Raw genomic sequence first — 226,630 nt, 5'->3', positions numbered from 1 at the left:
TGATTTTGCCTGCTCCTGTGGCCCCTGTTGTCTCTTAAATATTATTTTTCCCTCTAGCAGCCCAGACTAAAATTCCCCGCAGTCAGTGCGGCTCTGTGTAATGGCTGCCAGCCAACTGCTCTTACTATCTGTGTGCATGCTGTGTTGTTGTAAACAAAGTGAGCAGCACACACTGTACATGTCTTTTCTTTCAAACTATCCTTCCCCCAGCAATAAATCATGCTATGCTCTGAATGGCAGCAGTCAGTGATAAGATCTACAGCAGGAAAAGAGCAGTGTGATGTGCTGAGGAGAATGGGCCTCTCTGCCGGCAAGATCCTCACACAGGGAGAGAATGAGGGAGGGGGAGGTGTGGCTGTGAAGACAGAAATCACATGGTGTTTGTCTTCCAGGAGGGTGGGGCTAGTCTCATTGAGGGGTTTACACAAAGACAAGCAGGATCTGAGAATGACATCTTTCTCTCACTCCCTGCATGTAAGTGACGGCTGAAAGAGGGAAACTGCTCTATATATCTAATGAATGATATTTAGACAAATAAATAGGTCGGGGAGAGGGAAAGAAAGGGCTATGGGTTTAGTTACCCGGAGTTCCCCTTTAAGTCTACCTGCCACTGCAAAATAGTTTTTGAAACCTGTGTTTTTGTTAGTTGTTGTTTTTATTTTATTTTTTATTTTATTTTATTTTTTTTAGATTTAATCTTGTTTTTTTCTGCAATATAAACAAAAAGGAGAAAAAAGATTGAACCGTAATCTCTGTGGCTGAACCTTTCAGAGTGGTGACATGGGGATTTTTAGTGCTCTCACTAATGTTTTTGAGGCTCTGAGGGTCCCCTTCATAGTGCATGGCTGTTTATCATTCTCTCCATTTCAAAACACAGGACCAGAGCTAGGCAGTTTGCCAGTAGTACACATACATGGACTTCCTTTCCATAACTTCTCTGGCCAATCAAAGCATAGCACATACTCCTCCCTGCTTTACCATTGACTGAACAGGTTGCAGTGTTCTGGAGGAAGATTTACACAGTACAGTACTATGGATGGCATATAGGTAGAGTAGGAATTACTGATGTACTGGGTTTGCTACTGTTGTTGCTGCTGCTGCTGCTAACAAACTAAAAGGAGTAGGACATTATACTGCAGCACTGTGGACATACAGCAGTAGTTACACTGGTATTTATACAAGAAACAGCTGCCCTGAACATTATGGTTGGTAAAGGATGAGAGGGAAGCCTTGGTTTACTTTTGAGGACCAGAATGGAGCAACTTCAGCAGGCAGACTAATTTAGCTTGCAGGTAGTGTTGAGCGGCATAGGCCATATTCGAATTCGCGAATATTCGCGAATATATGGACGAATATTCGTTATATATTCGCATATTCGTAATATTCTCGTTTTATTTTCGCATATGCGATAAGTCGCGCATGCGAAAATTAACATACGCTGAAATTCGCATATACAAAAATTAGCATAAGCATAAATTCGCGTATGCGAAGATTACCATATGCAAATTTTCGCATATGTGAAAATTCGCACATCAGTCTCACACAGTAGTATTAGAGCCTTCTTTACACCACACAAGCTGGAAGCAGAGAGGGGTGATCACTGTGATGTGTACTGTGAAAAAAAAAACAAAACAAAAAAACGAATATTCGGAATTACGAATATATAGCGCTATATTCGCAAATATTCGCGAATTCGCGAATATGCGATATTCGCGAATAAAATTCGCATTGCGAATATTCGCGAGCAACACTACTTGCAGGTACACAGCCCAGGCATTCTCAGGCTCTCTTTGTCCCTCTCTTGCACACAGCACAGGATTAACCTTACTACAACCTGTAATTTGTCCTGATCTAACAGTTACTAGAGACAGAATTCCTCCGACAGCAGGCAGTGGGCACCAGATTGCAGAGAAATGGCCAGTATTACTTTAGGATACCATAAGCAGTTGTCATGCTCAGGGTTACATGCAGAAAATGTCCACTCAGCCAATTATTAGCGCTGTCTGGATGGCAAAGGTGAGGAATTGGGCAAGTAACATTTTTATTTTATTTTTATAATTTTTTTTTCATTTTTATGCAATCTTGAACCTGAACTAAAATAATTTGTCCACACACAACCTCTTTTTCAAAGTGGACATGCCCTTGAAAAGTACTTAGCACAAAAAATAATTAAAAGTGCTCAGACTACCATAAAAAAATAAGATACTCACCCTGCCCGATTTCCTGTTGCTGGCATCCAAAAGGTGCCTGCTTCTGCTGATCAGTACTTCCCTGTCTCATTTGCACTCTCGGGATTGCCTTCTCAGCCAATATCTATCTGTGGTGGGTTACCACTGTGCCCAGCGATTGGCATCACTTGCATGTAGAGTTGGGGCCAGGAGGTGGGAAGCACTGATCAATGGGGACCCAGGCATCATTGAGATAGAGGATCAGGTATTGAGTTTGGAAAATCGCAGCAAAAATAACCAAAATGCTGTGAAAATGCAAAAAAAATTCTGTAGTTGAACTCAGACTTCAAATATACAGTGACCTCCCGACTTATGATGGCCCCGACATACAATAATTTCAACATGCGATGGCCTCAGAGGCCATCGCATGTTGAAGGCAGCATCAACATACGATGCTTTTGTATGTCGGTGCCATCGCATAAACGGCTATCCGGCAGCGCAGACTGCTTCAGCTGCCACCAGATAGCCGTTTCCGGTGCCCCGTGTGGTCCGCTGACGATCACTTACCTGTCCTCGGGGCTCCGGCGCGTCCTCTTCAGGATCCCATGCATCGTCGGCGCTCTCCATTGTCGTCATCACGTCGCTGCGCACGCTGTCCCGTCATCCAATAGGAGCGCCGTGCGTAGCGACGTGATGGCGGCGATGGAGAGCGCGGATGCCGGGGAAGCAGAGGCCTTGCCGGAGCGTCGGGGACACCCCGGGGACACGGCGACAGCGATGGACGGCGACATCCAGGGCAGCGGTGACGAGTGGTGACAGTCCGGAGCGGCGGGGACACGTGAGTACAACTTCCTCTAACAGTGGTCTTCAACCTGCGGACCTCCAGATGTTGCAAAACTACAACACCCAGCATGCCCGGACAGCCAACGGCTGTCCGGGCATGCTGGGTGTTGTAGTTTTGCAACATCTGGAGGTCCGCAGGTTGTAGACCACTGTCCTCTACTTTACATTGCATGCATCCCTCAACATACGATGGTTTCAACAAACGATGGTCCATTTGGAACGGATTACCATCGCATGTTGAGGGACCACTGTTTAACATATAATTTAATTATATTATAATATATTCATATAACACCTCACTTATCATCAAAAACCAAATCACTTTCATCTCATGCCAATATTTCTCTAAAAAAAAAAAAAAAAAGACATCAAAATGACATGTAATGTGAATTGACCCTAACCTACTTAATCAGTCCAATGAGTTCCCCTGGGTAAACTCCAGCCATTAGATGACCAGCTGGAGTGATCAAACACCTGGCCCATAGCCAGAGGATAGTTTAAAAAAAAAAAAATATATAGGCTACATTATGAAATCCCATCATTGTGCATATGGAAACCAAAATGGAGCCTATCCCATGCATGCCACATCTTCAAAATGAGATAAGCACAAGGCATGGGTAAGAACCTATACATTATTCTGTAATAATAGAATAAGTTGCACTATATAAGCAATAAATAAAAAATTAAAATAAAATCCCAGAATGCTTCTTTCCACTTTTTTTCTACACCTAACTTTTTTTTTTTAAATGTTTAAAGCAATATTAAAGATTTTCCATAGAAATTTCTTGGGTAACTCATATGTTTCTGCTTCCCAAGATTCCATTCCATTTCCATCCATGAACATTAGGTGACCATAAGAGGGCGCTGCAGGCATTCGTTAGAGTTGTCCTCTCATTCCTGGCACAGTACATGTCTAATATTTGTCCATTCACCTCCACAGCCTCCAGATATATAACTGTAGGGAGTGTTTGTCTCCATAGAGTAAACTTGACTTTAATTAACAAAGAAAACATTTAACAAAACCTTCACGTCTTCTCTCCTTGTGATTGTTAATCATCTCCGTCATCTGATGGGTATTTATAGATGACATGTGACCAATGTATCGGTGTCGTCTAGACACTAGAGAACTTCTCTTATGACTTGTTGTTTCATAGATTTATATATATATATATATATATATATATATATATATATATATATATATATATATATATATATATATATTGGAAAGAATATATTTAAAGGGGAACTGTAAAAAAGAAAAAATGTTTGGAAATCAACTGTAAATTACTTCTATTTCAAAATCTCAATCCTTCCAGTACTTAGCTGCTGTATACTACAGAGGAAGTTGTGCGGTTCTTTTTTGTCTGGCCACAGGGCTCTCTGCTGACACCTCTGTCCATGTCAGGAACTGTCCAGATTAGAAGCATATCCCCATAGAAAACCTCTCCTGCTCTGGACAGTTCCTGACATGGACAGAGGTGTCAGCAGAGAGCACTGTGGTCAGACTGGAAAGAACTTCACAAATTTCTCTTTAGTATACAGCAGCTGATAAGTATTGGAAGTGTTAAGATTTTGAAATAGAAGTCATTTACAAATCTGTTTAACTTCCTGGCATCAGTTGGTTTGAAAAAAAAAAATTTCCTACCGGAGTACCCCTTTAAGTGAGGGAAGAGTAATATTCCCTCTACCGTATCCAGAAAGCCTTAAAGGGGTATTCCGGCCAAACACATCTTATCCCCTATCCAAAGGAAAGGGGATAAGATGTCTGATCGCGGGGGGGCCCGTCGCTGGGACCCCCCCCCGCGATCATTATGGAGCACCTGCATTCTATGCAGGGCTCTTCTCTAGTCTGACGTCATGCCACGCCCTCTCAAGATGCCAGGCCATGCCCCTCCATTCATGTCTATGGGAGGGGGCGTGACGACAGTCACGCCCCCTCCCATAGACATGAATGGAGGGGGCGTGGCATGACGTCATGAGGGATAAGATGTATTTGGCCGGAATACCCCTTTAAAGCGTGGTCTCAAACTGGGCCCCCCCAGACGTCCCTTCGGTGTAATGCTCTCTTTGGTTATTAAAGCCGGGTCTTCTAGCTCCTGTCATGTCTTCTTGAAGTCCTGTGTTTGTCTACCTGTTAATGGGAAAACTAGTCATGCCCTAATATTGTTCCTGAACAGGGAAGGATGTCCCTCAGACAACTTCCCATGTTGATTAAAGGGGTACTCCACTGAAAAATATATGGTGCCAGAAAGTTAAACAGATTTGTAAATTACTTCTATTAAAAATCCTAATCCTGTGCTCTCTGCTGACACCTCTGTCCATTTTAGGAACTGTTCTGAGCAGGAGAGGTTTGCTATGGGGATTTTCTCCTGCTCTGGACAGTTCCTAAAATGGACAGAGGGGTCAGCAGAGAGCACTGTGGTCAGACAGAAAGGAAATTCAAAAAGAAAAGAACTTCCTGCGGAGCATACAGCAGCTGATAGGTACTGGATGGATTAAGAATTTTATATAGTAATTTACAAATCTGTTTAACTTTCTGGTACCAGTTGATTTAAAAAAAAAAAAAAAAAAGTTTTCCAGCGGAGTACCTCTTTAATGGATTCACTTCATGACTTAAGGGTACGTTCACACGCGCGAATTTTTTAGCGGGTTTTCCGCTGCGTATTTGAAAGTGGGCGGGCTCTTCACAGCTGTCCGCAGCAGATTTTCCGCGGCGGAACTTACGCTGCCGAAAATCCGCCGCAGTCCCTACTGACTTCAATGGGGCTTGTGGCGGATTTTCCGCAGTGTACATTCCGCCGCGGAAAATCAGCTGCGGACAGCCGAGAAGAGCCCGCCCACTTTCAAATACGCAGCGGAAAACCCGCTAAAAAATCTGCGCCTGTGAACGTACCCTTAGACTATTGAGTCAACATCCAGACACCTGCTGATCTGCTGAACCATAAGGTCAGGGGTCAAGTTCTGGCAAAAAGTGCAGGAACTCACCTACAATTTCTACTCAAGGGCCGATCCTGCAGAACTACTGCTAAAGGGAACGGTGTTCCTGTTGTGAAAAAAGTGCAGGAACACAGTTCCCACACATTTCTGCAGGACTTGAGCCCTGCGTAAGGTTATGGGATAAGTGGTTCCATATTTTGACTGCTCATCCTGGTCTGGCCAGGTTTATGCTGCAAGAAAGAACCAAATGCCTTTCGATACCTGTTTTCCCAAGCTGTCCATGGTCAAAGGGCTGGAAGGAAGTACGAAGTAGGAATTTGATTATATTGCAGCATCATTGGCTAATAATTGACTTGTAATAATGATAGATTGTGGGGTTTATGGTGCTTTGAACTTCGGCATGTTGTTTTTATTACCCAGGGTTCAATGATCAGGGCTGGTGTCAGGAATTCTAGGCACGTGGGGGCTCACGTTCAACATCATCATTGCCATCAGAATCCGAGTAGTCTGCCATGTCAGCAAAAAACGGAACAATATGAAAAAACACAGAAACAAACCTTTATTTATTGGGTGGGGGACATGTATTCCCCTAGAGACACATCGAAATATAGTTAACTCATTTGTGACATACCAACCACCTGGTATGTCACTTTTAGTATGTACAAGCCTTCCAGCCAATGCTTTACCTTCCGGGGATTCAGTATAGAATACATACTAAGTGACGTTAAAGGGATACTCCAGCGAACAATCAACAGATTTGTAAATTACTTCTATTTAAAAATCTTAACCCTTCCAGTACTTATCAGCTGCTGGATGCTCCACAGGAAGTTCTTTTCTATTTAAATTTATTTTCTGTTTGACCACAGTGCTCTCTGCTGACACCTCTGTCTGTCTCAGGAACTGTCAAGAGCAGGTGCAAATCTCCATAGAAAACCTATCCTGCTGTGGACAGTTCCTGAAACGGACAGAGGTGTCAGCAGAGAGCACTGTGGACAGACAGAAAAGAAATTTTAAAATAAAATAAAAAACTTCCTGTGGAGCATACAGCAGCTGATAAGTACTGGAAGGGTTAAGATTTTTTAAATAGAAGTAAATTACAAATCTGTTTAACTTTCTGGCACCAGTTTATTTAAAAAAAAAAGTTTTTCCCTGGAGTACCTCTTTAACAAGGCTTCTCTTCTTCTTTACAATCTTGTTTTGTAAGGGTGCATGCACACTACGTTTCTTAAGATACGGGACCGTATACGGCTGGGGAGAGGGGGGCGGAGAGTCGGGGGCGGGGCAACCGCACACTGCCGTATGCGGGCCCGTATCTAATGTATCTCAATGAGCGACCGGAGTGAAACGCTGCCTCCGTTTTGCCCCGTATACGGTTTCCCCGACCGGACCTAAAAACGCTGTTGACTACGTTCGTAGGTCCAGTTTGGAAACCATATACGGGCCAAGACGGAGGCAGCGTTTCACTCCGGTCGCTCATTGAAATACATTAGATACGGGACCGCATATGGCAGCATGCGGTTGCCCCGCCCCCGACTCTCCGCCCCCCTTTCCCCAGCCGTATACGGTCCCGTATCTTAAGAAACGTAGTGTGCGTGCACCCTAAGAAGGTTCATCTGGAAAAAGCGTATAACAGGTTCTTATGCTAACTGAAAAGCCATCATTCAACTGTTATATGCGAGGGAACCCTGCAGCTTCTGTTTAATTCCCCTGCAGCACCTCCGCAGGGAAAATGAAGTATTACACATTTCTCACTACAATTAGTGGGCTGTCTATGTCATGCATGGATGTGAGTAGGAAATGCTCTTTGTACACACTAACGATGGTCCACACATTCTTAACTCAGTCAGAATGTCTTATTTTCTAAATCAGTCTTTAAGAACCATAAGGAAGAAACTAAATATTTTTTCCAAAGGTTCTATTGCCTAGTGATGAGCAGCAGGGCCCATATTCGAATTTGCGATATTTTGCGAATATATGAACGAGTATTCATCCTATTTTTGTAATATTCGCATTTTTGCTATGTTCGTTCTTTTTTTTTTTTTGATTTGTATAGTGCGCATGCGCAATTAAATCTTTCACCTAAAAGAAGGGAGGGATCAGTGTCCTCTGACTGGAAGTGTCGATATTCGCGAATATTCACATTAATTTGCATATATTCGCAAAAAATAAAAATAAAAAATCAGTAATGAAAAATCAATCCAGCCAATTGTCAGTGAAAATTATTATCAGCTGGTTCAGTCCCAACTGATGGCTATAAAAAGGTCTCATTGTCAAGACACGTCTCATGATGGGTAAAAGCAAAGAGCTGTCTCAACATCCTTATAACCCAATTGTTGTGAATGTGCTGAATGTTCCAGTGAGCACTGTTGGGGCCATAATATGGAAGTGGAAAGACAATGGTTTCACCATAAATTTGCCTCGACCAGGGGCTCCTCACAGGATTTCTGACAGAGGAGAGAAGAATAATCAGAAGAGTTGTCCAAGAGCCAAGGACACTTGTGGAGCTTCAAAAGGATTTCGAATTAGCAGGTACAGTTATCTCAAAGAAACAGGAGTCTGTGACAAATATTTCTGTGCCTGTTGTATGTTAAGCTGCTTCACATCATGCTGTAACAGTCCTTTTATATGTAACAGTTGCTGGGATATGGCCGATACCTATTAAGAAGGCATGCCAACATATATCGTGATATATTGATGAGGCCTCCATCAGTACAGTTCTGGTGTTACTACTTTTAGGGCCCTCGGCCAAATTAAATGCAAAAAGGGCCCCTTGTTGCTGGCCCTGCTTCCAAGACCAGGTGGTTCGACAGTATGGGGCCCTGAAATTTCTTATGGCGGTCCTGTATACTGACAGCAGATCCATTGAGTTTAATGGCCCAAATGTAGTCAACCCTTAACTACAATGGATCCATTTCCTGCACCTGTTCATTCATTTTTTTTGGACATACATTTATTAACAAAAAATTATTTTGGCATGTTGCCTAGACGTGTCAAAAGATTTTAATCACACTCCAGACCCACTGCTATGGCTAGTTCTTTGCCAGAAGAGTGTGCGTCATCGCACTTCACTCCCTGGCCGTCACCAGATCCGACCTTTTTTCTGCATAGACTTAACAGGCAAAAGGTCAGGTTAGATTGACAGCCAGGGAGAGAGCCACGCACTGCCACAAACTTGCCTGGTTTATAACTAGCAATTGCAACTAGTTTGTCCTGGTGGAATCAAAACTTTAGAACGTGTAGTATGCTGCAGGTAGGGCACACAGGACCCCATACTGTTCTGTTTTATATGATGGCTGACCACCCAGCTAGCCAAGGATCGTTTTAAAGGGGTTCTCCACTGCCCTGTCTTCCGGAGCTCCGCTCGCAACGTCCGGAAGTTTATTACTCCAGACGCTGTGCGGGCTTCCGTGTTCGAGGCCACCACCTGGTGACGTCACGCCACCCCTTCAACGAAAGTCTATGGGAAGGGGGCGTGACGTCATGATGGGGCGGCCTCGAACACGGAAGCCAGCACACAGCGTCCGGAGTAATTAAGACAGGGCAGTGGAGAACCCCTTTAACACAATTTTCAGATCCAAAAATGATTTGCTAATTAATATTAATCTTTCTAGAGATCAGAGCCTCATTTCTCCGATTCACAGCTCCAAATCCCCTGTATAAAAAGACAACTGCAGTCACCACTAGAGACATATGGGAACTTATTGTATACTGTGTTATTATTGATGTCAATGAACAAGCAGTATGCAGTAAGCTCCTAAGCTCCCTCTAGTGGTGACTACAGGTAGCCAGTATTTTTACTTTATGAATAGGCAGGGGATCCGGAGCTGTGTATTCCGAAAATGAAGCTGCAACTGCTCTAAAGATGTATTAGGAGATTAATGGACATAGAAAGAACTAAGCGGTATTCAAGAATGGACATTAATAAATGATGTTATCTTTCAATACAAAGGCAGTAGTGAGAAAGTTTTAGGCATTTGCCTTTGTGGTATTAAGGATACTGGATTTCTTTGTCGATTGTCTGGTATTGTTTATTATTTTAGGCTTTGATCCTCCGGAATAAGCCACAATTGATGAGATAGCACTTACACAACACCACATCAATATGACCTGACTGGTGAAGGTGGCGCCTTGTGCAGAAATCGCCCTTTTTGGCGCACAATTACTTCCTTCTGTAGAGCAGAGAATTTTTCCTGATCCTGTTTCTCCACTACAACCAATCTTCTATGATAGGCTGTTAATATTAACCATGGTTGTCAAGGTTATTTTCCTTCATGCAGTTCAGCGTAGGGACAAGGGAGAAAGCGAGGAAACGAAAAAAGAAACTTATTTAAATGTTTCTACTTTTACATGACGCAAATGTCTTTATCGGACTGATACTGGGAAGTGAGAAGTAAAGGTGACTGGTGGATTAAATGATCCGGCAGCTATCAATGCTGGCGGCCGAAAACCAAATCAACAACCTTTTGTAAATATTCGATCAGAATTTGCCAAGAGATATGAACCTCAGACCACACCTAGATGTTTAAAGGGGAACTCCAGCTAAAAATAGTCTTCTGATACTGTGGGCCTTGTGTACTATTGGAGTTCTGTGGGAAGTATAGGCTGCAGCTAGAGATGAGCGAACTTACAGTAAATTCGATTCGTCACGAACTTCTCGGCTCGGCAGTTGATGACTTATCCTGCGTAAATTAGTTCAGCCTTCAGGTGCTCCGGTGGTCTGGAAAAGGTGGATACATTCCTAGGAAAGAGTCTCCTAGGACTGTATCCACCTTTTCCAGCCCATCGGAGCACCTGAAAGCTGAACTAATTTATGCAGGAAAAGTCATCATTGGTTAGTTATCATTAAAGGGGTACTCCGGTGAAAACCTTTTTTCTTTTAAATCAACTGGTGGCAGAAAGTTAAACATATTTGTAAATGACTTCTATTAAAAATTCTTAATCCTTCCTGTACTTATTAGCTGCTGAATACCACAGAGGAAATTATTTTCTTTTTGGAATGCTCTCTGATGACATCACGCGCACAGTTCTCTCTGCTGACGTTATTATAATAATAATAACACTTTATTTATTGTTGTCCTTAGTGGGATTTGAACCCAAGTCCCCAGCACTGCAAGGCAGCAGTGCTAACCACTAAGCCACCATGCTGCCCTTAGCATGCATCAGCTATGCATCAGCTATGCATCAGCTATGCATGGTTGCTAAAATGGACAGAGATGTCAGCAGAGAGCACTGTGCTCGTGATGTCATCAGTGTTCCAAGAAGAATGGAATTTCCTCTGTAGCATTCAGCAGCTAATAAGTACTGGAAGGATTAAGATTTTTTAATAGAAGTTATTTACAAATATGTTTAACTTTCTGCCACCAGTTGATTTAACAGAAAAAAGGGTTTTCACCGGAGTACCCCTTTAACAACTTTGTCTTAGACAAGACTAGTGACAATGTGGTATATACATAGGAGGTATGCCTTTCATTAGTAATATCTAGGCTCACTACTTTGGTCTCCTCAAGGATGACAGAGAAGAGGAGCAGGACATGTTTTCCTGGCAACACAGACCTTGGCCTCCATTGTGCTTTCAGATTCAGTAGTTATTAGACCAGTATTTCCCAACCAGTGTGCCTCCAGCTGTTGCAAAACTACAACTCTTTGGCTGTCCGGGCATGCTGGGAGTCGTACTTTTGCAACAACTGAAGGCACACTGGTTGAAGAACACTGGTCTAATAATTACTGAGTCTTTGTAACCTTGTTTCCATATAACAGAACAACAAGGAACCACAAGGAAATAAGGTCTAGGTATCTCCACCGATCTGTTGTATTCTATTATCCGCACAAGGTCAAAAATAAGGAAGTCAAATTTGTTAGTTTCAAACAGACAAATGTTCAGAAAGGTCCGAAGGGGCAGAGTACACACTGTAAATAGTCATAGCTAAGACAAATGTATTCGAGTGTGAGTGCAGTAGTAATGACTCCGAACAGATAATTCACTGATAATGTCATCATTGCTGGGGAGACCGAGGCCTATTGTGTCTTCATGAGTGATTCATAGACATCTATGGGTGATAAGAAGTTTTTATGGCATTTTAAAACCTTAAACAGCCGAGCTGTAGATAATGTTTACGCCTTTGCCTTCCATCAGACATAGCTATTTTATTTTATAGGCTACATAGCTATTTGAGGTCTTGTTTTATACTGAATAAGATTATTATTTTTTTTTTTTTGTCTAACTATACAGTAGTATAATTATCACTTGTAACCATATGGTAGCATTTCAATTAGGTTAAGTTTCTTTAGCATAGGGAAATACATAAAATAGGTACTACGCATAGATTTTTTAAATTCTTTTTTTCTTTTTATGGTGTTTTGTACGGGTGAAAAAGTATTGAACAAGTCACCATTTTCTCACTAAATTCTGCTTCTTTGACACAACAGTACCTGATAATTCCAGGTCTTTTGTAAGCTCTTCACAAGTGTCCTTGGCTCTTGGACAAATGTCAGACATCATCTGGTGAGGAGCACTTGGTTGGGGAAAAATTTATGGTGAAATTATTGTCACTTCTCACTGTGTTTTAGCATTTTTCTGCTTTTGGCCCTGTTCAGACTTAGTTTTTATGTATTATCTGTTTTCTGCGCTATTCTCCCTGGCTAGGGAATGGTATTAACCAATGAGAACTTGGGTGGGGCTATTTAAACCCGAACTCTGCTACACTCTGCTGGTTATTGGATCTACTCTGACTATGTTTACTTTGTTCATCTGAGTTTTAACCATGGTTATTATAGTCCTGTTTATGATTGATTTTAGTCTGATTGGTTTTAAGTATACTGTATTTGGCGGTTTTTAGGAATATTTATGTTTGTTCTGCTTGATAACCTCGTTATCTTAGTCTGTGTTCACACTGTGAGTATCCTGACCTGTGTCCCTCCACAATATGGAGTTTGGTTTTGAATATATATCCTGTCTTGTATCTTGAAAATATCCTGTCTAGTATCCTGACCTGTGTTCCTTCACGTTGTGGATTTAGGTTTTCTTGCGTCCGTTTTTATAGAGTTCATGATTGCTGATCTTTAGAGTTTCTAATACATGCACTGATCATAGAGTACATGATCACTGATCTAATGTTTCCTCCGTGCTTTACCATTGGTCTATTGGTGACCTCTGTGCTTACTCACTGATCTGTGTCCTCTGAACTTCATTTGTTTATGTTAGCTTTTTTAGTCCAGTGTGAACAGTGTTCTATGTTCCTGATCAGTTTAGTGTTTATCATTCAGTTCTTCTGTTCATCCCCTGCATTTCCTGGTTTCTGCTGTTTACTCATTCTATACCTTGTCTAGTTAATTTATTCATATTTTGCCATTTATCTGGATTCTGGCTTCTGAACTGTTTGTTAGTACACTATATTCTGCCCTGTTTGTATGTTTATATTCTGTCTTGTATATTTGCTTGTTTGGTAGTTTGTCTCGCTTTGTCTCTGACCTGTGACCGAGTATGTATATTATTTGTTTTTACGCCCTCTGCACTTTAGCTCAGAAAGGGACTGGCCCCGTGGTTGTCGATCCGCTGTTTTGGGTGGATGGCCAAGTAGGTAGGGAGGGAGAGTGTTATTAGGGACAGCTTAGGGCTCACTCTCCCTGTCCACCCCCGGTCATGACAAGTGCTCACTGGAACATTCAGAAGCTTAGAAATGCACCTGTAACCAAACCTCATTGTACAAAAAGTAGGTTGTGAAGTTCTTGAGACAGCTCTTTGCTTTTTCCCATCATGAGATGTGCCTTGTGTGACATCTTGGCCATAAGACCTTTTTGTAGCCATCAGTTGGGACTGAACCAGATGATACTAATTTGCACTGACAAGGGGCTGCATTGATTTTTAATTACTGATAGATCATGTGTTGTCTTGGCTTTCCATGCCTTTTTGCAGCTCCCTTTTCTTCATGTGTTCAATACTTTTTCTCTTTGTCATTTCACATTATTACACATAACTTAATTTCTATGTTTATTTGTTTTGGTTTCTTTGTATGCATGGATTACTTGCTTTGTTACCAACATTTGGTGACAATTTCATGTCAATAGCACCTTTGCAAATATATTTGGTAAGAAAAACGGTTACACGTTCAATACTTATTTCAACCGCTGTACACTTCATGTGTTTATGACTCTTTTCTTTTATCATTTATTTAGTTATTATTCTTTTTAAATCTTAAGCCCTCTTAGGGAATGTTTGCTTTCTTCTACAGTTTTGACATATATTGTTATATGCCACATTTGAGGATACAGTTTTTGCCATTATTTTAAATGCACATGCGAACAGGCAATATAAGTTACTGTAGCTTACTCTTGGTGCTTAGAGGTCTAAAAGGCTATGATCTGAGTTTTCTTTCACCCTAGCCATTAATGCTGGAGGTCAGTTGTCATAGCCTTCCTCTAGTGCAGTGTTTCCCAACCAGTGTGTCTCCAGCTGTTGCAAAACTACAACTCCCAGCATGCCTTGACAGCTGTTTGCAACAGCTGGAGGCATACTTGTTGGAAAACACTGCTGTAGTAGGAGATCAAACAGGCACTCAAGGTCAAATACATGTAAGTTGGGATAGGAAAAAGGACCATTTCGGACAGGGAAAATATTAATATAAGAATGTAGCAGTACCTGATACTAGAGCTCAGTCTACTCACTTGGCTGGGACTAAGCTGTACTACAAGGCTCAGCCACCTCTACTGATGAGTCCCTACAGAATATATAGCATTTAATGACCTGCCATGGCCTCTTCATACTTATAAATCTTCTTCAAACATTAATAAATTATTATAAGGATAGACCAAAAATATTGATGTCCCATTGAAGAATACATAACTAAACTACACAGTCTGTCCAAACATTATGTGGTGCCACGGGGTTGTTAGGAGAAATACCTTATCACTTTGTGATGCCAGGGCACTGTTATCCTATACACAGTCCGAGGTTGGAGACAGCTTCTCCTGGGCCAGACACGGGGAGTAAAGGAACACACCAACGTCGGGTTACGGACAACTGTCTTTACTATGCAGGGTGCAGATGGTATTACACAGACAATATGGTGCTGGGTGAGAGGATGCAGCGTTACCACTTGGGTACCCTGTTGCCTTGCTGGGACTTGTGGTGCTTTCACCAAATGAATTAATACTGACTTGAAAGACGGGTAGAGGAATCCTGGTGGGTAGGATTCTGTCATGGTCTTGTAGTCTTCTCTGCTAGGACATGAACTTCCACCATACGGATGATCCTTGCAGAATGACCAGATTGAATAAATTTGATCTGGGCCTTCCCTTGAGGCTTCCAAACACAACACACTTTAACCACATTGTGGCTCAGCTTAGTCCGGAGATAAACTCTCAACAGTGACTAGCACTGGACTGTGGCAACTACCCCCCTCATTACACTATACGGGGAAGAATTTTGGGGTTCCCATTGGCAGGCAGGGTCACATGGGGTTTACACAGCTCCTCTCTTAAGGGTACAGTAACACATAAATACCATACATTAGGGTAACAACAACAAGATTTATTAGAAAAACATATTACGTCTCAATAAAGCGCATAGCATAATTATTATAAAGATTAGTCTCTTGGTGGGCCCAACAGTTGTGCTGCAAGGCTGCCCAAAGCAGTCCCAAGCCACAGGACAAACATTGGTGCTGGGACACCACAATTAGAAGGGTTACTTCCAATTCAACCTTTGACACTGCTGTAGTGATGGCTGGTGATGTCTGTATAATGTACGGTGTGGATCTAAATATATTTGAAAAACATTTTTTTTTGAGTTTTACAGAAACCCTCCCATAAAAGACCCTAAAAAGTGAGATGTTTATGTTCATTAATATTCAAACATATTGTTTTTTTGGCATTTTGGTGCCAATTATAGTAGGCACATCTGTAGAACAGCATATGGCCGATTTGGGTCTTTTCCAAATAATCTTGGAGGAACCCCATTCTCCAGTCATATGAGATATGGGAAAGTGAACCTATGACTACCGTATAACAATGATATCAGTTTCTTATCGGCTTCGCTTCTTGTATTAGGTTGACTAAGGACGAAATATGTTCTGCCAGTTCATATGAACAAATATGTGGTTGGGTACAACAACCACGCAGCGACCTGTTCCAGCAAAGTGATCAAAGTCATCTGAGAAAGCTAAAATGGCCGTGGATGATCATGGTTAAGTCAGTGGTGCTCATAGAAGTCCTTCTAGTGGTGTTGGGTCCACACTCAACATCTTAAAGGCGTTCTGTAGTGAAAGATAACTTATCCCCTATCTCCTGAACAGGGCCCTGGAAGTCTGGATGAAGCGGCTGTTCTGACCCTCGCAGGAAGCCGCGGCCGACACGCCCCCTTCATGTATCTCTACGCTCCGTGCTGGGGTCGGCACGCTCCCCCCTTCCAGCAGTCTGCAGGGGCCCCGTTTAGGAGATCACAGGGGGTCCCAGCAGTTGGACCAGCCGCAATCTATAAAATGATCTCCTATCCTTTGGATAGGGGATAAGTTATATTTCACTACAGAACTCCTTTAAAGGGGTATTACAAAACCTTGATATAATGCTGAGGCTGTAGAGAAAAAATAAAAAAAAGTTATACCTCCAAACCTCAGTTCCCCACAGGTCCCTCTGCAGCTCTTGTTCATATCCTTTAGGTCCCCCGATGCTCATATTTTCTGCCTACTACTGATACAAGAGGTTGAAGCCAATGGGACACCCATCCGGTCAGTGACTGGTTGAACATGAAGGTTCTGCTCCAACTCTTGTCTCTGAAACAGACAGGAGAGATGAGCATCAAGGGGTGGGAGCCAAACGTGAGTTACAGCAGGACCTGCAGGGGGACTGGTGGGAGGTAAGTATAGCTTTTTTTTCTTTTCTCTACAGAATCAGGATTATATGAAGTTTCTGTGGACAATGGACTAATGAACTACTGCTTTACTTGACATTATGGGCTTGGTACCATTCCATGTAAGAGTAAGAGGTGCCACTGCCCTCTTAAATTTTCCTTGTCTAGTTTATTTTGCTACAAGCATAGCCTCCACTTTACAGCTAAAAGAAAAGGATTGTACAGCTACACTGAGCTAAGGAGGATGTAAATGTGTAATACTACATTTCACCTGCAGTGGCCACTGCAATGAAAATTGGTGGCCAAATTTTTCTACCATTGATAATATCTGATCGCTGGTGATTTGAGAGCCTATATAGCTGATCAATGGGTAGCTTGAAGATTTTGACCATTTGGGGCATAGTTTTAGCAAGCCTAATTCCTTTATTTAGCCTGGACGAGTACAGAGAGGGATGTCCTCATAGTAACAATAAAAATTATACCCTTTCCTTCACCCTAGGACTTTGGGCCAATACTTGTCTAATGCATACCTGTCATATCAAAGAAAAAATAATGCTTGTATATGTGACTCACGAGGTCATGCAGATGCTTTACATGTCTTTTTTATGTGTCTAGCTTCTGTATTTGGCTCACAAATCCCACTGTTCTGCTGCTCACTCATTCTGACATCCACTGCTCAGGAAAGGGTGTGTCCAAGGCAAGCAATAAGCCCGCCCTCACTCACCATGCATTCACTTCCTCCCTGAATCTTTTGTGCAGTGCTGGGTCTCTTTAACCAATCACTGCAGGCTGCTCTGTAACCCCTCCTGTCTGATTTCATGCTGCAGTCTGATAGGACAGGAGTGAGCATAGAGGAGCGCTAGTCCCACCCTCACTTACTGGATCTTGTCCCAGCCTGTGCTTCAGCTGGGACAAAGATGATGCTGTAGCTGGACAGTATTATGTTCTGGATGGTATGGGGACCCCTAGTGTATATATATTAATATATGTATATATATATATATATATATATATATATATATATATATATATGCTATCATTTCTATAAAAAGGAGATGCATGTTCAATGAAGTACATTAGAAAGGTTAATGATTTGCCAAGATGCACAACGTATAAAAGATTTTTGATTCTGATAGTGCCCTTCCATTTCCTCTTTAATTTGCTCATGTTGTTTGACTGTAAAATATGTTCTTTGTGACCTTTGGTTTTATAGTTATTATTCGGATATTTGCCTTTTTTTTATTGAACTATTTATCACAGATAAATCAAATTGGACCCGAAACAAGAAAGTTTATGGAGGTATTTACTCAGGTTTTATGTATTTACTTGTGCAGTCTACCAATCTTTAAGAGATGATGTCAGCATGAAAAAATAAAATAAAATAGTTTTCTGCTGATCCAAAAGTATCAATTTTAATATATATTTGTGCCTTTTATGTAAATAAGCCAGGTACTTATTGTTAGTATTATTTTTGTGTAGATGTGACTTTTTTTTTTTTTTTTTTTTTGCTTTTTATTCCATATATTGTGGGATAAGAAGTGACAAATAACAATGCAATTCTGCCATGGCTTTTTATTTATTTATATATTATGTATATATATATGCAGTTTACCATGAATAATATGATAATTTAACTATTTATACATTTCTGCACCTGGTGTGTCCAAAAAAGTTACTTTTGTTTTTTTTTTTTCATTTCATTTTTTATTTTAATTTTTTTACTTTTTTTTCTAGTAAGGCTAGGTTCACATCAGCATTGTGCTCCATCTCATTTGGCTTTTTTTTTTTCTTTTGTTTTGTGTCGAACAAACTCTGATCAGGTCAGAGCACAATGGACACCTCTGGGTACCAGGGGGTCCCATTGACTTAACATGGGGTTCATCAGGTTTTTGGCAGGTGTCTGTTGTATCATGGAAGTTAAGCGGGGAAGAAAATATACTGCTTTCAGTATTTTTTCTCCACCCAAGTACCATAGTTTTAACTGAACCTAGCCTAAAGGACTTTTACAAGCAACCACTCGATTGCTTGTACAGTACACTGCAATACTATTGTATTGCATTGTACTATCATTTCTGTAACCTCCTAGTACATGCCTATGGAGATCTAGGAGATTTACCAAGGAATCTGTTCAACACCCCATAATTGCAGTTTCTGCAAACAAAGCACTTATGACGGAGCATAAATATTTCATGATTTGTCCTAAAAAAAAATCTAAATATTAAAAAAAAAATAAAAAAATAAAAATCACTTTTTTTTTGTATAGTGAATATCATTCCTCCGGTTAATAAGTGTTTATACATTTTACTTTTTTTTTTTTTTTTTTTACTTTAAAAGGGTATTTCATCCATAGACATCTTTATCCCCTATCCAAAGGATGTCTGATCATGGGGGGCCCGCCGCTGGGTCCCCCCTGATCTCCGATCTCTGGGCTGCTGCTCCAGTCTCTGCCACCCCCCCCATTCATGTCTATGGGAGGGGGCGTGACGAGTGTCACGCCCCCTCCCATAGACATGAATGGAGGGGGCGTGGCGTGAGGTCACAAAGAGGCATGACATCACGTCACGTCTCCAGTCCCGCAAACACAGAGGTTTCCAAGACTGGAGCAGCAGCCCGGCTGCTATAGATAAACATAAAATTGGTCTTATACCAATCGTATTCTGTGGGAAATCCCATTTGATAAAAACAATAAACAGTCGTCTACAAGTCGTAAACTTTGAAACAGATTTATCTGAACAACGTCTGTTCTCATGTTATCGTAAATTAGACATTGGTAAAACTTGTTCCTCCGGCTACCATCACATACAGCAGATTTTTGTATAACCACCATTGCAATTTTTGAGCCATAGACAGAAGTGGGTCGAGCAGGAAGGAGAAGTAGGAGTCTCTTTGCTGGCAAGAGAGTAAATGCCCTAAATGGTCGCCTATCAGCTGATCGCATCTTTTATGTCGACATTCAAATCATTGTTTTTCTGCAGAACTATTAACTATAACTGGAGCTGTTATGTATATAAAGTCGATAAAATCTGCGAGAGCTTGTACGTGTAACAGGGACGTGTAATCTGGCCATACCCACTATTTCCAGCTGAACCTGCCGTTTTTTTTTTGACAGACCATCTACAGTCTATTGTGTCCTCCAAACTCTCTACTCATATGAAATGCCTGGAGAGATGGATTGGTTAGGCTTATCCCCTCTTTCTATTCCAAATACACCCGGTTCTAGAGTTATGGGGTGTTGTAGTTCATCTGATATGTTCCCGAATCTGTCAAATGCGTCTGTATCTTATTATGCTGTGCTGTGGTGCTAGGAGGTATGGGTGGGCTTATATGGGCTGGGTGGGCTTATATGGGCGCGTTTCGAGAGCGGTCTGCTCTCTTTATCAAGGACTTCATAAAGAGAGCGGACCACTCTCAAAACGCGTTGTCTGATAAAGAATATACCCTAATCCACGGCATCCCTTGGTATCTGACATTGCGGTGTGTGCCCGAAAATCACCTGTTTTTTTCTCTCTCGCGTTCGGCAACCGCCAGCGGAGACTCAACAGCCTCAATGAACTAGAACACCCCAAAACTTTGGAACGTGGGGGGAAGGGGCAGATCAACAAACTATAAAAGGTATTTGATCAGCCCCCCCCCCCCCGCCAAGCTATCTATACATACCAGAAAAAAAAAATATTTTTGAAAAAGACCACAGGTCTTATTTAAAGGGGTACTCTGGTGGAATTTTTTTTTTTTTTTTTTACATCAACTGGTGCCAGAAAGTTAAACAGATTTGTAAATTACTTCTATTAAAAAATCTTTACCCTTCCAGTACTTTTTAGCAGCTGTATGCTACATAGGAAATTCTATTCTTTTTGAATTTCTTTTTTATCTTGTCCACACTGCTCTCTGCTGACACCTCTGTCCATGTCAGAAACTGTCCAGAACAGGATAAATTTGCAATGAGGATTTTCTCCTGCTCTGGACAGTTCCTGATACGGGCATCAGGTGTCAGCAGAGAGCACTGTGGACAAGACAAAAAAGAAATTCAAAAAGAAAAGAATTTCCTCTGTAGTATTCAGCCGCTAAAAGTACTGGAAGGGTAAAGATTTTTTAATAGAAGTAATTTACAAATCTGTTTAACTTTCTGGCACCAGTTGATTTGAAAAAAAAAAATATATATATATGTTTTCCGACGGAGTACCCCTTTAACTTGTTCAGGACCTTGGACGTTAGAGAACGTCCTGGTGTATTTCCGGTCTCTGCCGTTCGCCGGGCAGAGATCGGAACGGCATGTCTGCTGTAATCGTTCAGCAGGCATGCCGTGCAAACGCCTAGGGGGGTCCTGGGACCCCCGCATGTCGGCGATTGCAGAAAATCGCATGTCAATTTAGACATGTGATTTTCTCCAATTCCGGGCTGATCGGGTCTCTGGTGACCCGATCACCAGGAAAATAGGGATGCTCGGACCTGTCAGTGACAGGCCCCAGCATCCTGCAGGGTAGGAGTGAGATTGCAATGCTGCGATCTCCTCCCATCCCCTGCCATTGGTCAGAACTGATTCTGACCAATGGCAGAACAGGACGGTGGGTTGCCATGGAAACCCCCCTTCTGCCCACCCCTGGATGTCAGGCAGAACGAGGGGAGAACATGGAGGCCGGTACCTGGAGGAGAAGACTCGTGGGGCCCGGCGATCATTGCAGATATTCACCGGAGATCCCGGCTCAGGTAGGGAATCGACGGTGGTGGGGGGGGGGGGTTGAGAAATGAAACTGAAAATAAAGTGATTTTTACTGTGGCAACCACTAGGAAGGCCGAACTGCAACTCCCAGCATGCCCAGACAGCCAAAGTCTGTCTGGGCATGCTGGGAGTTGTAGTTTTGCAACATCTGGAGGGTCACAGTTTGGGGACCACTGTTACAGTGGTGCCCAAACTGTAGCCCTCCAGATGTTGCCAAACTACAACTCTCAGCATGCCTAGACTGCCCAGGCATGCTGGGAGTTGTAGTTCTGTAACATCTGTCCCTTCAGATTTTGCAATTTTCATGAAATTTTTGAAAATTGCTGCTCTACTTTGAAGCCCTCTAATTTTTTCAAAAAGTAAAAATATGTCCATTTTATGATGCCAACATAAAGTGGACATATTGTATTTGTGAAGAAAAATAAAATTTATTTGGAATATCCATATTCCTTACAAGCAGAGAGCTTCAAAGTTAGAAAAATGCTACATTTTCAAAATTTTCTTGAAATTTTGGAATTTTTCACCAAAAGAGGAAAAATTTACCACCAAATAAAGTAGAATATGTCACGAAAAAACAATCTCAGAATCACAATATTCGGTAAAAGAATCTCAGAGTTATTAATGCTTAAAGTGACGGTGGTCAGAAGTGCAAAAAATGCTCTGGTCCTAAGGTGTAAAATGGCCTGGTCCTTAAGGGGTTAATACCGGCCATTGCAATGCAAATGCCAGCATGGTGGCCAAAATAACGGCCAGTTGGCAACCCTACCCACAGCTAAAAGCTACAGGTTGGAAAACAATGATGTAGGCGAACACTGAAACGTATTAGCCTATTTATCAGCATCTAGTCTGTGTCTTTTATCTGTAAGATCCTAGATGGGTGACAAAGGACTATTTAAGCAGAAAAACATGATCTTAAAGACTTGGCACGTTCACAATGTTTACCTTGTCGTGAAGTTTCGGTTGAGAAACCTGGTTTGTTCATAGATGTCATCAGCCAAAAAATTGTAACACAAGGTATTTGTTTTCTAGGTGTCAACGTGGGTTCCGGTCTAATTTGATTCTGTCATAAAGGCAAGACACACAGGTCTATGTCTTATGATGGTGGGAACACCTCGTAATGAAGTCAATCATGAGATCAGACCATTTGATAAGATATGAGACACGGCTGAGAAAAGCTCAGATCCTACTCAATCTATGAGAAGGAAGAAAATGGACACCTTCTGACCAACATATTCTTGCCTATGTTTTATACAGTGCATTCCGAAAGACTCTTTCACTTTTTTACATTTTGTTGTCTTGTGGCTCCTTGTGACTACTGGACAAAGCCAGTTGGCAAAATGTGTCGGAGGTGTGGTGGATAACTAGGGCAAGGGGCTGCGGTGTACTCTGCTTGGTACAACGCTTTGGAGGAGGCAGAGTGATGTGGATCACTAGGGAGGGGGCACATGGAACAGAAGGAGCAATATGTCGTCCCCATAACATAAGTGTTGCCGGTCAAGAAGCTACGGGCCAGGGAAATTCTTGAGGTTAGTCGGACATGTTTGGAGTTTGGAGACTCCTGCTCTATAGCAATACAAATTTCCACTTCTCGGCCTTTTGGCTAAGATCAAGTGTAGTATCTGTTCTTATCAGTCTAATGCTGGTGGCAGGCGACGCCAGTGTGTAGCTGGTGGGGATGGGTGCTGCATGGTAGGGAGCAGGTGTACCGGGGCGTTCCGGGGCTGGTTCTGAGGAATCAGCTCGACGGCTGACTCGATGTGACCTGTTTCCTCCGGGTCTCGCCATGAGGCTGAGAGGGTCTAGAGCCGAGGTACCGTATATACTCAAGTATAAGCCAAGTTTTTCAGCACGATTTTTCGGGCTGAAAATGCCCCCCCTCGGCTTATACTCGAGTGAACTCTCCTCCTGTTAATACCTTCATCAGTGGTCTTAAACCTGCGGACCTCCAGAGGTTTCAAAACTGCAACTCCCAGCATGCCCGGACAGCCGATGGCTGTCCGGGCGTGCGGGGAGTTGTAGTTTTGCAACTTCTGGAGGTCAGCAGGTTGAAGACCACTGATGAAGGGATTTACAGGCGGTGATGATGAAGGGGGGGATGATGATGGGGGTCTGGATGATGACAAAGGCTGCAGTGGTCTTCAACCTGCGGACCTCCAGAGGTTTCAAAACTACAACTCCCAGCATGCCTGGACAGCCGATGGATGTCCGGGCATGCTGGGAGTTGTAGTTTTGCAACATCTGGAGGTCCGCAGGTTGAAGACCACTGATGAAATGATTGCCGCGGGCTGCCGGGGCCCCGTACAGGAGATTGCGGGGGGCTCTAGTGGTGGTACCCCCTGTGATCTGAAACTTGTCCCCTATCCTTAGGATAGGGGATAAGTCTTTCAGCACTGGATATCTCCTTTAACACTGCCACCCTGCTGCTCACTGCCTATACTGTGCCTACTTCTTCCCCCTGTGTCCCCAATACTGTGTGTGCAATGCTGCTAAATTCTCCCAAATATTGGACTCCTGATAATAGTGCCTGGGGATTAAAAAAGTGCTGTAACTACAACATGATAGACCCCTAGTAAATTTTGCTTTAAGCCCAAGACCAAACCTTAAAGGGGTACTCCAACTCTAGACATCTTATCTCCTATCCAAAGGGTAGGGTATAAGATGCCTGATCACCGCTGCTGGGGGCCTCCACAATCTCGGCTGTGACACCCCAGACATCCGGTACACGGAGCAAACTTCGCTCCATGCTGGATGACTGGCGATGCAGGCGGAGGCTCGTGACTTCGCGGCCATGCCCCCTCAATGCAAGTCTATGGGAAGGGGCATGACTGCCGTCACGCCCCCGCACATAGACTTGCATTGAGGGTGTGTGGCCGTGATGTCACGAGAGGGGTGCAGCCATGACGTCACAAGCCTCCAGCGCTCCGGCACTGCACTCAACGCCCTAAACGAATGCAGCAGGGAGATAGGGGATACGATGTCTAGGGGTGGAGTACCCCCTTTAAAATAGAATCAAACCCATGAAAAAAATCAAGACCCCAGATCAGACCCCAAATTTGTTCGGATCTAAAGCTAGACTCCTAAATACAGACAAAAGACTCCACAATTCATAGGCGCACTGGGAGATCCGTGTACTCTACATTTGCCAGTCTGACCATTTAATATATTACATCTAAGTTCCCACAGTCCATTGACCCTAACGGAATAAAATTACACGGGCACTGCTCCTGCTCACTGATGGACAATGGAAAGAACATCCATGACACTCACCGGTGACGCTAATCTTCTCTATTAGTTTGCAGTCATGTCTCAGTAATCCATGCTTCAAACTAATGCGGAAGATTAGAGCCATCGGTGAGGGCCCTGGATGTTCTTTCCATTCTATGGAAAAGAGAACCCACAGGTTCAGTCAAAAGTTCTTACACTTCCTCTTTACATTTTGAGGAAATTATGTTTGTCAGTCTACGGTTGTATCTACCTTTATCTGTGGGAAATGGTTTTAATTCTTTTATGCTCCTCCAAAATAGATGTATTTCTGTAATCTGAGGAGGCCTGGCTGCTGGTAATGGAACCACATAGGGTGAGATCATATAAATGGAAATCATTTATAGGGAATCCTTAAACACCAAAGATTTCTAATTCTTTATCAAACTGGGGCCATTTTGGTAAGACAGTGACCCCCCCCCCCGACCTACGATGGCCCCGACATACGATCATTTCAACATACGATGCTTTTGTATGTCGGGGCCATCGCATAAACGGCTATCCGGCAGCGCAGACTGCTTCAGCTGCCACCGGATAGACGTTTACGGTGCCCCGTGTGGTCCGCTGACGATCACTTACCTGTCCTCGGGGCTCCGGCGCGTCCTCTTCGGGATACCCTGCATTGTCGGCGCTCTCCATCGTCGTCATCACGTCGCTGCGCACGCCGTCCCGTCATCCAATAGGAGCGGCGTGCGTAGCGACGTGATGGCGGGGACGGAGAGCGAGGATCCCGGGGAAGCAGAGGCCTTGCCGGAGAGGCAAGGACACCCCGGGGACGCGGCGACAGCGATGGACGGCGACATCCAGGGCAGCGATGACGAGCGGTGACGGTCCGGAGCGGCGGGGACAGGTGAGTATAACCTCCAATGCCAGTGGTCTTCAACCTGCGGACCTCCAGATGTTGCAAAACTACAACTCCCAGCATGCCCGGACAGCCGTTGGCTGTCCGGGCATGCTGGGTGTTGTAGTTTTGCAACATCTGGAGGTCCACAGGTTGTTGACCACTGTCCTATAGTTTACATTGCTCGGATCCCTCAACATACGATGGTTTCAACAAACGATGGTCCATTTGGAACGGATTACCACCGTATGTTGAGGGACCACTGTATATACAATTAGGCACCGTCTTATCTCCTTTAGTGGTGGTGGTGGTGGGGGGGGTCAACTTATACTGTTACATTAGGGATACGTAGGGTCAGTCTTTAAAGTGGTTCTCCGGTGGAAAACTTTTTTTTTAAGTGGACTGGTGCGAGAAAGTTAAACAGATTTGTAAGTTATTCAAGTAGATTTCTAAACAGATTGGTAAGTTACTTCTATTTAAAAAGCTTAACCCTTCCAGTACTTATCAGATGCTGTATGCTCCACAGGAAGTTCTTTTATTTTTGAATTTCTTTTCTGTCTGACCACAGTGCTCTCTGCAGACACCTCTGTCTGTCTCAGGAACTGTCCTGAGCAGGAGCAAATCTCCATAGCAATCCTATCCTGCTCCGGACAAATCCTGACATGGACAGAGGTGGCAGCAGAGAGCAATATGGTCAGACAGAAAAGAAATTCAAAAAGTAAAGAACTTCCTGTGGAGTATACAGCAGCTGATAAGTACTGGAAGGATTCAGATTTTTAAATAGAAGTAATTTACAAATCTGTTTAACTTTCTGGTACCAGGTGATAAAAAAAATTAAAGGTTTCTGCCAGAGTTCCCCTTTAAGTCAGGTTGTCCCTATCCATGTGGTTGTTTCAAATAGGCAGAAAAGATTCTAGGGACATATTAAAGGGGTTATCCAGGAAAAAAACTTTTTTTTTTATATATCAACTGGCTCCAGAAAGTTAAACAGATTTGTAAATGACCACATAAAAAAATCTTAATCCTTTCAGTACTTATGAGCTTCTGAAGTTGAGTTGTTCTTTTCTGTCTAAGTGCTCTCTGATGACACGTGTCTCGGGAACCGCCCAGTTTAGAAGAGGTTTGCTATGGGGATTGTCTTCTAAACTGGGCGGTTCCCGAGACACGTGTCATCAGAGAGCACTTAGACAGAAAAGAACAACTCAACTTCAGAAGCTCTTAAGTACTGAAAGGATTAAGATGTTTTAATAGAAGGAATTTACAAATCTGTTTAACTTTCTGGAGCCAGTTTATATATAAAAAAATTTTTTTTTCCTGGATAACCCCTTTAAGGCTGTTATACTGTAGTTGCTTTTAGTTCATATCAATTGTTGTAGTGTACAGTAGTTGTCTATAAAGTTATATTTGCTTTTGTATTTTGTTGTTTTGGACCTTTGTCTATTCATCCTTTGAAAGTTTAGTTTCAGTCATATTAAATGTTTCATTATACTAAGATGATGTTTTGTGTAATTTAAAGTCTTATAATAATCTTGAGCTACAGGTATACGAAGGTGTAAATTCCCGGTTTGTCCTAGCGGTGGCTGTAGAGCCCTCATACATTTTCCTTTGGTCACTGTATATAGGAAGACGTGTTATAGGTGTTGTGGGTGTATTGTACTGCACAGTAATATTAAAGGGAATACCGTATTTTTCGTCATATAAGACGCACCTAATTTTATAGGATAAAAATCTAGAAAATAAACATTCTGATCCAAATACAATGTAAAGTATAAGACAGTGATCTTCAACCTGCAGACCTTCAGATGTTGCAAAACTACAACTCCCAGCATGCCCGGACAGCCGTCGGCTGTCCGGGCATGCTGGGAGTTGTAGTTTTGCAACATCTAGAGGCCCGCAGGTTGAAGACCACTGATATAGGAGGTAGTACTCGCGTGTCCCCACCGCTCCAGACCCGTCACCGCCCGTCACCACTGCCCTGGATGTCGCCCTTCATCGCTGTCGCCGCGTCTCCGAGGTGTCCCCGTCGCTCCGGAATGTCTCTGCTGCCCGGTATCCTCGCTCTCCGTTGCTACGCACGCCGCTCCTATTGGATGACGGGACGGCGTGCGCGATGACGTGTTGACGACGAAGGAGAGTGCTGGCCATGCAGGGGATCCCGGCACGGAGCAGACACCGAGGAGGCAGGTAAGGTCCCTCCCGGTGTCCTGTAAGCTGTTCGGGACGCCGCGATTTCACCGTTGCGGTCCCGAACAGCCCGACTGAGCAGCCGGGTTAGTGTCACTTTCCCTTCAGACACGGCGGTCAGCTTTGATCGCCGCGTCTGAAGAGTTAATACAGGGCATCACCGCGATCGGTGATGTCCTGTATTAGCCGCGGGTCCCGGCCGTTGATGGCCGCAGGGACCGCCGCGATAGGGGTGTATTCGCCGTATAAGACGCACCAACTTTTCCCCCCCAGTTTTGGGCATGAAAAAGTGCGTCTTATACGGCGAAAAATACGGTATATCACCTAGATTTTTTTTGCCCTATTAGAGACTGAAACATGTTATTTTTTTTTTCTAATCTGTTTCTATTTGCTGATTGCATTATTTTTCATTCAATTTTCTGTGCATTTCTGTGCGTTTCCATTATGTCGGAGCCGTTTTTAACAGCATTTAGTGATATGCTTTACTGCAGGATTATGGACCATAGACAACAATAAACAGGACCTGTTCCGTTCTGATGAATTGGAGATACTACTAGGCATTCTCAGTGACCTTTTCAGAGGTCATTCTATAGAGAGGGGGAGGATGCTGATCTCTGCTGTGAATGGTGGTGGATCTAATGTTATCTCTCAACTGGTGTCACCTTTCACTCTATTCCTTGTCTGTGCTAAGAAGTAAGGCATTACTGGGAAATGATCTGTACAGGACTGGAAGTCTCAGCTTAGTTAGGCCAAGTGTCAGATGGGAAACTGGAAGATTTCAGGATAAGTTCTCCGAACAAAAAGAGGCAACACATACAAAGAAAAAGAATGAACCTGTGTAGAGTGCAGATTGCATATTACACCAAACAAGGACATTACCGTCCAATATAGTAAAATATCAAAGCGTATCACTTGAATGAAAAAAATTAAGGTTAAAACCAAAATGTATATACAAGAAGGCACCAAAAACTCCCACTGGCAACACACACCACAGGGAAGGTAAAGTAATCATTACTTCACATTATCTATCTATCTATCTATATATATATATATATATATATATATATATATATATATATAAAATTATTTTTTATTTATTTATTTTTTGGGCATATTGCAAGCACAATATATCAATGCTGACGAAAAATAGGATAGCCATAAAGTCATCAGAGCCCCGATATTTGCAATGTACATAAACCTTGTGTGCAGACCCCAACGCACGTTTCACCCCCATTGAGTTTCATCAGGGGATATGCTTTTTTTAATTAATTAATTTATTTATTTATTTATTTATTTATTTTTTATTTATGTATATTTTTGGTATTTAGTCTCAATTTTTCAGTAAAGGGATATTTCACTCTATATCCTTGTTTTGAATAATTTATGGGTTAATGTTAAATATAGATATTAAAATGGAAAAAAAAAAATACACCAAATCACCCCAAAAAAAAAATAATAAAAAAAAATATGGAAAACATAAAAAAAAAAAAAAAACGCTTTTAACAATAGGTCATTTTATGATGACACATTTCCTTTTATGGGATGAAGAATGAGGAGCTGGAAGGTCTAGCTCAGTGGTCTCCCACCTGCAGACCTCCAGATGTTGCAAAAACTACAACTCCCAGCATGCCCGGACAGCCGTTGGCTGTCCGGGCATGCTGGGAGTTGTAGTTTTGCAACATCTGGAGGTCCGCAGGTTGGAAACCACTGGTCTAGCGCTTACATCATACAGAACGCTCTTAGTTACAGTTCGGCCTCCTCACATGTAAACCTCGTTGTCAGTAATATTAGAAGCCTTCAAGGCAGAAGAACCTGTAATTACTGGATACGGTTTCTATTTTTTTTTTCTTCAAGACAAGGAAGCAAGTCTGAGAAAAAAGTAAAGCATTATATTATTGTAAATAATACCGCAATATCACAACCTCGAGTCAGGCTGGTTATTATTATTTTTATAAAGTTGTTATTTTATAAAGTTTTTTTTTCTTTTTTTTTTTTTTTTGCGTGGGCATGCAAGGAGTTGTAGTTTTGCAACAGCTGGGGGCACCCTGGTTAGGAAACACTGGTCTCTAATGTGCTAATCAGACCATATTTGAGGACTCAATGCAGAAATCCAGGACATTTCAAAGGTTTTACTTACTTTTTTTGCTCAAGTATAACATATGGTAAGTGGGGACAGTCTTACAAATGATAGTAACAAGTAGTGATGAGCGGCAGGGGCCATGTCCGAATACGCAGGATCCTGACATGTACGCCTGCCATGCATCCTTTTGGGATTAAATAACCCCCCTCCCCCTTCTTAATTTCCATTAAAGGGGTACTCCGCTGCTCAGCGTTTGGAACAAACTGTTCCAAACGCTGGGGCTGGAGCCGGCGCCAGGAGCTTGTGATGTCATAGCCCCGCCCCCTCATGATGTCACGCCCCGCACCCTCAATGCAAGCCTATGGGAGGGGTCATTGAGGGGGTGGGGCGGGACATCATGAGGGGGCGTGGCTATGATGTTACAAGCTCCCCGTCTCCGGCTTTAGCGTTCCAAACTGTTTGTTCCAAATGCTGAGCAGTGGAGTACCCCTTTAAGAAAATATGTAAACATGATAAATATAAACATATTTGGTATCATCACGTATAATTGTTCAAACTATTACAATTTCACTTAAAATGTTCCTGCCAGGCGAATAGCGTAAATGTAAAGAAAATACCAAACCTCAAAATTAAAACCTAAAGATCACCACGAAAAAAAAATTAGCCCTCCTACGGCCCAGTATATGGAAAAAGAAACGTTATAGGGGCCAAAAAGGGCAATTTATTTATTTAAAAATAGGGTCCCAGGATCTTTTATAAGGGTTGTTTGGGAAATCCCAAATAGGGTCCCAGGATATTTTATGAGGGTTGTATGATCGCAGGTGTCTGGGACCCCCGCAATCTCGGTGAACTCCCCCGCAGTCTGTACCGGGCGCTGCTCCAGAAAGCTGGCTCCAGAAAGTTAAACAGATTTGTAAATGACTTCTATTAAAATATCTTAATCCTTCCAATAATTATCAGCTGATGAAGTTGAGTTGTTCTTTTCTGTCTGGCAACAGTGCTCTCTGCTGACATCTCTGCTTGTCTTGAACTGCACAGAGTAGAAGAGGTTTACTCTGGACAGTTCCCGAGACAAGTGTCATCAGAGAGCACTTAGACGGAAAAGAACAACTCAACTTCAGCAGCTCATAAGTACTGAAAGGATTAAGATTTTTTTAACAGAAGTAATTTATAAATCTGTTTAACTTTCTGGAGCCAGTTGATATATAAGGGGGTTTCCCCTGGATAACCCCCTTAATTCTTAATACAACATAGTGGAATATGTTGGAGTTATATAATACAAAATCAATGAATATATATATATATATATATATATATATATATATATATATATATGTATATATATATATATATATATATATATTTATATATACAGAATATATATATATATATATATATATATTCATTTTTTCACATTATGGTCTTGCTGTAGATTTACATATATTGAAGACGCGCTCAGGAGAGGTTTTTTTCCCTTTCCTCATGTTGACTTGTGATGTATTTGTCATGATTAAAAAGCAAACAGTACCTATTTCTGTCACCTGGTCGGCTACATCATTGTCCTGGTTAGGCAAAGTCAATATCGTAAAAACATGGTCTCCGTGGTGATGCGGTAAATATTTATTGCGTTAGAATACTGGAACAACAAGAACGGGGACGCTCACGTAGAACAATAGAAAAAAAGTACTTCATTTTGGGTATCACTGGGAGTATCCTCTTTCTACAACCCATTTTATATGGAAGATTCTATTGTAAAGTGGATTATATGGTGTGCGGCCGCTGTACAATGTTGGGGGAAGGAACAGCAAATGGTCAGGTACCCTGCATAGTAACATAGTTCACAAGGTTAACAAAATAAGGAGGGGGCGGGGGAGATTTATCAAAACCTGTGAAGAAGAAAAGTTGCCGAGTTGCCCATGGCAACCAATCAGATCGCTTCTTTCATTTTTGAAAAGGCCTCTGTAAAATGAAAGAAGCCATCTGATTGGTTGCTATGGGCAACTGGGCAACTTTTCCTCTGAACAGGATTTGATAAATCTCCCCGTCTTTCAAGTTCAACCTATATCTCAATTGTGTCTCTACTGTGCTGATCCAGAAGAAGGAAAAAAAAAAACTTAGAATAGGTTCACTCTACGGAATCTCCGGTCAGAAAATTTCCGCCCGGAGATTCCGAGTGCGGCCAGTGCCGACTGAATCAGTCGGTGCTAGGACCGCGCGGACACTGCAGTCTCCAATAGACTGCAATGTGTTCCACGAGTATTTCCGCCTGAAGAATGAGCAACGCCATTCTTCAGACAGAAATTTTAAAGCGGATTTTCCGTTCACAAATTCCGCTTCACTAATTCCGAAGTGTGAATTTGTGAACAGAAAACCCATTCACTACACTATAAATTTTAGCAAGCGGAATTCCTGCCTGCAATTTCAAAGCGGAATTGCAGGCGGAAAATCCGTAGTGTGAGCCTAGCCTTAGGGTCTATTCACACGCCAGAATTTCTGCCGGTGGAATCCGCCAGCGGAATTCAGCCTGAAGTGAAATCCCGATACACTTCTATGGGATTCCGCACACCCGTTGATGGAGTTCCGCTAGTGGAATTGCGCAAGCGTAAATTTCAAAATGTCAACGGGAGTGCGGAAACCCATAGAAGTGTATTGGGCTTTCACTTCAGGTGGAAATTCTGCCATGTGAATAGACCCTTCTATGGGATTCCGCACTCCCATTCACACTTCAGAATTCCACTCACGGAATTCCGCTAGCGAATTCCGTAAGTGGGAATTCAGAAGTGTGAATGGGTGTGCGGAATCCCATATAAGTCTATGGGCTTTAATTTGAGGCAGAATTCTGCCGGGTGGATAGACCCTTAATCTACATTCACATGACGGAATGTCCATGTGGTGGCCCAGTACAGGAGTTGCACCCCTGTACCCTAGCTGCCCTGTCAGGCAGACTCCCTCCAGTGACCCCTGCACCTGTGTCATGTGTATTTACTTCTATGCCTGTTATATAGTGCATTGTTCATAAAATGTGTCATACCTTTAAGACCTGTTGTCATGTTGTCAGGGTGACCTATGGTACCTGTCCAGTGTCTGCCCCATATTAGCCCTGGGTGAAGCCTCGTCAGTCTCTTGGCGTCTTTGCTGACATTCAGTGCAGTCCAGTCCTGTCAGAATGTGTCTGGAGTCCCAAAGAGGCCTAAAGTCTACCACACAGCCATGGATTCTCAAGTCCATTGCCCCACAGGTCAAGTCAAAGCCTGATAAGCTAAAGAAATGGGTGAAGTCAGTCATAGTCTGTCATAGTCAAGTCAGTCCAAGTCAATCTGTCTCAAGTCAGCGTGGCTCTGAAACAAATTGTCCCAGTCCGCCATAAGTCCCAGCAAGCCCTGTGGTCTCAAAAGTCACTGGTCACCTCTGTGGGCCTGGCTGAACTGAATAGACTTTTAAACCTGTCTCAGTAAAGCTGCCGTTGTTCCATAATTTGGCATCAGAGTCATTATTGCCCCCGTGCCTAGCCCAGGATCCAGCAGTATACCTTCGGGTGGTGTAGAGGATAAACCACACCCTGGCGTCACGAACACAAGGGGTTAATGCCATCTGCCCCTAGGGTAATTCCATCTGCCCTCATCACACCCTCACCACATCCGCACGGAGAATCTTTGTGCAGACATTCCGCAAACTGCGGGCACTAGGACTAAACAGGAATGTGCCATCTCATAGACGGCTATGCATTCCGTGCAGAATCCGCACAAAGAATGAACAGAAACACACAGAAATACAGATTGGTGCACAGCACAGCAGAATCCTGTTAAATTCAACGGGACTCTGCTGCAGTGGAATTTCAAAGCGGACATTCTAAGTGTGAACCTAGCCTTAGGCCCCGTTCACACATCCAGAATTTCCACATTGGCATTCCACCGGAGATTCCGTAGCAGCAGAGTCCAACTGTATTCAATGGGATTCTGCTGCGCTTTGCACACAGCGGAATTTTCGTACCAGATGTTTCCGGCACGGAAATTCCATTCTCCGAGTCCGCAGAAAGAAAGAACCTGTTCATTCTTTTTGCGGACCCCCGCACGGAATGCATAGCAGTCTATGAGATGGCACATTCCCGTGCTGTCTTAGCGCTATACGGACATATCGGAAGTGTGAACACGGCCTTATGAGGATGATGCCAATTGCGTATATAATGACACCAGCTGACCTACACCAGTGATAAAGAGGTGGCTTATAACATAACTTTTAATTGTTATCCTCAATAAAAGATACATATAGTACAAATAGTGCCGTTTTGTGCATGTACCCAGTAATCTTTAAACTAGAATGTTACTGCTAAAAGAAGAAATCGATATTCCTTCATCAATTATATCCAAGTGGGGAGTGCTATATTGTTATACAAGCACATCCGTTCACATAAAAAAGGTTGTGTCAAAGCACATTAAACCTGATGTGACTAACCATCTGGTGGTCGCTCAGCATACAATTACTCCCTCAGTCATCCTATGGTGGTGACTGAAATACCCAACGCGTTTCTATCGCCTATTGCAGCGATGTCATCAGGGGAGATAACACAGGAGTCAATCAAGAAAGACCGTCAGGGTATGTATCACCTGAACGGACTCACACAAGGGGCCACAACATGCCAATGCGCATATCATGCGATGGCCTCTTGTTTGCAGTACTTAGATATATAAAAGTATCAACAAAAAACTTTACAAAACCATATGGATATATCTCCTGAAGTCCAGTGCCAATGGGGGCCTATCCTGTAAAAGAAAAGTGAAAGGAACACGTATATAGACAAGTGGCCATATATAGCTGATCTTTGTTTAAATCAATCAGCATAAAGTTGTTCACTCACTCAACACCTCCAATTGGCTGTAAAAAAGAGAGACATAGCCCTATTCAATATTCAGTTGTCAATTCCACCTGTAAGGAGAGAATACTCCATATGGAGTGTACTCACTGTTCCGTGACTTCAATAGAATATACCGGTGGCGCGCACTCTCGCAGTGGCAAAGAGGCCGGCTGATATCCAGCCCAGCGCGCTGCCGGGGAAGCCGGCGTCTGACATTATATCCTGCGCGACCATTACGTCACGTCCAGTGCACCCACTCTGCGTCCCTGGGCGACGCATCCTACGGCGATGCTAGGTTACCAGCACACGCCGGACGTGTTAACTGTTTGTGGTCCATGCAGGAAGTTCATGCATTTTATTAAAGGTCAGTAAGTTAATTATCCTGGTATTTCTAATATGGAACAAGATAGTAGCCTCGGTTGTCACTGAGGAGGCTCAATGTATACTCGGGCATTTGGAAGCAAGGTAGTTGGTACCACATATTATGTAAGAGCCAAATGAAATTTGCATTAAGTTAGTGATTTATTGATTTAGACAGGGCCAAAAAACAGGAGTCATCTGTATTTTCCAATAGGGGAGGGGCAACGTGCATGAGTGCGGCAAACTTTACAGTAAACCAACTGGGTGGAGTAAAAAAACAATGTACCCTGATGTATGAGTACGGGTGAGGGGGGGGGGGAAAGGCTGGGCCCTAGGTGTGATGACCACCCTACTTGGCCCTAATGTCATAGCTCTATGCCTAGGCGGCTTCACCCCTAATGGATGGCCCGGCTCTGGAACCTCCTATAAACCCTAAAAATCCTAAGTACCTATTGGAGGTCTATCACTAAGACCCACAAGGGTCTCCCCTATCTACCTAGATCCTCCAATAAGAACTCCACCCAGTGCATCTTACAAAAAACATGAAAAATTAAGCTGTTCATTTAAGCGTGGGGGTATAGGTTTTTAACTTATGGATCCATTTGCACTCTTTTTGGAGTAGCAAACGGTCCAAATCCCCTCCTCTTGGAGAGCTGCGTATATGTTCAATACCCCTAAACCTGACACTATACATGTCATTGGCATGATGTTCCCGCATATGTTTGGCCAAGGGCGTATCCCTGTTGTTACGGATGTCAAAAATATGTTCAAGAACACGTCTATGCAGCTCTCGTAGCGTCTTGCCCACATAATAGCTCGGGCATGGACACTGGGCCAAATAAATCACGGCTCTCGAGCTACAATTAATGAATTGCCTGATCTTCAGGTTACCACCATACACATCACTCGTAACCTCCTTTGTCTTCAGCATATATGCACAAGCCTTACAATGGCCACATTTATAGCAGCCCAAAGGTTGTGCATATCCGTCTAGCCACGTATTGGCCCCTCTCCTCATTGGAACAAGGTGGCTCCTCACCACTGTGTCTCCTATACTTTGCCCTTTACGGTAAGTAATCATAGGCCTCTCACCTACAACCTCTCCCAAATCCTTGTCTAACTTTAAAACATTCCAATGTTTCGTCAAGGGTTCCCGAACCACAAATGCTGCATTGTCAAAGGTACCTATTATCCATAACTGATTTTCCGTAACTTCCTTAATACTTGGTCTCAAGAGTGTCTCCCGTGGGGTCATTAATGCATGTTTATAGGCCCTTCAAAGCACATAATCAGGATAACCTCTATTTCTAAATCTTCTGCGTAATTCAACCGCTTCCTTTTGGAAGACCCACAGACTTGAACAATTCCTCCTCAGTCGGAGGTATTGGCCTTTTGGAATGCCCCTTTTGAGGCTTACTGGGTGGCAGCTGTTCCATCCCAGCAGGTTATTAGTTACTGTCTGTTTACGAAAGATTGTAGTCTGCAGGTCCCCCTTGACATCTTTGTAGATTTTGATGTCTAAGAAGGCCAATTCCCGATCATGTGTCTCAAAGGTAAAATGTTGCCCCAACCTGTTGTTATTAAGAGACCCTACTAGATGTTGGAACTCTTTCCTAGTGCCTTGCCATATGATGAAAATGTCATCAATAAATCTCGACCAAAGGAGTGCCTGCTCGCTAAACTTCTCCCTCTCATCGACGAACACGTGGCTGGCCTCCCACCAGCCCAGGAGTATGTTAGTATAAGTGGGAGCACATGGGCTCCCCAACGCCATACCCCTGAGCTGGTGGTACCAATTGATGATTGTTACGCCGAGCGCTCCGGGTCCCCGCTCCTCCCCGGAGCGCTCGCTTCTCTCTCGCTACCGCAGCGCTCCGGGCAGCTCCACTGACCCGGTGCGCTGCGATACCGTCTCCAGCCGGGATGCGATTCGCGATGCGGGTAGCGCCCGCTCGCGATGCGCATCCCGGCTCCCGTACCTGACTCGCTCTCCGTCTGTCCTGTCCCGGCGCGCGCGGCCCCGCTCCCTAGGGCGCGCGCGCGCCGGGTCTCTGCGATTTAAAGGGCCACTGCGCCGCTGATTGGCGCAGTGGTTCCAATTAGTGTGTTCACCTGTGCACTCCCTATTTATACCTCACTTCCCCTTCACTCCCTCGCCGGATCTTGTTGCCATTGTGCCAGTGAAAGCGTTTCCTTGTGTGTTCCTAGCCTGTGTTCCAGACCTCCTGCCGTTGCCCCCGACTACGATCCTTGCTGCCTGCCCCGACCTTCTGCTACGTCCGACCTTGCTTCTGTCTACTCCCTTGTACCGCGCCTATCTTCAGCAGTCAGAGAGGTTGAGCCGTTGCTAGTGGATACGACCTGGTCACTACCGCCGCAGCAAGACCATCCCGCTTTGCGGCGGGCTCTGGTGAAAACCAGTAGTGACTTAGAACCGATCCACTAGCACGGTCCACGCCAATCCCTCTCTGGCACAGAGGATCCACTACCTGCCAGCCGGCATCGTGACAATGATGCCAATTGCCCCATACCAGGGGGAAAAATTCCTTCCTTACTCCAAATATGGCATCGAAATAAATCTGATCTATGCAAATATAAGCAAAGTGGACACGTCTGGAATGTTCTACGTCTGTTCCTGGGCAGATCGGGACAGGCTTGAAAATGTCCTGGCAATGTGATGTGAGGAATGTAAATAAATGCTGAAGAATCTTATGTGCTCTTTTAAACACTTTTTGTAGTTCTAGCCCCATAAGCCATGTAAACTGATCATCAGATCCTAGTTATATTAGGGAATTGCACTTCATGCCATCCCATAAAAGAATAAAATACAGGTGCGTGTGCAGGACTTGGTTCTGTTGTGTGAGCTGCAGATGTATACTGGAACATGGTGGATCTATAAAAGACAAGTTCGCAGCTTTATGAGCCGTACATTCAGCCTCAGGTGTAGGAGGACATTTTCTGGGAAGCCCTGATGTCACAGATCCGGGACAGGCTGTTTTTGTTCGCTAGGTCCCTGGCACGGAGCTTCATGTTGTAGATTTATCTTGGAGCAGGTGCATTCAAACACATTTCTTTATTAACCCCGGGCGTAGTTCTCTTCATAGCAGCAAATATTGTCAGACGCTCGAGAAGATCAGCTTTGGGTTATGTCTGTTTTTTGTTTTGCAAAATACTTTTTTGCCTTGTTAGCACTGTGCAGTTCATGGTGGGGCTTTCATGTAGAGTTTTGGTTATGTTGGACCTCAGTTATATTAAAATTAAATGCAAAACGCTTATGTCTTGTGAACAAACTCCCAATGCCTGAGCATGTCACACCACAAATGACCTTGCTAGGATCAGCTGGAAATGCTATGACATTGATCAATGGAATTTGCTTGGACCAATGCAGGGCAATGGATTCAGTTCATAGGCGTTGACTGTCGAACGTGCACTGCACACAGGCTGTGGTAATGAAAGCATGCCTAGTGTTCTAATGCACTGCACACAGGCTGTGGTAATGAAAGCATGCCTAGTGTTCTAATGCACTGCACACAGGCTGTGGTAATGAAAGCATGCCTAGTGTTCTAATGCACTGCACACAGACTGTGGTAATGAAAGCATGCCTAGTGTTCTAATGCACTGCACACAGGCTGTGGAAAAGAAAGCATGCCTAGTGTTCTAATGCACTGTACACAGGCTGTGGTAATGAAAGCATGCCTAGTGTTCTAATGCACTGCACACAGGCTGTGGTAATGAAAGCATGCCTAGTGTTCTAATGCACTGCACACAGGCTGTGGTAATGAAAGCATGCCTAGTGTTCTAATGCACTGCACACAGGCTGTGGTAATGAAAGCATGCCTAGTGTTCTAATGCACTGCACACAGGCTGTGGTAAATGAAAGCATGCCTAGTGTTCTAATGCACTGCACACAGGCTGTGGTAATGAAAGCATGCCTAGTGTTCTAATGCACTGTACACAGGCTGTGATAATGAAAGCATGCCTAGTGTTCTAATGCACTGCACACAGGCTGTGGTAAATGAAAGCATGCCTAGTGTTCTAATGCACTGCACACAGGCTGTGGTAATGAAAGCATGCCTAGTGTTCTAATGCACTGCACACAGGCTGTGGTAAATGAAAGCATGCCTAGTGTTCTAATGCACTGTACACAGGCTGTGGTAATGAAAGCATGCCTAGTGTTCTAATGCACTGCACACAGGCTGTGGTAATGAAAGCATGCCTAGTGTTCTAATGCACTGCACACAGGCTGTGGTAATGAAAGCATGCCTAGTGTTCTAATGCACTGCACACAGGCTGTGGTAATAAAAGCATGCCTAGTGTTCTAATGCACTGCACACAGGCTGTGGTAAATGAAAGCATGCCTAGTGTTCTAATGCACTGCACACAGGCTGTGGTGAATGAAAGCATGCCTAGTGTTCTGATGCACTGCACACAGGCTGTGGTAATGAAAGCATGCCTAGTGTTCTAATGCACTGCACACAGACTGTGGTAAATGAAAGCATGCCTAGTGTTCTAATGCACTGCACACAGGCTGTATTAATGAAAGCATGCCTAGTGTTCTAATCCACTGCACACAGGCTGTGGTAAATGAAAGCATGCCTTGTGTTCTAATGCACTGCACACAGGCTGTGGTAAATGAAAGCATGCCTAGTGTTCTAATGCACTGCACACAGGCTGTGGTAATGAAAGCATGCCTAGTGTTCTGATGCACTGCACACAGGCTGTGGTAATGAAAGCATGCCTTGTGTTCTAATGCACTGCACACAGGCTGTGGTAAATGAAAGCATGCCTAGTGTTCTAATGCACTGCACACAGGCTGTATTAATGAAAGCATGCCTAGTGTTCTAATCCACTGCACACAGGCTGTGGTAAATGAAAGCATGCCTTGTGTTCTAATGCACTGCACACAGGCTGTGGTAAATGAAAGCATGCCTAGTGTTCTAATGCACTGCACACAGGCTGTATCATCAACTGATGAGCCGAGAAGTTCGTGACAAATTGAATTTACTGTAAGTTCGCTCATCTCTAATTGAGATCATAGCAGGATTAGGATAGAGAAGACCATGCTGAGAAGCAAGTAGATCAAAATATATATGGTGGACATTTATCATTGTCTTTAGACAGTTTTTTGTGTCTAGAAATGGCGCAAATAAGCAGGGTTTATTGCGCCTTTTGGTTTACACATTTCTGCTGATTTTGAGTTGCAATCCACTGATTTTGGCAGTACACCTGATATAGAAGGGTTTTATGAACCGCACCTTTTTGTGAAAAGGCACAAAAAATGCGCAAAGCCACTGAAAAGTCTGTAAAATTACACCAGCCCAGACTTAGTTTAGCTTTTTGGTGTATGTGAAGAGAGAAATTTCAGATAATGTGACCTGCACAAAATGTATCATATGCTCTGTGACCATTTAATATATCTGGTGCTCCTACACATTACAGCACAAAAAAAAAGTGTAAAAAATGCTTCACTAACACCTACAATGATAAATGCTTCACTAACACCTACAATGATAAATGCTTCACTTACACCTACAATGATAAATGTCGTCCATTGTGTACATGAACTGACAATTTGGTCTGGACGACTGGATGGTCTTCTCAGGTGAGATTTTACTGTAAATGTGTTTATAGTGATCTGGCAGAATGTGGGTGGATTTGACTGGAAGTTTTTATAACAATGTGATAAATGGGAATTTCAGTTGTGAAACTTTAAAAAATGAATCATAGTAAAGGTATCACTTATATTATAAGGTTTTTATTGTGCTCAGCCTCAATTGGTATTTGTTCTGTCCTGATAATCTCACTCTATATTATTTAAAGAATGTAATCTCCCTTGGTAGAAAGATTTGGTCCGGAGTTTAAAGGGGTACTCCGGTGAAAACCTTTTTTCTTTTAAATCAACTGGTGGCAGAAAGTTAAACATATTTGTAAATTACTTCTATTAAAAAATCTTAATCCTTCCAGTACTTATTAGCTGCTGAATGCTACAGAGGAAATTCCTTTCTTTTTGGAACACTGATGACATCACGAGCACAGTGCTCTCTGCTGACATCTCTGTCCATTTTAGCAACCATGCATAGCAGATGTATGCTAAGGGCAGCATGGTGGCTCAGTGGTTATTATTATTATTATAATAACGTCAGCAGAGAGCACTGTGGTCATGATGTCATCAGAGAGCATTCCAAAAAGAAAAGAATATCCTCTGTAGTATTCAGCAGCTAATAAGTACAGGAAGGATTAATATTTTTTAATAGAAGTAATTTGCAAATATGTTTAACTTTCTGCCACCAGTTGAGTTAAAAGAAAAAAGGTTTTCACCGGAGTACCCCTTTAACAAGCTGGTTATTCATAGTTGCCAAAAAGTTCCTCAACATGCCAACATACTAGAGGGACTTTTTGGTGAAAACTTACCTCTCACTTGGCTGAGCCATAATGCCACAGTCCTAGTCTCAGCCACGGTACTCTTCTTGATGCTGGGTGCCTCAGCCAGTGATTGGCTTAGCATTACTCTGATGTATTGACCCCTAGTACCAGGAAATGGAGGGTGGTGGAGACTGGGAGTAGCAATATCAAGGCCGATGGGAGACAAGTAAGTAAAAAATTTTTTGTGTTTTTTTGGGCAGCCTGGACATGTTTCTAAAAAAAAACAAAAAAAAAAAAACATTTTTGCCTGACAACCCCTTTAGGGATAGAACAATTACAAAAAGAACCTCAGCCTTTAAACGATTGGGTGAACTTACTAAGAACTACCTGGTAATAACAGGGTAGCCACACATTTTCTATGGGCAAATAAAGGGGCAACATAATAAACATGGTAGGACCAAGACATCCAGAGTGGGACCTGCTTTTCAAATGGTTCTCCTGTCTGGCCAACAGATAGATGGTCCCAATTCATATAAGTATACTGCATATAGAAGAGGATTGCCCTATTGGAAAGAAAGAAACATATATCATATCGATGGACCTTGTGGTTGCCCCAAGACGTGTGTTGAGTAGCTGTTAGCTTACGTCCTATAATACCTTTCCCTGATGGGAACACACACATGGCCATCCATCCACAGACACATTGTGGGACCTAGTTTAAAGGGATACTTCGCCCCAAGACATCTTATCTCCTATCAAAAGGATAAGGATACGGGATAAGATGTCTGATCGCAGGGGTCCTGCCGCTGTGGATCCCTCGTGATCTTGGCTGCGGCACCCCAGACATTCGAACTTCGCTCCGTGCTGGATGACTGATGATGCATGGCGGTGGCCCGTGACTTCTCGTCCACGCCCCCTCCCATAGACTTGCATCGGGGGGGTATGGCCATGATTTCACGAGCGGGGCGTGGTTGTGACATCACGAGCTTCTGGTGTTGCACCAGACCCTCTAAACGAACGCCGGTGCAGCAGGGTGATCGCGGGGTCCCACTGCTGGGGACCCCCACGATCTCCCTGCTGCACCCGGCGTTCATTTGGATAGGGGATAAGATGTCTAGAGCCGGAGTACTCCTTTAAGGGTTCCATCTCTTTTTTTTTTTGTCTTGCAAAGTAAGTACATAATAAACATCAGGATCTGAATATTGCATAGCATAAACCAGTACCAGAAGAAGAACTCTACATCTGAAATCCTTGTACTATTCTGTCTCTCCGAGGCTTCTAAGGCTAGGTTTCCACTTGGTTTTTTGTCCTGCGTTTTTTGCGTGTGAAAAAAAAAAAAAAAAAAACACCAGAAAAAACAGCCAGTGCAATTTCCTGCATCTGCATTTTTTCTGTCATTTTTGCATATGAGTGGAAATTGCATTTTTGCCCCCTTTGGCGTTTCTTTCAAAATTTGTTGGGTACCAAAAAAAAAAAAAAAAAGGATGCAGTAGGGATGGAAAAAATGTATTTAATGAAAAAAACATTTTTAACAAAATTTTTATTCATTTTTAAACAGGGACCAATTTATGTGGGCGGGTAGGGAACTAAAAATGTAGCCAACAATAATAAAAATGTAGAAAGGGGCCATTTAAATACAAAAATAATATATTTTTTTTATAATTATTATAATTAGTTTTTATTAGTAATGTATTTTAATAATGTTTTTGTGTGTGTTTCACTTTTTTTTCTCTTTTTTTTTAATTTTTAGGTAGTACTACCTACAGACTGTTCCATGTTGGGAGTAGTAGTACCTGCAGTTAAGGAAAGATCACAGCGGATGTCACTCCTGATACCCGTTGCGATGCTCCTGTATAATGTATAGATGCGGGCAGGCGGCCACTCTTCTATGGTCTCCTGCACTGACGTATATATACACCTATTCATATTTCCCAGAGAGAGTTGTGATTGGCTGGAACCATCTGGCCAATCACAGCTCTCTGCAGGAAATATGAATAGGTGTATATATATGGCAGTGCAGTGGACCATAGAAGAGTGCCGGCCGCATCTATAAATTATGCAGGAGGATCACAACGGAACCCGGGGCGATCTGTCAATTAGTACAGGTACTACTACTCCCATCACAGAACAATGTGTTTCATGTGTTTTAGTACTACCTAAAAAAAAAAAAAAAAGTTGATAAAGGTAAAAACAAACACACTTTATTCAACACATTGTTGAAATACATTATTAAAATTTTAATAAATTAAAAATTAATAAAAATTTTGTTATAAAAAAGATAAATACAATTTTTCCATCACTACTGTATCTTTTTTTATAATTTTTTTTTTTATGGTACCCTACGAATTTTTATTAAAAAAATGTATCTCCATCATTTTTTTGACCAAAAGTCCAAAAAAGAATAAAAACCGCCTTCAAAAACACCAAAGTTAAAACCCACATGGCATTTTTCTTGGCTTTTTTTTACTCCCGTAGACTATGGGAGAAAAATGCCACGATTTCAGAGAAAAAAAACGCCATAGGCTCAACATGCTGTGACTTTGAAAAACCGCCAAGGAGCTGAAAAAGAGTGAAAAAACGCAGAAAGGATTTTAAAAAAACGCCAAACTGAAAAATGCCAAAGTGGAACAAGAATTTTGTGTTTTTTCATTGATTTACAGCTAACATCTTGCCGCAGCATGGGGGCTGTTTTGGCATTTTTTGGGGGCAAGACACCAAAGAAAAAAAAAAAAAAAAGTGGAAACTTAGCCTAAGATGCATTACTGCTACTCAGTGCTGGAACATGGTGCAAAAATACTGTCCGTGTTGCTTCACAATTTACAGAAGTGGATTTATGAAGAAAGAGGATGGTCACATTTCCTGAAACCTTTTCTGTGTATTCAGATGACACAATCGTTATGCTGCACATGTAGCCAGGGTGTGATGCTGCTCTAAAAGTCACAGAGACTAACAACACCATAATTACAGGCCAGTAAAAACTACAGACGTGTAATAAAATTTGCTTCATTTTACATATTGCATAATATGAGGCAACCGCTGTGTAGGATCTTCTTGAGAAATAACCGGTGAAAATTGGCAAAATACCAGTTAAACTATCATAGGTAATAGTTATTTTGCATTATCCTGGACGCACCTTGGTTTTACAGTGGATGTGGCCATCGCATAAGTTTGTTTGACCATCGAGCTCAGTTTCCCACCGGCTTGGTAATAAATGCTTGAGGGATTATTAATGGTTACCAGTAGGGACTAGTCCAGATGCTGCATAGATAAATGTGTTTTGCAGCTTTTTCCAGGCTCTAGTAGTAGAAAATATGAAAAAGACTAATTTGGTATCAGTTGTGGCCTTATTTGGGTTCAGTTTTTTGCACCAAAAATGTATCCCATGAAAATGATATATGTGGACCCAACCTTCTTTATCAATCCCCACCCCATTTATCTCTGTTGACCTATGGCCACTCCAATAAAAAGGAGATGTTATTATCATTAAAAAGCATAGGGTGCCCTGATCACACAACGTTTTACAGTTTCTTGATACACCCTCCCGTTCTTGTGATATGAGGGTATATAATGTGTCTGACTATTCAAAGAATCATCGGATGAGCGTGAACTTAATTTTAATTCTCAGTGATGGACGGATTTAGACAGGAGGCGTGTATTAGGTAAACACACCCACAATGTATAATATACACAATGATAGCCCATCCTATTTCTTAAATTCACGCCCATCTGACAATTAACTGAATAGTCAGACAAACTATAATCCCACATATCTCTGAAATATCACGAATCTGTAAGAAGGTGTGTGATCGGACACCAATGACCATTTAATGATAGTAATATATAATTTTTTAGAGTGACCACAGGTCCTCTTTAAGCTAGTCCCCTGGGCAGGGAGCTCCTTTCACCTAGTCCCGTTCTTCGGCTGGCAGCGATGCCCCCTCCACTTTTGATTGACGTGCCACCTCATCACTCTGATCACTGAACAGACGGAGCAGAGCGATGACGCGGCCTGTCAATCAAGCCAAGGGGGCGTTTCTGCCGGACGAAGAACGGGACTACGTGAGTGGAGCTCCCCACCCATGGGACTATTTACGGGTGCGGCGGTGACTAGTTTATAAGTTCATATAGGGTAAAATCTGATGATCGGTTCCCTTTAAACTGAAGTCAGGGGGCTTGAAGCCTCCCCAGTTTGTAATCAGTCCCTGGAGCGTGTCACGCCATCACGCCCCCTCCCGTAGGCTTGCAATGAGGGGCGGAGCGTGACGTCACACGGGGCGGAGGCGTAACGTCACACGCCGTCGGCCCTGTGGCCACCGGTAATTAGACCCAGCGCGAACACGCTCCGGGGACTGATTACAAACGGGGTGCCACGTGCAGGATCACGGGAGTCCTCAGCGGCGGGACTCCCGCTATCAGGCATCTTATCCCCTATCCTTTGGATAGGGGATAAGATGTCTAAGCACCGGAGTACCCCTTTAAATTAAAATAGTAGTGCAGAAGGTTTATACATAGTCGTATATAAAAAAAAACACAGAAGATATATTCTGATCATGGCATGAGTTGCACCAGATTCTTGCCCATCACCAGACTCAGCTTTGCTATAAACACATGTAGAATGTTTATTTTAGCTTTTATGATATTGTCCCATACCTACTCGCTGCACTATAATTCACTCATACTCCTAAATATGAACACATCATCCAAATTTGTGTTGACATCGCCACTCCTATGTTTTTCTTATAATCCTCTTGTCTACGATATTCTTGTTCACCAGGCTCTCATGGATTTCCCCTTGATATCATTCTAGATTCTTAACCTATTAAGTAGCACTAAGTGTGGTTTGAGGTACTTCTTAACAAATTGTAGTGTATTATCTTTCCTTCCTCCAGATAGGGAGCTAAACAAGACAGGACATGAGTGTGGCTTAGCTGTACTAAAAGGACATCTGAATCATCAGACAACGAGACTCTTTGTATTCTGGATTAATCTACAATTATAGACTCCTATAATGTCAAAGCACAATTAAAGGGGTTCTCTGCCCCTGGACATCTTATCCCCTAGGATAAGGATAGGGGATAAGATGTGTGATCACGGGGGTCCCGCTACTGGGGACCCCCACGATCTCTGCTGCAGCACCCCAGACATCCGGTGCAGAGAGCGAACTTTGCTCCATGCCGGATGACTGGCGAAGCAGGGCGGAGGCTCGTGACATCACGGCCACACCCCTCTCGTGACATCATAGCCACACACCCTCAATGCAAGTCTATGCGAGGGGGCGTGACGGCCTCCAGCGCTGCACCCGATGCTCTAAACGAATGCTGGGTGCAACAGGGAGATAGTGGGGGTCCCCAGCTGTGGGACCCCCGCGATCTGACATCTTATCCCCTATCCTTTGTATAGGGGATAAGATGTTTAGGGGCGGAATACCCCTTTAACAGTGCAATCCATAAAGCTGTGTCCGCCATATTTTTTGTGATGGTCAACAGGCCGAGTCCGATACTCTAGCTTTATGATGTTGCATACATATCAAATCGGCACACAGTCTCTTCTTGCCGAAAATGTAAAGATAAGCAAGACCAGTCATCTTAGGTTCTTCTGGTGTTGGGGCTTGACAACTGGAACTTGAGGCCATCAAAATGAAGGAGGTTTAATGGGGTCTGCAATTTCTTTATGACAAAAAAAACAGTGAACTCAAAAACAGTGGACACATTGGAGAAGCAAGACCAGTCATTTTAGGTTCTTTCTTGAAACTGTACTGATGGAGAACATTGGCAAGCATCACCACTGTATAAACCCCCAGGCACTACAGTCATTTCACGTTATCTGTCCAATACTTAAAGGGGTACGCCACCCCTAGACATCTTATTCCCCATACAAAGGATAGGGAACAAGATGTCTGATTTCAGGGGTCCCGCCACTGGGGACCCCCGCAAACTCGGCTGCGGCACCCTATTCATCCGGTGCACAGAGTAAACTTCGCTCTGTTCCAGGTGACTGGCGATGCCACGCCCCCTCAATGCAAGTCTATGGGAGGGGACGTGACTGTTGTCACGCCCCCTCCCATAGACTTGCATTGAGGGGTGTGGTCGTAAGCTCACAAGGGGCATGGCCATGATGTCACAAGCCTCCGGCGCTGCACCCGACACTCTAAAAAAACACCGGGGGAGGAGAGAGATCATGGGGGTCCCCAGCGGCGGGACCCCCACGATCAGAAATCTTTTCCCCTATCCTTTGGATAGGGGATAAGATGTCTAGGGATGGAGTACCCCTTTAAGTATGTTCTGTATATATTCCAAAAGTATTATATAGTCCTACTTAGCTATCTAAAAGGCAGTCAAGTAGTCTAATGGCTAAGAGTAGGGATCAAGTGCCTCACCACAATGCTTATTGTCTGCATATTTCTATGTCATCACAACGTATAGTATGTAAACTCTTACTTGCTATCGCCTTATTGTCTATGGGAAAAAAAGAGCATGAAAATAATTAAAAGAGGAAGTGGTTTCCAGTTCTAGCCTTATTGACTTTAGTGAAGTTGTTGGTAGGAATCATCAGCCAGAAATAGGGACACCTTTGTCAGGTCAAAGAGGTAGTCTCCTCAAATCTGAGCTCCTTTTTTAACCATCTCAATCGGGACTAGTAATAGAGTGTTCCATAGCATTCTGGTCTGTGGTCTTCTTCTTAAGGAAAAGATGCCACTGTCCAAGTATGTAAAGATTCATTTCCCGAAGAAGAATTACCTATGTCAAATGCTTAGCTAGTGCTACCATACAGCAAGAAATTATTGTCAATAGACACCAATAGCACCAATTCCTTGGAAATTGGTGGACTAAATATGTGGACACAATATGTATTCAATGTGTCCTATGAAACCTAGGAAAACTATTACTTACTGTCACCCAGATTGTCTTTGGGGGAAAGGGGGCTTAGGCAAGGTAAAGAGGTTTTGGCCAAGCTCAAGGCGGAACTTATGCCTGCCTGACGGGACAATTATGGTCTTTTCATCAGTAATTATGTCCCTACGAAAAGATGTAGCTGTTGTAAGACTCATGGCAGTAGGCAGGACACACACGGAGGTAGTGGATCCGCTGGACCTGTGTGGCAGATGACACGGGCCGTGGCAGGAAGCGGAGTCTATGGTGCCACTGGCTTTCACCAGAGCCCGACGCAAAGCGGGATGGTCTTGCTGCGGCAAGCGGCACCCAGGTCACTACCCCTGGAGCGACTCAACCACACAGGCGGCTGAGGTGATGCGAGGCACAGGAGGGATATGGCAAGTCATGGTCCGAATAGCAGAAGGTCATGGCTGGCAGGTTTGAGGGGTGTTTGAAACTAATGAAATTCATAGATAGCTGTGTTCATTATCCTGAAATGTGTAAACCTCCAAGTCTTAGAGAAGATGGTACATCCCACCATCGCTGATTCCTTAACTATCTTGTTTACTGCCTCATCATCCCCCAGAGATTGACAGAAAGAGGTGAAAGAAGGAACTGAAAGAATAAGCTTGAGAAACTTCCCATATCGCACAGTATTTTGTCCATCCCATTGGCGACAGCCTTTCAATCCACCCTGCAAAAGTCTGTCATGTTATAGATACAGAACGCTCTTTTAACCTTCCTGCTATTTAAATGCTATTTAAATGGGCACTGTCACCAACTTTATTTTTTGATATGTTGTAGTACTTATGTACTACAACATATCTCTAATATACTTTTATAAAAAAAAGTTTTCATTAAAAAGGTTTAATTTACTTTTAAAAACTGGCCACTGAAAAAGGACTGATTTTGGCCTGGCAATCAGTCCTTTTTCAGTTAGGCTGCACTCGCTCCCTGCCTGTCAATCAGACAGGCGGGAGCGAGCGCATTGGCTCCCCGGCCACTGGCTGGGAGGCCACTCCTCCCACACATCGCTGCCGCCGCCTCGTTGCTGCCGCTGTCCCTGCACGCCCGCTGCCGAACTCTGCAGTAACTGCAAGTGTAATGAGGGAACGGGGTATGCGGGGCGGGGGGGGGGGGGAGTGAACGGGCTAGTGCCCTCGGGAACGGGCTAGCAAAAAAAAATAAAAAATAGGCTGGTGGGAGCTACCCTTTAAGTATAAAAAAATATCCCCACTACTTCATACTGTCAACACACAGATACAACAGGCTTTTGTGCCTAAATAAAGCTTGGTGCCGTGAAATTGAAAAAGCTGAAGTTCAATGTCCTTTTTATGGTTGTAATATTCTGGACCATGATGCTTTGCACTAGTATAAATAAGTAAATCTTTACCCCATTTAAATTATTACTTCTAGAAATTTGCTCTGCATATAGACAATATAAAAACTCTGGTGGTTGCCCTTCCAAATAGATTTTGGTTTAGTCCAACCCCTATTAGACATTGGTCCTAACAGATGTGCCTTATCATGACAATTTTTCACTCTGCTCCCATGATGCACTGACCTCCGGTAATAAAAAAATAAATAAAATGAAGGATTCTGGATCTATTTTTAGCTGTTAATGGAGGAAAACACTTCTTCAGGACATCATAAGTAAAGTTGTATTTGCATTAAAACTGGGGAATATCATATAAATGTGGAGTCTTCCATTAATTTACCATCTACAGTGTTGGTGGCGAATACACTATAAAATTAAAGGGGTATTCCAGGCAAAAGCATTTTATCCCCTCTCCAAAGGATAGGGGATAAGATGTCTGATCGCGGGGGGCCCGCTGCTGAGACCCCCGCCATCTCGCTGCTGCACCCGCATTCTTTGCGGGTGCTGCATCTCCAGTTTCTGAATCCTCCTAATTTCCGGGATTGGGGACGTCACTCCACGCCCCCTCCATTCATGTTTATGGGAGGGGGCGTGACTGCCGTCACGCCCCCTCCCATAGACATGAATGGAGGGGGCGTAGCGTGACGCCACATCCCCAGTCCCGGAAACCCGGAGGTTTCCGAAACTGGAGATGCAGCACCCGCATAGAATGCGGGTGCTGCAGGGAGATTGCTGGGGTCTCAGCAGCAGGCTCCCAAGCAATCAGACATCTTATCCCCTATTCTTTGGATGGAAGATAAACAGTTTTTGCCTGGAATTCCCCTTTAATTCCCCTTGATGCTCATGGCTCCAACCATTCATGCAGATTTTTCTGGAATGTCACTTTAAGCCGTATACGATATAATCGAGATGTTGGACACAATTTGCCAATCTTGAACAAACGTTACGTGTGAGCCAGAGATTTCGCTTTCTCAAAACTTCCTTCACGTCTCACTTCATTTCAAAGATCTTTTATCGTAAAACAAAGCTCCTTAACTCTTCGGAGCTTAAGAGGCAGACTGTAAATAGGTTGATGTTGATATGCCGGTATTAAAGACCATTGTGATAGGTCCTCTGCTGGAGTGAGAGGGTTAAGTCTGGGGGACACTTGACATTCCTTCAAACTCAAACCTGCTTACCGCCCTACCCTTTATTTACCTGGAGCCAGCATAAGTTTACGGAAAGTGCAAGTGGCAGAAAACAAAGAGTTCGAGCTTCTCCTCTAATAGAAGTCAAGGTGAAGATGAAAGCCGCCACGATTCTCTTGTTGTCCGTAATTCTGATCTTATTCTACTGCTTGACCACACAAGGACACAACAGTTCAGGTAACGTCTACCCAATAGTCACACAAGACACATGAAGGACTCTAATATTACTCTATATGTGACCTTTGGGACTAATGAGATTCTATGGGATCTATAAAATTCTATGGGAATTATAAGAATCTATGGGATTATTCTATGAAGCAACTGTTTTCATGTTTGGATGTTTGGTCACCAGTAATGGTGGCTTTTGGTGGTTCTGTATATAATATATTACCGTCCTATATTGCTTTCCCAATAATAGCCTAGGAGTTGTAACTACTTGGAAGCCAACAGAGAGGTCAGCCATGGCTTTGTATTAGTTTGTTTTGTCTTTGTGTACTTATTTTTTCAATTCCTTTCTTTAAACATTGTAGTAAATCTATTCTTACCTCTAGCAAAACCAAATATTTTCCAAGAAAGACTCAACAAGTAGCAACACAGGTGTCACCTACTAGTGTACCATTGTTGCCAGCAAGTTTTTCTTAGTTGGCATTCTGTGATATTGGGCAATTTTTAGCATTGTGACTTGGCTTGTGTGCATGTTACTGTAGATGTAGCAGAATCCAGCACCCCTGAGTTAGTCACTTGGCACCACAGGTAAAGCTATCACAGCATTAAAACAATGCTGCCCAAAAAATGGAAGATTTGGGTGGTTGACTCCGAATGACTTGGTTATGGCTTTTGGAATTTCATTGGAACAAATTTTGATATTAAAATCTGGCCCAGATTTGGTTTTGGCTTAAAAAATAGAAACATTTTGTAGAGTTAAATGCCCATGACCTAACATGATGTTTGTCCCCTTTGCTTCTATCGACTATTGGTGCAGGTTGTTAAAAAATTTTTTTGAAAATGCGAAGAGCATATTTACATTTTTAAATGTCATAGAATGATAGAAATCTAAGGAAACTTCTCATATTACTCCTCCTGTGAGAAGTCATGTCCTGATGACAACTCTGCTCTTCTGTGCCCTAGTGGCTTAATGTTGGGAGGGACATCTTTATAGACCCAAATATCCAACACCTTCAGTGTCCACATCCTAAATGCTTTCATTTTTGTGTTAGCTAAGTCAATAAGGATGTGGGTGGATATTTGAAGCAATTCAAGAATATTTGAGGCAATACTTGTCATAACACAAAATATGACTCAGAAGAGGAACAATAGAAGCTCTTCTCGTAAAACTTCAATTCCTGATAGTACTCACTATACCAGTAAGGCTGGGTTCACACTACGTTTTTCAACTACGGTTCCCGCATACGTTTTCATTGGTGAAAACGTATGGAACGGTATTGAAAACCGTATACATAGGCAAAGCATTGCAAACCGTATGCACCCTGATGCATACGGTTGCGTACGGATTGCTTGCAATACGGTTTTTAACAGTACTCCAAATCGTGTTCAACCACGGTTTTGACTCCAGTTTTAAAACCGTATTGCAACCGCATAGGTTTTTTTTTAACATGGACGTTGGGAAACGCACATGTATACGGTTTCATACGGCAAAACCGTATGCGTTTTTTCTTTGCACATGCGCATTTGCATCCTAAAGTCCACACCAAAGACCCCTCCCATTAAAAATGGACAGAATTTTCAAAAACGTATGGTTTTTTTAAAATAAAAACGGACGGAACTGTATGCACTTTTAAAAACAGTATACTGTTTAAAAATGCATACGGTTTACTTTTTCCCATACTGTTCCATCCGTTTGTTTCCCATACGGTTTTTGATAGAAAACGTATGCGGGAACCGTAGTTGAAAAACGTAGTGTGAACCCAGCCTAAGTCCACTCCAATCCTCGTCTGTTCCCATGCTCTGACCAGAGGGTGGCGTACCCATCCACAGGAAGTACAAACAAGGAAGATGTCCAGCACCGGGATAGCAGGTAAAATGTCCACTTTATTGAGGCATCCAAATAAAACAGATACACAGGAGCGTAGTCGCGACTACGCTCCTGTGTATCTGTTTTATTTGGATGCCTCAATAAAGGGGATATTTCACCTGCTTTCCCGGTGCTGGACATCTTCCTTGTTCAATTCCTGATAACTCCAAACTCTTTACTTGCCCATATGTTGACCTCAGTGAGGGACAGGACAACTGGACTTATACCTAAAGGACCAAACTAGATGGACTTTAGTCATCCAAGTTCTCTGGATTATCGTCAATGAGCGAATTCAAATTCATGAAAATCCCCATGACATAAAGTCTGCCCCACCATCCTGCTGTGGGAATTTCCGAAACACGGGCATGTTTCCTGGTATTACCATTCTCAACCCACTAATGTTATTCTTGGTAGTCAATTGGGCAAATATGCATTCCTTTGTGACCGAGTGTAAAAATGTATTAGACCTAGATTTGCAATGGATTTAAGGGGGGTCTTGCATATTGATAATTGTTGTCCTATTAACCTATTGGGACATATTTATATTATACAAGGGGGTCCTCTATTTGGGTGCTTTTTTTTATTCTCTAAATCGAAAAAAAAGCTTATGAAGACCAGTTTCCACTTTGGAGGACTCATCATGATCATCTGTTGCAAAGTTGCTTAATCGTTTAATTACAAGTCATGTAATACTAAAACTCAACAGGGCCAACCATAGCTTCCTCTGGCAATGTCAACTGATCACTTAGATGCCTGTTGGACCAATGGGGATCAGCTGATGTGTGATGGAGTTGACTATGGAGATCAGTGTTCCAGTTTGGACAAGCCCTTAAAGGGGTACTCCACTGCTCAGCATTTGGAACAAAATATTCCGAATGCTGGAGCCAGCGCTGGGAGCTCTTGACATCATAGCCCCGCCCCTCATGACATCACGTCCTGCCCCCTCAATGCAAGTCTATGGGAGGGGACACTCCCATAGACTTGCATTGAGGGGGCGGGCGTGACATCATGAGAGGGTGGGGCTAAGACGTCACAAGCTCCCGGCGCCGGCTCCAGCATTTGGAACAATTTGTTCCAAATGCTGAGCAGAGGAGTACCCCTTTAAACTTACAGTTCCTGGTGGTCTACAGGATAACATTAAAGGACAACTGCAGCCATAAGAACGTATCCTTTATCCACAGGATAGGTGATAAGTGTTTGATCGCGGGGGTCTGACTGCTGGCATGGGAGAGCCATGGCAGAGCTGTGGCCCTGTGCAGGAGATCGCGGGGGGGGGGGGGGGGGGTCCCAGCGGTCAGACCCCCCGCGATCAGACACTTGTCACCTATCCTGTGGATAAAGGATAAGTTGTCATGGCTACATATTTTCTTTAAGACCTTTGTTTCCACTAGTTACTACTTTGGTTTATCTTAAAAAAGGTGAACAATATATGGGATCGGCCATTACTGTACAGGCCTACTCACTCATTGTCACAGTAAAGTCAATGATCAGTTCTCTACCGTTGATGGTGTCATCATAACTATAAGGAGGTCGTATAGGGTGTTGTACCCTTGTTTCAATTACAAAACTGTTTTGTCTTTTAGGGAAAAATCATGGCAAATTCAGCATAGCCAAGCGGATTGAACATGAAGGTATCTGAGTGAACATTAAGTAAATCCTATGCAGTAAGCGCGAATGGATGCACTATAATAGCGATTATTACTATCATTGCTGTCAACTATTGCTGCTCGTGCAGGAGGTGACCCCCCCCCCCCCCCCCAGTCCCATGCCCAACACCCTGTGCATATAAGCCCCACCAGCAAACAATCCTAGCCGTAACCCTGAGTGCATGAATAAACGCCCACCATTATAGAGTTAAGATCATATAGGAAAGTATTTGTCAACTATTGATGTGGATTTTGATGTTTCAATCTTTTAGATACACCTGAATCTGTTCAAAATGGGAGGAAACACGGGATCTGTATCTGTGACCAGAAGAAGACTCATAACCTAAGTGAGGACAAAAGTAACGCTAGAAGTACATACTGGCCCTGATTTACTAAGAGTGTTGTGTAGGTTTCTTTGTGGGTTTTAATTCCCTACAATTTATTTTCCATGGTATTTACTAAGGTTTCCCTACATTTTCCACTTTTCCCTATAGCTTTTTTTTACACCTGTTCTGATCTGTCTGATTTTCCTCACCTTAAATCAACCACATTTTCTGTGGAAACCTTAGTAAATACCGTATTTTTTGCCGTATAAGACGTGCTTTTTCTTCCCCAAAACTGGGGGGGGGGGAAAGTTGGTGCGTCTTATACGGCGAATACACCCCTATCGCGGCGGTCCCTGCGGCCATCAACGGCCGGGACCCGCGGCTAATACAGGACATCACCGATCGCGGTGATGCCCTGTATTAACCCTTCAGACGCGGCGATCAAAGCTGACCGCCGCATCTGAAGGGAAAGTGACACTAACCCGGCTGTTCAGTCGGGCTGTTCGGGACCGCCGCGATCTCACCTCGGCGGTCCCGAACAGCCCGACTGAATAGCTGGGTTAGTGCTTACAGGACACCGGGAGGGACCTTACCTGCCTCCTCGGTGTCTTCTCCGTTCAGGGATCCCCTGTATGGCCAGCGCTCTCCTTCTTTGTCATCACGTCGTTGCGTACGTGCGTCGGCGTGCGTAACGACGTGATGGCGGCGACAGAGAGCGAGGATACCCGGCCGGCAGCAGAGACGTTCCGGAGCGACGGGGACGCGGCGACAGCGATGGAGCGACATCCAGGGCAGCGGTGATGGGTCCGGAGCGGCGGGGACACGTGAGTATTACCTCCTATGCAGTGGTCTTCAATCTGCGGACCTCCAGATGTTGCAAAACTACAACTCCCAGCATGCCCGGACAGCCAACGGCTGTCCGGGCATGCTGGGAGTTGTAGTTTTGCAACATCTGGAGGTCCGCAGGTTGAAGACCACTATTGGGTTCAAAATCTTTAATTTTTTAGATTTTGCACCTAAAAATAGGGTGCGTCTTATACGCCGGTGCGTCCTATAGGGCGAAAAATACGGTATGTTGGCTTTTTGTGAAAATGTCGGGAACACGCCCCTTTTGGTGACAACGCCCCCTCTCCCCGATGGTCATGCCCATTTTCCCAGTTCTCTTAGCAAAATGGAAAGTCAGTCTGTTTTTTTTCCAATTTTGGCGCAAATTCTGTCGCAGACAGAATTTCTGGCGCTCAACCCAACAAAACATGTTGGGTTCGCAATAGTAAATGAGGGCCACTGTATATAAAGAGCCTATAGAATATACAGAGCCAACTAGTGTAAAATTCCATTATCTTAACACCCAATATCCCCAAATAGTCATGGTATGTTCACACTACAGAATTTCCAGCCCACGGGAGCACCTGAAAGCTGAACTCATTTATGCAGGATAAGTTATCAACTGCCGAGCCGAGAAGTTCGTGACGAATTGAATTTACTGTAAATTCGCTCATCTCTAGAGATAATGAGTGGCTGGCTGCAGATTCAGGTGTCAGACCTATGGTGATCAGCTGATCACTGAACCAGCATCAGGGACACAGGTAAGTAGACACTGGGTTGTTTCCCGGTGGCCGCTCCCCACCATGCCAGCCCTGAGTATTGTGCCTATAGGGAGAGATGTGTCACTCAAGGCTGTCGGGGCAGGGAACAGCCTCGGGCACCGCCCCAATGACTACTTACCTGTGTCCTGGTGGCTTTTTAAAACTATGGTTTCTCTAAAACACCTGAGCATTTGAAAGTAGCACAGTGTTTCAGCACCCTGTATCTATTTCATGCTGCCCGTGGTTTGGACCCTTTAAAGCATGATAGCAAATCCATTCTCAATTCCAATTTTTCAACCCCATGTAGGTGCTTGACATACTCTCAAATTTTTTTTATTGGTGCTTACTGCATCCTGTATAGTGTTGAGCACGAATATTCGTAAGGCGAATTTTTATCACGAATATCAGCACTTCGCGATTTCGCGAATATTTCGAATATAGTGCTATATATTCGTAATGACAATTTTTTTTTTATTTTTTTTTTTCACATGCAAATTTTTCTGCGAATTTTCCATGCAAACTTTCGCATGGAAAAAAAAAAGAGTAAATATAGTGAATATGCGAATTTCGCGAACATGGGACGAATAATGGTCAATACATTCGCGAAAAATCGCGAATTCCAATATATGGCCCCTGCTGCTCGTCACTGATCCTGTATTGTCAGATGTGATATGACTTCTTTTATTTTTGATCATTTACAGGAAAGAGACGTCATATGAGCGGGCACCGCAGACATGGTCGTATGTGTGCCAGGAACTGCATGCCGAAAGGTGTAAAGAGAGGAAAGATGGCAGTGCCCATACCTCTGACATGAAGACAAGTTGACTGAATTCCTGATGACTCTTTATTAACAAAACTCCCAAAACTGCGATATCCTCATTTCTGTAGAATCCGGGAACATAAAAATTTGCAGTAAATGTTTTCTTAAAGGGGTACTCCGCCCCTAGACATGTTATCCCCTATCCACTGGGGGCCCCCCGTGATCTCTCCTGCAGCACCCCCTGTCATCTTGTGCACGGAGTGAAGTTCGCTCCGTGCACAAGATGACAGGGGGTGCTGCAGGAGAGATTGCGGGGGTTCCCAGCAGCGGGACCCCCGCGATCAGACATCTTATCCCCTATCCACTGGGGACCCCCGCGATCTCTCCTGCAGCACCCCCTGTCATCTTGTGCACGGAGCGAACTTCGCTCCGTGCACAAGATGACTGGGGGTGCTGCAGGAGAGATCGCGGGGGTTATCAGCAGTGGGACCCCCGCAATCAGACATCTTATCCCCTATCCTTTGGATAGGGGATAACATGTCTAGGGGCGGAGTACCCCTTTAAAGGGTGACTTAAGTTTACAGAATATACATTGAAATAATTTACATACAAAATTGAGCGCAGTTTAGAATTTTTCATTAATTCTTTGATCCTAAGTTATATCCTGTATAATCCCCCAGGGCTGCACTCACTATTCTGCCGATATAGTCACTGGGTAAATACATTACATTACTTAAAGGGGTAATCCATGTTTTAAGTAAAATTGTAAATAGCCCCAAATCATGTTAAAAAAACAAACTAGCTGATACTTACCTCTGGAATCCCCACGCTGAGCCCCCGTTCACCCTCCAGTCAGCACCCCGGTCTTACTTTAGGAGCGGAGGTCACGTGACTGCCACAGCCAATCAGCGGTCTCACTCTGTACTCCGGGCTTCATGGCTGCCATCACTAAATCAAGACCGAAATGCTGACTGGAGGGGGAACGGGGGGTCAGCGCAGGATCCCAGAGGTAAGTATCAGCGGGTTTGTTGTTTTAATATGTTTTGGGGCTATTTACAATTTTACTTAAATGTTGATAAACTCTTTAATGTACTGATCCCGAGTTATATGCTGTATTATCCCCCAGAGCTACATTCACAATTCTGCTGGTTATAGTTGGAAACACCTAACAAACTCTGTCAAAAACTCTTTTAGGAGCTTAGTCTGTACGATTCCTGGTGTAAAGACGATACTTTGCAGAATGTAAATCCCCAGATACTGAGACAGCCCATTATTTCACCTATACTGTAGGTTTTATACCACCTTTTTACCTGTAGTTTGGGTTTTATACCACCTTTTTACCTGTAGTGTAGGTTTTATAAGACGTTTTACCTGTAGTGTAGGTTTTATAATACGTTTTTACTTGTAGTGTGGGTTTTACAACACCTTTTTACCTATACTTTGAGTTTTATACCACCTTTTTACCCATAGCGTGGGTTTTATAACACTTTTTTACCTGTAGTGTGAGTTTGATAACACCTTTTTTACCTATACTTTAACTTTTATACCACCTTTTTACCTGTAGTGTAGGTTTTATAATACATTTTTACCGGTAGTGTGGGATTTATAACACCTTTTACCTGAAGTGTAGTTTTGATAACACGTTTTTACCTGTAGTGTGTTTGTTTTTTTACACGTTTTTACTTATTGTGTGGGTTTTATCATAGGTTTTTACCTATACCGTGTTTTTTTTAACACCTTTTCACCTGTAGTCTGGTTTTATAAGTTTTTACCTATACCGTGGGTTTTATAATAAATTTTTACCTGTAATGTAGATTTTAAAACACCTTTTTTTACTTGTAATGTAGGTTTTATAATATTTTTTTTACATACAGAGTGGGTTTTATGACACGTTTATGTAGTATTGGTTTTATTTCATGAATATTATGGTATTTCTTCATACTTATTCTTGTAACTCTATTCTTTTTGTTATACCCAGCACATCTTTTTGTATTACACTATGGCTTAGCACCGGATTTAAATATGTCATATTGTGTGCATTTAAATAAAAATGGGCACTTTCTTGTACTTGTTTTCTTTTCTTTTTTTTTTTTTTGTAAGATATTTGATACTATATTATAATAATGTAATGCTATGGATGTACAATTCAGACATTGGACAACAATTTCAAGGCCACCCCCAAAATACTAATCTAATTGAAAAATTTAAGCAAGTGCAATTCCAAACATCAACTCATACTATTAAATCTTTATTATTCAATTAAAAAACAAGACCAATTAAAATTAGGGATCGACCGATTATCGGTATGGCCGATATTATCGGCCGATAATCACGATTTTGGGCATTATCGGTATCGGCAATTACCTTGCCGATAAGCCGATAATGCCCCGCACCGCCCCCACCGCACTGCGACTGCCCCCCCCGATCCGCCGCACCGCGACCGCCCCCCCCCCCCCCCCCGTAGTGCTGGGCGGTATACCGGTATGGATTTTGGCCCATACCGCTATACCGGTCGGGCTCCATCCCCCACCCTCCAAGTCAATAAAAAAAAATTAAACTTACCCGTAATGGGGTGGTCCGGCCCATCCATCCTGTAGTGTCCGGCGGCATTCCGGGTGGAGGGTGAACCGGTCCGGGCTGCCCTTCTTCTCCGGGGGTCCTCTTCTCCACTCCGGGCAGGCTCCGGCCTAGTACGCTGCATAGACGCCGCTGCGCAGTGACGCCCGTGTGCAGCGACGCACCTGACGTCACGGCGTAGCGGCGTCTATGCAGCGTACTAGGCCGGAGCCTGCCCGGAGTGGAGAAAAGGACCCCCGGAGAAGAAGTACAGCCCGGACCGGTGCACCCTCCACCCGGAATGCTGCCGGACACTACAGAAAGGGAGGATGGATGGCCCGGACCACCCTGACAGGTAGGGGGGAGAGAAGCGGGTGGTGGTGGTGGCGGCCTATGGCACCGCAAAAGCCACTGCAGTGCATTGATTTAAAGCGCCCGCTTTAAATCAATGCTCTGCAGCGGTGTCGAGGGGGGATAAATAGCCGATAACTTATACCGGAATATCGGTATAAGTTATCGGCTATTGGCCCTAACCTCCACTGATTATCGGTATCGGCCCTAAAAAAACGATATCGGTCGATCCCTAATTAAAATCTCAGGGATGTTTAAAATTTGCAAGATTATTTTTGAAAAATATATGCAAATAATTTACACCAAGATGAAGACAAAAAACAATAATACATTCCTCTTCATAAGCTCTGCAAAAAGGGAACAGGAGTACAGTGATATAGTAGATGAGTCCTTATAATAATTACTTGTAAAATGTCCCTGACTCACAGTGTTTTTTACTGTTATCTTTAAATGTTGAGTGCAGAGTCTCCAGGGTATTCTCTGAGATAAAGCTTGAGGGTATGTTCCCATGGTAGAAACATGTACAGAATGTCTGCCGTGAAAACACGAGTGGACAAGTTCTGGTGGACGCATGGACCACTTGGAAATGTTTATAGACGCAAATGCATTTCTGAGTGAAATACACAGATACCTGTCTATTCTTTCTGCAGATGTCAGAATTGGGATATCTGTGACATAAGCATCTGCTGCAGAAATTCCACTGTGTGCACAGTGCAGCAGAAGCTCATTAAAATCAATAGGACTATGCTGCAGTGGAATATTTTCACGGAATTCCACATGGACATGCCACCATGTGAAAATACCATCACACTACTCTTTTGCCTCCTGCTTGTAAGGCTATGTTCACACACTGGAATGTCCGCATTGAAAATATCTGTGGAAGCTGCGGGTGCCTGCATAACATGGGAACACGGGAAACAGAATTTCCATGGCCGGAAGCATATGGCACAGAAATTCCGCCATGTGCACAGCGCAGCAGAATCCCATTGAATTTAACAGGACTCTGCTGCAATGAAATTGCAATGCGGAATCCGGCATGGAAATTCAAATGGGGGAACATGGCCTAAGAGCTGACAAGTGGAAATCTATTAATGAGAAGCTTTAGAGCAGTGTGCGGCTGCATCTTATAGGACTACGGTGGAGACTTTATTGGAGATTTATTACAAAATAATGTCACAGACGTTTATCACTTGCTGCACTTAGATGGGAGTAAGGACATGCTATTGAGACTCTGAAGAGTCAGGGGCATAATGGGAAATGTATCCTGCAGGGTAAAGATGGCAGACAATTTATGGCACATATAACACACATACAAGAGCCACTACAGTACTAATAATAGTATATGCTGCACTATAAATATAGATGTTGGAATCATTCCTGAAGCTTTTGGGTAGAGATGAGCGAACTTACAGTAAATTCGATTCATCATGAACTTCTCGGCTCGGCAGTTGATGACTTTTCCTGCATAAATTAGTTCAGCTTTCAGGTGCTCCGGTGGGCTGGAAAAGGTGGATACAGTCCTAGGAGACTCTTTTCTAGGACTGTATCCACCTTTTCCAGCCCACCGGAGCACCTGAGAGCTGAACTAATTTATGCAGGATAAGTCATCAACTGCCGAGCCGAGAAGTTCGTGACGAATCGAATTTACTGTAAATTCGCTCATCTCTACTTTTGGGCATCGATACAGATTTTGTAACATCCTCATGATGCGTAATCTATAATTCTTATTATAATTGTGGTTGTTCCTCCGCGCCCTCTATAGTTACTCCCCTCTTTGGCCCGATGAGCCTAACTTACATAGAAAATAACAGTGATCAAACGTATTCAGTAAATCTGACTTTACATCTAGTCTGAAGCGGCCTGACCTCTTTTGTGTAAGGAATTCTTAGAATCATTCTGTTGCTGATATGTTTGAAGCTTTTATTACGTCATATGTAACATGAGTCAAAAATCACCTTGGATCTTCATAGAATCAGCCTGGAGGGACAAGTAGACATCTACGGCTGGGGGGCACACAATGGCACGTTTTGCGTATGCGGTTTGCGTAATTCTCATTTCAAATATAGTATCATGGAAATTCCTAACACAACTAGAGAGAATGGTCATCCCAAAGCATTGATCAGCTACACCACTCAGTAGACCGGAATAAATGTGCACATCATAGATTTCTATGTACAGAAACAAGCATATTTTCGGGCTTATCAGAGGATTCAACCATTAAAAACTCATAATGATATATGATCTTCTCCAAGAAGGCACAACTTCTGGTAACTTCGTGGATCATGAAAAGGGGTACAAAAATGTTTTAAAATTAACTGGTGCCAGAAAGTTTTAGAGATTTGTAAATTACTTATACAGTGGTCCCTCAACATACGATGGTAATCCGTTCCAAATGGACCATCGTTTGTTGAAACCATCGCATGTTGAGGGATCCGTGCAATGTTAAGTATAGGACAGTGGTCTCCAACCTGCGGACCTCCAGATGTTGCAAAACTACAACACCCAGCATGCCCGGACAGCCGTTGGCTGTCCGGGCATGCTGGGAGTTGTAGTTTTGCAACATCTGGCGGTCCGCAGGTTGAAGACCACTGGTATTGGAGGTTATACTCACGTGTCCCCGCCGCTCCGGACCCGTCACCGCTCGTCACCGCTGCCCTGGATGTCACCCTCCATCGCTGTCGCTGCGTTCCCGACGCTCCGGGAAGGTCTCTGCTGCCTGGGAACGTCGCTCTCCATCGCCGCCATCACGTCACTACGCACGCCGCTCCTATTGGATGACGGGACGGCGTGCGCAGCGACGTGATGACGACGATGGAGGGCGCCGGCGATGCAGGGGATGCCAAGGAGTACGCTACGGAGCCCCGAGGACAGGTAAGTGATCATCAGCGGAGCACAAGGCGCACCGTAAACGGCTATCTGGTGGCAGCTGAAGCAGTCTGCGCTGCCGGATAGCCGTTTGTGCGATGGCCCCGACATAAAAAAGCATCGTATGTTGATGCTGCCTCTGAGAGGCCATCGTATGTTGAAATGATCGTATGTCAGGGCCATCGTAGGTCGGGGGGTCACTGTATTTAAAAATCTCAATCCTTCCAGTACTTATCAGCTTCTGTATACTACAGAGGAAGTAGTGTAGTTCTTTCCAGTCTGACCACAGTGCTCTCTGCTGTCACCTCTGTCCGTGTCAGGAACTGACCTGAGCAGGAGATGCTTGCTATAGGGATTTGCTCCTGCTTTGGACAGTTCCTGACATGGACAGAGGTGGCTGCAGAGAGCACTGTGGTCAGGCTGGAAAGAACTACACAACTTCCTCTGCTCGTTCTAGTGAGGTCTGAAAACTCACACCTTGACCAATTCAAACCATTGAGATGACTCTGCGACATTTCAGAAGTTTTTTTTCTAATGACACTTTAAGTAAATATTTTAATATTAAACACATCCCAGGAATATGAGTGCTGGGGAAAAAAAATAAATAAATAAACTGAGGCTAATAAAGTATTGATCACTTGCTCTTTAAAGGGGTACCCCACTGGAAAATATATCTATATTTTTTTTCCATTCAACTGGTGCAAGAAAGTTAAACAGATTTGTAAATTACTTCTCTAAAAAAATCTTAATAATTCCAGTACTTATCAACTGCTGTATTATCCACAGGAAGTGGATTTAGAATTTTCTGACCACAGTGCTCTCTGCTGACACCTCTGTCCATGTAAGGAACTGTCCAGAGCAGAATAGGTTTTCTATGGGGATTTCCTTCTTCTCTGGACAGTTCCTACAATGGGCAGAGGTGTCAGCAGAGAGCACTATGGTCAGACAGAAAGGAAATGCAAAAAGAAAAGAACTTCCTGTGGATCATACAGCAGCTAATAAGTACTGAAAGGATTAAGATTTTTTAATAGAAGTAATTTACAAATCTGTTTAACTTTCTGGCACCAGTTGATTAAATGTATTTTTTTTTTCCCCAGTGGAGTACCCCTTTAACTCCCATATAACAAAGGGACATAGTTAATAAGGTTGAAGTCTCATTGCTCTTACAATAAAGGGCCCACTTGCCCCTTGGAGACGTCTTTCCTCTTGATGTAGTGAATGTTACTTAAAGGGGTACTCCGCTGGAAAACATTTAAATCAACTGGTGCCAGAAAGTCAAACAGATTTATAAATTACTTCTATTAAAAAATCTTAATCCTTCCAGTACTTATCAGCTGCTGTACATTCCACAGGAAGTTCTTTTATTTTTTTAATTTCCTTTGTGTCTGACCCCAGTGCTCTCTGCTGACACCTCTCTCCATGTCAGGAACTGTCCAGAGCAGGAGAGGTTTGCTATGGGGATTTGCTCCTACTCTGGACAGTTCCTAAAATGGTCAGAGGTGTCAGCAGAGAGCACTGTGGTCAGGCTGAAAAGAATTCCAGAAAGAAATACAACTTCCTCTGGAGCATACAGCAGTAGATAAGTAGTGGAAGGATTATGATTTTTTTTTTTTTTTTATAGAAGTAATTTATAAATCTGTTTAACTTTCTGGCATCAGTTGATTTAATTTTTTTTTTTTACCCCTTTAAATAAAGTAACATTCCGGGGTATAAATTGATAATTCGGCTAAGCTCAAGTATATAAAGTCCTCTTTCTTCCAAACATGTTGTCCGCCCTTTGTACCCATTCTGCAATCTCTAAGTCTACTGAATATTCCTTGCGCCATTGTAATTTGGTAGTACTACAGTATATTTTTATCATACGAATCTATGCTGCTTCTTATACATCCTATGGCTATTGCCTTGGCAGCAGCTGCCTGACACTGATTGCTACAGTTCAGTTTACTAATACCCCCCCCCCCCCCCCTCCTTATTGTCAGTATTACCCAGTGCTAACAGAACAAGTAAATGTAATAATTCACTGCAGCTTGTCATATAATGCTTTCGGACCTGTGTTTGATGTCGTTTACTTTAGGTTAGTATACTTTGGTAACTAGGTAGCATATGGATTCATGTGTGATTTTAATTCCCAAGGGGTGTGTGGGGGTGGCCAAATTTCCTTCCACCAGTCTTCAAAGGCAAAGAATATTTATACCCTTCTCAGCTCAGTTTACCTGCACAATGTAACCTGGATAGATACAGATTGCTTCCTCATTCCAAAAGGCGTTCTGTTATCTTCACTTTCGGATTCTTCTCAAGGTCATCTGTTCCTGAGAACAAAAGTTCCCTGGTTTCTAAGATTATAACTCTGGGCTACTTTAGGGCCAAGGGCGTACATACCGTAGTGGTAGACCTTGCAGTTGCTATGGGGCCCTTGTGTGGTGTGAGTATTCTCCCCGTCATACACAGTCCTTACTCTGGATTTACAAATAACACTCATATTTATTGTGAGCAAAAGCAAAATAAGCGAAAAACGATCTTGGCTGAGGTACCCCAGACATCCGCCGGATAACTGGCAATGTGGGCAGGAGGCTCGTGACGTCACGGCCACGCCCCCTCAATACGAGTCGATGGGAGGGGGCGTGACGAACGTCACGCCCCCTCCCATAGACTTGTATTGAGGAGGCGTGGCCGTGATGTCACGAGCCTCCGATTCTGCACACGACACCGGGTGCAGCAGGGAGATCGCAGGGGTCCCCAGTGGCGGGACCCCCAGGATCAGACATCTTATCCCCTGTCCTTCGGATAGGGGATAAGATATCTAGGGGCGGAGTACCCCTTCAAGTTGCAGCTACCTTAGTGGCAAGTCTACCCCAATGCTCAATTCCACGTCACCCAGGTTCCCTTATATACACAATTTTCCTTTTCTGTAATCCTGCAGTCACATTTGAGTAAAAAAAAAAACATATTATACGTAAACTTTATGTTATACTACTCCTGTCTCCTTTTAAAATAAGAGTCACCGAGTAACAGACCAATGATCATCCAAACAGAAAAAAACTCAATAGTTTTATAGAGCCGAATACACATAATCACTTTACTGGACAAGCCGCAAAATAAAAAACACCCCCATGGTAAATGTACAAGAGTGGGGCTCACCTCAAAATAACTTCTCACCATGGATAAGGGGAGGGGTAACACTCCACCAGAATCAATAACCTACTTTTCCTGTCTTTTACCGTACCGACCTCCTTAATAGGGTGGTCCCCAAATTACAGTGTCATTCCTCTCCTAAGATAAAATAAGGGGTAAAAATAACAAACAGGGGATGAGGGAAACAAAATAAAGCATGACACTGAAAGTGATTTAGTACAACACTAAAAGAAACCATATATATAATTAAGCCCACCCCCCCTAGTGTACAGTGGGGATCAAAAGTTTGGGCACCCCAGGTAAAAATTTGTATTAATGTGCATAAAGAAGCCAAGGAAAGATGGAAAAATCTCCAAAAGGCATCAAAATAACAGAAAACAAAAAAATGGTCCCTCCCATAGACTTGAATTGAGGGGGCATAAAGGGGGGCGTGACCATGACGTCACGAGCCTCCAGCGCTGCACCCAGTGGCAGGACCCCCAACATTAGACATCTTGTCCACTATTCACTTTGGATAGAGGATAAGATGTCTAGGGGCGGAGTACCCCGGAGTTTTTGTATATTCTTCACCTTCTAATAGCCAAAACTCTTTTACTTTTCCACCTACAGAACCATATAAGGGTTTGTTTTTTGTTTTTGTTTTGTTTGTTTTTTGCAGGACCAATTTTACTTTGTAATGAAATTTGTTCCTCCAAGTTAATTGATTGTCAGAGCTGGATACTTCAGTATCATGCTTCACTTCCTTTCCCAGCGCTCCTTGCAGAAGATGGGCTCCATTATAGTCTAGACTCTAGACCATCACATGCAATGACCAGATTGAGAGCTGAGAACCGAACCGATCGAAACTTGAAACATATATTCTTTAAAGTGTTAATGAGTCTGGTTGAGATCAGTCAGGGTCTCTGAGTGCTTGGAATTGTTACATATGCCTGAGTGAAGCACCTCTCATCGTGCTTCACTCTCCACCTCGGTGCTGAATGCACGAGACAACCTTAAGAGAGACTATAATGGAGCCCATCTCCTGCCTATCAATTGATAGGGGTGTCAGCACTGAGACACCAGTAAATCAAAACAAAGACTCTGAGACGTGTCAAAGGTTTAATGGGAAATTGACAGCTTGTTGACCAGCACTAAACCCAATATAGTTTATAGTGCGGGTGAACCGGATTAAATGATGTTTCACTTACTTAGATCAGTGCCGCTGTTCCGGAGATACAGTATACCTAGTATTCGTAAATAGCAAGCTTAGAGCAATGGAGGCAGGACCTGGTATACCCAGCATCCCTCCCTGCACCGATATGTCTGCCCATGTTGGGCTTACATGGGAGAAGGGGATCTCATGAATATTTATAAGGTGGGCGGGTATATAGAAGCAAAAGGGAAGGAGGCAGGGATGCTGGGTATGCTGGGTCCCGCCTCCATTGCACCAAACTGATTATTTTCATAATAGCAATGGAGGCAAATACTGGGTATATCTCCAGAACAGCGGCACCCATCAGGGTAAGAGAAATATCATTTTAATCCGGTTTACTCGCACTGTTACCCCGTTTATTGAATTTAGTGCCGGTGAGCCAGCTGTCAGTTTCCCTTCAATTAAATGACAGTAACACTTTAAGAGTATGAAGTTGAGTTGTAATACCAGACACAGCCCATAAGCAAGGTTGTGGATTCTGGGTGTTTCCAGAGACATACTGTATATTGTATATAGGGTTAAGAGTCATCATACCAGGCAGTCCAAAGATTTAAAGAAAAGGAGTGCCAGGGAGTGCATGAGACTCGAAATCTTGCCAACTTTGATAAAGGAAGTAGGATAAGGAATAAAAGCAAATACAAACTGATCCCACACATTAGCCAAATTGTTTTACAAATCCTAATGCAGCGAAGGTGGGGGTGGGGGGGGGGGGCATAATAATCCGGTCATTCTTGGTACACAGACATTTGTCAGGAAAACCACCTTGTGCTTCCATATGAGGCTGAAGGTTCATGGGGGGAGATTTATCAAAACCTGTCCAGAGAAAAGGTGCCCAGTTGCCCATAGCAACCAATCAAATGGCTTCTTTCATTTTTGACAAGGCCTCTGCAAAATGAAAGAAGCGATCTGATTGGTTGCTATGGGCAACTTTTCCTTTGCACAGGTTTTGATAAATCTCCCCCATGAAGCTGTCAGCCAATGGATGTCAATTTAATGATCGGTCGGGTGCATTTGGCCTCGGCTGTTTGTTGCCTTCGCTATGGCAGTTCCCTGTTGTCACCTCTTATTTCATGTTACTATATCAGCCTCCTTCCACTATGTACCTTATGGTGAGAAGTTTACTATGTATTGTCTCCTCCCATCTTCCTTTAAAGGGGTACTCCGCTCCTTAACATCTTATCCCCTATACAAAGGATAGGGGATAAGATGTCTGATTGCGGGAGTCCCGATGCTGGGGACCCCTGCAATCTCCGCCACGGCACCCTAGTAATTCTGTGCATGGAGCGAACTCCGCTCGGTGCCGGATAACTAGCGACCACAGCCACCACACCTCCTCCATTCTTGTCTATGGGAGGAGACGTGACGGCTGTGTACTAGCCGCCAAACCCTTCCCATAGACATGAATGGACAGGGCGTGGCACGACGTCACAAACACTGAAGCCCCAAGCTTCCGTGTTCAGTACGTCCACAGTGCCGGCCCAGAAATTGGGGGGGGGCCCATCGTCCGGATCCCCCGCGATCAGACATCTTATCCCCTATCATTGGGATATGGCATAAGATGTTACGGGGCGGAGTACCCCTTTAACTCTCTGGTTTGTAATACACTATTGCAGAGGGAAGAGAGAATTGGACCTGTACCAAATTGTGCACTTTTGTCATAGAGTCGGAAAAACCTGGATAAACAGAAATGATTGTTTTATGGCGGATATCGTAAATGAGTCATCCATCCTTCATCTCTCGCGGATCGTGTTTGAGGAACATCTATTGCCTTTGGACTCTGTAGTTATTATATTTATGATAGTTACATCATCCCCTGCATTTCTTTGTCTACCCTAACGTAAGTGCCACCATCTCAAGTTGGCCATACACATTATATAGTCGGGTAAGGCTGGGTTCACACTACATTTTCTCCCATACGGGAGCGCATACGGCAGGGGGGAGCTAAAACCTCACGCTCCCGTATGCCTTCGTATGCGCTCCCGTATGTCATTCATTTCAATGTGCCGGCCGGAGTGAAACGTTCGGTCCGGTCGGCTCATTTTTGCGCCGTATGCGCTTTTACAACCGGACCTCAAACCGTGGTTGACCACAGTTTTAGGTCCGGTTGTAAAAGCGCATACGGCGCAAAAATGAGCCGACCGGACCGAACGTTTCCCTCCGGTCGGCTCATTGAAATGAATGACATACGGGAGCGCATACGAAGGCATACGGGAGCGCGAGGTTTTAGCTCCCCCCTGCCGTATGCGCTCCCGTATGGGAGAAAACGTAGTGTGAACCCAGCCTAAGCCTGATGATTTTGGCAGGATCGTCCGCAATCTGCGTATAGGGTCCAGCTGAATTCTCCACAACAGCAGATTTATCAAAACCTGTGTAAAGGAAAAGTTTCCCAGTTTCCCATAGCAACCAATCAGATGGCTTCTTTCATTTTTGAGAGGCTTTTTTCAAAAATGAAAGAAGCCATCTGATTGGTTGCTATGGGCAACTGGTCACCTTTTCCCCTGCACAGATTTTGATAAATCTCACTCTCTATCAGTGGTCTCAAACTATGGCGCTCCAGATACTTTAAGGCTACGTTCACACGTACGCAGATTTTCTGCTGCAGATTTCACTGTAAACTAAATGACTGAACACAGCTTCTAATCTGCAGTTACAAATCCTGCGCATCAAATCTGCGCAGGATCCTGTACGTGTGAACGTACCCTAAAACTTCAACTCCCAGCATGCCCGCACAGCCGTTGGCCACAGTTTGAGACCACTGCTCTATTTGGGGAGATTTATCAAAACCTGTCCAGTGGAAAAGTTACTGAGTTGTCCCTAGCAACCAATCAGATCGCTGCTTTCATTTTTCAGAGGCCTTTTCAAAAATGAAAGCAGCGATCTGATTGGTTGCTATGGGCAACTCAGATAAATCTCCCCCTATATCTATATACAAACTTTCAAAACTTTATGATAGACACCTTTAAAGGTAATATCTTAGGATTTTTAATATGTTAGGTTTTTAGACATTTTAGGATGACCATAAGGCTATGTTCACACCACGGAATGTCCGCATGGGAAATCTCAGTTCGGACATTCCGCAGACTGTGAGTGCCGGCACAATATGACGGCGCTAGGACCACACGGAGTGCGCTGTCTCATAGACGGCTATGCGGAGTCTACAGAAAGAATGGACGTATTCATTCTTTCTGCGGACACGGTAATCGGAATTTCTGCTCCAAGTCTTATGCCTCCCGACCACGGGGACAGAGTATCGTGAGGTCACACTCCGCCCCCATGTGACGTCATGCCCCTCCCCCTCAATGCAAGTCTATGGGAGGGGGCGTGACGACTGTCACGCCCCCTCCCATAGACTTGCATTGAGGGGGCGGGGCATGATGTCACACAGGGGCCGAGTCGTGAAGTCATGATATTCCGTCCCCATGGTCGGGAGTAGAGATGAGCGAACTTACAGTAAATTCGATTCGTCACGAACTTCTCGGCTCGGCAGTTGATGACTTATCCTGCATAAATTAGTTCAGCCTTCAGGTGCTCCGGTGGGCTGGAAAAGGTGGATACATTCCTAGGAAAGAGTCTCCTAGGACTTTATCCACCTTTTCCAGCCCACCGGAGCACCGGAAAGCTGAACTAATTTATGCAGGAAAAGTCAGCAACCGCCAAGCCGTGAAGTTCGTGACGAATCGAATTTACTGTAAGTTCGCTCATCTCTAGTCGGGAGGCATAAGACTTGGAGCCTCCAGTGCTTCCTGCAGTGCATACAGGTGGGTGCTGCATGCTAGATTGCGGGGGTCCCCAGCGACAAGACCCCCGCGATCAGACTTTGGGTAGGGGATAAGATGTCTTAGGGCCGGAGTACCCCTTTAAGAGCTGTCTATCTGTCCCTATCTGTGATAACATCAGTGTGTGCGTAGTGAAAATAATGGTATTTTTGTTGCTGTTTTGCGATAGTTTACATGATAAGGCAGAACAAAATTCTCCTTTCAGCCTCGACCTACTAGAAATGACACCAGCGTATAAAAAGAACAAATAAATGTAAACCAGAAGGGCTCTGTTATTTTAGCTGAGTTACAAAACAAGAAATTCTAGTTCCAGAAGGGACCATTGCCAGACATATGAGCTACCATAACAGAACCCGGAGGAAATTCCCAGTAAGATGGTTTATGACCTTTTATGGAATATAAAGCCACGAAAAAGATAAAAGAGCATTCAGGTAACATAATAACAAATACAGGCGACTGCAACAATTCAGATCATAGTAACCAGATGGAGAAAACTGATGCAGGTACTATAAATATCACTGTTACCTGTACTGGATTAAGATATCATCAATACAGATTGGGATAAATAGTAGTTATACACCTCCCATCCAGCTCTATCTGTATACTGCTGCTGCCATCTCTATGGGATCAGGATATATAGTAGTTATACATCTGTCCTCCCTGCTCTATCTGTATACTGCTGCTAGATCTATGGGATCTGGATCTATAGTAGTTATACATCTCCCCTCCAGCTCTATCTGTATGCTGCTTCTGCAATCTCTATGGGATCAGGATATATAGTAGTTATACATCTGTCCTCGCAACTCTATCTGTATACTGCTGCTTGATCTATGGGATCTGGATCTATAGTAGTTATACATCTCCCCTCCAGCTCTATCTGTATACTGCTTCTGCTATCTCTATGGGATCAGGATATATAGTAGTTATACGCCTCCCCTCCAGATGTATCAGTATACTGCTGCTGCTACAGTGGGGATCAAAAGTTTGGGCACCCCAGGGAAACATTTGCATTAATGTACATAAAGAAGCCAAGGAAAGATGGAAAATTCTCCAAAGTTCATCAAATTACAGATTAGACATTCTTATAATATGTCAACAAAAGTTAGATTTTATTTCCATCATTTACACTTTCAAAATAACAGAAAACAAAAAAATGGCATCTGCAAAAGTTTGGCCCCCCTGCAGAGTAAAGATCTTGTACTGCCCCCCTTTGGCAAGTATCACAGCTTGTAAAAACTTTTTGTAGCCAGCCAAGAGTCCTTCAATTCTTGTTTGAGGTATCTTTGCCCATTCTTCCTTTCAAAAGTCTTCCAGTTCTTTGAGATTTCTGGGCTGTCTGTCACGCAGTGCTCTTTTAAGGTCTATCCATAGATTTTCAATTATGTTGAGGTCAGGAGATTGTGAAGGCCATGGCAAAACCTTCAGTTTACGCCTCTTGATGTAATCCCCCGTGGATTTCGAGGTGTGTTTAGGATCATTATCCATTTGTAGAAGCCATCCTCTCTTTAACTTAAGATTTTCACAGATGGCATCAAGTTAGCATCCAAAATTTGCTGAAATTTGATTGAATCCATTTTCCCTTCTACTCGTGAGATGTTCCCTGTGCCACTGGCTGCAATACAACCCCAAAGCATGATTGATCCACCCCATGCTTAACAGTTGGACAGAGGTTCTTTTCATTAAATTCTGTTCCCCTTCTTCTCCAAACGTACCTTTGCTCATTCCAGCCAAAAAGTTCAATTTTAACCTCATCGGTCCACAGAACTTGTTTCCAAAATGCATCAGGCTTGTCTATATGTTCATTTGCAAAGTTCAAACGCAGATTTTTGTGGTGAGGACGTAGAAGAGGTTTTCTTCTGATGACTCTTCCATGAAGACCATATTTGTACAAGTATCTCTTTATAGTGGAATATTGTACCACAACTCCAGTGTCTGCCAGATCTTTCTGGAGGGATTGTGCAGTCACACTTGGGTTTTGAATTGTTTTTCTCACAATTCTTTTACCACAGTTGTGAAAATGACAGTAAAAAATTTGGATGGTTTGGAAAATCATGGCCAAAACACAGTAAAAATTCAACGCGTGAACACAGCCTAATGGCTTAAAATCTTAATAAAACCCTGATTATTTATAGGTCAAATCACTTTCACCTCATGGTAATATTTATCTAAAAAACACACTTTGAATAGGAAAGTGCATCAAAAATGTGAACTAACACCAACCCACTTATAGCTGAGTCTCAACTGTTTAGGCTAACCATGTGACTGGGTTGGTCCAGATGGGTAAATTGTACAATCCTCCTCAAAGGATTCATGGGAAATGTAGGCAGCATGACTATTTCAGTTTTGACCTAAAACCCAGGCCTGCCACATCAGCTAAAACAGGTCAGCACAAGGTATTCACGAGAACCTCTACATTATTATCTAATAATTGCCTATGCTGCACTATATCAAATATATTAAATAAATCCCAGAGTGTGGGAAAATTCCCCATTTACTCATCCATATTTGAATTCAAAAATCCATTTCTAGTAGTTTTGGGGGCGTACCCATACTGAATGGGACGTGGTTTATAAATGACATATGGGACTAAAATATTTGCAAGTATGTGTTTTTATAGTTTTTTATGTTTTTATAGTTTTTTATGGCTTTGCTTATATGACAGGAAGCAGTGTGGGCTGTTCTGTGGACACTTCTAATCACTCATTAGGGATATCAGCATGTGATTACTATATACAGGACAGAAATAATAGGGAGAAGAGACCAGGGAAATCTATTCTGCTTTATGCCCTGTCTACATATAATGGGGGGCATTTATTATTGTCTTCAGAGCTGTTTTTGTGTGTAGATTTGTCTCCCATTTGGCGCAGTGCCGCACCTCAGGCAATTTTTTTGCACTTTGGTTTACACTTTTTTTTTTTTTAAATGTGTACGGTCCAGCTGTTTAGGTTAGTCTTATGCAGTGGTAATTAATTTATCAACTTTTTGTGAAAAGGCGCAATAAATGGGGCAAAACCACTGAAAAGTCTCTAAAGTACACAAGCCCAGACTGAGCTTAGGTTTTTGGTGTATGTGAACAGGACTGGTAGAAGGAGTTTGGCCATCCTAGGTAAAAGCTAATTTTGCCGTCCCTTGACCACGACCATTGTCTCTGCCCTTTGACACACCCCACCTTACTACTGGGGGGACACACTGTAACAAACCTCCTCCTCATGTAATCTCCTTACTACTGGGGGGACACACTGTAACAAACCTTCTCCTCATGTAATCTCCTTACTACTGGGGTGACACACTGTAACAAATCTCCTCCTCATGCAATCACCTTACTACTGGGGAGACACACTGTAACAAACCTCCTTCTCATGTAATCACCTTACTACTGGGGTGACACACTGTAACAAATCTCCTCCTCATGCAATCACCTTACTACTGGGGAGACACACTGTAACAAACCTCCTTCTCATGTAATCTCCTTACTTCTGGGGTGACACACTGTAACAAATCTCCTCCTCATGCAATCACCTTACTACTGGGGAGACACACTGTAACAAACCTCCTTCTCATGTAATCACCTTACTACTGGGGTGACACACTGTAACAACCTCCTCCTCATGTAATCTCCTTACTACTGGGGTGACACACTGTAACAACCTCCTCCTCATGTAATCTCCTTACTACTGGGGTGACACACTGTAACAACCTCCTCCTCATGTAATCTCCTTACTACTGGGGTGACACACTGTAACAACCTCCTCCTCATGTAATCTCCTTACTACTGGGGTGACACACTGTAACAAACCTCCTCCTCATGTAATCTCCTTACTACTGAGGTGACACACTGTAACAACCTTCTCCTCATGTAATCTCCTTACTACTGGGGTGACACACTGTAACAACCTCCTCCTCATGTAATCTCCTTACTACTGGGGTGACACACTGTAACAACCTCCTCCTCATGTAATCTCCTTACTACTGGGGTGACACACTGTAACAACCTCCTCCTCATGTAATCTCCTTACTACTGGGGTGACACACTGTAACAAACCTCCTTCTCATGTAATCACCTTACTACTGGGGTGACACACTGTAACAAACCTCCTCCTCATGTAATCTCCTTACTACTGGGGTGACACACTGTAACAAACCTCCTTCTCATGTAATCTCCTTACTACTGGGGTGACACAATGTAACAACCTCCTCCTCATGTAATCTCCTTACTACTGGGGTGACACACTGTAACAACCTCCTCCTCATGTAATCTCCTTACTACTGGGGTGACACACTGTAACAACCTCCTCCTCATGTAATCTCCTTACTACTGGGGTGACACACTGTAACAAACCTCCTTCTCATGTAATCACCTTACTACTGGGGTGACACACTGTAACAAACCTCCTCCTCATGTAATCTCCTTACTACTGGGGTGACACACTGTAACAAACCTCCTTCTCATGTAATCTCCTTACTACTGGGGTGACACAATGTAACAACCTCCTCCTCATGTAATCACCTTACTACTGGGGTGACACACTGTAACAACCTCCTCCTCATGTAATCTCCTTACTACTGGGGTGACACACTGTAACAAACCTCCTTCTCATGTAATCACCTTACTACTGAGGTGGCACACCATCAAGAGGGTACTCTAGGCAGCTGCCTATTTTGCCTATAGGCAGAACCAGCCCTGTATGTGAAGTGTGAAATTTCAAAAAATGTGTACCTCCACAAAATGTATCAAATGCCCTGTGACCATTTCATGAATTTGGTGAAACTATACATTCCCATCACACAAATAAAAGGTGTTTAAAAATTCTTCACTTAGACTTACAATGATGAATGTCCCCAATAGTCTAAAAAACGTCTGTGGAGCGCACACTTCTGCCTTGTAACCATTCTATGTCCGTTATAGTTGCATGCACAGATTATTTGCATACGCCGTCTCCCTTGTGCGCTACATAAACATTAATATCCTTATTTCCTCATACTTACCTATACTGAAACGCTTTGCTGTTTTGCTGCAGTTTTCATTCCTTTTAGTTTTGCCTTTGGCTTTACATATACCAGATATGGATCATGGGTAATACCTGAACTTGTATATTAGGTAGATTGGTCTTCATTTTATTACATTTTATGTGCTCTATAAAGTCCCTCCTAGCTTAGCGTCTGCACAGAGCTTGTTTTGGGGTGCATTCTGGGAAATGTCATCCATATATAGGACACCACGCAATATTCATATATAGGGGCGGGGGGGGGGGATCATGGAAGCTGTGAGAGTCATGGTTGACTTTAGCAACCAGCTAAAATACAGGTTCAGAACACAAACAGTAATACAGTATAATTATAAAACAACTCAACTTCTATGTACAGTAGGACATTATAAAACTGAAATTATTTTTCATATAAATGGGCACTGCCAGAATCATAAAGCGTTTTTATGTTGTATATCTTGGCAAAACATTAACCTTTGTAATATACTGCAAAACTAAATATTATCTCCTTTTTATAGAACTCATGGTTTATAAAAAAAAAATAAAAAATAAAAAAAAAGACCACTAGGGGTCCCCGTACCATCCAGAACATAATCCTGTCCGGTTGCAGCATCATCTTTGTCCCAGCTAAAGCACAGGCAGGGACAAAGTCCAGGAAGTGAGGGCGGGACTAGCACTGCTCTGTGCTCACTCCTGTCCTGTCTATCAGACTGCAGCATAAAAACAGAGAGGAGGGGGTTACAGAGCAGCCTGCAGTGCTTGGATGAAGAGACCCAGCACAGCAGAGTCAGGGAGGAAGTGAATGCATAGTGAGTGAGGGCGGACTCAGTTCTTCCCTCAGACACGCCCATTCCTGGGCAGTGGATGTCAGAATGAGTGAGCAGCAGAACAGAGGGATTTGTGATCCAAATGTAGAAGCTAGACACTTAAAAAAGACATATAAAGCATCTCCATGACCGAGTGAGGAACATATGGAAGCGTTAATTGTTTTAGTGATATGACAGGTATTTTTTGGGCAATTTTATTACATTAAAAACTTCTTAGAACACGAACAAAAACACAGACAGTCAAGGGACAAGATAACAACATTTTATTAAACAATTAAAAATTATTTACATCCTTTTAATATCAAAAATAGGAATCTGATGGAGTATAATACAGCACATACATTACCCTTCTGTAATTACATCCGGCTCATCTCAGAATTCCCAATCCTCACAGGTTTACACATTGTAATAAATACATCACATGGAAAAATCTGGGACGTAAAAAAAAAAAAAAAGATGGCGGGACGGAAATGCAGAGAAGAAACGGGAGGAAGAAAGCTCAGCTTAGGCCCGGTCTCCAAACATGTGAAGCAAGTCTAGATCATGTATATACAGAGTAGTAGATTTACCCATGGCACAGGTATAGCAGAGCCGAATTTATCATTCAAGACAAGCAGTTGTCCATAGGACACCCCCTTGAATTAAAGGGGTGCTCCGGTGGAAAACTTTTTTTTTTTTTTTTTTCAATCAACTGGTGCCAGGAAGTTAAACAGATTTATAAATTACTTCTATTACAAAAATCTTAATCCTTCCAGTACTTATTAGCTGCTGAATACTACAGAGGAAATTATTTTCTATTTTTTTGGAACACAGAGCTCTCTGCTGACATCATGACCACAGCGCTCTCTGCTGACATCTCTGTCCATGTTTGGAACTATCCAGAGTAGGAGAAAATCCCCATAGAAAACATATGCTGCTCTGGACAGTTCCTAAAATGGACAGAGATGTCAGCAGAGAGCACTGTGCTCGTGATGTCAGCAGAGAGCACTGTGTTCCAAAAAGAAAATAATTTCCTCTGTAGTATTCAGCAGCTAATAAGTACTGGAAGGATTAAGATTTTTTTTAATATAAGTAATTTACAAATCTGTATAACTTTCTGGCACCAGTTGATTTAAAAAAAATATATAAAATAGTTTTTCCACTGGAGTACCCCTTTAACATATGTGGACCCATTGATGACTAGTTCTGCACTCTGGTCCAGTGTTTCCCAATCAGTGAGCCTCCAGCTGTTGCAAAACTACAACTGCCAGCATGCTCGGACAGCCGAAGGCTGTCCGGGCATGCTGGGAGTTGTAGTTTTGCAACAGCTGGAGGCTCACTGGTTGAAAAATGTTTCTCTGGTCAATAGGTGAAAGGAGGCTCCTAGATCAACCAAATCCTCTATTAGATACTTTACCAGTAATAAGTCTTTTCACCAGGAGTTAAGGCTGTGTTCACACGTTATGGCTAATTGGCGGTAATGTGTCTTATCGTAAATTACCAAAATCTATGTGAAAATTAGAGGGGAACTCCGTTGGAAAAATAATGTTTTCAAATCAACTGATTTGTAAATTACTTCTATATAAAAATCTTAATTCTTCCAGTACTTATCAGCTGCTTTAAGCTCCAGAGGAAGTTGTGTAGTTCTTTCCAGTCTGAACACAGTGCTCTCTGCTGACACCTCTGTCCATGTCAGGAACTGTCCAAAGCAGGAGAGGTTCACTATGGCGATTTGCTCCTGCTCCGGACAGTTCCTGACCTGGACAGAGGTGTCAGCAGAGAGCACTGTGGTCAGACTGGAAATAACTACACAACTTCCTGTGGAGCATACAGCAGCTAATAAGTACTGGAAGGATTAAGATTTTTATCATTTTTATCATTTATAAATCTGTGTAACTTTCTGGCACCAGTCGATTTGAAAACATTTGTTTTCCACCGGAGTACCCCTTTAAGCCTTTTACGATAATTTGCATAATCAGGGTAAAGTGCTTAATTGTTATTTCACTGCAATTTTTATCATTTGCGCCAAAGCGACAAGCAGCATTACTAGTTAGTCGCAGCCTTTAAACTCCGCCTTAGGGAAGGCCATACATTTATCTAATTTCACAATGACAATGATGATCATGATGACACAATGATAACAAATGATAACAAAATCACAAAATTTCACAACTACAATGACGATAATGATGACACAATGATAACAAATGATAACAAAATCACCTTTGCTGAATTGACCAATCCAACTCTGCTACATCTGCACGCCTTTCTCACATGATACAAGGAAGTATTTTACGGAAAGATTATGCATTTACATGTACATATCGTTTACAAGAAACTCCCTGAGTCAATACTTAATCACGTCCGTGCGTTCAGCTTAATAAATAACTCATCTACGTGTTCTATTGAATTAAGACAATCGCATTCTCTGAGACAAATTATCACTTCTTAACCCTAATTAATAAGAGAAGTCACTATACAAAGAGCAGTTTGGAGGAGTGTGGACTAAAGCTATTTTGTTGTCAACTATATTGATGAATGGTGGGTGCGTGCGTGTGTGGGAAGGATTGGGGATTGTTCTGTATTTTGGGAGTTGTTTTTCGGACTTAAAGGGGAACTCCAGTGGAAAACTTTTTTTCTTTTTTTAAATCAGCTGGTGCCAGAAAGTTAAACAGATTTGTAAATCACTTCTATTAAAAAAATCTTAATCCTTCCAGTACTTATTAGGGGCTGTATACTACAGAGGAAATGCTTTTCTTTTTGGATTTCTCTTCTGACATGACCACATTGCTCTCTGCTGACCTCTGCTGTCCATTTTAGGAACTGTCCAGAGCAGCATAAGTTTGCTATGGGAATTTTCTCCTGCTCTGGACGGTTCCTAAAATGGACAGAGGTGTCAGCAGAGGGCACTGTGGTCGTGACAGAAGGGAAATCCAAAAAGAAAAGCATTTCCTCTGTAGTATACAGCCACTAATAAGTACTGGAAGGATTACGATTTTTTTTTTTTTAAGTAATTTAACTTTCTGGCACCAGTTAATTTTTAAAAAAAAAAATTAAAAAGTTTTCCACGGGAGTACCCCTTTAAAGTGTACCTCTACAGTTTTAATGGCTTGTATGGCAAATAAGCACTGTGCACAAAAGTGATTTCTTGGTTTTAAATACCTTTACTATCTTCCCGTCCGCCACTGCTCGTAACTGTGCATCAAATGAAAAAGCTTCCCGCTCCATCTCGACACCAGCGCATGACGCACCGCAATGTGATTCAGCAACGCTGGGTCTCATGCTAGAGACGGGTGATAGGCAGTGAGGGGTGGGGAGAATGGTCCCCGGTAAAGGTCAAATCCAAATCAAAGTAGTTTAGCAAAATGATTATTGTGCACAGTGCTGCACTATAATCATTTTCCCATAAAAGTGAATAAAACAATAGACTTACACTTTTAAGATGAGGTGTTTAGGATTTCCAGTAAAAAAAAAAATGATAATAAATAATTGATTTAGATATAAAATATATAGCTAGTCCAAATCTTGGGAGAAGAACTTTATATGGTGCCTAAATGTTTTCAACCAGCCGTATTATTTAGGTAAAATATTTAAAGAAATATGTTCTGTTCTCTCCTCCTTTCCTAGCTCATCCATTGTAATAAATCCTTCAATTGGATATTGGACTATGCCGCAACATATATTTAGTGGCGTTTCAAAAGTATGGAAATTGTGGAAATGTAGCAGGTTGGCACATTAGGGCGGCTAAGGCATTGTCGGATTGAACTTTGGCACTTTATAAAGGACACTTTAAGGATTTGTGGATAAGTGCTACTTTCGGGTTTTCACATTTTTTTTTTCTTTTGCATTTTTAGACACACAATTGTAAAAACTCACTTCCCTCACTACTGCTATACCACTGACGTAGAAGAAATTCGGGAAACTGGTGAGGGCAACAGTAGTGCAGTTAAAAAGGTACACCTGGGAACTAAACCCTTAGCCCATCCTTTTCTTCTTATCAACCTATTTAATTGTCTAAATATGATTCATTAGCTATATAGAGCAGTTTCCCCTCTTTGGTTGTCACATGAATGAAGTGAGGGAATGACATCATCCAGCCATCCACTCTGTCTCTGTCCAAATCCTTCTCTAAAAGCAACTCCACCCTCTTGAGAGACACAGACCATGTGGTTTCTGCCCTGCACTGATGAGCCATGCTTTCTTTAGTGCTTTTCCTTAGCCAATCAGACACTGAACTTCTCTCTGCTGCTTAGAGCAGGAGGGTGGGGGCTGCTCTCAGAGAGTGAGCTAGCTGGCAGAGCAGAGCTGCAATAATTGCTGGGAGATGTAGGCAGGGGAGGGAAGGATGGCAAAAGAATATCAAGCAGAAAGAGAAGACAACAGGGGCCACAGGAGCCATGCATATCAGGCAGGATGGTTTACATGGAAAATGCCCAGGTAGTGTGGTGGTGGCTTTTGAGCTTTTATTGTTATTATTTTTTTTTTATTATATACGGTACTTCCCTGGAGTACACCTTTAATTCCCTGTGGCTCCATCCCCAGAGAATGTGGATGGCTCATCATGATGGCTGACAGACAACCTGAATACTATTAGGACATATCTGTATATTAGTTTATCCACTAATCTATATATATTTTATCTGAAAGTAGTGCTGCAAAAACAGAAAGTGCTATTACTTTTTATTACAATAATAATACAAAAAAAAAAAAAAAAAACTACATATACTGTATTACTCCAAAATAATCTTCCAGCTTCAGGGGGAGAAATATTAGGAAAAATAGCTGTAGCCCAAAGCTAATATGAATATACAGGTGAAATTCAAAGAGAAGTTGTATGGGGGTAAATGATGGGAAGAGGCTAGAAGGGGCTGCTGACACGTTTGATGTAGAAAAGAAAAATATATATAAAAATATATAAAAAGTTTTACTATATAGGACAGTGTTTCCCAACCAGTGTGCCTCAAGCTGTTGCAAAACTACAACTCCCAGCATGCCCGGACAGCCTTCAGCTGTCAACAAGACAAGACTCCAATTTAAAGGGGTACTCCGGTGGGATTTTTTTTATTTTTATTTTTAAATCAACTGGTGCCAGAAAGTTAAACAGATTTGTAAATTACTTCTATATAAAAAAAAAAAAAAATTCTCTCAGTTATTAGCTGCTGTATGCTTCACGGGAAGTTTTGTAGTTCTTTCCAGTCTGACCACAGTGCTCTCTGCCACCTCTGTCCAAGTCAGGAACTGTCCAGAGATGAAGCAAATCCCTATAACGAACCTCTCCTGCTCTGGACGGAGGTGTCAGCAGAGAGCACTGCGGTCAGACTGGAAAGAACTACACAACTTCTTCTGGAGCATACAGCAGCTGATAAGTACTGGAAGAATTAAGATTTTTAAACAAAAGTAATTTAGAAATCTGTTAATATTTCTGGCACCAGTTGATTTAAAAAAAATAACATTCTACAGGAGTACCCCTTTAAGGATGGAGGAGTGAGAACCTTACCCAGACCAAAAGCTTGAGGGACAGAAGGCCTTACGGTATATTCAATTTATATTAATAGTTTGATAGCTATGCTCTTCAGAGAAGGTGGAAAAACCAAAAACCATGGAGATGGGCTCCTACTGCCCAAAATCTTTTTTTAGAAGACAATGGAGAAGGTATTTTTTGACTGCTAAGGTTGCTGAGGTTATATCATCCATTGTGAAGTCATCTGTCTGGACAACTCTCATACTATGGTGGAATCTTCAGTGCCCTTGCATGATCTGTGGGGCTATAGCTAGAGGGACATTGCAGAGAATGGGATTTGGAGGTGGCTTTTGGGAATACCTGGAACTGTGTTATAGTGGCAAGGGTAAGTGGAAGAGCGTCACCACTTATGAGCTAAATAGGGAAAAGAGATAGAGGTGTCCGCTTCCCCCTTACTCCTTGTCACCGTCATAAAGACTTTGACATTCATAATCTGAGAGAGCAGAAGACTAGATGACTGTATACGTTATTGATATGCTGTTCCTATTGGGGGGAGCCAAGCATGAATTCTAAAATTTAATAACTTAGTAAGTTTTAATGGAAACAAGCTTACCCTTCATATAAGATAAGGCCAGGGACCTTCGTAATATTCAAAATATTGGGCAGACTAGATGGGCCGAGTGGTTCTCATCTGCTGACACATTCTATGTTTCTATGTCAAAGGGGTAGTCCAGTGCTGAAAAACTTTTCCCCTATCCTAAGGATAGGGGATAAGTTTCAGATTGCTGGGCCCCGGCTCACTGGCCGGATAGTGGGTGTCGACCACCGCATGAAGCGGCGGCTGACACGCCCCCTCAATACACCGCTATGGCAGAGGCGGAGATTGCCGTAGACATCGCTCCGGCTCTGCCATAGAGTTGTATTGAGGGGGCGTGTCAGACGCTGCTTCGTGTGGTGGTCAACACGCCCCCTTCGCGCGGGCTTCCGGGGCCCTACTCGAGATCACGGAGGGCCCCAGCGGTCGGACCCCCCATGATCTGAAACTTATCCCTTATCCTTAGGATAGGGGAGAAGTTTTTCAGCACTGGATATCTCCTTTAAGCTGCCACCAATATTCGTGCAAACCAGTTGTGCAACATTCCCAGGTTAGTAACTGCTCACTCACCAGCAACTATATCCGCCCCCTCCCTACCCCCACATAGTCGCCCACACCCCTACCCCGATCACAGATTGTATTATTTGGTTTTTGTTTGATCTCTTGTGCCTTTCTATTGCAGGATTGAGCTGAGTGTTAGAGTAGCATGGTGTGCGATGTATAGCTTAAGGAACCTTTGCTGTGTATTGTACTATCATGCTTTGTGTGACTGTAATTTATTGTACGACTTGTAATGACTGAACGGAAAATAAAGCTCTTTCAATCAAAAAAAAACCAGCAACTATTTCCCTGTGAGGGTTGTAGGAGCTATTTTAGCATATCCACTGTAACAGATCTGTCACCACACTATGTTTTTTCTGTTTCATAGACATATTGTTGGAGCAGTTACTTAGCACTACTATCCCAAATGGCACAAAATACATTTTATACAGTGAGGAGTCTGCAGTATCTATATGGGCAGCCTTCCATCTCCTCTCTTGTCTCATCATTGACTGGCGGCCACCATGTATCAATGCAGATAGAATAGTCAGCCGTAATTTGTGTTGGAATCTATTAGCCAAATGGCGCAATACTTTTTTGTGGCCTTTGGGCTGATTCAAACTCCAGTATTTTGTTCTCAATGCTGGGTGCTGGCTACTGGGGTTGTGATGTCACGGGCACGCCCCCAAGTGATGTCACGCCACGCCTTCTCAATGCAAGTCTATGGGAGGGCGCCCCCTCCCATAGACTTGCATTGAGGGGGCGTGACGTGACATCACTAGGGGGCATGTACATGACGTCTCTACCCTCGCTGCCTGCACCCAGCATTCAGAACAAAATGTTGCAGTGGAGTGCCCCTTCAAAATGTATCCCCTATATCTGGCTGTCCCTGGTGAACATTCCTGCCCCCACCTTCTGAGACGTACTCATCTCGGCAGTGAAGGCCTGTTCAGCCAATCACCGACTGAGGCGGGACACCATGCTGGCAGGTAATTGGCTGAGGGGGCTTTCACTGCTTAGAATAGGGAGAGTCGGGCTATGTTCTAGAGTTTTTAATAGCTGGATAACCCCTTTAATAACTTGCAACGTACATCGCACAATTTGGTCCACATGGAAGGGGAACTTAGGATTTTGGCAACATAGATGTACATTTGTTTTATTTATTAATTTTTTTTGCAATCCCCATTCTTGTGCTTTTTTTTGACTAGCTACCGTAATAGGAAGGACACCCACTCCCCTCCGTAAGCTAAAGACGACAGCTCCGTCCTGCGTAGCTCTTCTTGACAATGCAGGACCGCAACAACCCAATCAACGTTATGGACTAGCAAAATTATTGAAAAGTTCTTTATTGAAACTCTGAAGGTGCTGCCAGCAGCCCAACCCCTTAGTTTTCGAGGACAACCCTGCACATGACCATTGGTAAGCCAATTGTTCCAGGAAACAAACATGACTTTAGTGATGTAGTAATGGTCTGTAACCTTGGGTTATCTAGCTGTTGTGCCATTATGACTCCCAGTATGGTAAAGGGAGTAGTTTCCAAACAGACCAATAATCCAATACCAATGCGATAGTATAAACATATTTGCAAACAAAGTGACGAGATCCTGAACAAAAGGCATACACGTATCTAGACATTGACATTATTAAATAGTAAAATACATACTGGATTGAACCCTGTTAGATTCTGCAGTTTGCTTCCTGTGTGCACGTACTTTAGGTCCACTCGGAAACCTGCATTGAGTCGTTGCCATACAGTGATTATGTCCTTGTAAATTTTTTAGATCTCAATTTTTTTTATTATTATTATCTTAAGGATGCATTCTTCACATCGCTGTATAAGGTTTCTTCAGATTTTGCTGGTGTTGTGGACTTGGTAGAGAGAGTTGAACTGTTGGGGAATTTAATTTCAGCATATTTGACGTCATCCTGTAACAATGAAAGAAAAAAAGAAAAGAATGTAATGGATGTGACAAATAAAACTATCTTAACATTTTGAGCTACTAGAGTAGGTTTCTCTGTTCTGGGTTCTTATTTATTAGCCTGCATTGCTGAGAAATACAAAAGCGCGTCTATTACTTTGGAGGACCCAAGATATCTATCATTACACAGACAGCCCATTGATTTCAGTGAGAATTGTGTAATGCTTGGTTTCCCCTGTGGGGGTGCTGCAGTAAAACTGACTGGGCTGTAGTGTTTGCACATAAATCCTTCTTGATTTTCGGGATTCTCAGCAGTAAAACAATTGGATCCTTTAGTTTTTGTTATCTCTATCACCATCCCCCATGTCATTGTTAGAACAGCCCAGTGCATATTTACTCCCAGAAACTTTATAGAAAAGAAATGACCATAAAAGCCCTTTATCTTCTATATAATTCCGCTGTCCCATTCACACAGCGGAATTTTCACTGTGGACTTTTCGCTATATTCCGCAAAATTATAAGGCCTGTCTTTAAAGGGGTTACTCCACTGGAAAACATTTTCTTTTAAATCAACTGGTGCCCTAAAGTTAAACATATTTGTAAATTACTTTTATTAAAAAATCTTAATCCTTTCAGTACTTATCAGCTGCTGTATGATCCACAGGAAGTTCTTTTCTTTTTTAATTTCCTTTCTGCCTGACCACAGTGCTCTCTGCTGACACCTCTGTCCATTTTAGGAACTATCCAGAGTAGGAGCAAATCCCTATAGAAGCCTCTTCTGCTCTGGACAGTTCCTGACATGGACAGAGGTGTCAGCAGAGAGCACTGTGGTAAGACAGAAAGGAAATTCAAAAAGAAAAGAACTTCCTGTGGATCATATAGCAGCTGATAAGTACTGGAAGGATTAAGATTTTTTTTTTATAGAAGTGATTTACAAATCTGTTTAACTTTCTGGTACCAGTTGATTTAATAAAAAATGATGTTTTCCAGTGGAGTACCCCTTTAATTTTGCGGAATTCCAGGGGTCGAAATCCCATTGAAGTCAATGAGGCTTTGAATTTCAGTGGGATTCAGTTTTTTTGAGGGCATATAAATTCCACCGGGTGAATAAAGCCTAAAGGTGCCCCTACACCTTCAATTACTTTTGGCTGAACAACAGCTTTCTCTCCCGATTTTCCCGTATTCACATGAATGTTCAGTATTGCCAAATGTTCATAGGCTTTTAAAAGAGTAGTGCAGTGAAACATAACATCCCTTATACAAAGGATAGGGAATAAGTTATAGATCGCGGGGGACTCGACCGCTGGGACCTCCTACAATCCACGGAAGTCTGTTGGAAGTGGACATTCGGACCCCTGCATGAAGCCGCGGCCGATACGCATCCCTCCATGTATCTCTATGGGATACAGAAAGCGGGCGTGTCGGGTTGACACACCCCCTTCCAGCAGACTGTCGGGGCCCCGTTCAGGAGATCGCGGGAGGTCCCAGCGGTTGGACCCTCTGCGATCTATAACTCCTTTGGATAGGGGATAAGTTATATTTCACTACAGGATTCCTTTAATGGATACAGAAAGAATAAGCCGCTGCCAGATAGTTCTGTTGCTGGTTTATCTTTTTGTTAAAGTGTACCCATCAGATCAAATAAAAATACTTTTTTTTAATATATCACTCAGTACCTAATCCTGATCATGCACATCTAATTTTTATGTGTCTAGTACCTTTATTTATTTTTATATTACACTTTTAATTTAGCTCACTAGCCTGAATTCCTCTCAAATGGAGGGGGCGTGGCCTCACTGTGCAGGTCTCCGCCCCCTCCCTCAGTATGCTGTCTGGTCACATCTCCCCTAACATTAGCAAAACTACAACTCCCAGCTTGTCCTCACTGACAGTAGCGGGACACAAGATGGCAGTGGGAGGATTTTTCCTCCAGCTGTGAGCCCTGCGCTCACAGCTGTCAATCAAGGAAGTGTGTCCATGACATAGGTGATGATTCATGGACACAGCAGGACTAGTATGTGTCCAAGCAGGCAGGGGGGGGGCAGTTGTTTGACTGGCTTTTTCAGTATGAAATATTGAAAATTTTAAAATGAAAGCAATTGCAAAACCTATTGGTTATACATGCTTTACAACATATCAAAAGTTTTTGTATCTGACAGTGCCCATTTAACAAAAGGGTCAGGTAGTTGAAATCCAACATGCCCAATCCTTCTCTTTCACAGGGTTATAAGGCCCCTTATACTTTAGACACGTGTTCCCCAACTAGTGTGCCCCCAGCTGTTGCAAAACCACAACTCCCAGCATGCCCGGACAGCCGAAGGCTGTCCGGGCATGCTGGGAGTTGTGGTTTTGTAACAGCTGGAGGCACACTGGTTGGGAAACACTGCTTTAGGCAGTCAGCCAGGCCTGTTGAAGTCTACAGGTTTAGCCAACTATTGACTAAAGTATATGAGGACCTTAAGTCATAAGATAGGAAGCCAGGCCTGGCTTAAAATAAGGGATTTATAAAGGAGAAACCAGAGACTGGTTGTCATGGACGGCTCCTACATTTTACTTTTGCGGCATTTTTGATAAATCTCCTCTAGTGTCTCTACGGAGGTTGCGCAATTTTATAACTAGCATATATAAGCGTAAGTATATTTACCTTGTCTTCTAAGATTGTAGTTTCAGCCATACCTATAAAAGAAAATTAATATGTTTTTATTGCTTTATTGCTTATCACAAACATTCATAATCTACTATATCATCTCATAGACAACCAGCTCTCTCCATCCCCTTTTGTTTTCCTTATGTTCCCTTGTAGATTGTAAGCCCTCTCGGGCAGGTCCATCTCTCTATATCACTCTGCAATTTACTATTTGTGTCATAATATTTTAACCCTTATCATATGGACAGCGCCCTGAAACCAATGGCGCTATAAAATAAATAAATAAATATAATAAATAAATAAACAATAAATAAATAAATAATAATAATAAATATGCTGAAACTCAACATCAATATGTCAAGTATAAAATACTATAAGAATATTGTTATTTATTAAATATAAGTCATACAAAAATTAATACAAAATTACAACATTTTGTTCAAATGGCCTGAATGTAGTTAAGGTTTTTCCGCTGTTGTGCAAAAACAAATCACACTCTTATCCTGCCCAAGATCTTTGTTACCGCATGGAACCAGCACAAAGTCCATGGGCTGGCAAGGTAAGCATATTTCGTTTCAGGAAGTTGCTATTCATTCATCTCTATCTGTCAATGTCTATTAAGTGTTCTGCTTCATATAAACACGGCACTGGTGTGAACTTGGTTAATCTTGAACTAAACCTCTTTTGAAGTGTACCTCGACCAACTAGGGGACAGGTCGGGTGTTTCCATTGACAGGGCTCTGGCTAAAGCCACTTTGATCTGCCACATGGGTAGGAGTTTAGCCTAATGAACCTAGTCCCCAATTGTAAAAGGGGCAATGGTGGAGAGCGCCATGCTGGATGATGGTCTAACCACAGCCATCACGCCCCGTCCATTGAGGTCTTTGGGAGGAGGCGTGACGACTATGTACTAGTCGTCATGATCCATCCCATAGACATGAATGGAGGGATTGTGGCCCCTGTGCCAGCCAGAAGATTGAGGGATGTCCCAGCGCCCGGACTCCGCGATCAGACATCTCATTCCTTATCCTTTGGATATAAAATAAGATGCCTAGGGGCAGAGTACACCTTTAAGTTTTATTTTTTTATTGCTAAATAATTAAATAGATAGGAATGATAATTTTGTTTTTGGCTATTGTATAGCTATTATAGAAAATGTAGTATTAGTTGGATGACCTCTACTAGGACGAGAGCTGCTGCTTGTTAGAAACCCTCTGTATTGTATCGTAGATAGGAATCCTGAGCAGCGAACTCCCATTGTGATTTACATAAGTCCTATTGTGATGTGGACTTTGAATATAACTATGTAAACATTGTGGTCTATTGGCCAAATACACTTATACAGCAACTATGAGGTAATGGAAAAGAGAGATAGACAGATATGAGATGGATAGATGATAGAAATGAGATAGATATGAGAGAGATAGATAAATAGATAGACAGATCCATAGATTGATAGATAAATCGATAGAAAGATAGATGGACTACATCTCTAATTATCTTATATAAAGCAGCACATCCAGACAAGATTGTATGTAGTTGGGTGCAAGCACAGTAGAGCCTCGGTGGTTTATTCCATGATGCAATAGACAACGTTTCGGCGGTCTCTCACCGCCAGTGACTTGAAAATGCAGATGAGAGACCGCCGAAACATTGTCTAGATAATTAGATAGATAAAGCCATAAATGCAAGTTGCTGCAGAACTCTTAGGTGAAAAAAATAGCTTTTATTCCAATCCAAACAAGTGAAAAAATGCAACGTTTCAGCTGCCCATGCAGCCTTTTTCAAGCATTTTTCAAGCTGAAACGTTGCACTTTTTCAAATTTGGATAGGAATAAAAGCTATTTTTTTCACCTAAGAGTGCTGCAGCAACTTGCATTTATGGATCTATCTGAAAGACTTTGACCAGAGCTACTGCCGCTTGCACCTTGACATTTAATCTGTGAAGTGCTGTTCTACCTCTATTTATTTCTAGACAGATAGATAGATAAATACATAGGGGGAGATTTATCAAAACCTGTCCAGCAGAAAAGTTGCTGAGTTGCCCATAGCAACCAATCAGATCGCTTCTTTCATTTTTCAGAGGCCGCTTTAAAAACTAAAGAAGCAATCTGATTGGTTTCTATGGGCGACTGGTCAACTTCTCCTCTGCACAGGTTTTGATAAATCTCCCCCATAGTCATTTCGTACAGCACTACTTCACCACATAGATAAATACGGTAGATACCCTGACACTGAATAAACCAACTGTACTGCGCTACTATCTGAGACAGTATAATAAATGGTGCCAGCTATCGTTGACCTTACCTCCATTGATTTTGCCCTTTTTGACATCTGCATATTGTACAGTCTCTGCAGAATAAAAGTCTTTGATGAGACCAAACAGTATAGAAATACATTCAATTCTGTACCAAATGAATTAAGGCTGGCAAAACCCTGGCTATATTAATCCAAAATTGTGGTGCCACACTATGCTATCTATTCTAGTGAAGTTTATTGGGCGACAGTAATAGTGATCGTGAGACTTTCTTATAGTCCAACTGCTTGAATATATTCCACTTGTTGCATGACATCCCTCACACAGTGCATAATGCCATTGGAGCTTCACACTACTGTACAGACTCAGCAGTGCCATCGGGGTTACTAATGAAGGCTGGAGATCAATACTGACATGCGCCATCATTGGTATAGTATAGGTATAAAGAGAAAAACAATGGCTACATGTCAAAAATATAAGCTTGGAAAAACCCCAGACACCACCAGTATGAAAAATAGATGCTGTAACCAGATTTATTTACATTTATATACATGCCCACATAGTGATGCAAGACTGCCCAGCACTGCCTGGGGCACTTTTAGGAGGAACATTAAAAGCAGAAGCTCGAGCCCCCTTTCTGGTCAACCTGTGCACGTCCCTGGCAAAACCAGAGGCCTCAAAAACTAGTCTTCAGTATAGCATGTTTAAAGAGTACCTATCATGATCTAAACGCTCCCTAATCCCATCCCCCCCCCCCCCCCCCATCTGTCCCTGACTCTCACTGACACTATTCCTGTGTTTCTTTTCATTCAAAACCCCCTCTTTCTACCTGATTTATTGTCTTCTTGGCTGCTCATTCAGCTGTCCTAGTGTGAGGGAGGAAGGGGGGCGTGGCCAAGCATAGAGCTTAGCCAAGCAGTCTGCAGCTCTGACTCTTCTCCTCTCTGTTTACAACTGCATGTGCAGAGAGAAGAAAGATCGGAGTTCAGATAGTAAAATGAATGAGGGCATGCAGTAAGGCAGAGTCAGGAGTATGCCCTGCTGTTCTATGAGTACAGTGCTGGCTCCTGCCTGTCTGATTGACAGGCAGGGAGCAGTGCTGAGCTTGTCTGTGTCCCGGCATTAGGATTCCAGGATGAATCTGAAATCTATAAAGTGGAAAGTGGAAAATTAAATAGAAAGAAGCATATTTTCTAATAACATCCAACATACATACATTAATCTATAATACATCAAAAGTTTTTTTGATAAATAAATTGGGATGCAGAGGGTATTTGGGTGCATTCCCATATGACAGATTTACTGCAGAAATGCCTGTAATTGTCATATTCATCGAAAAGTCCTATTCATCTTGCAGAAATCCTTGTGCTTGCTGTCAAAACAATAACATTCAGATAAAAGGAACTGATTTGAAGTCAATCTCCTGAATGTGAATTTCCCCTTAGACCGCTTTTCACACATGCATTATTACTGCATTTGTATTACGGCCGCAAGAAGGTCTTATAGCCCGGGCTGACACCTCTGAGGCCATAACGCAGTGTGGCCAAGACGTAATGCGTCTGTGATATGCCCATGTGAAACCATCCTAAGGGTCTATTCACACGGCAGAATTTCCGCTTGCGAAATTCTTCCTCAAATTAAAGCCCATAGACTTCTATAGGATTCCGCACCCCCATTCACATTTCTGAATTTCCGCTTGCGGAATTCCGCAAGCGGAAATTCAGAAATGTGAATAGGAGTGCAGAATCCCATAGAAGTCTATGGGCTTAAATTTGAGATGGAATTCCGCAAGCAGAAATTCTGCCGTGTGAATAGACCCTTAGGGTATAAATTATGCCATAAGGCACTACAAAAAGTACTAGAAAGTCAACTAATCAGAATAAGGCTAGGTTCACACTCTAGAATTTCTGAATGGAATTTCAAAGCGGAATTCCCCTTTTTTTTTTTTTTTTTTATTTATTTATTTTTTTTTTAAGTGCAGCAGAATCCCATTGCTGCCAATGATTTTGCTGCACAGTGAACACTACGGAATTTTAGTGGTGGACATTTTGCTGAGTTTCCTGATTCTTTAGATGGAATCGGCACTGCAGCCGTTGCCATCTATGGGGATGGCAATGTCCGTGCGGTTGCTGGGCACACTCGGAATTCCGTAGTGTGAACCTAGCCCAACAGATCCATTCAGCTTGTTGACGGTTTCCCTATCATAGCAACACATTTTATTCTCATGGCAAATGACAACCTTCAAATGTGCTGTTGTTCGCATGGTAGAACTACTAGAAGAAAGTGAATGGTCATGTCAAGGAAGACCGGCCCATGTCATAGCATTATAATCACTCGTATGAAGCAATAATCTACATTACCTAATTGATTCTCGGGGCCATTTAGTCTAGAGAGAAAATAAATGTTGGTTAGTGGAAGCGCAGGTCACAGTATAATGTTACTTACAGGTGTGCCTGTGCTACATTTCACATGCAAAGAAAATTCCTGCCGCATATATATATATATATATATATATATATATATATATATATGTGTGTATAGACAATGGACAATGGGCTTTGTGGTGGTAAGCAGCATTGTCTATTAGTTTGCATGCATGGATTGCATGCGGCAGACTTTTCTTTCTATGTTATGTCAGCTACAACCATTATACATATTACAAATAATTAGAAACTACTATATTAACATTCATATTTACTAGTGTTGAGCGAAGTTTTCAAATATTCGCTTCGGCAATATCGCCGAATAGTGTCAAAAAGTTTGCTTCGGATCGAATAACTTCACACCGAGCAGGAACTCAGCAATAACCCTAAAACTTGTGTATAACAATTCCTAAAACAATTCCTAAGACCCCTGTAAAACACTGCTAGGGTCACCTAGGAATGTATCCAGGTACTTTTGAACTGGTTTTAATGTCAAAGTTACGGCGACATGCGGTAACCCATGGTAACTAGCAGCTTGTTTAAAAACACACAGTGCTAGCGGATTTCGTATATACTCTTTTTTGATGATTTTTTTACCAAATACTATATAGGTGTATGTATAATCTGCAGCAGCAATTGTGACGAAATGTTTTCTCAGCTTCCAAAAAAAAAAAAAAAAATCCCCATCTATATGTATGTTCCCAGGGCTCAAGTCCTGCAGGAACGCATGGGAACTGAGTTCCTGCACTTTTTTCACAGCAGGAGTCCTGTCGGGCCAGCCCTTGAGTGGAAATCTTGGACGAGTTCCCTCACTTTTTTTTTCCAGGACTTTTTTCCCTGTATGTGCCACTTGCAAACACTAGCACTTGAGTCTTCCCTTGCACAACTGTGTATAATTGTGACACCAAACCCTTGTCGGCACACCTTTTTCCTGTCAGTGTGACACAAAATAAATGTCACTTTACACAGATGTAGCAGTGGTTCTGTGGGCTCTAATCACACACTATTTCTGAGTCTGACTGTTCCACACAGATCTTCTTCTCACCCAGACCTGACAAGGCAAATGCCCTCAAGCCCAGGGCAGGCTCTGCCTATAGGCAAAATAGGCAGCTGCCTAGAGCGCCTTCTTGATGTGGGCGCCACACTGCCCGCTACAAGAAAGTTAGGCAACCAGAATCTGAACCACAAGCTAGTACCTAGCAGCGGGTATCCTGCTGCGGGAAACCCGCTGCGAGCTACGCTACCATTCATTTGAATGGGTCCGCGTACAGTCCGCAAATCTGACACTATTGCGGACTTGTCTGTGGACCCATTTAAATCAATGGTAACGTAACTCGCAACAGGATTCCGCAACCTAAGTGTGCGTTCACACGCTATTACTAGCAGCGGGTTTCACGCTGCAGAAAACCTGCTGCGAGTTACGCTACCATTGATTTGAATGGGTCCGCAATGGTGTCAGATTTGCAGACTATCCGCGGACCCATTCAAATGAATGGTAGCGTAACTTGCAGTGGGGTTTCCTGCAGCGGGAAACCCGCTGCTAGCTACTAGCGTGTGAACGCACCCTTAGGCTATGCTCACCGAGTGGAGTTGCACGGTGCACACGGCAGAGTTTCTACGGCGGAAACATTTGCATCGGAAATCCCAACTCTGGCTTCCACAGAAAGAATGAACATGTCAGTTCTTTTTGCGAAATACACGTCTATTGAGACGTCCCATTTTCGAGCGCTCCTAGCACCGCTGTTTGCGGAATGTGCGCTGGAAATTTTCCAGTAAGACATTCTGCATAAATTCTGCCATGTGAACACGGCCTTACCTAACTAACCCTCACAGATGGGGAGATCTATCAAAACCTGTCCAAAGTAAAAGTTGCCCAGTTGCCCATAGCAACCAATCAGCTCACTTCTTTCATTTTTAACAAGGCCTCTGCAAAATGAAAGAAGCGATCTGATTGGTTGCTATGGGCAACTGGGAAACTTTTCCTATGCACAGGCTTTGATAAATTTCCTATTGCGCATTTTTTGTTTAGATATTAAAACTTTGCGCAAAGGCAAAGGGAGATTTATCAAAACCTGTGCAGATGCAAAGTTGCCCAGTTGCCCATAGCAACCAATCAGCTTTCTTCTTACTTTCTTAACAAGGCCTATGCAAAATGAAAGCAGCGATCTGATTGGTTGCTATGGGCAACTGGGCAACTTTGCCTCTGCACAGATTTTGATAGATTTCCTACTGCGCATTTTTTGTTTAGATATTAAAACTTTGCGCAAAGGCAACAGATTTTGCGCAAATTGCCCACGAACCACCACAATGCAGCTGCTATAGTGCTCTGGTAGTGTAAAAATGGACTTCAGCATTGCTATTCTGGCCTCTGTTATTTATTCACATATTGTTACACTTTCCCTGACAGATATGTTCTCACTTCTCTCCCTAAAATGGCCGCTTCAGCTCGGAGCATATTTTATCTTATGCCTCTGGAGGAGATTCATTGTACCCTGTGCTGAGGATAAGCTGACCAGTTGCCCCTAGCAACCAATCAGATCGCTTCTTTCATTTTTTTAGAGGCCTTTTCAAAAATGAAAGCAGTTATCTGATTGGTTGCTATGGGCAACTGGTCGACTTTTCCTCTGCACGGGTTTTGAGGAATCTCCCCTTCATGTCCCAATACTGCCTCCTCATTGGTTGGGAGCCATATGCACGCCATTATTGGCTAACCTGAGGTCATCCTGAGGTAACCTATCATATATGGCAGTGGTCTCCCACCTGCGGACCTCCAGATGTTGCAAAACTACAATTCCCAGCATGCCCGGACAGCCGTTGGCTGTCCGGGCATGCTGGGAGTTGTAGTTTTGCAACATCTGGAGGTCCGCAGGTTGAAGACCACTGATATATGGGTCTTTGCTTCCTCTAACTATGCTAAAATGTCGGTATGAGGTAAAAACCATTTAAACCATGTCAGTGCTTTCTGGCCGGCATTTATCATTGTAGGTGTAAGTGAAGCATTTATCATTGTAGGTGTAAGTGAAGCATTTATCATTGTAGGTGTAAGTGAAGCATTTATCATTGTAGGTGTAAGTGAAGCATTTATCATTGTAGGTGTAAGTGAAGCATTTTTTTTACACCTTTTTTTGTGTGTGTTGGTAATGTGTAGGAACACCAAATTTATTAAATGGTCAAATTTTCTGAAATTTCTCTCTTCACATACACCAAAAAGCTAAGCTAAGTCTGGGCTGATGTAGTTTTAGAGACTTTTCAGTGGCTTTGCACCTTTTTTGCGCCATTTCACAAAAAGGCGCAGTTGATAAAGCCCTTCCACATCATGTGTGTTGCCAAAATCAGTGGATTGCAACTCAAAATCAGCAGAAATGTGTAAACCAAAAGGTGCAAAAATGGCGCAAATAAACCCTGCTTGCGCCTTTTTTGTGCCTTTTCTAGACACAAAAAACTGTCTAAAGACAATGATAAATGTCGGCCTCTATGTTTTGTATGTCTGTGCCAAATGTATTAACCGTGCGCAAGCTTGTTGATAAATTTTGCTCAAACATAGACATTCTTTCATGTTTCTACCGTCTGACACATTTGTACGTGCCCTTCTCGGTGTTCTATATTTTGCGCAAAATAGGTTGCCTTTGTGCAAAGTTTTAATATCTAAACACAAAGGCCCAGATTTATCAAAGAATGTCTACGGTAGAGCTATTTTCCCACATTTATTTGGGTGGTGGGTTTGACTAGCGGGTATCTTATTTATCAAGAAGTTGCAGCAGGATGATGAATTTTGCGCAGCTCTACTGTGTTGGGAAAAGCTCTACCACATACACTTTTTCTAGACGCTTGTGAGGGAGCTAAGTAGACACTTTGGCAGGTTAGGTGTTTATATTTACTTTCACAGAGTTGCCGGGACATTTTTACTGACATTTTAGACGCTACAATCAAATTTGATTGCGGTGTCTAAGGGGTTAAAGCCGGGCATAACCGTGATCGGTGATGTCTGGCATTAGAGATGGGTCCTGGTGGCAGATAGCCACCAGGACCACCCAGCTATGACCTGCACCCAGCTCCTGATCGCATGTCATAGAAGGGGAGTGGGACGCTATTGTCCACAAGAGGTTAAAGGTTGAATTGCGGAAGGTAGAAATTATTCTCACGCCTATTGGTAGGGGGTGTAGCTTTGCGCCTAAAAAATTACCTTTGCGCACAAAATACTTTTGACAAAAGTCGCAAATGATAAATACGTGACCGCTGCATGGTCAAAAAGAAAAAGTTCTACGGGTAGGCAAAAAGAGTAAAACTGTCTATATAAAAAGGCGCAAAAAAGTCACAAAATATGCTGCTTGCGCCTGAACTGTGCCAAAACATAGACAAAAAAATGCTCTAAAAGCAATGATAAATCTCCCACAAAATGTGCAGTAGTAAATTAGTGTGTAAAATATTTTTCTCTCTATGGTACACGAACACGTAGAGAACATTGGAAAATATTCTATCAAAAAAGACGCACAAAAAAGACGCAATGAAAGTCACTGCGCAAATTTTGGGGAAAAAGGGATCAACTCAATGATAAATGTCCCCCATGTGTTCAATCCTCATTCCTACTCCTAATCTCCCATAGTGTTGGCGCTGTGTTACCAGCTTTCGACGAAGCAAATCGGGCAATAGTTGCCATCGGGACGAAGCGAATGTTTCCAAAACTTCTAACCAAACCCACCTTTTACGGGTTTGGTTTGCTCAACACTAGTATTATACACAGTAATATACATGAGTGTCAGTGTAGCACTTCATAGATGTAGCAGAGCTGGCTTTATTATTTAACTCTTTTAGTGCTGTGTTTTACGGACGCAGCTACGTTCATGGAACCTGTATGGCAGCATATAGACCTTTCTCATTTACCCATTGGCCTCACTGAGTGGTACTGTATTAGACCACAGTGCTCTCTGCTGACACCTCTGTCCATGTAAGGAACTGCCCAGAGTAGGAGCAAAAACCCATAGCAAACCTATCCTGCTCTGAACAGCTCCTGACATGAAAAGAGGTGTCAGCAGAGAGCACTGTTGTCAGACAGAAAAGAAATTAAAAAGACAAAAAGAAAAGAAAAAGAAAAGAACTTCCTGATAAGATGATAAGTACTGGAAGATTAAGATTTTTAAATAGAAGTAATTTACAAATCTGTTTAACTTTCTGGCACGAGCTGATAGACCCCATGGACTCTGATAGGTGCTACTGTATATTACAGCTTTGTATAACTCGCTTGTATGTATTCATAGTAGGGGTGTGTGCATATTAGACAATGTAGTAAGTCTACCTACAACTCTACTGATACCTAGATGAGTTATGTGGAAAGACAGACCAGCTCTGCTACATCTGTACTGCCTTACAGTACAAAGTTAAGTTTGGTGCCAGACTACAAAACTTGAATGAACAATAAGGGGGATCAGGTTGGGTCATATAGTAAACAGCTGCGATCAGACGCATGATTTATGCATGCCCTATACAAAAGTTTGGGTGCTGAAAACAGAGAAGCCCAACACTAGATATGCGGTGCTGCTCTGTACTTGTTAATAATAAAGGAGCTCTGCTATGTTTCTATTGCTACCATTTTACTTCCGCATACATATACAGGCTGCACAGATCGGTTGCCAAACCCAGCTCTGCTACATGGCTACTGTTCATTCCAAAATTACATAGGATTGCATTGTTATAGTCTTGAAAAGAGAAAACATTTTTTTTTATTAGCAATTATGGAAACAATGAGAGGATTATGGAGATTATTATCTGTATCATTCATTTCCGTGTTATGTCACAAACAGACTCATCAGTTTCTTCACGTTCTAGAAACTCGTCCATTTGTGCATAGAGCTCTTACCTTCCGTTATCACTGCTCCGCTTTTCTGCAGGATACAGAAATGTGTTACATGAGCAAAAGATTTAGAATTAGCAGAATAATAGACAAGAAACAACCTCTATGGCATAGAATGGTTACCATCGCGCTTGTTTCATAAGCTAGCCCCCAACACTAGATGAAGATAATGCAGAAACTAGATAAAGCAGGCCCACCAGACATAAAGCAGGCCCATTAGAGATGAAGCAGACCCACCAGAGATAAAGCAGACCCACCAGAGATAAAGCAGGCCAACCAGACATAAAGCAGGCCCATTAGAGATGAAGCAGACCCACCAGAGATAAAGCAGACCCACCAGAGATAAAGCAGGCCAACCAGACATAAAGCAGGCCCATTAGAGATGAAGCAGACCCACCAGAGATAAAGCAGACCCACCAGAGATAAAGCAGGCCAAACAGACATAAAGCAGGCCCATTAGAGATGAAGCAGACCCACCAGAGATAAATCAGACCCACCAGAGATAAAGCAGGCCTACCAGAGATAAAGCAGGCCTACCAGAGATAAAGCAGGCCAACCAGAGATAAAGCAGGCCAGCCAGAGATAAAGCAGGCCCATCATAGATGAAGCAGGCCCACAGGCCCACCATAGATAAATCAGGCCTACCAGAGATGGAGCAGGCATTAAGCTGTCCTATTTAGTGTAACCAAAGGTTGTAGTGTATATTAGCTAACCATACATTGTCTACAATATGTCGTATCAATTTGCCAGTCATTATTGCAAACATAAGGAGGAGGGGAACCAACAGCATACTACAGCCATACTGACCAAAGCGACTGCTGGCAAGCCAAAGTAGTGTTTAGCTATTACAATGGGCAGCAAAAGTGGATAATACAAAATGAAGCAAATAATTTAAGGGGGTGAAGACTTTTGCAACCTTTTTTTATAGTTTTAATGCATCTAAAAAAAAATTGGAAAATAGTTTTGGTTAAAAACCTCCTACTGTTGTTTCTCTACAGCTCATACAAAAGCCTATGTATGTCTCTGTGGTCAGAAATATAGATTTGATACGACTGGATTAAAAAAAATGTACAGATGGGAGGATCAGACTACACAGAGGATTTGTTTTGTAGTCTGTATCCGTGGAAACACATAGGGAGTCATTGGACCTTTATACATAAATCCATAAGAGAGTTGCAATCCAGGCTAGTTGCTAATTTTAGATGAAAACAAAAAGGAAATTTCAGGAGAACATTGGACTTTAATGTCAGCTATTTGCGTAGGGTTCAGCTGGTTATTGGAGTTGGAGTCAACCCAATGAATCAAAGCAAACAAAGCAAGCAGAGAAACAGATAAAACACATACTGAATGTCTGAGAGTATAAGTGAAATAAAGAACCAGTAGAAGATACACTGCCCAAAAAATATAGGGAACACTGAGATAACACATCCTAGATCTGAATGAATTAACTAATCGTATGAAATACTTTCGTCTTTACATAGTTGAATGAGCTGACAACAAAATCACTCAAAAATTATCAATGGAAATCAAATTTATCAACCCATGGAGGTCTGGATATGGAGTCACACTCAAAATCAAAGTGGAAAACCACACTACAGGCTGATCCAACTTTATGTAATGTCCTTAAAACAAGTCACAATGAGGCTCAGTAGTGTGTGTGGCCTCCACGTGCCCGTATGACCTCCCTACAACACCTGGGCATGCTCCTGATGAGGTGGTGGATCATCTTCTGAGGGATGTCCTTCCAGACCTGGACTAAAGCATCTGTCAACTCCTGGACAGTCTGTGGTGCAATGGTGGATGGAGCGTGACATGACGTCCCAGATGTGCTCAATCGGATTAAGGTCTGGGGAACGGGCGGGCCAGTCCATAGCATCAATGCCTTCCTCTTGCAGGAACTGCTGTCACACTCCAGCCACATGAGGTCTAGCATTGTCTTGCATTAGGAGCAACCCAGGCCAACCGCACAAGCATATGATCTCAAAAGGGGTCTGAGGATCTCATCTTGGTACCTCTGGCAAGCACATGGAGGGCTGTGCGGCCCCCCCAAAGAAATTCCACCCCACACCATTACTGACCCACTGCCAAACCAGTCATGGTGTAGGATGTTGCAGGTAGCAGAACGTTCTCCACTGCGTGTCCAGTCACATCTGTCACATATGCTCAGTGTGAACCTGCTTTCATCTGTGAAGAGCACAGGGCACCAGTGGCGAATTTGCCAATCTTGGTGTTCTCTGGCAAATGCCAAATGTCCTGCACGGTGATGGGCTGTAAGCACAACCCCCACCTGTGGACATTGGGCCCACATTCCACCCCCATGGAGTCTGTTTCGGACCATTTGAGTGGACACATGCACATTTGTGGCCTGCTGGAGGTAATTTTGCAGGGCTCTGGCAGTGCTCCTCCTGCTCCTCCTTGCACAAAGGCGGAGGTAAAGGTCCTGCTGCTGGGTTGTTGCCCTCCTATGGCCTCCTCCACATCTCCTGATGTACTGGCCTGTCTCCTGGTAGCGCCTCCATGCTCTGGACACTACGCTGACAGACACAGCAAACCTTCTTGCCACAGCTCGCATTGATGTGCCATCCTGGATGAGCTGCACTACCAGAGGCACTTGTGTGGGTTGTAGACTCCATCTCATGCTACCATTAGAGTGAAAGCACCGCCAGCATTCAAAAGTGACCAAAACATCAGCCAGGAAGCATAGGAACCGAGAAATGGTCTGTGGTCACCACCTGCAGAACCACTCCTCTGTTGGGGGTGTCTTGCTAATTGCCTACAATTTCCACCTGTTGTCGGTTCCATTTGCACAACAGCATGTGAAATTGATTGTCAATCAGTGTTGCTTCCTGAGTGGACAGTGGGATCTCACAGAAGTGTCATTGACTTGGAGTTACATTGTGTTGTTTTAGTGTTCCCTTTATTTTTTTGAGCAGTGTATATCACTTCCTGAGAAGAGCAAGTCCATGAGCTATATCCAAAGAAGAAGAAGAAGAAGAAGTGGGTGCAAATGATATACCCATACTGTATAACATTTTAAGACAATCCCAACCACAGCTAAGCAAAATATACAGTAGCAAAAGAATGGAGAATAGAACCACAAGAAATATGAAGGACATATCAAAACAGTCTGATAGGTGAGTGACCAAACCCACCGCCACATATTGGGAGAATGTTGTGTTCCATGACCCCTATATAGCCGCACACTGTAGGAAATGTGCATGTATGCCCAACCTAACCTCTACAAAATAGTTAATAGCAATTATGGAAAAAGCTGAACATTTTCTATAATTCCGATAGACTACAATGGGAAGTACTTTGCCCTTGAGTGGCTCTAGTCTCCCAATTGGTCATGGTCACAGAGGTAGGACACTGACCTATCAGACTTTTAAGCCTCATTCACAGCTGTATCATAATTCCTTGCTAAATAGACCCATAATGCAATGCCCAAAAAGTACAATGGGCCTATACTGTCCTGCTGTGTGCCTACCAGTGAGGAACACAGTGCCCTATGGAGGTGCCTTACTGTGGATCACAAAGTGCCTATGTAATAGGGCCCATAAGGACTCTGTCCAGTCCAGATTCAACATTATCCAGCAAAGACCTCCTGTCTAGATTTAACATTATCAAAATAATGGTACAAAAAAAAAAAAAATAGCTAAAATCCATGACTAAAAGCAATTGCAGTGAGGACCTTATATAATGCTACTGGATGGAACAGGTCAACTTGGTATATGAAAACGTGTTAAAAACGTATGTGTTGATCCAGCTGAAATGATCCAGCAGCTACAGGAAAACTAGACCGACAGGTTCTCATGGCAATGCTCCTTTATATGGAACCTATGAGTCTATTTGTTCAAAGGTAGCTACTGCAGGTAAAAAAAAATATATTAATTGGAGTACTGCTGGAACCAACTGGTGCCAAATAGAACCTAAGAGCACAATAATAACTAAAAGAAAAAATATATGACAAGCAAACAAAATGGCAAAACAACTGTCAATGCTAAACGTATGAAAACCTAAATCTACACACACATATATAGAGAAACAAACATGCAGAATCTTGTTAGTATACTATATAAAACCACACATAAGAGTGTAAACAGTGTAAAAGAAAAACAGAGCAGGACACATATAAATAGTAGGTTCTGTTCTCAACACATTTGGCATGCACAACTTTATGCCCATGGCTACCATGAATTCCAATTATAAAAAAGACTATGGGCAGGTAACGTGAACAGAGCCATACTTCTAAAGATGTTAAACAGGTAAACTAAAGTACGAGATGTGTTATGAAGTAACCTCTTATTCATAATTTCTAGAAAGGCAAAAGCAATTGTCTGGTACTGTATAGTAATTATAATGATACAGCCCGATTTCTCATGGAGGAGGACATGTGAAGCCTTGTCTCCACCAAAGAACACCTCTACAATAGCCCAGAAAACCCATTTTGAGGTCTAGTTCACGGGACAGTCAAAAATTGGACTGTTGGCAGATGGAGAACAGATGATGAAATGTCTCCTTATGTTATTCTTATGTGATGCTCCCATCTAGTAGATAAATTAAAGAGAACCTGCCATCACTTTTATGTTTACCGAAATACAAGTTGTTGGGGCTGTCCCCACCCTACCAGCCTTGATTGGTAGATCTCTCCCTGTATGGGTATGTGAAGAGATCAATCAAGGCTGGTAGGGCGGGGAGGAACTACCGTGAACCCAATGACTCGTGCTTCAGGTAACGTGAAAGTGATGACAGGTTCCCTTTAAATACTTATCTGGGTTGAAGAATAGTGACTGCTTTGAGAGATGTAGTAAACATTAAAGGGGTACTCCGGCCCTAAGACATCTTATCCCCTATCCTTTGGGTGCCGGGTGCCGACCACGGGGCTGGAGTATGGCGATGTCACGACTTTTCCCCCGTGTGACGTCACGTTCCGCCCCGCTATGCAAGTCTATGAGAGGGGGCGTGATGGCCGTCACCCCCCCTCCCATAGACTAGCATAGCGGGGCATGATGTCGCAGGGGGGGCGGAGTCATGACGTCTCCATACTCCGGCCCCATGGTCGGCCCTGGCAGTTTGTGAGCTGGCAGCGCGGCGTGCAGCTCAAAGAGGTTGGTGCCGGATGCAAGATTGTGGGGGTCCCCAGCGGTGGGACCCCCGCGGTCAGACATCTCATTGCCTATCCTTTGGATAGGGGATAAGATGTCTTAGGGCCGGAGTACCCCTTTAAGGTACCCACAGAAAATGTAGGCAATTGGCCATAAAAGGTTTCTGCATAAATAATCTCACACTGAGTGATCACACACATGTAAAGACAAAGAATCAAAAGCTATACACAATGTGACAGGTACATACTTTTCTTCAACACGAAGAATATAATGATTCCAATGATGGCGACACCAGCGAGTACTCCTATAACAATGCCAGCTATCTGTCCACCATCCAGTCCACCATTACTCGAACCTCCTAGAAAAAAGAGATCGTCACAACTGTTTAAATTAAGGAAAATATATATTTTAAGGATACAGTTTTCACTTTAAGCAAATATAGCAGCTGTAAGACAACAATAGTACTCAGTGGACAACCAATGGGGGACAAGGAACTAGCTAGAGTAAATAACATTGTGGACTTGACATATGGGGTCCCCCCATGAACTGTATACAGTGTATACCAATAGATCACAACCCTCATTTAAAAGCCAGAGTATAGAGCACCAAAAAACGTCAATCACTGTGGAGGACCTGGTATGTCTATACGTTAAACAGACAAGCAGAAGATTTCAATGAAAACCATGTAATACACCATTTTCCCCTGTGGTGGCACTGCAGGGAGATTGAACCCCTGGTAATGAAATCTCCCGCTACAGATTGCTAAAGATTTCTGATCACTGTGATAGCCTTATCATCAAGGCGCCATGCCATGCTATTTACAGGGTCTTTGTTTGCTCCCATGGACTACAGTTGTGGGATAGTTGTCATTATTTCTTTGATTAGACACAATATTATTTATTCTTTGACCGTGACTTACCAGCTTTTTTTGTCACTTCAACCTTGAAGTAGTAGGTTGTGCTTCCAATAATATTCGTGGCTTTACAATAATACGTTCCAGAATCAGATGCAGACACCGGATCGATCTTGAGAGTTGATACATAGGAGGTGGAAGTCACATTGAATTTACCACCAGTCCGAATAGGACTATTGTCTGTCCCATTGAACCAGGAGAACTGAGCAGGAAGGACCTGAGATGAGGAGGAGCCGGCCCGTGTCTGGGCTCCAGATGTGAGATTCACTCTCATGATGGCTGCGGCACCTTCTGTAACTGGAGGGATTGTAGTATTTGGGAAGCTGAGAGGAGGCACTGATGGAAGAAAGTGAAGAAAACACAGAATACTTAGCCAATGCAAATCACTAATCACATCATCTAAATATGAGCAGAAGCTGACATAGGTCAGTATAAGGCCGTGTTTTCTCTATTATAATTATTAATCATTTAATTTAACCTTTTTTTTTAATTTTTTTAATACGTAAAGGTAATAGAAGAGGCCAGTTTTATGTTACACATTCTACTGGATAAGTTGGAGGCCTGGGCAGAGAAGTAGCAAATAAGTGTGTATAATAGGAAGAAGAAAATACAGACCGCCATTCATTACATACTGACAAGAAATAGGACTTAGGGTTATTGGTAACCAGTGCCAGGCAGCTGCTGTCAAGGCAAAAAAGATCATTGGATGCATGAAAAGAGGCAAAGACATACAGGATGAAAATATAGCAATAGGGAAAGAAGAGGGAAAAAAAAGAGATGCGCACCCCTTGTGAAGAACGTAATGGTGGTCAGTAGCATGCAATGGTGGAATCTCACTCACCAGATTGTGTTGCGCAAATAGCACAACACCCCTGTTCACATTAATATGGCCCAGCCAGTAGAACTGCAGCCACAATCCTTCCCGGGTCTGAAGCTCATCAGCTGGGTTAGTTATCAAATAGAAAAGAAGGAAGGAATGGTCCGATTGTATGTTGGCGCTAATTCGAATAGAGTATTTCCAAATATTTGGTAAAGGTTCAATATCTTTTTTTTTTTACGTTGAAGCACACAGAACAACGTGTTTCTGGTCCTGGAACACACTCTTCATCAGGTTAGTGCACCAATGTTAGGATCGGCAGGCTGGATGTGGATCCTCTGTGTCAGCGAGGGATTGGCGTGGACCGCGTCGGTGGACCGGTTCTAGGGTTGCTACTGGTTTTCACCAGAGCCCGCCGCAAAGGGGGATGGTCTTGTTGCGGCGGTAGCAACCAGGTCGTATCCACCGGCAACGGCTCAACCTCGCTGACTGCTGAGAAGGCGTGGGACAGAAGGACAAGGCAGAGGCAAGGTCAGACGTAGCAGAAGGTCGGGGCAGGCGGCAAGGTTCGTAGTCAATGAGGATAGCAGGAGATCTGGAACACAGGCTTTGGACAACACTAAACACTTTCACTGGCACAAGGCAATAAGATCCGGCAAGGAAGTGCAGGGGAAGTGAGGTAATATACACAGGGAGCAGGTGGAAGCTAATTAGACTGATTGGGCCAGGCACCAATCACTGGTGCACTGGCCCTTTAAATCTTAGAGCGCTGGCACGCGCGCGCCCTAGAGAGCGGAGCCGCGCGCGCCAGAACATGACAGCCGGGGACCGGGACGGGTAAGTGGCTTGGGATGCGATTCGCGAGCGGGCGCATCCCGCTATGCGAATCGCATCCCCAAAGCGAATGTCAGTGCAGCGCTCCCGGTCAGCGGGTCTGACAGGGGCGCTGCAGAAGGGAGAACGCCGCGAGCGCTCCGGGGAGGAGCAGGGACCCGGAGCGCTTGGCGTAACAACTAACCTGATGAAGGGTCTGTTCCAAGACCAGAAACCCGTTCTGTGTGCTTTAACAAAATAAAACATTGAACCTTTACCAAATATTTGGAAATACTTTGTTAGATTTAGCACCAACATACAGTTGGACCATTTCTTTATAGTTTTCTAAATTATGAAAATATAGTCGGGCTACATAGAGAATATTGAGCACAATCTTGTTTACCAGTATATAAGAAAGATATAAGAGAATAAGAAAGGAATGGGTGGAGTGAAGTTCTCTCTGCCCCAGGATGTTGTGAATATATTTTTAGAAAGTGACCTATCAGGCATCCGCCTTTCTTGAAAGTAATCATACTTTATGTTTTTTTTTTTGTTTTTTTTTGCTCTAGATGGACTTACGGTATATCTTAATAGATAATAAGATAGAAAAGGAGAGGGCACACTAAAAGGTGTGTGGAGTACGCAGCATGGTCTCGGTGACCTATTCCAATGCCTCCTGCGGGGTGCACATACAATAGATAAAGTATCGGTAAATCAAATAACATAGAGCACGTACGTGGACTCACTGCTCGGCAGAGGTAGACGTGTGCTGGGGTCCGGTTCACGGGACGCTGAAGCTCAGCATTGGCGCAGGTGGATGGCGCTCGGAGGCAACGCCGGCAGTTTCGCATGTAGGTGCGTGCTTCTTCCGGCCTCCCAGGAGGCCGGAAGAAGCACGCACCTACATGCGAAACTGCAGGGGTTGCCTCCGTGCGCCATCCACCTGTGCCAATGCTGAGCTCCAGCGTCCCGTGAAACGGACCCCAGCACACATCTACCTCTGCCGAGCGGTGAATGCACGTACGTGCTCTATGTTATTGGACTTATATCTTAAATAAGATTTGAAATCTGAATGTAACTAGAGTACCGCAGAAAAATTTAGGTAATCTGATACTATATGTAAATGTCCACTTATATGTTGTGCTGAATAAACCCCAGGAAGCTCACCCCAATTGTCAATAACTATTATCATCCATAAATGAATTATTTTAATCCATCATTTTGTCTCTCGTACAGTATCTAGCTTTCTATCCAGTGGCTTAGCTATAGGAGGTTGTATCCAGCCAAAATCAGGACATGAGGTTGGCCGCACCTGGAAGTGAAGAGAAGCTGGAGGCGAGCAGGAAATAAGGGGGAGGGGAGTCCAAATTCACTATTTTGCTTTGATATGGTGTTGCAATTCATTTTGTGGCCTGGTTTACATTTTCAAATAGTTATTAAATAATTAGTCATTCATAGTCATTAGGGGGTACACCGGCACTAAGACATCTTAGCCCCTATCCAAAAGATAGGGGATAAGATGCCTGATCGCGGGGGTGCTGCCGCTGGGGACCTCAGTGATCTTGCACCCCATTACAATCACTCCCCGGAGCATGTTCGCTCCGGGTCTGATGACATCACACGGAGCATGACATCACACGGGGGCGGGGCCGTGACATCGCAATGCTCCGGCCCCGTGATAGCCAGTCATCAGACCCGGAGCAAACATGTTCCGGGGACTGATCGCAATGGGGTGCTGCGTGCAAGATCACGGGGGTCCCCAGCAGCAGGACCCCCACAATCAGACATCTTTTCCCCTATCCCCTATTTTGTCTGACAATTCAAGGAATTAGTCAGATGGGAACTTCATTTTAGTAATGGGAGTGACTATCAGGTGTGGGCGGGGTTATACAGTCAAGGGCTGTATATTAGGAAAACAGGCCCCTCAACGTACAATATTCACCCCCGACTCTATAATCCCACTTGTCGCTCCCAATTTTCACACCCAAGTGAATGCCCATCTGACTCCCTGAATTGTCAGACAAACTTTAAACCCTCATATCTCATGAACATGACACAAGAGGGAATATCAAGAAACTGTAAATAGGGGTGTGATCAGGGCATCTGAAGCTACTTAAATACAGTATAATCAAATAAATTTTTAACTCTAGTCTGGGTTCCGTATCATTTGTGGGGTCTAGTCTGGGGTCTTTATCACAGTTGTGGGGTCTAGTCTGGGGTCTTTATCAGTTGTGGGGTCTAGTCTGGGGTCTTTATCAGTTGTGGGGTCTAGTCTGGGGTCTTTATCAGTTGTGGGGTCAAGTCTGGGGTCTTTATCAGTTGTGGGGTCTAGTCTGGGGTCTTTATCAGTTGTGGGGTCTAGTCTGGGGTCTGTATCAGTTGTGGGGTCTAGTCTGGGGTCTGTATCAGTTGTGGGGTCTAGTCTGGGGTCTGTATCAGTTGTGGGGTCTAGTCTGGGGTCTGTATCAGTTGTGGGGTCTAGTCTGGGGTCTTTATCAGTTGTGGGGTCTAGTCTGGGGTCTGTATCAGTTGTGGGGTCTAGTCTGGGGTCTTTATCAGTTGTGTGGTCTAGTCTGGGGTCTTTATCAGTTGTGGGGTCTAGTCTGGGGTCTGTATCAGTTGTGGGGTCTAGTCTGGGGTCTGTATCAGTTGTGGGGGTCTAGTCTGGGGTCTAGATTAATTTAGGAGTCAGGTCTGAATTACCGTAATTTAAATTTGGTAACTGAAATCATTTAAAGGTTTGAGTTCTGGATCAATATATATTTATGTCTGTTCTTGCTCTATTAAGGATCTTTTACTTCGGGATATATGTTACAGTTATCTCATAATCTTTATTCTTTTTGGTGACTTTGGAATCTGTACTTCTGGTGAGCTTGTAGTGAGCTTGTAGTGAGCTTGTAGTGAGCTTGTAGTGAGCTAGTAGTGAGCTTGTAGTGAGCTTGTAGTGAGCTAGTAGTGAGCTTGTAGTGAGCTTGTAGTGAGCTTGTAGTGAGCTTGTAGTGAGCTTGTAGTGAGCTTGTAGTGAGCTTGTAGTGAGCTAGTAGTGAGCTTGTAGTGAGCTTGTAGTGAGCTTGTAGTGAGCTAGGGAGGCAGATTTACATAAGGAGAGAGCAGCAGCCTGAACCAGCGATGAGAAAGCCATGGATGTCAGACTATCTTACACTCCGTGGGGGAGATTTATCAAAACCTGTGCAGGGGAAGAGTGGTGCAGTTGCCCATAGCAACCAATCAGATTGCTTCTTTCGTTTTCCACAGGCCTCTTTAGAGGCCTGTGGAAAATGAAAGAAGCAATCTGATTGGTTGCTATGGGCAACTGCACCACTCTTCCTCTGCACAGGTTTTGATAAATCTCCCCCCCTGTAACTAAACTGGAGTAACAGATCACAGCCGTGCCTTAGCAGAGCTGAGATAAAAAGCAGTGCAGCAAACTGAGGAGGAAATAAATAGCAGGTAAGCATCACCTATTGATGATATACCATTATATGCTCACTACTGAGCACTCACTTTAAGAAGGAGTGTGTGACTATTAAAGGGGTATTCCGGCCAAAGACATCTTATCCCCTATCCAAAGGACATTTTATGCGGGGCTGCTGCTCCAGTCTCGGAAGCCTCTGCGTTTCCGGGAGACGTGATGCCACACCCCCCTCTATACATGTCTATGGGAAGGGGCGTGACGGCCTCCCATAGACATAAATGGAGGGGACGTGGCGTGACATCATATCTCCCGGAAATACAGAGGTTTCTGAGACTGGAGCAGCAGCTCCGCATAGAATGCTAGTGCTGCACCGAGATAGTGGGGGGTCTCAGCGACGGCCCCCCTCGATCAGACATCTTATCCCCTTATCCCCCATCCTTTGGATAGGGGATAAGATGTCTTTGGCCAGAATTCCTCTTTTAAGGCCAGCAATGAAAACTGATCTTTTGACCTCAGTTACTACTCAAAATAGTGTAGAATATCATACATACAGCTGAGATTACAATACTGACGTCTTACCAAATGCTACCGTACAGCTCGAGGTCCTTCCCAGCTGATCTCCATTACAGGTGAGATTACTCCCATGGATATTACCAGAAGAGGTCACACTACTGATCACTTCATCGGTGCCTGTATTTTCTGTACCATTAAATCTCAGGGTCACATTAGCTGCAGGTTTTCCTCCCGGCCAGGAGCAGCCGAGCTGTATTGTCTGGTTAATATCTAGTACTTTACATTGAATATCTCCATCCGGAAACCCTGTAAGACAGGAAAATTATTAAGATATTAAAAACAACATACAAGGTCCAAGTATGTGTATCATATCTATCTATCTATCTATCTATCTATCTATCTATCTATCTCCTATCTCTTTATCTCATATCTATTTATCTATCTCATATCTATCTATCTATCTATCTATCTCATATCTATCTATCTCATATCTATCTATCTATCTATCTCATATCTATCTATCTATCTATCTCATATCTATCTATCTCATATCTCATATCTATCTATCTATCTATCTCATATCTCTCTATCTCATATCTATTTATCTATCTCATATCTATCTATCTCATATCTATCTATCTATCTATCTATCTCATATCTATCTATCTCATATCTATCTATCTCATATCTATTTATCTATCTTATATCTATCTATCTCATATCTCATATCTATCTATCTATCTCATATCTCATATCTATCTATCTATCTATCTCATATCTATCTATCTATCTCATATCTATCTATCTATCTCATATCTCATATCTATCTATCTATCTCATATCTCATATCTATCTATCTATCTATCTATCTATCTATCTATCTATCTCATATCTCATATCTATCTATCTATCTATCTATCTCATATCTATCTATCTATCTATCTATCTCATATCTATCTATCTATCTATCTATCTATCGATCCCATATATATCTATGTCATATTTATCTATCACTCTCACAATCTATCATCCATTATTAAAGAAGGATGTAATACATTAATGGCATACAATATTTACACAGATTCAGAATAATAATTGACAAAATAACCTTTTACTTTTCCCATACTACTGCTAGATATGTGTATTTAGGCACTCGGGGGGAAATTTATCAAAACCTGTGCAGAGGAAAAGTTGACCAGTTGCCCATAGCAACCAATCAGATCACTTCTTTCATTTTGAAAAGGCCTCTGAAAAAAGAAAGAAGCAATCTGATAGATAGATAGATAGATAGATATGAGATAGATATGAGATAGATAGATAGATAGATAGATAGATATGAGATAGATAGATAGATATGAGATAGATAGATAGATAGATAGATATGAGATAGATATGAGATAGATATGAGATAGATAGATAGATAGATAGATAGATAGATAGATAGATAGATATGAGATAGATAGATATGAGATAGATAGATATCAGGTAGATAGATATGAGATAGATAGATAGATAGATAGATAGATAGATAGATATGAGATAGATAGATATGAGATAGATAGATATGAGATAGATATGAGATAGATAGATATGAGATAGATAGATATGAGATAGATAGATAGATAGATAGATAGATATGAGATAGATAGATATGAGATAGATATGAGATAGATAGATATGAGATAGATAGATAGATATGAGATAGATAGATATGAGATAGATAGATATGAGATAGATAAATAGATAATATACAGGCCCGTGGCAAGAGGACAGGCAAACCAAGCAATTGCTTGGGGTCCCGAGCTGGCCCGGGGCCCCCGAGCAGAGCCGGTCTCTGCCTGTCCTCCTGCGCTATACTGTTCTGCAGGCAGCTCGCCCTGTCGGCCTAACGGGCCAGCAGTGCGAGACCCTGCCTGGAGCGGGAAGCAGAGACTGAAGTCCCTGCCTCCGGCTCCTTTTTGTGCCCCGCTCCGGCTCACCTTCACTCAGTCAGTCCAGGATGTGCAATTTTGCGCGTCACCGTCATGACGTCACCGCGCTGAGTCCCATAATTCAAGGGCTGGCGTCCTTACGCCGGCCCTAGAGCGTGACGTGACGTGTCACGTGATGGTGCGTGGTGCGCGAACTCACAGCCTCGTCACAGGATTACCGCGCGCGGTGTTTAGTGCTGCGATAGTGACAGTGAGTAAATGTAATGTTATTTAAAGTTCTAAACTACATGCCTACTGGGTCTGAGGGGAGGAGGGGGTTAATCTGGGGTACCGACGTACTACCTTCCTACAGGGAGGGGGGTGTTAATCTGGGGGGGTACTACCTTCCTACAAGGGAGGAGGAGGGGGGGTTAATCTGGGGGGTACTACCTTCCTACAAGGGAGGGGGTTAATCTACGGGGTACTAACTTCCTCCAAGGGAGGGGGGTTAATCTGGGGGGTACTACCTTCCTACAAGGGAGGGGGGGAGTTAATCTTGGTGGTACTACCTTCCTACAAGGGAGGGGGGGGGGGTTAATCTTGGTGTTACTACCTTCCTACAAGGGATGGGGGGGGGGGAAATCTGCGGGTTACTACCTTCCTACAAGGGAGGGGGTGGGTTAATCTGTGGGGTACTACCTTCCTACAAGGGAGGGGGGGGGGTAATATGGGGGGGGGGTACTACCTTCCTACAGGGGGGGGGGGTAATCTTGGGGGGTACTACCTTCCCACAAGGGGGGGTTAATCTGGGGGTACTACCTTCCCACAAGGGATGGGGGGGGGGTTAATCTGGGGGGGTACTACCTTCCTACAAGGGGGGGGTAATCTGGGGGTACAACCTTCCTACTGGGGGGGTAGGTAGTACCCCCAGATTAACCCCCTCCCCCCCCAGTAGGAAGGTAGTACCCCCAGATTAACCCCCTCCCCCAGCAGGCATGTACTACCCCCAGATTAACCCCCCCCAGTAGGCAGGTAGTGCCCCCCATACCGTATGCACTGACTGGCTGTCTGGTAGCACCCCCAACAATACAGGGAGGTATTACATGCTCTGTACTCTTTACCTGTATTACTGAAGTGTATCCACTGACTGGTGTCTGGTAGCACCTCCTACAGTAAAGGGAGGTATTACATGTTCTGTACTCTATACCTGTATTACTGAAGTGTATGCACTGACTGGTGTCTGGTAGCGCCCCCTACAGTACAGGGAGGTATTACATGTTCTGCACTCTACCTGTGCCAGGGTTAGCTGCTCCTTTTGGACACCAGCTGAGGGCGGCTACATTTCGTGTTTACTGTACAGGTTCCTGAAGAAGCTCCTGTCCTCTATATAGACCAGTCTGTCCAAACCAGGGTCCCTCCAGCTGTTGCAAACCTACAACTCCCAGCATGCCTGGACAGCCTTTGGCTGTCCAGTCATGCTGGGAGTTGTAGTTTTGCAACAGCTGGAGGCACTCTGGATGGGAAACAACTGACAGATTTACAGCTCCCAGCAGATCTTTCTTACTTTTATATGGAAGGATTTGCTTTATCTATATTAGTTATCTACGTATTTTTCTTTAATCCTCACTTTTTCCTATTTCGGATGACATTTTGGGGGCTTCAAAACCATTACCAGGTTTCCATAGAGTTATGGTCCCAACATACAATGGTTTCAACATACAATGATCGTCCTGGAACCAATTAATATTGTAACTTGAGGGACCACTGTATATTGGATTGTATCCAATATACATTAAACATTTGCCAAAAACACCACTGTACCATACAATTTGTATGGTAGAGTGGTGTTTTTTTGCAAATGTTCATTTGTTCAAAATGTTCAAATTTCATGCACATTAAATGCAGCAGCACAGTGCAAATACTGCTGTTGCATTTAATCTGCATGAAAATTGCCCTGTAAACCTCCTTTATTATTTATATAAAGTGTGTGTGAACTTAATGGCCCTCATTTACTATTCTAAACCCGACTTCTTTTGTCGGGTTTTTTTGGCGCATCTTTGTCTGCGCCATATCGCAGACATCGTGCCCCAGTCTGGGACACGATGCAACATTTTTTCCCGACGGACCCGATGTGGATTCTCCCAAACCCGAAAAAGGGGCGTAACCCGACATTTCTGAGCTTTCCCACGTATTTATAAAGGTTTCCAACCCGAATTTGTTGAATTGTTGTGGATTTTTTCCCCGACAACTCAGAGGAGTTGGAAACCAAAACCAACAAAACGCACGTGCGACAAACAGGATGCGACATAATAATAAATACCAGGGGAAAAAAGCAGTCGGGTAAGAAAGCAACATAGAGTTACAACCCGATTTTCTAAGTAAATGAGGGCCAATCTGTATGGCTATGCTGTGGTTCCTGTAGGCTTTGCGTGCGTAAGGTGGGGGGGGGGGGGCCTCCATGTCTATTTTGCTTAAGGCCCCCAAATTCCTTCAATCGGCCTTGATAATATAGATAGATAATATAGATAGATACCGTATATACTCGAGTATAAGCCGACCCAAGTATAAGCCGAGACCCATAATTTCAACCCAAAATCCCAGGAAAAGTTATTGACTCGAGTATAAGCCTAGGGTGGGAAATACATCATCCCCCCCGTCATCATCCAGACCCGTCATTAACATCCTCATCATCATCACCGCCTGTCATCATCCAGACCCTCATCATCATCACCTGTCATCATCCCCTTGTCATCATCCCACACATCCCCCCTTCATCATCCCCTTGTCATCATCCCCACCCCCCTTCATCATCCCTTTGTCATCATCCCCACCCCCCTTCATCATCCCACCCCCCCCCCCCTTCATCATCCCCTTGTCATCATCCCCACCCCCCTTCATCATCCCCTTGTCATCATCCCCTTGTCATCATCCCACACATCCCCCCTTCATCATCCCCTTGTCATCATCCCCACCCCCCTTCATCATCCCCTTGTCATCATCCCCACCCCCCTTCATCATCCTCCAGCCCCCTCTCACCCCCCTTTAGTTCTGTACAGTACTCACCTCCGCTCGGCGCTGGTCCGGTCCTGCAGGACTGTCCGGTGAGGAGGTGGTCCGGTGGGATAGTGGTTCCGGGCTGCTATCTTCACCGGGGGGCCTCTTCTCCGCGCTTCCGGCCCGGAATAGAGGCGTTGCCTTGACAATGACGCAGAAGTACGTTGGCAATGAACGCACCTCTGCGTTGTTGTCAAGGCAACGTGACTATTCTGGGGCCGGGCCCGAAGCGATTAGAAGAGGCCTCCCCGGTGAAGATAGCAGCCCGGAACCACTATCCCACCGGACCACCTCCTCTCCGGACAGTCCTGCAGGACCGGACCAGCGCCGAGCGGAGGTGAGTACTGTACAGAACTAAAGGGGGTGAGAGGGGGCTGGATGATGTCGAAGGCCGCAGTGGTCTTCAACCTGCGGACCTCCGGAGGTTTCAAAACTACAACTCCCAGCAAGCCCGGACAGCCGATGGCTGCCCGGGCTTGCTGGGAGTTGTAGTTTTGAAACCTCTGGAGGCCCGCAGGTTGAAGACCACTGCGGGTGGGGGAGTTCACTCGAGTATAAGCCGAGGGGGGTGTTTTCAGCACGAAAAATCGTGCTGAAAAACTCGGCTTATACTCGAGTATATACGGTAGATAGAATTCCAGGAGTGCAGCACAACCAAATAAAAGTAGTCCACAAGGTAGGTGCACACTGTGTGGGAGCCCTCGTTGGTGGCTCCAATGTGTACTTTCATGAAACTGAAAGTTATGATTACAAGACATGTCTAAGTGAATTTTACAATTAGAGGACTAACAATGTATTGGTTCGGATTCAGATAATACCGATATATTTTCTTTTTATTTGTTTTCAATGTCTGTTTTTTCTTTTTTGATTCCCTTACTGTTAAAATGAAAAATTGTTTATAAAATATAAAAATAAACAGTTATATATAAAAAAAAAAAAATTGTGAAAATGTATTCTATCCATCCAGTGCAATACACTGGATTGATGGAATAAATGTTCACCATTTTTTTAACACCATTTTTGTGTGCTGCTGTTCTCTGGGATATTATTAGATAGATAGATAGATAGATAGATAGATAGATAGATAGATAGATAGATAGATAGGATACAGTTATTTCCCATTTTTACTTACAGTTGATATTGAGGTTGATTCCTTTGCTGGTTATATTGTTTGCCCGGTTGGATGCTGTACAGGTGAAGGGTCCACTGTCATTCTTGGAGACGGGGTTGATGGTGAGAGTGGAATTTTGAGTGGAATCAGTAATGTAATATGGAGGACTCGCGGGCACTGGATTCCCATTCATGCTCCAGTTAAACGAGATGGCTGAACCCTGAGCTGAGCAATAGAGAGACGCCGAGTCCTGTCCTGCCCAGAGCACTTCTGATGTATTACTGGTCAGTGTCACTGCCGATACTGGAGCTGTGATCAACGACAAAGAGGAATATAAGGAGCGATGAGTAAATGCCACATCCAGATTTCAGAGAGTGCAGAGCTGTATTTGAGTTTCTTTATAAATGGAATTCTACGAAAAAGTTTTCAGGAAAATTAGGTTAGATTTGTTTCCTGATGTATAATGAATTGTCAGAAGTTCATTTGGGGCATTGAAGGGGTTTGATGCAGTGCAGACTGTGTCCGCTGCTATTTCAACTTCCCTGCAGCGCCACCACAGGGAAAATTTTGAATGACACCGTTATTATTAAAATCTGTGGGCTGTCAATGTAATGTATGGCTGTAACAGGTTCTCTAGAGCAGGCGATGATATTTGTAGAAACTTTGGGTTTGGATAAGATAAGGACCCTTATTCATTTGAAAATACATTTTTAAAACTGGCAGTCCCTGTAAACCATTCATCTGTACAGAATACACATAGGAGAACAAGACTGTCTATTACATGTATGTTTTACTTACAGGCCAGGTTGAGCTTCACGTCACTGCTCTGGTTGCTTAATATGTTCCTAGCTGTACATACGAATGTCCCATTGTCACTGGTGGTGACCGGGCTGATAGAGAGCGTGGAGTTATCGGCACTGAGCTGGAATCGGGTTCCTGTAGATATTGTTGTCCCTTGTAGACTCCATGAGTAGCTGACATTGGTACCAAGAGCCGAACATCGGAGAGAGATGGAATCTATTCCAGGCCACACCAGTCCTGATAGATTACTGGTCACAGTGATATTAGAAACCGGAACTAAAATACAAAATACAGAGAGACAGAAAGGATGGATTTTAAATATGTTGTTTGAATATTTAACAAATGATGTATATGTATGTGGTGGCCCACGGGTGTATGGCGGGACCAGGGGTGTAGCGAAGTGAGTGGTGGGATCCAATGAGATTAACTCTGGGGGCAAGATGTTGTCAATCCCTAGTGTTTGTGATGCCAGTGTCGTTTTAGGGTTCCAGAACACCACGCGGCTGGCTTCTCCACTATCCCAGTTGCTAGTAGTGAAATGAGAGTTCACAACCAGTTATGGTCAAACGGAGGCTTTACTGAGTATAAGACAGATGGAATTATCTTCACAGCTAAGGCCAGAATTCCCAGAGAGGTGGCCAGGACCCAGAGGACCTCACAGCTTGCTGGACCAATATACTTGTAATTAACTTTGAGATTGGACTTGACTTGACTATGTGCAGAACTTGACTAGTTTCAGTGACAGCAGACATAGACTTGAGACTTACTGAAATGACTGTAGCTTTTGGGGTTTTCCAGATGCTGATCACTTGCACTGAGATCTCTGTACTTGCTGGTCTCAGTAAAGGAAGAGAAGAGAGTGAATTGTAATGGCCGCCCCTTTATATAGTGGGGGGCTGGACTAAAGCCTATTGGTCAAGCTGCAGGTCATAGGTTAAGCTGGTGCTCTCTGGGAGAACATGTGACAACAAATCATGTGACTGTATAACATAACATGTGACAACCTCACAGGTCCTTGAGACCTCCCACAGGTCCTTTGTACTACCTATACGTTAGGATACTGTCTAGGCATTAAAGTGATATACACAACATTATGGAACAACAGGGGAAGACCATGCAGGGGAGCCCCCAGGTCACTGAGGGACTCAACCTGACAGGGCCTAAGGATAGTACAGAACCATGTTCTGTACTGGGATATCACATGTACATGCTCAGAATTTAGTCTCCTGACTAAAGATTATCCCTTTACCCATGTACATAATAATTATTATATATCTTATGAATTTATGCATTATATAAATTTCTCCTTGAATTATTCAGCAGGCTCTGTGTTTTCTATACTTCATTGAACATTACAACACTCCCAAGATGAAATCCAATTCATAGACATCTGTACTGACATACTGTATGCTTCAGCTGCATCTAAGTACAATCTGAACAGTCTAAAAAATGAGAATGTCTATGTTCATTTGGCATTAAAGGGGTACTCCACTGCTCAGCATTTGGAACAAACTGTTCTGAATGTGGGCGCCGGCAGCTCGTGATGCCATAGCCCCGCCCCCTCAATGCAAGTCTATGGGAGGGGGCGTGACAGCCGTCACGCCCCCTCCCATAAACTTGAATTGAGGGGCGGGGTGTGACATGATGTCATGAGGGGGTGGGGCTATGACGTCACGAGCTCCCGGCTCCAGCGTTCCGAACAGTTTGTTCCAAACGCTGAGCAGCGGAGTACCCCTTTAAGAGATACAAGTGGGTCCTCCATGGAAAGATTCCCCTTTCTTCTCCTACCGACCTGTACTGCCTCCACATATGCAATTTTCATTTAAATAGAATATCTATTTAAATGAATCTTCATTATGCAGTGTCTTATAAAACGTACACACTGCACAAGAAGATCTTCGGTAACTGTCTGGTATGCTGTATATTTAAATTTACACCGGTTTTCAAGGTACTTCCCTCTTTGTCAGCTTCCAATGGATACGCAAGTCACACAAAATGTTAAGCTTGTTAAAAAAAAGAGAAAACACTATGGCCGTCCTGTAACTGTAACGCAACCTGCACCTGTGTGTCCACCAAATGACCAGAATGGGCTCTCGACCGCTGACGAACAATGGAGGTTCCCATCCAATGACTACAAGCAGACAAGGACAAGAAAAGGATGTGCAGAGTGCACGGAGAGGAGAGCAGGAGGTTCTCCCTACTTTAGCCAAACATCAGGGATCAGGAGATGAATGAAGAATATGACACATTAACTACTTTACAGTAAAACCGTATTGCTTATTTGTTTATAAATTATATGTAAAAATAACAGCAACACTCACCTCATGCAAAGCGTGGACATTTAATTATATAGATCCTGTTGATATTATAGTCATTTTTGAGAAGTTGTTCTTGTCTTTTTGTTTTTTAATTTGTTTGTTTTTGTTATTTTATTTGTTTTGTTGTTTATTTTTATTTATTGATTGATTATTATAATTTTTTTTTTTTTTTTTATTTGCTTCATAGTCAACTTTTACCTCCTAGAATAGTATAAGGCTAAGTTTCCACTTGGTTTTTCTTCTGGCAATTTTTGGAAAACTGCCACTGCAGTTTTTGAGCCAAAGCCAGAAGTGTATTCAAAAGGAATAGGACATATAAAAGAAGGACTTATACTTCTCCTCCCTTATGGATCCACTTCTGACTTTGGCTCAAAAACTGCAGTGGCAGTTTTCCAAAAACTGCCAGAAAAACAAAAAAAAACAAGTGGACTCGTAGCTTAAACCACATTTGGATTTATATAACGATCACAATGTTCTTACCGATTACAATCAGAGTCAGGGAGTTGCTGGTGTTGGAGCTGACAGGGTTCTCGATGGTGCAGGTGTAGGATCCACTGTCATTTACATATATTGGTGTGAAGTTTAGTACTGATTCACTGCAGATCACATTGGGCTGAGAGCAGATCGCCTTCTGATCACGGTAGAAACTGTAAGAAGTCACATTCTGATTCCCGGTGGCATCACATTGGAGGGTCACATTGGTGCCACTAGTAAGAGGACTTTTGGAAACAATGGTGCGGAGAACAGGGGCCGTGAGAGAAGCTGAAAAGGAACAAAATAAATACTTGTTAAATTAAAAAATAATAATTAAATTAAAAATAGGCAGTTTGTAAATCAAAATGTTTACTAGTACTGATTATTTGCGACCAAAAAAATTCAAGCTCTTAATGATACCATGGTCAATGGGATAGAAAACCTCTACATTTTAACCTTGCTTTATACTCCACTTTTGACCTTTAATTGTAATAGATGTACAAAGTTATTATAAGGTTGGCTATGTTGAATCTTTGAAGTGAAACTTTCGGCAAACGTTTATAGTTAGTAAAATTGAGCTATTATGCCACGTAAGATACCTGGAACAAAAAGCGCCTTTACATTGCTCAGCTGACATTGGATGAAGCTTCACATACAACTCAATAATGAATAAAAAAAAGGACCAATTCTGCCACGGGCAACCTCAAAGTGGGACCTGACCTTTGTACACACAAATTTCCCAGTTATATTATACTACTGTATATTTAGAGGTTGCAAAAACAGTTGTATATATTAACCCAGAAATAAGGTACACAAATATTTGTTTGCTTAAACATTGTATAAACCATATTGCAACTATAACAATCCAGTTCCCTCATTATTATTTTCAAATACATTCAATGTAACTAATGATAAGCCCATAACATGTGCAACAGAATGTCTATCGTATTCACATCAATTGTACATGTTGGGGCACAAATTGGGGTTGGGGGGGGGGGATGTACAAAGCAGGACCTAACTACTGTGTGGAGTACAAAGGGGGCCTAACTACAGTGTTGGGGCACAACTGAGGGACATTACTTTATTAAAGGGGTACAGCACTTTATTAAAGGGGTATTCCAGGAAAAATGTTTTTTAATATAAACTGGCTCCAGAAAGTTAAACAGATTTGTAAATTACTTCTATTAAAAAAATCTTTATGCTTCCAATAGTTATCAGCAGCTGAAGTTGAGTTGTTCTTTTCTATCTGGCAACAGTGCTCTCTGCTGACATCTCTGCTTGTCTCTGGAACTGCACAGAGTAGAAGAGGTTTGCTATGGGGATTTGCTTCTACTCTGGACATTTCCCGAGACAGGTGTCATCAGAGAGCACTTAGACCAAAAAGAACAACTCAACTTCAGCAGCTCATAAGTACTGAAAGGATTAAGATTTTTTTAATATGAGTAATTTACAAATCTGTTTAACTTTCTGGATAAAAAAAGTTTTTCCCTGGATAACCCCTTTAACATTCTGGAGAGCACTAAGAAAAACACTGTTACTCTGTGTAGTCTACAGGGGTCACTTTTGAAGTTTAGGGAGCACCAAGTGGGGCACAAAAAGGGAAGTACTATAACTGTGTGGGACACCAAGGAAGCATTCTTATAATTTTAGGGCACTATACCCAAAAAAGGTTGAGTGAATGCTGGGAAAACGAGAAACCTAAGATGTTTGTCTGGTAAATGAAGGCCTGAAGAAGTCATCATGGAGGTCTGGGCCAGATGGAACAAACTGTTGTCACGAGCTCCCAGTGCCGCCTCCAGCATTCGGAACAGTTTGTTACACAGTTTGATAAATCTGGGCCATAGTTTCCAGCTTTCTGCACAGCATCTAGATGTCTGTTATGAAATCAATGATCATGTAGATTTGCCAATGGCTCAGTTCACCTCTGGTTATGGTATTGTGATTGCTACGGCAGAGAAGTGTCGCTTCCTCTGTATTGTATCCCTTGCCCTTTGGTGGGTAAAACTTTCACCACTATTTGTCTGTTTAGAATCAACATTTCTAAATTGCTGTCATCAATAGGTTATGTATATGTCTTCCTGGTAAGAGACAACAAACAAACTCTGTATTCTTTGACCCTGCGGTCAGGGAAAAGTAGAAGATTGACAAAATGTCCCACTGGATCCTTTAGGACCAAATGGAACGTTAAGGGGTACTCCGCTGCCCAGCATTTGGAACAAACCGTTCCGAATGCTGAAGCCGGCGCAGGGAGCTCATGACGTCATAGCCCCGCCCCCTCATGACATCACGTCCCACCCCCTCAATGCAAGTCTAAGGATCCAGTGGGACATTTTGTAAATCTTCTACTTTTCCCTGACCGCAGGGTCAAAGAATACAGGGTTTGTTTGTTGTCTCTTACCAGGAAGACATATAAATAACCTATTGATTATGTGTTCCAAACGCTGAGCAGCGGAGTACCCCTTTAACAGGAGCAGCAATTTTGCGTTTCCTTTTTATGTGCCCCTGCAACTTATATTTTGTACCTGTATATTTGAATATGTAATAGGGGATAATAATGCCATAGGGGCAATTAGTGAAGAGGCATTATAGAGTGATGTGGCTATGCTTCCTGACTTCCAGGCAGAATTACCATGGCATGGCAGGAGGTGTAGGAAAGTAACTAAGCACCAGGCACAAGTGATCCATAAGGTGCCACTCCGTCAGTTCAATACTGTGGAATGCACACCGCCTCACACGTGCATGTTAAGTTACAGAGGGTCCCACGGCAAAGGGATGCCAAGTTACAGAGGGTCCCACTGCAAAGGGATGCCAAGTTACAGAGGGTCCCACTGCAAAGGGATGCCAAGTTACAGAGGGTCCCACGGCAAAGGGATGCCACTATGCCTTATACCTGACACAAATGATGTCCTTAGCTGGGGGAATTGCTATACAAAGCCTCTCAGCAGTGACATGAGGGGCTATAAATCTGAAGCTCTGAATATGTGGGAGGGAATTATGTTTTCCTTTTGGGGAGATGCACCAAAACCACCGTCCACCCACTTCCCTTTTTTTGTAATGTCATAATTCTCTGATGAACCATGTTCAGGGAAACATGTTGAAACTTTGGGACATGAATAGATTTTTTTTAAAACAAGCTATTTTTAAGACACACGTTATTTTTGCTTTTGGTGATCTGTACCAATAACACTTTTTTTCTGATTTATTTTCAGTAATAAATATCTAGAGTAAAGGGCATCTTAGAGAATGATCATACCTCTCCAGCCAATGACCCTGCACCACCAGCTCAAAACTCAAGAATAAGAAGATACAGCATCCTATGATAAAGGAAAGTACAGGGTGGGCCATTTATAGGATACACCTTAATAAAATGGGAATGGTTGGTGATATTAACTTCCTGTTTGTGGCACATTAGTATATGTGAGGGGAGAAACTTTTCAAGATGGGTGGTGACCATGGTGGGCATTTTGAAGTCGGCCATTTTGAATCCAACTTTTGTTTTTTTAAATAGGAAGAGAGTCATGTGACACATCAAACTTATTGGGAATTTCACAAGAAAAACAATGATGTGCTTGGTTTTACCGTCACTTTATTCTTTCATGAGTTATTTACAAATTTCTGACCACTTATAAAATGTGTTCAATGTGCTGCCCATTGTGTTGGATTGTCAATGCAACCCTCTTCTCTATATACTGCTATATACTACTATATACACCGCAGGAGAAATGCTAGCACAGGCTTCCAGTATCCCTATACACTGCTATATACTACTATATACACCGCAGGAGAAATGCTAGCACAGGCTTCCAGTATCTGTATACACTGCTATATACTACTATATACACTGCAGGAGAAATGCTAGCACAGGCTCCCAGTATCCGTATACACTGCTATATACTACTATATACACCGCAGGAGAAATGCTAGCACAGGCTTCCAGTATCCGTATACACTGCTATATGCTACTAAATACACCACAGGAGAAATGCTAGCACAGGCTTCCAGTATCCATATACACTGCTATATACTACTATATACACCGCAGGAGAAATGCTAGCACAGGCTTCCAGTATCTGTATACACTGCTATATACTACTATATACACCGCAGGAGAAATGCTAGCACAGGCTTCCAGTATCTGTATACACTGCTATATACTACTATATACACCGCAGGAGAAATGCTAGCACAGGCTTCTAGTATCTGTATACACTGCTATATACTACTATATACACCGCAGGAGAAATGCTAGCACAGGCTTCCTGTATCCGTATACACTGCTATATACTACTATATACACCGCAGGAGAAATGCTAGCACAGGCTTCCAGTATCCGTAGTTTCAGGTGCTGCACATCTCATATCTTCACAGCATAGACAATTGCCTTCAGATGACCCCAAAGATAAAAGTCTAAGGGGGTCAGATCGGGAGACCTTGGGGGGATTCAACTGGCCCACGACAACCAATCCACTTTCCAGGAAACTGTTCATCTAGGAATGCTCAGACCTGACACCCATAATGTGGTGGTCACCATCTTGGTGGAAAAACTCAGGGAACGTGCAGCTTCAGTGCATAAAGAGGGAAACACATCATCATGTAGCAATTTCACATTTCCAGTGGCCTTGAGGTTTCCATTGATGAAGAATGGCCCGACTATCTTTGTACCCCAAATACTTCACCATACCATCAATTTTTGTGTTCTAACAGTCTTGGAGGGATCTATCCAATGTGGGTTAGTGTCAGACCAATAGCGGTGGTTTTGTTTGTTAACTTCACCATTCACATAAAAGTTTCCTCATCACTGAACAAAATCTTCTGAAGGCAGTTGTCTATGCTGTGAAGATACGAGATGTGCAGCACCTGAAACTACGGATACTGGAAGCCTGTGCTAGCATTTCTCCTGCGGTGTATATAGTAGTATATAGCAGTGTATACGGATACTGGAAGCCTGTGCTAGCATTTCTCCTGCGGTGTATATAGTAGTATATAGCAGTGTATACGGATACTGGAAGCCTGTGCTAGCATTTCTCCTGCAGTGTATATAGTAGTATATAGCAGTGTATACGGATACTGGAAGCCTGTGCTAGCATTTCTCCTGCGGTGTATATAGTAGTATATAGCAGTGTATACGGATACTGGAAGCCTGTGCTAGCATTTCTCCTGCAGTGTATATAGTAGTATATAGCAGTGTATACGGATACTGGAAGCCTGTGCTAGCATTTCTCCTGCGGTGTATATAGTAGTATATAGCAGTGTATACGGATACTGGAAGCCTGTGCTAGCATTTCTCCTGTGGTGTATATAGTAGTATATAGCAGTGTATAGAGAAGAGGGTTGCATTGACAATCCAACACAATGGGCAGCACATTGAACACATTTTATAAGTGGTCAGAAACTTGTAAATAACTCATGAAAGAATAAGGTTACGTTAAAACCAAGCACATCATTGTTTTTCTTGTGAAATTCCCAATAAGTTTGATGTGTCACATGACCCTCTTCCTATTGAAAAAACAAAAGTTGGATTCAAAATGGCAAACTTCAAAATGGCCGCCATGGTCACCACCCAACTTGAAAAGTTTCCCCCCTCAGATATACTAATGTGCCACAAACAGGAAGTTAATATCACCAACCATTCCCATTTTATTAAGGTGTATCCATAGAAATGGCCCACCCTGTATATTCGCCATCTGCCTCTGAACTAAACATGAGTATTTTTACATCTTTTTAGAGCTTTATCTATACGGGGGGGGGGGTCCCCCACGGGGGTGTCGCTACTATGTAGATATTTCATTGTGTCAGGCGATGGTGTCTGACGTCAGTGCTACTTACTGGCGAGGCAGCTAGTAATATTGTCCGAGCATTAATATTGACCAAGTGTTAATAGAAATGTACAACCCTAGCAGCATCATGTGACCCAAATATATTTATTTCTGTTTTCTATCGTTTTAACCTGACTAGTGTTTTATTTTTATTTTTTTATTTTTTTTACATTAAGAAACTATATAAATATGCACAATATAAATATATATTTCAATATCTTTTTTGGCAGCTCTCTGTGAATTAAAGGAGGTTCAGCAAGAACTGATAACTTGACAAGGCTTCTGTATAACATAAATATAATTATAAATAACAATAAAGTGTTATTTTTAGGTTAGGTTTCCACTTTTGTAAAATGAAACGCTGCGGCCAGATGTTAGCTGCAAGTCAATTGGGAACTGCAAAATGGCAAATTCACTTGGCGTTTTTCAGTTTGGCGTTTTTTTTTTTTTAATCCTTTTGGCGTTTTCAGCTATTTTTGGCTCCTTGGCAGTTTTTCAAAAACGACCTCTTGTTGAGACTTTGGCACCATTTGGGTTTTAACTTTGGCGTTTTTGCAGGCGGTTTTTATTCTTTTTTGGACTTTAGCGATCCAAAAAGTGATGGATACCTTTTTTTTTATAAAATTTTGCAAGGTACCATAAAAAAAAATTATAAAACAGATACAGCAGTGATGGAAAAATATTATATTTCACTAAATTAATATTTTTTATAACAACATTTTTATTAATTTTTAAACAGAGATCAATTTATGTGGGCGGGCAGGGAACTAAAAATTTAGCTGACAATAATAAAAATTCAGAAAGGGGCCATTTAAATGTAAAAATAATATATTTGTTATAATTAATTTTGTCAAACTTTTTATTAATAATGTATTTTATTAATGTGTTGAATAATGTGTGAATAGTGTGTTTTTAACTTTCTCACTTTTTTCTTTATTTTTAAAAAATTTTTTAGGTAGTACAACTACCCCTCAGCATGGAACACACTGTTCCATGATGGGTGAAGTAGTACATGTACTAATTGACAGATCGCCCCGGGTGTCACTTCTGACACCCGTTGCGATCCTCCTGTATAATGTATAGATATGGGCGGGCGGACGGCCGCTCTTCTTTGGTCCCCTGCGTATATATGCACCTATTCATATTTCCCACAGAGAGCTGTGATTGGCCAGATGGTTCCAGCCAATCAAAACTCTCTGAGGGAAATATGAATAGGTGTATATATACGGCAGTGCAGGGGACCATAGAAGAGCGGCCGGCCGCATATATACATTATACAGGAGGATCGCAGTGGATAGCAGAAGTGACATCCGCTGTGATCTGTCCTTAACTGCAGGTACTACTCCCAATATGGAGCACACTCTGCTCAATGCTGGGAGCTTTAGTACCTGCATTGATAGACAGATCGCATAATAGACACCCGTTGCAATCGTCCTTCATCCCAGAGGCCGCTCGCATCTCTGCTGTGTACTCTGGCCGGCCAGTGGTGTGAATATAAATTCACATCATTGATTCATATTTCCCGCTGAGAGCGGGGACTGGCTGCCACCATCTGGCCAATCCCCCCTCTGGGCGGAAAATATGAATTCTATTCACATCACTGGCCGGCCCGGAGTTCAGAGCAGAGATGCGAGTGCTGTATAGAGCTGCTCCGCATCTCTGCAGTAGATAGGACGATCGCATCAAGTGTCAGGAATGACACCCAAGGCAATCTATCTATTAGTACAGAAAATACTACTCCCATCATGGAGCAGTGTGTTCCATGCTGGGAGTAGTAGTACTACCTAAAAAATTTAAAAAATAAAGAAACAAAAGTTAAAAACACACACACACTTTATTAAACACATTATTTAAATACATTGCTAATAAAAAAAATATTACAAAATGTATTATAAAAAACATATTATTTTTACATTTAAATGGCCCCTTCTACATTTTTATTATTGTTGGCTAAATTTTTTGGTCCCTGTCCGCCCACATAAATTGGTCCCTGTTTAAAAATGTATTCAAATTTTATTATAAAAAATAAAAATTTCATTAACTACCGTACATCTTTTTCCATCCTTACTGAATCCCTTTTTTTTTTTTTTTGGTACCCAACAAATTATAAAAAAAAAAATGCCAAAGGGGCCAACAATGCAATTTTCACTCAAAGGCAAAAACGCCAGAAAAAATGCCAGAAAAACGCAGAGAAAATCAGTGACAGTTTTTCTCCCAGTTTTGCTGGTGTTTTTGATAAAAAAAAAAAAAGCCAGAAAAAAAACAAGTGGAAACCTAGCCTCATAGTTTTGAGTGTCATTTAGTGTCATGGTAGGGGGCGGTATTTCTTCCTTGGACCCAGGGAACACACTGTCTTGGGCCAGCCCTGGCTACTATGAAAATAGATCTGCACATCAGCAGTAGAAAAATTCACTAAAGGCTGTATGCAAAGTTGATTCATTTTGCACATAAATTATATTAATATATATAATTTTATTAATTTGGGCATTTTTTTTTTTTTTTTTTTTAGATCAGTATGAATTACATGATCTACTGTGATTGTACTGCATCCATCAGAAATAATACAGTGACATCTCCCTTAGGGGACACCTCCCATTAGTGGACAGTTTTTAATTACCCGACAGAGTCCCATAAGACTTAAAGGGGTATTCCAGGCAAAAACTTTTTATATATATATATATATATATATATATATATATATATATATATATATATATATATCAACTGGCTCCGGAAAGTTAAACAGATTTGTAAATTACTTCTATTAAAAAATCTTAATCCTTCCAATAGTTATTAGCTTCTGAAGTTTTCTGTCTAACTGCTCAATGATGATGTCACGTCCCGGGAGCTGTGCATGATGGGAAAATATCCCCATAGGAACTGCACAGCTCCTGGGACGTGAGTCATCAGAAAGCAGTTAGACAGAAAACAGCAACTCAACTTCAGAAGCTAATAACTATTGGAAGGATTAAGATTTTTTAATAGAAGTAATTTACAAATCTGTTTAACTTTCCGGAGCCAGTTGATATATATAAAAAAGTTTTGGCCTGGAATACCCCTTTAATGTATTTGCACCCTCCGAATAGGGGATATTCCCAATAACGGTCATGGACACACCATGTAGGGGACAAAACACTCCCAATAGGGAACAACTAGGCTTTTGTGCCACCCTACCTTGTACACAGGTCTGCTGTCAGGGGGGTACAGCCAATACCCCAGTAAGAGGCTCGGGTTCCCAGGGGGCCCTGGCCCCTGCTCGACCCCCCTGTAGCAGCCCCAGCACACTCCTTATGCCAAATCATCCCCTTCTGTGCCAAACCATCCCCCTGTGCCAAATCATCCCCCCCCCTGTGCCAAATCATCCCCCCTGTGCCAAATGATCCTCCCCCCATGCAAAATCATTCCCTCATCCCCATGCCAATTCATCCCCCTCATTCCCTCATCCCCCTACCAAATCACCCCCCCCCCCCATGCCAGATCATTCCCTCATCCTCCTGTTCTTCTTACTTCTTACCTGGCCAGCAGGCAGTGATGAGTGCCGCTCCTCTGCACTTCACTCAGTGAGGACAGTGACGGACGTGAACAGCGGTGGCTGCCCGAAGTGACGATTGACGCTCCTGGCAGCCGCCGCTGTCCTCACTGAGTGAAGGGCAGAGGAGCGGCACTCGTCACTTCGGGCAGCCACCGCTGTTCACATCCGTCACTGTCCTCACTGAGAGAAGCGCAGAGGAGCGGCACTCATCACTGCCTGCTGGCCAGGTAAGAAGTAAGAAGAACAGGGGGATGATTTGGCATGAATGATGACTTTTTCCGATTAATTATATTGTTGAGATTTTTTTAAAGCCTTATTACAGAGCAAAATCATTTATTTATATTTAGCTATTTTGTGTTTTGTATGTAATTACACTCTGGAGAGGGTACAGAACAGTATTCTAGCATTTAGAAAGATGTTTGAGCCTTTTTTCCCAATAGGGGACACTTTTTTATTCCCTGTGAGTGTCCGCTATTGGGAGATTCTACTGTAGTAATATTGCATATAAAATGACATATCGATTGCATGGAATTAGTCATGATTAGAAAAACATTATAACTTACCATATACTCTGAGCTGGTAGCGAGTATTATTGATGGCAGAACCTATAATTTGTGTACTCAGAGTATAAGCCCCTTGATCATCATAGGAGACGTTGTCGATTCTCAAGGATCCATTTGGAAATACCTCACATCTTCCTTTGAGTGTTTCCTCACAAGAATATGTAGAAAAGTATTGTGCCACTAATTGTGCTGCTCCACCAGGCGGGACAAAATTCCATTGTATTAAAGAGTTTGCAGGGACCCCATAATTCACATAGAATAAAACAGATTTCCCAAGAGTTCCATTCACATTGATAGCAGCAGCTTCACCACCTGTGTATAACAAGGACAACAACATAAACGATCTACATGGCTTTAGTCTGATCTCTTGCACATAGTATGTATATATATATATATATATATATATATATATATATATATATATATACACACACACTACAAAGGTAAATACAGTAAACAGCTCAATAATTTTACAGATACATCATCTGAATATTCTACCCTATGCCGACACAGTGGAGTCATAGGCAGGAGTTGTTTGAACGCATAAAACAGCACCTGAACTCTCCCTTGTCGGCATTGTGATAGGATGCTAATGTATAGGCATTAACACAATGCTTGTCAATTAACCGATTGAAGGGCATGGAATTCGGGGAAATGATCCCCTAAATATACCTATGACTCCATTTTATTCTCTCTTTATTCCAATTAGCCAACAGCACAAGTGGTAGAAACATAATTCTACCGCTGTATAAGTCACTAGTCAGACCACACTTAGAATACTGTGTACAGTACTGGTCAGACCACACTTAGAATACTGTGTACAGTGCTGGTCAGACCACACATAGAATACTGTGTACAGTACTGGTCAGACCACACATAGAATACTGAGTACAGTACTGGTCAGACCACACATAGAATACTGTGTACAGTACTGGTCAGACCACACATAGAATACTGTGTACAGCACTGGTCAGACCACACATAGAATACTGTGTACAGTACTGGTCAGACCACACATAGAATACTGTGTACTGTACTGGTCAGACCACACATAGAATACTGTGTACAGTACTGGTCAGACCACACATAGAATACTGTGTACAGTACTGGTCAGACCACACATAGAATACTGTGTACAGTACTGGTCAGACCACACATAGAATACTGTGTACAGTACTGGTCAGACCACACATAGAATACTGTGTACAGTACTGGTCAGACCACACATAGAATACTGTGTACAGTACTGGTCAGACCACACATAGAATACTGTGTACTGTACTGGTCAGACCACACATAGAATACTGTGTACAGTACTGGTCAGACCACACATAGAATACTGTGTACAGTACTGGTCAGACCACACATAGAATACTGTGTACAGTACTGGTCAGACCACACATAGAATACTGTGCACAGCACTGGTCAGACCACACATAGAATACTGTGTACAGTACTGGTCAGACCACACATAGAATACTGTGTACAGTACTGGTCAGACCACACATAGAATACTGTGTACAGTACTGGTCAGACCACACATGGAATATTGTGTACAGTACTGGTCAGACCACACATGGAATACTGTGTACAGTACTGGTCAGACCACACATGGAATACTGTGTACAGTACTGGTCAGACCACACATGGAATACTGTGTACAGTACTGGTCAAACCACACATGGAATACTGTGTACAGTACTGGTCAGACCACAAATAGAATACTGTGTACAGTACTGGTCAGACCACACATAGAATACTGTGTACAGTACTGGTCAGACCACACATAGAATACTGTGTACAGTGCTGGTCAGACCACAAATAGAATACTGTGTACAGTACTGGTCAGACCACACATAGAATACTGTGTACAGTACTGGTCAGACCACACATAGAATACTGTGTACAGTACTGGTCAGACCACACATAGAATACTGTGTACAGTACTGGTCAGACCACACATAGAATACTGTGTACAGTACTGGTCAGACCACACATAGAATACTGTGTACAGTACTGGTCAGACCACACATAGAATACTGTGTACAGTACTGGTCAGACCACACATGGAATATTGTGTACAGTACTGGTCAGACCACACATAGAAAACTGTGTACAGTACTGGTCAGACCACACATAGAATACTGTGTACAGTACTGGTCAGACCACACATAGAATACTGTGTACAGTACTGGTCAGACCACACATAGAATACTGTGTACAGTACTGGTCAAACCACACATGGAATACTGTGTACAGTACTGGTCAGACCACACATGGAATACTGTGTACAGTACTGGTCAGACCACACTTAGAATACTGTGTACAGTACTGGTCAGACCACACATAGAATACTGTGTCCAGTGCTGGTCAGACCACAAATAGAATACTGTGTACAGTACTGGTCAGACCACACATGGAATACTGTGTACAGTACTGGTCAAACCACACATGGAATACTGTGTACAGTACTGGTCAGACCATACATAGAATACTGTGTACAGTACTGGGCACCAGTGCACAAGAAAGATATAGTGGAGCTGGAGAGGGTTCAAAGACGGGCAACCAGAGTAATACGGGGAATGGGAGGACTACAGTACCCAGAAAGATTATCAGAATTAGGGTTATTTAGTTTAGAAAAAAGAAGGCTTAGGGGAGACCTAATAACTAATATAAATATATCGGGGGACAGTACAGAGATCTCTCCATGATCTATTTATACCCAGGACTGTATATATAACAAGGGGGCATCCTCTACTTCTAGAGGAAAGAAAGTTTCTACACCAGCACAGATGGGGGTTCAAAAGGGGCCCTGATAGAGTGTAATACACTGCTCAAAACACTTAAACAACACAATGTAACTCCAAGTCAATGACACTTCTGTGAAATCAAACTGTCTACTCAGGAAGTAACATTGATTGCCTATAATTTCAACCTGTTGTCTGTTCCATTTGCACAACAGCATGTGAAATTGATTGTCAATTAGCAAGACACCCCAATAAAGGAGTGGTTCTGCAGGTGGTGACCACAGACCACTTCTCAGTTCCTATGCTTTCTGGCTGACGTTTTGGTCACTTTTGAATGCTGGCGGTGCTTTCACTTTAGTGGTAGCATGAGACAGAGTCTACAACCCACACAAGTGGCTCAGGTAATGCAGCTCATCTAGGATGGCACATCAATGCGAGCTGTGGCAAGAAGGTTTGCTGTCTTTGTCAGTGTAGTGTCCAGAGCATGGAGGCGCTACCAGGAGACAGGCCAGTATATCAGGAGATGTGGAGGAGGCCATAGGAGGGCAACAACCCAGCAGCAGAACCGCTACCTCCGCCTTTTTGCAAGGAGAAGCAGGAGGAGCACTGCCAGAGCCCTGCAAAATGACCTCCAGCAGGCCACAAATGTGTCCACTCAAACGGTCAGAAACAGACTCCATGAGGGTGGTATGAGGGACTGACGTCCACAGGTGAGGGTTATGCTAACAGCATTTAGCATTTTCCAGAGAACACCAAGATTGGCGAATTCGCCACTGGCACCCTGTTCTGTTCATAGATGAAAGCAGGTTCACACTGAGCACATGTGACAGACGTGACAGAGTCTGGAGATGCTGTGGAGAACATTCTGCTTCCTGCAACATCCTCCAGCATGACCAGTTTGGCGTTGGGTCAGTAATGGTGTGAAGTGGCATTTCTTTGGGGGGGGGGGGGGGGCGCATAGCCCTCCATGTGCTTGCCAGAGGTAGCCTGACTGCCATTAGGTACCGAGATGAGATCCTCAGACCCCTTGTGAGACCATATGCTGGTGCAGTTGGCCCTGGGTTCCTCCTAATACAAGACCATGCTAGACCTCATGTGGCTGGAGAGTGTCAGCAGTTCCTGCAAGAGGAAGACATTGATGCTATGGACTGGCCGCCCGTTCCCCAGACCAGAATCTGATTGAGCACATCTGGGACATATGGTGGGTGGTGATTCTGGGGTCTGTATTATGGTGGGGTCTGATTCTGGGGTCTGTATTATGTATTATATCCACCTACTTAGCCACCTGGCTACCTACCTACATAGCTACCTATCTACACAGAAACAAAAGGATGACCACAGCACTCCAAAGTATCAAAAAATAAAAAGTGACTTTTATTCCATGAACAGGCAAGTGCAACGTTTCGGTGTTCTCATAACACCAGTCTCAAGCCATGGAATAAAAGTAACTTTTTATTTTTTGATACTTTGGAGTGCTGTGGTCATCCTTTTGTTTCTGTATCCTTTTGGACCCAGGACCGGGGTCCCAGAGACCTGCCTGCACCATATTTCCTTCATTTGCTGTTTTGGAGGTGCTGCTCTATACCTATTTTTTTGCATTACCTACCTACATTGCTACTTACCTACATAGCAACCTAATTACCTAGATACCTACTTGCTACCTACCTATCTACCCAGGTACCTACCTACATACATACATAGCTACTAGAGATAAGCGAACTTACAGTAAATTCGATTCCTCACAAACTTCTCGGCTCGGCAGTTGATGACTTTTCCTGCCTAAATTAGTTCAGCCTTCAGGTGCTCCGGTGGGCTGGAAAAGGTGGATACAGTCCTAGGAAAGAGTCTCCTAGGACTGTATCCACCTTTTCCTGCCCACGGGAGCACCTGAAAGCTGAACTAATTTATGCAGGAAAAGTCATCAACTGCCGAGCCGAGAAGTTCATGACGAATCGAATTTACTGTAAGTTCGCTCATCTCTAATAGCTACCCATTTACCTACCTTTCTACCTATCTATGAACTTATCTCCATATCTACTTACCTACTTGCATAGCTATCATAGAGGAAGAAAGGATTTGATACACTTGCACGAGATCTCCTAAGTTAGTCAGGTGTTAGAAATTGGTACATTTTTCAGCGTGAATTACTCTTCATTTACTCCGTGTGAACGCACCCTGAGGGTGCGTTCACACGGAGTAAATGAAGAGTAATTCACGCAAAAAAAATTTAGGGGCGAAAAAAAAAATTTGTGCGAAATTCGCGGGAACTTTGCGCGCTTTTCGCGTGCAATTCACGTGCAATTTGCGCAGAATTGCGCGAGAAATTGCATGCGGAATTGTGCATGGACATGAGGGAGAAAGAAGTGAAGGGTTTTTCAGCCATTTCCGTGCAAATTGCGCGCGAATTCCGCGCAAAAACGATGTTGGGCGGAATTTTTTTTTACCATTGACTTCAATTGATTTCTGCTAGCGGATTCCGCTTGAAGAATGAACATGTTCTTTCTTCAAGCGGAACGGAATTCAGCGTCGGAATTCTGCTAGCATAATTTCTGCAGTGTGAACAGGACAGCGGAAATAACATTAAAGTCAATGGGCAGAGGAGATGTGCATTAATTTGGAGCAGAGAATTCAAGAGGAATTACCGTATATACTCGAGTATAAGCCGAGTTTTTCAGCACAATTTTTCGTGCTGAAAACACCCCCCTCGGCTTATACTCGAGTGAACTCCCTGCCTGTCAATCCCTTCTCAGTGGTCTTCAACCTGTGGACCTCCAGATGTTGCAAAACTACAACTCCCAGCATGCCCGGACAGCTGATGGCTGTCCGGGCATGCTGGGAGTCGTAGTTTTGCAACATCTGGAGGTCCGCAGGTTGAAGACCACTGGATTGACAGGTGGTGATGATGAAGGGGGGGGGGGGTGTGGGATGATGACAGGGGGAAGATGATGAAGGGGGGGGGGTGGGATGATGACAGGCGGTGATGATGAAGGGGGGGATGATGACAGGCGGTGATGATGAAGGGGGGATGATGACAGGCGGTGATGATGAAGGGGGGGATGATGACAGGCGGTGATGATGAAGGGGGGTGTGGGATGATGACAGGGGGATGATGAAGGGGGGGATGATGACAGGCGGTGATGATGAAGGGGGGGATGATGACAGGCGGTGATGATGAAGGGGGGGATGATGACAGGCGGTGATGATGAAGGGATGATGTGTGGGATGATGACAGGGGGATGATGAAGGGGGGGATGATGACAGGCAGTGATGATGAAGAGGGGGATGATGACAGGCGGTGATGATGAAGGGGGGGTGTGGGATGATGACAGGGGGATGATGATGAAGGGGGGGATGATGACACGGGGGGATGATGTATTTCCCACCCTAGGCTTATAGTCGAGTCAATAACTTTTCCTGGGTTTTTGGGGTGAAATTAGGGGCCTCAGCTTATATTCGGGTCGGCTTATACTCGAGTATATAAGGTACTCTTGTGAATGCGTGAATGTGTGAACGCACCCTAACAGTGTAAAAGTGAAACCCTCCAAAATTTGCAAAATTGCGGTTTTCTTTTCAATTTTCCCACAAATAATATTTCTTTTGTTTTGCTGTATATTTTATGGTAATATGAGTGATGTCATTACAAATATAGCGTCTTGTATTTCTGCAGAGTCTTTCAATATATAAACAAGCTCAATTGTTTAATTTTAAATGCTTTCTTATTTAGTGTTAACGTTATTTCTTATGTCTCCAATCTAAGTTGCCCTTTCCACTGGGTTTAAAAGCCGTGCAGGGCTGGCCAGCTGGTTGATAGCGAGTTAGGATTAAATGGGGGTAACTCCCCTTTATTTTAGAGTATTGGACAACTCATGATGCCATTTTACTCTTCTTTCTCCTTGGTACAGCCAGTAGTTGTGGGATTTTTTCTTCTTTGCTGTTTGAATATTTATCGAGATGTCAGGAACAGTGTAATTATATGTTTTTCTGTTTCCTATCTCCAATAATTGGTGTACTTATTTTTGTATAATGTTTTGGATGATAAATATGGAAATATGAAAAAAAAAATCTGAACTCTAAAAACAAAAAATCAACCACATTACGATTCTGCCGCCTTTTGAAAAAAACAAAAACTGAACACAAGACTATTCAAATAGTCAGCGACTGTCTTATTCCCATCGATATACAGAATTTTCCCTTTACTAGTTTTCTTAATGCCTCAGTTTTTTCTGATATATCTGAAATCTTTATCCCCCTCCTTGACAGATTTGGCCACTTCCCCCTCATTTGAGGCTTTAGCAGCATTTATATTGTTTTGCTTCTTTTTGTCTACACTTCTAGTCTCTTTATTCCTCCTATAGGCAGACTTTTTATTTTATCATAACTTTTACCTCTCTAGTAAATACTAGTGGCGTTTCTTTCCTTTTACATTTCTTAATATGTTTTAGATATAGTTTGGATGCCTGTACGATGGCCTTTTTCCTTGAAATCTGTCATTCTGTTTCATCTAAACCAAAATGAGCAATGAAGAAACCAACAGAAGTTGCAAAAACTGCAACAGTCCTGCTAGGTTAAGGATAGTGAGAAAAAAAAAAAAAGATTGGTAATCCAGTCCTGTGTTTACTTGTCACTTATCTGACGTACTGTTGCAGCAGTTAAAAAAAAAATGCCCCAATTTTCCCGGGCATTTTACTGATACAAGCATCACTACTAGCTATTGAAAAAAAGGGACGTGGCTCCCCGAAACGCGTATAGCCAACATCTACCTCTAGCAATATCAAGCAAAAAGATAGTCAGCGACTCATCAGTTTTCATCTTCAACTCTTGACTTTATTAAAACCTACTCACATATATGGTTACAGGAGAGGGACATTGGAGGGGGGGGGGGGGGGTACAGCAGGCAAGGGTAGCCGTTTTGCACAAACTAGTGCTTCGTCTACCTCTACCTACTCTCCAATACCGGCAAAACCTGAGGACCCGCATTACTTTACATTGGGAGCACACGCTCCCTGAATTTCATACACCTCGCTGGCCAGCGTCATTTTATTGGTGAGGAGATACCACATCCGGAGACGAGCTGCCCATCAATCTACACTGGTATCATCAGTAAGAGGCACCTGGTGCCAACCTCCTACCTCACTTCTACTACTTATTTCCCTGTGCCGTCAGAGCAACAGTGGGCTATTAACAGGGGGAATCCAGCGCTGCAGAGCGCAACTACCCGGTCCTTATTTTCAATCCCCACCCCAATCAGGACTTACATTTGCATTACCCCTGCGACGCCAGGGTAGATTGGGACACCAATAGGGGTACTCCAGCGCTACAAAGTACATGTGTCCTGGACATACCAGCATCATCTAGCTATTCAGAATTCGGCACGGCGCCACCCGAGCCAATACCATAAGAGGCAGCTTTGCATTTGAACTTGTCCAATATTGCGGAAATACATTTAACAGTTATCTAATGAGCAACAAAATATGAGACATTAACTTGTTGTCCATATACTTTACTAGTGTTGCTCGCGAATATTCGCAATTCGAATTTTATTCGCGAATATCGCATATTCGCGAATTCGCGAATATTCGCGAATATAGCGCTATATATTCGTAATTACGAATATTCGGTTTTTTGGTTTTTTTTTTCACAGTACACATCACAGTGATCATCCCTCTCTGCTTCCAGCTTATGTGGTGTAAGAAGGCTCTAATACTACTGTGTGAGACTGGTGTGTGGATTTTCGCATATGCGTAAATCTGCACATGATAATTTTCGCATATACGAATTTTAGTTTAAGTTAATTTTTGTATATGCAAATTTTCGCATATTTAAATTTTCGCGCACGCGAATATTCGCATATGCGAAAATAAAACGAGAACATCGGCTATGCGAATATTCGTCCATATATTCGCGAATATTCGCGAATTCGAATATGGCCTATGCCGCTCAACACTATACTTTACTAATGAGACATTAACTTGTTGTCCATATACTTTACTAATGAGACATTAACTTGTTGTCCATATACTTTACTAATGAGACATTAACTTGTTGTCCATGTACTTTACTAATGAGTAGTGTTGCTCACGAATATTCGCAATTCGAATATTATTCGCGAATATCGCATATTCGCGAATTCGCGAATTTCGCGAATATAGCGCATATACGAAAATTAGCATATACGAAAATTAGCACATGCGAATTTTCACATATGCGAATTTTCGCGTATGTTAATTTTGTATATGCTGATATGCACATATGATAGTTTTCGCATACGCGAATGTTCGCATATGCGAAAATAAAATGGGAATATAACGAATATGCGAATATTCGCGAATATATGACGAATATTCGTCCATATATTCGCGAATATTCGCGAATTCGAATATGGCCTATGCCGCTCAACACTACTAATGAGACATTAACTTGTTATCCATATTCTTTACTAATGAGACATTAGCCCGGCATCATACGCAGCTTGCCAAATTGGGGACTGAGTTCGATTTTATCTTATTCCATTTATCCTCTGTATATGTTATAATTTATGAGCATTTCTTATAGAATATATGACATTTTTTAATTTTTATAATTTTTTTTTAATTTTTTTAAAATTAGTTTTATCATATATATCTGTGTTATGTCTGATGCAAGGTCCCTGCAGAAGACAGCATAGTGTACCATATTAAATATTTATTAATTTTACATTATTGGACAGCTATCTTTCTTTCTCACTATCACTATCCGCTCGAAACGAGTCTGATGGTATGGTCGGTTTTAACAGTGTCAAGTGGTCTTCAATAAAGCTATGGTTTTCCAGTGCTGGACCATCGTTCTCGCCAGGCACTACATTGGAGTGGTGAGCTGGATTTTTCTCTGATATTCTATAAATGTCTGATAGATACGGGTCCCACCTATGTTAAAAACAGGTATCCCTATCTCGAGTGGTTAAGTGACCACTTCTATATCCCGGCATACAATGAATGAAGAAATAACTTGATTTCAGATTTCAGAGTGTTCCGTAAACAGCTGTGATACCAATATATTTTTTCATATCTATCTGTTCTTCCATCTGTTTGTGTCAATGGACATAGACTGAAGTAGTCTGAGATGACATATTGCAGTTTGCCTTACCTGAAAGTCCCAGCAGCAGAATTAAGGGTAGAAAAAGCTTGTAATATTCCATTTCAGCAAAATCCAGTCAGTCAAATGCGTCCAGGTTGGTTTCTGGTTTCTTATTCTTGCTGTAACTTATTCTTCTAGTTTAAACCCTTGTCCTTTGTCCCTCAGGTCTGCTACTTGTGGATGGTTGTGACATCTGACTGTCACTGTTCAGGGAAGAGGGAAGTGTGTAAAATATTAACCACAACCCGGAAGACAGCAGAGTATTTGTATGCACACCTTACTGGTGTGGTCTGTCTACGACAAGCATAGAAAAAAAAAAAAAAAGCTGTAATAGTTGCCTGGAGATAAAGTAGATAAAGTTTATATATACAAAAATACTTTTTCTTTAGTCAACACATTGTATTATGGGAGTAGCCGGTACTTATACTGGGGCTCCATCTAGTGATACACCGGTATATTACTGTCCCTTGCACCTGGAAGTCATGTCCTTTTTATGGCTTCATGGTATACAATGCATGTTTATTGGTGCCCTATCACAGCTCTGTACAGAATAGTTTTATGTCCCGATTGTCTAGGCTCTTTTTGGAGATCCCACTTTTACATAAGGGACGGTACTAAAATACTTGGCTCCTGCATCTGCTCCCGTAGGGTTCTTCGTCAGAATTGACAACATAACCGAGTGATACTGCCACCTGCAGGCAACCTTTATTACATCTACATTAAGACAATAAGACACATACAGTGATTATTTTAGTTTCCTGAGTTCAAATCATAAGACTTCTACAGACTTTGATGACAGCCGGACCGGGCGCCTAATCTGGGACAACCCTGCTGAAATTGTCAGCTAAATTCAGGCTTTTTCCTGTCACATATATTTGTGTTCCTGTCCTGTTTGGATGGTCTCTCTTATATGTAGCACCAATAAACACATCTCTATATAGAGGTCTGCTGCCACTTTTTTACATCCCTCTTTAACTAACATACTTAAAGGGGTACTCCAGGGAAATATATATATATATATATATATATATATATATATATATATAAATAAAGCTTCAAAGCCAACACACTACCTGTGTATGTTCCCTGTAAATCCTCCTGCCTGATATGCATGGCTCCTGTGGCCTCTGTTGTCTTCTCTGGCTGCTTGACCAGCCCCCACCCTCCTACTCTGAGCAGCAGAAGGTTCAGTGTCTGACTGGCTAAGGTTGCACACCTCTTAGTTCTCGGCACTAGAGAGAGTATGAATCATCAGTGCAGAGCAGAAACCACATGGTCTATGTCTTGAGGATCAGAGCAAAATTTTTGTTTTTGTACTTTCATTTTTTTCCTCTTCCCCTTCTAAAAATCATAATGCTTTTAATTTTCCATTTACAGACATATAAGGACTTGTTTTTTGCGTCACCAATTGTATTTTGTATTGACATCACTTTTTTTATAACAATCTGTGGCGAAACAAAAAAAATTATTTGTGGGGTGCAATTTTTGTAACTTCCGTTTCTATGTAGTGCACTTTTCGGTAAAAATGACACCTTGTCTTTATTCTGTACGCCCATACGGTTACAGATATACCCAACTATTATGTAGGTTTTATTTTATTTTACTACTTAAATTTTTTTTTATAACTACATGCTACAAAATTTGTATGTTTAAAATTGTCATGTTCTGGCCCCTATAACTTTTTATTTTTCTGCATATGGGGCTATATGAGGGCTCATTTTTTGCGCCGTGGTCTGTAGTTTTTTTTTTTATGGGACTTTTTGATCACTTTTTATAATTTTTTTTAATGGTATGTGAAGTGACCAAAAATGCACAATTTTGGATTTTGGTATTTTTTTATGTGTACACCATCGACCATGTGCTTTAACTAACCTTAGTTTAATAGTTCAGACATTTACGCATGCAGCGCTACCTCATATGATTATTTTTTTTTTATTTCATTATTTTATTTAAAAAAATGGGAAAAGGGGAATTCAAACTTTTATTAGGAAGGGGTTAATTAACTTTTATAAACTTTTTTTTTTTACACGTCATTAATTTATTTTTTAGCCCTCATAGGGGGCTATACCATGCAACCTTCTGATTGCATATCTTGGTGCTCTATATCGGTGCTCTGCTGCTCCAGCCTGCATAGCAGACTGGGAGCATCAGAACACAGATCGGACGGTGAGGAGGCAGTTAACTGATCATCCAGTTAGCTGATCGGTTTCACTGCGATGGTCCCGATCAGCTCCGCTGAGCTGCCGGGACATTTTACTTTCATTTTAGGCAATGTCCAGCATTAACCCTGGGTCCTGGCTGCTGAGAGCAGTCGAGACCCACCGGGTTTGACACGCGCTCGTGAGCGTGCTTCAAACCCTGGTAACGGGATGAGGGAGTACATGTACGCCCTCCGTTCTTAAGTACCAGGACGCAAGGGCGTACCCATATGCCCTCTGTCCCCATTAGGTTAAGAGACGGATCTGGACAAAGACTGAGTGAATGGCTGGATGATGTAATTCTGTCACTTCATGCATGTAAGTGATGACCAAAGAGGGGAAACTTCTCTATGTAGCTAATGAATCCTATTTAGACAATTACTGTAAATAGGTTGATAAGAGAAAAAGGATTGGTAATGGATTTAGTTCCCCGGAGTACCCCTTTCATGCGTCTCCCATAAAGAATATTGTTTGTAGTTAAATCATGATATGACACACAGCACTAACACCATCTGGAAATCCATTAAGAGATTAGCGTAAGCAGAAGGATTATTGCTCAGCCAACTCATTCACTTCTGATTAGTCGATTCTCCTCCTTGGAGCAGAAAACTCTTAAAAAACTACTTGAAGTTGAATGTTCAACTGAAAAGAACTTGGAAACAGACCTATATGTGTGTGTGTATGAAAAACTTGAAAATATGGCTACATAAAACCTTTATTTATACGATAATACTATTGGTAATAGGTGTCTAAGCAGGACCCTTGTTATAGACACATATATTATAATAAGACAATGATAAAAAGTAATAATAAATTATTAAAATATATATGAAACTATATAACCGAATAAAATTGACCGGATAGAAAAAATGTCAATATTAGTCCATATACAGCCACCTATAATCTTAATTGAACATAGTCTCCAGACTTAGAGTAGTTCTAATAGTTATAGTACATATAGATACAGTCAAATGGTCAGTCTGGTGCTTTGCCCCACTCACCACACCGCTGGATAGAAGAATCTCGGCAATAGACAGCGTGATGAATCAGCAACGCAACTCACGGTCTTCAGTCATGCAGACTGGCACGGATGTGCGGCCAGCCCGAGAATGATGTCTGCTTATATGGGATATTATACAACCTGGATTATATGACATACAACCTCATAAATAACTAAAGAAATAAATTGTTATGTATTTTAGAATACCTAAAAATATATATAAAAAATAGAAAATAATATGTAAAACTAGCCACATTAGTTAAAAAGATAAATAAGAGAGGGGGCGCCCCCTCCCATAGACTTGCATTGAGGGGGCAAGATGTGACATAATAAGGGGGCGGGGCTATGATGTCACGAGCTCCAGCCGGCGCCAGCTCCAGCGCTGGGAACAGTTTGTTCCAATCGCTGAGCAGCGGAGTACCCCTTAATGTTATGTATGTCCAGAAATACGTGTTTTTAACCTCTTAAGGATGCAGGGCGTACCTGTACGCTCTGCGTCCGGTCCCGGTAAGTAACACGGGGTCACGCAGGGTCGGTCTCGGCGGCTAATGATAGCCGGGACCCTGGGCTAATAGCGTGCGGCACCGATCATTGTGCCACACGTTATTAACCGTTTAACCATTTTAGACGTGGCAGCTAAGTCGGGCTGATCAGGACCATCGCGATAAAATTGCGATGTCCTGATCAGCTAGCACACGAGTGGACCTGTCTCTGTCACGTCTGATTGGTGATTGATTGCTCCAAGCCTGAGATACAGGCTTGAACAATCGACCGCCTATAACACTGATCGATTCAAAGCTATGGCTTAGCAGGGATCAGTGTAAAAGATCAGTGTGTGCAGTGTTATAGGTCCCTATGGGATAAAGATCATTTAACCCCTTCCCTAATAAAAGTTTGAATCACCCCTCTTTTCCCATAAAAAAAAACTGCGTAAATAAAAATAAACATGTGGTATCGCCGTGTGCGGAAATGTCCGAACTATAAAATAAAAAAGTTTCTTTCTGGAATACCCCTTTTAACAATGAAGGCGATCATAACAGTTATCTACGGCACCGGACAGCGGATCAGCTAAGTGATACCTCATTGTAATCCGGTTTACCCATGCTATTACCCTGTGAATTCGGTTTAGTGAGGGTGAACTGGCTGTCAGTTATTCTTTAACCTCTTAAGGACCCATGATGTATCGGTACGTCATGAGTCCGCATGAGTACCGCGCACTATTAACCCTTTAAACATTTAACGCCGCGTCTAAAGTGAAAGTAAAACAATGCCGGTTAGCTCAGGGAGCTGTTCGGGATCACCGCAATTAAATCACGGCATCCCGAACAGCTTACAGGACAGTCGTTGGGTCCCTACCTGCCTCCATGCTGTCCGATCGCCGAATGACTGCTCAGTGCCTGAGATCCAGGCATGAGCAGTCAAGCGGCAGAATCATCGATCACTGGTTTCTTATGAGAGACCAGTGATCAATGATAAAGATCAGTGTGTGCAGTGTTATAGGTCCCTATGGGATAACAATGATCAGTATAAAAGATCAGTGTGTGCAGTGTTATAGGTCCCTATGGGATAACAATGATCAGTATAAAAGATCAGTGTGTGCAGTGTTATAGGTCCCTATGGGATAACAATGATCAGTATAAGAGATCAGTGTGTGCAGTGTTATAGGTCCCTATGGGATAACAATGACCAGTATAAGAGATCAGTGTGTGCAGTGTAATAGGTCCCTATGGGATCTACAACACTGCAAAAAAAAAAGTGAATAAAGATCATTTAACCCCTTCCCTAATAAAAGATTGAATCACCCCCCTTTTCCCATTTAAAAAAAACTTTGTAAATAAAAATAAACATATGTGGTGTTGCCGCTTGCGAAAATGTCTGAATTATAAAAATACATCGTAAATTAAACCGCACGGTCAATGGCGTATGCGCAAAAAAAATCCAAAGTCCAAAATAGTTCCTAGATCAATAAGTCCTATCAATGCAAAAATGGTACCGCTAAAAACTTCAGATCATGGTGCAAAAAATGAGCCCTCATACCGCCCCATATGCGGAAAAATAAAAAAGTTATAGGGGTCAGAAATGACAATTTTAACCTGTTAAGGACCAAGGGCGTAAACTTACGCCCCTAGTTCCACTCCCGTGATATAACGCGGGGTTGCACGGTAACCCCGCATCATATCACGGCGGGCCTGGCGTCATAGTGAAGCCGGGACCCGCCGCTAATAGCGCGCGGCACTGATTGCGGTGCCGCGCCCTTTTAACCCTTTAGCCGCGTGCTCAAAGCTGAGCCGCGCGGCTAAAAGTGAAAATAAAATGTGCCGGTTAGCTCAGGGAGCTGTTTGGGATCGGCGCGGTAAAATCGCGCCATCCCGAACAGCTGTAGCACAGGAGGAAGGTCTCTTACCTTGCTTCCTGAAGTCCGATCACCGATTGAATGCTTCAAGCCTGAGATCCAGACTTGAGCAATCAATCGCCGAAAACACTGATTGATCCATTCCTATGGAGATGCATCAATCAGTGTAAAAGATCAGTAAATGCCATGTTATAGCCCCCCCCTAGGGGCTATAATATGGCATAAGAAAAGTGTAAAAAAATCATTAACCCTTTCAATGATCCCTTCCCCTAATAAAAGTTTGAATCACCCGGCATTTCCAAAAAAAAAAAAAAACACAGTGTAAATAAAAATAAACATATGTGGTATTGCCGCCTGCGGAAATGTTCGAATTATAACAATATACCGCTTTTTAAACCGCACGTTCAATGGCGTACGCGCAAAAAAAATTTCAAAGTCCAAAATAGCGTATTTTTGGTCACTTTTTATATCATGAAAAGATGAATAAAAAGCGATCAAAAAGTCCGATCAATGCAAAAATGGTACCGACAAAAACTTCAGATCACGTTGCAAAAAATGAGCCCCCATAGCGCCCTGAACATGAAAAAATAAAAAGGTTATAGGGCTCAGAAAATGACAATTTTAAACGTATATATTTTCCTGCATGTAGTTATGATTTTTTTTCAGTAGTAATACAAAATCAAACCTATATAAGTAGGGGGTCATTTTAACTGTATGGACCTAGAGAATAAAGAAAAGGTGTCATTTTTAACGAAAAATGTACTACGTAGAAATGGTAGCACAATGATTTTTTTTCCTTTTCGCCATAGACTATTGAGTACAATGACTGATGTCATTACAAAGCAGAATTGGTGGCGCAAAAATACGCCATAATACAGATTTTTAGGTGCAAAATTGAAAGAGTTATGATTTTTTAAAGGTGTGGAGGAAAAAAACGAAAGTGCAAAAAACGAAAAACGCCTGGTCCTTAAGGGGTTAAATGTATACATTTTCCTGCATGTAGTTATGATTTTTTCCAGAAGTACGACAAAATCAAACCTATATAAGTAGGGTATCATTTTAATCATATGGACCTCCAGAAAAAAGATAAGGTGTCATTTTTACCGAAAAATGTACCGTGTAGAAACGGAAACCCCCAAAAGTTCCAAAATAGTGTTTGTTTGTTTTTTCAATTTTGTCTCACAATGATTTTTTTTTCCCGTTTTGCCGTAGATTTTTGGGTAAAATGACTGATGTCACTGCAAAGTAGAATTGGTGGCACAAAAAATAAGCCATCATATGGATTTTCAGGTGCAAAATTGAGAGTTATGATTTTTTAAAGGTAAGGAGGAAAAAAAACGAAAATGCAAAAACGGAAAAACGAGGGGTCCTTAAGGGGTTAAAGTAAACTAATAAAAATGTATCAGTATATATTAAAAAAAAAAACATAACTTTAACATTAGATCCGTTTCTTAGGTGATTAACCATTTTTGCTAATGCCACCAGCAGGGGGCGTGTGTTACCAATGTTACACGAGAAGGAAGTTCCTTATAATAAATCAACTGTACTTATAAAGAAGTCTATGTCAGATATTTCCCAGAACGTTTGCAGAACTGAGATGGAACATTTTCTCACATCACTATCGTGCGTTGTGGTGTTACTCAGCTTAGGTAAGATGTTTGCGGTAGAAATCAGTGTTTAAAGATGAACGTTACATTATCGTCAGTCAGTGACTGTAGGTTGTCCTTGTATATTACATTCAGGTGGTGAAGCTGCTGTTATCAATGTGAATGGAACTCTTGGGAAATCTGTTTTATTCTATGTGAATTATGGGGTCCCTGCAAACTCTTTAATACAATGGAATTTTTTCCCGCCTGGTGGAGCAGCACAATTAGTGGCACAATACTTTTCTACATATTCTTGTGAGGAAACACTCAAAGGAAGATGTGAGGTATTTCCAAATGGATCCTTGAGGATCGACAACGTCTCCTATGATGATCAAGGGGCTTATACTCTGAGTACACAAATTATAGGTTCTGCCATCAATAATACTCGCTACCAGCTCAGAGTATATGGTAAGTTATAATGTTTTTCTAACTTTTTTTTAACCCCCTAAGGCCATCCGTTTTTACCTTAAATGACAACTGCAGTGTTATTGCACTTATCCCCTAGGGGATAAGTGTTTGATCGCGCGCGGGGGGGGGGGGGGGTCTGAACGCTGGGACCCCCCGCGATCTCCTGAACGGGGCCCCAGCATTAGCGCTCAGTAAGAGCGCTAATGCACGTATGAATCGACCTAGAGAGGTTGACGGTTATGCCCCCTCCCCATACAGTTTTATGGGAGAGGCGGGGATGCACGAACACTGCCTCCTCGACTCTCCCATAGAACTACATGGAGGAGGCGGAGTCTATGCTGTGGATCCCTTACGTGTAACCCTACCCTTAGAGAGACACATGCCAGATTTGAAGAATGGGGTCCGGTCATTAAAGGCCGGTCTGTGGCCGAAAACAACTCATCCCCTATCCGCAGGATAGGGATAAGTGTTTGATCACGGGGGGTCCAAAAGCTGGGATCCGCCAGTGACCCAACCCATAGTGTGCCCCCGGCTGTTGCGAATGTACTTCATAAAAGTAGTAATTTTTAGTTGATACATGCAGCCTTTCTGTAAAAAATATAAAAAAATATTGTAAAAAATGTGTTATCTTTATTCTGTGGGTCGGTAAAATTATGGTGATACCCTATATATATAGCTTTTATGCAGCACGTTGCGCAGAGCAGGGGATCAGTGGGATGTATGCATATTGTGGAAAGAACAAGTATTTTGCATGTTTTCCTACTTACTAAGCATGTAGGTACTCTTCAACTGTGAGAGAAAATCCCATTGTATAATTCAGGTCTGTAGACTGGCTAGGCCACTCCAGGACCTTGAGATGCTTCTTACTGAGACACTACTTTGTTGCCCTGGCTGTGTGTTTCGGTACGTCGTCATGTTGAAAGACCCAGCCACAGCCCATCTTCACTGCTCTTACCTAGGGAAGGAGGTTGTTGGCCAAGATCTCGTGATACATGGCCCCATCCATCCTCTACTCAATACGGTGCAGTCGCCCTTTCCCCTTTGCAGAAAAGCAGCCCCAAATAATGATGTTTCCACCTCCATGCTTCACGGTTGGGATGGTGTTTTTCGGGTTGTACTCATCCTTCTTCTTCCTCCAAACACGGCAAGTGGAGTTTAGACCAAAAAGCTCTATTTTTGTCTCATCAGACCACATGACCTTCTCCCATTCCTCCTCTGGATCATCCAGAGCATGTCTAAAAGTATAATTGTTTAAAAACATACTAATAATGATACTAATACTAATAAAGAAGAAAGTTGTAACAGCTTTAGCAAAATAAGTATACAGTATTCTATCTTTTTACAGGGCCATTGTGGCTTTAACTGCATAAACAGTTGTGTCAGTTAGAAGCAATAAGAGGCTAGATAAAATCACGTGTGAATATGAGCAATGATAAAAAAAAATCCCCTTAATGTTGTATTCCAGGAATCAAAAACAGACTTTTTTTTTCTTTCAAAGACCTCTCCCTGTTTGTCTCCAGGTTGGGTGTGGTTCTGCAGCTCAGTTCCATTGAAGTGAATGGAGACAAGTTGTAAAAGCCCACCCAAAGTGGAGACAGACAGGGTGCGGTCTTTGCCTATTTTTTTTTTATTCCTGGAATACCATTTTAACACATATTAATGGATGTATGACTTTTTTTTTGTTTATATAATCTTTATTTCCATCTCAGTATCTCTTTTTTTCTTTTAAATTATTTTTATTTTAGATACCAGAAAAAACTATTACATAAAATAACTTATTCACCATATTGCAATACAATACAATCAGGCAAACAACACAACATTCGTAGAAACCCACCCCCGGTGATGAGGGGAGAAATAAAAAAAATAAAAAAAATAAATAGATTAAAAAAATGGCTAAATACATAGCATTACTAAGTAAATATTATTTCCATTTACCCCACAATTTGTAAAAATTTTTAATCCCATTTTTCTTCCCCATGGCCAATATATTCATAATCTTTCACTTTGTTTACTAGATTTAACCATTCCACATCGAACCCCCTTTGACTTATTATTCTTGCACACACAATCGAGTTAATCAATATGTCAAATTTATCCTGTGTGTTAGCACTATTCCTTAAAGGGGTACTCCGCTGCTCAGCGTTTGGAACAAACAGCCGTCATGCCCCCTCCCATAGACTTGCATTGAAGGTGCGGAGCGTGATATTAGGGGCGGGGCTATGACGTCACGAGCTCCGGCGCCTTCTTTTGTTTGTTCAACACGCTGAGCAGCGGAGTGCCCCTTTAATTACAGACAGGTCTTCAGGTCGATGTTAACAATACCTAGTTTACCCTTTATCTCTTCCTTTACTTTACACCAAAATTTGCCGTCTCTCGGACCGCTCCATAACAAATGTGCGAAATCAGCCCCTGCTCCCCCACATTTAGGACAAGTATCCTTTACTTTCAACCTATTTTAATCAAGAATTCAGGTGAGTAGTAAATTTTATACAATTGAATCACCCTGTGCATATTATTCATGGAGGCCTTCTTAATATTCCCCTAAGCCTCAACCCACTCCTCCTTTGCTATAGTGCTTACCTCCTTCTATATGTGGTATGGCCACGTGCGGAAATGTCCAAACTATAAAAACATATCGTTAATTAAACCGTACGGTAAACGGCATATGCGCAAAAAAATTCCAAAATAGCGTATTTTTGGTCACTTTTTATATCATGAACAAATTAATAAAAAGCGATCAAAAAGTCCGATCAATACAAAAATGGTACCGCTAAAAACTTTCCGATCACAGCGCAAAAAATGACTGCGCATAAAATGACTGATCTCACTGCGAAGTAGAATTAGTGGCGCAAAAAAAATAAGCCATCATATGGAATTTTAGATGCAAAATTGAAAGGGTTATGATTTTTAAAAGGTAAGGAGGAAAAAATGAAAGTGCAAAGACGGAAAAACCCTGAGTCCTTAAAGGGGTACTCCGCCCCTAGACATCTCATCCCCTATCCAAAGGATAGGGGATAAGATGTCAGATCGCCGGGGTCCTGCTGCTGGGGACCCCGCGGATCGCTGCTGCAGCACCCCGCTATCATTACTGCGCAGAGCGAGATCGCTCTGCACGTAATGCCAGGCAATACAGGGGCCGGAGCATCGTTACGTCATGGCTCCGCCCCTCGTGATGTCACGGCCCGCCCCCGGCAATACAAGTCTATGGGAGGGGGCGTGGCGGTCGTCACGCCCCCTGCCATAGACTTGCATTAAGGGGACGGGACGTGATGTCATGAGGGGCGGAGCCATGACGTCACGCTGCTCCGGCCCCTGTACCGCCCGTCATTACACACAGAGCGAACTCGCTCTGTGCAGTAATGATGGCGGGGTGCCGCAGCGGCGATCCCCAGGGTCCACAGCAGCGGGACCGCGGCGATCTAACATCTTATTCCCTATCCTTTGGATAGGGGATTAGATGCCAGGGGCGGAGTACCCCTTTAAGGGGTTGAATAAAAAATAAAAATAATCACATGTTGTACCGTCGCGTGCGTAAATGTCTGAACTATTAAATATAAGGTTAGCTAAAGTGCACTGTCGATGGCGTACATGTAAAAAAAAAAAAAAAGTACCAAAGTCTAAAATTGAGAATTTTTGGTCACTTCATATACCATAAATAAATATATATATATATATATATATATATATATATATATATATAAAGCAATAAAAAATTCCCATCAAAAAAAAAAATGGAACCAATAAAAATGACATACCACGGTGCAAAAAAATCAGCCCTCATACCGCCCCATATGTGGAAAAATAAAAAAGTTATAGGGGTCAGAAGATGACAATTTTAAACATTCTAATTTTGGTGCATAATAAAACCTACATAATTTGGATATTCAGAAGGAAGATAAGGTGTGATTTTTACAGAACAGTGCACCGTGTAGAAACAGAAGCCCCCAAAAGTTAGAAGATGACATTTTTTTTTATTTCACCCCACAAATAAATATATATATATTTTTGTTATATAAAAAGTGATGTCATTACAAAGTACAATTGGTGACGCAAAAAACAAGCATTATGATTTTTATAAGGGGAGGATGAAAAAAAACAAAGTGCACAATGAAAATTGGCTGTGTCCTTAAGGTCAAAATGGACGGAGTCAGTAAGGGGTTAAATCTACTTCTCTTTAACTGATCTTATTCCAACAGTTCTACACCATTAACTATCCCGCCTCTCATTTCGTTCACATACCCAAAAAAAGCAGTTGATTTCCATGTATTCATATTCAGCAATAATATTGCCAAAAAATAGATCTTAAAATTGGGTAAAAAATTCCTGGTGCTCTATTACACTGCTTACCTTTAAAAGGACAATAATAATTATTTGGCTTTGGACAGGACATGGAAACCAGGTCTAGAACCATATACTAGTATTCAGGCTTCATACACAGGCAGCACAGTCTCCATGTTGTCCACTAGTGTTCCTCCTCCGAATGGAATGGAATCCTACAGAGTGCATCCAGTTATCCATTTGTTGTGTGGCTGAATTCTCCCCTGGCCATGTTGTTGGTAGTGGAGTTACTGCTGTACCATCTGGTCGAATCCACCACCTTTAGACAACTTACTTCTGGAGCAAACGCTAACGTTGATGATTGAGCAAAGAGTGGAAGAGGCTTCACATCTGGCTCCTCACAACAGTATCGAGGTTGAAAAGATGTTGGATGACGAAGTGGGACCTGAGGGATATTTGAAGATGAAATCAGTCAGGAGACTAGGCACCCACATAACATAACAGTGATGATGACGACAACGATCATGATGACCAACCATGGCAGTATGGGATGGGAGGTGGAACCAACCGGGCCCTAAGAAAAGCTGGCAAGAATAGCGAGTTGTATACTTAGTTGCTTGCACGCTGACAGCCATATTGTGAGCATGCAGTAAAGAGACGAGTACTGGTTAGCCAATACTCCCCCTCCGAGAGAGAAACTACTTCTTGCCAATGCCACTACCCCTTTAAGAGTCAGCAGCAGTGAGAGTAACAGAATATTCACGTTGACGTATATGATAATTATATTTTTGCATACGCTATGTCAATCTGACATAAATCATCCCCAAAGGGATGTGCACAACCACTTGAACATCCAGGTTGATTCAAACCTTAGTTGTGTCCTTTCTCTGGCAGACACCATCAGATCAGACCCCATGAACTTCTGGGTCAACAGATTAGACCATTGGCCAGAACTTGTCCAGTTTTCCCTGGGTGTTTCGCCTTGTTCACCCTCCAGTGTAGTGTCAGAGTGAGTGTTCAGCGGGGCAGGCAACGTCATCACCCTAAAGTCAACAAGATTGTCTGCCAAGAACTTGGAAAAAACTTGCCTTTTTAAAAAAATAATCTGGCATAGATCAGTAATGATTTTAAAACTCCTGTGCCAGATGCCACTGATTTCATATGCCATTGCTGCTGTTAACCGGCTACTACTACCACACCACTGCTGTCTATTCACTAATACTACCACTACATCTGCTGTATACTTGCTACTACTACCTTCAGTCCATCACCCTGCTGCTGCTGCTGCTGCTGCTGCTACTACCAAGGCAACACAACCAAATAATCCCAAAAACTGATCTTTTTTTTATTTTTTCATTTGCACAAAAGCCATTAATTGTTCACTTTTCAGGAAACCAATTCAATTGCTACTCACAAAAATCAGACCACTTAGAAAAGCCATTGCATCTTTCCTACTCCCAAAAATAGAGAGAATATGTGTACCTTTATGTTCATTTTTAAAAAAAGCATACAAAATCCGCCAGTGACCATGGGTCACCACATTTTGACGTAACTTTGATATTAACTTAGCCTTAAAGGGGTACTCCGCTGCTCAGCGTTTGGAACAAACTGTTCCGAACGCTGAAGCTGGCGACAGGAGCTCGTGATGTCATAATCCCACCCCCTCATTATATCATGCCCCGCCCCCTTCAATGCAAGTCTATGGGAGGGGGGGGCGTGACGACTCAAGTGGCAGGGCTATGACATCACGAGCTCCCAGTGCCTGCTTCAGCATTCGGAACAGTTTATTCCAAACACTGAGCAGTAGAGTACCCCTTTAAAGCCAGTTCAGGAGAACATAGATACACTTCTAGATGACCCTAGCTGTGTTATTTAGGGCTTTAGGACTCTTAGGTAGTGTTATACATTAGTTTTTGGGTTATTGTTGATTTCTGGCTTTGCTACAACGTATTTGCCCACAACTAAACTTTTTCACAATGTTCAAATAACCCCTCAAAGCAAATTTCTGAAAAGTTTGCTCAACTCTAGTAACAATGTTTGAAATGTGGACAAAATAATTTAGAAGAAATTTATATGGAAAAATAAACTCAAGTTTTATTGACCAGAACTAATTGTATTGTTATTTTGTTACCATGTAGCTATATATCATTTACATTTCATTTTGTATCAATATTCCAGTTTTACTGAATTGTACACTTCCAGAACTAATCCCATTCTTTCACTCTGCATATAGTGTAGGAAACACTGTATGTGACTCTCCTGTGATGCCTAGAATTAAAGGGGTACTCCGGTGGAAAACTCTTTTTTTTTTATTTTATTTTTTTTAAATCAACTGGTGCCAGAAAGTTAAACAGATTTGGAAATTATTTCTAAAAAAAAAAATCTTAATCCTTCCAGTACTTATTAGCTACTGAATACTGCTGAAACGACGAGCACAGTGCTCTCTGCTGATATCTCTGTCCATTTTAGGAACTGTCTAGAGCAGCATATGTTTGCTATGGGGACAATTCTTAAAATGGACAGAGGTGTCAGCAGAGAGCACTGTGCTCGTGATGTCAGCAGACAGCTCTGTGTTCCCAAAAGAAAATAATTTCCTCTGTAGTATTCAGCAGCTAATAAGTACTGGAAGGATTAAGATTTTTTTAATAGAAGTAATTTACAAATCAGTTTAACTTTCTGGCACCAGTTGATTTAAAAAAAAAAAAAAAAAGTTTTCCACTGGCGTACCCCTTTAAAATATACACCACAACATTGACCTCTATGTTTTTATTTATTTAAAAAAAACAAATCTTTGTTCTTTTCAAGCTCCTCTCACGGCCCCTGTTCTCCGCACCATTGTTTCCAAAAGTCCTCCTACTAGTGGTACCAATGTGACCCTCCAATGTGATGCAGCCGGGAATCAGAATGTGACTTCTTACAGTTTCTACCGTGATCAGAAGGCGATCTGCTCTCAGCCCAATGTGATCTGCAGTGAATCAGTACTAAACTTCACACCAATATATGTAAATGACACTGGATCCTACACCTGCACCATCGAGAACCCTGTCAGCTCCAACACCAGCAACTCCCTGACTCTGATTGTAATCGGTAAGAACATTGTGATCGTTATATAAATCCAAATGTGGTTTATACTTTTCTAGGAGACAAATAGATAAGATAATTATGACATAAATATTGAAAACAAAACAAGCGGAGACTGTGATAAAGTTACTGTAGGGTTACACACAACATATACACTGCATATTTTACCTATTTTATGCATTAAAGGGGTACTCCGGTGGAAAACATTTTTTTTTTTTTTTAAATCAACTGGTGCCAAAAAGTTAAACAGATTTGTAAATTACTTCTATTAAAAACTCTTTATCCTTCCAGTACTTTTTAGCAGCTGTATGCTACAGAGGAAATTCTTTTCTTTTTGAATTTCTTTTTTTGTCTTGTCCACAGTGCTCTCTGCTGACACCTGATGCCGGTATCAGGAACTGTCCAGAGCAGGAGCAAATCCCCACAGCAAACCTATGCTGCTCTGGACAGTTCCTGACACGGACAGAGGTGTCAGCAGAGAGCACTGTGGACAAGACAAAAAAGAAATTCAAAAAGAAAAGAATTTCCTCTGTAGCATACAGCTGCTAAAAAGTACTGGAAGGGTAAAGATTTTTTGATAGAAGTAATTTACAAATCTGTTTAACTTTCCGGCACCAGTTAATGTAAGAAAAATTTTTTCCCACCGGAATACCCCTTTAACCAACGGCAGCCCTGTGTGTTCAGTGAGGCAGGGCCACGCGCCAACGTAACTGTGACCTGCTGCCCCACCTCTAAACCTCACTGCACATACAGGGCTGCAGCCCAGGTAGCCCTTTGTGTCAGCTGACAGAAGAATACGCAGCGTATTTCCCGCTGTGTAGTTAATTTTGTGCGGCGTGAAACACGCTGTGTATACGTTGTGAGACCCTACCCTAAATCAACAAAGATGTAAGGAATATATCATCCAGTTTCGATATTTTGGATGTAAGGAGATCTACTGTACTTCTTTGTCTGTTATTTTTCAACATTAACAATCCATAAGATTTCTCTGTAAAAATGTTAAATTTGCCATATACTCCATTTCTCTTCTGTTCCCTGTTGTTTGGATACAGTTATGGAGATCCTTCTGCTGTCCTCACGGCACGCTGTGTACATTCTATTCTCTGTCTCTTCTTCTTGTAGTTATTAAATGGGAATCTCTATTGTTCGGCCAGAGTTGAGAGTCACGTGAAGCTCACACGGGTGCAGGGCGCGTCACAGGTGAAGGGCAAATGTCTGAACATGCAATAGGGTTTTCTACAAACTTAAAGGGGTACTCCGCTGCTCAGTGTTTGGAACAAACTGCTCCGAGTGCTGGAGTCGGGAGCTTGGGACATTATAGCCCCGCCCCCTCATGACGTCACACCTCGCCCCCTCAATGCAAGTCTATGGGAGGGGGCGTGACGGCTGTCACGCCCCCTCCCATAGACTTGCGTTGAGGGGGCGGGGCGTGATGGCTTGAGGGGGCAGGGCTATGGCATCACGAGCTCCAGGCGCCGGCTCCAGCGTTCGGAACAGTTTGTTCCAAACGCTGAGCAGAGGAGTACCCCTTTAATTGTATCATATGGAGTAGACTATGAACATAGACTATGTTCCCCCGGCGAAATTTCCGCCATTCCGTACAAATTCCGTTAAGCAAAACTTGCTGAATGGAATAGAGGAATTGCAGAATTTAGCTGATATTCTGCGGCGAAATTCAAGCCCCATTGGCATCAATGGGACACCGCCTGAAAATTTTGCAAACTATGAGACTGGTCTTCTATTATTACGGAAAGTGGAATTCCGCGAAAAGTGAAGGCATTCCACTGTCTGAATGGGACTGCAGAATCCCATTGAAATTGATGTGCAGTAAATTTCGGCGGAACTTCCAGAGGAAATCTTTTGCCGAATTTTCAACCAAATCCAAAGGAAAAAGAAAAAACGGAGCACTGACTGTAATCTTGCAACATTTGTCTTTCTTTTTTATTCAGGCAGGTACATGGATGGGGGAGAGCGGACAGTCAGGAAGACCTCCGGGCAACGGACCGTTTCACGCGTTAGCACTTCTTCAGGCCCTATGCAGAATTTCACTGTGTGAACATGGCCTAATTCTGCCAGGGTTTTTCGTATATCTGTAAAACAAAAAGCAGAGCTCCTCATTGGACAGTATATTCTAGACAACGTAGATGTAGGTGGATGCAGGATGCACAATTATTTCAGTGGTCCTCTCACCTGGCACGGTTGTGTAAATGACACAACTACACAAGCGCATAGAGATGGTGGTGCAGCCTCCCGGTATCGGATCTAGCAGTCAGCAGGCCGATTATTAGCAGGATGTAGATGTAGAAAGAAAACCCGGTTCCACGGCGCGATCCACAGAGTCAGTCATATGATGGTGATAAGTAAATTATATATATTTATTTAGCCAGGGTGCAATGCGTTTCGGGGCATGGGATCCCCTTCATCAGGCAAATGGGCATAATGATTATTCCCATTTGCCTGATGAAGGGGATCCCATGCCCCGAAACGCGTTGTACCCTGGCTAAATAAATATATATAATTTACTTATCACCATCATATGACTGACTCATATCTGACTGACTGACTTTGGATCACGCCGTGGAACCGGGTTTTCTTTCTACATCTACATCCTAATTCTGCCAGGAAGATTTTGCCCATAGAAACCAATCACAGCTCAGCTTTCACTTTACCACAGCTTTTTAAGATAAGAAAGCCGAGCTGTGATTGGTTGTTATAGGAAAATCTCTTCAGTTTTTTTCTTACACATTTTGATAAATCAGGGTCTACGGGGGGAGATCAAAACCTGTGTACAGTAAAAGTTGTTCAGTTGCCCATTGCAACCAATCAGATCGCTTCTTTCCTTTTTGAGAGAGCCATTTTTAAAAATGAAAGAAGTGATCTGATTGGTTGCTATGGGCAACTGAACAACTTTTCCTCTGCACAAGTTTTGATAAATCTCCCCCTATGGGCCTCATTTACTAAGAGTGTCGGGTTTTTACTAGTCAGGAAAATTTTCTGACCAGCTTTTTCTAGGTGGAAATTTCCAGCCATTTATCCACAGGATTTTCTGTGAATTCAATAGTAAATCATGAAGTTTGAAAAATAAGGTAACAGTCCTCAAGGGATCTAGTGAGAGCCAAGCACCTTGGGTATTAGGTGCTATACAGTTAACCTCGGTTATCTAATTTTCTACCTAGTCGAGCTGCACAATCCCCCTGTTACACTACTCAATAGTAAATCGGTCAGGTTGTGAAACCACGCCCCTTTTGGGCACATGACGCCCCCCTTGTGACAGGCCACGCCCCATTTTCAGCTTTTCACAGTGCAATGTTGGGTTTGTCTGTGCAAAAACCCTTTTTTCTCTGTTGATTCTCCACATTGTGAGTCCCCGTGGTGCTTTCTACCATTACTGTTTATAGTGGACACTAAAGGACATTCTGCTACGTCAGCACAAATTCACTTTATGTCAGGAACCTAATTCGGAGGCTGTTCATATAAATACATTCTTACTTTTTTAAACATTTACAATCCATCCTTTATGTCTCTCTGTATTTTGTATTTTAGTTCCGGTTTCTAATATCACTGTGACCAGTAATATATCAGGACTTGTGTGGCCTGGAATAGATTCCATCTCTCTCCGATGTTCGGCTCTTGGTACCAATGTCAGCTACTCATGGAGTCTACAAGGGACAACAATATCAACAGGAACCCGATTCCAGCTCAGTGCCAATAAATCCACCCTCACTATCAGCCCGGTCACCACCAGTGACAATGGGACTTTTATATGTACGGCTACAAATGTCATAAACAGCCTGAAAAGTGGTGAGAAGAAGCTCAACCTGGCCTGTAAGTAACTTATACATCATATCTGTAACTGTTTATGCTTGGATGTTCCTATTTGTAAAGACACCATCACATTTGAATCTAGAGAGAAGGAGGAAGGCGCCTCATGTGCGGGATCAGCAGATCTTGTTAGTGGGGGTGGGGGACGGTAATTCCCAAACCGCTTACCAAAGTTGGTTGTGCGCCCACACACAACAAGGTAAAGTGCAGAAGAGGTGTACATGAAGGTCCACTGCAGCCCTCCTGGGTAGAAGTCAAATCAAAACCGAATGACCATGGATTCAGGAGTTTGTCTGGCGCAGAGAGGAACCATCAGGAAGCCAAGTAAAATCAATGGATTTATTAAATGCAACGCGTTTCGCTGCGCATGCGCAGCTTCATCAGGCCTGATGAAGCTGCGCATGTGCAGCGAAACGCGTTGCATTTAATAAATCCATTGATTTTACTTGGCTTCCTGATGGTTCCGTATTTTAACCGTATGGACCTACAGAATAATGATAAGGTGTAATTTTTACCGAACTATGCACTGCGTAGAAACGAAAGCCCCCAAAATTACAAAATGGCTGTATTTTTTCCATTTTGTTGCACAATTATTTTTTTCCCCTTTTCGCCTTAGATTTTTGGGTAAAATGACTGATATCATTACAAAGTAGAATTAGTGGCGCAAAAAAATGAGCCATAATACAGATTTTTAGGTGCAAAATTTAAAGAGTTATGATTTTTTAAAGGTAAGGAGGAAAAAACGAAAGAGCAAAAACCGAAAAACGCCCGGTCCTTAAGGGGTTAAAAGTAAATCCTAACAGTAAATCCTAACAAGTATAATACAGAAGAATACAAATGTAGTTCTGTAGTAGGGAATCTGGCTCTGGTATCATAATAGTGAATAGTAATTTTTTTTATTTTTTTATTTATCGCTCCTTATAATCGTTGTTCACAGCTCCAGTCTCGGCAGTGACACTGATCAGTAACACATCAGCAGATCTCTGGGCAGGACAGGACTCGGTGTCTCTCTATTGCTCAGCTCAGGGTTCCGCCATCACCTTCTCCTGGAGACTGAATGGGAATCCAGTGTCCTCGAGTCCTCCATATAACATTATTGATTCCACTCAAAAGTCCACTCTCACCATCAGCCCGGTCTCCAAGAATGACAACGGACCCTTCACCTGTACAGCATCCAACCGGGCAAACAATATAACCAGCAAAGGAATCAACCTCAATATCAACTGTAAGTAAATGCTTCCCCATACTGCTCCCACATAGAATTAGACCCCCATATTGTATTAAGACCCTATACTGCCCTCTTATTATCGTGGGAAGAGAAAAACAAAAGGCGCTCTTGTGGAGTATCGCTTGCAACAAGGATACCGGTGAGGGGGAGGGTAAATCACTGCTTACCACAGGAGGTTGTGTACCGACATACACAACAATGGTAATCGTATGTAGATCAAACGTGCCCGTCTGCAGCCTTCCTGGAACTTGGATTGACAGAGTGGATAGGACTTCATAGGAGCAGGAATTCCGGCGCTGATCAAGGCAAGAAGTCACGGAGGTAATAGTGCCAACCATACGGTTTATTAACAACAATGCAATGCGCTTCGCTGCGCATGCACATAAACATATGTTATTAAACTGTTCCAAACACTGGAGCCGGTGCCGGGAGCTTGTGACGTCATAGCCTTGCCCCCTCATGATGTCACGACCCGCCCCCTCAATGCAAGACTATGGGAGGGGGCGTGACAGCTGTCACGCCCCCTCCCATAGACTTGCATTGAGGGGGCGGGGTGTGATGTCATAAGGGGGCGGGGTTACGACGTCACAAGCTCCTGGCGTTGGCTCCAGTGTTCGAAATAGTTTGTTCCAAACGCTGAGCAGCGGAGTACCCCTTTAACATAAAAACCTGATTTAAATAATTGGCCCGTTTCTGGCGTATTTTAGGGCTAAAAAAAAAAATGTCTGTCTTTTTAGGCAAAAAAGTTTTACATTTTCCAGACTTTTCAAACTTTTTTGGTTTGAGGCAAATGTCAAAGCATGAAGACAAGTCAGTGCATTTCAAACCCCTTCCACAGGTTCTTCCTCATGATCAATGTGGTGATGAAGATCCATAGCTTAGGGGTCCAGTCGCAACTGCGACTGCTGCGTATCCTATAATTATGCTCCTGGATGAACAGATACTGTATATCTGTTCATGATTTAAAGGAAAGTAACATATGCTTTATTTAGAATATGACATCCTTAAACCTTGTATATTGGTAGTAATACATATTTTTAACTATAATATTTTCTTATGTTACAGGGTTTCCGGATGGAGATATTCAATGTACTGTAGGTATTAACCAGACAATACAGCTCGGCTGCTCCTGGCCGGGAGGAAAACCTGCAGCTAATGTGACCCTGAGATTTAATGGTACAGAAAATACAGGCACCGATGAAGTGATCAGTAGTGTGACCTCTTCTGGTAATATCCATGGGAGTAATCTCACCTGTAATGGAGATCAGCTGGGAAGGACCTCGAACTGTACGGTAGCATTTGGTAAGACGTCAGTATTGTTATTTCAGCTGTATGTATGATATTCTACCCTGCTTTTAGGTATTAACTGAAGTGGAAAAGTGTAACATACATAATAATATAGTAACATAGCTTGTCAGGCATAGACATGTCCATTCAATTCAGCTTATAAGTCCTGAGGCAGAGAATGGGAAAAAACCCTGTAAGGAGAAAGACAATATTCCTCATTTTAAAGTGAAACTGACAGGCTGTTGACATGCACTAAACCCAAAATACTGGCTAATAGTTCGGTTAAACGACATTAAAATTTGGGGTCACTTACTTGAATTAGGGAAGTATAGCTACCGCAAGAGTCCTTATTTTTTATTGTGTTGCACAGCTCTGCACAATGGAGGCGAGGAGCCGACACTCCGCGCTCCCCTTCCTCCTTAATATTACAGCCCTGGACTGCCCTCATAATGAATATTCTAAAGTATTTACTCTCACGTCGCTAGGATGGGAGAGCTTTCTGGCGCCTGTGCTCTCACATCCTAGCAACATGAGAATAAATACTTTTGAATTGTGTTTTTACAAAAGAGGCAGACACTGAATCATTTTTTTTTTTTTTGCTGTCATTTTTTTGTACATTATGAGGAAAGCCATCTTTCCTGAGCTGTTTGTTCCAGGATTTAGAGAAATGCTTTACAGCAAGCCCCATGGACAACAATAGACTGGTGCTGTCCATTTAACGTGAATAGGAAACGTTACTGGACCTGCTCTGGATATGTCAGATGATTATGAAAATATACATAGCAGGTGCCGACCTGATTGAGTTGGGCTATGTCCACCACAACTCATACTGAAGCATATAACAAGCTCTGTCTGCTGCACCTTCCCCAATCCACGCTCACCAACGTATAGCAATAAAGAATTCCAACACCTCTGTCTTTAGGGATACAGGGGGACACAGAATAGATTAATAGTAAAATCATGATTTAGTTGTGCATGTACAACGTATTATGTTCCAAAGCTGAACTGGCTTCTCCTTCAGGGAGGGGGATGCTGAGCTGTGAGCTTCAGCTAGTGTCTTCTCTATCTACTGGTGCCACCTCTGTAATGCTGTACAGATCACTTACCAGCAGACTCCTCCTTATCATCACAGGGGGAGTCTGCTGTCGCGCACCCTCCCATAGACCTGCAGTGAGGGAGTGGGGAGTGACGTCACGAGGAGGCGGGGCTATGACGTCACCAGCTCCTGGCACCGGCTCCAGCGTTCAGAACAGTTTGTTCCAAATGCTGAGCAGAGGAGTACCCCTTTAAGATTGATATCTTTTATCACAGCTATATCAAATATGGTGACATACACTTTTCTTGCAAAAGGACATAAGTTGGGACTGAAACATTATGACATTTTGGGTGTAACTTGGGAGCGGTGTGCTGCATTTCTCACACAATAGATAAATAGATAGATAAGAACACAGGAAGGCAGCTCTTTCTATTAGTTCTTGGAGAAGTCATAAACACAGAAGTGCACTTACTATTTTCTCCCTGCACTCTGGATGTTTACTCAATTCTTAAAAAAAGACATGAACAATACAACTGTTTTTGTGTTACTAGTTTAGTTATTTTGTGTTTGTCAATAACTGTGACATATAACAGTATTGGCCAAGTTGTATTTTTATCCTTATGTGAGCTCTTCTCAAAATATTCTCCAAACCTTGTCCACTCTTTGAGTCGGCATGTAAGTCAGTCTCCCCATCTCTAACACTGACGGAGAAGAAAGTTCATCTGATGGACTTACCTTTCCCTGAGTAGCAGCTCAATGGTAAAAAAAAAAAAAAAAATTTTAATGAAGACTATTTACAAAGTTGATTGGATTTTAATAAAAATAAATGCAAAGGTGCACCGGGACTTAGCGCACCATGATATACATTTACATCATAAACATGCACAGTGGGTCCTGGTAGCTGCCTGGATCTCGCCGCTAATGGCAGACATTCGGCGATTATGCTGATGTCTATCATTAACCCTATAGGTGCCATGATTATTGCCGATCACGGCACCTATAGGATAATATGTTGGTGTCGGTGGGTTCAGGTGGACTCATCAGATCACCGCAATGCAATTGCAGGGGATCGATAAACGCAAATAACCCCCCTTTTTCCAATGAAAAAAATATATATTTGGTATCACCCCGAGTGGTAATGTCTGAACTATTTAAGTATTATGTTTATGATCCTACACGGTGGCTGGTGTAAAAAGTTTTTAAAAAAATGGCAAACCGCCAAAAATTGTTTTTGTCACATCATGTCAGAATTTCTTTTTTGTAAAAAAAGATCAAAAAGCTCCAAAAACCATATAAAAATTACAGATAACACTGCAAAAATGTATCCCTGTATGTAGAAAAAGAAAAAAAAAAAAAGGTGGTTAACATACAATTTTTAACAGACGGTACTTATTTTGTCAAAAAAATTTGACTTTTTAAAAAAAGCAGTACAATAAAGTAAATAAAGTAAAGTAAAAAATTTTAAAAAATTGTAAAGTTGCAGTTTTTTTTTTCAATTCCCCCCCTGCCGAAAAAACATATTTTTTGCTTCGCAATACATTTTATAGTAAAATAGAAGATGTAATTGTGAAGTATAATTGGTTGCACAAGCCCTCATATGGGTCTGTGGATGGAAAGATAAACGTTAGGACTCTTAGGCCCCATTCACACTACAAAATTACTCTGTTTTAAGGAAGTTCCGCCTGAAAATCAGCTCTAAAATGGCAGTTACGAAATCCTATACGGCCGTTAGAAAATCCCATTATAGTCTATGGGATTTTTCTAATAGCCTTTTTAACCCGTTATCGCCCGTTATTAATAATGGCCATTATTTTTGGACGGAAGATAGTAACGGGAGAAATAATGCATGCACTATTTCTCCCGTTACTATCTTCCGTCACAAAATAACGGCTGTTATTAATAACGGGCGATAACAGGTTAAAACGGCTATTAGAAAAATCCCATAGACTATAATGGGATTTTCTTACGGCCGTATAGGATTTCGTAACTGCCGTTTTACAGCCGATTTTCAGACGGAACTTCGCACGGATCTTTAAAACGGAGTCATTTTGTAGTGTAAAAGAAGCCTTAGAAGGCGAGAAGGAAAAAATTTTAAATCCAAAAATGAAAATGAGCTGTGTCCTTAACCCTTTAACGACGCAGGACGTATATTTACATCCTGCGCCGGCTCCTGCGATATGAAGCGGACCGCCGCTTCTAAAGTGAAAGTGAAAGTATCCCGGCTAGTCAGTCGGGCTGTTCGGGACCGCCGCGGTGAAATCGCGGCGTCCCGAACAGCTTGCAGGACACCGGGAGGGCCCTTACCTGCCTCCTCGGTGTCCAATCGACGAATGACTGCTCCGTGCCTGAGATCCAGACGGGAGCAGTCAAGCGCCGATAACGCTGATCACAGGCGTGTTAATACACACCAGTGATCAGCATAGGAGATCAGTGTGTGCAGTGTTATAGGTCCCTATGGGACCTATAACGCTGCAAAAAAAAAAGTAAAAAAAAAAAGTGTTAATAAAGGTCATTTAACCCCTTCCCTAATAAAAGTTTGAATCATCCCCCTTTTCCCATACATGGTATCGCCGCGTGCGTAAATGTCCGAACTATAAAAATATATTGTTAATTAAACCGCACGGTCAATGGCGTACGCGCAAAAAAATTCCAAAGTCCAAAAAAGCGTATTTTGGTCACTTTTTATACCATTAAAAAATGAATAAAAAGTGATCAAAAGTCTGATCAAAACAAAAATGGTACTGATAAAAACTTCAGATCACGGTACAAAAAAAATTGCCCTCATTCCGCCCTGTACATGGAAAAATAAAAAAGTTATAGGGGTCAGAAGATGACATTTTTAAACGTATAAATTTTCCTGCATGTAGTTATGATTTTTTCCAGAAGTGCGACAAAATCAAACCTATATAAGTAGGGTATCATTTTAATCGTATCGACCTACAGAATAATGATAAGGTGTCATTTTTACCGAAATATGCACTGCGTAGAAACGGAAGCCCCCAAAAGTTACAAAATTGCATTTTTTCTTCGATTTTGTCGCACAATGATTTTTTTTTCCGTTTCGTCGTGAATTTTTGGGTAAAATGACTAATGTCACTGCAAAGTAGAATTGGCGACGTAAAAAATAAGCCATAATATGGACTTTTAGGTGGAAAATTGAAAGGGTTATGATTTTTAAAAGGTAAGGAGGAAAAAACGAAAGTGCAAAAACGGAAAAACCCTGAGTCCTTAAGGGGTTAAATGGTTACGGCCTTCAACCAATATAAACAAGTGATGAAAGTTCCTAAAGTTTAGATATCTGTTTGCTTGCTACATTGCTAATCCGTATTACAAACCCTATTGAAGGAATACTGTCAATCTTGCTAAACCTGTCCCCCCGGTTAGTAAGCCAAGATAACCCCTGAGGGGGAGGTCAGTCGTCATCCTCTAAGCAAAAATATTTGTTCCCGGCTTTCTTTTTGGCAACCAGAATAAACACTTATAACTTCTTCTAATACAATAATATAATTTTAAAGAAGGGCAAGCAGGCCCCTTGAGCTTGAATGAACTATAACAGCATTCTGGGGCAGAGAATACAATACATCAGTCCATTCATTGGTGCCCAAAAATGCTCCATAATATTCTATGGTCTTGTTGCTGGACTGGTATTATGGAAAACGGTTGAACAATGTTCTCATCGTGTTTTGCGCTTTGCTTTAGCAGCAGCTGACTGGCACTGGTGGCTGCATTTAAGTTTATTAAACTATGTCAGTTTTTGTGCATTAAAGGGGTAGTCTGCTGCTCAGCGTTTGGAAAAAACTGTTCTGAACGCTGGAGACGGAAGCTTGTGACGTCATCGCCCCTACCCCTCGTGCTGTCACGCCCCGCCCCCTCAATGCAAGTCTATGGGAGGGGGCGTGACGACTGTCACGCCCCCTCCCATAGACTTGCATTGAGGGGGCGGGGTGTGATGTCTGGGGGGCAGGGCTTTGTCGTCACAAGCTTCCGACGCCATCTCCAGCGTTCGAAACAGTTTGTTCCAAACGCAGAGGACTCGGAGTACCCCTTTAAGTAGGTGATGGTCCTTTGGCTTTTGCCTTCTAAGTACATAACCGTATTTATTGCCATTAAATCCCATTTTTCAATGTCTCTGCACAAGCCTCTTACTAATCCAGATCCATGTGTAATGTCTTCTTCCCTGTGAAATAGTTCAGTATCATCCAGGCCTGGTGCAAGTATTTTTGCCACCCTAGGCAAAAGCTCATTTTGCCGCCCCTTGACCCCGCCCATTTCCCACGCCCCAACCTTACTACTGGGGTGACACATTGTAAAAAAAACTACTCGTGTAATCTTCTTACTATTGGAGTGACACACTGTAGCAAACCTCCTCCTCATGTAATCACCTTACTACTGGAGTTACACACTGGAACAAACCTCCTTTTCATGTAATCACCTTAATACTGGGGTGATACATTGTAACAAACCTCCTCCTCATGTAATCAATCAGGGGTTTTTGGGAGATTTTGCGGAATGGGCGGGTGCTTCGGATGCTGGCTAACTTTATTGCTGTTGGCAGAGCGGTGCCCCCATCAAGAGTGCGCTCTAGGCGGCTGCCTATTTTGCCGATAGGCAAAGCCGGCCCTGGTATTATCTGCAAAAATGTGTCTACAAGGTCACAAATGAATGTAATGCATGAACAGTAGTGGCTCATAGTGACCCGTCCTCTTATATTAATTCATTCTAAAGAGATGGCAGTGATTTGTATGTATTCTATATGTTCTTTCTTCCATCAGTGCCTCCTCTCAGCTTCCCAAATACTACAATCCCTCCAGTTACAGAAGGTGCCGCAGCCATCATGACAGTGAATCTCACATCTGGAGCCCAGACACGGGCCGGCTCCTCCTCATCTCAGGTCCTTCCTGCTCAGTTCTCCTGGTTCAATGGGACAGACAATAGTCCTATTCGGACTGGTGGTAAATTCAATGTGACTTCCACCTCCTATGTATCAACTCTCAAGATCGATCCGGCGTCTGCATCCGATTCTGGAACGTATTATTGTAAAGCCACGAATATTATTGGAAGCACAACCTACTACTTCAAGGTTGAAGTGACAAAAAGAGATGGTAAGTCACGGTCAAAGAATAAATAACATCGCGGGAGATTTATCAAAACCTGTGTAGAGGAAGAGCGGTGCAGTTTCCCATAGCAACCAATCAGATCGCTTCTTTCATTTTTAAAAGGGCCCCTAAGAAATTAAAGAAGCCATCTGATTGGTTGCTATGGACAACTGCACCGCTCTTCCTCTACACAGGTTTGGATAAGTCTTCCCCATTATGTCTAAATTAAGAAATAGAGGAACTGGAGGGGTTGATGCCTGAGGAGAATTATGACATAGTGGGTGAAACAGAACCTGTATAGAGATAAAAAAGAGAGAAGGACCGACGGGTGGCGCCTCATCTATTACCCCAGGACATGCGTGTCAGGTGGGGGGGGGGATACCCCACGGGGCTTATAGATGGCTGCTCACCTCAAGATAGAAATAAAAGGCATGTAACCCCAATGATACGGGGTACCATCAATAGTGAGTCGCTGTCAAGCCAGTGGGTTGCAGGAAACGACCCAGGTCGTCCTGTGGATGAGTAAAGGAGGTAAGGCAAAAAAGAACCCTTGGATCATGGCGCTGCAACTCTTAAAGATGGAAAAGACAAAGTCCAGGTAATAGTAAAGACCCTCAGCAGGACCATTTATTAAAAGAAAACAATAAAACAAGTGATTATGTGTTTCGGGAGAAGCCCTCCATTCCTCAAATCAGATAAAAAGACAACAAAGAACAAAAAAAGTAGGCTAAACAACAAGAATAGAAATGAAACAAAACAAATAGGGTAAGTCAAAAACGGAAAAACACGTTGACCACCAGAGTACCCCTTTAAATGCCAGGTGAAATACAGCGAGATAAGGTAAACTACCCAGTACAGGTCACTATTTTTAATGTGGAAAATTTATAAAGGGTTCAGAAGGTTACGCCGGTAATTATAGACCTGTTAGTTTAACCTCCATTGTATGTAAATGTTTGAGGGTTTTCCAAGAGATGCTATTTTGGAGTCTCTTGATAAAAAAAAATGTATGACCCCATATCAGCATGGCTTTATGAGGGATCGGTCATGCCAAACTACCCTGATCAGCTTTTATGAAGAGGTGATCTCCAGACTGGAGCAGGGGGAATCACTGGATGTTGTATTCGGATGTTGGATTTTTCAAAAGAATTTGATACAGTGCCACATAAAAGTTTTTTTGCATAAAATGAGTGGGGAGGTAACTGGATCAGTGATAGGAAACAGAGGGTGGTTATTAATGGTACTTATTTTGATTGGGTGACTGTTACTAGTGGGGTACCACAGGGGTCAGTATTGGGTCCTGTCCTATTTAATGTATTCATTAATGACCTTGTAGAGGGGTTGAATAGTAAAGTAGCAATCTTTGCAGATGATACTAAACTCTGTAAAGCGGTAAACACTATAGAGGACAGGGCACTGTTACAAATGGATCTGGATAGGTTAGAGGTTTGGGCTGAGAAGAGTCAGATGAGGTTCAACACTCATAAATGTAAGGTAATGCACATGGGGAAGAAAAATCATGGCTGGGATTATGTATTAAATGGGAGAACACTTGGGATGACTGACATGGAAAAGGACTTAGGAGTCTTAGTTAACAGTAAATTTAGCTGTAGTGACCAGTGTCAGGCAGCTGCTGCCAAGGCAAATAAAATCATGGGGTGCATCAATAGGGGCATAGATGCCCACGACAAGGAAATAATTCTACCGCTGTACAAATCACTAGTCAGACCACACATGGAATACTGTGTACAGTACTGGTCAGACCACACATAGAATACTGTGTACAGTACTGGTCAGACCACACATAGAATACTGTGTACAGCACTGGTCAGACCACACATAGAATACTGTGTACAGTACTGGGCACCAGGGTACAAGAAAGATATAGTGGAGCTGGAGAGGGTTCAAAGACGGGCAACCAGGGTAATACAGGGAATGGGAGGACTACAGTACCCAGAAAGATTATCAGAATTAGGGTTAATTAGTTTAGAAAAAAGAAGGCTTAGGGGAGACCTAATAACTATGTATAAATATATCAGGGGACAGTACAGAGATCTCCCTATGATCTATTTATACCCAGGACTGTATCTATAACAAGGGGACATCCTCTACGTCTAGAGGAAAGAAGGTTTCTACACCAGCACAGACGGGGGTTCTTTACTGTAAAAGCAGTGAGACTGTGGAATTCTCTGCCAGATGAGGTGGTCATGGGGAACTCTGTAAAAGAATTTAAAAGGGGTCTGGATGCATTTTTGGAGAATAATAACATTACAGGTTATGGATATTAGATTTATAGGGACAGAATGTTGATCCAGGGATTTATTCTGATGCCATATTTGGAGTCGGGAAGGAATTTTTACATCTAGTATGAGGGTTTTATTTGCCTTCCTCTAGATCAACTCAATAGTGCCTCTTTAGGGTTATAGGTTGAACTTCATGGACTCTGGTCTTTTTTCATCCTTACGGACTATGTTACTAAATAGGTATCAGCACACTTTCACTGCAGCGCCATCACATGGGAAAGGAAGTATTGTACAGTTTACACTAAAACCATTGGGTTGTCTGTTTAATGAAAAGACATGCCGGGTCCTACACAGCTAAAGACACTGGGGTAGATTTATCAAAACATGTCTAGAGACAAGTTACTGAGTTGCCCATAGCAACCAATCAGATCGCTTCTTTCATTTTCTAAAAGGCCTCTGAAAAATGAAAGAGACAATCTGATTGGTTGCTATGGGCAACTCAGTATCTTTCCCTTTGGACAGGTTTTGATAAATCTCCCCCACTCTATAGAGCTGTTCTATTCACTTACTATTAAAGGGTGGATGGGGTACCCCTCCAATCTTAAAGGCATACTCCACTGCCCCAACGTCCGGAACGTTTAGTTCAGATCGTTGGGTGAGGGGGTTGCGACATCACATCCCCTCAATGCAAGTCTATGGGAGGGGGCGTGACGTCCGTCACGCCCCCTCCCATAGACTTGCATAGAGGGGGCATGATGTGACGTCACGACCCCCGCAGCCCTTACCCAGCATTCAGAACTAAATATTCTGGGCACTGGGGCAGTGGAGTACCCCTTTAAATTTGAAATCCTAAAAGGAAATTTTACAATGGGTTTTCTGTACCAGGCATCCCCCCTTCGATTGGCTAGTGCACTATAATATCCAGTGTCCATACCCTTAGCCTTATTTTACAAACCTTACCTATATCCACATATCATATATTACATTGTTCCTAGTTGTTGGTGATTTTGGTGATTCCCAGACCCTGGTGAGGCACCAAGATATACTCAGCATTGTGCCCTATTTCTGGTGACCCAATATGCCTGGATGTGCTCCGCCTGGTCTCTAGTCCCTCACTGGCCATTCTCTTGTCAGTACGTCCATTGTCATACAGCTTCTATTATTGTTTACAGTGGACATTGTTCTATAAATGTTCTTATTTTCATGTAATAAGACCCATGGTTGACTCGTGTACTCTTTATCTTTCAGGTGGCCCCAGTAATGGTGGACTGGATGGTGGACAGATAGCTGGTATTGTTATAGGAGTTCTCGCTGGTGTCGCCATTATAGGAATCATTGTGTTCTTTGTACTGAAGAAAAGTATGTACCTGTGACCTTGTGTATAGCTCTTTATGATTATTTATCTCTACGTGTAACGTATAAGGGTTCTTACCCAAGGGGGCGCTCTTCACCATTATACAGAACATTTTGCAACTAAATTTGGGGGTTTCTTGATCAAAGGATTTGATGTTTGGCACTGGGTGATGTGTTGGCGGCCTTTACTTTATGTCATATACACTGACAGGTCCATAGAATTCTTTTGCCATATGTACAATGTTGACCAAAATTGTAGGCATTTCGTATAAATGTAGACAGATCAACTATAAGAGAATGTAAAGGGGAATCCAAAAACGAATTAAAATATCTGCAGTACAAAAAAAAGGCTAAAACCGTAGATCAACGTATACTACAACATATATGAGCGAAAACAGCTATAGCCTGGGTTATTGCCTTATTCAAGCGGTGAGATACATTTTCGGTCAGGCACCCATGAAAAGAAGTATTGTTGTGTCTCATGAATCTCTTATGCCGAAATAAGTTGGTGGGACAGAACCTAAATCTGCAGACAAAAGGTCTTATGTATGTTATAAGGAAACAAAGTCACTATAAAAACAAAGTAGATAAGGACAGAAAAAAGTACCCGAGGTCAACTAATAACATCAGTTCATTACCGATTTAGTGTACTTTTTTACTTGGACTTCCCTTATGTTTTTATTTTATTTTTTTATATTTTTTTATGACTTTGCTTCTTTATAACGTAGATAAAGTAGAAACATTTTTAAAAAAGGTCTATGATTTTTGCTTCCACTGCATGACACAAAAACATCCCATATATATATATATATATATATATATATATATATCCTTTATAATTATACAGCAAATCTTTTTTTTTTTAATAGCATAGCTCGATACTAGAGTATACTATTTTTACAATGGGAGTTATTGGCAGACATTGGCTTAAAGGGGTATTCCAGGGAAAAAACTTTTATATATATATATATATATATATATATATATATATATATATATATATATATGGCTCCAGTAAGTTAAACAGATTTGTAAATTACTTCTATTAAAAAATCTTAATCCTTTCAATAATTATCAGCTGCTGAAGTTGAGTTTTTCTTTTCAGTCTGGCAACAGTGCTCTCTGCTGACATCTCTGCTTGTCTCGGGAACTGCACAGAGTAGAAGAGCTTTGCTATGGGGATTTGCTTCTACTCTGGACAGTTCCCGAGACAGGTGTCAGCAGAGAGAACTTAGACAGAAAAGAACAACTCAACTTCAGCAGCTTATAAGTACTGAAAGGATTAAGATTTTTTTATAGAAGTAATTTACAAATCTGTTTAACTTTCTGGAGCCAGTTGATAGATCAAAAAAATGTTTTCCCTGGATAACCCCTTTAAAGCAGCACACATTGGGAGGCAGAGTCCAGAGGTAAACTTTATTGAGTTGTCCATAGCAACCAACCAGATCCTTCTTTCAGTTTTGAAAAGGCCTCTGAAAAATGATAGAAGTGATCTGATTGGTTGCTATGGGCTACTGGTCAACTTTTCTTCTGGTCAGGTTTTGATAAATCTCCCCCAATATGTCTATTTTATGTTGGCATCATAAAATGGACATATTTTTACTTATATTGGGCTTCAAAGTATAGCAGCAATTTTCTAAATTTTAATGAAAATAGCAAAATCTGAAGGGACAGATGTTACAGAACTACAACTCCCAGCATGCCTGGGCAGTCTAGGCATGCCCCCTACCTGCGCCGCTGATCTCCGCAGTCTCCAGTGATGATCGGCGGTCCCCACGGCATCTTCTGTTCAGGTACCCGCCGCCATCTTCTCCCCCTGTTCTGCCCGACATCCAGGGGTGGGCAGAGCGGGGGGGTTTTCATGGCAACCCACTGTCGTCCGCTGCCATTGGTCAGAATTTATATCTGACTAATGGCAGGGGATAGAAGGAGATCGCACCACTGCAACCTCGCTCCTATCCCTCAGGATGATAGGGGCTGTCACTAACAGCTCAGATCATCCCTATTTTCCGGGCGATCGGGTCACCAGAGACCCGATCAGCCCGGAATAGCAGAAAATTGCATGTCTGAATTGACATGCGATTTTCTGTGATCGCCAACAAGGGGGGTCTCAGGACCCCCCTTGGCGATGTGCAGGGATGCCTGCTCAATGATTTCAGCAAGCATCCCGGTCCAGTCCCCAATCGGCTAGCGGCGGGGACCGGATTCCCACGAGTGTATGCATACGCCCTACATCCTTAAGGACTTGGGATGCAGGGCGTATGCATATGCCCTACGTCCTGAAAAGGTTAAGAGATAATCCGATATAATCTGTTTAAGTCTTGGGTGTACTGTAATACTAGCTCAGTGCCTAAACTATTTTTACTTTACCCTCTTCTAAAATCCCATTAACAGTGTCCCTGTTATTTAAAGGGGTACTCCACTGCTATAGTGGGGATTTGCTCCTACTCTGGGCAATAACTAAAATGGACAGAGGTGTCAGCAGAGAGCACTGTGGTCATTCAAAAAGAAAATAACTTCCTGTGGAGCATACAACAGCTGATAAGTACTGGAAGGATTAAGATTTTTAACTAGAAGTAAATTACAAATCTGTTCAACTTTTTTGGCACCAGTTCATAAAAAAAAATAAAAATGTTTTCCAGCGGAGTACCCCTTTAACAGAGATTACAGCAAACCGGGGAGTAAAGTGCACAGGCTAGTGCTTCACCCCACTCATTCTAATGATCAGTGGGGGTCTCAGAACTGACACCTTGCCTAATCACAACTTTTGACATGCTCTTTGACATACTCAAAACTTTTGTAAATGACAGGGACACTTTTATACATGGTCTGGTACCAAAATAAACTAAAAAAGAATCCTAGCACTCAAAGGTTTTGCTGAATTCTTCTGATATTTATTGAAGTAAGATACTGCACACGTGCGGCATTTATAGTGTGCAGTATCTCACTTGAATAAATATCAGAAGATTTCAGCAAAACCTTTGGGTGCCGGGATTCTTTGTTCGTTTACTGGATTTCTATCGATCCACGAGCACCACAAGTACTACAGTGCTGAACTTTTGCAACTTGATCCCAAAATGAAGGCCACATCTATTTTGTGTTTATTTTATTGTCCCCGTTTTTTTTATTGCCGCTTTGGTTCCGTTCTTGCAGGCTGCAAACGGATTGAAAATGGTTTAAAAAAAATCCCATTCATGTCAATGGGATTTTTTTACAATCTATTTACATCCGATTGTACCCGTCTGCACTCATTTCCGTTTTTTTGACGGCAGAAAAAATGGCACATGCGGTATTTTTTCTTCCGTCAAAAAAACGGAAGAAAAAAAACGGATACAGTAAATTTAACATTGAACTCTATGGAAAATGGATGAGCCTTTAAAGGGGTACTCCGGTGAAAACCTTTTTTCTTTTAAATCAACTGGTGGCAGAAAGTTAAACATATTTGTACATGACTTCTATTAAAAAATCTTAATCCTTCCAGTACTTATTAGCTGCTGAATGCTACAGAGAAAATTCCTTTCTTTTTGGAACACTGATGACATCACGAGCACAGTGCTCTCTGCTGACATCTCTGTCCATTTTAGCAACCATGCATAGCAGATGTATGCTAAGGGCAGTATGGTGGCTCAGTGGTTAGCACTGCTGTCTTGCAGTGCTGGGGTTCAAATCCCACTAAGGACAACAATAAATAAAGCGTTATTATTATTATTATTATTATTATAATAACGTCAGCAGAGAGAACTGTGCTCGTGATGTCATCAGAGAGCATTCCAAAAAGAAAAGAATTTCCTCTGTAGTATTCAGCAGCTAATAAGTACAGGAAGGATTAAGATTTTTTAATAGAAGTAATTTACAAATATGTTTAACTTTCTGCCACCAGTTGATTTAAAAGAAAAAAGGTTTTCACCGGAGTACCCCTTTAATGTCATCCGTTTGCATCCGTTTTTTTCAATCCGTTTTTTGATCCGTCTTTACTTCTGAGCATGCTCAGAACAAAAAATAAAAAACATTTTTGGGTTTATTAACTGAACAATAACGGATTAAAAACGGATAACATCCGTTTTGCCTCCGTTATTGTCCTTTTTTTTTTTTTTTTAAGTCTGGTTTTATTTTTGACGGGAGAAGAACGGGACGGGTCTAGACGGCCGTGTGAACGCAGCCTTAGATAGATATAGTATGTGGACCTGTAAATGTTTATGATTTTTATTTTATTTTATTATTTATACAGGAACCACCAAAGAGACCATATATGAAAATACAGATTCTGTACCTGCAAACCTCTACGAAAATAGACTCCCATCCGCGGTAAGATTTTACAACATGAAGAGTAAATATTGTCTCAGATATGAAGGTAACATAACCGCCAAGTTCTATAATGTGATCAGGCAGTGGAGATATATGACTAGTCACAACTTCCTCATACAACATCAGGGTTCAGAGATCAGACCCACAGCCATCACTGATCAGAGGCTGAAATACGGGATCAGGAATTAAAGGGGTACTCCGCTGCTCGGCGTTTGCGCTGGAGTCGGGAGCTTGTGACGTCATAGCTCCGCCCCCTCATGACATGACGCCCTGCCCCCCTCAATGCAAGTCTATGGGAGGGGGCGTGACGGATGTCACGCCCCCTCCCATAGACTTGCATTGAGGGGGCAGGGTGTGACATCATGAGGGGCGGGGCTATGACATCACGAGCTCCAGCTTTCGGAACCGTTTGTTCCAAACACTGAGCAGCTGTTACGCCGAGCGCTCCGGGTCCCCGCTCCTCCCCGGAGCGCTCGCTACACTCTCGCTACTGCAGCGCTCCGGTCAGATCCACTGACCCGGTGCGCTGCGATACCGCCTCCAGCCGGGATGCGATTCGCGATGCGGGTGGCGCCTGCTCGCGATGCGCACCCCGGCTCCCGTACCTGACTCGCTCTCCGTCGGTCCTGTCCCGGCGCGCGCGGCCCCGCTCCCTAGGGCGCGCGCGCGCCGGGTCTCTGCGATTTAAAGGGCCACTGCGCCACTGATTGGCGCAAGTGGTTCTAATCAGTGTGTTCACCTGTGCACTCCCTATGTATACCTCACTTCCCCTGCACTCCCTCGCCGGATCTTGTTGCCATTGTGCCAGTGAAAGCGTTTCCTTGTGTGTTCCTAGCCTGTGTTCCAGACCTCCTGCCGTTGCCCCTGACTACGATCCTTGCTGCCTGCCCCGACCTTCTGCTACGTCCGACCTTGCTTCTGCCTACTCCCTTGTACCGCGCCTATCTTCAGCAGTCAGAGAGGTTGAGCCGTTGCTAGTGGATACGACCTGGTCACTACCGCCGCAGCAAGACCATCCCGCTTTGCGGCGGGCTCTGGTGAAAACCAGTAGTGACTTAGAACCGGTCCACTAGCACGGTCCACGCCAATCCCTCTCTGGCACAGAGGATCCACCTCCTGCCAGCCGGCATCGTGACAGTAGATCCGGCCATGGATCCCGCTGAAGTCCCTCTGCCAGTTGTCGCCGACCTCACCACGGTGGTCGCCCAGCAGTCACAACAGATAGCGCAACAAGGCCACCAGCTGTCTCAACTGACCGTGATGCTACAGCAGCTACTACCACAGCTTCAGCAATCATCTCCTCCGCCAGCTCCTGCACCTCCTCCGCAGCGAGTGGCCGCTTCAGGCCTACGACTATCCTTGCCGGATAAATTTGATGGGGACTCTAAATTTTGCCGTGGCTTTCTTTCTCAATGTTCCCTGCACTTGGAGATGATGTCGGACCAGTTTCCTACTGAAAGGTCTAAGGTGGCTTTCGTAGTCAGCCTTCTATCTGGAAAAGCTCTGTCATGGGCCACACTGCTCTGGGACCGCAATGACCCCGTCACTGCCTCTGTACACTCCTTCTTCTCGGAAATTCGAAGTGTCTTTGAGGAACCTGCCCGAGCCTCTTCTGCTGAGACTGCCCTGTTGAACCTGGTCCAGGGTAATTCTTCCGTTGGCGAGTACGCCGTTCAATTCCGTACTCTTGCTTCTGAACTATCCTGGAATAATGAGGCCCTCTGCGCGACCTTTAAAAAAGGCCTATCCAGCAACATTAAAGATGTTCTGCCGCACGAGAAATCCCTGCTAACCTACATGAACTCATTCATCTAGCCACTCGCATTGACATGCGTTTTTCCGAAAGGCGTCAGGAGCTCCGCCAGGATATGGACTTTGTTCGCACGAGGCGTTTTTTCTCCCCGGCTCCTCTCTCATCTGGTCCCCTGCAATCCGTTCCTGTGCCTCCCGCCGTGGAGGCTATGCAGGTCGACCGGTCTCGCCTGACACCTCAAGAGAGGTCACGACGCCGCATGGAGAATCTCTGCCTGTACTGTGCCGGTACCGAACACTTCCTGAAGGATTGTCCTATCCGTCCTCCCCGCCTGGAAAGACGTATGCTGACTCCGCACAAAGGTGAGACAGTCCTTGATGTCAACTCTGCTTCTCCACGTCTTACTGTGCCTGTGCGGATATCTGCCTCTACCTTCTCCTTCGCTACTATGGCCTTCTTGGATTCCGGATCTGCAGGAAATTTTATTTTAGCCTCTCTCATCAACAGGTTCAACATCCCAGTGACCAGTCTCGCCAGACCCCTCTACATCAATTGTGTTAACAATGAAAGATTGGACTGTACCATACGTTTCCGCACGGAGCCCCTCCTAATGTGCATCGGACCTCATCACGAGAAAATTGAGTTTTTGGTCCTCCCCAATTGCACTTCTGAAATTCTCCTCGGACTACCCTGGCTTCAACACTGTTGTTTGGGTGGTCGTTGATCGATTCTCCAAAATGGCACATTTCATCCCTCTTCCTGGTCTTCCTTCAGCGCCTCAGTTGGCAAAGCAATTTTTTGTACACATTTTTCGTCTTCACGGCTTGCCCACGCAGATCGTCTCGGACAGAGGCGTCCAATTCGTGTCAAAATTCTGGAGGGCTCTCTGTAAACAACTCAAGATTAAATTAAACTTTTCTTCTGCCTATCATCCTCAATCCAATGGGCAAGTAGAAAGAATTAACCAGGTCCTGGGTGATTATTTACGGCATTTTGTTTCCTCCCGCCAGGATGACTGGGCAGATCTTCTACCATGGGCCGAATTCTCGTATAACTTCAGAGTCTCTGAATCTTCCTCCAAATCCCCATTTTTCGTGGTGTACGGCCGTCACCCTCTTCCCCCCCTCCCTACTCCCTTGCCCTCTGGTTTGCCCGCTGTGGATGAAATATCTCGTGATCTTTCCACCATATGGAAAGAGACCCAAAATTCTCTCTTACAGGCCTCATCACGCATGAAGAAGTTTGCTGATAAGAAAAGAAGAGCTCCCCCCATTTTTTCTCCTGGAGACAAGGTATGGCTCTCCGCTAAATATGTCCGCTTCCGTGTCCCTAGCTACAAATTGGGACCACGCTATCTTGGTCCTTTCAAAATTTTGTGCCAGATTAATCCTGTCTCTTACAAACTTCTTCTTCCTCCTTCTCTTCGTATTCCTAATGCCTTTCACGTTTCTCTTCTTAAACCACTCATCATCAACCGTTTCTCTCCCAAACTTGTTTCTCCCACTCCTGTTTCCGGCTCCTCGGACATCTTCTCCGTAAAGGAGATACTGGCCTCCAAGAAGGTCAGAGGGAAAACTTTTTTTTTGGTCGATTGGTAGGGTTGTGGTCCTGAAGAGAGATCCTGGGAACCTGAGGACAATATCCTAGACAAAAGTCTGCTCCTCAGGTTCTCAGGCTCTAAGAAGAGGGGGAGACCCAAGGGGGGGGGTACTGTTACGCCGAGCGCTCCGGGTCCCCGCTCCTCCCCGGAGCGCTCGCTACACTCTCGCTACTGCAGCGCTCCGGTCAGATCCACTGACCCGGTGCGCTGCGATACCGCCTCCAGCCGGGATGCGATTCGCGATGCGGGTGGCGCCCGCTCGCGATGCGCACCCCGGCTCCCGTACCTGACTCGCTCTCCGTCGGTCCTGTCCCGGCGCGCGCGGCCCCGCTCCCTAGGGCGCGCGCGCCGGGTCTCTGCGATTTAAAGGGCCACTGCGCCACTGATTGGCGCAAGTGGTTCTAATCAGTGTGTTCACCTGTGCACTCCCTATGTATACCTCACTTCCCCTGCACTCCCTCGCCGGATCTTGTTGCCATTGTGCCAGTGAAAGCGTTTCCTTGTGTGTTCCTAGCCTGTGTTCCAGACCTCCTGCCGTTGCCCCTGACTACGATCCTTGCTGCCTGCCCCGACCTTCTGCTACGTCCGACCTTGCTTCTGCCTACTCCCTTGTACCGCGCCTATCTTCAGCAGTCAGAGAGGTTGAGCCGTTGCTAGTGGATACGACCTGGTCACTACCGCCGCAGCAAGACCATCCCGCTTTGCGGCGGGCTCTGGTGAAAACCAGTAGTGACTTAGAACCGGTCCACTAGCACGGTCCACGCCAATCCCTCTCTGGCACAGAGGATCCACCTCCTGCCAGCCGGCATCGTGACAGCAGCCGAGTACCCCTTTAAAGAGAATTCAGCACCTCTCCTGCCTGTGGGCGATGTCTAGTATTACAGCTGATCTTCACTGAAGTGAGAGATCCATTATAGAAATTAAAGGGGTACTCCGGTGGAAAACATTATTATTATTTTTTATTTTTATTTTTTCAAATCAACTGGCTCCAGAAAGTTTAAACAGATTTGTAAATTACTTCTATTTAAAAATCTTAATCCTTCCAGTACTTATCAGCTGCTCTATGCTCCAGTTGTTCTTTCCAGTCTGGGCACAGTGCTCTCTGCTGACACCTCTGTCCGTATCAGGAACTGTCCAGAGTAGGAGCAAATCCCCATAGCAAACCTAACCTGCAGCTCAGTCTTCGTCCTTATCAGCTCAACCCAACTGGGAAGTGATGTTGCATGTAAATATTCGTTTTGTCATAAATATCCAGGAATGCACGAAAAACGCCAACCCTTGTCCACAATAAACAAATTAGCCTGCAAATATTTTATTACCTTACAGCTAAAAATAACCACAAGGTCATGTTTTTTTTTTTCTTTATTTGACAGATCGGCACAGAAATGACCAGGAAGGAGGAATCAAATTATGAGGTAGAACATATTATCCGTTCTCTTATAGGTCACATACACTATAACTGTAGAGAAAGTAATGTAAAGTATGTACACAGTCATGGGGATGGGCGTTCATACCGTCACTGCTATTTCCCCCTGGTAAAAATATATAAACTGAGCCAGATCATATAAACCTCAGCCTTCTAAAAACATAGCAAAAATATAGTAAAAAGTTACATATTAATCCGTACCTTATCTTGATTATACACATATATATTTTTTTGTGTCTAGCACCTATATTTCTCTCACAAATACCTTGTATCTGTTGGTCACTACTTGGTGTTTCCTTCTGTGCTTTGAAGGGGGCGTGTCCTAACTCTGCATCTTCCTCCCTGAGTCTGCTGTGCTGGGTCTCTTCATGCAATCTCTGCAGGCTGCTGTGTAACCCTCTCCTCTTTGTTTTCATGCTGCAGTCTGATAGACAGGACAGGAGTGAGCACAGAGGAGTTCTATCCCCGCCCTCACTTCCTGGACTTTGTCACTGCCTGTGCTTCATCTGGGACAAAGTTGGTGCTGCAGTCGGACAGGAAAATCTTCTGGGTGGTACGAGGACCCCTAGTGGTCTTTTTTATAGGCCATGATTTCTAAAAAAAAAAAAAAAAAAAAAGGAGATACATTTTTTTTTTTTTAATGAAGTATATTTGAAAGGTTAATATTTGGCCAAGATGTACAACATATAAAACATTTTTTTACCATTTAAGTCTGAGACAAGTCTCGGGCTACCAAGTTGCCAGTAGATTTAAAGATTGAATCCTGGTGCCAGATTGGATGTTTACAAAAGTCAAAATGTTCTTGACCTGGATAAAAGTTCCCTAACTTTGTAATTACTAGTGAGCGCTGCTGTGCGTTTCTATATATGTTGCTATATTTTTGCTTTGTTGTTAGCATATATTCCTTAAAGAATTTAGTAAAGAAATACCCTACATATATTACGTCTCCATTCAGTGGAGTCAAGAATTCTTGAGGGTGCGTCAGAGTATATATGTATCCCTCAGATACAGAGTCATTGGACAAAGGCATTCGTGTAAATATTGACAATCTCTGTATATTGCTGCAGGATGAATTGCAACAAGAAAAACAAGAAAAACGAAATAAATAAAATAGAAAGTATCAATAGCAGAGCTCTATGCGGGTGAGGTTGCCCCCTGCTGGATGGACCTGTCACTATATAATATGCAGGGTTGAAAACTTATTCACATTAATCAGGACAAAATCAGTACAAAAAGTCATAAAAGAATGTTCATAGATAGATCAGACAAGAAACGTTTCATAATTGATATATATATATATATATATATATATATATATATATATATATCTCATTATAATAGGGGGAGATTTATCAAAAGGCACACCCATCCTTTAAGCCACATTCTTCTATTTTCTACCCTTTTGTGCATCAGGCTGGTTTGCAGATCACTTCCACAAGGCCCCGCCGGGATATGAGGACAGACTATGAGGATAGGATATATCCTATATATGGAGGGGATATGTGGACAGGATATAAGGATGGGATAAAAGGTCGGGATATGAGGTTGGGATATGAGGACAGGATATGATTACGGGATATGAGGACGAGATATGAGGTTGGGATATGAGGATGGTATATGAGGTCGGGATATGAGGTCGGGATACGAGGTCGGTGATATGAGGACGGGATATGAGGTCGGGATACGAGGTCGGTGATATGAGGATAGGATATGAGGTCGGGATATGAGGACTGGATATGAGGTCGGGATATGAGGTCGGGATACGAGGTCGGTGATATGAGGTCGGAATATGAGGTTGGGATAGGAGGATGGGATATGAGGTCGGGATATGAGGAGGAGATATGAGGACGGGATATGAGGACGGGATATGAGGTCGGGATATGAGGTCGGGATATGAGGATGGGATATGAGGTCGGGATATGAGGTCGGGATATGAGGTCGGGATATGAGGATGGGATATGAGGATAGGATATGAGGTCGGGATATGAGGACGGGATATGAGGTCGGGATATGAGGTCGGGATACGAGGTCGGTGATATGAGGATAGGATATGAGGTCGGGATATGAGGACGGGATATGAGGTTGGGATAGGAGGATGGGATATGAGATCGGGATATGAGGAGGAGATATGAGGACGGGATATGAGGACGGGATATGAGGACGGGATATGAGGTCGGGATATGAGGTCGGGATATGAGGATGGGATATGAGGTCGGGATATGAGGTCGGGATATGAGGTCGGGATATGAGGTCGGGATATGAGGTCGGGATATGAGGTCGGGATATGAGGTCGGGATATGAGGTTGGGATATGAGGTCGGGATATGAGGTCGGGATATGAGGTCGGGATATGTGGATGGGATATGAGGTCGGTATATGAGGACAAAAGCTTCATCCTTTGTTGCTTTTCCTCTCCCACAAGAATTAAGTAGGAAAAAACAGGCAATGCTGGGTACTCAGCTAGTAAAGAATAAAAATCGAAAGTAATAGCTTTCAATATTTAGCTTTACTTATGGCTATACCAGTGTTTCCCAACCAGTGTGCCTCCAGCTGTTGCAAAAACTACAACTCCCAGCATGCCGAGTTGTAGTTTTGCAACGGATGGAGGCACACTGGTTGAGAAAAACTGGCCTATACTATACTTAAAGCGTTAATGTCATTTAAAGGAACTTTTGACTGGAACAGAAAGTTTAGGTCAGTCAGGGACTCCCTCTGATTGTTAGATATAGCGGGGAGGAGCATGCAGTAGCGCACTTCACTCCCCGACTCTGTGCTTAGTCTGACTGATTGAAGACGATGGGCTACATAGACCTATAATGGAGCCTGCCTCTTCCAGTGCCTTAGATTGAGCACCATGCTGGTCTCCGGACTCATCTTAATGATTGTTGGGGGTCTGAACACTCAGACATATCATAACTTTTGACATGTTTAGGGTGGGAAGAACTTTAGAGGGAATTTAAGTCTGAGACAAGTCTCGGGCTACCAAGTTGCCAGTAGATTTAAAGATTGAATCCTGGTGCCAGATTGGATGTTTACAAAAGTCAAAATGTTCTTGACCTGGATAAAAGTTCCCTAACTTTGTAATTACTAGTGAGCGCTGCTGTGCGTTTCTATATATGTTGCTATATTTTTGCTTTGTTGTTAGCATATATTCCTTAAAGAATTTAGTAAAGAAATACCCTACATATATTACGTCTCCATTCAGTGGAGTCAAGAATTCTTGAGGGTGCGTCAGAGTATATATGTATCCCTCAGATACAGAGTCATTGGACAAAGGCATTCGTGTAAATATTGACAATCTCTGTATATTGCTGCAGGATGAATTGCAACAAGAAAAACAAGAAAAACGAAATAAATAAAATAGAAAGTATCAATAGCAGAGCTCTATGCGGGTGAGGTTGCCCCCTGCTGGATGGACCTGTCACTATATAATATGCAGGGTTGAAAACTTATTCACATTAATCAGGACAAAATCAGTACAAAAAGTCATAAAAGAATGTTCATAGATAGATCAGACAAGAAACGTTTCATAATTGATATATATATATATATATATATATATATATATATATATATCTCATTATAATAGGGGGAGATTTATCAAAAGGCACACCCATCCTTTAAGCCACATTCTTCTATTTTCTACCCTTTTGTGCATCAGGCTGGTTTGCAGATCACTTCCACAAGGCCCCGCCGGGATATGAGGACAGACTATGAGGATAGGATATATCCTATATATGGAGGGGATATGTGGACAGGATATAAGGATGGGATAAAAGGTCGGGATATGAGGTTGGGATATGAGGACAGGATATGATTACGGGATATGAGGACGAGATATGAGGTTGGGATATGAGGATGGTATATGAGGTCGGGATATGAGGTCGGGATACGAGGTCGGTGATATGAGGACGGGATATGAGGTCGGGATACGAGGTCGGTGATATGAGGATAGGATATGAGGTCGGGATATGAGGACTGGATATGAGGTCGGGATATGAGGTCGGGATACGAGGTCGGTGATATGAGGTCGGAATATGAGGTTGGGATAGGAGGATGGGATATTAAGTACGGGATATGAGGACGAGATATGAGGTTGGGATATGAGGATGGTATATGAGGTCGGGATATGAGGTCGGGATACGAGGTCGGTGATATGAGGACGGGATATGAGGTCGGGATACGAGGTCGGTGATATGAGGATAGGATATGAGGTCGGGATATGAGGACTGGATATGAGGTCGGGATATGAGGTCGGGATACGAGGTCGGTGATATGAGGTCGGAATATGAGGTTGGGATAGGAGGATGGGATATGAGGTCGGGATATGAGGAGGAGATATGAGGACGGGATATGAGGACGGGATATGAGGTCGGGATATGAGGTCGGGATATGAGGATGGGATATGAGGTCGGGATATGAGGTCGGGATATGAGGTCGGGATATGAGGATGGGATATGAGGATAGGATATGAGGTCGGGATATGAGGACGGGATATGAGGTCGGGATATGAGGTCGGGATACGAGGTCGGTGATATGAGGATAGGATATGAGGTCGGGATATGAGGACGGGATATGAGGTTGGGATAGGAGGATGGGATATGAGATCGGGATATGAGGAGGAGATATGAGGACGGGATATGAGGACGGGATATGAGGACGGGATATGAGGTCGGGATATGAGGTCGGGATATGAGGATGGGATATGAGGTCGGGATATGAGGTCGGGATATGAGGTCGGGATATGAGGTCGGGATATGAGGTCGGGATATGAGGTCGGGATATGAGGTCGGGATATGAGGTTGGGATATGAGGTCGGGATATGAGGTCGGGATATGAGGTCGGGATATGTGGATGGGATATGAGGTCGGTATATGAGGACAAAAGCTTCATCCTTTGTTGCTTTTCCTCTCCCACAAGAATTAAGTAGGAAAAAACAGGCAATGCTGGGTACTCAGCTAGTAAAGAATAAAAATCGAAAGTAATAGCTTTCAATATTTAGCTTTACTTATGGCTATACCAGTGTTTCCCAACCAGTGTGCCTCCAGCTGTTGCAAAAACTACAACTCCCAGCATGCCGAGTTGTAGTTTTGCAACGGATGGAGGCACACTGGTTGAGAAAAACTGGCCTATACTATACTTAAAGCGTTAATGTCATTTAAAGGAACTTTTGACTGGAACAGAAAGTTTAGGTCAGTCAGGGACTCCCTCTGATTGTTAGATATAGCGGGGAGGAGCATGCAGTAGCGCACTTCACTCCCCGACTCTGTGCTTAGTCTGACTGATTGAAGACGATGGGCTACATAGACCTATAATGGAGCCTGCCTCTTCCAGTGCCTTAGATTGAGCACCATGCTGGTCTCCGGACTCATCTTAATGATTGTTGGGGGTCTGAACACTCAGACATATCATAACTTTTGACATGTTTAGGGTGGGAAGAACTTTAGAGGGAACTCAGAGTTTTTGAGTAATTTAGGATGCATTTCAAATAAAAAGTAAGCATCTTCACCTGCCCTGATCCCCCGCTGCAGCTGTACCAACATTTCAGGGTCCCCACTGCTCTCTGCAGGAAATGCCCACTCAGCCAGTCAGTGACTACAGCAGTAAGTCAGCTTTCTCTAAAACCTGTGACAAAATGCGTTCGGCAGCGGACGAAATTGGACACTCATGTTGCGGGAGTGGGTGGGAAGTGAACACAAACCTTGTGGGAGCTGGCAGTAATGGTCAGAAATCCAGCGGGAGCAGGTAGGGATTGACAAAACAGTCTCGTGTAGGGCTCTACTATAGGTGTTCCCAGACTCAGGATTAGTTTGCAACATTGTCCATCAGCTTCTGGTGCACGGGCCAATATACAGTGATCCCTCAACTTACAATGGCCTCAACATACAATAGTTTCAACATACAATGTTTTTTCTGGACCATTGTAACTTGAAACCAGACTCAACATACAATGCTACAGACAGTCCAGATCTGTGAGACATGTCACAACTGGAGGAACTGACCAATCAGAATGGGCATTTTATTGGTAAATCACCTGTATTACTGAAGTGCATGCACTGACTGGCTGTCTGGTAGCGCCCCCTACAGTACAGGGAGGAACTACAAGTTCTGTACTACTCCTTACCTGTGCCAGGGTGAGTTGTTCCTTTGGACACCAAGTAAGGGTGGCTCCATTTGGGACACTGTGTGTACTGTATAGGACCCTGAAGAACCAATGTTTCCCAACAGGGTGCCTCCAGCTGTTGCAAATCTACAACTCCCAGCATGCCCGGACAGCCGTTGGCTGTCCGGGCATGCTGGGAGTTGTAGTTTTGCAACAGCTGGAGGCACCCTGGTTGGGAAACACTGACATAGACAAGGATTACAGCTCCCAGCAGATCTTTATTACTTTTATATGTAATGATTTGCTTTATCTATATTAGTTATCTTCTTATTTTTCTTTAATCCTCACTTTTTCCTATTTTTGGATGACATTTTGGGGGCTTCAGAACCAATTACCAGGTTTCCATAGAGTTATGGTTTCAACATACAATGGTTTCGACATACAATGGTCGTCCTGGAACCAATTAATATTGTAACTTGAGGGGCTACTGTACTTCACTTTACTGCACATGTGCCAGAAGCCACAAGACACCAGGACCGCCCACATGACACCAGGACCACCCACATGACACCAGGACCTCTCACATGACACCAGGACCACCCACATGACACCAGGACCTCCCACATGACACCAGGACCACCCACATGACACCAGGACCTCCCACATGACACCAGGACCACCCGCATGACACCAGGACCACCCACATGACACCAGGACCTCCCACATGACACCAGGACCGCCCACATGACACCAGGACCTCCCACATGACTATTCACAGGAAGCGCATGCTACTATTCAGTTTCAATTTTTCCTTTTTGCTGAAAGCGATATTTTTGAGTAACATTTTTACAAACCTATTACCATCCTGTATTATACACTACAGCAGCAGGTCACTGGCTCCCTATGGGATGACAGGTTCCCTTTATCTTTATAATGAAAAGTTGGGTACTACTAGTATAAACCAGTACTACTGCACTTTTCTAGCTACTGATAAGGGGAAAATAAACACATTATTATTCTGTATTAAGGTTATAGCCATAGTTATTGATAAGAAAGTCATGTGAACTGTATTGTTCTTTCCTCTCAGCAATTATTAGTAAGTCCTGAGAAATCAATTTACCATACAGTGATAGCGGGGTCTGGAAAATAACAACGGTAAGAACCCAATCTGTGTGCATTGACGTTTTTTTTTTTTTTTTTTTTTTAACTGTTTATTTATTGTTTTTTCAATAAAAAAAAAATTCTGTTGCTGTGACTATTATGTGCAAACATGAAATAAAATGTATCCAAATTTGTTTTTCGTGTAGCTCTCTATACATGTTAAGAGTTACTCCGCCCAGAAATATGCAAATGTGGTGGCCAAGGGGGTGTTAGGAGATACCTTATCACTTTGTGACGCCAGGGTACTGTTATCCTATACACGGTCCGAGGTTGGAGAACAGCTTCTCCTGGGCCAGTAAATGAACACACGTCAGGTTACAGCTGTCTTTACTGAGCTGGTGCAGATGGTATTACACAGACAGTTGGTCTTGGGTGAGAGGTTAGAGCAAAACCCCTTGGGAGCCCTGTTGCCTTGCTGGGTCTTGTGGTGCTTTCACCAAACAGTTTACTACTGACTTGTAAGACAGATAGATAAATCCTGGTAGCAAGGGTCCTGTCAAGGTATTGAAGCCTTCTCCACCGGGGCATGAACTTCCACCATACGGGAGATCCTTGCAGAATGACCAGATGAAGTAGATTCTATCTGGGCCTTCCTTTGGAGAACACAACACACCTTACACCTTTACCACACTGTGGCTCAGCTTAGTCTTAAAGGGGTTATCCAGGAAAAAACTTTTTTTTATATATATAAATATATATATCAACTGGCTCCAGAAAGTTTTGTAAACAGATTTGTAAATTACTTCTATTAAAAAAAATCTTAATCCTTTCAGTACTTATGAGCTGCTGAAGTTGAGTTGTTCTTTTCTGTCTAAATGCTCTCTGATGACACCTGTCTCGGGATCTCTCCAGAGTAGAAGCAAATCCCCATAGCAAACCTCTTCTACTCTGTGCAGTTCCCGAGACAAGCAGAGATGTCAGCAGAGAGCACTGTTGCCAGACAGAAAAGAACAACTCAGCTTCAGCAGCTGATAATTATTGGAAGGATTAAGATTTTTTAATAGAAGTAATTTACAAATCTGTTTAACTTTCTGCAGCCAGTTGATATAAAAAACTTAAAACATTTCTTTTTCCTGGAATACCCCTTAAACTGTGAACTGAAACTGAACTGGGGCAAGTCCTCCCCCACTACACTATAAGGGTGACATTTTGGGGGGTCCCCATTGGCAGGCAGGGGCACATGGGATTTACACAGCTCCTCTCTTAAGGGTACAGTAACACAGGAATAACATATATACAGATAACAATAGAATTAATTAGAAAAATATATTACTTTTCAATAAAGTGCAAACATATTTAGTGATATAATCCCTAAAGTCCTTTGGTGGGGCCAACACCTTGTGCTACAAAGCTGCCCAAAGCAGTCTGAAGCCACCGGCCAGCTACTGGTGCTGGGACACCACACAAAGGATAGAGGATAAGACATCTGATCTTGGGGGTCCCACTGCTGGGACCCCCGCGCAATCTCCGTGCAGCACCCGGCATTCCAAACAGTACATTCAGAACGCTGGGTTTCCGTGGCCGGAAATGTGACGTCATGCCCCTTCCATTCATGTCTATGGGAGGTGTTGTGACGTAACTAGGGGGCGTGGCGTGACGTCATGTCTTCGGCCATGGAAATCTACCATTCTAAACGTACCTTTGGATGGGGGATAAGATGTCTGTGGACAGAGTAGCCCTTTAAGGGCAAATTCACACATACATAATCTGCCATGGGTTTTTATGCAGCAGAAATTTGCGGGTTATGTCGCTACTCATAGACTTCAATGGGTCTGCAGCATATGGTGACCATAATTTTAATGTCATCCATGCATCGCCTCTACTTGACAATGTCAAGGGGCATAGTCTATATCAAATGAAGCAAAGGTATGTCCCTTAGTTATATTCTTATTTATGTAGGATAAAATAAACAATAAATTATTTTGCTTTTAATATCTAATATTTATATTTATCTCTTGAATCGGTTTAGGTGCTGAGCGGACAAATTACCAAAGGAGAAGTTGGATTTTGCACAGCTGCATATTTAAAGGGGTAAATCTTATCCCCTATTCAAAGGGGTGCGGCAGCGTCGGGACCCCCACAATCAAACATCTTATCCCCTGTCCTTTCAATATGGGATAAGATGTCTGTGGGTGGAGGACCCCTTTAAAGTTTTTGGTTTGGTCTGGACCCATGTCAAGAACTGGATTTACGCAATGAAATGTCTTTTTTCTTTTTTTTGGTGATATACAGAATGAATGTGCAAAATGTTTTTCCTTGTTATACAAAGAAAAAAACTGTAAAAAGACAAAGCTTAGTTTTGTACATATATTGATGTAAAAATAAATAAATGCGAAATAATAATAATGAAATCTTTATTGTAATGTACTAACATCTCCTTATTTAAAGGGATATTGCGGCCTTAGACATCTTATCCCCTATCAGAAGGAAAGGGGATAAGATGTCTGATCGCAGGGGTCCCACCGCTGGGACTCCCCTACATACTTTCCCCTTTATAAGACACATGACAGCACCATCATTCTAGCAGTAGACACCAGTATTCTAGTTATGTTGTTTGTCTTCCTTGCTCAGCTGCATCTACATCTCAGTACATATTAAGCCCTTTCATTATTACAGAACGATGCTGGAAGTATCATTTCCGCCTGACCAGGAGTACAGTAGGATTATAAAGCGCAGAGTTTTACTGCAGAAAGAAACCTATTATAAGGAGACCGGATGAAGATGCATCTCATGGAAAGACCCTGCAATTTTCCAGAGTTAGGAGACAAAAGTGTATTGAGTTGGGTCAGGCAACGATGTAGCAGGGTCTGGTGGTATTAACCCTTGGTTTGTCGTGACGCCAGGGTGTGGTTGTATTGTATAGAAGGCCCTGCCGACAACCAGTCCACAAACGGTAGGATAATAAACGGAATGTCCACAGAAGAATTTATGAGATAACTGGAACTTTTACTGAACTTCTTATGCAAACAGTCTTTATAAACATACAGTTTCTCTTGAGGTAACCGGGATGCAGGTTCCTCACAGACTTTGCTGGGACTAGTAGTCGTGGGCTTTAAGCAGGCTACTGTGCTACTAATTATAGGATTTGAGTGGGATAGTAGTCACACAGGATTTGTAGGTTGAGCTTTATAACTCACGGTTTTAATGGCTGCTGGTTCTTTAGGCTTTGGCCTAGTTGAGATGAATTGAGATATGCTGAATGTGCTTGAATGTGTCAGGAACAAGAGAGAGAATTTAGTGACTGCAGCCCCTTATATACTAGGGGGGCTGGACTAATCCCATTGGTTGCAAAGCTTGTAAGTCCTGAACCCAGAGAACTCTGGGTACATCACATGACCCAGGAAGGTCCTAAATATCTGTACAACCATTATAATATATCACATGACCTAGGTAGATCCTAAACATCTGTACACTATACAGAAATACATTTATATGAGGCAATCAAGGGGCAAGCCCTGCAGGAGAGCCCTGTGGAATGGAGGGACTGTAACTGAGGGGACTTTAGACAGGGACAGGACAAGGTTCTGGACACCACAAAAGTTATTTCACTTATCATATAAAATAGGCTTACACAAAAGCAGCTAAAATAGGTATACACAAGGCATACAAGTATCAAAGTAACCCAATATTAGGCAGTCTAATCTACAATCCAGCTGACAAATGTATACAGGTACACCTAAATAGCGAATGACAATCTATTTATGAGCATATAAGACTAAGCATTACAAGGACAAGAACAGCGAACATTTTTGGCACATCCAAACACAACTTTTCTAGATGTTCTGCTTAAAACCTTCATCTTTTCTCTGTAGCAGTATTGCAGTGTTCAAGAGCATGGACCCCTGTCTTTGACATTAGTCCCTGCTTCTGTAGGAGCGATTTGACCTAAACGATTCCCCATAAATGTGGGTGAATCTGCATTTATTTATTTTTAATTCTGACCAAAACTAGTTCTGTCTAAACATATAGGGGGAGATTTATCAAAACCTGTCCAGAAGAAAAGTTGCTGAGTTGCCCATAGCAACCAATCAGATCGCTCCTTTCATTTTTGAAAAGGCCTCTGCAAAATGAAAGAAGCGATCTGATTGGTTGCTATGGGCAACTCAGCAACTTTTCTTCTAGACAAACAGTTGACATCTTAAACCCCTTCAATATTAAATACTAGGTTACAACATGCATATTCTTGTATTTGGGGCAAGAGGCACATTTAGAAACAGTATATACTGCAGATTGCCGATAAGGTGTTCTTTCCTGGTGACCTCATTTGCATTTCTCCTTGTTGACTTTATTTGTTTCTTTAGATAAAGCCCAATAACTTTGTGATAACTCAACTCCTTCGTGTAAAAACAAACTATAATTGAGTTCATATAAGGTGTGTTTTTAGGTGTTAGACATTTAACCCCTTGAAGGATTTGTCTTGGCAAAAAGGGAACCTTAGAAAAGGAAAAAACCCTCTACTTACCTTTCTCGCTCCTGCGTCACCTCTGTTATCATAAAACGCACAGAATTTCCTGGTGCTGGCAGGTGACATTGCCAATTGGTGGCCTTGGCAGTGTCCAGCTTAAACCAGTGCCAATGATTCATGATGTCAGTGCCAATGATTCATGATGTCAGTGCCAATGATTCATGATGTCAGTGCCAATAATTCATGATGTCAGTGCCAATGATTCATGATGTCAGTGCCAATGATTTGGCAAAGTGCTGAACGCAGAAACCAGGCTCCGTGATAATGGAGGTTGCAGGGGAGTGAGGATGGTGGGTTACTGCAGCGTCTAAGAAGTTTGGCGGGGGAACTCTTTGTCGCTTATGAGCCAGAGAATACGATTATGGAGATCAGCTGGGTTGCTATGGCAACCTGGGGACTAACATAGTTCATTAAAAACACATTTTTCCATAATTACTGGTTTTATTTTGCAAACGTAAAAAAAAAAAAAAAAGATACATATATGGCAACACTAAAGTTACCACAACCTGCTTAATCAGAGAAAGGATTTTTCCAATTTGTATTTTTTTGTTTACTCTCTTTACCATGAGGAATCAATAATGTTATACTTTAATGGATCGAAGAACTCGGTATGTAGTGATACCAAATATGTTTGGTTTTTTATTCCCACTTGGGGACTTGTATAAGCAATTATTTCATTGCTCATACAGAGCAGTGCAATACAATAGTATTACATTGATCCTATTACTATATTCTTACATTGATCCAATCTATCAGTAATCTACTAGTTCATCCAGCCTATTACAGACTGTACCAGTGCCATGGCGGAGAATGCTCTGTTCCAGCTATTCGTGGTGGCTGTATATTGCTGAATACAGCGACAAGCGGCAGGTATACAAAACAATATCCCCCCTATACAGTGATCATATAGTGGTCATCCCGGCTCTACAAAGGCTCTGCAGACTATAATGCAGTATAATCCAGTGACTCACAAGTGACATCTTCTTGGAGTTCTTTTTCTCTCCTTTTCTTATTGATCCGGCCCAGACTGCCACGATGACTTCATGAATCGTCTCTGTATCTTACTTTTCATAAGCTTTTCTTATCTTTTCCCGACCAAAAGTGCCCCAAATTGTAATAATGCCCTCCTTTGTATCCCACACAATAAGAGTGTGTAAAGGTGTGTTACGGGGAGCAGTAAGTGGGTTGGGGGTAATTAGGATCCCCCATTAGGTAGGCAGCCGCCTCCAAAAGGTTGGTATGTTACCCCAGTATGTAGGTAGGTTCTCCTAGTATGAAGGCATGTCCCTCATAGGAAGGTAGGTAGATCCCTCGTAGGAAGGTTCACCTGGTATGGCCCTTCCCACTTGGTAGGTAGGTTCCCCGTGTAGCTAGACAAGTCCTCAGAGCAAGCAGGTAGGCCAAAGTTAAACAGGTCTCCCAAGTAGACAGGTTTTTTCCCCAGTAAGTAGGTAGCTCCCCTAGTAAGTCGATTTGTGTCCCCAGTAGGTAGTAGGTATTTTCCCCATTAGGTATATAGCCCCCCTCTCTCATTCTCCTTGCCTCTGAGTGGCAGAGTATTCCTTCTACACTTTGGTGCACACATCTTCTAAAGGGTGAGGAGCAAAAGTCTTGAGCCACATACATTGGAGCAGGGAGTTGCTGCTGAGGCTGACACCCCTAAAGGGACATCCATCAGGATGAGGACTCTGAGCTTTGCTAACCCTTGTGGCCTGTAAATGAAATTTCTCTTTGGACTATACACTCTTGGCTTTGGATTTGCTTTTACCAGACTGCACCCATACTCCATAGACTTTTACAGCTGTGGGGCCAGTTTCTGTTCATCCTTATGTGGTGAGCCACTGTGGTGAGGGACAGGGCCACAGGTGTTGCCGTGATAAGTGTTGGGATCAGATGTTGTTAACCCCGGGGGTCGGAGGGTATTAACCCCTATGTGTTCGTGACGCCAGTGTGGTTTTCGGGTTCCGAAACACCACACGCCCGGATTCTCCACTATCCCACGGGCTAGTAGTGAATGAAGAGTCCACAACCAGTTATGGGTCAACGGAGGCTTTACTGAATAGAAGACAGATGGAATTATCTTCACAGCTAAGGCCAGAATCCCAGAGAGGTGGCTAGGACCCAGAGGACCTCGCAGCTTGCTGGACCAATACTTGTAATAAACTTGACTTTGACTTGTAATTAGACTTGACTTGACTATGTGCAGGACTTGACTAACTTCAGTGACAGCCGACATAGACTTGTAGACTTACTGGAGACTTGTAGCTTTGTGGTACTCCAGATGCTGATCACTTGTCTCTGAGGTCTCTGGTAGCTACTTCAGCAAAGACTTGTTCTCAGAAGCAGGTGGTAAAGCTAAGAGAGCTGGGAGCTAACAGAGTGAATTAAAGATGGCCACCCTTTTATATAGTGAGGGGGCTGGACTAAAGCCCATTGGTCAAGCTGGTGGTCATAGGTTAAAGCTGGTGCTCTCTGGGAGTACATGTTACAACCAATCATGTAACTGCATAACATAACATGTGACAGGATTACTCACAGGCTCTTGAGACCTCCACAGGTCCTGTATACTATCTAGACATAAGGATCCTGTCTATGCTCTTAAAGGCACATACACCACATTTAATAAATTAACAAGATAACAAAGGGAGTCCCTGCAGGGGAGCCCCCAGGTCACTGAGGGACTCAACCTGACAGGGCCTACAGATAGTACAGGAACATGTACCTGTACTGGGACATCACACTTAAAATAAACAATTGTACTGCTCCCCTATCATGTAAAATCCTAGCAAACCTATCACAGGCAGACAGCTGAGGAAGGCAAACATGCCGAAATGCATCCGGTACCTATGTCTTTGACATTTCAAACATGGATTAATAAACCTCTACTGGTTAAGCATCATCGGTGAGTGCTGAGTTAACTCTTTTCTATACCTTGGACTCTTTTCTGCTTCGAGCACCACCACCCACAAAAGTGCCGATCCACCGATCCCAATCGATACTGGATGGCGACAGGGCCCAGTGAGGCTGCTACCATTGATGGAGAGTAAGTATTACCAACCTTCATATGTTAGTTTATTACTACAGATAATGGCCACTATAAAGCATAGTTGTTAGAACAGAGGGTGGGGTGGTAGACCCAATTACCTTCCTCCTAAATCAGTCCCTGGCTCTGCTTCCCCATCTATACAGTTTAAAGGGGTACTCCGCTGCTCAGCGTTTGGAACAAACAGTTCAGAATGCTGGACCCGGTAGCTCGTGACGTGATATCCCCACCCCCTCATGATGTCATGTCCCGCCTCCTCAATGCAAGTCTATGGGAAGGGGGTGTGACGGCCGCCACCCCCCCTCCCATAGACTTGCATTGAGGAGGCGGGGTGTGACATCATGAGGGGGCGGGGATATGACGTCACGAGCTCCTGACTCCAGCGTTCGGAACAGTTTGTTCCAAATGCTGAGCAGCGGAGTACCACTTTAAGAAGAGTATGTATCTCCCTTATATGATGCCACCAGGAAAGTGTTTATAGATAAAGAACAAAATGTATTTATTCTCAAACAATTCCCCCAAAATTTTTGTTTATATATTTATATATATATTATTATTATTATAATTATTATTGTTATAACTTTTTTACATTTTAACATTTTTGCTGTTATTCTAAATACAAGAAACGTTACCTTTGCAATTTTTAATTCACATTACCAGTAGAGGGTGTGTGGACCCAATGTTACATCAGAAGGGAGTTCCTTAAAATGAGGCTCTAAAAGAAAAAGGTCAGGTATGATCCAGAACATTGGAGACGTTGAGATGGGACATTTCTTCACATCGCTGTGGTGTACCGTGTTCTTCCTGAGCTTAGGTAGGATGTTTGTAGTAGAAGTCAGACTTTAGATAAATGTATGTTACATTAACTCCAGTCACTGACTACATTGTCCTTGTGTATTATACGCAGGTGGTGCGGCTGCTGTTACCATCGTGAATGGGACTCTAGGGAGATCTGTTTTATTAAACACAACTTATGAAGTGCCAGCAAATTGTTGGATACAATGGAATTTTAACAGTGTAACTGTGGCAGAATACTTTGCTTCTTCATCTCAATGTTACGGTCAGCTCAATGGAAGATGTCAGGTATATCATAATGGATCCCTGACAATCGACAATGTCACCTATGCAGATGAAGGGGTTTATACTCAGACTACACAAAGTCTAATTTCTGCATCATCCACTAACACCACAATCTACCTCCTCAGAGTATATGGTAAGTTATAATGTTTTTCTAACCTTTTTTTTTTAAATGAGAATCATATCTACTGTCTATTATAATGTATGTATGGTATGGGGGCTATACATACGTATATCACTCAGAATGTTATTCACATTATATACACTGGTACTGTCATTTATGATGAACCAACATTGATGTTATTGCCGCAAATCATGTCACTTTATTTTGTCAAATCATTTTTTATTCAATTTATGATAATAACAAATGCATTTCTCTTGATCATCAGTTGATTAGATATGATTTGGAACGATACATCCCCGTCTGCATAAGGCAGTGTTTCACAACCAGGGTGCCTTCAGCTATTGCAGAAATACAACTTCCAGCATGCCCGGACAGCCTTGTGCCTTCTGGATATAATACTGCCACATACTGTACTCCCTGAATATAATGCTGCCACACACTGAGCCCCTGAATATAATAAAGCCCACACTGTACCCCTGAATATAATACTGCCACACACTGTAACCCCTGAATATAATACTGCCACATAATGTACTCCCTGAATATAATACTGCCACACACTGCAACCCCTGAATATAATACTGTCACATAATGTACTCCCTGAATATAATACTGCCACACACTGTACCCCTGAATATACCACTGACACACACTGTACCCCTGAATATACTACTGCCACATACTGTAGTCTCTGAATATTATACTGCCACACACTGTACACATGAATATAATCCTGCCACACACTGTACCCCTGAATATAATACTGCCACATACTGTACTCCCGTAATATAATATTGCCACACACTGTAACCCCTGAATATAACACTGCCACACACTGTACCCCTGAATATAATACTGCCACATACTGTACTCCCTAAATATTATACTGCCACACACTGTACACATGAATATAATCCTGCCACACACTGTACCCCTGAATATTATACTGCCACATACTGTACTCCCTGAATATTATACTGCCACACACTGTACACATGAATATAATCCTGCCACACACTGTACCCCTGAATATAATACTGCCACACACTGTACCCCTGAATATACCACTGCCACATACTGTACTCCCTGAATATAATACTGCCACACACTGTACCCCCTGAATATAACATTGCCACATACTGTACCCCCTGAATATAATACTGCCACAAACTGTACTCCCTGAATATAATACTGCCACACACTGTACCCCCTGAATATAATACTACCACACACTGTACCATCTCTATATATAATACTACCTTGCACTGCGTTCTCTAAATATAATGCTGCCACACACTTTACCCCTGAATATAATACTGCCACACACTGTACCCCTGAATATAATACTGCCATGCTGTACTCCCTGAATATTATACTGCCACACACTGTACACATGAATATAATCCTGCCACACACTGAGCCCCTGAATATAATACTGCCACACACTGTAACCCCTGAATATAATACTGCCACATAATGTACTCCCTGAATATAATACTGCCACACACTGCAACCCCTGAATATAATACTGTCACATAATGTACTCCCTGAATATAATACTGCCACACACTGTACCCCCTGAATATAATACTGCCACACACTGTACCCCTGAATATACCACTGCCACACATTGTACCCCTGAATATAATACTGCCACATACTGTACTCCCTGAATATTATACTGCCACACACTGTACACATGAATATAATCCTGCCACACACTGTACCCCTGAATATTATACTACCACATACTGTACTCCCTGAATATTATACTGCCACACACTGTACACATGAATATAATCCTGCCACACACTGTACCCCTGAATATAATACTGCCACACACTGTACTCCCGTAATATAATACTGCCACACACTGTAACCCCTGAATATAATACTGCCACATAATGTACTCCCTGAATATAATACTACCACACACTGCAACCCCTGAATATAATACTGCCACACACTGTACCCCTGAATATACCACTGCCACATACTGTACTCCCTAAATATAATACTGCCACACTGTACCCCCTGAATATAACATTGCCACATATTGTACCCCCTGAATATAACATTGCCACATACTGTACCCCCTGAATATAATACTGCCACAAACTGTACTCCCTGAATATAATACTGCCACACACTGTACCATCTCTATATATAATACTACCATGCACTGCGCTCTCTAAATATAATACTGCCACACACTTCACCCCTGAATATAATACTGCCACACACTGTACCCCCTGAATATAATACTACCACACACTGCACCATCTCTATATACAATACTACCATGCACTGCGCTCTCTAAATATAACACTGCCACACACTTTACCCAATGAATATAATACTGCCACACACTGTACCCCTGAATATAATACTGCCACACACTGTACCCCTGAATATACCACTGCCACATACTGTACTCCCTAAATATAATACTGCCACACACTGTACCCCCTGAATATAACATTGCCACATATTGTACCCCCTGAATATAACATTGCCACATACTGTACCCCCTGAATATAATACTGCCACAAACTGTACTCCCTGAATATAATACTGCCACACACTGTACCATCTCTATATATAATACTACCATGCACTGCGCTCTCTAAATATAATACTGCCACACACTTTACCCCTGAATATAATACTGCCACACACTGTACCCCCTGAATATAATACTACCACACACTGCACCATCTCTATATACAATACTACCATGCACTGCGCTCTCTAAATATAACACTGCCACACACTTTACCCCCTGAATATAATACTGCCCCACACTGTACACATGAATATAATCCTGCCACACACTGAGCCCCTGAATATAATACTGCCACACACTGTACCCCTGAATATACCACTGCCACATACTGTACTCCCTGAATATAATACTGCCACACACTGTACCCCCTGAATATAACATTGCCACATACTGTACCCCCTGAATATAATACTGCCACAAACTGTACTCCCTGAATATAATACTGCCACACACTGTACCCCCTGAATATAATACTACCACACACTGTACCATCTCTATATATAATACTACCTTGCACTGCGTTCTCTAAATATAATGCTGCCACACACTTTACCCCTGAATATAATACTGCCACACACTGTACCCCTGAATATAATACTGTCATACTGTACTCCCTGAATATTATACTGCCACACACTGTACAGATGAATATAATCCTGCCACACACTGAGCCCCTGAATATAATACTGCCACACACTGTAACCCCTGAATATAATACTGCCACATAATGTACTCCCTGAATATAATACTGCCACACACTGCAACCCCTGAATATAATACTGTCACATAATGTACTCCCTGAATATAATACTGCCACACACTGTACCCCCTGAATATAATACTGCCACACACTGTACCCCTGAATATACCACTGCCACACACTGTACCCCTGAATATAATACTGCCACATACTGTACTCCCTGAATATTATACTGCCACACACTGTACACATGAATATAATCCTGCCACACACTGTACCCCTGAATATAATACTGCCACATACTGTACTCCCGTAATATAATACTGCCACACACTGTAACCCCTGAATATAATACTGCCACATACTGTACTCCCTGAATATTATACTGCCACACACTACACATGAATATAATCCTGCCACACACTGTACCCCTGAATATTATACTACCACATACTGTACTCCCTGAATATTATACTGCCACACACTGTACACATGAATATAATCCTGCCACACACTGTACCCCTGAATATAATACTGCCACACACTGTACTCCCGTAATATAATACTGCCACACACGGTAACCCCTGAATATAATACTGCCACATAATGTACTCCCTGAATATAATACTACCACACACTGCAACCCCTGAATATAATACTGCCACACACTGTACCCCTGAATATACCACTGCCACATACTGTACTCCCTAAATATAATACTGCCACACACTGTACCCCCTGAATATAACATTGCCACACATTGTACCCCCTGAATATAACATTGCCACATACTGTACCCCCTGAATATAATACTGCCACAAACTGTACTCCCTGAATATAATACTGCCACACACTGTACCATCTCTATATATAATACTACCATGCACTGCGCTCTCTAAATATAATACTGCCACACACTTTACCCCTGAATATAATACTGCCACACACTGTACCCCCTGAATATAATACTACCACACACTGCACCATCTCTATATACAATACTACCATGCACTGCGCTCTCTAAATATAACACTGCCACACACTTTAGTCCCTGAATATAATACTGTCACATACAGTACCCCCTGAATATAATACTGCCACACACTGCAACCCCTGAATATAATACTGCCACACATTGCACCCCTGAATATAATACTGCCACACACTGTACCCCCTGAATATAATACTGCCACACATTGCACCCCTGAATATAATACTGCCACACACTGTACCCCCTGAATATAATACTGCCACACACTGTGCCACTGAAAATATTCTTGTTACCTACTGTACCCTGAATACAAAACTGGAGCATGCCACGCTCCCTTAATGTAATATTGCCAGACCGTGCCCTGAACTGACTAGTTCTGCCACTGTGCTCTTTGAAACAATATCTCTGTATCCCCCTTAACAATGAATGATGCCACTGTCCCCTAATAAGCTGTACCTCTGCCCTCCCTAATAAACTGTGCTACTGTCCCTATAGTAAACTGTACCACTGCCTACTAATTAACTGTGCTCGTAATGAACTGTGCCATTGTCCCTACTAATGATCTGTGCCACCATGCTCCTAATGAGCTGTGCCATTGTCCCTATAATGATCTGTGCCACCATGCTCCTAATGAACTGTGCCATTGTCCCTATAATGATCTGTGCCACCATGCTTCTAATGAACTGTGCCATTGTCCCTATAATGATCTGTGCCACCAGGCTCCTAATGAGCTGTGCCATTGTCCCTATAATGATCTGTGCCACCATGCTCCTAATGAACTGTGCCATTGTCCCTATAATGATCTGTGCCACCATGCTCCTAATGAACTGTGCCATTGTGCTCTCAAATCATTGTTACCCGATCTGCGACTCTCCAGCAGTTGCAAACCCCAACACCCATCATGCGCTGATAGAAGGGCGAGAAGGGGAGCTGTAGTTTTGCAACTGAAAAGCCACAGGTTTAGGCACATGTCTCCTCCACTCAGCTTATAAGTGGCACCTATGTGACCCTCAAGATGCCAAGAATCAAAGCACACATTACAAAATGTATCAGGTTTTTGCTCTTTTTTTTAGCTATTCTCACTGCCCCTGTCCTTGGCTACATTGACACCAGCGGTCCTGTTATTAGTGGCTCTTATGTGATCCTCCAGTGTAATGCCGGGATTCAGGCTGTGTCCGCTTACACTTACTACCGTGATGAGAGGCCATTCTGCTCGACGATGTCCCATGAGACCAACATTATGTGTGGAGGATCATTACTGGTGTTCATATCAATATCTACGTATGACTCTGGATCCTACACCTGCACCATCCAGAACCCCGTCAGCTCCAACATCAGCAACTCCCTGACTGTGACTGTAATCGGTAAGAACATTGAGCGGAATTAATCAATCTTGTTTGGAGGCTTTTTTTTTTGTCCATTTTGTCACGATGGTTTGGCACAGTCATATTCTTTTTGAGACTTTTATACAGACTTTTTAGCTTCAAGCTGTTGACTATATGGTTGGGTTTGGTTCGGAATTTTGCAGTGGTACTGTATTTGCTATGTGTAACTTTTTAATAAGTCGCATTTTGCTGGCGCAACTGGCTTCGGGTGGTTTCACACCACGTTTTGTACTTATGGTCCCCATATATGGCTGGGAAGAGGGGGGCTGGGCTTAATCGCGGCGGCCAAACTCAGCCGTATAGGGGAACCGTATTTAATGTATGTCTATGAGCCAACCATAGTGAATGTAAGTTTTATTGGTATTCTTTAAATTGATCACAACCGAAAACAAAATGTTAAAACTGGTACTATGATAGAGTGGAAATATATACCTTATGTAAGACACAGGTATAGACGCAATCTAAACTTTTGACATGATTGGGCAACGTCAAAAGTTTTTATTAATGACAGTAAGTCAGTAACGCTTAAAATATTTATACTTAGCAATTACAATCCAATCTCTTTGTATTTTGTATCAGCTCCAGTCTCTAATGTGGTGGTGACCAGTAATATATCAGGACTTGTGTGGCCTGGAATAGATTCCATCTCTCTTTGATGTTCGGCTCTTGGTACCAATGTCAGCTACTCATGGAGTCTACAAGGGACAACAATATCAACAGGAAACCGGTCCGGGCTCAGTGCCGATAACTCCACGCTCACTATCAGCCCGGTCACCACCAGTGACAATGGAACTTTTATATGTACGGCTACAAATGTCATAAACAACCAGAGCAGTGAGGAGAAGCTCAACCTGGCCTGTAAGTAAAACTTATATCCCATCTGTTACTAGACATTCTTGTACTCCTAAGTGTATTCGATAAGGGTTTATATGAGAGGTCTGGTGTAAAGAAATAAAAAAAAAAAACATTTTAAAGGGGTACTTCGCCCCTAGACATTTCATCCCCTATGCAAAGTATAGGGGATAAGATGTCCCGCAGCTTGGACCCCCACTATCTCTGTGCAGCACCCGGAGTTTGTTTTGAACGCTGGGTACGGGCGGCAGTGATCATGATGTCATGGCCACACCCCTCAAGGAGTCACACCCTCTCAATGGAAGTCTATGGGAAGAAGCCACGCCCCCTCCCATAGACTTGCAATGGGGGGCATGGTAACACATCACGAGGGGCATGACCGTGACATCACGACCCCCGCCGCTCGCTCCAAGCATTCAGAACAAAATGTTTTGAATGCTGGGGCAGCGAAGTACCCCTTTAAATATCATGACCAGAGATGAGCAAACTTTTCAAAAGTTAATTTCTGCCTGTACGCCAAACTCTGTCAAAAGGTTTTGGTTTACACCAAACTTGTTCTGTCCAAATCTGTACTTTACCCATAGCTCAAAACTTGTGTATAACACTGTCTAAGAGCCCTAGAAATCCTGTTTAACACTGTTAGGTCACCTAGGAAAGTATCTATGGCCTTCCGAGCTGTTTTATGGCAAAGTTCATATAAAGTTATGGCAACATGTATGGCTATAGGTAAACAGTTGGTACCAGGTGATAACTAACATGATGAATAAAAACTTACCAGTGGTTTTTAATGCTTTTTAAAATAAATGTCTCAAAATTATCCCTTTTTGGAGGCAGTTGCCTGCCGGTGTTCATATGCACACAGATGTATCAGAAGAAGCAATGGCTTTTACCAAGTGGTCCAAAAATGATGCCTTATTGGGAGTAGCAACAAATGTTATGCCTGGAAAGTAAAGAAGCAATGGCTTTTTACAAGCTGTGAAAAATAATTCCCAATTTGGGGTGTAGCAACAGGATCAGCATCCTGGAAAGAGCACAAAATTGACACAAACCCCTTGTATCTTCACAATTAGTATAAAAAAAAAAACACTGTCACACTAAACTTCCAATTAGAACAGATTCAGAATGCTCTCTGCTTCTTTACTACAATTATTATACACTGCTCATAAAAATAAAGGGAACACTTAAACAACACAATGTAACTCCAAGTCAATCACAATCAATTTCACATCCTGTTGTGCAAATGGAGCAGACAACAGGTGGAAATTATAGGCAATTAGCAAGACACCCCCGATAAAGGAGGGGTTCTGCAGGTGGTGACCACAGACAACTTTTTAGTTCCTATGCTTCCTGGCTGAGGTTTTGGTCACTTTTGAATGCTGGAGGTGCTTTCACTCTAGTGGTGGCATGAGACGGAGTCTACAAACCACACAAGTGGCTCAGGTAGTGCAGTTCATCCAGGATGGCACATCAATGCGAGCTGTGGCAAGAAGGTTTGCTGTGCCTTTCAGCGTAGTGTCCAGTGCATGGAAGCGCTACCAGGAGACAGGACAGTACATCAGGAGACGAGAAGGAGGTCGTAGGAGGGCAACAACCCAGAAGCAGGACCACTAACTCCGCCTTTGTGCAAGGAGTAGCAGGAGGAGCACGGCCAGAGCCCTGGCCCAAATGTGCATGTGTCCACTCAAACGGTCAGAAACAGACTCCATGAGAGTGGAATGAGGGCCTGACATCCACAGGTGTTTGTTGTGCTTACAGCCCAACACCATGCAGGATATTTGGCATTTGCCAGAGAACACCAAGATTGACAAATTCGCCACTGGCGCCCTGTGCTCTTCCCAGATGAAAGCAGGTTCACACTGAGCACATGTGACAGACGTAACAGAGTCTGGCGACGCCGTGGAGAATGTTCTGCTGCCTGCAACATCCCCCAGCATGACCGGTTTGGCTTGCCAGAGGTAGCCTGACTGCCATTAGGTACCGAGATGAGATCCTAAGACCCCTTGTGAGACCATATGCTGGTGTGGTTGGTACCTGGGTTCCTCCTAATGCATGTCAATGCTAGACCTCATGTGGCTGGAGTGTGTCAGCAGTTCCTGCAAGAGGAAGGCATTGATGCAATGGACTGGCCCGCCCGTTCCCTAGACCTGAATCCGATTGAGCACATCTGGGACATCATGTCTCGCTCCATCCACCAATGCCACGTTGCATCACAGACTGTCCAGGAGTTGGTGGATGCTTTAGTCCAGGTCTGGGAGGACATCCCTCAGGAGAGCATCCGCCACCTCATCAGGAGCATGCCCAGGCATTGTAGGGAGGTCATACGGGCACGTGGAGGCCACACACACTACTGAGCCTCATTTTGACTTGTTTTAAGGGCATTACATCAAAGTTGGATCAGCCTGTAGTGTAATTTTCCAGTTTGATTTTGAGTGTGACTCTATATTCAGATCTCCATGGGTTGATAAATTTGATTTCCATTGATAATTTTTTGTGTGATTTGTTTGTCAACACATTCAACTATGTAAAGATGAAAGTATTTCATACGATTAGTTCATTCATTCAGATCTAGTATGTGTTATCTTAGTGTTCCCTTTTTTTTTTTCGAGCAGTGTATAAGTGCTCCTACTCCTATCTGTGTTATTTACTGCTCACTGTCCCTTACAGAAATCTTCACCTAACACATGCTATCGTCAAAATGTCTACTGAAGCTATGTGCAAAGGCTTTTATAATGGATTTGATATCGCCCCTATACTTCCTTCTGATTGGCTGGAAGAGCTGTTTGAAAGGCATTAAAGGACATTGGCAGCCTAAATACACTTATCCCCTATCCACAAGATAGGGGATAAATGTTTGATTGCAGGGGGTCCAAATGCTGAACCCCCTGTGCGGCCGACACGCCTCCTGCACAGTAGAGCCGCGGCTCTACTGTGCAGGAGGCATGTCAGCCGCAGTATGATGCCACGGCCAACACGCCTCCTCCATGTAGTTCTATGGGAGAGGCGGGAATGCAACATTCGTGCATCCCCACCTCTCCCATAGAGCTGTATGGAGAGGGGGCGTGGAGGGGGCGTACCGTCGACCTCAGTGAGGTCAACGCTATGCGCATTAGCCGCAGCACAGCATGGCGATGCCGGGGCCCCGTTCGGGATATCGTGGGGGGTCCTAGCGGTCAGACCCCCCCATGATCAAACACTTATCCCCTATCCTGTGGATAGGGGATAAGTGTATATAGGCTGTAGATGTCCTTTAAAGGATTCCCTGAGGTCATGTTATTCTCCCTCCTGGCTGATGTTATGAACCACCCAAAGTTCCAATTCTAGCTGAACAGAACTTTTAATTCCATCCCCCCCCCCCCCCCCCCAATGATCAGCTACTTATACCCTATCCTGTGGATAGGGGATAAACTTATTTGGCTGGAGTTCTCCTTTAAAGGGGTATTCCACTCTCCAGCGTTTGGAACATTTATTTCTGAATGCTGGGTGCGGTCTTCGGGGGTCACCACGCCCCCTTGTGACATCACACCCTGCCCCCTCAATGCAAGTTTATGAGAGGGGGTGTGATGGCTGTCACGCCCCCTCCCATAGACTTGTATTGAGGGTGTGGAGCGTGATGTCATGAGGGGTGGGGCATGAAGTCACGAGGGGGCATGGTAACCCCAGAAGGCCGCACCCGCGTTCGAAACTAAATGTCTAAATGCCGGGGAGTGAAGTACCCCTTTAACCTTATTTTTGCTTTGAAAGCAAACTGTTACAAGTTTTAAACTACATGAAAACTCTATTACAGTTCTGTAGAAATTTCCCTTTGACATAATAACAGTGATCGCTTCTCATGTTCATCTATGTTTTTGTTCACAGCTCCAGTCTCGGCAGTGACACTGATCAGTAACTCATCAGGAGATCTCTGGGCAGGACAGGACTCGGTGTCTCTCTATTGCTCAGCTCAGGGTTCAGCCATCACCTTCTCCTGGAGCCTGAATGGGAATCCAGTGTCCTCGAGTCCTCCATATAACATTACTCAGAGCGATTCTCCTCCAAACTCCAATCTCACCATCAACCCCCTTTCCAAAAATGACAATGGACCCTTCACCTGTACAGCATCCAACATAGCAAACAATCAGACCAGCAATGCAACCAGCTGTAATATTAACTGTAAGTAAAATGGCAAAACAACTGTATTAAAGTGAAGCAAGCATTAGATTTTACCATACATGACACTTGCAACACGTTATTTATGAAAAACTCAGTTTTTGCCCCCAGGGTTGATGAGGATGTGAAGTTTTTAAGTCTCCCCCGCTGCCCTGTGAGTAGCCCCCTGGGCAGGGAGCTTTACTTACCTAGTCCAGGTCGCTCCAGCCGTAGTGACGCCCCTTCGCGTGAATTTACGGCCCGCATCATCCCTCTGCTCACTAAGCAGACGGAGCAGAGCAATGATGCGGGTCGTCAATAACGCTGAGGGGACATCACTACATGGTGGGACATGGCTGGAGTGTCTCTATGAATCTTATATGTATTGGTATTTGTACAATTATATTGACAAAATTCATTGATATATTCATTGACAAGTCTTGTCACTTTAAGATGTTTGTTTTATGTTGAGATCATGATCACACTTCACAATGGACTGTGCGCTTTTAATTTTGGCACAAGCACTTTATACACAATTTCTGTATACATTATTTTCTGCTACTCTATTTTGAAATGCATTTTTATATATATTTTTTATGACTTTATTAAACTTTGATACGGTACATTCTGTTTATGTCTGATGTACTGTATCATAGGTTAAAGTTATTGAGGCTTAGCATCACACAAAGGATTGCGCTACACAATAAGCCCTTGCATTGGTTGCTCTTGTATAGTGGCAGTGTAACCCTGTCCCTGACAACCCTGTCCATGAATAGTTGTCTCTAGGTTCCACTTTTATTTTTCTTCCAATGCCGATCGTGTGGTTAACATATTAAAAATGTACTTATCGTTTGCAAAAACTTTTTATATAATGTACATAATACCATTATATGTTTATTTGTACTATACATTGGTTACATTTTTTTTGCATATTTTGGGGTTAAAAAAAAAAAGCTGTCCTTGCAGCAATTGCCTGCGTGTCTCTGTTAGGAGACCAAATACAGGAAGTGAGGGGGGGGGGGACAAGCAAGGCTCTGTGCAGACTCCTGGCTTGTCTTTCATCCTGCTGTGTGAACTGGGAGCTTGTCACAGAGCCTCACTGCACAGAGCCCTGCTTGCCTGCCATGTACACAGCCCTGCTTGTCCTCAGTGTACAGAGCCCTGCTTGTCCTCAGTGTACAGAGCCCCGCTTGTTCTCAGTGTACAGAGCCCTGCTTTTCCTCACTGCACAGAGCCCTGCTTTTCCTCCGTGTACAGAGCCCTGCTTGTACTCAGGGAAAAGAGCTCTGCTTGTCCTCAGTGAAAAGAGCCCTGCTTGTCCTCGGTGTACAGAGCCCTGCTTGTCCTCAGTGTACAAAGCCCTGCTTGTGTACAGAGACCTGCTTGTCCTCAGTCTACAGAGCCCTACTTGTCCTCAGTGTACAAAGCCCTGCTTGTCCTCAGTGTACAGAGCCCCACTTGTCCTCAGTGTACAGAGCCCTGCTTGTCCTCGATGTACTGAGCCCTGCTTCTCCTCGGTGTACAGAGCCCTACTTGTCCTCGGTGTACTGAGCCCTGCTTGTCCTCGGTGTACTGAGCCCTGCTTGTCCTCGGTGTACTGAGCCCTGCTTGTCCTCGGTGTACTGAGCCCTGCTTGTCCTCGGTGTACAGAGCCCTGCTTGTCCTCGGTGTACAGAGACCTGCTTGTCCTCGGTGTACAGAGCCCTGCTTGTCCTCGGTGTACTGAGCCCTGCTTGTCCTCGGTGTACTGAGCCCTGCTTGTCCTCTGTGTACAGAACACTGCTTGTCCTCGGTGTACTGAGCCCTGCTTATCCTCAGTGTACAGAGACCTGCTTGTCCTCAGTGTACAGTGCCCTGCTTGTCCTCAGTGTACAGAGCCCTGCTTGTCCTCAGTGTACAGAGCCCTGCTTGTCCTCAGTGTACAGAGCCCCGCTTGTCCTCACTGTACAGAGCCCTTCTTGTCCTCAGTGTACAGAGCCCTGCTTGTTCCCCCACACTTCCTGTATTTGGCCTCTTCACAGAGATACACAGGCAATAGCTGCAGGGACAAAATATACACATTTTGAACCAATGTATATTACAAATATACATATAATGGTATTATCTGCATTATATAAAAAGTTTAAGGCAGTGGAAAAGAAAGTGAGATTTGCTGGGTGGGCGTGCAATATTGTATGTGGGCTGGTAGGGTTTGTGAGCCAGGGCTGCTATTACATGGGTTGTCCAGATAAAATAGAACCTGTGTATGGTGTTAAAAAGTATCATGAAGAAACCTACTAAGATAATCTTATTAGCATTATTGCACAGATCTTTCATATAAACAGCTGTCTGGCTTGTAGCAGTGCTCCCGTCACTCTGCCTCCCTTCCCTCCTATCTCCTTAGGACTAGACCAGTGATGTGAAGAAAGGAGCTCATATTACTGCAAGAGGAAGCCTTTTTTTTAAGAAATCAGTAAGACTGTCCTGTTACACCCCCCTCCGACAGGCTTGCATTGCGGGGACGGAGAGTGACGTCACACTGGGGCAGGGCTGTGACGTCACAATGCTCCGGCCCCGTGTTCACCAGTCATCAGACCCGGAGTGAACATGCTCCAGGGACGGATTGTAACGGGGTGCTGCATGCAAGATCATGGGGGTCCCCAGCAGCGGGACCCCTGCAATCAGGCATCTTATCCCCTATCCTTTGGATAGGGGATTAGATGTCTTAGCGCCGGAGTACCCCTTTAACATCTAATGAGCAGTAATATAAGCTCCCCTCTTTAAATCAATGGTTTTGTCTCGAACAAACTGGAAGGGAGGGGAGACCTCTGAGTGTTACCTGATATCACAGCTGCAAGGTAGAAAACTCAGTCAAGAACTCAACTCATGGAGAGATGTGTGCGCTATGGCTAGTAACATTATATTAGTAAGTTGCTTTATTATCCTTTTATGACACAGTATATGGGTTGTTTCTTGCACTGTAAACCCCCTTTTATGTCCAATTCTGGCCTGGCAATTGTTATCTCAAGTGTGAGTGTTAATTCAACACAACAATGTATTGTGTCTTGTAAAGAAACTTATCCTAACAAGCCAGAGATCAAGATAAGGCCAGAAGTTGACAAGTACAGTAAATGTTAAACTCAGATAGGTGTAAAGCAATAAACGATATTGTCCTGCTCTCCTGAAAATAGGATAGGTTAGTATTCTAACACTAAACTGTTTAAAACACGTACCTGTAATGGTGTTTAAAATATTATTCCTGATTTATTAAAGGGGTACTCCACTGGAACAAAAAATGTAATCAACTGGTGCCAGAAAAGTTAAACAGATTTGTAAATTACTTCTATTTAAAAATCTTAATCCTTCCAGTACTTATCAGCTGGTATATGCTCCACAGGAAGTTCTTTTCTTTTTAAATATCCTTTCTGTCTGACCACAGAGCTCTCTGCTGACACCTCTGTCCATTTTAGGAACTATCCAGAACAGGAGCAATTCCCCATAGCAAACCCTCTCCTGCTCCGGATAGTTCCTTAAATGGACCGAGATGTCAGCAGAGAGCACTGTGGTCAGACAGAAAGGATATTCAAAAAGAAAAGAACTTCCTGTGGAGCATATAGCCGCTGATAAGTACTGGAAGGATTAAGATTTTTAAATAGAAGTAATTTACAGATCTGTTTACATTTCTGGCACCAGTTAATTAATGTTTTCCAGGGAAGTACCCCCTTTAAGTATGCACATGTTCTAGAGAACAAAGATAGAGGAAATATAAGCTGTTCTCTATTATTTACTTAGTGACACTTGCATACAAAATACATCAGAAATTATATTTTAAACACCATTACAGTTATGTCTTTTATGCAATTTGGTGATTTTCCTAGAGGACTGACCTTTCTTTATCTCTGCTTAGCTATTTAGGAAATTGGGTATTTGTGCCCAATTTGGGTATTTGTGTTAAAGGGGTACTCCTGTGCTCCATTTTGTGATCGTGATGTCATGGCCACGCCCTCTTGTGATGTCACACCACGCCCTCTTCATTCATGTCTATGGGAGGGGGCGTGTCGGAGACACGCCCCCTCCCGTAGACATGAATGGAGAGGGCGGGGCGTGACAACCCTAGAGGGCGTCGCCGGGACGTCGCGACCACTGCCACAGGAACCCAGGAACGCCAGGTGCTGTGGGAGACCGCGATCAGACATCATATCCCCTATCCTTTAGATAGGGGATAAGATGCCTAGCAGTGGAGTACCCCTTAAAAGGGGTTTTACAGAATTATATAAACAGAGAGGATTTCTTCCAAAAAACATCTCAATTTTTGTCCTCAGGCTGTGCTTGGCATTGCAGCTCAGTACCATTGAAGTGAATGCAGCCAAGTTGTAGTACCACACACAACCTGAGAACAGGTGTGGTGCTGTTTTTGGAAGATAATAGCTCTGTCTTTCTGTTTCTGGATAATCCCTTTAATCTCTTCCTCTCTACATTGACTGTTGTGATCTGCACACTAGGGTTCCAGCTAAGGCTTGCTTTACCTGTATAGTCTACTTACGAAATGACATTTCAGTCTATTCTATTCGTAATGTATGTTAATTCCCTATATAGGGTTTCCTGATGGAGATATTCTCTGTTCTGCACAACCCGTAAATCAGACAATACAGCTCGGCTGCTCCTGGCCGGGAGGAAAACCTGCAGCTAATGTGACCCTGAGATTTAATGATACAGAAAATACAGGCACCGATGAAGTGTTGAGAAATGTAACTTCTAGGAACATCCATGGGAGTAATCTCACCTGTAATGGTGATCAGTTGGGAAGAACCCAAAGCTGTGTGTTGTTATTTGGTAGGTATAGTCACGGAATTGTGGATCCACCACCTCAAAACCATAGCGGATCCCGTGTGTGAATACACCCCTTATCAGAGTTGGGGTAGGAATGTGCAATCCTGATCTAAACCCGCAACGTTATCCCCACCTACTGTACTTGGTGTTCCCGCACTAGTAAGGCTGGTTTTACATACATCAGGCGTCCAGCACAGTTTCCCTTTGGCGTGCACCTGAGGGAAACTGATGCTAGAACTGATCCCATTCATTTGAATGGGACAGTTCACAATCATCCAGCGTCTCAATTTTGATGCCGGATGGATGGTTGGCCGGAGGGCACCGGACAAGGGAATGTAGCTTGCCAGCCTTATCCTGCAGTTTTAGGGCAGAGTCACACAGGGCGCATCCAAAGCATATTTCATGCTGCGGATACGCCGACGCCAGTCACAGAGGGATTGCAGAGCGAGCTTTTGGATGCAGATGGGTAACTCTGTGTGTCCGCTCATAGCAGCGGATTTCTACAGTGGGAAATCTGCCACTATGAGAAGCCACAGCCAGGAGCTTGCTCTGCAGTTCCTCCGTCAGCACATCTGCAGTGTGAAATATGCTTTAGATGTGCCCTGTGTGACTCTGCCCTAAAAGGGAAACTGACAGCCTGTTCACCAGGACAAAACCCACTATAAAGGGATAGGCTACGGTTCCACACAGTATTTTTCTGGCATCTTTGGAAATCTGCCATTGCAGTTTTTGAGCCAAAGTCAGAAGTGGATCAAGCAGGAAGGAGAAGTATAAGTCCTTCCCTTATATTTACCACTCCTTTTGAATCCACTTCTGGCTTTGGCTCAAAAACTGCAATTGCAGGTTTCCAAAAAATGTGGTCACTTACTTTAATTGGATTAGTAAGTACAGAATTATGGCCGTTTACTCTATTGCTATTGCGGTGCTGTGTACAATAGAGGAGGGGAGCCAGCTCACCCAGCTCCCCTGTCTTCTCGATATTCACTGCCTGAGCTGACCTTCCCTGTGATAATTATTTAAAAGTCTTCATTAGCCAGTGGCGCCTACATTAGGAGTGCAGGCGCCACTGCATCACAACATCCAGAAGCCGTGAGAGTAAAGACATGTAAGTGACATAAATATGGCAGCCTTTGGCTATCTAGGCATGTTAGGAGTTGTAGTTCTGGAACAGCGAGAGGCACCCTTGTTAGGATACTCTGACATGATCTTATCTGTCTTGGCAGTAGCTGCCTGGCACTGGATACTACAATTACTATTGACTAACATACTCAATTATTTTTCAATATCATTGTTTTCTCACTTAGTACTGTATGTACTGGTGACATGAATTTTACCTTCCTAACTGCATAATGCCACACATATCAGTGTTAAACTTTTGTTTCATGTCTCTGCACAATCCTCAAATGTATTAATGTGTGAAATAATACAGAGGTCCCTCAACTAACATTGGCCTCTGGTTACAATATTTCCAAGTCATTTCTGGACCATTGTAACTTGAAACCAAACTCAACATACAATACTACATCAATGGCTGGAAGAACTGACCAACCAGAATAGGCATTTCACTGGTAAATCCCCGGTTATACAGAAGTGCATGCACTGACTGGTGTCTGGTAGCGCCCCCTACAGTACAGGGAGGTATTACATGTTCTGTACTACTCTTAAACTGTGCCAGGGTTAGCTGCTCCTTTGGACACCAGGTGAGGGCGGCTCCATAACTTTTTTAGGACACTGTGTGTACTGTACAGGACCCTGATTTATATTAGTTATCTCACTTATTTTTCTTTAATCCTCACTTTTTCCTATTTTTGGATGACATTTTTAGGGCTTCAGAACCAATTTCCATAGAGTTATTGTCTCAACATACAATGGTTGTACTGGAACCAATTGCTATTGTAACTTGAGGGACCACTGTACTTTCTTTTGTGTTAACTTTACATTATTTAGTATCATCTGCAAAAAAGTGCTTACAATGTCCCAAATGAGTGCATTAAAAAGGACAGGACCTATCAGCTTCCATTTATTTGTCTTGAAAAGAAGAAACTGATCTGTAGGGGCCAAGTATTCTGCACTTACTCTACTTTCTTCCATTAGAGCCTCCAAATTATTCTGACCATGGAAATAGTTCAAGAACTTCATCTACAGAAGGCGATACAGTTACCCTGACAGTAAATTTAGCATCAGAAGCCCAGTCCAGGGTCGTCTCCTCCTCATCTCAGGTCCTTCCTGCTCAGTTCTCCTGGTTCTATGATGCAGACAATAGTTCCATTCAAACTGGTGGTAATTTCAGTGTGAACTCAACGGACTATGCGTCAACTCTCAAGATCTACGAGTTGTCTGCATCTGATTCTGGAACATATTACTGTATAGCCAGAAATTTCATTGGAAACACAACCTTCCTCTTCAATGTTGAAGTGACAAAAAATTGTGGTAAGTCATGGTCAATCAACTATTCAACAATATTGACTTTTATAAATGAGTACAGAATATGTAACGGAGCACTCACCCGCTAAGCTGAAGTTCCAATGACAGTGCGAAAGTCCTCTTCAGACCGGAGCGGGGGGGGGGGGGGGCGGCTGATGGTACCGGGGGAGTTCAGACACTGGCCATGGACCATATTATGCCACTTGGTGCTTCGTCAGGCCGCACTGCCTTTTAACTAATATCAGCCGGTATGCCAGAACTGGAATCCCTGGGAGCATATAAATAACCTATAAATAATCTCCTATTAGCCTCCCTCTGAGGACATGATCGTTAGAGGGGTACTCCACTTGCCAGCGTTTGGAACAATTAGTTCCAAACACTGTGCTCGCGCTGTGGGGTTATGCCATGCCCCCTCGTGATGTCACGCCCCACCCCCTCAATGCAAGTCTATAGGAGGGGTGTGGCGGCTGCCACACCCCTCCCATAGACTTGCATTGAGGGGGTGGGACGTGACATCACGAGGGGACGTGGCCGAACCACGCAGCGCGAGCACAGCGTTACGAACTTATTGTTCCGGACGCTGGCCAGTTGAGTACCCCTTTAAGCGTAATCCAAAACACAACAGTCAGGACACTTACACAAGGTGTGCCCTGGGGGAACTGCAAATAAAATTATTTCTAGTATTACCCCCATTTCAATGTACCAGCCTATAGACTGTGAATAGTCCCTTTGAAAGCCATGGAGCCACAGTGACCAGAGAGACATAGACCATGACTTGTATAAGGACTTTAAGCCTCAGCAATCCCACAGGCCTACTCCCCATTATCCCATCTATGCTTAGGGCTGCCACCCGGCCCGTATTTTACCGCTACAACCAGTATTTTAATGCCTCTGCCGGTAATTTTTGTACAAAAAATACCGGCCATGTAAAGGCCAGTATTTTTTAGGAATGAGCCCCCGGTCACTGTGGACAGAATCAAATGATGCACCCTTAGCCCTGTTGTCCTGGCCCTGCCTGCAGCAGCTCGCTGTTGTAAGGTCGCAACCCGTGCTGCATAACAAGTAGCCGGAGAAGCGGCCACTTTAAAACAGTGTGCCGCGGCGGTAGCTGCAGGGACTGACGAGGCACGCCCTTGATGTTGCACCGAGGAGCCGCGCAGGAGGTCATCCCTCATCAGTTCCGCCTGCCGGCGCTGAGAGAAGGTTAAATAGGTATGGCACAAGGGGACGGGGGGGGGGGGGGATTATTGTGATGTCACGCATATATAATGAATTATGCAAATTAGCATGGCAGGTATTTTGGGGCAAGAAAGGTGGCAACCCTATCTGTGCTCTATCTGGGCGGCCTCCATTGTCATACAGCTGCTATATTTGCTTAAATTAGAAAATAATTCCTGAAAAAATTGTATTTTTAATTTCCCTTTTAGATTGCGTTCACACGGCCCGTCTCGTTCTTCTCCCATGAAAAATAAAAATAAAAATGGACTTTAAAAAAAAAAAAAAAAGGACAATGACGGATGCAAACGGATGTTATCCGTTTGGATCCGTTATTGTTCAGTTAATAAACCAAAAAATATAAAAAAACATTTTTGTTCTGAGCATGCTCAGAAGTAAAAACGGATAAAAAAAACGGATTGAAAAAAACGATGCAAACGGATGACATTAAAGGCTCATCTGTTTTCCATAGACTTCGATGTTAAATTTACTGTATCTGTTTTTTCTTAGTTTTTTTTTTGATGGATGAAAAAATACTGCAGGTGCCTTTTTTTCTGCCGTCAAAAAAAACGGAAACGAGTGCAGACGGGTACAAACGGATGGAAACGGATTGTAAAAAAAAAATCCCATTGACATGAATGGGATTTATTTAAAACAGTTTTTAATCCGTTTACAGCCTGCAAGAACTTAACCGAAACGGGAATAAAAAAAACGGGGGTGTGAACGGACCCTTACTGTAATAAGACTGTTTCACTCATATACTTTATTTCCTAGTAGGTTCCCGTAATGGACTGAATGGTGGCCAGATAGCCGGTATTGTTATAGGAGCCCTCGCTGGTGTCGTTATAATCGGAATCAGTGTGTTCCTCATATTAAGGAAAGGTATGTACTCCAAAATTATATGGGGAGAGCTCACTATAATGGGAATAACTGGGGAATGCATGGATATGTGTTCATGTATCTAAAGAACCACAAAATATCATTGTAAAAAAGTAAATGCATCACATACATGTGTATGTTGATTTAGCCCCACGTCAGATTTCCTCCAGTCTATAATCACTGTTAAAGGGGTACTCCGCTGCTCAGTGTTTGGAACAAACTGTTCCGAGCACTCGAGTCGGTGCCAAGAGCTCATGATGTCATAGCCCCGCCCCCTCATGACGTCATGCCCCGCCACTCAATGCAAGTCTATGGAAGGGGGCGTGACGGCTGTCACGCCCCCTCCCATAGACTTGCATTGAGGGGTCCGGGTGTGACATCACGAGGGGCGGGGCTATGACGTCACGAGCTCTTGGTCCCGGTGTGAGGTGGAAATTTGCGCCCCGTAGATCCATGCGTCCGCTCCTCCCCCAGCTCTCCGAACATTTCCGAAGCTAGAACTGGGGGAGGGCAGAGCAAGGGGAGGGAGGAGGTTCACGCCCCCTCCCTAATCTCCCCTCCCTGAGCTCGGCTGCACGCAGATCTCTACGGGGAGAAGTACACGTCCCCTCTCTTATCTCCCCTCCCTGAGGACGTAGATCTCCACAGTATGTCCCCCTTTCGCCCATACAGTATGTCCCCCTTTACACATAGAGCTCATTGGGAGCACTGCTCTACGTCCTCAGCTCGGGGAGATGAGGGAGGGGACCTGCCGTGGAGATCTGCTGGGGGAGATGAGGGAGGGGACCTGCCGTGGAGATCTATGTCCTCAGCTCGGGGAGATGAGGGAGGGGACCTGCCGTGGAGATTTACGTCCTCAGGGAGGGGAGATGAGGGAGGGGACCTGCCGTGGCGATCTATGTCCTCAGGGAGGGGGCGTGCCAAAGAGATCTGCGTCCAGCCGAGCTCAGGGAGGGGAGATGAGGGAGGGGGCGTGAACCTCCTCCCTCCCCTTGCTCTGCCCTCCCCCAGTTCTAGCTTCGGAAATGTTCGGAGAGCTGGGGGAGGAGCGGACGCATGGATCTACGGGGGCGCAAAAAACCACCTCACACCGGCTCCAGCGTTCGGAACAGTTTGTTCCAAACGCTGAGCAGTGGAGTACCCCTTTAAAGTATTCCATTGCTAATAGAAAGAAAGAAAGATGCAAAAGGTAATTGCTATTAAAATTAAAATAAAACATTTTTGTAATTTTTTTTTCTTTATTAATTTATAAAGGAAAGACCACAGAAATTGTATATGATGATGCACATTCTCCACCAATAGACACTTATGAATCTATACTTCCAGGAACACAGGTAAGAATTTACAACACAGAAAATATAGATGGGATGGGAGATATTTGTCAACTGGCGTACACCTAAAAAATTGCACCCGCTGTTTTTTTTTTCCCACATTGACTAACGCCGAAGGTATCTAATTTTGCGCTATTTTCATGTTGTCTGCATTGGCTTCATCGTGTGCGCTTGCAGGTAGTATGGGTTTCAGATCCACTGGTTAGTGCGCTGAATTTCGATAGGGGATAAGATGTCTAGGGGCAGATTACCCCTTTTAAATCCAACCATGGACCACATCTTCATGAATTCTCTAGGTTCTAACCAGGTTACAGTCTCCTCGGGGGGCTCTGATTTTCTTCCACCAAACGATACTAATACAGATTAATCGGAATTTTTTTTAATTTGGCCCTAGTGAGTGAAAGGATCGTACTAAAATTTCGCAAAAAAATTTGGGTTTGCCCAAATTTGAATTTTTGTTGTGATTTTAGGGGAATCAGTACTGTAGCACAGACAGGAGTCCCTGCTGCTGTACTTACTGAGTAGCAAAGAATACGCCGTAGGCCTCCCTGCTGCATTCGGATTCACTGGGCCAGGTACAGATGCAATATGAATTTTATTATTTTCACTTATCACTAGATGGGAATATTACAGCTCCCGTACTGACAGGGATTGATCTACAGCACTGCAGAATATGTTGGCATGTGCAGTGCACGGATAAAACTGAGGCCAATACACTGCCCGGTGAAGCCACTAGAGCTGCATGACTACCGTATATACCGATTTTTCGTGCTGAAAACGCCCCCCTCGGCTTATACTCGAGTGAACTCTCCGCCTGTCAATTCCTTCTCAGTGGTCTTCATCCTGCGGACCTCCAGATGTTGCAAAACTACAACTCCAAGCATGCCTGGACAGCCATCGGCTGTCCGGGCATGCTGGGAGTTGTAGTTTTGAAACATCTGGAGGTCCGCAGGTTGAAGACCACTGCGGCCTTCGTCATTATCCAGACCCCCCTTTAGTTTTCTACTCACCTCCCCCTCGGTGGGAAGGAAGGGTGAGCTGGTCTGGGCCATTTATGCTGCAGGGATCGTCCTATGGGGAGGGTTAATCGTTCCGGCTGTCCATCTTCACCGGGGGGGCCCTCTTCTCCGCTCCGGGCCGGCCCCGAACTAGTGACGTTGCCTTGACGATGACGCACAGGGACGTCCGTGCGCAGCAGACGTCCGTGATGTCCCTGTGCATCGTCAAGGCAATATCACTAGTCCGGGGCCGGCCCGGAGCGGAGAAGAGGGCCCCCCCGGTGAAGATGGACAGCCGGAATGATTAACCCTCCCCATAGGATGATTCCTGCAGGATAGATGGCCCAGACCAGCTCACCCTTCCTTCACACCGAGGGGAGGTGAGTAGAAAACTAAAGGGGGGTCTGGATGATGACAAAGGCCGCAGTGGTCTTCAACCTGCGGATCTCCAGATGTTTCAAAACTACAACTCCCAGCATGCCCGGACAGCCGATGGCTGTCCGGGCATGCTGGGAGTTGTAGTTTTGCAACACCTGAAGGTCCGCAGGTTGAATACCACTGATGAAGGGATTGACAGGCGGTGATGATGAAGGGGGGGGTGGGATGATGACAGGGTGATTATGATGGGGGTGTTAATGACGGGGGTCTGGATGATGACAGGGGGGGATGATGTATTTCCCACCCTAGGCTTATAGTCGAGTCAATAACTTTTCCTGGGTTTTTGGGGAGAAATTAGGTGCCTCGGATTATATTCGGGTCGGCTTATACTCGAGTATATACGGTGCTTTATGCTTAAAGAGTAGCTATCAGTAAATTAAATTTCCCTATTCCCCCTCCCCTTCTGTCCCTGACACTAACTACATCTATCCCTGTCTTTATTTTTCCCCAAAACCCCATAAAAATACCTTTTTCTGAAGTGCTGCAGGAGCTCAGAGTTGAGCTCTCTGGTGAGGGCAGGAAGTGTGCGGGCCTGGCAGGCGCGACATCATCTGAAGCCTAGCCGGGGCTCGCTTCCGCCCGGCTTCCTGTATGCTGCTTGTGCCCGTCTCCTCTCTCCTGAGACTGCAGCTCGCGCACTGCAATGAATGAGGAGAGGGAGATGCAGGGGGGCGGAATATTTAAATTCCACGTGCCGCCCGTGCACGAGCGCTGTGCTCGCTCTCTGCCTGTTTCCTATACAGGCAGAGAGCGCGCTGTGAACGCGCATTCCAGACCACTCTGCCCGGCCAGCGCTGGTCCAAACGTGCTAAACATCAGGGGGGGGGGGGGGGGAAGTAATCCTGAGCCATATAGGATATAGGGTGACACCTAGTGGCCAGGTTTTCAAATGTAAAAAAAAAACACATTTAACGTGATTTTTTTTCTATTAAAACATATTAGAAACATTTTTATTTTTAAATAAGCTATTAAATAAAATATTTTTTTTTTCAGAGAGTACCCATTTAAAGTGAAATAGCTGATAAATGTAAAACGCATCATTTATTATAAAAGTTATGGGCATGGTTATTGATAAGAAAGCTATATAACCTATCTGATTTATACATTTCTCTCTTCTCTATATTTGGCGCTCAACAGAATGAATCAATATACCAGACCGTGATGCCAGGACCTGGAAAATAACAATGGTAATAACACTAACTCAGTGTCTGTCTCAAGCCTATTAGAACAAGTTCTACAGTGTTATGTATCTTTCTGTCTTAGGGCTTATTTACATCACGTTTTGGGGATATGGAAGCCGGATCCAGCAGAAGAATTGGAAAACTGGCCGCGGTTTCAGTTCGGCAACAAAACCGGATAAGGTCCAAAAATGAGCCGACCGGAGGGGTACTCTGGTAGAAAAAAAATTTTTTTTAGGTCTTTATAAGTCAACTGGTGCCAGAAAGTTAAACAGATTTTTTAATTAAATCGAAAAAAATTGGGGTATGTGCAGCTCACAATATAAATTAATCGAGGCTAAATGGAAAGTATTTACACCAAAAAATACTAGTACAAAATAATATATTGTCCAGCCAAAACTACCCTTAGGAGTTGGTAATTATATCACTTTGTGAACTGTTCTAAATCACATGAGAACGGAGTGTACCGCACAAAAGTACACTATGTCGGTTTGCAATATATTGGGATAGCGGTAGAACGTAATTCACATGCTATATTTTAAAATTTTTAATATATGCTTTGTATTCAAATATCATACCTCCCCACAAGGGCCCTGTGGTAGGAGGCATTTATGTATTAGATTTGCATTATTTATTTTATGTCTCATTTGTAATATTTTTTATATTAAATTTGTACATCATTTAAAGTGAAGCACAGTCCGATTTATTTATTTTTTCTGTAATTCCATCATCATGTACCATTTTATGGTATTAGTCTAGAGGCATTTGGTACCCCCCCTTTTTTTTCCTTAGATTTTTAAATTACTTCTATTAAAAAATCTTTACCCTTCCAGTACTTTTTAGCAGCTGTATGCTACAGAGGAAATTCTGTTCTTTTTTTTATTTCTTTTTTGTCTTGACCACAGTGCTCTCTGCTGACACCTGATGCCTGTATCAGGAACTGTCCAGAGCAGGAGGAAATCCCCATAGCAAACCTATGCTGCTCTGGACAGTTCCTGACAAGGACAGAGGTGTCAGCAGAGAGCACTGTGGACAAGACAAAAAAGAAATTTAAAAAATAACAGAATTTCCTCTATAGCATAAAGCTGCTAAAAAGTACAGGAAGGGTAAAGATTTTTTAATAGAAGTGATTTACAAATCTGTTTAACTTTCTGGCACCAGTTCATAAAAAAAATTATAATGATAATGAAATAATAATGATGTTTTCCACCAGAGTACTCCTTTAACCCCTTAAGGACACATGACGTACTGGAACGTCATGTGTCCACTCCCGATCTATAACGCGGGGCCACGGCGTGGCCCCGCGTCATAGCGGGTCGGGCCCGGCCTCTAACAACGGCCGGGACCCGTGGCTAATAGCGCGCGGCATTGATCGCTGTGCCGCGCGCTATTAACCCTTTAGACGCGGCGTTCAAAGTTGAACGCCGCGTCTAAAGTGAAACCGAAAGCATGCCGGCTAGCTCAGTGGGCTGTTCGGGATAGCCGCGGTGAAATCGCGGCATCCCGAACAGCTTACAGGACAGCGGGAGGGCCCCTACCTGCCTCCTCGCTGTCCGATCGCCGAATGACAGCTCAGTGCCTGAGATCCAGGCATGAGCAGTCATGCGGCAGAATCATCGATCACTGGTTTCTTATGAGAAACCAGTGATCAATGTAAAAGATCAGTGTGTGCAGTGTTATAGGTCCCTATGGGACCTATAACACTGCAAAAAAAAAGTGCAAAAAAAAAGTGAATAAACATCATTTAACCCCTTCCCTATTAAAAGTTTGAATCACCCCCCTTTTCCCATAAAAGAAAAAACACAGTGTAAATAAAAATAAAAATAAACATAAATGGTATCGCCGCGTGCGGAAATGTCCGAATTATAAAAATATATCGTTAATTAAACCGCACGGTCAATGGCGTGCGCGCAAAAAAATTCCAAAGTCCAAAATAGTGCATTTTTGGTCACTTTTTATATCATGAAAAAATGAATAAAAAGCGATCAATAAGTCCTATCAATGCAAAAATGGTACCGTTAAAAACTTCAGATCACGGCGCAAAAAATGAGCCCTCATACCGCCCCATACACGGAAAAATAAAAAAGTTATAGGGGTCAGAAGATGACAATTTTAAACGTATTAATTTTCCTGCATGTAGTTATGATTTTTTCCAGAAGTCCGACAAAATCAAACCTATATAAGTAGGGTATCATTTTAATCGTATGGACCTACAGAATACATATCAGGTGTCATTTTTACCGAAAAATGTACTACGTAGAAACGGAAGCCCCCAAAAGTTACAAAACAGCGTTTTTTTTTAAATTTTGTCGCACAATGATTTTTTTTCCCGCTTCACCATAGATTTTTGGGCAAAATGACTGACGTCATTACAAAGTAGAATTGGTGGCGCAAAAAATAAGCCATCATATGGATTTTTAGGTGTAAATTTGAAAGAGTTATGATTTTTTAAAGGCAAGGAGCAAAAAACGAAAATGCAAAAACGGAAAAACCTCCGGTCCTTAAGGGGTTAATAGACTCCATCCGGCTCATTCAAATGAATGGGGTGCGGCGGGGGTTGAGCGAGGATACGACAGTGGACAGTTTTCAAATTCTACCCCTGGATTCGGCTGCCATATCCCCAAAACGGGGTGTAACGGGGCTTAATTACACTGCTTCTTCTACAGTATAATGGAGTAATTGTGTAAAAATTGTGTAATGTTTTGTAGCTATCGCTCCCATGGGGGAATTTAGCAGAATGACCTAATAATCAAAATCCTAAAATTTTATTTACCCTTGTTTTGTTTTTTTCCCTTGTAGTTTTCTAAACACCTTTCATGATCCTTCGCATTTATTGTTCAGCTTTTAATATATCAGGGAGATTAAAAATGTGTTATAAATATTTATTTACTTATGTAACCCCTTAATCTCCTAAGGAAAAGGCATGTTTTAAACTTTTGGGGAGTTTCGTTTTTGGTAGTGTTTTATGTGCACTTTAGGGTAAAACTGACATGTTCTCTTTATTCTGTGGATCAATACGATTAAGACGATACCCATGGTCAAACTTTTGAAACAAAAAAGTATGTTTAAACTTTTCCTTTTCTGACTCCTATAACTTTCTTATTTTTTTACTTTTGTGTATATATGTGACTGTTTGATCACTTTGTATTCTATTTTTGGTACCTCTGTCCACTCATCGGACACTTACAATCACCCTGCGGTTGTCTGATGAGTGTAACTAAGCCCCCAACTGCTCTGGATGCCGTGATCAGTATTGATAATGACATCTAAAAAGTAAATAGCAGGCATCAACGTGATTGATGATTTCCGCCATTGGCAGTGAGGTCCCGGCTTTTCGCCTGGTGTGCTAAGTACATGGTGGCCAGATGTACATTTACGCCCTGTCTCCACTAGGGGTTAAGGGGAGTACTGTATGCAGGGCTCAGGAACGCATGGGAACTGAGTTCCTGCACTTTTTCCACAGCAGGAACACTGTTCCAATTAGCAGGAACCAGCCCTTGAGTGGAACTTTTGGGTGAGTTCCCACACTTTTTTTTCCCAGGACTTGACCCCTGACTGTATGCATTGGAGGCTAAAGCTGATGCACTTCTTGCCTCTATATGCCTCTAATAACTGAAAAGGAAAAGACTGAATGACAGGCCAAGAATCCAGGATAGGGGGTTGTGCGAAAAACCTGATGTCCAGCAAAAGGCTGCGTGTCCACAGCAGACAAAAACAGGAGGCCCAAAGCCCACCAGCTCACTACGAGAGGAGAAGGAATAATCCTTGAGCAGCATTACACCTGCAGGTCAAGCAGAATCCCCAGAGTTGCTCACAGCAGCATAGTTCTCCTCAGAAGAGGATCCTAGCGGTTTTGCTGTAAGAGATAAGCTAAAATGGCTATTTTGAATATTCTTGCTAAAATGACCACTCACTAGCTCACTCCCACCTCCCATCATGCTTGATACAATGTGCATAAGATGGCGCCTCCAGAGAGAGCTACACCCGAGATGATAAGACTCACATCCTGGATGAGGAACGCCTTCAGATGGAAGAAACCAATCACAAGGACAGCTATTTATGATGTAACATTTTTACAGTCTATATAAACCCTTGTAACTGTTGTAAATACAGGAAGTATCATTTTGACTGAACTGTGTGTCAGTGTGATTTTCTTCTCTCGTGCATGCACTGATCCTGATACCTAATTAGAAAGGGCCTGTATGGGGGGAAAAACAAGAGACCAGAGTGGGCGCCTTGTGTGATACCGTTTGGGTGGTATAGGGAAGGGGAAGGTGAGAGAGATGCGGGGCTTGCAGGCCCCTTAGCTAGTGGCTGCTCACCTTGGAGCAAGTATTAAACTTACATATCAACCCACATATGAGGTTATAAGATAGCCGGAACCGCTGCTGAGCCTGAGGTTACAGGTGAGGTAGAACCGTCTCCTGGAGAAAGTGGATAATCGTGATAGAGCAAAGAAAACCTCCAATTGGCGCTGCTGGTTCCGTAGGAAGGTATAATAAACCAGGTCCAGAGTAGAGTGAAGTACGAACTTGTGGATTTTATTGCATGAGGATAAAACCAATAAAAAGCGATACAAGACAGGATTACGCGTTTCGGGGGAGCCACCCCCTTCTTCAGATCAGTGTCTTCAGATCACTGATCTGAAGAAGGGGGTGGCTCCCCCGAAACGCGTAATCCTGTCTTATATAGCTTTTTATTGCTCTTATCCTCATGCAATATAATCCACAAGTTCGTACTTCACTCTACTCTGGACCTGGTTTATTATACCTTCCTACGGAACCAGCAGCGCCAATTGGAGGTTTTTTTGCTCTTCCACGATTATCCACCTAATTAGAAAGGGGGCAGATACTTATCTGATACCGGGTCCGGTTCTGTTCCATTTCATTGCTACCTCTCACCCCATTTGCATTCTTACAACTAAACTCTGTGACCCCCCCAAGCTGGATTTGTTGCAACCGGCGAGTAGACATTGCTGAGCCTTGCTGTTTTGCTATTGAGAAGTCAGTGACAGAACTATCCCGTGAATTGGGTACAAGTTACTTTTCGTTGCATAGGGGATAGTTTTCAGTATGTCAGATGTATCTATTATCTTTTTTCTTTTTAACCTATGTAAACTTTTGATTGGAATAAATGACTTTACTGGAGAAGACCTGCTGAGTGTTGTAACATTGTTCTCTATTAATAAAATCTTTCAAAAATCCTGTACTTTGTCTTTGTATGAAAAACCTGATGATATCTATGGTGTCAACCCAGGTAGACGTCCCTTACACAGCTTGTTTTGCATATATCAGACTGTAAAGAACTCTCCAAGCGCCCAGTAGGGTCGCCACCTGGCTGGTATTTTACCGGCACAGCCGGTATTTTGGCCACCCTGCCGGTATTTTTATATTAAAAATGGCTGGTATTTATCCAACCAATCCTCCAACTCCTCCAATGTTGCACCATATACTAAACCAGTGTTTCCCAACCGGGGGTGCCTCCAGCTGTTTCAAAACTACAACTCCCAGCATGCCCGGACAGCCAACGGCTGTCCGGGCATGCTGGGAATTGTAGTTTTGCAACAGCTTGAGGCTCCCCTGGTTGTAAAACACTGACCTATACTATATACTACTATATAGTCCAAAATGCTGGGAGTTGTAGTTTTGCAACAGCTGGAGGCACCCCTGGTTGGAAAACACTGACCTATACTATATACTACTATATAGTCAAACATGCTGGGAGTTGTAGTTTTGCAACAGCTGGAGGCACCCCTGGTTGGGAAACACTGACCTATACTATATACTACTATATAGTCCAACATGCTGGGAGTTGTAGTTTTGCAACAGCTGGAGGCACCCCTGGTTGGAAAACACTGACCTATACTATATACTACTATATAGTCAAACATGCTGGGAGTTGTAGTTTTGCAACAGCTGGAGGCACCCCTGGTTGGGAAACACTGACCTATACTATATACTACTATATAGTCCAACATGCTGGGAGTTGTAGTTTTGCAACAGCTGGAGGCACCCCTGGTTGGAAAACACTGACCTATACTATATACTACTATATAGTCCAACATGCTGGGAGTTGTAGCTTTGCAACAGCTTGAGGCACCCCTGGTTGGGAAACACTGACCTATACTATATACTACTATATAGGCCAACATGCTGGGAGTTGTAGTTTTGCAACAGCTGGAGGCACCCCTGGTTGGGAAACACTGACCTATACTATATACTACTATATAGTCCAACATGCTGGGAGTTGTAGTTTTGCAACAGCTGGAGGCACCCCTGGTTGGAAAACACTGACCTATACTATATACTACTATATAGTCAAACATGCTGGGAGTTGTAGTTTTGCAACAGCTGGAGGCACCCCTGGTTGGGAAACACTGACCTATACTATATACTACTATATAGTCCAACATGCTGGGAGTTGTAGTTTTGCAACAGCTGGAGGCACCCCTGGTTGGAAAACACTGACCTATACTATATACTACTATATAGTCCAACATGCTGGGAGTTGTAGCTTTGCAACAGCTTGAGGCACCCCTGGTTGGGAAACACTGACCTATACTATATACTACTATATAGGCCAACATGCTGGGAGTTGTAGTTTTGCAACAGCTGGAGGCACCCCTGGTTGGAAAACACTGACCTATACTATATACTACTATATAGTCCAACATGCTGGGAGTTGTAGTTTTGCAACAGCTTGAGGCACCCCTGGTTGGGAAACACTGACCTATACTATATACTACTATATAGGCCAACATGCTGGGAGTTGTAGTTTTGCAACAGCTGGAGGCACCCCTGGTTGGAAAACACTGACCTATACTATATACTACTATATAGTCAAACATGCTGGGAGTTGTAGTTTTGCAACAGCTGGAGGCACCCCTGGTTGGGAAACACTGACCTATACTATATACTACTATATAGTCCAACATGCTGGGAGTTGTAGTTTTGCAACAGCTGGAGGCACCCCTGGTTGGAAAACACTGACCTATACTATATACTACTATATAGTCCAACATGCTGGGAGTTGTAGTTTTGCAACAGC

At 43.0% G+C, this 226,630-nt stretch overlaps 3 protein-coding genes and 1 pseudogene across 7 annotated transcripts; 3 read left to right on the top strand and 1 right to left on the bottom strand.

Annotated features, from left to right (window-relative positions):
* The first annotated feature begins 23,091 nt into the window (after positions 1-23,091).
* On the top strand, positions 23,092-23,182 carry LOC130294726 (U2 spliceosomal RNA; annotated as a pseudogene).
* Positions 23,183-68,314: 45,132 nt separating this feature from the next.
* Positions 68,315-189,752, top strand: LOC130293607 (carcinoembryonic antigen-related cell adhesion molecule 5-like). Of its 4 annotated transcripts, none has more exons than XM_056542482.1 (15): positions 68,315-68,444; positions 68,949-69,172; positions 84,707-84,917; positions 146,644-146,807; positions 146,901-147,212; positions 154,299-154,580; positions 158,118-158,399; positions 159,334-159,621; positions 160,690-160,926; positions 166,720-167,049; positions 170,532-170,642; positions 174,865-174,941; positions 179,668-179,709; positions 186,910-186,977; positions 188,953-189,313. In XM_056542482.1, exons 4-14 carry the CDS (start codon positions 146,663-146,665, stop codon positions 186,970-186,972), a joined length of 2,169 nt encoding a protein of 722 aa, XP_056398457.1. In that variant the 5' UTR covers positions 68,315-68,444; positions 68,949-69,172; positions 84,707-84,917; positions 146,644-146,662; the 3' UTR covers positions 186,973-186,977; positions 188,953-189,313. The 4 variants fall into 4 exon arrangements, 3 of the variants coding, with proteins under 3 accessions (XP_056398457.1, XP_056398455.1, XP_056398454.1); XM_056542480.1 differs by lacking the exon at positions 68,949-69,172 and adding an exon at positions 80,757-80,856 and having other exon boundaries at positions 68,320-68,444; XR_008848252.1 differs by lacking the exons at positions 68,315-68,444; positions 68,949-69,172 and adding exons at positions 79,955-80,856; positions 189,600-189,752 and having other exon boundaries at positions 188,953-189,014.
* Positions 84,906-140,088, bottom strand: LOC130293608 (carcinoembryonic antigen-related cell adhesion molecule 1-like). 2 transcript variants are annotated; one of them, XM_056542483.1, is made up of 13 exons: positions 139,617-140,086; positions 129,748-130,059; positions 119,843-120,124; positions 117,042-117,320; positions 116,265-116,552; positions 110,235-110,474; positions 104,617-104,946; positions 103,945-104,055; positions 98,599-98,623; positions 92,682-92,707; positions 90,372-90,416; positions 88,062-88,093; positions 84,906-85,424 (listed from the first exon to the last, which is right to left on the bottom strand). In XM_056542483.1, exons 1-13 carry the CDS (start codon positions 139,666-139,668, stop codon positions 85,302-85,304), a joined length of 2,145 nt encoding a protein of 714 aa, XP_056398458.1. In that variant the 5' UTR covers positions 139,669-140,086; the 3' UTR covers positions 84,906-85,301. The 2 variants fall into 2 exon arrangements, 1 of the variants encoding a protein (XP_056398458.1); XR_008848253.1 differs by lacking the exon at positions 98,599-98,623 and having other exon boundaries at positions 85,397-85,424; positions 139,617-140,088.
* A 2,529-nt stretch (positions 189,753-192,281) lies between the features above and the next one.
* On the top strand, positions 192,282-223,935 carry LOC130293609 (carcinoembryonic antigen-related cell adhesion molecule 1-like). Its single transcript, XM_056542484.1, is given in 12 exon segments — positions 192,282-194,491; positions 195,152-195,305; positions 195,399-195,704; positions 201,023-201,313; positions 201,914-202,192; positions 206,042-206,335; positions 210,887-211,123; positions 213,215-213,550; positions 215,537-215,641; positions 216,893-216,972; positions 219,543-219,592; positions 222,383-223,935. Coding segments are annotated over 10 exon segments (2,052 nt in total). The 5' UTR covers positions 192,282-194,491; positions 195,152-195,226; the 3' UTR covers positions 219,588-219,592; positions 222,383-223,935.
* The last annotated feature ends 2,695 nt before the right edge of the window (positions 223,936-226,630 follow it).

The sequence above is a fragment of the Hyla sarda genome, chromosome 10, assembly GCF_029499605.1.
Source record: "Hyla sarda isolate aHylSar1 chromosome 10, aHylSar1.hap1, whole genome shotgun sequence".
Lineage (NCBI taxonomy): Eukaryota > Metazoa > Chordata > Amphibia > Anura > Hylidae > Hyla > Hyla sarda.
Note: the sequence above shows the minus strand (reverse complement) of the source record. Positions and strands in the feature narration are given on the sequence as shown.

Bases quoted from the DNA above. Each gene is read 5' to 3' on its own strand.
- LOC130293608 (XM_056542483.1), bottom strand. From the start codon at position 139,668: ATGGAATATTACAAGCTTTTTCTACCCTTAATTCTGCTGCTGGGACTT. The intron at 104,056-104,616 runs GTAAGTCACGGT...TCTTTTTTCTAG, and splicing joins TGAAGTGACAAAAAAAGCTG to GAGGTTCGAGTAATGGTGGA. The intron at 88,094-90,371 runs GTAAGGTCAACG...TTTCTTTTATAG, and splicing joins AAAGGGCAAAATCAATGGAG to GTATGGCTGAAACTACAATC.
- LOC130293607 (XM_056542482.1), top strand. From the start codon at position 146,663: ATGTTACACGAGAAGGAAGTTCCTTATAATAAATCAACTGTACTTATA. The intron at 146,808-146,900 runs GTAAGATGTTTG...TATTACATTCAG, and splicing joins TGTGGTGTTACTCAGCTTAG to GTGGTGAAGCTGCTGTTATC. The intron at 158,400-159,333 runs GTAAGTAACTTA...CGTTGTTCACAG, and splicing joins GAAGAAGCTCAACCTGGCCT to CTCCAGTCTCGGCAGTGACA.